This window comes from Marmota flaviventris, chromosome 3, assembly GCF_047511675.1.
Source record: "Marmota flaviventris isolate mMarFla1 chromosome 3, mMarFla1.hap1, whole genome shotgun sequence".
NCBI lineage: Eukaryota > Metazoa > Chordata > Mammalia > Rodentia > Sciuridae > Marmota > Marmota flaviventris.
The window spans coordinates 120,798,493-121,023,525 of record NC_092500.1 but is presented as its reverse complement, the minus strand read 5'-3'; the positions used below and the strand labels follow the sequence as shown (position 1 = coordinate 121,023,525).

Below are 225,033 nucleotides of genomic sequence, written 5' to 3'. Positions count from 1 at the left end.
CCAAGGAAGGTTAGCCAGGTCTGAGCAGAGGACAGGAGTGGAATGAAGTAGACTGTCAAGGTGAAAGTCAGAGCAGTTAGCCCAGAGCATCATCTGAGGGCCTTGGGCCATGCTGCTGCTAATTCTAGAGGCCTCAGGGCCTGCTATGGGGAGGAAAAGAAAGGCTGACGTGGAAGCAGGTGAAGGGTAACAGCCAGAAAGGTGCTCTCCTGGCTGGCTGGGGTAGAGGTGGGCCAGGGACCTGTAGGAGGCCTAGTGGAAAAGGTACAGGGCTGGAGGGGGAGAAGTCAGAGGTGATGGCCTTACCCCATCTCCTCCTGCCCCGATTCTGTCCCAGGTCAGCTTTTTCTTGGCCTCTTGTCTGCTGACCTCCCTATCTCCACTTTTCTCAAGCCCCACAGGCTCCTGGGGATAGAGGTATAATAGGTTTCTAACAGCAACTTAATCACTAATCATCTTTGTGACATTTTGGAAAGTCACTGTTCCCCTTTGAATTCCAGGGTCTTTATCTGCACAATGGGAACCACTGGGCTATAAATAAGTGGGAAAAATAAAGTGATATAAGTGAAGTACTTGAAAAGTGGCACGTGATCTGCCTTCCAGGGCTGGGGTTGTGACTCAGTGGTAGAATGCTTGTTTAGCTTGTGTTAGCACTATCAATAAATACTATTATAAATATTTATTATAAATACTATTCTATTTATTATTTTCATTCAATTGTTCATTGAATGAAAATAATAAATTGAATAGTATTCACCCATAAAAAATAGTGATGAAATTTGAAAACACCTTAATGAGTGAAAGAAGCCAGACACAGAAGGCCACATATTGTAGGATTCCACCGTTGTGATCCTTCGAATAGGCAAATTCATAGAGGTAGAAAGTAGAATAGAGGCCACCAGGGCCTTGGAGGAAGAGGACAGGGAGTTATTGTTTAATGGGATTAGAGTTTCTGTTGGGGATTATGAAAAATTTCTCGAAATAGTGGTGATGGCATCATAACATTATGAATTTTCTTTTAAGCCCCTGATTTGTACATTTAAGAAGGTAAATTTTATAATATGTATATTTTACCACAATATTAACAATTTTGAAAAGAAATAAAGTACTGATATAATATGGATAAATATTGAACATATGCTAAGTGAAGGAAGTCAGCCACGTATTGTATGCTGTGGTTTGGATATGGCTCACTGTGGGAAGCCTGGTTCCTGCTATGGGCCTTGTGAGGAGTGGCGGAAACTTTACAAGGAGGGATCTCCTGGGACGTTGTCAGGTCTTTGGGGGCACTGCCCCTCCCTGGGAAGGAGTTAGTGAGAGTCTCACAGAGCATCTTAGTTGTTCTCGCGAGAATAAGTTGTTATGAAAAAGCAAGACTTAGCCAGGCACAGCGGCACATTCCTGTAATCCCAGCAGCTCAGGAGGCTGAAGCAGGAGGATTGCAAGTTCAAAGCCAGCCTCAGCAACTCAGGCCCTAACTTAGTGAGACCCTGTCTCAAAATACAAAATAAAAAGGGCTGGCCAGGATGTGGCTCAATGTTAAGCATCCCTGGGTTCAATTCCCAGTATCAAAAAAAAAAAAAGGCAAAACTTGCCCTTCTCCATCATTTGCCATTGCCATCTCCCTTGCACATGTGGTCTCACCATGATGCCATCCACTGTGTGACACAGCTAAGGGGGACCTCACCAGAGCAGAACTGTTATCAGCACCATGTTTTTCAACTTCCAAAACTGTGAGCTTAATAAATATCTTTTCTTTGTAAGTACCTAGCCTCAGATATTTTTATTATAGCAACGAAAAATAAACTAATACATTATATATTGCATTTATGTGGAATATCTAGAATAGGCAAATCCACAGAGCTGGGAGGTAAATTGGTGGTTACCAGGTCTGGAGGAGTGGGGAATTGAAAATATTTTGAAATGAGATGGAGACTGTGGTTGCATAACATTATGAATGAACTAAATGCTACTGAATTGTATAATTTAAAATGATAAATTTTATGTCATGTAAATTTCATCTAAATTAAAATAATTATAACATAACACAGGACTTGTGTAGAGTTTCCCACTTCTAGCTCCAAATCTATAATTCCATTATGTAGTCCTTCTCTTTGCCACCTCTCCCCATGGTTAGTGCGAAGTGGTGGTGGTGTGGGGGTCACGATACAGAACCAAGAGGTGAAGGAGAATTTCTTGAGTAGTCCAAGGGAGAACCAGGGCTCTGAGAATGGACCCATCCTCCCTATTCTGGGTTAGGAATAATAGTTCCCTTTACATAGGATCCAAAAATGTCAGAGCTGCGCAGGCCATTGAAAAACAAGTCTAACAGCTTTAGCTTTTATTATCATTTTAAAATTTAATGTATTTAATTAAATGTATTTATTATTTATCTTGTGATACTGGGGATTGAACCCATGGCCTCAGACAATGCCAGGCAAGTACACTCTCCCTGAGCTACCCCCCACCCCCTAATGCCCTCAGATTTTTAGATGGGCAAACCCAAGCCCATTATGAAGCAATCTACTACAGACCCCAAAGTGGGGCAGTGCCAGTCCTCCTGGTGGTGAAATAGCAGATGCCCAGTTGGGAGCTAGAACTTCAAGGCCCTTGTTGCTATCCTACTTTTCAGGCTACTTGCCACCTCCCGAGTGAGAGGCCCTGTGGTACTTAAAGGCTAACATGAAGATTTTTGGGGAGAGGTGGGAGAAGGAAGGAGGCCATTTGGATTTTATAGAGCAAGACACTCTCTGGCCTTAAGCTAGAGAGAGAATAAAAAGGAAGTTCGCTAGATCCTTACCTTGGTAAACCCCAGACAACTCCAGAGGTTCTAGACTCAATTGGAAGTGCAACCCACCCCACTATCTTCCTATTCTGCAATCTGGAGCAGGCTTTTCCTTGCTGGTACAAGGACTAGACCATTGTTGGGGCCCTCTTTCCATTGGCAGCTAGGGATGCAGAAGACTCCTGGAGCTCCTGAGCTCCAGTGGGTCCTGGAGTTCTGGGGGACAATGGCAGCCATCCATTCTCCTGGGCCTGGAGACTCTAATAAGGCAATTCCTTGCTCAGCCTACCATGGGCCTGGCTAGTAACCACGAACACCCCCAACTCCTACCTCCACACACTAATGGATATTGAGTTCTTGAAAGTCTGGCAGGGTTGGGAAAAGGGGGTCCCTGTAACCTGGGCCTGCCTTAAGAACTTACTATGTCACTATACCTGGAGGGTAGATCTGAGGGGAGGCAGGGCTGGAGGAATAGACACTAGCTTCCCTGACACAGCCAGCATTCCACTCCCTGGAATACCCTGTGCCCTGATGAAAGCCACCAGCTTCACAGACTCTGATTAATCCTGCACAAAAAAGCCTTCAGAACCACTTCTGGGCCAACACCTCTCCTTCCAAAACCTCTGCTCAAGATCTCATAAGCTAGGTTACAGAGGCAAGTTCAGGCTCCTAAGTAGCTGGGGCGCTGAAGAATGGTCAGAGCCAATAAGTGCTGAAATTGTGGGGACGGGGAACCCCCAGGGAGTCATTCAGGGGAAACCCTGTCAATAGTTTTTCATCACACTGTCTGGGAGAGCTGTCCCATGCAAGAGCCTTGCCTCAAAAAGCCCCATAGCAGGGTGGGGATGTAGTTCAGTGTTAAGAGTGCTTGCCTCGCATGTTCAAGGCCCTAGGTTAAATCCCCAGTACTGCAAAACAAACAACAAGAAAACCCCCAAACAAAACAAAAACCATAGCTGCTCCCTGAAATGACAGATCAGATTCAAATTCCTCTCTGCAAGCTGCCATCAACGCAGCTCCCACGTTCCCAGCCACCTCTGGCCTATTTCTGCTCATGGCTGATTCCCTTGCTCAGAGCCCTTTGTCTTCAAGCTTCTCTCTGACCCAACTGAGCTCTCTCCTTAGTTGTGCTCTCCATGGAGCCATGTGTGTTTACTCTCTCCATCACACAGTGGCAGTAATTACTGCCACCTATTTATCACAACAGATAATGGGTTTTGTGGCTATTCATAGAGCTGCACATTTTGTCAGTCCCTGAGCCAACACCTCCTCTGCAGGCCCTGTGACAGAGACTTACAAATGCTTACATCCTTGTACATAATCTTCCATGTGTTGCCAGTGTTCAAATGCCAAGGTAGGGGTTTGAATGTATGGCTTCCCTTAAGCCACCAGCGTTTTCACTGAATGTTCCTTAGCACTGACACGAGCTATCATGAGTTGATTCCTGGTCAGTAACCAGAGATTTATTGAGCCCAAGTATAATTAGAAAAAAGAGTGCCATCGGAAGGCCCAAAGCTTAAGCAAGGAGGAAGGAAAAATGAAGGGGAATGGAGGTAGGAAAGAAAATGGATAAACTGAAGAGTGAGGAAGAGAAGCACTTCAGCCAGAGGAAAGGTAAGGCAGGAATATTTGCTAGAGCCTGGAAGTCCAGAATATTTGGAAAGATTTGGGCAATTTTACCAGATTTTCTGAGGGTACTTGAAGAATCTAGATTGGAGAACATAGCAGGGAGTTATAGGCACACAACTATAGCCCCAGCTACTTAGGAGTCTGAGACAGAAGGATCGCTTAAGCCCAGGAGTTCAGTTCCAGCCTGGGCAACATAGTGAAACTCCATCTCAAACAAATAACAAGAAAACAAACCAAACAAAAAGAATCTTAACGGGGAAACTGTATAATTTTTTTTTTTTTTTTTAGTTGTTGGTGTACTTTTATTTATTTTTATTTATTTGTATGTGGTGCTGAGAATCGAACCCAGTGCCTCATGCATGCTAGGCAAGCATGCTACCAGTGGGCCACAACCCCAGCCCCTATGAATATGTTTTTAATCACTATAATGAAATACCAGTGGCGGTCTACTTTATAAAGTAAAAGGCTAAGTTAGTTCATAGTTTTGGAGACTTGAAGTCTAAACAGTATGGTGCAGGCTCTTGCAAGGCATCTCTTGGCTGCATCATATCATGGCAGGAGTGTTTGTACAAGTTTTTGTGTATGTCACTCTACTTATAAAACGTCAGTCATGGAAACTCCACCCTAATGACCTTATTCAATCCACCCTAATCACTTCCCAAAGGCCACCTTTAAATAGCCTAGTTGGATTAAGTTTCTACCCTCTTAATACCTGACAGTGGAGATTAAATTTCAACATATGAAGCCTTGGGGACACTCAACCCATATCTAAACCATAGCAGGGACAGAGCTCATGAGGTGAGGAGTGGTGATTAAATTTCGGAGGAACAAGGGAAAGGATGAAGAACAGGAAGAGGTCTTGATCACCTGTGGCATCAATTGTGTTCTGGGACTGAAAATATCAGGTGGGGCACCCCCAAGGCTGCTCTAGTGCTTCATCACCAGAGGAGTTGGGATAATGACAGGATGTTTAATCTGTGTCCTCTGGAGTCTTGCACACAATTCATTCATTAAACTTTGTCCATGTAGAGAGAAGAGAGGAAAAAAAAAGTGGGGGGTGCTTTACAAAGCTGGGGATCTAGTGAGAAGATGGATAAGCAAACAATTATAAAATAGTATGAAAGGGGCTGGAGTTGTGGCTCGGTGGTAGAGCACTTGCTTAGCATGTGTGAGGCCCTGGGTTTGGTTCTCAGCACCACATATAAATAAATGAATAAATCAACATCTTAAAAAAATAGTGTGAGAATTAATGTAATAGATACCTGATCCAGTTGGACTTACGAGTGAAGAGGACTCCAGTAGCATACAAGTCAGAGTGTGTATATCCTTATACATGAATGTGTGTTTGTGTGTGTGCATATTTGTGTATATATAGGTAGTTCACAAATAATAGCAAATGTCTACTCAAGACTTACTATGTACCAGGTACTGTTGAAGAGATTTACCAATCAGCTCACTTAATTTTCACAATATTACAAGTTAGGGCTTTGTGTGTGTGTGTGTGTGTGTGTGTGTGTGTGTGTGTGAGAGAGAGAGAGAGAGAGAGAGAGAGAGATAATGGGGATTGAACCCCCAGGGTCATTTTACCACAGAGCTGCCTATGCAGTGCCACTTTCCTTTATTTTGAGATGGAGTCTTGCTAAACTGCTAAGGCTGACCTCCAATTTATAATCCCCTTGCCAGGTGTGGTGGTGCTTGCCTATAACCCCCAAAACTTGGGAGTTTGAGGCAGGAGGATCTGAAGTTTGAGGCTGGCCTTGGAAACTTAGTAAGATCCTGTCTTAAAATAAATAAAAAGGGAGGGGCGTAGTGGCTCATGCCTGTAACCTCTTTGGCTCAGGAAACTGAGAAAGGAGGATCTTGAGTTCAAAGGCAGCCTCAGCAAAAATTGAGGTGAAAAACAACTCAGTGAGACCCTGTCTCTAAATAAAATACAAAATAGGGTGGCTGGGGCTGTAGCTCAGCGGTAGAATGCTTGCCTCACAGGTGTGAGGCCCTGGGTTCAATCCTCAGCACCGCATAAAAATAAATAAACAAATAAATAAAGGTATTTTGTCCATCTACAACTAAAAAAATATTTTAAAAAAATACAAGATAGGGCTGGGGATGTGGCTCATTGGTAGAGTGCCCCTCAGTTCAGTCCCCGGGACCCCAAAATATAAATAAATAAATAGGGGCTGGGGCTATAGCTCAGTGGTAGAGCACCTGCCTTGTACATGTGAGGCACTGGGTTCAATCCTCAGCACCACATAAAAATAAATAAATAAATAAATATTTAAAATAAATAAATAAATAGGGCTGGGGCTGTAGCTCAGTGAGCACCAGTGATAAATGTCAAAACTGTCACAGGGTTCCTGGGACCTTTGCTGGGCAGGACAGTTCTGGAAAACAACTCCATTCCTGTCTTTGGCAGATTTGAGGGCCCAGAGGAGAAAGTCTGAAATAGAACTGGCTGCCCTTGACTCTCCACTGGCTCAAGGGAGCTGTTTGTCTAGCTCTGAATAACCCATTCTATCAAGAATATTCTGGGAATTTCCTTATGTGGCAGGACATTTGGGTGGGTGATTTCACTGGTTCCAGATGAGCTCTCCTTACCCTCCCTATCAGGAGAGATAAGAATGGGCACTATTCAGGCTTAAGGAAGGAACATTGGGAAGAAGAGGTGTGAAGATTTAAAGACATGAAGGCCAGACAGGGTGGCACTCACCTGTAATCCCGACTCAGGAGGCTGAGACAGGAGGATCACTAGTTTGAGGGCAGTCTTAGTGAAGCCTTAAGCAACTTAATGAGACCCTCTTTCAAAATAAAAAATGAAAAGGACTTAGGATGTGACTCATTAGTAAAGCACCCCTGAATTCAATCCCTAATACTAAAACAAACAAAAAACATGGAAGGATAACACAGAGAAGGTGGGATGCAGTTAATCAGTTAATCTCCATTTCTTCTGGGGCTTGAACAACAGGGCAGGGACTTCCACATAGCTCCAAGGATTCACCTTAGATAGTGCTGAGAGATACTGGAATAAATTATAACAGGTTAGAGGAAACAAGCTGTGAAATTCATCATTTTTTATTTTTGTAGTGCTGGAGATCCAACTCAGGGCCTCACACATGCTAGGCGAGGCAAGCACTCTACCACCAGCTACATTCCCAGACCTACAGATATATGTTGTTTTGTTTTGTTTTTGTGTTACTGGAGATGGAACCCGGGGTGTTCTACCACTGAGCTATACCCCCAGGCCCTTCTTATTTTTCATTTTGAGACAGAGCCTCACTAAGTTGTCCAGGCTGGCCTTGGATTTGTGATCCTCAGTCTCCTGAGTAAGGAGATTACAGGCACAGGTCAATTTGCCTGGCTAAACATATATTTTTGTTTTGGTTTTGTGGTGCTGGGGATTAAACCCAGGGTCTTGCAAGCACTTGTGAAATCTATTTAAGACAGTGTTTGTCCAATAAAAATATAATGGAAATATATATAAAGTTTTTTGAAATTAATAATTTTAAGTTGCAGAGGCTGGAGGTAAGGGTCAGCAGTACATGTTTAAGGCCCTGGGTTCTAACTAACCAGGGCCTTAAAAAATAAAGTAAAAATTTTTGATTGCTGCATTAAAAGCAAACAAGTGAAATTAATTTTACAATGTATTTTATTTAACCCAATAGATACAAAATATTACCCATATACAATAATGTAATCTACCTAAAAATAATGTTTAACATTGTTTTTAGTATTGATTTAAAAATCCAGTATGTATTTGATACTTAGATAACATCTCAGTTTCAAGTGCTCAATGACTGTATGGGATAGCACTAGTCTAGAATCATCAATAGGGGCAGTGACCCAGTGCATGCTTAGTATGCATGAGGCCCTGGGTTCCATCTCCAGCACTGAGCATGCGTACATACACACACACACACACACACACACAAAGTATAATCAGTAATAACTATTTGACACTCAATGGAAAATAAAAGTTATAGTCTGGTTTTATCCAAAGTTTTCTAGAAGAACTTCAAGCCTGAGGGCCTATGAGGCTGGTGCCTTTTCAGCCTTCATTGTCCCTCAAAACACCTGGATTCACAGCACTCACTGAGCTTGGAACACACTCAACAGCACTCCATGTTCACTGTTTTGCAGAGGGACCCCAGTCTCCTGCAGTTCTGACAGATCCAGCGGGAAGAGTGTATGGAAGGGCTGGGGATGTGGCTCAGCAGTAGAGCGATCGCCTTGCACGTACGTGACCTGGGTTCGATTCTCAGCACCACATAAAAATAAATAAGTGAAATAAAGGTATTGTGTCCAACTACAACTAAAAAATAAATATTAAAAAAAAAAAGGTGTAGAGGACAGTGAAGACAAGCATGGACAGGTAGCCGTGCTGTCTCACAGCACCAGGGAAGCTTTATACCCTAGCTAGTCAGTCTTCTTGCTGGTATAAGTGACTGGTCACAGGAGGGCCAGGCCAGACACAGAGGATGGTGAGGTACCCATCTGTCCCTGTGTTCAATGGGGGTGTGGGGACTAAGTACTCTCCCCGCCTGCAAGTTATGGTCTGTATAACTTGCACTCCTCTCTCTGTCTGGACTGTCCTTCCTCCAGGTAACTATGCAGACTTCTCCAGCATTGTGTGTGTGTGTGTGTGTGTTTCTGGGGACCGAATACAGGGGTGCTTTACTGCTGACCTACATCCCTAGTCATTTTTTTTTTAATTATTATTTTTTAAAATTTTGAGACAGGGTCTCACTAAATTGTCCATTCTGGCCTTGAACATGTGATCCTCTTGCCTCAGCCTTCTGAATAGCCGGGATTACAGGCCACCACCACCACTATGCTGGCTCCATGATGGTCTTTGCATAATGTCGTCTCCTCTAAAGAGCCACTCCTATCACTGCTCCTCCATGGTTCTCTGTGCTCTCACCTTGCTTTTTCTTCAGCATGTACTACTACCTGACATTATCAATTTACTTGCTTGTTCTCTGGCTTCCTCATCAGAATGTAAATTTCATGACAGCCAAGACCTTACGCTGTGCCTTGCTCTGGCACAGAGTAGATAATAAATATTTTCTGAAAAGTCCTCCCTACCCGCAGTGATGGGAATGGAAGCCAGGGCCTCGTGCAGGCTGGGTTAGTGCTCTACCACTGAGCTAGACCCTCAACCCAGATATTTTTTTGGTGAATAAAAGGAAAACTTCATTCAAAGGAGAACAAATGCAGTGAAGGAGCTATATTTCACACTTTGAGTTTTTCCTCTCAGAATTTCTAAATTTAGATTCATTTGCTTCAAGATTTTTGTGAACCACAAGATGAGAGAAAGAAGACATTTTCCAAGTTTTTTTTTTTTTTTCTTTCAGAAAGAAAAACTTCCACTTCTATTCCTACTTATTCAGAATGGTTTAATTTTCCTGAGTAGTGTTCCTGGAAATTTCATCCCCAGTGTCTCATTATTAGAAATCAATGTATTAGTTATTCCTTGTTAATAATTGGTTTTCTGTTTTGCTTTATTTCTCTCTCTTTTTGGTACTGGGGTTTGAACCCAAGACCTTGTACATCACTTTTTTAAATACCTTTATTTTATTTTTTAATTTTTACATGTTGCTGAAGATGGAATCCAGCACCTCAAACATGCTAGGCGGGTGCTCTACCACTGAGCCATAACCCCAGCCCATGACTTTTAATTTTATTTAGAGACAGGCTCTTAATATTTTGCTAGGCTGACTCTGAACTTCTGGGTTCTAGCAATCCTCTTGTCTGAGTATGTTTTTTTTTTTTTTTAAATTCTATAACTGTTAAGTCAAAAAATAATGAAAGGAAGAGACTAAGATGAGTTATTGGTAAAGACACAGACAACCCAGTTAAGGATACAGACTAGCTTTAGAATATTCCTTGGCATTCTTCACCAGCATATCACAGGGATTTCTTCAGCCCCTAAGAAGAAAGATCTCAAAGGCTTGCATGCTAGAATGTTCCTGTTCTCCTTACAATTTAGGGGGAAGGACAGAGACCACATCAGTGTAAAATCCAAACTCCCAAGTAAATTAGCTAAAGACTGACATCTGCTATGCTGAAAGGGAGAGGTCCAGCAAGGTAAGGCCCCTGGTGGTCAGGGGATGGAGTGGGAAAGGGCACTTTCATGCTTTCCCCTAACCCTGGCTGCAGAAAATTTCAGGAGGAAGCAGTAGCTGGGAGCGGATGGTCGGGGAGGGACGCAGAGCAGAGCCAGGTCTAGGCGCGCGTACAGACATGCCTGCCTGCCCCCACACGCAGAGCTCACAGGCTGCCGCCCCTACACAATGACACGCGCACCCTGGCAGTTTACAGCATCGTCACACACCCCTTCACCGCCCACTCAGACCAGGACCCCAGAATACACTGGATACTCTGCAGAACCTGCCAGCTGCAGGCCCTGCCAGCCCTCCCTCTCCTCTGGGGTTGGGTTTTTCCAGCCGGAGCCTCACTCCGTCTACCGCAATCTCTGGAAATTGGTGTCTGACGTGGCTGCTCCTGCCCATTATTTATTTATTTCTTCTTTTCTTCCTGCTGAGACCCTCCTGTCAGAAGGGGAGCTGCAATCCAGGCACGAAGATAGGCAGGAAGCTGCAGGGAGACACAGCTGCAGAGAGGACACAGGAAGGCCCCCTCCGAAGCCCCTGCCTGGCTCACCCAGAGGGGGGCCATGAGCTCCCAGCAGGAGGCCAGGAGAGATGAGGAAGACACCAGGAGGAAGGGACAGGAAGCAGAGCTGCGGGACCGAGCCCACCTGGGCCAGCAACGACGGCTCAAACAGGCCACTCAATTCCTCCACAAGGACTCCGCTGACCTGCTCCCCCTGGACAGCCTCAAGAGGCTCGGCACCTCCAAGGATTTGGTGAGGCGGCCCTCTCCCCACCCCATGGCCAAGGAAGTCCCTGTCCCTTTCTCTCCACCTCCCCACATCCTGAGGAGGGTGGTTGGGAGGACCAGAAAGTGTAGATCCTCAACCTTCAGGTTCCCTCTCCCTTGCTGAGAAGGGGGAGAAAAGATCCGGCCACCTCGAGGGGCTTCACTCTGACCATTCCCAGGCTCTCTGCTGGGGCTGTTCCTGTGACTTGGCAGCCCTGTGGGGCCCACTGTCATTGCTCAGCTGCCCCTATCTTGCCACCCAATAGCCCAAGGCTTATCTTGGGGGGTGATGGGGAGCTATGCTGTTTAGGGGTAGAGGCTTAGGGGACCCAGGAATCCTGTGGAGCAGTCATTCAAGGCCAGGAAGCCTAGAGGACTTATCATTTTAGGGCTGTGACTTCCCTGTTCTCCCCCAAACAGACTTCTTCATACCTGCACATTCATTTACCTTTCCCCTTCAGAATTAAAACATCAAGGGCCTCCATACTTTTAGGGCATCAAGGTTTCATATGGCTTCTTGGTCCCCATGAGTGTCCTCTCCCTCACTTCTGAGTGAAATGGCCCTACCAGGTTCTCTCCCCCTCTAGTAACTTTGGCCCCCACAGGGAATGGAACAGGGGAGTTAATGATGAGGAGGTGAGGGAATCCTGGGCCAACTGCATATCCAGTCATCCTCTGAGAAGTGATGGTTAAGTGCATGGACTTTGGAGTCACCTTGCTTGTGATCAAATCCTGGCTTTGCCACTTACTAATTTGGACAAGTTATTTTATGTCTCTGTGCCTTAGTTTCTTCGCGTGTTAAATGAGAACATCAGGTAATCCAGTGACTCCAGAGGCTGAGGTAGGAGGATCATAAATTCGAGGCCAACCTGAGCAATTTATCAAGACCCTATCTCAAAAGAAAATGAAAAGGGATGGGAATGCAGTTCACCAGTACACAGCACCCCTGGATTCAGTCCCCATTACTAGAAAAAAAAATGAGAAATTTATTAGCACCTATCTCCTAGGGTGCTGTGAGTTATATGGGCCAATACATATTAAGCACTTAGGAGTGTGCCTCACTAGTAGCAGTAGAGAAATGTGATTATTATTCCTCTGGCTCTATTCCACTTAGCCTGAGAGATAAAGTAAGCCTGAGAGAGGGAGGGTCCAGAAGATATAGAACTATATTTTATTGAAGTAAAAACCTCTTCTTGGGAAGCTGGAAGCAAATGCAGCCCTCACTGCCTTTCCTGACCTAGCCCTACCTTTCCCTTATTCTCCCAGCTTGAATTTCCCCCTCCAGGGACACAGCCCAGAGGTCAGGCAATGCCCTAGCTCCATTGTAACAGCCCCCACTGAGGAAAAGTGATCAGATTAACTGAACTTTGAGTTCAGAGAACAGCCAGGGTTGGTCCCCCTTGCAAACACAGTGAGCACAGCTGAGAAAAGGGATGGAGTAGGGAAGCAGGTTCTCATCTCCTGAGGGCTAGGACTCTGCATCTATTGGGGACCATCCTACATCTATGCTATTCTAGAGTGGTGATTCCAGCTTCTGGGCTTCTCATTTCTGCCCTTTGCCTTGGTACCTCCTGAGTTGACCTCTAGCATTACCTCTTATGGCTTTGGGAGTGAAGATGCCATTGGTTGGGAGGTCCCACTGTCTCTCTCCCTGGGATAGCTCGGGATCAAACTGCACACAATGTGGGAGAGGCCTGGAGCCTGGAGCCATTGTGGGAAACGTGGAAGATGGGAACTGCTGAACTCCCCCCCCCTCCTTTTTATTTCAGCTGGTTCAGAACTCAGTGCACTTTTCCCAGAGCTGGCAGCTTGCTGCTGGGAGGCAACCTCTAGAGCCCCATGAGGCCAAGAGTATAAAAACAATCCCAGGCTCCCAAAGAGAGAGGGCAGGTGGAGGAGCATGTGGAGCCTGGGAGAGCAGTCATTCTTCAGCAAGCGCTTACTGAGTACCTACTGGATGTCGAGTAAAGCCCTGGTATACAAACATGAGAAACAGACCTGACCTCAAAGACTCTCCAGGGTAGTGGGGGAGTGAAATCCAGAAATAACATCTATGAGAAACATAACCAAGAGAGATAGGAGCAGGGGGAGGAACAGGAAGAGTCCAGAGAGGGTACCCTGGAGGAGGTCGATCCTGCGCTAATTACAGAGTACACATGGAATCTCAGGTGCAAAATAAGAACCATTCTTCTGAATCCAGCATGTTGAGTCAGGCACCAGTTTGGCCTAGGGAAGAATGAGGAAGCGGGGTTTCAGGGAGAAGGAGTGAGCAGGAGTGAAGGTATGGAGGTGAAGTGGAAAATTCAGACAGCACCCAGGTCATCTGGATCATCACCTTGAATGGATACACAGCTCACCTGGGTTTTGCTAAAGTGAGGTTCTGGGATTGGGAGTGTGGTTCAGTGGTAGAGCATTTGCTTGGCATATGTGAGGTCCTGGGTTTGATCCCCAGCACTGCAAAAAGATAAAACCCCAAAAGCCAGCTTTGATTGACTAGGTCTGAGATTTCTGCATTTTAAGCAGGCTTCTATATGCTTTTTAAAGCCGCTGCTTTGGGGACCACACTTTGGGTGGCAGGGTTTTTGATAAGTCAGTCTGGAAGCCTAGAGCTGGTGTATTGGGAAGGCCACAGTGCCAGAGGCAGGTGCTTGTGAACTGAGGCCCAGTGACTTAGATGAGCTATGGGGAGGCTAAGGAAAGTAGTAACAGAAAGCAGTGCCAGACCCTACAGACAGGAGGGCAAACTGGTAGAATCTAGGAAGTGACTGGACAGGGTGAAGGTGCTAGTGGATGAGGGAAAATACTAGCAAGGGTGAACACTAGCATCCCAGTTCTGAAGACTTCATTGCTTCTTTCCATCACACCATCTGGGATCTGCAGCCCATTTTGGGAAGAGGACAGAAAGGAAAAAAAAAAAAAAAAAAAAGACAGAATTAGTCCTCTCCCCCATCTCCACAAAAGGGTATACTTAAGACCCAAGTTCCTCCAAGCCTAACAGTAATTCCTGGAATGTCCCTTTAGCCAATAGGTCAATCTAACCTAGAATGGGTCATTTTCCTCTTTCCATTTCCTCATTGCTGAAAAACCTAACGGGGTCCCAAAACAATGGCATGATCTGATCCTGGGTTTCATTTTGCTATAAACATCTGGTTGATGGAGTCCTTGGTTGGCTCCTTTCCTTTTCTTTCTTTCGTTTTATTTTGGTGGTACTGAGGATTAAACCCAGGGTCTTACTCATTAGGCTAATGTTCTACCACCCAGTTGTATCCCTAGTCCTGCTCTGTCATTGTCTGAGATGTGGGTTTGGTGTGGGTGAGCACTCTAGGGTATGTAAAATAGGGGAACTGAGTGGCCTAGATACTTGAGCTTACACCTGTCTGCCTGTCTCATTTTGTCATGGAGCCAGCAGCCGCACAACGTGATCCAAAGACGTCTGATGGAGGGGAATCAGAGTCGGCTTCAGGGGGAGTCTCCCTTAGTGCAGGCCCTGGTTCATGGCCAGGACAGCAAGAGGAAGACCAGTGGGACAGAGATTCCAGCTCTTCTGGTCAACTGCAAGGTGAGAGGCCTTCTAGGGCACTGATCTTAACAAACCTCCCTGAGCAGCTCACTTTGTTCTTCTTTCTGCCCTGACTGGCAGGGAAAAGAGACAGGAAGGGCAAAAGGGCACTTCTCCCCTATCCTGGACCTAAAACAAGTTCTCTGTCTTCTTTTTTCTCTGTTTCAACCCATCTTTTCTCCCGCAATTCCATCTGTTATCACCACAATATCATTTCTCTCCTGAAATTGTAATATTTACATGTGAAAACTTAAGTCCTCTTCAACTGCTCTACATATCTGAAGGGTGCATGCATGTATGGGAAATGCATTCTCCCAGGAAAAGCTCCTATGTTCCCTGGCATCTCTAGAGCCACTGAAACACCCACTATTGAATTGTTCCCAATAAATGTTCTTCTACTCTTCTGCCCAGAGAGCTCTCTTCCTGTTCTCCAATCACTCTGTCCAAGTTCTGCAGTCCTTTAAGGCCCAGCTCAGATGTTACCTCCTACTTGAGAGATTTATTGATGCCCCAAGGAGGAAATAGCTTTCCTCCCTCTCAACTTCTAAAAGACACTTGACTCAATCTTCTCACAGACTTTAGAACTTTCTACGAGGCTGTGGGTGTAGCTCAATGGTAATGCACAAGGTCCTGAGTTCCATCCCCAGTGTTTCAAAAACAAAACAAAAAACCCCTCAAACCAAAAACACCTTTGTACCAGAGTTATATTTTACTTTCTTTACATTCCTGAAGAACAGTATTCACTGATGTACTTTCCAGCAGCATATCTTCTGCATTGTAGATGCTTAATAAATATTTTGAATGAGAAAACTACGTGTGTGTGTGTATCAAAGTGTATAGCCAAATGTCTGTAAATATCCCAAAGAAAGCAAACTTGTCTTCCATTATTTGCAGTGGTGAACCTCTTGGTTACTCACATCTAAGTTTCCTGATAAGGGATTCCAGTCTCATCCCTCCTCTATTCCTAACCAGGAGGCCTCAACCTCACGAGAATTTCTCTAAGCAAACATCACCATTTCTGGCCAAATCATTCCCAACTTATGGACTCACTGTGTGGCTCTGCTTCTTTTCTGATTTCTTTACCGGAGAGACAGTTTTGCTTCAATTATAACTCCCATAAAATTTCCTTTTGAAGACTCAGTTCATTCCCTATGTTCATTTTTAAGAGAACCATCAAAGCCGGGAAAGCTGAAGCCTTAACCCCAATCATTATTTTTTTAAGTCCAGGGATTGAACCTAGGGATGCTTAACCACTGAGCAACATCCCCAGCCCCTTTTTATATTTTATTTAGAGACAGGGTCTCACTGAATTGCTTAGAGCTTTGCTAAATTGCTGAGACTGGCTTTGAACTCAATGATCCTCCTGCCTCAGCATCCTGAGCTGCTGAGATTACAGGCATGTACCACTGCACCCAGCAACCCAACTCCAATCCTTCTTCCCGAGAAACTCACTGATCCACCCAAATTCTTCTTTTTTAGTGCCAGGACCAGCTGCTTAGAGTGGCTGTGAACACAGGAACCCAACACAATCAGATCTCCACTGGATGTCTCAGCCGCCTAGGGTAAGAGTGTGGTCCACATGAATGAATGGGGATGGGGTTTCTTTTTGGAGTGATGAAAATATTCTCAAATAAGCTAGTGATAATTGCACAACTCTGTGAATATACTAAAAACCACTGAACTGGGGCTGGCTCATGGCTCAATGGAAGAGCCTTGACTAGCAGACAGTGAGATTTGATCCCAGCACTACAAAAAACAAAACCCCAAACTACATACTTTAAAAAAGTGAATTTTAGTTAGGTGCAAAGAGGTATATGCCTGTAACTCCAGCTACTCAGGAGGCTGAGGCAGGAGGATTGCAAGGTGAAGGTCAGCCTGGGCAACTTAGGGAGATTCTGTCTCAACTTTAAAATAAAATAAAATAAAAAGGAATGGGATTTAGCTCAGAGGTAGAGCACTTGCCTAGCATGTGTGTGCACACATGCAAAGAATGAATTTTATGATACATGAATACTATCTCAATAAAGCTGTTATTAAGTTTTTGGCAGTGCTGGGGATTGAACCTAGAAATCTTGCACATGCTAAGAAAGCACTCTACCACTAAGCTACACCCCAAGTCCAGCAAGTACATATTTATTTAAATACTTTTTTTTCTTTTTTATGGTGCTGGGAATTGAACCCAGGATCTCAAACATGCTAGGCAAGTATTCTACTGAGTCACATTCCTAACACCCCAAAAAGTGGGTTGGAGGCTCAGGCAGGGAATATAAAGATTTAGACTCCATGTGGTATCAGGGATTGAATGAGAATAAATCAGTAGTAGCCAATTAATGGGGTTGGGAGTAAGAGTGTGGAGTCCATGGTGGCCATAACACTTGTTTCCTAACCACAGGTTAGGGAAGAGGGTTCTGAAAGCCCCAGGTGGGGACATGGCACCTGGGCCAACCCAGGTGGAGCAGCTGGAGCTCCAGCTAGGGCAGGAGAAGGTGGCATGCTCAGCCCAGGTGGTGGGTAAGTTCTCCCTTTGCCAACAGCCTTTTGTCACCTCTCCTACCTTTCTCTTCTGGGCATGGCAAAGGCAGTTTCAGCCACTGCCAGTCCCCAAGGATGCTCTGACTGTCCTGAGCTTTGTGCCAGTATTCTCAGACCTGCTATTGGGGTGGGCAGGGAAGGAGGAAGTGCCGAGAGGGCGCAGCAGTGACCATGATGCAGCCTCTCATTTTTCAATGGTTTCTGCAGATGTTGACAGTCCTGAATTCTGCCTGGGCCTGCAGACTCTGCTCTCCCTCAAGGTAAGGTGACCATACTTGGGGCCCGATCCAAAGTATAGAAAGAGGCAGAAAGCACAGAGTGGAAGTGAAGGTCAGGCTCTGAGGGAAAAGTCAAGAGAACTGGGTTCTTCCCTGACAGGGGTCCAGGTATATGGGAAGCAGAGAGAGCAGCAGAAAGCAGGTGGAAGCTGTGGGAAGTGGAAGGGGGAACACAAGATTGGGTTTCAGACGGGTGACCTCATATCATGGACTCCATACCCCACAGTGCTGCATTGACCTGGAACATGGAGTGCTGCGACTGAAAGCCCCCTTCTCAGAGCTGCCCTTCCTGCCTCTGTACCAAGAGCCTGGCCAGTGACCGCTGTCCCAGTTGGTCCCAGAGGGAAATACCTTGCCTTAGAGGAAGAGCCATGTATGGAGTGGGGACATTATCTGAGCTGGGTAGCTGAGGACTACTGTGTTTGTCCTTCTTCTCACCATCCTGACCTCCGCTGTCCCATTTCTCTCAGTTGGCTGCCTTCCTCTCTGCTTTTCAGTAGCTGCCCTCTGTTTCAGGAAGTTTCCACTAAAGGGCCTATCTCCCACAGCTAGACTGCCATGCTTCTCCAGCCTGGGTCCCTGGCCCTTCTGGCACTTGCTCTTTGGGCACCTACCCTTCTGATTCTGTTCAGAGATGAGTGTGGAAAGACAGTAAATGGAATAATTCAATATAAGGAAGGGAAGTTAGTATAGGAATGTCCAGCCCATAAGGTTGAATACTTTGATTAGTTATATTTTATGGGCTGCAAATGTCTGGGGATGTTTCTGATCAATTGATTACCCCGTGCAAAAACTGAGTATGCCTCTAATACTTACTCTGGATACTTATCCTTCTTTCACTTGCTTTTGTACCCACTGGGCCCCTGAGCTTTGGGACAGTGTTAGGAAGAACCCTGTAGAGAACTGTCTCTACAACCCTGCAAGGTGGACACAATGTTAGGGCTGTCAGTATTCAGACTTAACCTATCCAAGATTCATTCTCTCTCTCTCTTTTTTTTTTTTTGGTACCAGAGATTGAATCCAGGAGCATTTAACCACTGAGCCACATCCCCAGTGCTGCCCCGCTTTTTAAAAAAATTTTACTTAGAGACAGGGTCTTGTTGAGTTGCTTAAGGCCTTGCTAAGTTGCTGAGGCTGGCTTTGAACTCGTGATCCTCCTGCCTCAGTCTCCAGAGCCACTGGGATTACAGGCAGGCACCACTGTGCCCTGCTTCATTCTTATTTCTAGAACTATCCACCTCATTAAGCCTTCTTCGTACTCCTCTCATGTCTTCTGAGCTTGAGCTTGTCTTGTCCTGGAATTAGTGGCTTTCTATCTCCCTGCCAGACTTGGAACCAAGGCAAAAAGACAAAGGCTCACACTGATTTTTCTGTGAAGAGCAGAATCCAAATCTTAAGAAGTTAGATGCCTGAGTGTCTTTCTGGCTGTTCTAACTCTCTCAAATCATGGTTGGGGTAGAGAAAGACAGCGATATCTAACCCAAACTAAGGAACTAGGACCATTGGGCTGGAAACTAAATCTTTAGTGTCGGGTAGATTAGAGAAAAAACAGGATGCAAGGAGCCACCTTGTGGCCCTTGGTCTTATCTTTTCAACTGACTCCCTGGCCGTCAAAAGAAGGGAAGGCTTGCTTAGCATATTTGTCATAGTGCCTGGTCTTAAAACTCCTAAAGGACTGCCTCTCCTTCACTGTCTTGCTCTATGACCTCTACCTCTTTCCCTGTCTTTCCTGCTGCTTCTGTGATTGCAGACCCAGGCCCAAGGCAGGCCGTGACTTAGCTACTTCTCCATTTGAATAAACACTTGTTTCTCTATGCTGTGTTGTTTTCTGGTCCTCCTCCCGCCTACTGAAAGATGAATGGTAACTTGGTCCCTATTGGCTTATGGGAAGGAAAAGTGAATAGGGTCCTTCCCCAGGTTGACCCATTGGGTTAGTCCAATGGAGAGCAATGGCTTGTAAAATACACTCAGTACAAATGCACACACACAATTTTGACAAAACAATACTTATCTATACTGTGAGCAGTGGATTCTGATATTTTCTATTTTACTTTATTCTATTCTAGTTCATTTATTTCAGATATGCTGGCCACAACCCACCCAATGATTACAATGTACAACTTGAAAAACACAGACTTAGAGAAGAGAAACAAGAGCAGAAAGAATATAAATTACCCAATATATAATTCTAATCAGAAACCTTCATCAGACTGTAAACATAGCACCATGACATAGACAATAAAGTGGGGGGAAACAAGTGGGTGGGGGAGATGGGAGCAAGGCCTATCAAGCTGTGCAATACTTAAGACTATGGCAGGGCAGGAGGTATCACTCAGTGGTAGAACATTTGCCTAGCATGTATGAGGCTCTGGGCTCAGTCCCCAGCAGCACCAAAGAAAAAGAAAAATAGCAAAGTAAGAAAATACGGGCTCAGCTGCTTCAGTAAATGGAGAAAAATCATCTCAGGGTTGCTAGGACTACAAATAAGATTACACTGTAAAATGAAAGACCCCTCTAAACAAAACAAAGAATTCGCCATTCCTGTACTAATTACTAATGTCAATGAGATGGAGCTGTGCCATGAAATACGGTACTTAGGATTGGGTGGTGGATTCCCTACATCCACTGCTTCCCTGAATCTGAAGTCTGGTTTCCTTATGGGTGCTGGGGCCATGCAAAAGATCTATACTCTGTCTTCATAGACACATCTGTTTTCTGCATAGTGAGGGTAGGGAGCTCAGGGATGAGGCAGTGGTGTCCTGAATGATTTTGAATAAGGTCAAGATCTCATGATCCACTTGGCTGATGTGGTGGATGTGGTCCATAAAGAAATGGGCTGAGGGTCACCTTGTCTCTTCTTTCACCAAAAAGACTGAGAGGTCTCTAGTTCAAGGTCACCCTAGGGTTGCTGCCATCCTTCCATGTCAAGACTCAAATCCTGCTCCTCTGTAATAATACATTCCCTATCCTGCCAACATTACAGATACATTTGGGGGTGGGAGTGGGGGTTCAGAAAGATCCTTCACCAGACAGGAGGCCAGTCCCAGCTAGGTGGGATCCTGGAGGCTTGAGGGAGCACATGGTAGTGGCTGGTCCGGATGGTAGAGAGTTTGGTGAAGCAGGGCTCGGGCTGCAGGGAGGTCATCAGGATCTGAGGGCCAAAAAGGGGCTGGTAAGAGACTGTGGGTTTCCTGGGTACCTGGTCCCTGTCTCTCCTGGGACTCACCCATCCCCAGCTCCTGCAGGAGGCTGTGGTACTCAGGTTCAGCTTCTAGCAGTTTCAGCAGATTGGTGGACTCCATCCGTTCCAGCTGTACCTCCCAGTAAACATAGATCTTCTGGTTAAAAGTGACGTACACGAGGCAGGGGCTATTACGGCCCTCTTTGCAGGCGTACAGGCCTGGAAGATGTGGGTAATGAGACAAAGGTCAAGTTGGAGTCCCCGTAGGAAGGCAAGAGCAAGACTCAACATCAGAATCAGCAGTTTTGGCTCTCCCACAGATGTCAAGCAACAAAGGCCCTCTTTCTATTTTTTCTCTATTGGGAACTCAGTAAAATGGGAAAACAAAGAAAATATTTGCCCTATCCCAAGTATAGAAAAATTATAGTAAAAAAACAGGCAGAACAGCACCCAAAAAAGTGGTATTTATTGATTTTTCCATCTTAGTGATGTTTCTAGAGTAATGAGGGACATCCTTGCTAGTTTAACAGATAGGTTAGTAAAATGTGATCAGAAAGAAAAGTTTCTCTTAGGTGTCAATCCTTTTTTTCAAAGTATATATGTCAACCTTTCAAGTCACTGGACTTGTATTCCAGAGAATGGTTCAGTTTTTATCATTTTAAAATAATATTTAGTTTTGTAGTGCTACAGAGGAAACCAAGGGCCTCGTGCATTCTGGGTAAGGATCCTACCACTGAGGTACACTCTAGCTTTTTACCATTTCAGTCATCAGACATATCCCCTAGTCACCCAAAGAGCTAGCGCTACTTCCCCAGGTCCCTGATTTGATAATAATGAGAATGCTCTGGGAGAATTTTCTTCACAGAGTTCTGGCAAGTTCAGATAGAAAAGAACTATCTAATGTCTTCTCACATTCCAGAAAAATAGATGATGAGAATCTTCTTATTCTTGAAAATATTCATAGATGGAGACTGTTAGAGTCTGTAAACAAGTCAAAATAACACCTGGCATTTTGCCAGGGGAATGTTAGAGTTCGTAAGAAATGTTAGAGTCTGTAAACAAGTCAAAATAACACCTGGCATTTTGCCAGGGGAATGTTAGAGTTCGTAAACAAGTCTGGATGGTGCCTGGCAAAATGCCAGAGGGAGTGGTTTGAGAAGTAACAAAAGCAAGCCATTAAGTGTGGAGATTCCTTATTGGTTGACTGATGTATCTAGTTTATGCTAATTAGATAAGCTGTGTGGAATGTATAAATACTGCTCCTGTCCTGCAATAAACGGCTCCTACTCCTGCTGTATCAATGCACACAAGTTGTTCGTCACCCCCCGGTTATTTTGCTGCAGCCGGACTGCGGCAGGAGACCTTATTATCTTTTAATTTTTCTTATTTAAAATTGTCAAGATGGGGCTAGGTTGTGGTTCAGGTTGTGGTAGAGCACTTGCCTAGCATGTGTGAGGCACTAGGTTTGATCCTCAGCACCACATAAAAATAAGTAAATAAAATAAAGGTATTGTGTCCATTTACAACTAAAAAAATTAAAAATCTAAAATTGTCAAGGTGGCAACCTAGTACCCATACATCAGCAGCTAATGAAAGAGCTAAAGGACTGAATTGTTTATAAGACTTTCATTAGGGACTATGTCAAGAGTGGAAATGAGAGGCAGACATTTACCTAGCCTATGTAATATGCTTATTTAATACAAATGCACTTAGAGAAGGGTTATGGGGAAGAATCCCACCTGCACAGAAGGCGCGGATATTTTCATCCACTTGGAAGCGAACAACAGTGCGGTTGTAATCGATAATATATGTCTGTCCATCCCAGGCACATGCAACCACCTCTTCATGCCCATTTCCCTGAAAAAGGCCAAGACAAGGATGCAGGAGTGGTGAAGGGGTGTTTTAGAAAAAGATCTAATGATGGGAGCTGGATGAGATATAAAGGACCATGAACTTGGCTCTGGATGGCCAATAGGGAGTTGAGGAAGCACTCCCATGTGCCTGGTACCTGAAGTCAAATAAACCACTTTAAAAAATGCTCACAGCAACTCTATGGAGATGGAAACATTATTCCCTAGTTTAGTCTGAGGAAACTTCAGCTTTCAGAAATAGTCACTTGCCTAATGTCACTCAACTGGAGAGGGGTGAGGCAAGACCCCAAGCCAGGTCTGCCTTCAAAACCATCAAGCATGCACAATAGCAGTGTAAAGTTTAGCCCCCATCTGCCAATTTAGAGGCACAGCATATTAAATAGACTCATATGGAAAAGAAAAAAACTACAAAAAGCACATCTGTATTCGGGACTAACAACTCACTTCTAGACTCTTACAGTAACTTCTTTTTGGGGGGGTTTATTGCTTCTACTGAAAGGTATGGAAATAAGAAATTTTTCCAGCTGCCTAGTAGAGAGAACTTATAAATACTGTGGTGTCAGGAAACACACTAACTCCAGATAACTTGATGTGTCTAAGAGACTTGATTTGAATAGGAGAATGGCTTGATTTAAAAACCATCTCTCCATGAAGGCAGAAATGCTATTCTCCACCATTTCTACTTACTGTGACATCTAACTTTTCTAGGGCGAAAAGTTGGTGATCCACCTGGACTGACCACAGCAGCTTGTCTGCTTCTTCCATAAGCTTCAATGTCCCTATAGGGGGAGACATGGGCTTGGGGTGGGTGGGTCAGGCCACTGAGCAGACCCCACAGGCAAACACCTACCCAATGCAGCCCAGCATTGCTCACCATCCAGGGTGCACAGGGCAAAGAGGCCAGAGCCACCACTCTCAGAACTGTGGCCTGTGGTTGAGAAAAAGGGCCACAATAAGAAAGTGTGAAGGACAGAGTAAGATCAATCTCCAGGATGAGGGGTGGCCTGTGACAGAGAGGGAAGGATGGGACTAGAAATGAGGTCAGGTCTAAGATCTCCTCTCCCTCAGAACTGACCAGCTATCCCTCAGCTCCTTCCCTTCTTCCCCCTCACCCATCCTCACCTTGCTTGATGTTGCCAATCAGGTGAGTGGAGACGTTCTTGTTGTGGATGCGGCCAGAAGTCTGGTGCAGCACTATATCTCGGGCAGCTGGGGTCTCCCTGTGGGCAGGAGGGAGGTGGGCCAAGAGGGAGGTCAAGTAAGCTGAGTTCTCTGGGTCCTTTGAAGCTGCCATCCCTATAAGTTTCCAGGACTTGAATCAGCTTGGAAACTTATCCCTGACTCTGTCTGGCCCATATGGCAAATAGAAGAGAGCTTGGGCTGCCAGGTAGAAATTTTGGAACCTTGTAGGGCATAGTGGCGCATGCCTATAATCCCAGTGACTCGGGAGGCTGAGACAGGAGGATCTCAAGATCAAAGCCAGTCTCAGCAATGGCGAGGCCCTAAGCAACTCAGTGAGACCCTGTCTCTAAATAAAATACAAAATAGGGCTGGGGATGTGGCTCAGTGGCTGAGTGCCCCTGAATTCAATCCCCAATACCAAAAAAAAAAAAAAAAAAATTGGAACCTCTTTCAGAAACTCTAAGGTTAAAGCCCAAGATTCCATGGGTCCCAAGTAATTTTCCTTAATGGGGAAAGGTGCTTGGGCTGGGACCTAGATGAAAGAGCTCTGTTAACTGCAGACCTCACTGCCACGTGCCCTCCAGGAGCCCATCTTGCTTCCATGTACCCCACACCATTCACAGTCCATAATTCCTTACCTACTGCCCTCCGTGGCCCCCTCAGAGGTAGCAGGGGACCCAGTATCCTTGTTCCAGGTGCACAGAAGCACTGCATAAGCACAGCCTGGCTGAGATACCATCAATTCAGGAACACCCAGTGGCCCCGGTGTCACCGAGAGACTGTCCACCTGCCAGGAACAGGGGCTTAACTAGGTTGAGGAGAGAATAAAGGGATACTCTGCTGAGAAGAGGGAAGATCTGGGGTGGGGGTCCTAGGAACAGCCCTCCAGCTAGAGGGTAGAAGCAGGAGGAGGAATTCCAGGGTAGTAGGCAGGCGCCATCTCCTCTACACAGACCATCTGTTTTCTGCTGTGTGTGCCGCACTAGGTCCAGCTCCTGCTGCAGTCCATACCATCTCCCTTCGCACTCCTAGTTCTTAGCCCAATATTCCTTTCTCTTTACCACTCATTGGAATTTCTGCTTGACCTTGACTGAAAATGACCCTCTTTGGATCTCTCTCAGCAAAATGATGGTCCCTGCTTCCCTCCTTGGTCCTATCCCATGACATTCTCCCAGAAGCCCTTGCTCTCAGCTCCAGGGTTCTTGTTCTCCAAGCTCAGCCTCTCACCTGACCCTCCAGCATCCATTTCTTGAGGGACACCAGCTGTCCTGTAAGGTGTTCAGTGCCCTCAGCCATCTCTTCCCAGCGGAAGGCCCGTACCACACGGTCTGTGTAGCCCACTACCAGCTCACAATACCCATCTCCATCTGTGGGCACAGGAAACAAGAGGGGCTGAAGCCAAATCTGTCTTGATCAGCTTGAGGCCTAAAAGTACCTTCTTGCAGCCTGTATTCTGCTACCATCTCCACCACTGGTCCCTTTGGTTCAGTGCAACTTTATGCCCAGCTCTCTGTGCTGGTCACCTTGCCTTTCCTTGTGCTCTTAGCAGTTACTCATGCAAATGTCCTGCAGGTCCTATCACTTCTGTCCTCTTACTTCTTACATATGTAGCCAATGTGCCAATTCATTCAAATGTTACCTTCTTAGCATGAACATCCCTGACAATTCCATTTAAAACTGCTACCTCCACCTCGATATGCTTGAAATCTTTGTGTTTTTTTTTTCCTATAGCATTTATTATCACTAATATACTACTGATTTTTTTGTGTGTGCGTGTGTGTATGTGTGTGTGTGTGCTGGGGATCGAACCTAGGACCTTGCCCATGCTAGGCAAGCGTTCTACCACTCAGCTATATCCTACTATTTAATTTTCTTATAAAATTTATAGTTTCTTTCCTGTTTTTTCCTAGTAAGGTCCAAGAGGACAGTGATTTTTGTGCGTTTTATTCATTATTGTAATTCTAGAGTCTCAAACAATGCTTGGCTTACACTGTGAACTCAATAACTCTGCATTAAATACACAATAGATGTATAAATGAATATGGACTTCACCCTCATCCTCACCCCAGTCTCTTGGAATCTGTTCTAGTACCCACTGATTCCTACCCGCCCCCACTGCCTGCAAAGGCAGCCATGCCCACCGATGTCGCTGATGAGCATGACCTTGGTATTGGCAGGAATGTGTTGCTTGAAGACTGGACGCTGCTCCTCTCCCATGAATGTCTCATGGTGCCCAGAAGCATCCAGAACCTTGGCAGGTGTCAGGTCAAACAAGTGAAACCAGCCTTCAGCACTCACTGCCACTACCAGGTTCTGGGAGAGACAGAGGTACAGGAGAGATGCACTAGACTGGGGAAGGAGGTATGGGCACAAGCTAAAAATCTAAATATTAGATCTCAGGGGTCAAGGCTGACTTCCACTGAGAGACAGGGATGGAGGGAAGGCCTTAGAGTCCTAACAAAGAATAAGATCCCTGAGAGTCCTCACCTTTCCTTTGTTACACACATCTCCAACTCCAACACAAGTCAACTGCAAGAGAGAAAGGGAGGCTCAGGGAGGTTATAAGGGAGACCATTTCTCCCCTAATCTCTGTGACACAATGAGGAATGAGTTTTATAATTACCATCATTTGCTGAAAACTTGTGCCATGGAATCAACACTGATAGTCTTTATTGACTGAGTTACTGGGCTATAGGTTCAGTTTACCTATATAGCACAATTAAGATTTAAGCTAGGTAAGACAATTTAGGTTTAAAACAAAACAAAATAGAACCCTACATATAATATAGCTAGACTACCATATCTGTAGATGTACCAAATCACCACCCCCATTTGACTACACACTCATGCACCACATAACAATGTTTTGACCACATACACGATGGTGGTCCCATAAGATTACATCACCTAGTGGCATCACAGCTGTCTTAGTTTGTGTTTACATGTTCTATGATATTTGACAATGATGAGAGTTTGATGATGCATTTCTTAGAACATATCCCCGTTGTGAAGTGATACTTGACTTTATATGAACAACTTTAGGCAGCTTCCATAAAGTACCAAGGGACACTCCATAATATAAAAGACAATCCAAGCTTGTCAGGAGGGTTGGGACAGATGAGAGTAGTGCCTGGCACCATTCTCCCTGAGTTAAATGAATCCTAAAGCAGTGGCTGGGCTGAGCCTTTGGGGAGTAAAGACACTGGGGAGCTCTGGCATGGAACTCTCCCTTGCCAATCCCTGCACAGAGTGGATTCTATCTCTATTCCCTCAGACCCAGGGAGGTGAATACTGACCATTCCCTGACAGGTGCAGGTGAGCCATGGCCGGCTGTCGTCATTCTTATACACAGACAGCTTTCCGCTGGTATCTCCCACTACCAGTTCATTTAACTTCAAATAGAGAGAAAAGACTGTTAGGATGAAATCCTGTCAAACCACAGCAAGCTTTTCTCAACTCAGCCCATCCCTGAGAAATCACAAAGTTTCAATTTGTAAATTCAACAACTTTATTAAAAATTCTTTAATGGGGCTGGGATTGTAGCTCAGTGGTACAGGATTTGCCCAGCATATGTGAGGCACTGGGTTTGACTTTCAGCAACATAAATAAATAAATAAATAAATAAGTGTGTGTGTGTATGTATGTGTGTATAAAGGGTTTATCAACATCTAGAAAACATTTTTAAAAAACCCTCAGGAGGCTGAGGCATGAGGATTGCAAGTTTGAGGGTAGTCTTGGCAACTTAGTGAGATCTTGTCTCAAAAATTAAAAAACAAGCTGGGCATGGTGCTGCATGCCTGTAATCACAGAGGCTCAGGAGGCTGAAGCAGGAGGACGGTGAGTTCAAAGCCAGCCTTAGCAACTTAGCGAGGCCCTGCCTCAAAATTTAAAAAGGGCTGGGGATGTGGCTCAGTGGTTAAATACCCCTGGGTTCAATCCCTGGTACCAAAAAAAACAAACAAAGGTTGCTAAGGATGTAGCTCCTGGTAGAGCCTCCCTGAATTTATTCTAATACTGTAGAAAAAAAAAAAAAAGTCCTTTGAGACTGGTAAGGATATAGCTCAGTTGTAGCATCTGCCTAGTTTATGTGAGGCCCTGGGTCCTATTCCCAGCACCAAAAACAAACAGACAAAATCAATTTCCCAGGATTTAAATATTTCCATTTAGGTAGGTGTATGTGTTGGATGCTATATGGAATCTATGATCCTTCCCAGAAAAATTTGACATCTGAACAGCTCTCTGCCCCACATGCCTGACTTCAGCTCTTCTAATTTGTCCATTATAAATGGGACAAAATGGTTTTGAAAACAGCCTAAGATACTGATTTTTTTAAACTTTTCTTTTTTTAAACTTTTTTTTTTTTAAACTTGTACTGGGGATTGAGCCCAGGAATACTCTTCAAGTGAACTATACCTCCAACCCTTTAATTTTTTTTTTTTTTTTAAATTTTGAAATAGGGTCTCATTAAATTGCCATGGTGGGTTTTGATCTTTTTGCCTTAGCCTCTCAAGTAGCTGGATTACAGGCATGCACCATCATGCCTAGTGATATTGAACTCTTGAAGACTCTAACTTCAAACCTTGTATTCAATCAGGAGCTAAATAAAAAGATAAGGTCTGCTCCTGGGGCCTCCCTCCTCTAGGCCTTTGGATCTTGGCAGCATGTGTGAATACAGAAGGGATTCTGGTGACTGAGGGGCAGAGTCTCTGTGCTCTGAGTCTCTGGTGCCCTCAAGTGGTGGCTAGGTTCTGGGTGGGTGGGTGGATGAGGCCACCCCAACATGAAGGTTCTTCCCTATGACTGCTACCTACCTGGGCAGCTGCCCTTTTAGGGATTAACCATGAAAACCAAATGGCTCTAAACTCTATTTCTACAATCAGCTTTATGATTTGCTCTTGGAGGTATAGCTAACCCTACTCCTATTCCCCAAACAGAGAGAACAGAATCTAATCTTAAACTTAGATTCTCAAGAGATTTAACTCTAAGGCAACAAAGAGATCAACAGTAAGGAAGCCAGGTGTGGTGATGCACGTCTATAGTTCCAGCTACTAGGGAGACTGAGGCAGGAGGACTGCTTGAGTCCTGGAGTTCAAAGCCAGCTGGGCAACATAATGAGACATACTGTCTCAAAACAACAACAAAAAGCTGGGCCTGGTGGTGCTCTCCTGTAATCCTGGCAACTTGGGAGACTGAGGCAGGAGGATCAAAAGTTTGAGGCCAGCCTCAGCAAGTCAGTGAGACTCTATCTCAAAATAAAAAATAAAAAAGAACTGGGAGTGTAGCTCAGTGATAAAGAATCCCTGGGTTCCATCCCCAGTACCAAAAGCAAAGCAAAACAAAATAAAACAATAACAACAAAATACCACCAACAATAATAAACATAAGAAAAAGTTAGAAGCAAATTGGGATTTATCAATAATGATTTGACTCTTGGATTTATTTTTTAATAGTTATGGGAATTTCTGGTGAGAATAGTAGATCACAGAATACAAAGATCTTATTTATATGAAACTCTATAGCCAACATTTCAAATATGGCTGCCAAGAAGACTTTTACAGACACCCAGGAGAAAGGGAACACAGTGTTTGGGTTCAGAGTGAAACTGGCTGGATTTAAATCCAGCTCTCTCTGCTTACATTTTTCATTTATAAAACCAGGATAGGGCTGAGGATGTAGCTAGTATTAGAGCACTTGCCTAGCATGAGCAATGCCCTGGGTTCAATCCCCAGCACTGCAAAATAAATAATTAAATAGTAAAAAGGATAATGAGAATATCTACCTCATAAGATTGTGAGAATCGAACCAACAGAGGAAGGCCTTTAGAACAGTGATTGGTTTACAGTGAATACCAATACCAGGTGGAGTTTTAGCCTCTAGTTGAACTCCTCCAAGGATAGGGAATTTGTTAGCATCTTTCATAGAATTAATTTTTATACATTTATTCATCAAATGCCACAATACACAAGTAAAACCTCAATAAATGTTTTATGAACAAACAACAAAGATTTTGTGTGTGTGTGTATGCATGCATTTTTTTTTTTTTTGGTTGCAGAGCTGAGGATGGAATCCAGGGCTTCCTACACACTAGAAAAGTTAAATGAAAGAGAATGCCAGGTCAGTCCTGTAGTTTTCAGGTAAAGCTGGACAACCAGTTGGGGGTACAAAGATAAATGTCAGACTTCCTGCTGAGAAGGAGCTTCCAGTTCTGCCAGGCAAGATGGTGGGGGGTGGGGGGTGGGTGCAAGTGGAGGCTGGTGCACAGACACAGGAAGAAAATCATAAAACAGTGTTGTAGGTACAGTGAGCAAGCAGATGTGAGTCAGCCAGGCAGAGAGTGAATGAGGCAACGTCCTGGGGGAGAAGACATTTCCAGCAGCTAGAATGCTTCCCACCAGATCTCTGTGGATGAGCTTGGTTCTGGCCTCCAGTGGTCACTCACCATTGGATTGGTCAGCAATGTTAAAGGAGGAAGAAATTGGTTTCAAAGAGCTTTAAGCTATGGGTTTAGTAGGCTGAAATCAGTTTTTTTTTTTTTTTTTTTCCCTGTTCCTAAATCTCCAAATGTTAGCTTAGAACCACTAGCAAAAATTCTTTTTTCTCAGTGGTGCCAGGAATTGAATCCAGGGCCTCACACATGTACTCTACTACTGAGTTACAACCCTAAGTATTCCCCCTAACAAAATTTCTATCTCCACTCTGTGGATCAAGTGTTATACCTGACCACTTGCCAGCTGTCTTATTTAGTTGCCCTTCTTTCAATTATATTTATAAATAGCAGGCAAAGCTCTTTAATTTGCTTTGTGTCACATAAACACAATTGCTTTTCTTTCTTCTTCTTCTTTTTTTTTTCTTTTGTGGTGCTGAGGACTGAACTAAGGCTTGGTAAATACTAGATAAGTGCTCTACTACTGAGCTACATTCTAGCCTACAATGTCTTTTTCAATTTGCTTTCTTTCTTTCTTTCTTTTTTTTTTTTTGGTACTGGGGATCAAACCCAGAGGCATTTTACTACTGAGCCACGTCCCCATTTCTTTTTTCTTTTGAGACAGGTATCATTAATTTGCATAGGGCCTTGTTCAAGTTGCCGAGACTGGCCTGCAACTTGTAATACTCTTGCTTCAGACTCCAGTCTCTGGGATTACAGGCATATGCCTACATGCCTGGCTTCAATTTGCTTTCTGAAAATAACAATATTAATTTAATCAAAAAGCACTTGTTGGATGACTATTACGTGCCAGGATCTAAGATGCTGGGAATAAAGCAGTGAAAAAACAGACTTAAAAAAAATTCCTGGCTGGGCTTGGAATTTATATAATCCCAGTGACTCTGGAGACTAAGGTGGGACGATTGCAAATTCGATGACAGCCTCAGCAATGTAGGACTTAAGAACTTAGTGAGACCCTGTCTTCAAATGGAAATAGTAATAATAATTTTTAAAAAGATCTGGGGATGTAGCTCAGTGGTAAAGTGCACCTAGGTTCAATCCCTAGTACATATATATCAAAAGTAAAAATTCTGGCTGGGCAAGGACCTGTTGTTCCAGTTCTCAGAGTACTGCAGAAAGATGGCATGAACCAGGAGTTTGGTGCCAGTGTGGGCAAAACTGCAAGCCCCCTCTCTTTAAAAATAAATAAATAAATAAATTCAATCCTTATGGAACTTACAGTAATGGAGCTAGGTGGGGAAAAAAAAAAGGTAATATAATTTGCAGCTGTCCCTCCTATTTATGAGGGATTAGTTCCAGCTCTTCCCACTTTGTGAATACCAAAATCCAAGTATGCTTGAAGTTCGGGCCGACCTCCCATATACTTAAAATCATTTCTAAAGTGTTATGCAAATAGTCATGCGCTACATTCATTTCAACCAATGGTGGACCACATATATGAAGGTATATACTATGTAGCCTATAGTTGACCATACTATTTAGGTTTGTGTAAGTACACTCTGTGATGTTAGTACAATGAAATCATCTAACAATGTACTCCTCAGAAGCATCCCCTTCATTAAGTGATGCACGATTATAGTTGTTATACAGTATTGCTTAGGAAACAATAACAAGAAAAAAAGTCTATAATTTCAGTTCAGACCCAATTTTTTTTTTCTCCAGATATTTTCTATCCCTGGTTGGTGGAATCCCTAATGCAGAACACTTAGATAGGAAGGGCAGACTGCAATAAAACAGCACTAACAATTAATGAGGGCTGGGGATGTGGCTCAAGCGGTAGCGCGCTTGCCTGGCATGCGTGCGGCCTGGGTTCAATCCTCAGCACCACATACAAACAAAGATGTTGTGTCTGCTGAAAGCTAAAAAAAAAAAAAAAAAAAAAAAAAAAAAAAAAACAATTAATGAGTGTTAGTAGTGTGCCAGGAATTGTTCTACGTGCTTTATCTGTACTGACTTATTTAAACAACGAAAGTAGTAATGATTGCTGAGAAAAAGAAAAATAGATGGAGATTGCTTCTGCAATTCAACAAAGCGTTAACACTTTAAAGATTCCAGTCATCTGTCTCTACTCTGGGTAGGCACTATAGAAACCCGACAGTGTCAAGATAGGGGCAACAAGTTGCCCGACAACAGGAGGCAGAGAAATCCTGTTCTATTCCGGAACATAGTGCAAGAGCAAAGGTGCGTTTACAGCCATGTGAGACAACGCGGGAATGACCAATTCTGCCAGGGTGGGAGGGGTTAGGGAAGTCTGGAGCAGCGGAGTTATATGCAGCGCGGTATCATTTTAAGGTAGTAATCTGAAAGGTGATGCCATGAGGGGAGGCTAACTCGTTAACTAGTCCAGGTATCACGGGAGTTTATCAGGCTCTACCGTGAACAAATTACTGAATTAGGCAGAAGAGAAATAGCTCCCAGGGTATCTGCCTAACTACCCCGGCAGTGACGTCTGGAACGGAAGACATCAATAAAGTTTTCCAGCCAGCGCGCATGCTCACGGCTCACCAGGCGCGCCTCCGGCGGCGGCTTCCTCCCTAGCCCCGCCCCGCGCGGATGCAGGCTGCTTGCGTCCCTTATAGTGAGCATGCACTCACCGCATCGTTATCGACGTCTCCGAGACAGATTGCGTGTGGGAAGAGGCTCCCGCTAAACTCCAGCGCTACGCGCTGCACGTAGCTAACTGACCTCATGGAGCCTCTGAGGGCGGAGGGACCGGGAGCCCGCCAAAAGAACCCCGAACCCCCTCCGACTGCCGAGCGAGCGGAAGGCCACGTAAAGCGGAAAGTTACGTCACCGTCTAAATTTCCAATCCCTGTATTCCTCGCTTAACTTTAGGGAGGAGGCGGGTCTTCCGAGCCTGGAGGCGGGCTGACCCAAGGACTGATGAGTGACAAAGCAACTGGCCACTGCTTGTCTCCAGAGGGCTAGAACGCATGGGTAAGCGGACCGTGACGTGGCGAACCTGTTCCCTTGACAACGGGACTCTCTAGGGCTTGACCTAATAACCTTGACCTCTTACTTTATTGCCCTGGCAATGAAGTTCCTAGTCATTGGACCATCCCTGAGAATCATGTTAACAGTTGTAATAAAGGACAATGGTATGATTTCCAATGGTGTTTTTTATTAGCCATTAAGAGTTGTGAAAACGATGTAGTGAAATGCAACCGCATTTAAAAAAATTAAAAAGACCAAGTGACTCTTGAATGGCTTTTTTTTTTTGTGAAACCTTTTAGTTGTATACATTTATACACACACACAAGTTTATATAATGTAAAAAAAATTGTTTTGTTTTGACAGTGTTTTGTGGTCAATAGTTTGAAAACCATCTGCTGCAAAGCACATTTCACATATACTATTTCACAAAATTAGCACAGCCATGTATAATTGAATTACTATTCCAATTTCTTCAGATGGGAAAACACATTCAGCAAGATTAAGTAACTTGGACTGGGGATACAGCTCAGTTGGTAGAGTGCTTGCCTCAGATGTACAAGGCCCTGGGGTCAATCCCCAGCACACCCCCCCCCCAAAAAAAAAAAAAAAAATTAAGTAACTTGGCAGAAAGTGCTGGAAGTGGCACCCATACCAAATTGATCCCAAACCCCAGTGCCTTTCTGTCATTTATTGCTGTGCTCCTGTTACCGCTGTTGACCGGTGACGAGTCCTTGCTTCCCCAGTGTTGAAGAATAACACCAGAGAAGCACACCAGGCAAGGTCAGAGTGGAAAATAGAAGTTTATTAAAGAAAATAGAAGTTTATTAAAGAGATGGAATCCGTGGAAGTGCAGTTGTCTCTCCATTTTATAGTTTCTTTCAGTGATGGAATGTAGGTGGGAGGGCCCAAGGGGTGGGACACAGGTGGGCCAAAGAAGTAATCTGGTCAGGAAGGACTTCTGAGTCAGCACCTTCAAGTTTGCTGGGGGCTGTTCATTAACACTTCTTTGGGATGGGCTATCTTCCTGTTTGCTGGGGGCTGTTCATTAACACTTCTTTAGGATGGGCTTTGGCCTTGGGCTTTTTCCTGGACTTCATTAACATTCCATGAGTTGTCCTGTGCTTCCGGAATTCATTCTCAACATGGCCTCCATTTTAGATCTTACTGGATATTAGACCTGATTTACCTAACTGCACTGACTACCTAACTTTAAATCTGGCTTCACTACCTTACAGGAAGTGAGCGTTGCTGGGATTGTGAACCTGCTCTGCCTTGTAGCCTTCCCAGCACAAAGTCGTCCGCCCCCCCCCCCACCCCTATAGTGCAGATGAGCCTATTATTAATTTCGTGGGTGGCTACTTTGGGATTCTTTCCCTTTTGAATCCGGTCCTGCATTTCTTTGGGGAGTCTCATTAATCAGGGCAATAAATATTATTTATGAAATCCTATAGGTACTCAATTCATATTTAGGTTTCAAGTCTATAAGCCCAGACTGGTTTACACTTGGTCAGCAAAAATATTACCTCACCTGGGGTGATTGGACCAGGGGTGGCCTATTTTCTATGTCTGAACATAGTGGGAGAAGACTGGAGGGCAGGACCTTTTTGCCAGGGTGGGTGGGAGGACCAGATATGGTCCTAGAAGTCTCAATGGATCCCAGAGCTGGGTAAGATAAGGAACAGCAGATGAGAACAGCAAACAGGAGGCAGTTTAGACAAATACTGGGGATTTCAGATATACACTTGAGGCTAAACCGTTACCCCTTCCTGTTTCTGGTAGTGTCAGGTCCACTACTGAGCTGGGTGTAGAGGTATGCTTGCTGTTTTAAATGCATTATCTCATTCATGGAGGGGGAGGGGTTGCATGCTGTCTCACCTAATGCTCTACCACATCTCTATTCTCTCATCCTAGTTCAAACCCTAATAATTTTCCTATTGAGTTGCTGTTTTTGTGGTGCTGAACTACATCTCCAGCCTTTATTTATTTATTTATTTTTTTGAGACAATCTTGTTATATTGCGCAGGTTGCCTTGAACTTGTGATCCTCCTGCCCCAGTCTCCCAAGTAGCTGAAAATACAGGCATGGGCTACTGTGTTCTACTACTATTAGTTTTCTTTTTTGTATTTTTTTTTTAATTGTAGATGGACACAATACCTTTATTTTTATGTGGTGCTGAGGATCGAGCTCAGTGCCTCATGTTAGGCAAGTGCTCTACCACTGAGCCACAACACCAGCTGCTCTCTGATGGGGGAAAATCCATGGGATTTTATGACATCACTCTGCCTGTAGGTTTTAAGGAGTGGAAAAACAAAAATCCATTAAAAATATTTACCTCTAGGGCTGGGATTGTGGCTCAGTGGTAGAGCACTTGCCTAGCATGTGTAAGGCACTGGGTTTAATTCTCAGCACCACATATAAATAAATAAAATAAAGGTCGATTAACAAACTAAAAAAAAAATATTAAAAAAAATTTACCTCTAAATTTAAAGTGTGTTGTGCTTTGTTGTACCTTATTGTTTCTCCACTCTTTTCAGCCTTCTCAGTGAATTTGTAAAATGAACATATTAATAATTCTTGGAACAAAATATAAATAAGGATCACCCTGCTTCCATCAGTACTCTGGCCTGACAATTCCCTAAAATCATACTCTGACTCCACAATGTCTTAGTTCTGTCTTCCTCATCCTTGCCTCCCCTCACGGCCCAACCCCAATCTGGGGAGTGAACCCAGGCCTTGTGCATGCTAGTCAAGCGCTATACTACTGAGCTATATACTCTGCTCTTTATTTGGGTTTCTCATTCTGGGTCTATGATGGGGCGGTTTTTGTTTGTAGATTGTTTGCCATGAATGTCATGTCATTTTGATCATTACTTGGATGCCATATAGCTTTTGGTTTTGGTTAGAGTCAGCCAAGTAAAGTTGGAAAGGGAGAAAGGGTCTCCAAGAATTGGGGCATGAGTTAACTTTGTACGTCTATGCCTCTCTCTGCCTCATTTACTTTTAAATGCATTGTTACTTTCACAGTAGGTGGAACACATGAAAGGGGGTGCAGGACCATGTGGATGGATTCCTGCTCCACAAGGAGCACCCCTATTCTTGGCACTCTTCTAAGGGGGATGGCTGGTGAGTTTATATTGGCATTATCTAGCTCCCATCTTGTCAAAGCCAAGCACTTTCAATGTTTTTTGGCCTAACAAATGCTAACTAGTTTGTCTTCCTAGTTAGGTGACATGGATACAGGTGTGTGGGTGGCGTATTCATATTCTTTATGAACCAGAGTAGCCTTTAATAGAAACTTTCACCAGAGTGGGAGTCTGACCTACGACATCCTCCAAAAGTAGACTGGTCCTGCTCAATGCACCAAGAAACAGGACCTTCAAAGTTCTTTCTACATGAGGCCCAGAACCACTCAGCATCCTAGAAGCAGGTTCCACAGCTTCCTAACTGGATGTTTTCGAGACTCAATAGGACTGTTGCCTTTCTCTGTAATGCACCTTAGCATAATAAAGTTTATGAAAAGTTATAAAGTGAATTCAGGAACTTATTTCTCAAACTTACTTGACTTATAAATTGGGCAGAACACTTTGGCCAGCTCTGCTCTGAGTACTGTTACCCAGACTACCCTCTTCCTAATGAGTTTGTGCTATCCGAAAGTACCAATCCTGGAAAGCTTTGAATGCCAAAACCTCTTTGAGTGGTTGTATGTAAAACTGTATTGAAGGATAAGTAGTTCTGAGGAAATAGGCTTAAAACACACAAAGGATGAGAAAGATGTTTTGAAAAGAAGTGGTGGTTGCATGACACTAAGTAGTCAAATGCCACATAGTTGTTTGGTTTTATTTATTGCACTGGGGATTGAACCAAGAGGTTTTTTTGCTACAGAAGTTCACAAAGGTATTGCTTTTCCTTGACCATCCCTCCTCAGGACCATTTTGGGAACCCTTCATTCTTTGCTTCTTAAATTGGCATACAGCCTAACACTTGCTAAATTAATGTGGATTCCTAGACTTTACAATGGGATAATTGGTGCATAAACATTTTCTGAGGCTGGCAAACAACTGGGGAAGAAGCAGAGTCTAAGTAAGCAATGCTGATTTCCAGAAAATGTCTTTATTCAGTAGTGCCCTTAGCTCAGTCATTTTGGCTTGAGTTATAAGATTGTGAATTGTTCTGAATTTGAAAAATATAAAAAAGGAAAAATATCAGTTATTTTCAAATAATGGGTTTTCTCAAAAAATACTTTTTCCTGGTCCTGCCTAAAGGTCTTTCATGTATTTTTTCTTCATTTGAAATACATAGCTGAGTATAGTGGCATATACCTGTAATCCCAGCTGCTGCTTAGGAGGCTGAGGCAGGAGGATCACAAGTTCAAAGCCAGCTTCATCAATTTAGCGAAGCCCTTAGCAACTTAGTGAGATCTTGTCTCTAAATAAAAATGTAACAAAGGACTGGGGAATGTGGCTCAATGGGTAAGCATAAATAGGTTCACTCCCAATACAAAAAAAAAAAAAAAAAAGAGATAATGATATACAATTTACCTCCAAAATCAAAGCTGGCAAAGCAAGCAAGGTCAGGCCTTGTGGGCCATAAGGATTCTAATCTTAATCCTAAACATGATGGGATACCATTGAAGGTGAAGGGACATGACATGGATGCAGTGTGAAATGCATGGGGGGGGGGCAAGAGAATGCAAGGTATCTTAAGAATCTTTTGTAGGAGAGCAAGCCAGAGGTGCATGTGATTTTGAGGTGAGGAGTGGGGTGGTGATGGAGATGCTTAGGAGATCAAATTTATAGGATGGCAAGATTGTTAATACTTTGGTGATGAAACTTAGGGAATTTTGATATTTGGACTATAGTAGGGTAAGATAAACCCCATTTTAGTCCGCCCCTGGCCCAGTGAGACCACTTGTAATCTGCATCAATTTAACAGTACTGGTTGCTACTAGATTTTCTTATTCAAATAAAGAAAAGTGTTGGTGAGGAAGGTGCAACTGTTCGGAAAACTTGAGTCATGACCTAGAACAAGGTTGTGTGGGGTAGTATTTTTAGCCTTAAAGATGTAATCATTTTAACAAAACATCTTCAAAGGACTAAGGCTTTTCTATCTCTAGTTTTCTTCCAAAGCACAGTTAAGTTTTAAACTCCTAGAATCCTATAGAAACATTCAGAGCTGGACAAGACCTAAGGAGTACCTCTTTGGTACTAGGGATGTTTTACTGAGCTACACCCCAAGTCCTTTTTATTTTGAGGCAGCATCTTGCTAAATTGCTGAGGAGAGACCCAGGCATATACCTCAAGCATAGGAATGTCTTAGACCAAGCAAGCAGGCAGGACCAAGGGAGACTTGCTTCAGCATCAGCCATTTTATAAAACTCAGTGAAATATTTTTCACATGTATTTTCCACAATGTGCACGTGGCCAAATTTCTTCTGGAAGAAATGTACAGGCAAGTGGGTGGGAAGACTGCCTATCACTTTGCAAAGTACTGCACAACTCACACAGGAGACAGATAAGGGCACAGATATTTACAACTCTGGACTACAGCCAGGATCATCTGGAGTTGGCTTAGCATCATCAACTTGTGGCCCCCTGGCTTCTCCTAGAGTTCCAAGATGCTGTAGAAGTCAAGGATTAAAGTGTAGAAAAGCAGCAAAAAAGTTGTCTTAATATTAGCGTTGAGAATAAAATTGGGTATGACCACTGTTTCACACTAGTTTTTAGACCTTGATAAGAAACCAAGAAAGCAAAAAGATGACTGCCAGATCAGAGTGAGGTATAATATAAGTCTAACTTCAGAACAAACAAGTAGGTCCCAGACTTGTAGAAATTTACACTTTCCTCTTAAGTGTCAGAAAAGAAAACCTGAGGCACTGCTGGGCTTCTGTAGGGAGGGCATGCAGAGAACCCACAGTCTGCACAGGCCTACAGTGGGGCTGCTTCCTGTCCCATGGCTTTGTCTACATGGCATGCTGCACTTAAGCTGGACTGGGAATTAGAAAGGTGATCCACCCCCCTTCATTCTGCCCCTGCCCACAACACACCCTCGATACCCACCCTCCAAAACTGAACACAAAGGGTTGCCTGACACCCAGGTTTTATTTCCACTTTATTGCTCAAGCGTGGGACTTGAGGCGTGCCTGGACCTTCAGCAATGTGCAAAGAGGCTGGGGGGAGGGGGGCTGGGGACACAACCTGGCCAAGAAGGGAAGCTGAGAGGAGAAGAAATACCAGGAAGGGAGACAGGGTCGTCACCATGACACCAGAAGACATCATTAGCCATTTACCATGTGGGGTGAGAAAGGGATCAGAGAAGAGGTAATGGGCACAGCAGTGGTTTTTTCCATGCCCCTAGCACCTGCATGGAGGCCGCCTGTTTGGAAATGGACTGGAGAGGGAAAGGATGAGGAAAACGGCTGCCCAGTAGTCTCCCTCTCCACCCTGGTTTCACTTTAGACTCCATGCCTACCACTCACCCCCTTCTACCATTTGGAAATGGACCTAACAACAAACAGAGGGAGCAAAATAAATTAACATTCTGATGCATATGTGTGGATGGACATATGTTCACATGTAATGGGGGAAGGGAAGAGGGGGGCAATGCCACCTAAAATTATCCCCCATCTCAACCCCCCAGCCTATTCCTTTTCCCCTTCCCCCCAAAACCACCATCCAACCAGATAGAAAAATAAAGGTCTAATTCACTCAAAATTCTTCAGTTTTTACAAAACTAACAGGGTGGAGTAGGGAAGGGAGCAGGAGAGGCAGGCAGCCGTAGGAGTAGGGCTGAGGAGAGGCTATGCTTCCGTCTCCACCTGAGATTGGCTCCCTGCCACACTGTTCTTCTGTTCATCCTTCATCTCTGTGTCAGTGGGATGGTCTCCTGCAGCTACTTCTGACTTGGCCTGTAGAGACAAGATAGAGGAATGGGCTGAATTCCCAAGGTAAAAAACATGCAATTTCTAAGAGTTGCACAAACACTACAATCCCAGAATTGTCTTATCAAAGGTAATACTTATACATGTACAAATTATGAATTTATAAGTTCATTTTGTTAATATACATATATTTAGTTGTAGATGGACACATTATCTTTATTTATTTTTAAGTGGTGGTGAGGATCAAACCCAGTACCTCACACATCCAGGCAAGCACTCTACCACTGAGCCACAAGCCCAGCCAAAGGTTGTTCATTTTCATACTGTTTAGAACTATACTCATCTGATCATGATGGCCTCTACTACATGTGATTAGATCAAATCACTGTGTGTTTTTTGGGTATTAGGACTGAATCCAAGGAAACTCCACCACTGAGCCACACCCACATCCTTTCTTTTTTTTTTGAGATAGGGTCTCTTGCAGTTGCCTAGGCTGGCCTTGAACTTGAATTCCTTCTGCCTTAGCCTCTTGAGTTGCTGGGACTACATTAGTGTGTTTTAAGTGCAAAATACATACTCTATTTTGTTGTTGTTGTTACTTTTGGTACCAGGGATTGAACCTGGGTGTGTGTGTGTGCTCAACCACTGAACCACATCCTTAGCCCCTTCTGTATTTTGAGACAGGGTCTTTTTTTTTTGGTGGTGGTGGTGCTGGACACTGAACCCAGGGCCTTGTGCATGCAAGGCAAGCATGCTATCAACTGAGCTATATCCTCAGCTCGAGACAGGGTTTTACTGAGTTGGTTAGCGCCTTCCTTGAGTTCCTGAGGCTGGCTTTTGAATAGGTGACACTCCTGCCTCAGCCTCTCCAGCTGCTGGGAGGGATTACAGGCTGTGCTGGAGTATACATTGTATTTTGAAAATTGGGGGGTGGGGCAGCAGCAGGAGAAAACAACAAAAATGCAACATCATTAAGAAATTACAATGTTCCAAAAATTTAGATACTTACATGGCTACTAAAAGTTATAAAAGTAGCATGTTTGCATTATATTTCTGGAGTATGCTGGTTTAGAATATCAGATCACTTGCTTCTGGGGGGAAGCAGGTTTTTTTCTTACTATTATCTTTTTGTGCACTTTGAATCTAACTACATAAATGTAACCTCTATTAAAAAATCCACTCACAGTTCAGTCGTAGAGTATATGCTTAGCACAACTTGAAGCATTGGTTTTGATCCCCAGCACCAAAAAACTCCCAGCCCCCTCAAAGCATGTGGCTCTTTTCAGAGGTCCAGGCCCAGAAGAGAATAGAAATTCGGAATTATACTCAGAGTAAGTGCTCCTGGCTGGTAGGGATTGCCAGTGGATTTCCAACCTTGCTCACAGAAGTATAATGGACTTCATTAACAAGGTTCATCGTGAAAGAACACACGTTCCTTGCTGCTACTGGAAAAAGGACAACTTCTGGTTTCCAGAATTGGCAAAGACAACCATAGGCACAAGGAGCTTATACCAGATGAGTTAAGGAGGACAGACAAGGAAATACCTCTTTTACGGTCCACTCCAGCTGTTCCCCACTTTGATCCTCACCTTGCTCTCTTCCTCTGCTAGCCTCTCAAACATGTTGGCATAGAGCTTTTTCTCTCGGGCAAGTTGCTTGCGGATCCGCTGCTGGCACACAGCCAGCTGGGTCTTGGCGGCTTTGTTGTTGGGGTAGAGCTGTAGGACCTTCTGGAAGTCAGCCCGTGCCAGGTCAAAGTCATTCACAGCCAGGTGGGCCTCCCCCCGGCGGAAGAGGCCTTTCTCATTATTGCTGTCCAGTTCCAGGGCCTACAGGTGCAGACAGGAAAGCAACACAGTAAGACTTAGGTGCTACAACTCATCCGGCTAAGGCTGGTTTCCAACAGGATGAAAAGGATGAACAGCTGGTGCTACCTCAGAAAGAATGATTCAGAACTAGGAAGAAACTCATTTATAGCCCAAGGGAAAGAAAAGGAAGATGGCAGGTCTTTGGATGAAATAAAGAAAAGGCCTTTGACATTTTCTTTTTTTTTTAAAAGAATAAAGAAGGCAAGTAGGAGGGAGAGGCTAAGAACCACAGTGAGAAATAACTCTTTAGTGCTCCCGCCTTCTTCTGTGCCAATTGCCTCTTACCACTAAAGCCAAAGTGCTTGCAACTTGTATTCAATGCCTCTGGGCCTGTGATTTCAGAGCACCCAAGTGACGTATCCCATACTCCTAACCAGGTCACTGCGGATAAATTTCAGGTATGCTGGAGCTTGCCCAGGCCTGCCATGAATGCTACCTTACCTTGTTACAGCTTTCAATGGCAGCTGAGAAGGCCTGCAGTTTCAGATGACACATGGCCAGGTTGAGGTGGGAGGCCAGTCGAAGGGCCTGTGCCTTCTGTACTTCCTCATTGGAAAAACTTGACTCGTATTCCAGCCAGGATACAATCTTCTTGTACTGTATTAAGGCTTGCTTGTACTTGCCTTCCTAGAATGGGAGGGAGGCTTAAAGCACCCAGCACAGGCCCAATAGACATCAGTGACCCATGGGTACAAAATTCCTGCTTTCTCCCGCTCTCCCTCTCAAGACCAACAGACTCAGATATACTAGGTGACAACTGCAGGTGCTAACCTGTCCACTTCAGTCATCAGGGGAAGGGTGGGTCCAGAGCAGCTCTCCCTAGGGTTATCTCATGAAGTATGACTGTCATCTCACCTTGAAGTACACAGTGCCCCGCTCCTTCACTATGGCGCTCTGTTCCAGTTTCTCCTCAGAATTCATCTCCCAAGACTCCTTGGCCTGCCCAAGGGAGAGGAATGGTCAGCTTCCCCAAAGTCACTGTTAGGGTGGATCTGATTCCCCAAGGTTGTGAGCAAACTCACCTTCTCAAAACTCTTGAGGTGTATTTCATATCTCAGCTCTGCATATGGTGGAATCTGGAACTTTTCCTTCCCAGCACTGCCAAAAGCATAGCTGTAGGGATGCAAAAGTCTATGGGTCATCTGGTAGGCTTCACCTGCTCTAGGCTTCAAGGGCTTTTTGGTCATTTCTTGAAAAGTACCTGCTCATCTCTTGAGACTTGGTTCAAATGTTTCACGTTTGACAAAATCTTTCCTAACCTCATTATACATACTATTAGGTGGTCCTCCAGTTGTTTCTAGTCTTCTCAAAACTTGTGCAAGTATGATTACTAATTTAAATGGTACATCGACAGGAGGGTCACTAAAAGGCAAGAACGACAGTCTACTAGTCTTTGCACCCCTAGGAATTTCTAGCAGTCTCTGGGACAGAGAAGCTATGTTCTAAATAAATGGTATTAATAATTAAATCAATTAATGGGAGATGAAAATCTTGATGCTGGCAGAGAAAGGACAACAGACAACTGTGGCCACACTTCCAAATTTAATGAAAAGGTTATAATGGCCTACATGTTTAATGTTCCTAGAGTTGCAGTGAACACAGAAAGGGAAGAAGACACAAACTGTCAATTTAACCATGGTCCTTCAGGTCTCTGAATTTTGTTTGCCCACCTGCTCTACAAAGTATCCATGCCTCACCTGGACTTGAGGTACACAATGGAATGTTCTCCTTTCTCCATGCGCTGAATGGCCTTCTCCAGCCCACAGGGCAGATCAAGACTTTCCCCCTCACCAATCTCAAAGCGGAGCTCCCGCTGGTCAAAGAGCTGGTCCTGGTGGTACCCTTCCAGTGTGACTGGCATGAAAAAGAGGCAATTACCAGGGTGTGATAGGACTAAGCACCGAGGAAGGATACCACCAGCTTTCCTACATATCCCCATCACTTCTTGCCCCCAAGATACCTGTCATATTCTTGAACCTAGAGAGAAGTTAAAAAAGTATGGCCCAACCCCTCATTTTATGGATAAGACAACAGGCTCAGAAAAGGAAGTCACTTGCTTAAAACAACCCAGACCAACATATCAAGACTATATTGACCCATTCACCCCAATTTAGGATGCAGTGCATGGAGTATACACCTCCAGACATTATTTTTAAAGCACTGGTCCTAGTCATCATATCATCTTCAGACTGCAACAGGTAATGGACCTCCATGTGTGCTCCATGGGCACAGTGGGCAATTCTCTGTTAAAAACCCACTTTCTGTCTCTATAGATTTACCTAGTCTGGGCTTTTTATATAAACAGACTATACTGACTCACCCTCCACAATGGCGCCCTCATTGGGCCGGGCATAGCCTTCACCCCGAGTCCGTATTCTACGGATGATTCCACCATCTTCATCTTCGGTCAGATCTTCTCCCTTGAATTCAAACAGCTCAACCTATGGAAATAAGACATAAGGTAATTATGTATGTATATTCTGCCAAAATATTTTCTGTCATTAAAAAATAAAAAAATAAAAAAAGATTTAAGCTGACCAAAGCCTTCTTGCACTAACTCATTGCCACAGGGAAATATAATTTCCTTCTCGTCCAAAAGATGAGAAAGAAGTATAATTGCCATACGAGATCTCACCACAGGGGCAATCAAGTAGTAACCAAGAGTGGATACAGCGGTACTTCTGCCAAGTTTTTGAGAGCTGCCCTGATCTCTTTGGCAGAGGCAGGCATTCCACACAGATTTCAGGAAAGCAATTCATTTCCTATCCTGCTTCACCTAACAAGGACACAAGAAGCCTAACCTGGCAGGTGTCAGACGTGACCTTCCATTTCTCAGTAGTCTTCAGAGTGTTCCCCAATGTTAGTTGGCTTGACATTTTCAGAGTCAACAGCGTCAGTTCTGTCTCCTCTGGGAAGCCCTTCCTCAACCCAACTTAATAGGCTTTCAGTCGAAAGCCCTATAGTACCAATATCCTGAATTGTGTTTCATAACTGAGAATACCTTCTGCTCTTCTGAGCCCTTTCAGTAAGAAAGTCTCAACCAAAAACCCTGCTTCCAGTCCGGAAGAGCTCTATGCACCCCTCTTCCAACTCAAAGCCTCCGTCACTGACCACTTTCTGGCAGCAACAGAGCCAGCTGACCTCTCTATTTCTCCTCCTAAGGCCAGGCCCTCAGCCTTGGCTACATTGTCTCCAAGAGGCAGGAAGGGCTGGAGGGCAGCCAGGCACTGGGCTGATATAAGGCCTGGCCCTTTGCCTGGATTTCTGTGGCCGGACACTCACCTCAAACACAAGCGTGGCATTGGGGGGGATCTTTGGAGGGCTGCCCGCTGAACCATAAGCATATTCTGGTTTGCAGGTGATGTGGCACACTTCCCCCACCTTCATGGTCGCTACAGCAACATCCCAAGCCTTGATGACCTCCCCTGCAGGTAGAGGCAAACAGCACCTCTGAGGAGGAGTAGGACTCTAGGGTCAAACAGTACCCCCAAAAGAGAATTAATCACTGCACCCAAGAGAAGATGGACACCCTTTAGACAAAACCAGGTGATAAGAAGTTTGCATCAAGTGCTGTCAGGTCTCAGAACTCTCTAGAATTAAAAAAACAAAGAAAGAAACAAACAAGAAAACCCCAAAACAACAGGATGGGTAACAGATTGTGATTAACAACCCCTCAAGAATGGTTTGGAGAAGAGTTTCTGCTTGTAACAGCTTCTATCCATCTTAAAGTCTACCCTATCAGCTCAATAACCATGCCTACCTTTTCCCAGATCAAAGGAGAACTTGTCCTTGCGGTCCAGACTGGAGTCAAACTTTGTGCCATCTAATAGCCAGCCAGTGTAGTGGACTGTGACTCGGTCCCCAATCATGGGCATCTCTGTGCCTGTACCCTCTCGCTTGATGACCTAGGAGGAAGGAGAAAGTGAGTACCTCAGGGATGGGAGCAGATAGGGGCCCCAAATTACCTGCAAGTTTCCAAGAGAAACATAATAGGACTCTTTTGTGTTTGCCCTTCCCAGCCTCCTTGTAAGCAGATTCAAGGTAATTCTCCTATGATTCTTTAAAAAAAAAAAAAACAAACTTATTTTTTAGTTGTAGTTGGACACAACACCTTTATTTTAATTATTTTTATGTGGTGCTGAGGATCAAACCAGGGCCTCCCAAGTGCTAGCTGCCGCTGAGCCACAACCCCAGCCCTCTCCTATGATTCTAATACTAGCAGTTTGGCTAGGAGTCAGTTAACCCCCCATCTTTCAAAAGACCAGAGTTCAAGTTTTTGTTTATGATTGCAGTTAAAGTCACTAAACTCTCTAGACCCTGACTGTAAAGCAGTGATGACAATCTCCCAGAATTGCTGGAAGATAAAATCAATAAACAGTTGAATAAAGTTCGTTATCAGCAGCAAAGGGGGTAGTCTTTATGCTGCATTTCCTCATTCCTCTTGAATGCCAGTGGTCATTAGAATAGAGCCTGGTTTGGATAGAGGAGGAGAGGTATATGAATAACGGAGAGAACAGAACAGTTCAAAATGGGGAAAAGAAAAAGTTTACAAATAAGCACTGAAGCTGTCCATGAGCCTTAAACTCTGACTTGGGATACGGGTTTTCCTGACTCAGACTTTAACTGAGTCCTTTATTTCAGGATCAGAGACATACAGGGTACTGCACTCTCTTTAGAATTTAAAAGGGTGACCCCCACAGGCCACGTGGTGTGTGTATATACTTTCTGTGAGAACTCTTCCATGACAGAATGTATAGGAGCCTCAGGGAAGAATAAAAGGGGAAATGACCCTTTCTGGAATCAACCTTGTAGAAAACAGCAGGATGCTGGAGAGAGAGACGAGGAAGCCACATGTTCACAGGAGAGCAGCTGGAGCAAGTGCTGCAAGTATCAAAAGCCTTTTGGTCCAGGTGAAAGCTCCATGAGGTCTCTGGCTTCGCATATGCCACACACACACACACACACACGGAATTGAGAAATGAGAAGCCGGGAGGAGAAAACAATGGCTGGGAGAGCGCACACAACGCGGGCTAGGATTTCGACATCCCGGAGTGCCAGCAGAACCTGCTCTGAACCACCGCGGGTTGTCCTGACCCGGGTCAAGATGTCCTCCTCCTTGCTCCTCGGGCTATTTGTGGTGGGGCGGTTACTGAGGAGTCGGCTCCAGGCAAAGCTCTTTCTTCCCGCCCCGCACCCCCAAGCCCTAACTCTGGAAGGCGCAGGGGGTGCGGGGGGGGGGGGGGGGAGAGGAGACTACAGATCCCGGCATGCAACGCTCCTGGTTTCCCGGGACTGAAGGAGGGGGCCCAGCATGGCCGGGCGGGTGACCTCGTTAGGTCCCGGCATTTGGAAAGGAGGCCCCCGAGAGCGCCAGAACCTTTCTCGAGGCCAGGCCCGGCAACCGAGTGGCACAAAAGGCTTTGGACCACGAAACCGCTCCCGAGAGCTGCTTCACGTCCTAGTTAATGTTTAACTCGAAGGGTGGGCGCGCTCTCGCACCACCGCCCAGGCTGCCAGGGACTTTCCGGCTACGGCTCGCGGGTCGCCAAGGGGCGAGGGCACGGTAGTGTCGGGGCAGGCCAGGCCCCGGCCCCGGGCCCGTGCGCACGCTGCTTGGGCCCCCTGGCTGCGACTCGCGTGCGCTGCGGCCGCCCCGCCCCTCTCCGCCGCACCGTGCACGCTGGAGTTGGCGCTGCAGTCCCGGCCCCCTCCCGGGCCCAAGAGCTGCGGGCTGGGGGGCCCGACCCGGGCAACCGGCTTCCAGGGGGCCGCGAAAGGACCCCTCGGCACTAGGTCGACCCCTCCCGAGCGCGCTGTCGCTCACGCCACCCGCAACAACGCAGCCCAGTCCGGGAAGACTATGCCACTGGCTGCCGGACCCAAAGGGCCAAGGCCGAAGGGTTGCGGCCGCGGGTTCCGGGCCTGGCCGATCCCCGACAGGCCCTGGCCTCTCACCTTAAGCACGCCTTCGTCATGCTTGGGGCTGATGTCCACTCCCTCGAGGGGCAGAGGCGCAGACTGCGCCCCGCTCTCGGCTGCCTTCATCTCCTCGGCGGTCATCGCCGCTCGGCGCGCCGTTGGCTGTGGGAGCTAGGCAGGCGCAAGCCGGGCGCTCTGTGTCGCCGGGCCTGGGTGCCAGGAGTCGGCGGAGGGACTGCGCGGCGGCCGCCCACTGCGTACGGCTAGCTAGGAGGCTCGCGCACCTCTGGCTGCCGGCGCGCTCGCAGCCCGCGGCAGAGACGGGCGGGTGCGGAGGGGGCGGGCATAGGGCGGCCGGGGGGAGCGATTGGTCCCACCCGCCCAGGGGGAGGGGCTGGGAGGAGCCGCTGCGCTAGCGGGCGACTGAGGGGTTGGAGCAGAGAACTTTCTAGAGACGCCGGCTGCGGAGCCGGTTGGGGCTCTTGTTGGTAAGGGAGTTTAGGATTTTTTTTACCCTCTGGTACATTCCTCCTGTTGGCTGCCTACTGCCCACTGCCGGGACCCTCTTGGGATTCCGGGGACCACTCCTTCCTCCCAGAGCTCTGCTCAGGTCCTCCCTGCCCCGTTCCTGATTTAGCTGGATTCTTCCAGATCTTTTCGTCCTTAGACATCACTCTCAAGTCCCGGCCTGCAAGTCGCCCCCGACCCGTCCCATGCACTGCGGCCCGCCATGCGGTGCTGTTTGATAGAGCCGCGCGGCCGGATGTGAGTGGCGCTTGTCCACCTCCTGGTCCGGGACAGCAGATACGGTGGCGTGGTCTCGTTGTCTTTACCCAGGCGTAGACACTTCAGGAGTGTCAGAAAAAGGGATCAAGGTAGTTGGTGGGTGGCGGGGTGGGCCTGGACAGCGGTTACCCGGATGCATAGAATAGGGAAACAGTCCTGTTCTCCCCAGAGCCTGAAAGACCCAGGCATCGCCAGAAGATGTGCAGTTTTCACCTCTTCAGAATGTTAAGAGCAGTGGATTTGCAAGAAATGACCAGTTGAGCTAAGGACTCTTATATGGGGCACTTATTAAAGGAACCTTCCCGACCTCGTTAAAACGGCCGGTTTTGTTAATACTAAAAACAAAATGGTTTCAACTCAAGAAAGAAGCTATTCCATTTTAGTAAAAGGTGCATAGGAAGGAATATTTTCTTCTCATTATCTGGTTCCCAGGTATTTATGGAGTGACTGTGGAGTTCAGAGTGTGTGTGTTGGGTCAAAACTATTTGCAGTGCCTAGTTACTTATACAATTTTGGTTTGACCAAAAGATCTATCTAGAGAGGGTTCTGATTTTGCTCTGCTCCTAACCCTAGTTTAGCATAGAGTCTGATGAGTGCGGGGGTTCCAGACCTGGCCTATCCAGGCCAGAGTGGTAGCAAAGGGTTATTGACTCCATGAATTTTTATTCCAATATTTGGTCACTCGATACTTTCTTGTCACCGCAGTGGTCGCAAACAATCATACGTAGGTAGCTAAGTGAAAGTTATTATAGATGAAATTTTAGTATCATAATTTGGTAACTTAATAAAACTGTTCTTTCTAGCAATTTAGTCTTACCCAATTGAGTCATAACTAAGAAATGTCTCAGATGACTAGAAATACCCTCAGAAGATATGGGGCGTTGCCTCTGTAGGGGTTAAATCTATTTTTTTGTGGGGCTGGGGTTGTGGTTCAGCCGTAGAGTGCTCGCCTAGCACGTGTGAGATGCTGGGTTCAATTCTCAGCACCACATAAAAATAAATAAAAAATAAAGATATTGTGTCCAACTACAAAAAATATTTTAAAAAAAAAATCTATTTTTTTTTTTTTTTTGCAAAAACAGCAGTACCAAGGCCCACCAAGCCTCCAGGAGACAGGATAGTGGATACTGTCTTGCCCAGGGCTGTTAATGTTGACTGCTGTTAATGTGTACCTGCTGATTTTGTGTGTGTAGGAGTTAGCTAGGGCCCTTGGGTATTATCCCACAGAACAAATTGGGATAGAAGAATTAATCTTTAGAGCAATACTTTTCTGGTCTTTTTCTTCATTGGGAGCAGACAGCATGTCTAGCTCCTTTTAGTCCATCCAGCACATACTAATTTAGCACTTAGGATGTGTCGCGACCCCTTGCCCGCAAGGAAGACGCAACTCAGGAATCTTCTTTCAGCAGTTTATTCAGGTCCCTGATATTCCTTATTCTTTCTTCTTCTCTCCTTCCCGGATGCCCTCCCAGCCTTAATAAAGCATCCCAAGCCCCAATGCAAAGCTGCCGCGTGGAACTTTCTCACAGGGTGGTGAAAAATCATGTGCCAACTCTCTCAGATAAGGAGTTGTTTGTCACATACCACAGAGGAGCCAGCGCCATCTCGTAATGGCGACCATAGTCTGCAGAAACGGCAGAAGCGGCTCACCACAAGGATGTGCTTAGTCATTGCATAAACATGCTTAATAACATAAAGGATGCGGGGCATGTTGGTGCACACCTGTAATACAGGCTACTCAGGGAGGCTGAGGCAGGAGGATTATAAATTCAAAGCCAGCCTCAGCGATTTAGGCCCTAAACAAGTTAGCTAACCTTCTCTTAAAAATAAAAAGGGCTGGAGATGTGGCTATGAGTTGTTAAGTGTCTAGGTTTAATCTCTGGCACAAAATAAATAAATAAATAACATGGTGGAAAGGGCATGTGGTTTAAAGTAAAGAAAGAGCTGGATCACAAGTGTCAGCTGTTTAAATTGGGGCAGATTACTTCAAGCCTTAATTTCTTTTTTTTTTTTTTAATATTTATTCTTAAGTTTTAGGTGGACACAATATCTTTATTTTACATTTATGTGGTGCTGAGGATTGAACCCAGTGCCTGGTGTATGCTAGGCAAGCACTCTACCACTGGGCCACAACCCCTAGCCTCTTAATTTCTTATCTAAAAGGGAGATCAGAACCTTAAATAGGGTTATTTGATGATTGAAAGGGAAAGTATATTTTGTATCTAGCACAGTGGTTGCCTCCAGGGTGGGGGATAGTAAAAAATGAGCAATATTGTAATGTGATGTGCTTAGACGATGAGGACAAAGGACTGAGGAGGAAAGAGGTCAGTAGGAGAGGGAAGGTGGGGTGCAAGGACATGAGGGCAAGGTTTCCATTGAGCAGGCTCCGCCTCCATGCAGTGTAGGTGTAATGAGGGAGCTATAGGCACTGGGGTCTTCAATGCTAGAGTGAGACTTTATTAATTGTAGAATTTTTCCTCGTTATGTTACACTTTTTTCATCGTAAAACTTTCATATTCCATTGTGGAAACTGTACAGGTATTTTATTTCCAGTTCTCTTCCTCCTCACCCCTTCTCCAGCTCATTTATTTATTTATTTTTTAATATTTATTTTTTAGTTGTAGTTGGACACAACACCTTTATTTTATTTATTTATTTTTAATGTGATGCTGAGGATTGAACCCAGGGCTTTGTTCTTTTAGGCGAGTGCTATATCGCTGAGCCACAACCCCAGCCCCTGTTCAGCTCATTTAAATTAATATTTTCATTAAAAATGTTTACTGATATTACTCAAAATATTTCCAAAATTTTCCCTGTTTTACAAGAGGCAGGGAGCACACTTTTTCCCTCCCTTTTCAGTATTGGGGATCAAACCTAGGACCTTGTGTATGCTAAGCAAGTGCTCTACGCTGAGCCCCCAACTCAAAGGGTACACTTTTTGTCATCCTCTGTACTCTCAGGGTGACTGCGGCTAGGGTTAGCAGCTTTGTTATTGCAAAATGAACCTCTCTGCGCTCACTTGGATATTTCCATAATTCTAAGTCTGTCCTTCTCACATGAAGATCTCTTGTTTTTTTACTGTTGATATTTTGGCCTTAGACTGCCAATGCACTTATATATTTAAAAAAAATTATATAGTATTTGAATCATTCAAAATAATTGAAGATGAATGTGTGTGAATATACTCACACATGTCATATAACATACTACAAAATGAAACTTGGGAATCTACCACCCAACCTAAAAGAACATTTTTTTTGTGGTGCATTATTAATAATTTGTATAAAAAATGTACTGTCAAAAATTTTTAAATACATAATTTCTTGGTACTTTTTGTGTCGGTTGATTAAGAAAACAATCTATGCTGACCACAACATTTATCTATCCATATGATTATACTATTTCATACAGTTTAAAAATAGTAGTTGTCCAGGGCTGGGATATAGCTCAGGGGTAGACTGGGTCCTTGGCATCTGTGTTGGTGATAGATTGCTTTAGTCAAATACTGACTTTATTTTTATTTATTTTTTGGTATTGAGGATTGAACCCAGGGGTGCTTAACCACTAAGCCACATCTCTAGTCCTTTTTAATATTTAGAGACAGGGTCTCGCTGAGTTGCTTAGGGCATCGCTAAGTTGTAGCTGGCCCTGAATTCCATCCCCAGCATATTCCATTTCTCCCAAAATCAAATAAAATAGATGTCTGTGTGAGGTTTGAACATAGTGGAGAACTGTGTGAAGTTTAAGAGTGTAGGCTCTGGATTGGCTCACCTGGTTCAGCTTCTTGCCAAGGTTCTTGATTGGAGTATGGAGTTGAAGATATGGAGGTTTCCAGCCCTGAGGTTGAGAGTCACTGGTCAGTTTTTGTTTTGCCAACTCTAGAGGAGTGCTTGCTGCTGTTTTTTTTTTTGTACTGGGCACTCAACCACTGAACCACATCCCCAGCCCTATTTTGTATTTTATTTAGAGACAGGGTCTCACTGAGTTGCTTAGCGCTTCACTTTGGCTGGGTCTTTGCACTCTTTGTTTTTTTTTTTTTTAATTGTAGTTGGACACAATATCTTTATTTTTCTGTGGTGCTGAGGGTTGAACCTAGTGCCTCACAAGTTCGAGGCGGGTGTTCTACCAATGAGCTATAGCCCCAGCCCTGGGGCTTTACAGTCTTAATCCTCCTCCCTCAGCCTCCTCCACCTCTGGGATTACAGTCCACTGTGCCCGGCATAGAGGTGTGCTTCTTTTTCTATGTTAAATCACATGGGTGCTTTCCATTCTTGATTATTAACTTGATATATAAGGTAATTTAAGGTAACTTTGTGAGCTGATAATTTGTCTTTCCAGTAAGACTGGGAGTTCTTTGAAGGTGAAGACTTGGTTTTAACAATTCCTTGGCTCCACCATTGTCTTGATTATTTTGAGGGAAGGGCAACAGGATATTTGGTGGTTGATAGGTTGGGAGTTATTGCCCCCTCTTCTTCTTCTTCTTCTTCTTCTTTTTTTTTTTTTAGTAAAATTTAATTTCCTGCTTCATATAAATCTATATCTTTGTTTTGCTCTTAGAAAAAGTAGAACGTAGCCAGTCTTCATCTTACTGTATCTATGGATGCCCTGAAATTTGGCCTTGGCCTTGTTCTTTAGAGGGTTAAGTTACCAAATGCCTATTTCAGTATTCTAGTTTTTACATACTTTGAATGATCAAGTATCAGATGTTTGTCTACATTGTTGTCATTATAATTAGCATAACTAAAATAAGGATTGTCATTTGGGAAAAATGAAATTTTACCCTCCTTCATCCTTGGTTGAAATTAATGTAATATAAATGTAACATAAATACAAACATATAAATACAGATATAATGTAATGTAAATATAAACATGTAATATAAATGTTCACTATAGTGACTACAGGAGCAACCAACCCAGCAGCTCTCATTGTTCCTTCAGTATCAATGGCTAGTTTATGTCAAACTTCCATGGTTGGTCTTTTAACATTTTTAAATGTTTGAACTATAAGAGTAATACAATTTTTAATGAGACTTCAAATTTATTCTTGTATTCCAGAAATTTATTCTGTGTTGGTGATAGATTGTTTTAGTCAAATGCTGGCTTTATTTTTATTAACCACTGAGCCACATCCCCAGTCCTTTTTTATGTTTTATTTAGAGACAGGGTCTCCCTGAGTTGCTTAGGGAATTGCTAAGTTGTTGTGGCTGGCTTTGAATTCATGATCCTCCTGCCTCAGCCTCCGGAGCTGCTGGGATTACAGGTGTGTGCCACTGCACCCAGCTAAATATTGACTTTAATATTTATTCTTTCAGCATTTAGCTAAAAATGTGTGTTCAGAGCATCTCCAAGTTTAACCCTTTACCTGGGCTCCATAGACAGATCACATTAAGTAGCCCTTCTGTGCTCAAGTTGCTGTCTCTGGGTGGAGTATAGTTTTCTGGTATTTCTTTGAGCTTACTTCCTCAAGTTTAATTTCCCCATAGGAAGAAGGTTTTCTGGAGGCCCTGACCAAGGGTGGGGATACTCATAGATTCCTAGAAGGATCAGATTTTTTCCACTTATTTTTTATTGGTGCATTATAGTTGACCATAATGGTGGAATTTGTTGTAATGTAATTGTACATGCACACAGTATAACAAGATAATTTGGCTAGTATCATTCCCCAGTATTTCCCCTTTTCCTCCCTGGAGAGAGCAGATTTATTTCTACATAGACTTTTACCTTTGGGAAGAAGGATATCTTTTCAAATTTTTAAAAAATGTTTATTAACAGGACTCTTGGTTTGCATTGGCTTCATTGATTCATTAATTAATACCTCAAATATCTTCTCATTCTTTCCCATGGGAAGGAAAAGAAAGAATGATGGAAAACATCCTTAGCACCTGTCCTCAAAGCTTGCCCCACTAATTTATACTTCTTGTAAATGGTCAGTTGATGTAAAGATATTTATTAAGTGCCTGATAGGTACTTAGGTCAATTCGAGAGGCTGTGGGGTTCATAGTGTCTACAAAGGAATTAATTCCCTTTAAGGAGCTTGCATATATAGTAAACAAGGGCAAAACTGAGGCTAACCAATCTGCCACAGTTTCAAAGGGCAGAATGGCAGCAGCTGGTGTGGGGTTTCTGTTCTCGCAACTAAAAGGCTCAGGGGTCACTCTAGTTAAACTGGGCAAACTGGGCTGCACAAAATAACCACACAAGAGACACAAATACCTTTATCTTTGGGGTTGCTGTGACGGCTCCTCTGACCTTAAGGGTCCGCAGAAAGAGAGAGAGAGAGAGCATGCGCTGACCCCTTTTATTGAGGAGAAGCTATTCAAATGAGGCAAGGGGTCAGGTTTCAGGGGGCTGAGTCTATCTTCATGATGTCCACTGTCAGCAGGTTGACTGACACCTGGGTAGGCCACACCCAAGGGCACAGTAAGAGGAGGGGACACATACAAGGCACTTCCATGGAAGATTCTATCCTAAACAGGGCAAGGGGTTATATTACAAAGGAACAGGTGAGCATAGCTTCACCCATGGGGCTGCAGCAAGACACATCCATTTCTGTGACTGAGCGCCTCAGCACCCAGCTGGGGAGTGTAACTCAGTCACCGGTAAGGTTGGCCTCCCACATATTCCCCCTTTCTTAATATAAAAAAAAGAACGTGGGAAATTTTCTTTTAGTCACTTGGCTCTTGGTCCAAGGTCATCACAATCTGCTATTGAAACACAAAAAGAATTAGTAGAAAACATATTATCTTCATAACAGTCAACACAATAATCTGGATTATTATTACCTTGCCAAACACTCATCAGAAGATTTTTAATCTTTTCCCAATTTTATTGGGACACATTGTTTTTGGCCATAGTAACAGACATTTTCATTGCCATGGCATTTAGGCCTCTCCATAAACCATAGAGCAAAGGGCTCACGTACATTATTCATTACATTGTCTTCTAGAACATCATTACTTAGTTTTCATCCTTCCATCAGCACTTATCTGACCATGAAGGAAGTTGGATGTAATTTAAGTCAAACATTAAGAAAATCCATACATTGTAAGTTTTAAGACATAGCTACAAAGGCCAAAATTGAACAAGCAAGGAATAATATTTAAAGTAGTCACTTTAGGGATTATGAGATCAGCAGTTTGTCTAGGTCTGGTTAATAGACATACACCTGTTTCAAAGCCTGAATGTTAACTTCAGCATATTATAGTTCTGAAATATTAGCTGGCAATAATTAATGAGGCAATAAGTTGAATTTTTATAGGCTACAGGATATTTATCATTTTTTCTCTTTACTCTCATATTTAAGGAGTTAATTAGGTCTGTCAATAATACAAATACCCTTGGAAAAATCTATCTTAATAATCTTTCCAACAATTGTTCATAAAGGTAAATGTAGTCTTAGTCACTAAAGTCCAGCGTAATTGGCTGGCTTGGGTTTTTTATCTGCTGTCTAGCATAAGTTTCTGTCACTGGTGTGGTCAATTTGTTGCTCCACTATTTGGCTACCTCAGTCCCGGGAGCTGGTGATAACTGGCTGGTGACAAACCTCAAGTCAATGTCCAGAAGCTCAGTTTCTTTTTGGAATGTACACAACTATTATAGGGTTTGAGTGGGGCGTGCCTGTCAATCTACATAAGCAAGATAATATCCATAAGCCAATCATCTTCTGCCTAGTGTAACCATACTGTGAGGAAACTCTATATGCTCGTAGCTGTTAGTTGCAACTGAAGGCTTTTCTAACATTTTCTCCTCTTTTATTAATTTTATTGTCAAAGGAGAACCCTGATGAGAAAAGAAAGGAAAAGAAAAAGCATAGAAAAAAATGAGAACCAAGAAAGAGAAAAGCATCCAGACATGGCCCATTCCTGTAGCTGCATTTGTCTCCTGCTGTGGTGAGCAGGCAGTCACTGTTGACTAGGTCTCTGTCACTAGGGTTCTGATCTGAGCTGGATGTGGGGAGCAAAGCAGCCATGGGGCAGGAGACCTCTCTCAGAAGGGGAGAAGAATTAGGCCTTTGCACCAGTGGGGGGGTGAGGTTCTTTGCCTCACCTCTGTTGGCCCCCAAATTTTCTCCTGATGGCCCCTCTGCGACTGTGCCTGTCTTAGGTTGTCCCTCCCTTGAGGAATCTTACCCGTCACTGGCTAACCAGCCATTCTCCAGGGCCAAACAGGGTGATGTGGAGTGTGCATGGCATCGTCCCCAAGAGGGCTCTCTGTCTCCTTGATAGATAATGCCCCTGTGGCCTCCACGCCAGCATTTACCCTAGGATCAGCAAACTCAGGTTTCTTCTCCATGGAGGGCCCAGCTCACAGCACTGGTCTGGTGGGGATGCATTCAGGAAGGAAGGAGACAGGCCATAGACAGACAAACAGTAACATAGTGACAAAGCTGAGAGACAGATGAAGAGGAGATCCCTCATACAGAACTGGCCCTTAATTGGTGTTACTCACATCTGGTCCATAGCTGCTATCCATATGGATGCAGAACAATCCGTTATTTCAACACTGTCTTTTTCTCAAAAGATACTTCCAGACAGTCTGTTTACCATAGAATCAATATATAGGTATAACTGACCATTACAGTCAGGACAATTAATCTAGTTTCATGGGTGGACTTTCCATTCCACACTGCAAGACACATTAAAGGTGGACCTGGGAAATGGGTCCATTCAAGTCTTTTCATAATTTTTATTTACCTGACAAGCTCATGGAGCTGCATGGCTATAAACTCTGTAGCTGGAAATTGACCTTCCTGGGCCAGGTTTCTCAGTCATTATCATGATGACTGGTTTAAACTCTGCTTTGATATCAGATTTAATTTACTGAATCATGTTCAGTAACATTAAGACTCTCAATATTACAATTTAAGAAAAAACTTTTAAAGTATTTTGTAAAATCTAGTGTCTCTGGGATCCTGTATTCCCCCTTTTCCTTATTTAATAAAATTGAGTAAAGGCTTGGCATAAGTCATAGTATTATTAGTTTAAGTTATAGATATTAGTATAAGTATTTAAATGACTAAGAGTAGATTTACCTTTTATTGATTATTAAAATTTTTTAATATAGACTAGTTGATCCATCCTAACAATTTAGAAAGAATCCTCAATCTTTTTGAGAGATTATCCTTTAAATAGGTATCTCTTAATTGCCTTTAAAAAATATGATTTAAGGTTATTTTTTGTGTAGGGAGCAGTGTATAAATCTTACTGTATTTTTTATGGACAATAGATCTAGCCAGAGAACTTATATAATATCAATGAATTTTTTAAAGTTTGTAACCTTTATTGTTTAAAATTAATATATAACTTTAATTTGGAGAAAATTAGTCTTAATAAAATGTTTTTTTTTAATTTTATAATTATCTAACAAACAAAATATGTAAAAATTAGTATCTCAGTGTCTTAGAATTAATCAATTTTAGTCTCTAAGGACAATTGTTAAAATCGAGATTTAAGTTAGTAGTTCAATATGCTTAATGTTTGATCAACAATGTGAATTTATTTACCAAAACTAATCTTTGTCTTAAACAGTAAGAATTATTAGGCAATAAGGATCTTACTTTAAAGAAATAAACTTACATTTTAATAGGTTGCTTATCATGTCAAAATATGGACAAAATCTTAGCTCACATTAGTATAGTTAAATTAGGAAATAACCTGAAATACCCTTAAATTAATTATAGTCAGTTTAGTATATATAAATCTCTTTTTTAATCTTTCTAACTTTTTACATCATCTGTTTAGATAACAATATAAAAATCTTTTTTACTTAGGAAAATACTTTTATCATTGAAATATGAATATAAAGACCTTGTTTTACCCAAAGATGATTTCTTTCTTCTTTTTAGGATCCATGTGTGTTTTTTCCTTTGTTGAAGCATCTTTTTTCTTTTAGAAATTTTTTTTTTTTTTGGTTATACTTTGGAACAATTTCTGAAAACCTTAGAATCCATAAACAAATTATTATACTTTGATAAGAAATATCAATGAAAATATAGTTAAAATCCTTAGATATTTTGTAGACATAATTGTAATTATTTATCATCTTATGAGTTTGAACAGTAACTTTGAGAATTAGAAACTACTTGAAGATAGAATTTTCACTTAAAAGCAAATTTATAGTAAACACATTTATCTCAAATATCTGTAACTGAAAAGGCAGAGTATCTGATAAATGTAAATATAAAACATAAATTATGGGTTTTCTGTTGAAGAAAAACAATTAGGCAAATATATATTAACTAATCAATTAGGCATGTGCTAATTATTTTATAGATTAACAAATATAGGTTATCTAAATATCTAAAAAATATATATTAAGAATAAGAACATAACATAATTGTATTAACTTTATGTAACCACGTGGTCTTAAAATATTTGGATCCATTTTAATTTATTTTTAACTAGGAGTGCACTCTTCTATGTGACGTCACTTGATGTAACTGAAATAAGATCCTTGAGTATACATATTTATTTTTTATAGTTAGGAATGAGAATAAGGATTTTTTGGTCATCACAGGAACATTGCCGGCTTTGTTCCTGTGGCGAGCAAATGCATCCTCATAACCTCCAAAATTAAAAGTAAAATATAAAGAAGCATGTTTGATATCTCTCATCAATAGAACATTATTTAGTAACACAACTATAGAGAAAAGTCAGCTTATTTAACTCAGAACTAACTTAAATTTAGGACTGCAACATAGAAACCTGTGGAATTAAATTTTGTCTGAAAAAGATATCTTTCGTTAGCATTTACAGGTAGGTATTCTTAAAAATACAGGCTCTGAACAGCTCTGGTAGAAATCTGAAACACAGTAGTACAGGTTAGTGGCTGGAAGGCGGGACTAGAAGTCCCGTCTGAGTGACTGTGGAAGAACCAATCAGAAGCCCGCGAAAGTGTGGGAGGTGGGACCAGGAAGCCCGCTCTTCCCGCCAGGCACCCCATGGTTACCATGGTGATGCAAACAACATGGAGTCCACTGCCCATTTTCAGGGCAAAAGTTTTCCTAGCCGATTGCATTTTGTTTGATTTTGCCTGGCCAAGATCTTCCTGCGGTAGCAGCTTGTTCTGTCTCTGCGACCTGCGGTTGCAGCTCGTGTACATCCTGCACTTTTTTCTGTGGCACGTGGGTGCTCCAAAGGTTTTTAGTAGCAAACGCTAGCATTACCATCAGATCTTAAATTAGTCTGTGTTTGGCATTTAGGTCAAGTAATTCAAGGGTTAAAAGCACTGCTGGCCGCAGGGGCTAGGACCCCATAGCGAGCAGCAAGCAGCAGCGGCGGCTAAAGTCTCTTGTCCCCAGCGGCTGAGTTACAGCCATTCTGATTCATAGGACAATCATGTAGTAAAAAGGTCCATACATACTTTCTGAGTATTGACAAAAACAATAGAAAATTGAAACTTATTTCTCTCCAGGTAAACATCACATTTTCTCTCCCTTTTTCTCACTCTCCTAGCGCAAACTTCTGGAACATAAAGGCCAAAAAATCTCTCTTTTTTTTTTAAGCTTTTTTTTTTATGTGATCCTGAGGATCAAACTCAGGTTCTGCCCATGCTAGGCAAGCACTCTACCGCTGAGCAACAATCCTAGCCCCCAAAAAATCTTTTATAAAGATTTATAAAAACAAGTATAAAAAATCCACAAAAGCGCGCTTTCCATGGAGAGGACTCAACTCAACAACATAGCCCATCAATCATCTTAATAACTATATTTATTTAGAGTCTCTATAATTATACCCAATATTAAAAATTTTAACGTCACAGATTTTCCTTTTGTCTAATTCACTTACTTTCTACAATTCTGTCCACAATACTCGCAATCCTAAGCATGCTTAACTTCTGGAGAGAACTTTCAACTTCACTAACTTTCTTTAATATTTAAATTGGAGTCCCCTTAGGAGCCAGCATTTGTCGCTTTTGTCCCGGAGGCTTAAAGACCTTTCGCCCCACGTTGGGCGCCAATTGCCGGGTTTCTGTTCTCGCAACTAAAAGGCTCAGGGGTCACTCTAGTTAAACTGGGCAAACTGGGCTGCACAAAATAACCACACAAGAGACACAAATACCTTTATCTTTGGGGTTGCTGTGACGGCTCCTCTGACCTTAAGGGTCCGCAGAAAGAGAGAGAGAGAGAGCATGCGCTGACCCCTTTTATTGAGGAGAAGCTATTCAAATGAGGCAAGGGGTCAGGTTTCAGGGGGCTGAGTCTATCTTCATGATGTCCACTGTCAGCAGGTTGACTGACACCTGGGTAGGCCACACCCAAGGGCACAGTAAGAGGAGGGGACACATACAAGGCACTTCCATGGAAGATTCTATCCTAAACAGGGCAAGGGGTTATATTACAAAGGAACAGGTGAGCATAGCTTCACCCATGGGGCTGCAGCAAGACACATCCATTTCTGTGACTGAGCGCCTCAGCACCCAGCTGGGGAGTGTAACTCAGTCACCGGTAAGGTTGGCCTCCCACAAGCTGGTAAGGGAAGTGTTGTGGTTTGGGTTTGAAACATCCCCCAAAGGCCCATATGCTAAAAGTTTGGTCTCCAGCCTGTTCATTATTAGGAGGTGGTGGGATCTTTAGGAGATGGGTCCTCATGGGAGGAAATTAGGTCATTATGGATGTGCCCTTCACGGGGATGTTGGGACCCTGGCCCCTTCCTGTTTTTCTCTGCTTCCTAGGCTACTGCAACGTGAACAGGTTATATCTGCCACATGTGTCTGTCATGATTATCTTCCTTATCATGGACCCAATGGCAATAGGTCCAAGCAACCATTAGACTGAAATCTTGAGCCAAAATAAATCTTTTCTCCTTTTAACTTGTTTATCCCAGGTGTTTTGTCACAGCAACAGAAATCTGACTAACAGATTATTCTGGGAAGGCTTCATAAAGAACTACAACTTGAAAAAGATCTTGAATGAAGGATAATAATATCTATTTACTTAAAAAAAGATATCACATAAAGGTTGGGGAATACTCAGTGGTAGAGTATGTATTTGGCATGCATGATACTCTGGGTTCAATCTACCACACCAAAAGAAAGAAAAAAGGATACTATATAAGTGTTAAATGTATAGTTTGATAAATTCTTCCATACCCCCAAGTTGCCATACAGATCAGGATATAGAAGTTTTCAGCATCCCAACAGGTTTTGCATGTCCCCTTCCAGCCAGTGTTCAACTCTGAGAGTAACCACCATTCTGACCTGTGACATAATGGGTTACTTTTGTTTTCTTTCCATTATTCAAAATAAATCAGAATATGAATTCTTTTGTGATTGGCTTTTTTTCATTCCATATTGTATCTGTGGAATTCATCTATTTTATTGTATATGAGAATAGTTCCTTACCTTTCATGGCTTTTTTTTTGGTGGTGGTACTGGGGATTGAACCCAGGGATACTCTACCACTGAACTATATTCCTAGCCCTTTTAAAATTTTATTTTGAGAAAGAATCTTGCAGGTTTCCCAGGCTGGCCTCAAACTTGTGATCTTCTTGCTTTAGCCTCCTGAGATACTGTTACAGGCCTGCCCCACTGCACCCTGCTCATTGCTTTATAATATTCCATAGTCTAATTATACCACATTTCCTTCTTTCTGTTGTTGATGTTGTTTCTAGTTTTTGGCTATTATGAATAAAGATTTTATGAGCAATTCTGGTACATAACTTTTATGGACATGAATGCTCATTTTAGTTTGATATATACCAAATAAATGGAATTCCTGGGTCATGATGTTTCTTTCTATTTAGCTGTAGTAGATACTGACAGTTTTACAAAGATGTGGTATCAAGTTACAATCCAATCCAGACTATGAGAGTATAGTTGCTTCACATTCTTATAAAACATAGTATTGTCAGTCCTTTTAATGTTTGCTCATCTGGTGTATGTAGTACTATGTAATTTGTATTTTTTGGTAGTTAATGCTATTGAATACCTTTTTGTATTGGCCATCTGGATAGTCTCTTTTGTGAAGTTCTTGTTCAAATCTTTGGCCCATTTTAAAAGATTTCATTGTCTTTCATTATAAAATTGAGTTGCTTTTACAGACATATATTGCAATAGTCTTCTGGTCTGTGACATGCCTTTTCATTTACATAATGGTATTTTTTTTGGGGTGTACTGGGGATTAAACTCAGGGGCGCTCAACCACTGAGCCACATCCCCAGCCCTATTTCTTATTTTATTTAAAGACAGGGTCTCACTGAGTTGCATAGTGCCTCACCAAGGCTGAAGCTGGCTCTGAACTTGTGATCCTACCATCTCAGCCACCCATGCCATTTGGATTACAGGTGTGCGCCCCCATGCCCGTCTTACATAATGGAATTTTAAAAATATTTTTTATACCTTTATTTTATTTATTTATTTAAAAATATATTTTTAATTGTAGATGGACACAATGTCTTTATTTTATCTATTTAGTTTTATATGGCGCTGAGGATCAGACTCAGTGCCTCATCAATGCGAGGCAAATGCTCTACCACTGAGCTACAACCTCAGTCCCTATTTATTTGTTTTTATGTGGTGCTGAGGATCAAACCCAGCACCTTGCACTGGCAAATGCTCTACCGTTGAGCCACAACCCCAGCCCCATAATGGTATTTTTTGAAAAACAATTTTAATGAAGTCTAATCCATTATTTTCTTTTTTTAAATGATGAACACAATATCTTTATTTATTTTATTTATTTTTATGTGATGCTGAGGATTGAACCTACTGCCTCACATGTGTGAGGCAAGCACTCTACCACTGAGCTATAACCCCAGCTCCTTAATCCATTAATTTTTTATAGATTTTCATGCTTAGTGATTTTTTAAAAAATGTGTGTCTTGTTTAAGAAATCTTTGCTTATCCCCTGGAAAGGTAAGATTAAAGATAATCTTCTTTAAAAAACATAAACCATGGGGCTAGGGTTGTGGCTCAGTGGTAGAGCACTTGCCTAACATGTGTGAGACACTGGGTTCAATTCTTTCAGCACCACATATAAATAAATGAATAAAATATGCTGAGAGCCATTGCCAAGTAGGAATGACACATGGCAATTTCTTTGTCAGCCTACCCAATGTTGCTTAGAGGAAGGACTCTCCATATTGGATCCAGGTCATTTGCAGTGACATTGCATGTAAGGTGACCTTGCTCAAGGACCAGGGTGGACCGGGTTTAGGGCGGATCAGGGTTTAGGGCTCTCCTTGGGTTTAGGGCGGTTCCAGGTTTAAGGTGTACCCTGCTGGGAATAGGGCGTATCCTGCTGCCTCAGGCGCGCCCACTCCTTGAGTTCTCGCAGGATTCAGAGAGTATTTGGGATTCAGAACGTGGATTTGGCCCAGAACGTGGATTTGTCCAGAACGTGTGTGTAAAGTGCCAGTGACAGTTCGAGAATAAAGAGTTGCTGTTTGAATCTACAAGGTGTGTGGTGGCTCGTGATTTTGTGCCCAGCCAGACTGCAGCAAAAATAAAGGTCCATCAACATCTAAAAACAACAACAACAAAAACATAAACCAGGCATGGTGGCACATGGTGTATGTAGTACTATGTAATACATAGGATTCTGTAATCCTCTTCTGTAATCCTAGTAACTCAGGAGGTTGAGTCAGGAGGATCTGTTTGAGTCCAGCCTCAGCAATTTAACAAGACCCTGTCTCAAAAAAAAAAAAAAATTAAAGCGTTGGGGATGTAGCTCAATGGCAAAGTGCCCCTGGATTTAGTCTCTAGTATCACAAAACAAACAACCTAGATTTTTTTTTCATTTGAATGTACAGGTGGATTATCTTATGTGGAATTCATATGGAATGAAGCAAAGAATCAGTGTTCATTTTTTTCTATATGGATGTACAGTTGACCCAGCATCTCTTGTTGATAGATCACCCCTTTCTTGCTTAACTGTGGTGGTACCTTCGTCATCTATCAGGTGTGACCATATATTTATGTCTGTGGACTTCTTTTTGGTCTGTTGGTCTTAATTCATGCTTATGCCAGCACTTCAGCAATTTAATTGCTTTATACTTATAGTAAGTTTTGGTATCTGAGAGTTAAAACCTCTAACATAATTCTTTTTAAGATGATCTTGGTTATTCTAAGTTCTTTGGTTTTCTGTATTCATGTAGTATCAACTTTTCAGTGTCAACAACAACAACAACAAAAGTTCTGGATTCCAGTGAGTCTACATATCAAATAGAGATATTTGACTTCTTAAAATATTGTTTTCCAGCCCACAGACATGAATATACCTCCATTTGTTTAGTTTTTTTTTTCTTAACAATGTTTTATATTTTCCAGTGTAACGATCTTGCACACATTTCATTAGATTAATTTCTAGGGAAATTTTTGTTTTTGTTGTTATTATAAATGCTTTTTAAAGCATTTATTTTGTTGCCAGGTGTGGTGGCACTTGCCTGTAATCCCAGCAGCTTGCGAGGCTGAGACAGGATGATCTTGAGTTCAAAGCCAGCTTCAGCAATTTAGCAAGGCCCTAAGCAATTCAGGGACTCCCTGAATTGCTTAGGGCCTTGCTAAAATAAAATACAAAATAGAGCTGGGGAGGTGGCTCAGTGGTTGAGTGCCCCAGAAGATAATCCCTGATACCCCCCCAAAAAAGTCTAATTTGTAGTTATTTGTTGCCAGTAGATAGAATGCAGTTTTTTGGGGGGGGGCTTTTTTATATACCCATATGTATATACATATACATAAAATTTACCAATTCTTAAGTTGTGGTTCAGTTGCATTAAATACAGTCACATTGTTGTGCAATCATGCATTTTTTTTTTTTAAATTAAGGTACAATACTGCCCTTAGCCAGTGCGGGCAGCCAAAATAGAGTTGTTTGAGTGAATTTCCTGAGGTACCAAATAAAACACAAACACACAATTTACCTTTAACTCAAGCCCTGGGACAGCTCCTCTACCCTAGGCGTCAAGCTCCCCAAATGGGAGAGCAAGGAATGTCACAAGAGGCTGGCGAGAGAGAGAGAGAGAGAGAGAGAGAGAGAGAGAGAGAGAGAGCGAGAGAGCGAGCTAGAATGTTCAGGAGTGGTCTTTTATTGTGGGGATCTCTTATTCTTTAGAAATTTCCATCCAAAAAAGTTCAAGGGGGACAGGTTTACAAGGACAGGTAAGGTAATTTGACCCCTGGGGCTGTAGGAAGACAAGTTTTGCGACATTCCAAGATTGGGGCTGCAGTGTAAGGCCACTTTGATGTGGCCAAATCACAGGAAGTGACTGACAGGGCCTCAGCCAATCAGAGAAGGAAAATGCTGGTCACAAGGCATGGAGGCCTCCCACATACTCCCCCTTTTTTCTTTGAAAAAGCAGGTGATGGTTCACTTTTTTGAGTCCTTAGATCCTTGTTTTGAAGGCTCGCCATCCTACAATTATAATACAGAAGAGAATTAATAGCAAAGAGAACAATATGAGAATATTCCACGCAGAGTGTTTAAGAATGTTTCCAGGGTTAAAGCTGTTTAATTCTTTTAATATTTGATTAGCTAAGGAAGTAGGATCCAAAAAGTCAATCTTACTTTTTTTTTTAATATCTTGAATATGATGATGGAGCTCCAAAAGATCCAAGCTATTATTATTATTTTGCCAAATAACCAACAAATGGTTTTTAATCTTCTTCCAGTCTCATTGGGAAACATTGTATTTGGCAGCAGTAACACACACATACTTATAGCTAGGGTGACATTTAAGTCTTTCCTTGAACTTCAAAGCTGAAAGTTTATTACCAATATTCATGACAGTTGCCTCTAAGGCATTTAGCTTAGTCTCAATTCTTTCATCAATATTTATTTGATTATGAAGAGCCTTGGAAGTATTCTGAGCCAAAGTATTAAGAAAATTTGCATGTTGAATATTTTGGGATATAGCCACCGAATCTGTGACTGTGGATGCAATAAAAGAAACCAAGGCAACAATGCCCACTATTATGAGCCCAAGAGCGTGTTTAGATCTCGCTAGCTGGGCATGTGTTTATTGTAAGACTTGAAAACCAGCATAGCATAGCACGGCTCTGAAATATTATCTGGCAATAAAACAAAAGAGGGCTGATGGAATATCAGCGTTCCTTTTCCTCTATTATATCTGGTGATACAATTAGTTACATTAGATTTACTACATGTTACAAGATATCTATCATCTTTCCATTTAACTTTTACATTTCCAGTAATTAAAACGTAAGGAGTTGAACACAGGCTTGTAAGTCATAGCAAGAACCTTCCTTACAATTCTTGCCTACAAAGTCTGGTAAAGGTTTGTCAGTAAAATTTAAGAATTCTGAGGCATCAATTAAGCACCGAATATCTTTATGAAGGCCACCTTCGATGAAGGTCAGGATGTTGCTAATAAATCCTCCAGGAGTCATGGCAAAACTCTTGCATAACTGCCTTTTGTCAATTTTAGGAGACCAATCCAAAATATACCCACTATTTCTAGACACCTTATGTTGTATTGGAAAGGTATTTATACAATCTATCCACTTAGGAAAGGTGCCAATTTCTATTGCAGAAAGGTTATGACAATGAGGTATTTGTGGATGTTCTGCTTATCTAATATAAGGTTTTGAGTCTCCATTAACAGTATGATAAGTTGGTCCCAACTGCTGTCTTTTTCCTCAAATGACACTTTAGGCATGTTTACCATTTAATCATTTAGCCAGCATGTTTACCGTGGGACCAGTCACATGATTGGGACTAATATGAGTGTCTGTAAATCTTCCCATCATATATTAGTCATTAGTATACTGGGATGGATTCTCCAGTCCACACTGCTGGGTATACTAGAGGTGGATCTGGAAAATATGTCCAATAAGTTTCTCTCTGATTCCCTTTTATCTAACAGCCCAGTAGGACTATTACTGCAGCAAGCATCATCACTGGAGTTTTAGCTCTCCCTTGGAGTTGAATCATTCATGGCTCATAGCGTCAATTTCCTTAGGTCCCTCCATAAGATCAGCTTCTTCATTTGGTTTCTCTGGGCCACTCTTCTCTTCCGAGGTTTCTTCCTTTTGAGGGAAGGCTTCTCTGGGTTGATCTTCAGTTGTTTGAATCTTGAATCTATGTCCTCCATGCCTGATGGCATGTTCAGATACCCAAATAGGATGAAAAGCACCTTCTGGAAAAATACAAGCATGACCTCTTCCCCATATGATCACTGGATCTGGTCCTTTCCATTGACCAGTCTGTAAGTCCTTCCACCAAACTCAGCCTTAAGGGCCTTTTGCTGTGGAAGACATATGTTGCTCAGCTGTAGTGTGACCATCTGAGTCACAATTTAGAAAATTTAAAGCAAACAGCATGATCGAGGTTATTTTGGGGAGTCATAGTCCTATCTCCCCCTTTTAGTTTTTATAATTGTAGCTTAATAAATAAATGAGATCATTCTACAATGGCTTGACATTGAGGGTCATAAGGAATACCTGTTTTATGGTCAATCTGAAACTCTTGGCAAAATTGTTGGAAAGAAGAGCTAACATAAGCCAGTGCATTATCAGTTTTAATCTGTAAAAGACATCCTAATACTGTGGAAGCAGCTAAACAATGAAAAATAACATGTTGAATATTTTCTTTTTTATGGGCTGTGGCAAAGATAAATCTAGAATAGGTATCTACAATTACATGTATATACCATTGTTTACCAAATTGAAGAATATGAGTTACATCCATTTACCATAATTGATTTGGTTTTAATCCATGGGTATTTACCCAGAGAGTAAAGATGGAGTGTGTATAACACACTGGGGGCAGTGACATACAATTTGATGAGCTTTCTCTCTGGTAATATTAAGTTCTTTACATAAGCTAGAAGCATATTGATGATGTAAAGAATGCGAAGCTTGTGCACAGTCATACAAAGACATTTGCTGACAAACAGCAACTAATTTATCAATCTTATCATTATCTGATGTCAGAGGCCCTGGAAGATTAATGTGGGCCTGTATGTGACCTATAAAACATGGGTGCTTTTGCATTTGCACCATCCTTTGTAGGGTATAAAACAAATTGAGTAACTCTTGTGATGACGTATATCCAATAACTGAAATTTCAATATTTTTGGTGACTCCAACTGCATATAATAGCTGTCAGAATAAATATTAATAGGCTCATTTGTAAAATAGCTTAAAGCACAAACAAGAGCTTGTAGTTCTGCTCATTGAGCAGAAGCATACGAGGTTTGTATTACCTCTGTATGGACATAACTATAAAAACCTGCTCAAACTGAACTTGAGCCCTTAGTGAATACCGTTACTGCACCATTTATTGGTTGTGCATATACAATCCTTGGAAGAATAAGTGGCATTGTTAATGCAAATTGAATAATTTTATCATGAGGATAATGACTTTCTGTCTGACCAGGGAAATCAGCAAAAGCTACTTGCCATAAATTAGAAGTTTGAAAGAGCCAATCATTCTATTGAATAGAAAATGGGATGATTATAATATTAGGTTCTGTTCCAACTAGTTGTAAAATTCTTGTTCTGCCTTTCATCACTAATTGAGCAACAAAATCATGAAAAGGAGTTAATGACTTTTGAGGAGAGTGGGCTAAATGAATCCACTCAATAACTCCCAATGTTTGCCATATCACCTCTGTAGGAGCATAAGCAGTTGGAAATATCAATAAATATATAGGCTTTTGAGGATTAATTCTAGTAAATTGAGCATTTTTAATAGCAATTTCAACTTTCCTTAAAGCCATTTTCACCTCTGCTGTGAGCTGACAAGAAGAAGTTGGAAAAGGAACTCCCTGTAATATCTGGAATAAAGAACTTAAATCTGAAGTAGTTAGCTTTAAAGATGGCTTCAGCCAATTAATATCTCCTAATAATTTTTGAAAATCGTTAAGGGTGTGCAACTCCTTGTCTCTCATTTGTAAGTTATGAGGATGGATTGTATGTCCTTCAATTACATGACCTAAATATTGAAAAAGAGATATCTTTTGCACCTTTTGAGGTGCAATGCATAAACCCATTGCTGTGAGTGAAGTCTCTAATTGGGCAAAATTTTTTTAAAATTACATATGAATTAGCATGAGCTAAAAGTATGTTATCCATAAAATGAATAATATATACATCAGGAAATTTTTCCCTTACAGGTGTGATAGCCTGTGCTACAAAATTCTGAGATAAGGTTGGACTATCATGCATTCCCTGAGGCAGTACCTTCCAGCAATATCTTTTGACTGGTTCTTTGAATTTAATTTAATTGGGACACTAAAGGCAAACTTTTTATAGTCATCTGGGTGCAAAGGTATAGAGAAAAAACAATCTTTTAGATCTATTACTATCAAATTATAATTCAAAGGAATAGCTGTAGGAGAAGGAAGCCCAGATTGTAGAGCTCCCATAGGTTGAACTGCATGATTTATTGCCCTTAGGTCCTATAATAACCTCCAATTACCAAACTTTTTTCTTAATTACAAAAAATGGGTATGTTCCAAGGGCTGAGCTTAGGCTCTAAATGACCAGCTTGGAGCTGGTCTTCAACTAACATATGAGCTATTTTAAGTTTTTCCCCAATTTGGGTTAGTAACTTTGTGAGCCAAGTGATCTTTTCTGCTGTCTTTTGGGTCAGGGAAAAAGTCAGGGCCCCTACTAAAAGTTTTGGTATTAATTAATTAATCTCTGACCAGGAGACTGGATTGTAAGTAGGTATTCGTCCTGTGAATTTCTCTCACTATCCCTAGGAGTAAACCCTTGATTAAATTCCTCAAATGACCTGATAGAATTTAGAGTTACTAATAGTAATCCTAAGCTGTTTAGGATATCTCTTCCCCATAAATTTACCAATAAAGTGTCCAAAACATAAAGCTTAAAAATTCCAGTATTTCTATCTCAATCCTCCCAGTGACGATATCGGGTGCTCTGAAGGCTGAGAAATCTGTCCTATGCCTTCTAAATTGGCTGGCACAGTATGTAAAGGCTAGGTTTTGGGCCAAAACTGGCGAGATAAAACAGATTTATCTGCCCCAGTAACTGTATTTCTTTGAAATTTTTTATGATTAATTTTACGTTCCAGTAGGCGGCGCTCCTGATGGACTAATTGTACCCAGTACGCTTGGTCTGGCAACTCAGAAATCGGTTTTAATCTTGACTGTCCGTGGAGCTACAGGGTAAAAGTATTAATTGGGCTAGCACGTTTTTAGTAGAAAGCCAAATGGCATGTTCTGGTTTTACAGTGACTGTTAGCTCACCTCTAAAATAAGGATCAATAACTCCTGGTATTACTTGGATTGCCTCTTTAAAATTATTTCATCCCCAAATTAAGCCCATGGTGCCTGGGGGTAATGGCCCATGGATCTTGGTAGGAATCTGATGGGATCCCATTTCAGTTGTTATATCAGTTACCATGGCTGGTTGTAAAAGTATACAACCAGAAATAGAAGAAGAAATAGAAGAAGACCTTAGAAGATGGAAGGATTTGCCTTGCTCATGGATAGGTAGAATTAATATTATTAAGATGGCCATATTACCAAAAGCACTTTACAGATTCAATGCAATTCCCATAAAAATCCCAATGACATTCCTTGCAGAAATAGAAAAAGCAATCATGAAAATCATCTGGAAAAATAAGAGACCCAGAATAGCTAAAGTAATTCTAAGCAGGAAGAGTGAAATTGGTGGTATCACAATTCCAGATTTTAAAGTATGTGTAACAAAAACAGCATGGTACTGGCTCCAAAACAGGCTGGTAGACCAATGGTACAAAATAGAGGACACAGAGACAAATCCACAAAATTATAACTACCTTATATTAGACAAAGTTGCTAAAACCATGCAATGGAGAAAGGATAGCATCTTCAACAAAAGGTGCTGGGAGAACTGGAAATCCATATGCAACAAAATGAAATTGAACCCTTTCTCTCATCATGCACAAAAGTCAACTCAAAATGGATCAAGGAGCTAGGAATCAGACCAGAGACTCTGTGTCTAATAGAATATAAAGTTGGCCCTAATCTTCATCATGTGGGGGCAGGCCCCAAATTTCTTAATAAGATACCTATAGCACAAGAGTTAAAACCAAGGATCAACAAATGGGACGAATTCAAACTAAAAAGTTTTTTTCTCAGCAAGAGAAATAATATGTGAGGTGAATAGGGAGCCCATATCCTGGGAACAAATTTTTACCCCTCAAACATCAGATAGAGCTCTAATCTCTAGAGTATACAAAGAACTCAAAAAGTTAAACAACAAAAAAGCAAATAACCCAATCAACAAATGGGTCAAGGACTTGAACAGAAATTTCTCAGAAGAGGATATACATTCAATCAACAAATACATGAAAAAATGCTCACCATCTCTAGCAATCAGAGAAATGCAAATTAAAACTACTCTAAGAGGAGGCAGGCCCGGTTATTGTCCCCACCGGCGTTGGCGATCGGAGCTGCGAGAGCAGCTGCGGCGCTGCGGGGCGGCACCGGGTGGTCGCGTGGCCCAGCGAAGGCAGAGGCGGCGGAGACCATGGCTGGAGGCAAAGCTGGAAAGGATAGTGGGAAGGCCAAGGCCAAGGCAGTGTCTCGCTCACAAAGAGCTGGACTACAGTTTCCTGTGGGCCGCATCCACAGACACTTGAAGACTCGCACCACAAGCCATGGACGGGTGGGTGCCACTGCTGCCGTATATAGTACTGCGATTCTGGAGTACCTCACTGCTGAGGTGCTGGAGCTGGCAGGTAATGCTTCCAAGGATCTCAAAGTAAAGCGTATTACTCCACGTCACTTGCAGCTTGCAATCCGTGGTGATGAAGAGTTGGATTCTCTTATCAAGGCTACCATAGCTGGGGGTGGTGTGATCCCTCATATCCACAAATCTCTGATTGGAAAGAAGGGACAGCAGAAAACTGCTTAGAGGGTTGTTTTAACCAATCCTCTTCCTCCCGTCATTGTACTGTAACTGGGACAGAAGATAACAGTGGGGATGTGTGGAATTTTAAAAAACAGTTAAATGGAAAGGCATAGACAATTACTGTAGACATGCTAAAAGAAACATTTGTATGTTCTTAGACTCGAAGTTTGATAAAGTACCTTTTCATGTGGTGACAGTGTGTGTTGATTGGCTAGGTTTCTCCCATATGTTTTATACAAAAATGGAATTGATAAACCATTTTTTACAAAATTATTGTCTCAAAATTGTTCTGTTCATGATGTATTGAAAATATTTTGCTCAGCTTTTGAATTTTTTAAAAATCATAATCATTATTCAGAATAGTCTTAAAGTAGAAATTGGGAATATAGCTTTATCATGATTGATATTCCATGTTGTATTGAATGTTAGATGCTATCAATTTGTTATAATGCTCCATTATTCTATTAATACCACTAAAGAAGGAAAACTCCTTGAATTAATGCCATCAATTATAGGATACATCTCAATTTCAGAGATGTTAGAATATGGAAAAATATGCATTTAAGACCGAAATGGGGTAGTAGATTTACTGGAATCCTTTACTGAATACTTACCACGTGCCAGGCCCTAATCAAGAAATCTTATCACATTATAGACATGGTTCCTGAGGTTCACAGAAATTAAATGATCTGCCAAAAAATATTTAGGACTCACAGAGCAGAGCTAGAATATACACCTAGATCTTATTGACTCTAGAGCCCACACCCTTACCTAGATTTAATGTTAGATTTATCAAACATTTCTGCTTTTGGCTTAAAATTCCAACTTTTGGTGGTCTTTTATTGATATAGTAACAGTAATTTGTACAATCTTTTAAAAATTATTTTTCGTTGTCAGTTTCTAAATAACTGTTAGAAGATTTAAGTTAATGTACTAATTAATGGTCCATCAGAAAATTCTATTTTTCTGTCTGGAAATCTTCATAAAGAAGGAAATTTTTGATGTTTTATAGTATAACACTATCAAAACAAAACTCAATTTTAAAAATATTTTATTATGGAAATCCTCACAAATACACAAAAATAAAGAGAACAGTATGATTAAGCCCATCTTCCAAAAAAAAAAACTACTCTAAGATACCATCTCACTCCAATAAGAATGGCAGCCATTATGAAGTCAAACAACAATACGTGCTGGCGAGGATGGTGGGGGGGAAGGTTCACTCATATATTGCTGGTGGGACTGCAAATTGGTGCAGCCAATTTGGAAAGCAGTATGGAAATTCTTGGAAAGCTGGGAATGGAACCACCATTTGGCCCAGCTATTCCCCTTCTCGGACTATTCCCAAAAGACCTAAAAAGAGCATACTACAGGGACACAGCCACATCAATGTTTATAGCAGCACAATTCACAATAGCTAGAATGTGGAACCAACCTAGATGCCCTTCAATAGATGAATGGATTAAAAAATGTGGCATTTATACACAATAGAATATTACTCAGCACTAAAAAATAATAAGATCATGGCATTTGCAGGGAAATGGATGGCATTAGAGCAGATTATGCTAAGTGAAGTTAGCCAATCCCTAAAAAACAAATGCCGAATGTCTTCTCTGATATAAGGGGGGTGACTCAAAATGGGATAGGAAGGAAGAGCATAAGAAGAAGACTACCACTAAATAGGGAAGAGAGGTGGGAGGGAAAAAGAGGGAGAAGGGGAGTTGCACAGAAGATGGAAGGAGAACCTCATTGTTATACAGAATACATGTATGATGTTGTGAGGAGAAAAAGAAAAAAAAAAGTGTGTCACATTAGATTGGATAGAGAGAGGATGGGAGAGGAGGGGAGGAGAAGGGAGAATAGGAAGGGCAGCAGAATAGAATAGACAATATGATTGATGTATGTACATTCCATGTATGTATTATATGTCAAAATACATTCTGCTGTCATGTATGACTAAAAAAATAAAAGAAAAAAAAAGTATACTATCTGAGTGGTAGGGCTTATAAAAATGGAGGTCTGCCATGGTTGGCTGAGATGACGTCAGAGCCTGAGACTCTTAAGTCATTCTCCCCGTCTATTTGGCGGGCCTGGGGTAAGGCCCTCCCTTCATTTTTTGGCACCAACAAAGGCGGAAGTGAAGGCAAAAATGGACACAGATGGACGCCATATTGGCTTCTTTCCTCCCTTGCCATGTGGCTTCTTGCCCTGTATTGCTGCCAGAGTGAACTGGGAAAAGTTTCTGCCCTGTTGCTTTGGGACTCGCAGTCTTGTGCCATGTGGCCATTTCTCCCATAATTAAAACTCTGCCTGCAAGAATGGCGTCTCTGGGATTGGGGCTGAAGTATCTGCTTTAAAGCCTTGGCAAGCGTAAAACCTTGCAATTGGGTTGGGCCCTAGTCTGCACAAAGGCTAACAAACTGTGAGCCAGTCCCCTTTTCCTTATGAGGCTGGAGGATGTCCTGGCAGACCTTATTTGCGTTTTCAAATGCTAGCTGCTTAACAATAAACTCACAGGCACCTGAGTCTCCCATTGACCTGTTAGCCTCTAGGTACAAGTGCACTATGAAGTTGGAGAACAGTTCTTCTGAGCCTTGTTTTATCTTAGTCAAAACTAGATTAGACTGATCCCAGGAAGAGATTTGTTGCCATGCCTTCTTTGCACATGAAGTAATCATCATAAACTGCCAAATCATAGTTTAACTTCCTCTCCAAATCTGCAAATTCACCAGTTCCCGTCAACATCTCCAAAGGGGTCTCAAGATTCTGTCTCCTGTTTCCCTCAGCCTGCTTGGTACAGAAATCGGTCCAGTAAGATCGCCAGAGAAGATAATCTCCGCCATTCAGACAAGCTCTGGTCATGGACACCCAGTCATTGGGTGGAAGAGGTTCTTTGCAAATTGAGTTGAGCAAGCTTTGTACAAATGGCAAATTAGGACCATAAGTACCATAAGCATTTCTTAATTCTTTTAAGGTTTTCAAAGGAATGGTTTTAAGGTTTTCATGTATATGGACACACTGGTTTTGCTCCCCAACCTGTTCAAAAACTGGAAAAAGTTGAAAACCTGTAATATCTTCCCCTGCTTCCTGTGCCTTCCTGATTCCACGTTGTAATGGCGAAAGCATAGCCATAGCCAAATCATAGTACCGATTAAAGCCTGGTCTCTCAGCTGAAAGTGGCCGAATTCTGATGGCGGGTGCCGGTCTAGCTAAATGCAACCTAGCAATATTCTCCTCCATTTCCTCTTTGCCATCCAACTGAGTCCCCTCCACTGAGTCCCCTCCGACTGGGACTCTTTGTCTTCCACCCATTCTATTCCTCTGCATTTTGAATTGCCTCTCAGAGCTCTGGTCATGACTAATTTCCTCTCTGGAACACGCCCCCTGGCACTCCTCTGAATTGGTCTGGTTCAACTGAAACTGAACTCTTGGTTTAGGTCTCGCCCCCAGGCATCTGCCTGCTGGGTGGCAGATTCAGTGAAATTTGATTCCACTCTCAGTGGTATGGAAAGATAATTTTTTTTCCAAAAAAACAGCCTCTGGCTGTTTTTCCTGCTCTATGCTCTTAATGATCTCTGTTAAAAGGTCCTTTTAAAAGGTCTTCCAGGGCCATTGACCTTGATCTAGATCACCACAAAGACACATTTCTAATGCAGTCCAAACTTCTGAATACTGTCTATTGTACTTCTAGACAGTTTGGCTGGGAGGCAGCCTTTATACAATTTTCTTCCTAGTTTCTCCCAAGTATGTACATCCGGTAAATCCTGCTCGCAAAACCACGGACAAACTTTGCTAACTGTTCTCAGGAACTGTGCTAGCTGCCTCTTTTCCACTTGCTTTCCTTTCAGGTTAATTAAAGTTTCCAAAATTGTTGAATACATCTCTCTATCTGAAGATATGGAACTGCCCATGATAATTCTTTAACTTTCTTGGTTCTAAAACTGTCTGTTTCCTCCGTGACCCTTCAAAAAATTTCACTGTCCAACAAATTTCTATAGCATGCTTCCTCAATCAACCTGGAGATTCCCCTCATGTAGCCCCACGTTGGGCGCCAATTACTGCCCCCTGCCAGCTCGGGCAGCCAAATTAGGGTCGCTCAAGTGAATTTCCTGAGGTACCAAATAAAACACAAACACACAATTTACCTTTAACTCAAGCCCTGGGACAGCTCCTTTGCCCTTGGCGTCAAGCTCCCCAAATGGGAGAGCAAGGAATGTCACAAGAGGCTGGCGAGAAAGAGCTAGCATGTTCAGGAGTGGTCTTTTATGGGGGGGGGGGGACTCTCATTCTTTAGAAATTTCCTTCCAAAAAAGGTCAAGGAGGTCAGGTTTACAAGGACAGGTAAGGTAATTTGACCTCCGGGGCTGTAGGAAGGCATGCCTGTGCATGAAGACACATTTTGTGACATTCTATGACTTCCAAGTTCGGGGCTGCCGTGTAGGGCCACTTTGATGAGGCCAGATCATGGGAAGTGACTGACAGGGACTCAGCCAATCAGAGAAGGAAAACGCTGGTCACATGGCGTGGCGGATTCCCACAGTACAATTTGTGTTAAAATTTGCAAATTTTAAGTATACATTGAATGAGTTTCATGAATGTTTGTGAAATTGCAGTCACAATCAACATGTAGAACATTTCCATTACCCACTCTGAAGTCCACATATGCCTCTCCTCAGTTAATCCCACCAGCCTTCCTGGCTCCTAGCATCATAGATCTTCTTTCTCTCACTATAGTTTTGCTTTTGCTAGAATTTCATATAATAGAATTGTATGTGTCCTTTTGGGTCTGGCTTCTTTCACTTAGTATAATAGTTTTCAGATTTATCCGTATTGTGATGTGTATCAGTAACTTGTTCTTTTTTTATTACTGAATAGTATTCCATTGTATGGATATATTACAGTTCATTTACCCATTTATCAACTAAAGGACATTTGGGTTATTTCCAGTTTTTGAGTACTATGAATGAAGCTGCTGGAACATTCTTGTATGAATCATTACATGGAAATGTGTTTCATTTTTCTTGGCAGAATACTAGGAGAATTGCTGGGTCATATGTTAAATGGATATTTGACATATAAGGAACTACTAGACTGTTTTCCAAAGTAGCTGCTCCATTTTGTATTTCTTTTTTCTTTTAAATTTATTCTTTTAGTTGTTGGTATACCTTTATTTTATTTATTTATATGTGGTGCTGAGAATCGAACCCAGTGCCTCATACGTGCCAGGCAAGTGCGCTACTGCTGAGCCAAATCTCCAGCCCCTCCATTTTGTATTTCTACCAGCAATGTGTAAGAGTTGCATTTGCTTTGGTGCCAATACTTACTGGTTTCTTACTTATTCTGGTGAGGATACAGTAATATATTATTGTGGTTTTAATTTGCATGTGTTTTAATAAATACTGATGTTAAAGACATTTTCATATACTTATTTGCCATTTTGTATATATTCTCCAGTGAAATGCCAAATCATTTATCCATTAAAAAGCAGACTGTTTTCTTATTGAGTATATTTAAGAAAATAATGGCCTCTCAATGATGTTCACATCCTAATCTCCAGAACTTGTGGATTTCTTACTTTACCTGGCAAAAGGGACTTTGCATATGTGATTACACCGAATATCTTGAAATGGGGAGATTAGTCTGGTTTGTTTGGGTGAATCCAGTGCATCAGAACAATCTTTACAAGAGGGAAGTAGGAGGGTAAGAGTCAGAGACAGAGAGTCAGAGACAATGGAAACAGTGGTGGTTGTGCTGTGGGGGGGTCAGTCATAAGCTAAGGAAATCCTAGCAGCCTCTAGAAGCTGGAACAAACACAGAAACAAAGTCTTCCTGGAGTCTCCAGAAGTAACACAGCCCTACTGACACCTTGATTTTAGCCCAGTAAGATTGATTTTGGACTTTGGACCTCCATAATTGTAAGCTAATAAACTCCTTTTGTTTTGAACTACCAAGTTTGTGGTAATTTGTTATATCTGTGGTATGCAGGTATGCATTGTTTAGTGAATGACTTAAACCAAGCTGTTTATGACTCTAGTCTGTTTCTACCATATTGTTCTGGATGGAAGGGAACAGGGTATTTCAGGGGATGGGAAGAACAGTAGGAGAAAACCACAGGGTAAACCTGAGCAGTGAGTTGATGAGGCTTAGTTGAAATAGAGTGCTGGAAGAGTAAGAGAAGAGATGGTGAGACTGCTAGATTTTGAAAGTAGAGAAATTTGGGCTTGTGATGGTAAGAACACACTTAGTGGGCTGGGGCTTTGGCTCAGTGGTAGAGCGCTCGTCTAGTATATGCGAGGCATTGGGTTCAATGCTCAGCATCACATTTAAAAAATAAATAAAATAAAGGTATGTGTCCAGCTACAGCTAGAAAAAATATTTTATAAAAAGAATATATTTAGCTGTTGGAGTGCTTAAATGGTTCATCAGAATATGGAGGTGGCTGGACAGGGAAGCATTGGGGAAAATAAATCTTCTGTCCCTTCCTCTCTGTTCTGATGAGCAGACTTTTTGGCATGCTGTTTATTAGTATGTTAGAATGGTGTTACACTGTCCCATGAACCAAGGAGATTAATGAAGTTTGGGTATCTGAGAGCCGGGACCACCACATCCCTTTGGGACCCAGCATGTCCTGTATCTTGATATTTGAATTGGTGCTTACCACACTGATGACCTAGGCTGGTGTTATCATCCTGGGTAGCACTTTGTTCTAATTTGCCAGCACTTCACCCATCATTCTCCACCTTTTAAAGGCATGGAGTTTGTTAGAGGAGGGCCTTTTGCCAGGAAGCCAAAGCATGCTGTTTGGGAACTGGAAAGGCATGGCCGTTGTGTTCTATTCTGCCCCTGCCCTGGTGGCACTGTTCTCAACAGTGAGAATAGACTGGGTGACTCACCACTTTACACCTGTGTCCCTCCACTTGTAGTCTTTGTTTGAGACTCCAGGCCTGGGGACCCAGGATATCTCCCAGACCACTGGACAATGATTTTCCATTCTCTTTCCCACTTTTACTTAGCCTGGGGAAGTTAAAATGTAGCCACCTTCAGGAAACCTGCCCTGATAGTCTTACCTAATTAGGTACACTTATTTTCTATGCTGTACATTTCAGCATTCAGTGACTGTCAATTTAGTATTTCATGATGCATGTTTTTACATGGCTCTCTAATTCTGGAGAATCAAGGGTGGGATAGGTGACTTTTAGTGAGATTACAAACTTCTCTCTTTAGGCAAAGAAATTTATTGATCTTTATTTTACACTTTACTTGCAGGTATCTTCAGTTTAATTAGCTGCAAAGAATGAATAGTGTATAAACAAAAACTGAAAATAGTTGCATTGTTCAAGGGGCTTGTAAATTAAAAATATTAGAGATTTATATTTTATTAGATCCCTAAATAAAACAATTTTAAAACAACTTATTTAGTTGTCATAATGTAAAACAGCTCCCAAGAAATTCTTTGAGCTTTATCTTCTTCAGAAATTAACTCAATTCAATTTGCCTCATGTTTAGAAGCCTCATCAAAACTCTGGATCTTCATCATCATCATCCTCTCCAGGAGCAAGACGTGCTTTTCCATCCTCAGATTGTTTGGGTGGAGCTTCAGCTCCATTGGCTTAACTAGTTAGACTGTCTGCACCAAGCTGGTTTAAGATGCTGGGTAGCAACTGTCAGATGCTTTTGTTTCAGGGTGCCCTGTAATGGTGACAGTGTTTTCTGGCAGAGATGCCTGAACTTTAGGGTTGTGAAAGTGGCACTGTTTCTTGGTTTGTAAATATATGCACCTCTTTAGTAACAGAGATAGTAACTTCTTTCAGGAGACTGAAGGTTTTTTTTTTTTTTTTTAAATCATCTGTAACTTCTGTGAACCACTTTCTTTCTGTGAGCAGTTCCTTTCCATTGGTGTGCACTTGTGCCTGCAGTTTGGTGAGTTTCTGGTTCATGATAATTTCTTTCATTTTATCAAAGTGGAGATGGGGCTATGTGGCAGGGACTATGGTTGGCACTCAAGAAGAGCAAACCAGCTGAGATTAGGCACACCCGTGCAGGGATGCAAGATAGTGGTAGCTAGAGAGATGAGATTACAGACTTCTTGGGGACAGGAAGCAAACTTTCCTCATTTGTTCAGTGTCTCATCAAATCAACTATAAACCACCAAGGACAGATGGTGTTTTATATGACAACAATATCTATGGTGCCATTCTAATAAATTGAGTAAATTCCTCAGGAAAGGAGTGAATGGGATTGAAATAAATAAGAAATAATGAGAGCTTCTTTGGGGGCTGGGATTGTGGCTCAGCAGTAGAGTGCTTGTCTAGCATGTGTGAGGCCCTGGGTTCGATCCTCAGCACCACATAAAAATAAATAAATAAATAAAAGTATTGTGTCCAACTACTTCTAAAAAATAAATATTAAAAAAATGAGAGCTTCTTTGGAAGCCTGGGAGAGATTTTTTGTTAATTGGAAAGGGTATTTCCTGCTTAGTGGAGTTGATTTGTAAATTTAGGGCCAAACTTGTCAGGTGGCTCTAATTTTCTTTTATGCTGTGAGAAGACTGGTCTCTTATGCTGTTTTAATTTTTGAAGGGGGGAGGACTGAGAATTGAACCCAGGCACCCTCTACCACTGAGCTACATCCCCAGCCCTTAAATTTATTTTATTTTTTTGAGAAAGGATTTCACTAAGTTGTCCAGGGTGGCCTCAAACTTATAATTCTTCTGCCTCAGTCTCCTAAGTAGCTGGAAATACAGGTGGGCCACTGCACGCATCTCTCTTTTACTTCTTTTGGGTGCTCTCTTTTCATTTGTTCAGTAGACATCTAATATTTACAAGCACCCTGTGTGATAGATTAAATATTCAAAGGTGAATAATAGGTAATAGGTGATCTATTTTAGCTAAACAGAGGATTTATCTCTGTGATTGTCACTCACCACTCTCTGTCTCCAGTCCAAAGCTCCTTCCCCAAATCTACTTTCTATTTAGATTTTAGACAACTTTCCAGATGTCAAGAAATAGACAATTAGACCTATAAGAGGAGCTGAGCTAATGCTGCTTTTTGCCAGCAGAGGGCACATGCTATCATGGGACTTGCTGAAGCAGTGGGAAAGGTTGGAAGTGGAGGGATCCTGTTTGCAGAAAGTGGAGAAACCCAGAACATCAGAGGTAACTTCCTAACAGTAAGAAACTGAATTAAAACCAGGAAAAGCTAGTAGTTAAATTCAGGGTTTTTTTTTTTTTTCCACACAAGAGCAAAATGTGCTTTACAACAGTAGAGGAAAGCATTAGTGATTATGTACTTAAGTAAATGAAAGTGGTAGTAACAACAATGAAAATAAGATATAGTAAGGACAACTTAGTGAGATCCTGTCTCAAAAAAAAATAAAATAAGATATAATCCAAAGTGTTTTTAGTTTATTGCAGGAAGATAGACCCAGTCCTTTTGAAGCACAGAGCTGGCTTCTGCCCTCATGGACATGGTAATAGTGTAGGAGCTGACAGTGGTGTCTCACCAACATCTCAATTCAATTTGTGACTTTCAGCAGCGTGTCAGTCCTCCATCCTCCATCAGCTCCCTTTTCTGTCAGGCTTTCCTCCTCACAAGGTGGGGAGGGAGATGTCTGTTTGGAACAATGCTCCACATTACCAGTAGAGGGCAGCAGATTATTTCCCCTGCCTCAGCTCTAACCTTGGTGTTATCTAGGATTACAATCATTTTTTCCCCCAATGATTACCCAGTGCCCAGTATGTGTGAGATTCTATGCTGGGCACTGGTGATATAAAGCTATGTGTTCCTGTGTGGAGGAACTCATGATCTAAAAGGATGAGACAGCCATGGGAACAGTAAAGTGCTAAATGGTGGGGTGAAGTGCTAAGGTAGGAGGCCCCTCAGGGGTGCTAGAGGCCCAAGGAGGGTTGGGAGAAGAGAGTCATTAAAAAAAAAAAAATTCCCCAAGGAGGAACTTGGTCTTGAAAGATGGTAGTTTCCCCTCAGTGGACAAGACCAGTTAATGCATCCCAGGCAGGAGAATCAGGGTGAGCATGATATTATGTAGTGGGCTTGGGCTTATACAAAGGGTGCTGGGGAGGGGGCAGGAAAAGAGTCTCAGGGAGTTGATGGAGCATGGAGGGCTGTCCTTGACTGATCTGATCAGAATAGTCATAAAGTAAATGGTAATTAATTAAAAGTTGTTAATTATGGAAATAACACTGTTCGTGAATAGCCCAGCCCTACTGAATGAGGACTGGCCCCAAAGTGCCATGAAATAGAGCAAAGAAAGAAAGGCAGACAGACCTGAGAATGCACAGAGTGCAGTTTATTGGGGGGGGGGGGCTTACTGATGGAAGTATAGTCCTGGATGGCGTTAAGACCAGTTGGATTCCTGCATTTTATGTCAGAAAGATTAGCATATATATGGGCTAGGACTTCATCCTGGCTGAAATGTACCTGGTTTATCTTATGTTAGTATCAAAGAGTCAAGCACATTCCTAGAGCCAATTGGAAAACTTCATATACTTCTCTAATCATTTGTCTATTCATAATTTGCTGGGAAAATATGTAGGAAAAACATCTAGGTTTATTCTGGGGCAGTCATGGTGGTTGTGACTGTAGGAAGGGCAGGTCTGAAGATTGATGGGCAGTTGAGATTTGCTTGAGATAGGTAGAATGAGAGGTGGTGGTAAGCTGAATTGAGGTGGGAGCAGTAAAATGAAAAGGAGTGATTTGGACATGAGGTTGAGATGACAGATGTTGGTTTTTGGTCAGATGGGATGGGGTAAGGGGTGAGGTCTCCCAGGTTCCTAACTTCAGTGGCTGGGGTGAATATTGGTGGAAGCTGGTTAGATGGAGAGCCAAGAAGAGGGGAGAAAGTTGTGGAGAAAGGCTGTAAGTTGTAGAGAAATATGAGATGTCATTTCCAGCCTTCTGTTTCCTCTCAATCTAAGTCCTTACTATTTTTCACTGGCTATGTGACAGTGGCTTCCTTATGGGGTCTCACAATATTCTGTTTCTGTTCCTGTTGGAATAATGTATAAATTCTTTCATTTAATAATATCTACTAGCAGCCTGTTACCTGCAGGCACTAGGAGAAGTTTTCTATGTCCTAGTGTAGCAGGTGGGGATGAAGGAAGATGCAGATGATGAAGCCAATAGTTGTAATACAATGTGGAAAATTGACATGAGAACATTCTAGGAGGGGCATGGAATCTGGATTTAGGAATACCAGAAAAGGTTTCCTAGAGGAATAACAAATAGGCTCAAAAGAGCTTATGTAGGGGCTTGCCCATTGAATGGGGAGAGGTGTTTAAGTAAGACTGGGAGGGAAGGGGATGTATTGCCTGGCTCTGAAATGTGCAGAATATGAGAAATCAAGCTCTGTGTGTGAGAAGGCACAGGAAGCTATGCCCTCAGGTTTCATTAAGGAATGGAGCTAGAAAGGGAATTCAGTGAAGAGCTGAGTTTACATAGTGTGGAGGCTTTTCACAGGGCCTCCTGGAGAAGTTTAAAGGATGGAACAGAGAGGTATGTGGGGAGGAAGCATGAGGAAGTATGCAACTCAGCCATTTATTCATTGTTCAGTAAGCATGTGCTAAGTACATAATTTAGGCTGGACATACACTGATGTACAAGACTGGCTAATTTCCCATTCTCAAGGAACTTATATTTGAGTGGGAGAAGACAGTAAAATTTCAGATAATGGTAGGTGCTGTGAAGAATGGAAGACAGGAGATTGTGATTGATAGTTCTAAGGAGGAGCTTCCTTAGTCTGGAGAAATCCTCTCTGAGGAGGTGGTGTGTGAGCTGAGTGGGAGGTGAGTGTCTATTCTACCTACATAGAGGGGCTAGTAAGAGCAAAGGCAAAGAGTGGGAGGAAATAGGTATTTGGAGGGCTTGTGTCTTGGGTGGTGAGCAAGCATAGCAGCAGTGGGAGCCTGATGGGTTTAGTTTTTACCAGAGTCTTCCAGTGAGAGGATCGATTCTTAGTTGCTTCCTAAGGCCTGGAGGGATGCTAGACCTGAAGGAACCTTCTTACTCTTTGAAAGGTTGGCCTTGGGTCTATGGCAGGAGTTGGACCTGGCCTGTGTCTGGATTGGTCATTTGGACTCTGGGAAGAGGCTGCAAACTCTAGGTAAGGCGTTGGCAAACTGTGAGAAAGATACATACACACTCTTTCATTTATTTTATTTTTTTTTAAAGAGAGAGAGAGAGAGAGAGAGAGAGAGAGAGAGAGAGAGAGAATGAATGAATTTCAATATTTATTTTTCAGTTTTCGGCAGACACAACATCTTTGTTTGTATGTGGTGCCGAGGATCGAACCTGGGCCACACGCATACCAGGCGAGCGTGCTACCACTTGAGCCACATCTGCAGCCCTTTAATTTATTAGTGTTGGTTTTAGTGAGTTGAGTAGTAGTTGCAACAGAGACCATACGAACAGCAGAGTCTCAATCATTTGCTCTCTGGCTCTCTATGGGGAAAATTTGCTAAGTCCCACTGTTAGTTGTGGCAGGCAGCTTTCTTGGAGATAGTTCAAACTTGGTCTGCTTGTGCCGAGAAGGTAAGGCCATACTCTGAATACATGTCTCCAAAAGCCAAAGTCCTTCTCAGGTCATGTAAATCTGTTATTCATTAAGCAATGTGCTATGAGCTTGGAGGTATAGGTCCTAAATTGGCCTTCCATAGGTGGTTTATGGTTCTGGCACTTGCTGATAGAGGAATCTTCCCAACTCATAGTTCTAAGTATGGCATCCCCTGGTTAGCAACATTAAGTGGTTTTCAGTTGATTCCTAAGGAAATTAAGATGCCTTAACATAACCTTCTCCACATGTGGCCCTGGTGTGCCATTCCAGTCCTTGTATCCACCTCTATGATATACCTATTTAATACTTCAGCCACATTGGCTACTATCATATTCTCTCTCTCTCTCTCTCTCTCTCTCTCTCTCTCTCTCTCTCTCTCAGTGCTGGTGATTGAACCCAACACCTTGTGCATGCGAGGCAAGCAGTCTGCCAACTGAGCTATATCCCCAGCCGGCTATTACCATTCTCCAAACATACTTTCTCTACCTCGGTCACTGAATCATTTTGGTACTACTAATTTCATTCAACATCCTGTTCTTGGTTATTTGGGTTTTTAATATTAGGTTTTAAACTTTGTAAGGGTAAATTCCTTGTCTCCACTTTTTTTTTTTGTACTAGGGATTGAACCTGGGATACTTTACCACTGAATCACATGCCCACCCCATCTTAATTTTTATTTTGAGACAGGCCTTGCCAAGTTTTTAGGGTCTTGCTAAGTTGCTGAGGCTGGCCTTGGACTTGTGATCATTCTGCCTTAGCCTCCCAAGTTGTTGGGATTACAGGTATGTACTATACCTGGCTTGCACTCAACTTTTATATTCCTAGTAGGGCTGGCATTTAAGAGGGAGTTTTTAGGGCTGGGGATATAGCTCAGTTGGTAGAATGCTTGCCTTGCATGCACAAAGCCCTGGGTTCAATCCCCAGCAGCACAAAAAACAAATGAAAAAACAGAGGGAGTTTCTGATTCCTGAGTTGTGTGTCTCCCTGATGCTCAACACTATTTCTTGAATTCATTTGGCACTGAGAGATATTTATCTAGTGATGCTTTCAATCAGTTGAGGGTCTACTATATTAATATCTGTATCCTTAGCACCTGGCACATAAAAATGAGTGAAAAATAATGAATAAATGAATGAATGATCTCAAGTATTTCTACAAGGTGAGAAGAAAGTGATAGTGTCTACAAGTAGGGCCAGGGAAGCATCTGGGCTGCTTGACTCTGCTATTGCTTGCCAAATTTGGCATTTTGAAGGTTGGTATTTCCTGATTCTATACTTGAAATTTTAGTAAATTTAGGTGGACAGAGGTACCTGGGCTATGACTGTGGTGAGCCGTTCCTATAGACCGTGGCCGCCATTAGAAGATGGCGCCGGCTTCCACTGTGGCCTGTGATAAACAACTCCTTTTTTGGAGAGTTGGCACGTAATCCTTTATCACCCTATGAGAAAGCTCCACGTGGCAGCTTTGCATTGGGGCTTGAGATGCTTTATTAAGGCTGGGAGGGGCATCCAAGAGAGAGAAGAAGAAATATCAAGGGCCTGAATAAACTGCTGAAAGAAGATTCCTGAGTTGCGTCTTCCTTGCGGGCAAGGGGTCGCGACAAGTGGTGCCGAAACCCGGGAACCAGAACTTTCAGCAGTCAGGGGTGGTGCACCGGTTAGTCCCAGGTAAGTGGGATCCGCGACCAAAGCGGGGTTAGTCCCAGGTAAGTGGGATCCGCGACCAAAGCGGGGTTAGTCCCAGGTAAGTGGGATCCGCGACCAAAGCGGGGCAGCTCCTCTGTAAAGAAAGAGAGAGCATTACATTTTATTGCAGCTGCACTGTGTACTTTCGCTTTTGTTTTTTGTGCTTCCTTTGTTGTTGTGTCATGGGTGCCGCATCTTCAAGTCCGCTTCTCCTGGCCCTAGATGGCCTGTTGCGTTCCAAGGGCCTGGAAGTGAAACATAGTACTTTAGAGAGATTTTTACAGAAGATAGATATCGCTGCACCGTGGTTTGCATTTTCGGGCAGCCTTACTGTACCTAGTTGGGATAAATTAGGCAAAGATCTGGACTTTGCTTCTGAGCAGGGCATATTAGAGGGTGGGGTGATACCCCTTTGGAAAATGGTCCGTAGTTGCCTTACAGATGGTAAATGCCAAGAAGCTGTGAGTGAGGGTCAGGCCATTCTTGAACAACTACATGAGGAAAAATCTGAAAGATCACATAGTGAAGTGGCAGAGAGTATCAAAAGTAACAGTAGTGAGAAGGCAAAAGAGCCTGAAGATAAAAATAGGAGAAGGCTCTACCCAGACTTGACCGAATTCAGAACGCCTGAGAACACAAGCGACTCAGAGAGTTCTGAGGACCTTGATATATTGTTACAACAACTACATAAGATAAAAATGAAAAAGAAGAAAAAGGAGACACAAGGCGCGCATGCCTACTGTAAGAAGGGGGAGGGATCTAATATTGGTCAACAGAATTCTGAGGAGGAGGAGGTTGAAAATTTAGAAGAAGATATGATGCCTGTTGCCCCACCCCCGTATGTGGGGGGGAGCCAAGGTTCCGGGAGATCTTTTCATGCACAAGTTTGGAGGACAGTTAATACCGATATGGGACTTGCCTACCCGGTGTTTCAGGACAATAATAGAGGAAGATATCATGAGCCTTTAGACTTTAAGATAGTTAAAACCTTGGCAGAGTCCGTCCGCACTTATGGCATAGATGCCGCTTTCACTCTTACTCAGGTGGAGGGACTTACTAGATTTTGCATGACTCCCTCAGATTGGGCTAGTCTGGTGCGCGCTTGTGTCTCCCCAGGCAAATACTTGGACTGGAGAGCATTTATGCTAGAGGGCGCGGTAGAGCAGGCTGCACAAAATCATGCAGCGGGACGCCCTGCCTGGGATAAGGATATGCTTTTTATCTAATGCTACATTACCCTCCGCAGCAGTCTGTCTCCAATCTCCGTTCCTGTTTCTTTTGGCTAATGTTACATTACAGGGGATGCTTAATTGTTCTAATGTTACTTGCTACTTGTCTGAGTGTTGGAATGGCTCCTGGACTACGGCAGTGATTATGAAAATTCCAACCTTTGTCCCGATCCCGGTTACTGCAGATCCAGAATCCTTTCCTATTGTTGAATTGATTAGAACCCGTAGAGATTTTGGAATTACGGCAGCTATAGTGACAGCTGTGGCGGTGTCTGCTGCTGCAGCGGTTACGGCCGGAGTGGCCATGGCCAGTCAAGTACAAACTGCTGCCACTATTAATCAGGTTATTCAACAAACATCCACTGTACTTGAATCCCAAAGTAAAATTAATCAACACATTTTATCTGGGATTTTGGCTGCTAATCAAAGGATAGATCTGCTTCAAGCTCAAGTTGAGGAACTGTCTGACCTAGTACATTTGGGTTGTATTGATCAACGTGCACATTTATGTATAACCTCTGTCAGATTTAATGATTCCAGGAATGCCTCCCGCATCATTGGCGAATATTTGGCCAGAAATTGGTCCATGGCAGCGGAAGACATGATCCAGTCTCAACTAACCCAGATAGCTGTCTTGAACAGTACCCGTGTCTATCCCGTGACTTTGGGTCGATTCACCGATTGGATATCTTCTGCTTTTTCCTTCTTCAAAGAGTGGGTGGGGGTAGGCATTTTTGGTGCAATGTGTTGCTTCGGTGTTGTACTTTGTTTGTGGCTTCTCTGTCGCCTTAAAGCTCGCCATGCGCAAGAGAAAGCTATGATTGTACAGGCTCTTGCGGCCTTAGAAAATGGCATTTCTCCACAAATCTGGCTTGCACATCTTAAACAGTGATTTCTGGGCATGGCCATTACACCCCAAGTTAGTTTCACATTGCACTGGGATTGGCATGTCCTCTTCTTTATGCTCTCCCGGTACTGAATAGCCCTTGCACTCTGCAGGTCTTGTTACCATTGCACGCAGATGGGTTTCAGGACTGGTCTTTCTTCTCGGCTACAGACTCTTTACCTTCCTCTGGGGCTTAGGGATTGTGTTGCCAACTTAAATTTTGTCATCATTACCAGGCTACCTGTGTTATCCTACTTCTCACCGTCGTCACGATGCAGGATGTGAGGCAAAGCACTGCACTTGAGTGATCCCTCAACGGACCTCAAGGAAAGCATGTCCTATTGCATGCGGGTTTGACGTCCACGCCCCGCCCTACGAAAAAAGGCGTCGGCTGATATGGGATCAGGTCTGGGGAAGGCGCCTCCTTAGGACTGAACCATACATTGCAGCCACTTCTGCACAGTGGGATAGGACCTCTACTTTCGCCTGCATTGTTTTATAAAACAGAAGGGGGAACTGATTCTATACTTGAAATTTTAGTAAATTTAGGTGGACAGAGGTACCTGGGCTATGACTGTGGTGAGCCGTTCCTATAGACCGTGGCCGCCATTAGAAGATGGCGCCGGCTTCCACTGTGGCCTGTGATAAACAACTCCTTTTTTGGAGAGTTGGCACGTAATCCTTTATCACCCTATGAGAAAGCTCCACGTGGCAGCTTTGCATTGGGGCTTGAGATGCTTTATTAAGGCTGGGAGGGGCATCCAAGAGAGAGAAGAAGAAATATCAAGGGCCTGAATAAACTGCTGAAAGAAGATTCCTGAGTTGCGTCTTCCTTGCGGGCAAGGGGTCGCGACATATGACTCTTTGTCTAAATAATGTACTTCTTTTGAATATGATTAATTGAAAGAGAATATAGGGGCTGGGGATGTGGCTCAAGTGGTAGCGCGCTCGCCTGGCATGCGTGTGGCCCGGGTTCGATCCTCAGCACCACATACAAACAAAGATGTTGTGTTTGCCGAGAACTGAAAAATAAATATTAAAAAAAAATTCAAAAAAAAAAAAAAAAAAAAGAAAGAGAATATAAATATTAAAAATGTTCAAGTGTTGTCAGCCATGGTGATAAAAGCACTCTGTACACATTATCTTATTTAATGCTGACTACAAACCCATTGCTGTTTGAATGTGTCCCTCAAAGTTCATGTTTTGGAAACCAATCTTTAAATTCATATGTTGATGGCATTTGAAGTTGAGGCTCTCATGATGGTATTAGTTACTTTATAAGAAGAGGAGGAGAGATCTGAGTTTCTATACCCCTACCTTCTTCACCGCATGATACCCTCTCACCATGTGATACCCTCTGCCATGTGATAATGCATCAAAAACACCCTTCTCAGATACTGACATCTTGATTTTGGACTTCCTAGCTTTCAGAACTCTGAGAAATATATTTCTTATCTTTATAAATTACCCAGTCTGTGGCATTCTGTTATAATAGCAGAAAATGAACTAAGACACCCATGAAGTAGATTTTTAGAAAAATTTCTATTATGAATCATTTTAAATAAGAGAACAATGAATTGAGCCTTCATGTACTCATCACCAGATTTAATATTTATTTACTCATAGGCAATCTTATTTCATATATGTTCTTACCCGCTTCTCCTCCTCCCTTATAATTTTGAAGCAAATCTCAGATATCATAATTTCATCCATAAATATTTTAGAATGTATATATAAAAGACAATGATTCTTAAAAAAACAACCTCAATGTCATTATCATACCAACTGCCCCACAGAATTATTATTTAATGATTGAATATTCTGATATTTTCAGATTTCTGCTTATGATTTTTATAATGTGTTTTGCTTCAATCAGAATCCAAATAAAATCCCATTTTAAGATTGTTCTATTTGTCTCTTTGTTTTGTTTGTTTTTGAGATGAGGTCTCTGTTGCCCAGGCTGAGCTCAAACTACTGGGCTCAAGTGATTCTTCTGCCTCAGCTTCCCCGATAGCTGGGATTATAGGTGTGGGCACCATGACTGGCTTCATAGCTTTTTTTGACTTATAGGTGTCCCCTTTCATCTCTTCTTTCTCTCTTGAAGTTTGTTTATTGAAGAAACCAGGTTGTTTGTCCATGATTTAGATTTTGCTGATTGTGTCCTCAATAATGTTGTTCCTCTGTTCCTTTACTTTCTGTATTTACTATAAGTTAGTAGTTTGATCTAAAGGCTTGATTGGATTCAAGTTACAGGAGGTGGGGAGTGCAAAAAGACTGTGCTAGGTTCTTCCATTAGGAGGTATGTAATATCTGGTTTTTCTGTCTTTCCTGTACTGGGGATTGAACTCAGGAGCATTTTGTCTCTGAACTACATCCCCAGGCCTTTTTAAAAATTTTGTTTTGAGATGTGGTTTCATTAAGTTGCCCAGTCAGGCCTGTAACTTGCAATCCTCCAGCCTTTACCTCCTGAGTAGCAGGGATTATAGGCACCCACCCTATAACCTGCTAGTTTTCTTTTTTTAAATGATGATGTTAGCAGCCATTGATCAGTTATGAGTTAAAGATGATGGTATTATATTATTTCTTCCTTTAAAAATATTTAGTATACTTTTATAAAGAGATACTACCCACTATAACTTATTTTGTAACTCAGTTTCATAACTTATGTAGAAAAGTCTAGATGGTTGCTAGATTTTTGTCTGTTTTTGCTGCTGGGAATTGAACCCAGGGACTTGTTCATGCTAAGCACATGCTCTATCGCCAAGCTACACTCCCAGCCTCTTTTTAAGAATTTATTTTTATTTGCCATTTTTAAAAATGTTTGTTTCATTCATCTTTGAATGTGACTGCTTTTTTTTTTCTTTTAAAAGAAAGAATTATTATGAAGTCTGACGGTATAATTCAGTGTTACAGTGTTTGCTCAGCATGTGCAAGGCTCTGGGTTCAATCCTCAGTAGAGCAAAAAAATGATTAATGCAGAGACTTAAACATATTTGATATATTTTAATCCATCATAATTATTGTCCTTATTAATGTACAAAATGATGGTTTGTGAGGCTGAGGCAGGAGGATCACAATTTCAAAGCAATAACCTCAGCAATATAGTGAGGCCCTAAGCAACTTAGCAAGACCCTGACTCAAAAAAATACAAAGGGCTGGGGATGTGGTTCAGTGGTTAAGTGCCCCTGGGTTCAATCCCTGGAACCAAAATAAAATAAAATAAAATAAAACAAAACAAAACAAAAAAAACCTAATTGACATTGTTTTAATACTCTTTGATAGATATGTCAGTGCCAATATGTTCCAGACTTGTCATTTCCTCTGAGTAGAAGCCTGGAAGTGAAATAGCTGGGTTTATGGTAATTCTTTTTTTTTTTTAAAATTTTTTATTAGTTGCTCAAAACATTACAATGATCTTGACATATCATACATTTGATTCAAATGGGGTGTGAATTCTTATTTTTCCATGTGTACAGATTGCAGTATCACATTGGTTTTACAGCCACGTTTATACATACAGCCATACTAGTGTCTATTGTACTCTGCTACCCTTCCTATCCCCCTCCCCTCCCCTCCCCTCCTCTCCCATCACCTCTCTCTACCCACTCTACTGTGACACTTTTCTCTCTCTCTCTCTTTTTTTCTTCCCCCTCACACCATCTTATATGTAATTTTTCATAACAATGAAGGTCTCCTTCCATCTTCCATGCAATTCCCCTTCTCTCTCCCATTCCCACGCACCTCTCATCCCTATTTAATAGTAATCTTCTTCTCATGTTCTTCCTCCCTGCTCTTTTTTTGAGTCCCCCCCCCCCATATCAAAGAAGACATTCAGCATTTGCTCCTTAGGGATTGGCTAGCTTCACTCAGCATAATCTGCTCATTAGATTATGCTCATCCATTTCCCTGCAAATGCCATGATTTTGTTATTTTTTAGTGCTGAGTAATATTCCATTGTGTATAAATGCCACATTTTTTTTTTATCCATTCATCTATTGAAGGGCATCTGGGTTGGTTCCATAGTCTAGTTATTGTGAATTGTGCTGCTATGAACATTGATGTAAGCTGTGTCCCTGTAGTATGCTCTTTTAATGTCTTTGGGTATAGTCTGAGAAGGGGAATAGCTGGGTCAAATGGTGGTTCCATTCCCAGCTTTCCAAGTAATCTCCATACTGCTTTCCAAATTGGCTGCACTAATTTGCAGTCCCACCAGCAAAGTACAAGTGTACCCTTTTCCCCACATCCTTGCCAGCACTTATTACTGTTTGACTTCATAATGGCTGCCATTCTTACTGGAGTGAGATGGTATCTTAGAGTGGTTTTAATTTGCATTTCTCTGATTGCTAGAGATGGTGAGCATTTTTTCGTGTATTTGTTGATTGATTGTATATCCTCTGAGAAGTGTCTGTTCAGATCCTTGGCCCATTTGTTGATTGGGTTATTTGTTTTCTTGTTGTTTAATTTTTTGAGTTCTTTGTATACTCTGGAGATTAGAGCTCTATCTGAAGTATGAAGGGTAAATATTTGTTCCCAGGATGTAGGCTCTCTATTTACCTCTCGTATTGATTCTCTTGCTGAGAAAAAACTTTTTAGTTTGAGTATGTACCATTTATTGATTCTTGATTTTAACTCTTGTGCTATAGGTGTCCTATTAAGAAATTTGGAGCCTGACCCCATGAGATGGATATTAGAGCCAACTTTTTCTTCTGTCAGACGCAGAGTTTCTGGTTTGATCCCTAGCTCCTTGATCCATTTTGAGTTGACTTTTGTGCATGGTGAGAGAAAGGGATTCAGTTTCATTTTGTTGCATATGGATTTCCAGTTTTCCCAGCACCATTTGTTGAAGATGCTATCCTTTCTCCATTGCATGCTTTTAGCACCTTTGTCTAATATAAGGTAGTTGTAATTTTGTGGATTTGTCTCTGTGTCCTGTATTCTGTACCATTGGTCTACCCGCCTGTTTTGGTACCAGTACCATGCTGTTTTTGTTACTATTGCTCTGTAGTATAGTTTAAAATCTGGTATCGCTATACCACCTGTTTCACTCTTCCTGCTTAGAATGCTTTTGCTATTCTAGGTCTTTTATTTTTCCAGATGAATTTCATGATTGCTTTTTCTATTTCTGTGAGGAATGCCATTGGGATTTTGATTGGCATTGCATTGAACGTATAGAGTACTTTTGGTAATATGGCCATTTTAATGATGTTAGTTCTGCCTATCCATGAACAAGGTATATCTTTCCATCTTCTAAGGTCTTCTTCTATTTCTCTCTTTAGTGTTTTGTAGTTTTCTTTGTATAGTTCTTTCACCTCTTTTGTTAGGTTAATTCCCAAGTTTTTTTTTTTTTTTTTTTTTTGAGGATATTGTGAATGGGGTCGTTTTCCTCATTTCCATTTCAGAGGATTTGTCACTGATATACAGGTATGCCTTTGATTTATGCGTGTTGATTTTATATCCTGCCACTTTGCTAAATTCATTTACTAGCTCTAGAAGTTTCTGGGTAGAACCTTTTGGGTCATCCACAAATAGTGCTAATTTAAGTTCCTCTTTTCCTATCTTTATGCCTTTAATTTCTTTCATCTGTCTAATTGCTCTGGCCAGTGTTTCGAGAACTATGTTAAATAGAAGTGGTGAGAGAGGGCATCCCTGTCTTGTTCCAGATTTTAGAGGGAATGCCTTCAGTTTTTTTCCATTTAGAATGATGCTAGCCTGAGGCTTAGCATAGATAGCTTTTACAATGTTGAGGTATGTTCCTGTTATCCCTAGTTTTTCTAGTGTTTTGAACATAAAGGGATGCTGTACTTTGTCGAATGCTTTTTCTGCATCTATCGAGATGATCATATGGTTCTTATCTTTAAGTCTATTGATGTGGTGAATAACATTTATTGATTTCCGTATATTGAACCAGCCTTGCATCCCAGGGATGAATCCTACTTGATCATGATGCACAATCTTTTTGATATGTTTTTGTATCAGATTTGCCAGAATTTTATTGAGGATTTTTGCATCTAAGTTCATTAGAGATATTGGTCTGTAGTTTTCTTTCTTTGAAGTGTCTTTGTCTGGTTTAGGAATCAGGGTGATGTTGGCCTCGTAGAATGAATTTGGAAGTGCTCTTTCTTTTTCAATTTCCTGAAATAGCTTGAAAAGTATTGGTATTAGTTCTTCTTTAAAGATTTTGTAAAACTTTGCTGTATACCCATCCGGTCCTGGGCTTTTCTTAGTTGGTAGTCTTTTGATGGCTTCTTCTATTTCCTCAATTGATATTGGTCTGTTTAAGTTGTGTATATCCTCCTGACTCAATCTGGGCAGATCATATGACTTAAGAAATTATCGATGCCTTCACTATCTTCTATTTTATTGGCATATAAGGTTTTGAAATAATTTCTAATTATCATCTGTATTTCTGTAGTGTCTGTTGTGATATTGCCTTTTTCATCCTGTATGCTGGTAATTTGAATTCCTCTCTTCTTACATTTTGTTATATTTTTTGAAAAAAAGTCTCATCCTAATGTTCTAGCTCTGTGTTATCTGTATTGTAGGAAACAAAGCACAGGTTTATGTCATGATTAGATTAGGTTAAAGGGTGATGGGCTCTCTAAAAGCAAGTTGTGGGGGATGAGGATCAAACTTGGAGGTGTAATAGCCTTCTTCAGTGGTCTTCCACTGTCCTGTGGCAAAGCATACAGGCTTTATTTTCTTAGGGCAATACAAGCTTAGTGCTAGATTTCTTGAAGAATGGTACTGGCACCACATCCCTAAAAATCATCCAAGATTTCAAATACAGTGATCTGGGACTCATCCCAGATACAATGAATCAGGGGGGAGGAGTAGGTATTTTTGAAAAGCTTCCCAAATGATTCTTACACTAAGGCTTGTATATTATTGTGAATTATTTATTGCTTAAAGGTTTGAGTCCCAGAAAACCATTCAGGGGGTTTGTGATATCAAAACTTTTTTTCCCCCACAATAATATTAAGGTATTACATGCTGCTTTTTCATTCTCTCATGAATGTCAGCAGTGTCTTCCAGAGGCTACATGAAGAGAGATACCAGTGTCCCAACTAGCCTTGTGGCACCAGCTGCCTGGTGGAGGAAGAAATTCCTGCGCAAGTGATAAGTCCCCAATCAGACTAGCTTCCTCACGGCGTCTCGCTTCTTGTTTACCTTGAATAACCCCTCTTCACAATAAATTCCTTTGGTGTGTTTCACTACAAATAAAACATTTGTGGGCTTTCCCTGTATTAGGATCAGATCCATCAGGTCTTTTTCAGAGTAAATGTAGAAGCAGATATGATAACTCATCTGGGGCTGGGGATGTAGCTCAGTAGTGGAGTGCTCACTTAGCATGTGTGAAGCTCTGGGTTTGATCTCTAGTAGTGTGTGAAAAACAAAGCAAAATGAAACCATCCCACAACAAAAAAGAGAATTCATGTGTCTTCATTAAGTCAGACAGTAAAGATTTAAGAAAATACAACGTCACTTTTCTCACTAAATCTTTCTTGTGTTTTGGAGGTTATTTTCATTATTTATTTATTTTTATTTTAAAGAGACAGTGCTTTACCATGTTGCCCAGTGTGGACCTGAACTCTTAGGCTTGAGCAACCCCCCAACCAGCCCCCTGTATGACTGGGACTACAGGCATGCACCACTACACCCAGGTTGGAAGTCATTATTTTTTTAGTGAATAAATACTTTAAAACTTTCAGTTTTTGGAGTCAGGTGCTATGGTGCATACTGGTAATTACAGATGTTGGGAAAGCTGAGGCAAGAGGTCCCAGAGTTCGAGGACAACCTGGGCAACATGACCTCCCCCCACCACCCCCCACACACAAAAAAGAAAAAAATTTTAATTTTTAATATAATATTGATATATATTGATGTAGGACAGAAGAGGCTGGACACCCAAGGAATTTTCAGGAAGCAAGTTCATTGGATGCAGCGTTCAGAGGGGCTATTGCCTAAAAGATTCTCTGGACCTAGAGTCTGGAAATTCTTGAGACTTTATACCCAACGTGGGTAAGAGTTTGAAAGTTTACATGACAAGTACTTTTCCACTTTTTTAGACTAGACAGAGGTTTTGCAAGTTTTTTTTTCTGCTCTCTGTGGAAGTTTTTGCTGATATCCTGTATAAAAAGCTTTCTGATGGGGCTGGGGTTGTGGCTTAGTGGTAGAGAGCTTGTCTAGCATGTGTGAGGCACTGGGTTCAATTTTCAGCACAGTATATAAATAAATGAATAAAATAAAGGTCCACCAACATCTAAAAATATATATTTAAAAAAATCTTTCTAACAAGAAGAGGAATTCATATGTTACAAATATGGGGAGGATTCTGTTTAATTATGGTAAGGGTCTTCTGGATGGGATGTCTGGTCTGCTTCAATATAATCCACATAAACCAAAGATCTTGAGACTGAAAACTTCATAGCATACATCTGGTACCTTGGTACACTCAATATATGCTTTTAATCTGATTCAAAAGATCATTTGTGGGAGATTCAAGATGGTGGGCTAGAGGGAGTCTGTATTCCTGGTCACTCTGACCCAGGATTCAAGCAGTGGGAATACTGCTTCTCTGGAGGTGGATGAAAGAGGATTTCACTAAAACCCAATATTAGCAGTCATTAGAGACTCAGAAATTTGGGTACATTGAACAACAACAAAAAAAACTCAATTGGAGCCAAGCTGGTTGCAGCAGCAACAGAAGTGGTGCTGGTTCAGTGTAGAGGGAGGAAAATACAGAGAAACATGATGGATAGATTCAGTAAGGAATCTTTCCTGAGATAGAAAATCAGCCTGCCCTTAGCCAACCCAGAGGCTGCACTGTACACTGCTGGTGCATGAATAGAACCCCATGTTTCCCAACTGGCACAGGAGAGCTGAGACAGGAGCCATCCTGAGTTGGCCATGCTGCATCTGCTTCTGCAGGACCCAGGAGATCTAAACCAAGACAGATACATGGTCCTGGTGCCTGCTGCATGACCTAGGTTGTACCTAGCAGAACAAGAGCAAAACAGGCACATAGAATATTTTAACCTGTGAGAATTCAAGTTGAAAAAGTGGAGCCCACTTCTCTTTGAGTCTGGTGGCTCATGAGACCAGCTTAAGCAGGTCATGAGTTTGGATAGGTGGGTGTGAATACACTCAGGGACTAATCCTGGATGCCTAAAAGGCTGTGTGGGCAGCACAGCGGGTGAAGGATTGGCTTCCTCACCCCACTAGTAGAATCCTAGGGAGACTCATGGAATCCAGACTCCCATCAGAGATTGGGAGTATGTTAATCTAATCTCTTCAGAGCAGAAACCACCCAGCAAAGCCCCTAAGGTCTGATTAGATCTAAGCACCACCTACAGGAACTCATAGAACTATATAGTGATCCCACCCTGGGAGAGCATCAACCTGCTCTGTGCAAACGAAACACTTGCTGACATTACTTTCCATCCCATCCTCTTACTGGTGAGAAGGGAAGCTGAGAATTTTTGAACTCCAACTTGTAACGTAGTGAAGAACATAAAAAGAAAAGGGTTTAATAAACCTCAACCCTTACTCTTGCACTCATAGCTCAAGAAACCACAGTTGGGCATAGAGAGTGAACATAATTCTCATTATCTTGATCACCTCAGTGGAAATGGTTCCTTAATTTTCACCAAGAATCTTTATTGTGTGTGTGTGCATGCGCATACGCTAATTGGTTCATGGATATCACATTTGCTTTTCTCATTTGTAGCATTTAAAAAATGTATTTTTCCTTGCCTTGTGAGTATAGGGTTTTTGATTAGTAAATCTTGGTTTTGTTTTGCAATTTCTCTTCTAACAGCCAAATTCTATTGTTCTTTCACTTTTTTTTACTTCTAATTTTCTCCTTTCTTATAACCATCTCTACACCTCTTCTACATTCTGTTCACTTTGTTGAAATTGTAAATTCTTTTCTGCCTTTATATCACATTTCCTTTTCTCTCAATTAACTCTATTCTTACCATCTTTTAGCAGTAATTATGTTATTGTCAGGGTTTCCAGTTGGAGTCCAGGTCCTTAGTGTCCTGAACAAAGAACTGAGCAAGACACAAGATTTACTGAAGGTAAAGGTGAAGGTGAAAATAGCTCTATGTAAGGTGTAGTGGAATGGGCTGAGCAGGAGAGAGAGGCTTAAGGCCCTGATGTCTGGAAACTAGTGTGAGGTGTTCTCTTCCCTACGTGGAACTGATTGAAGATTTTATCTCATTTGTTAGAATTGGTTACCTTGTGATAACAGATTATTGTCCAATTTTCTCTGTTGGTTACTTTAGAAAACCTAATTAGAATACTGCCCATTATATCCCCATTGGTCATTTTGGTACTAAGTCCTCAGTGGCAGGAATTGTCATGGTAATGGGATTTACTGTTAATAGGGACAAGACGTCTCTCCTTAGGGTATTAGAAAGAAGCTGCTGGAGGTGTCCTCCAGCAGCTTCTTTCTAATACCCTGTCTTCATCATCTTGATGTACCTGAACTCCTCTACCACAGTTGATTTATATAATGCCTGCCTTCACTATTAATGATTGCAATTACTGCTGTGGATGCCATAGTTGACACCGTTGTTTAATACCAGGTATAATACATGGTTACTTATTGTTTTTGCTGATGGCAGTCACTAACCCCATTAATTTTTTTGATGTGGCAATTAACACTGTAGATGTCATAGTAGGAACCATATTTAGCTTAATGCTGTATGTTGTATTAGTTGTTGCTGTTATTTGTTTTCCCCTAATCTGTGAGGTATTGGAAATTCACAGGGACACTACAAGTTCACAGGATAGGAATTCTGCTGCTGAACAAAACTCAATCAAAAGAACAGGACACCTTGGTGCACACACAAGTTCATGACACTCAATCTTCAGCTATACTTTAATACAAAGAACAGAAGAGACAAAAACCCAAAGTAATGACCAGGCCCCAAGTAGAAATAGCTAGGGGTGGGCCTCCATGTCTCACCTGTGGACATCATTACTGTAGGAGAAACAGCCTGAAATAACACAAAGGCTGTGGACACCATACCTATGAGGGGATCTCAATCCAGATGACTCTAGGACACTTGAGTAACCCAAGACTGTGTCCTAAAAAAAGAGGAATTCACTTCGTTTGATGCATAAGACTAGGACCTCTGAACACATGAGAAAACAAGCAAATGAATCTCCCCCAAAATGTACAATCCCCCCCAAAGGTACCTACTGATAGGTAAATGAAAACCCAGAGAAAGATTGTAGAAAACTGATTTATCAGAATGTTCAATGAACTAAAAGAAGAGTAAGGAAGGAATTAAGAGAGCAAGTACAGGAGATGAAAGACCATTTTAACAAATAGAAATATTGAAAAGAAATCAAGAATAACTCCTAGAAATGAAAGACAGGGTCAAATTAGAAACCCACTTGAAGGTATCAGTAACAGACTGGATAGTGTAGAAAATAGAACCTCAGCCCTTGAAGACAGAACTTTAGGCATTGAACTTTAGGCATTGAAGATAGGCTACTAACAGCGGAATGCATTACAATTTTTTTTAAGAGAGAAAGAGAATTTTAATATTTATTTTTTTAGTTATCGGCGGGACACAGCATCATTGTTTGTATGTGGTGCTGAGGATCGAACCCGGGCTGCACGCATGCCAGGCAAGTGCGCTACCGCTTGAGCCACATCCCCAGCCCCATTACAATTCTTATTACACATATATACCACAATTTTTCATATCTCTTTGTATATAAAGTAGGTTGACCCCTAATTCATGTCTTCATACATGTACTTTGGATAATGATGTCCATCACATTCCACCATCCTTGTTAATCCCCTGCCTCTGCCCTTTCCCTTCCATCCCTCTTCCCTATCTAGAATTAATCTATTCCTCCCATGCTCCCCCTCTCTACCCCACTATGAGTTAGCCTCCTTATATCAGAGAAAAACATTCAGCATTTGTTTTTTTGGGATTGGCAAACTTAGCATTATCTTCTCCAATGTCATCCATTTACCTGCAAATGCCATGATTTTATTCTCTTTTATTACTGAGTAAAATTTCATGTGTATATATGCCACATTTTTTTATCCATTCATCCACTGAAGGGCATCTAGGTTGGCTTCACAGTTTAGCTATGTGAATTGTGCTGCTATACACATTGAAAAGATTTAGTTGTAGTTGGACACAATACCTTTATTTATTTTTATGTGGTGCTCAGGATCGAACCCAGCACTTCGCACATGCTAGGTGAGTGCTCTACCACTGAGCCACAACCCCAGCCCCACTCTGGAATACTTTAAAGACCAAATCTGAGAATCATTGGAATAGAAGCAAACATGGAGATACAAACTAAAGACAGAACATTTTCAATGAGATAGTTACAATAAACTCCCAAATCAGAAATGAGGTTGACATCCACATGTAGGAGACTTACAGGACCCCAAATAGACCCTGACAAATGAGACACTCACCAAGACATGTCATAATCAAAATGTCAAACATAGAAAATAGAAGAATGTTAAAAGCTATGAGAAATAAAAGATCACATTTAGAGGAAAACCAATAAGTCTCACTTCTTATTTCTCTGCTCAGGTCCCAAAATCAAGGAGGCCCTGGAATGAGATATTCCAAATCTTAAAAGAAAACAACTGTCAGCCAGGGTTACTATACTCAGCAAAACTCAGTTTCAAATTTGAGGGGAAAATAAAATCATTCCATTGCCAGAATAAAATAATCCATGAGCACCAAATCAGTACTACAAAGCATACTGTTATGGTTTGGATGTGAGGTGTCCCCTAAAAGCTCTTGTGTGAGACAATGCAAGAAGGTTCAGAGGAGAAATGATTGGGTTATGAGAGTCTTAACCCAATCAGTGAATTAATCCCCTGATGGGGATTGACTGAGTGGTAACTAAAGTGGTAGAGTTTGCCTGGAGGAGGTGGAATTTGGTGTGTGGCTCGGGGTTTATATTTGTATTTGGCCAGTGGATTCTCTTTCTTCTTCTTCCTGATCATCATGTGAGCTGTTTCCCTATGCCACATTCTTCCACCATGATGTTCAGCCTCACCTGGAGCCCTGAGGAATGGTACTGGCCTTCTGTGGACTAAGACCTCTGAAACTATGAGCCCTCAAATAAACTCTTTCTCCTCTATAATTGTTCCAGTTGGGTCGTTTAGTCACAGCAGCAAAATAGCTGACTGAAACAAATACTTAAAGATAAACTTGCACAGAGAGGAATGAAAAAAGAGAGGAATGAAAAAACAATTTCCAAATCCCACAACAGAGGAAGTTCAATAGAAGAATAATTCACTAATGGGAATCAAGACAGGATAAAATATTAGCAAAAAATAAAAATAAATTGACAGGAAACTAGAATACATATTCATACTAACATTGAGTGTTAATGGTCTCAACTCCCCAATTAAAAGACAAAAAACAAAACAAACAAACAAAAAAAACCCCAAAATATGGTGTTTACAAGAGATCCGTCTTATAGCAAAGATACTCACAGGCTGAACGTAAAAGTATGGCAGAAATTATTTCAGGCATATGGTCCAAGAAAACAATCACAAATTAATCAGAAGAAACAAAATAAGGCTATTACATCCTAGCAAAGGGAAAAATTCAACAAGAAGTTATAACCATAGTTTGTGTTCCAAATGTTAGTGCACCCAATTACATGTAAAAAATACTCCATGACATTGAATTCCACATTGATGCCAACACAATTATACTGGGGAATTTCAATACACTTTTAGCACCAATAGACAGGTCATCCAAACAAAAAAAAAAAAAAAAACCAACAAAGATATTACCAACTTAACACTGTAAATAAAATCAATCTAATGAACATCTACAGAATATTCAATCCCAAAATAGCTTAAGTTACTTTTTCAGCTGTACAAAATAGATAATATTCTAGCCCACAAATCAAATCTTAACAAATATAAAAAAAACGGATGTGGACACAATATCTTTATTTTATTTTTATGTGGTGCTGAGAATTGAACCTAGTGCCTCATGCATGCTAGGCAAGCGCGCTACCACTTGAGCCACACCCCCAGCCCCCTGATATAATCCCTTGTATTCTGTCATATCATAATGGAATGAAACTAGAAATCAATAGCAAGAAAAATAATAGAAACCATATAAACTCATGGAGATTGAAGAGTATTCTCTTAAATGAAGAATGAATCAAAGAGGAAATGAGGACAGAAATCAAGAAATTCTTAGAAATGACTGAGAACAAAGACACAACATATCAAAAATCTGTAGGACAGTGTGAAAACAGTTCTAAGGGGGCAGATTTATAGCACTGAGTGCCTACATTTTAAAAGTAGATCCCAAATAAATAAGCTTATGCTCCACCTCAAGGCCTGAGAAAAAGAACAAATTGATCTCCAAAACAAATTGAGACTAAGCAAATAATACAGAGGCTCAATGTAATGCAGAGTTGGTTCTTTGAAAACACAAATCAATAAATCCTTAGCCAAACTAAGCAAAGGAAAGTCAGAAGAACCAAATCAATAAGATCAGAGATGGAAAAGGAGATTTCACCACAGACCCCTCTAAAATCTATATGATGATTGGATCCTATTTTGAAAATTTATTCCAATAAATTGGAAAATCTGAAAGGCATGGACAATTTAGACACATATGACTTGCTCAAATTGAATCAGAAAGATATAGAAATCATAAACAGACCAATATCAAGTAATAAAATTGTAACAGCAATTAAAAGCCTTCCATAAAAGAAAAGCCCTGGGGGTTGGGGCTGTGGCTAAGTGGTAACACACTTTTCTGGCATGTGTGAGGCACTGGGTTCTATTCTTAGCACCACATATAAATAAATAAATAAATAAATAAATAAAGCTTCATCAACAACTAAAAAAATATTTACACAATTAAAAGAAAAGCCCTGGACCTGATGGATTGGATTCTCACCTGAATTCTACTAGACCTTTACAGAAGAACTAACACTAGTCTTTCTCTAACTAGTCCACAAAATAGAAAGAGAGGGAACACTCTTATTAAAATACTTTTTATGAATGCTGATACTAAAACCAGACAAAGATTCATCAAGGAAAGAAAACTAGTGACCAATATCCCTGATGGATATGGATGCAAAAACCCTAAATAAAATATTAGTTAACCACATTTAAAAGCACAAGAAGGTAATATACCATGATCAAATGGGTTTCATTCCAGGGATGAAAGGTTGGTTCAACATGTGCAAATCAATAAATGTGATTCATTACTTAAACAGAATTAAGAACAAAAATCACACAATCATCTCAACTGATGCAGAAAAAGCCTTTGATAAAATCCAACATCTATTCAGGTTAAAAACAATGGAGACTCTAGGAATTGAAGGGACTTACTTCAACATCATAAATGCCATTTATGAAAAACCAAAAGCCAACACAATACTAAATGGCGAAAAACCTAAAAACATTTTCACTAAATTGAGGAACAAGAGAAGGATATCCACTCTCACCTCTATGATTCTATATAGTCTTTGCAACATTAGCCAGAGCAAACAAACAAGAAAAGGAAATCCAAGAGATACAAATAGAAAAAAAAAGAAGTCAAAATATCTGTTTGCTGATGATATGGTCATATATGTAGAAGATCCAAAAAACTCTACCAGGAGACTTCTAGAGCTTATAAATTAATTTAGTAAAGTAGCAAGATAAAAGATCAACATGCATAAATCAATATAATTCTTATACTCCAATAGTGATTCAGTAGAGGAGGGAATCAAGAAAACCATCCCATTCACAATAACCTAAAAAAACTGGGAATTAATCTAACCAAGTAAAAAGAGTTCTACAATGAAAAGTGTAGAACACCAAAGAAAGAAATTGAAGAACTTAGAAAATGGAAAGATATCCCATGTTCATGGATAGACAGAGTTGATATTGTCAAAATGGCCATGCTACTAAAAGATTCACTGAAGTCCCCATCAAAATACCAAAGGCATTCTTAACAGAATTAGAAAAAATAATTCTTAAATTTATTTGGAAGAATAAGAGGCTTGGAATAACCAAACCAATACTAAGCAAAATAAGTGAAGCAGGAAGTATCACAATACCTGATCTGAAATTATACTACAGAACTGTCAACAAACAGCATGATATTGGTGCCAAAATAGACGTGATAAAATATAGTACACAGAGACAAACCTACAAACTGTTGGATATTTGACAAAAGTGCCAAATATATATCTTGGAGAAAAGACAGCTTAAAAAAAAACAAACGGTGCTAGGAAAATTAGATAGCTATATGTAGAAAAGTGAAATTAGACTTCTATATCTTTCACCCTGCACAAAACTCAAATCTAGATGAATCAAAGACTTAATTAAATCAAAATGGATCAAAGACTTAGAATTAAACCTTACAACTGCTAGAAAAAAAATATAGACTCAACACTCCCATGATATAGGTGCTGACACCTTGACAAGACCCCCAAAGCATAAGCATAAAGCCACAAGCAAAAAATGGATGCCATCAAACTAAAAAGCTTCTGCATAGCTAAGGACACAATGAAGAGCACATAGAGAGAGCCTACAGAATGGGAGAAGATCTTGGCCAGCTACTCATCTGATAGAGGATAGATATCCAGAATGTATAAAAAACTAAAAAAAAAATAGCACCAGGAAAAAAAAAACCACCTTGATTGATAAATGGGCAAAAGAACTAAACAGATACTTTCAATAGAAGAAACAAAAAAGACCAATAAGTACATGAAAACAATGTTCAACATCTTTAGCAATCAGGGAAATGCAAATAAAAACTACACTAAGATTCCATCTCACTCCAGTCAGAATGGCAAGTAATACAACCAACAATAAATGTTGATGAAGTTATGGGGAGAAAGGTACACTTACATTGTTGGGCCTGCAGACTAGAAAAACCACTTTGGAAAGCAGTTTGGGGATTCCACGAAAAACTAGGAATGGAACCACCATATAACCCAGCTATTCCACTCCTGGATATTTTTCCCAAACATCTAAAATCAGCATATTACAGCAACACAGCTACATCAATATTTATAGTAGCACAATTCACAATAGCTAAATTATGGAATTAACCCAGATGCCTGTCAGCAGATGAATGGATTAAAAATTGGGATACACACACAAACACAATGGAGTTCTATTCAGCCATTAAAAAGAATGAAATTATGGCATTTCCTGGTAAATGGATGGAAATGGAGAATATCATGCTAATGAAATAAGCTAAACTCAGAAACTCAAATGTCAAATGTTTTCTTTCATATGCAGAAGATAAGATTATATGAAGGATTAATCAAATACATATTATAGACAAGTGAAAGGATGTCTAGTAGAATAGAAAAGGGAGAAGGAGAAGATGGAAGGGAAAATGGGGAAATCATGAGCTGAAATTTTCATACATGTATGAGTTTGTTGGGATGAACCCAACTACTATGTGTAATCATTAAGCTCTAATAAAAAATCACTTGCAAAAAAATCTTACTAAGCTTATTTTCAAGCAAGGGGATTTAATCTGATTGAAATATTTAAGTCTTAATGTTTTATTTTAGTTAAAAGCTTAAGTTGTCTTGGTGACATCAGAATGTAATAAATAATCCTTTAGTGTGAACCCAGGAGATAAATGAAATAGAAAAATTGTACTTCATGTGATACATTAAACATTCATTAATTATAATGTGATAACCTAGTGTTATATTCTGAGTGGTGGCAAATGAATGACTAACCCCAAATGTTAGCTAAAAATAAATTCCTAGATGGGCATTGTGGTGAACATCTGTAATCTCAGTGACTCAGGAGGCCAAGGCAGGAGGATCACTAGTTCAAGGCCAACATAGCCACTTAGTGAGATCCTGTCTCAAAAAAAAAAAAAAAAAAAAAAAAAAAAAAAAAGACTGGGGGTGTAGCTCAGTGGTAGAATACCCCTGAGTCAATCCCCAGTAATGCAAAAAAAAAAAAAAAAAAAAAAAAAATCGCTTATTTGAAAAAAGAATAAACAGGTTCATGGAGAGAGAATTTTCTTTAAAAAAAAATTACAAATTTAGGGGATGTGGCTCAGTAGAGCACTCTTCTAACATTTTGGAGGCCCTGGATTTGATCCCTAGCAGGCAAAAATTAAAAATAAAAAAATAACAAGGGAAAAATAAAAAATTATATATTTAGAAAGTATAGAAATGTGAGTCAACAGATTAATATTGGCATTATATTAAACCACACAATTTTATTTCTAAATGAAAATGCATCTTAGATATTGTTGCCAAATTAACATTTGAGTATATCTTGTCAACACAGAGTGAAACTAGAACACAATGAATTTTAGACATAACTGATAGAAACGGGTTCTCCTATCCTTTTGATTATACCCAAGTTATAAATAATTACATTGATGCTGCCACATATAGTTTTTAAAAATTTATTTATTTATTCTAATTTGTATATATGACAGCAGAGTGCATTTCAATTCATAGTACACGTATAGAGCAATTTTTCATGTCTGGTTGTACACAAAGTAAGTCATACCATTTGTGTCTTCATACATGTACTTGGGGTAATGATGTTCGTCTCATTCCACCATGTTTCCTACCACTAGTTTTTTAACATATTGCTGAAATTAGAGTTTGAGATGAATTCAGTTCTCTGCTTCTGCTAGTGGGAGGGGTGTGTGTAAGCTGCCAGCCTCTGCAACCAGAAAAGCCAGTTTTAGTGTTAGTAACTAATCACAGTAGGGGATACCTGCAACATCAGCTCCAAGGATCCGCAGCTGGTAAAGCTAGATTCTTCTCCACTAGTATGGAGTGGCATGATGCACCTCTTAAAGTGGGGCTATGCCCTTCAGCAACTTACCAATTTCTTTCTGGGTTATTATCTCATAAATTCAGGTAGTAGCTCTACTACTGAGTCACATACCCAGCCCCTTGTCTTGCAAATTTGAAGAATGAAATTCATGGACAATAACGGAAGGCAAGAGTGAAAGAAGTAGGATTTATTAAGTGAGAAGAAAAGAGGGCCCTCACAAAGAGGGGACTCAATAGCAAGTTGCCACTTAAGCGTACCAGTCTAGGGGTTTATATAGCTATTGTGGTGGCATTGATCAATACCTATGCTAATCAGATCTTGGAGAAGTACCAACACTATTTGTTTTGTCTGTGAACTTCTAATTGGCTGTGCCCTTTTAGCCCTTGAGTTTGGACTCTGTAGTAATATCCATTTGGGTTCACCCTCACTTCCATTTTCCTACCACTGTGGACAAAGGCATGGCTGCAATGTTTGTTTCTACAAATTATTTTTGAGTGGTCTTTATATTTGAAGAAAACTTTAATTGGGGCCCATTATCTATCCTGTCTTATTTATTGCCATTTAAAAACAGATAGCTGACATTTAAATAAATATTGCTCTTTAGAAATGATGTTTAATGATTAATGCTGTGAACATTTTTACTAATTTAAACTCTGTTAATATTCTAAACATATAGCCACTTAATATATTGTATGTTGACTACTTGATATTTTAAAGTAAGTATATTTTTTTTCTGAATAACCTTTTGGAATAAGTATACTAAATACAGTTTCCCGTCATGCTACTTTCTTAAATTGTGATTATTTAAAAATCTTATTATCAGTAGAGAATTAAATAACACACTAAAAAATTCTGCGAGTCTAACTTGTCCTTTCTCCCACGTTTTGCATGTCCACTTAAAACCATTATTTTTCTGCAAAATTTCTACTTATTCTCTCAAAAATCAATATTATGAAAGATCTCTACAAGATTCAGCAATTTTTTTGAGTCTTTCAATGATTCCATCATTCTGTAAAACTGTTTCTTCCAAGAGTCTCATCTAGCAATATGAGAAAAGTAGAAGACCTGTTGCCAGGGAAAAGGGAGGACTTTGAGATCCTTGGTACTTTTTTTAAAAATTTATCTGATTTTTAAAAAATATTTTTAGTGATGAACACAACATTTTTATTTATTTATTTTTATGTGGTGTTGAGGATCGAACCCAGTGCCTCACATGTGTGAGGCAAGTGCTCCACCACTGAGCCACAACCCCAGCCCAAGTTCCTTGGTACTTTTTGATAAACTATTTACCATAGTTTCTTTTATCTATTCATCTACTGATGTGGTTTAATGAAAAACATTAAATTTCTATACAATCCTTTTTCTATTGATTTGCCAGATCTCTATGTTAGCAATGGGCTCCAAGTTGTTCAGTGAAACAGCAGACAAATTATGTTTATTTTTAACTTCAGTACTCCTTTGTCTCACCCAAAGTTTCTCCACTCATCCCATGCCACCCGCTGCCCCATTATGGATTATCATTCTCTTATTAGAGAAAACATTCACCCGCTATTTTGGGGGATTGGCTTGTTTCGCTTAGCATGATGTTCTCCATCTATTTACCTGAAAATGCCATAATTTTATTCTCTTTTAATGATGAGCAATATTCCATTGTGTATATTTACCATAGTGTCTTTATCTACTCATCTACTGAAAGGCATTGAGGTTGGTTCCACAGAAGCAATTGTGAATTGGGCTGGCTGTATTGAAGTGGCTGTGTCAAGCTGTATATATGCTGTTTTTAAGCCGTGGGATAGCTGGGTCAAATGGTGGCTCCATTCCAAGTTTTCTAAGGAATCTTTATACTGCTTTTCAGATTGTGTAACCCTGCCTTGAGAAGGGGTGGAACACAAGTTTTGTAGACATACATAGTTTATTTTTCTTTTTTGTGGCAGGGGGCCTCAGGTGATGCTCCTGTCTCTGCCTCCTGAGTGAGTAGGATTACATGAGTGTGCACCAGGCTTGGCTGAAAATTGTAATCAATAGGTTTTTTTTTTTTTTTGTAACAGGGATTGAACTCAGGGCACTCGACTACTGAGCCACATCCCCAGCCCTATTTTGTATTTTATTTAAAGACAGAGTCTCACTGAGTTGCTTAGTGCCTCGCCATTGCTGGCTTTGAACTTGAGATCCTCCTGTTTCAGCCTCCTGAGCTGCTGGGATTACAGTTGTGTGCCACCACACCCAGCCCACAATAATTTTTTTTTAATTAAAGCATCCTGACATAATCATACATGCATGAATTGTTTTTAGTTCATAATCCACCCCCTTCTCCTTCCTCTACTGATTTTCCTTCCTTTGGCTCATCTATTTATCTTTGGTTTGTTCTTTCTATTTACACATAAAGGTGAAATTCCCTGTGATATATTTACATATGCATATAACATGATTTTTAAAAGAATTACTTCTTTATTTTCTTCCCTTTCCCATCCCTCTTTATCTCCTACTATACTACTGATCTTCCCTATATCTTTATGATAAACTATGAAAGAAAATAAGGAGAGGATAGGTTATTTTTCTTAATGTTCCAACTTTAATGTCCACTCATTACTCGTCAAAAATTCCCTGTAATTCTGAAGGTAATCCCTTTTGATATAGTTCAGAAAATGCTGACTTGCACCATCAGAATAACTTCCAAAATCTTTGACTGTGAATCCATGTTTTCCACAAGTTTATACTTAAACATCTACCTACTCTGTTCAGTTGCATTTGGCAACAACCTATGAGTTTCCTCAAAAAGACTGTCAAAATATTCAGTTTGTTGATTATCACTAAGAGATTGATCATCCAGTTTTGTGTAACAAACCCACTTTTTTTTGTTTTGTTTTTACTTTTAAAATTATTTACTTCCTTGATTCTCTGTGTTACTCTGAGCACTGCCTCCTGGCTTGACTGGAGCCTCTCAGATTCCAGTGGTGTTACCCCCACACCTCTTCAGGCTCTGCAGGGACCCATTTGGCCTCTCAGTCTCCTCCTGGCTGAGCACCTCTATTACTTTATCTTTGTAGTAGATTTTGAAATCAAAGGATAAGTTGGCCAACTTTATTCTTGTTTTTCAAGATATTTTTGGATTCAAAGATATTTTCCTTTGAATTTCTAAATATATTTTAGAATTAGCTTGTCAATTTCTGCAGAAAGATATCTGGAATTTTGGTAAAGGTTGGGTTGAACCTGTAATGAATTTGGGAAGTATTACCATTTTAATAATATTCACTCTTCTGATACATGAATATGGGATATATTTCCACCTATTTAGATCTTTAATTTCTTTCAGCATTGTTTTATAGTTTTTCATGTACAAGTCTTGTTCTTTTGTTTATTTATGGTACTGGGGTTGAACCCAGGAGTGCTCTACTACTGAGCTGCATCCCCATCGCTTTTTAATTTTGAGATGAGGTCTCCCCAAGTTGCTGAGGCTGGCCCTCTGCTTCAGCCTCCTCAATTTCTGAGATTACAGGTATGTGCCACTGTGCTTGGCTCTTGTACTTATTATTTATTTATATTTTTAGTACTAGGGGTTGAATCCAGGGGCGCTTAACCACTGAGCTAGATCCCTAGCCCTTTTAATATTTTATTTTGATACAGGGTCTTGCTAAATTGCTTAGGGCCTTGCTAAATTACTTAGGCTTTGAACTCACAATCTTCTTGCCTCAGCCTCCCAAGCTGCTGGGATTACAGGTGTGCACCGCCATGCATATGTCTCTTATACTTCTTTTGTTAAATTGTATTTTTTTTCTTTTTGATGCTATTGTGAATGGAGTAATTTTCTTAATTTCTTTTTCAATCTGTTCATTGCTAGTGTATAGAAATATAACTGAATTCTGTATGTTTATTTTGTGACCTTGATAAAATCATTCTAAATTTTTAAATCAGGTTCCTTAAGATTTTCTGTATACAAAATCATGTTGTTTGTGAATAAGACAGCGTTATTACCTTTTTCTCAGTCTGAATCCTTTTATATCTTCATTGTAACCACCCTGACTAGAACCTCTGTACATGCTTAATAGAATTGGACATCCTTGTATTATTCCCAGGTTTAGGGAGAGAACATTCAGTTTTTCACCATTAAACATATTAGTTGTAGGATTTTCACAGATACTCTTTATCATGTTGAAGTTTCCTTCCATTCCTAATTTGTTGAGGATTTTTCATGAATGGATAGATTTTTAAATTTTCATTTACAGCTAAGGAAACCTGCATTATCTTCATAGCTGATCTGACTTCAAAGATTAAGCTCTTACTCATTGTGTTGTCTCTATCACATATTCTTCTGTCTCATTTCACTGAGCTGCCTCCTCTGGATTCTTTTCAGCTTGCCTTATTAATTTGGTGTCTTCCAGGATTCTAAACTGTTCGCTCTTGTTCTTTCCTGAGGTGATAGAATTGGCTTCAACAATCACCTCTAAGGTGATGACTACAAAATCTCTACCTCCTGTCCTTGTTAGAGTTCTAGCATAACCTGTACTCCAAGACTTCTCCCCTTGGTATTTAGAGAAATCTCCTCATATCCTAAATCCCTCACTATCCCTTCTCCATTCAAATGGGCTCATCTTTCAGTATTTTATATATCAAATGCTTCCTCCATGAATTCTTTTTGAGCCTGAAACTTGGGAGTGACCTTACAGGCTTCTCTTTCTGTGGCTCCTCCTCTCACCTTATGTAATCAATTGCCAAGTTCTACTTATTTTAACCTCCAAAGTATCTTTTTGGTACATGCTTTCATATCTACTGCGTCTACCTCAGGTCAGGAAACTACTGTTTCTCACTGCTGTCTCCAGTCTTGTCCCTTCCCTCCCCCATCCCAAGTCCCCCCTCACATTACCAACAGAGTGATTTCTATCAATTCAGATCTTCTAATACATAAACCTTTAAAGGCTACCTAGTCACACAGCATGGGAAACAAGGCCTTTCCTTTTAGTTGCATTTGTACATTAAATAAACCTTAGATATAAATTTAATATGCCAATTTAATAGCCACATAATACTTTTATAACTTGGAGACATTATAAATTATTTTACCATTTTTTTTAAACTGGATATTGAACCCAGGGGCACTTAACCACTGAGCCACATACCCAGGCCATTTTTTTTTTTTTTTTTGTATTTTATTTAGAGACAGAGTCTCACTGAATTGCTTAGGGCCTTGCTAAGATGTTGGAGGCTGGCTTTGAACTTGCTATCCTCCTGCCTCAGCCTCAGCTGCTGGGATTACAGGCATGTGCCATTGCTTCCAGCTATTTTACCAGTTATACTTTGCTTTGCATGTCATGTTGTCTCATGCCTTAGTACTTTCTGTACATTGTTTTCTTTGAGAGGTTCTTTCTCCTTCCATACCATCCCTAACTACCTCTTTTCATTCTGAAATATCTAGCCAGGAGACCTCCTTTCTGAACCTTTCCCCTAATTCTTCCAATGCCAGATTATGCTTTCATCTGTATTTTTTAGAACATTGTATATATCTATAATATTGCATGTATTTTCTTATACTTGTCATTTTTTACCCTTACTCTAAGTTCAAATTCAGCATTCATGTTAGATTTATTTTGAATATTCCCACTATATCCAGCATGTAGAAAGTGCTCAAAAATATTTGTTGAACTCATTTGAATTAATTTTTTAAAATTTATTTTTAAAATTTATTCTGATTTGTTATACATGATGGCAGAATGCAATTCATTTCATATTACACATATAGAGCACAATTTTTCAAGACACCAGTGTACACAAAGTATTTTCACACCATTCGTGTCTTATATATGAACTTAGAGTAATTATGTCTAACTCATTCCACCATCATTCCTACCCCCTTGCCCCTCCCTTCCCTCCCTCCTCTTTGCTCTACCTAAAGTTCCTCCGTTCCTCCCATGCTCCCTGCCCCTCCCAATCGCCATTACATGTCTGCATCCTCATATCAAAGAAAACATTCAGCCTTTGTTTTTCTGGGTTTGGCTTGCTTCACTTAGCATTGTTTTCTCCAAATTCATCCATTTAACCTGCAAATGCCACGATTTTATTCTCTTTTAATGCTGAGTCATGTTCCATTATGTATATATACCAAAGTTTCCTTATCCATTCATCTACTGAAGGACACCTAGGTTGGTTCCATAATTTAGCTATTGTGAATTGTGCTGCTACAAATATTGATATGGCCGTGTCCCTTAGTAGGCTGTTTTTAAGTCCTTTGGGTATAAACTGAGGAGTGGGATAGCTGGGTCAAATGGTGGTTCCATTCCAAGTTTTCCAAGGAATCTCCATACTGCTTTCCATATTGGCTGTACCAATTTGCAGTCCCACCAGCAATGTATGAGTGTGCCTTTTCCCCTACATCCTCTCTAACACTTATTGTTGTTTGTATTCTTGATAGCTGCCATTCTGCCTGAAGTGAGATGAAATCTTAGTTTTGATTTGCATTTCTCTAATTTCTAGAGATGTTGAACATTTTTTCAATTGTTTGTATATTCTCTTCTGAGAGGTGTCTGTTCAGTTCCATGGCCTATTTATTGATTCAGTTATTTGTTTTTTTGGTGTTAAGGTTTTTGAGTGCTTTCTATATCCTAGAGATTAGTGCTCTATCTGATGTGCTTGTGGTATAAAGATTTGCTCCCATTCTGTAGGCTCTCTATTCACCTCACTGTTTCTTTTGCTGAGAAGAAGCTTTTTAGTTTGAATCCATCCCATTTTTTGATTCTTGGTTTTAATTCTTGTGCTACTGGAGTTTTATTAAGAAAGTTGGGGCCTAATCCGACATGATGGAGATTTGGGCCTACTTTTTCTTCCACTTGGTGCAAGATCTCTGGTTTAATTCCTATGTTCTTGATACACTTTGATTTGCATGGTGAGAGATAGGGGTTCAATTTCATTTTGTTACATGTGGATTTCCAGTTTTCCCAGCACCATTTGTTGAAGAGGCTATCTTTTCTCCAGTGTACGTTTTGGTGCCTTTGTCTAATAACGATAACTGAAGTTATTTGGGTTAGACTCTATGTCCTCTATTCTGTACCATTGGTCTACATGTCTATTTTGGTGCCAATACCATGCTGTTTTAGTTACTATTGCTCTGTAGTATAGTTTTTGTTCTGGTATAGTAATGCCACCAGCTTTACTCTTCTTGCTAAGGATTGCTTTGGCTATTCTGGGTTTCTTATTTTTCCAGATGAATTTCATGATTGCTTTTTCTATTTCTATAAGGAATGCCATTGGGATTTTGATTGGAATTGCATTGAATATAGCGCTTTTGTTAGTATGGTCATTTTGACAATATTAATTCTGCCTATCCAAGAACAAGGTAGAACTTTCCATCTTCTAAGGTCTTCTTTAATTTCTTTCTTTAGCAAGTTGTAGTTTTCATTGTAGAAGTTTTTTGCCTCTTTTGTTAAATTTATTCCCAAGTATTTTATTTTTTGAGGATATTGTAAGTGGGGTGATTTTCCTAGTTTCACTTTCAGTGGATTTGTCACTGATGCACAGAAATGCCTTTGATTTATGGGTGTTGATTTTATATCCAGCTACTTTGCTGAATTCATTTATTAGTTCTAATTTCTGATGAAATGTTTTGGGTCTTCTAGGTATAGAATCATATTGTCTGCAAATAGTGATAATTTGAGTTTTTTTTCCTATCTGTATCCCTTTAATTTCTTTATCTAATTGCTCTGGCTAGAGTTTCAAGAACTATGTTAAATAGAAGTGGTGATGGATGGCATCCCTGTTTTATTCCAGTTTTTAGAGGGAATGCTTTCAATTTTTCTCCATTTAAAATGATGTTGGCTTGGAGCTTAGCATAGATAGCCTTTACAATGTTGAGGTATGTTCCTGTTATCCCTAGTTTTTTCAAGTGTTCTGAACATGAAGGGGTGGTGTATTTTATCAAATGCTTTCTCAGAATCTGTTGAGATGATCATATGATTTTTATCTTTGAGTCTATTGATATGATGAATTACATTTATTGATTTTCATATGTTAAACCAACCTTGTATTCCTGGGATGAATCCTACTTGATCGTGTTGCACTATCTTTTTGATATGTTTTTGTAATTGATTTGCCAGAATTTTATTGAGAATTTTTGCATCTATATTTATTAGAGATATTGGTCTGAAGTTTTCTTTCTTTGATGTGTCTTTGTCTGGTTTTGGAATCAGGGTGATATTGGCCTCATAGAATTTCCCTCTTTTTCTATTTCATGAAATAATTTGAGAAGTATTGGTGTTAGTTCTTCTTTAAAGGTCTTGTAGAACTCAGTGGTGTATCCATCCAGTTCTGGGCTTTTCTTGTTTGGTAGACTTCTTATGGCATCCTCTATTTCCTTGCTTGAAATTGATCTGTTTAAATTGTGTATATCATCCTGATTTAGTTTAGGCCTATCATATGCTGCTAGAAATTTGTTGATATCTTTTATTTTATTGGAGTAAAAATTTTAAAATAATTTCTGATAATCTTCTGTATTTCTGTAGTGTCCATGATAATATTTCCTTTTTCATCATGGATGTTAGTAATTTGAGTTTTCTCTCTCTTGCTCTGCATTAGCATGGCTAATGGTTTATCAATTTTATTTATTTTTTTTCGAAGAACCAACTTTTTGTTTTTGTCATTTTTTTCAATTGTTTTTTAAATTTCAGTTTCATTGACTTCCACTCGAATTTTAATTATTTCCTCTCTCCTACTGCTTTTGGGGTTGATTTGTTCTTCTCTTTCTAGGGCTTTGAGATGTAATGTTAGGTCATTTATTTGTTGACTTTTTCTTCTTTGAAGGAATGAACTCCATGCAATGAACTTTCCTCTTAGCACTGCCTTCATTATTTCCCAAATATTTGATATATCAGTGTTCTCATTTACTTCTAAGAATATTTTCATCTCCTCCTTGATATCTTTTGCAACCCATTGTTCATTCAATAGCATATTATTTAGTATCCAGGTGTTGGAGTGATTTATTTTTTATTTTATTATTGATTTATAATTTTATCCCATTGTTGTCTAATAGAATGCAGAGTAGTATCTACTTTTCTGTATTTACTAAGATTTTCTTTGTGACATAACATATGGTCTATTTTAGGGAAGGATCCATGTGCTGCTGAGAAGAAAGCATATTTTCTTGTTGATAGATAATATACTCTATGTCAGTTAAATCTAAGTTATTGATTGTATTATTGAGTTCTATAGTTTCTTTGTTTAGCTTTTGTTTGGTAGATCTATTGGTGAAAAAGGTGTGTTACAGTCACCCAGAATTATTATGTTGTGATCTATTTGACTCTTGAACTTGAGAAGAGTTTGACTGATGAATGTAGATGCTCCATTGTTTGGGGCATATATATTTATAACTGTTATGTTTGTTGATGTATGATTCTGTTAAGCAGTATGAAATGTCCATCTTTATCCCTTTAGATTAACTTTGGCTTGAAGTCTACTTTATTTGATATGAGGATGGAAATCCCTGCTTGCTTACGTAGGCCATATGAATGGTATATTTTATCCCAACCTTTCACCTTTAGTCTGTGGGCATCTTTTCCTATGAGATGAGTCTCTTGAAGGCAGCATATTGTTGGGTCTTTTTAAAAAATCCAATCTACAAGCCTATGTCTTTTGATTGGTGAGTTTAAGCCATTAACATTTAAGGTTATTATTGAGATATGTGAGATATGATTTCTATTACCAGTCTTTTTAAAATTTTTGGTATTTAGCTTGATTTGGTTTCTCCTTTTGTTGGATTTTCTTTTCTTTTTTTTAAAGAGAGAGTGAGAGAGAGAGAGAGAGATTTTTTTTTGATATTTATTTTTTAGTTTTCAGTGGACACAACATCTTTGTTTGTATGTGGTGCTAAGGATCGAACCCAGGCTGCACACTGCCAGGCGAGCACGCTACCGCTTGAGCCACATCCCCAGCCCAAGCTTTTCTTTTTTTTAATATTTATTTTTTAGTTATCGTTGGACACAATATCTTCATTTTATTTTATTTTATGTGGTGCTGAGGATCAAACCCAGGGCCTTGCAAGTGCTAGTCAAGCATTCTACCGCTGAGCCACAATCCCAGCCCCTTGTTGGCTTTTCTTTTAATGAAGTTCTTTCCTTTGCAGACTTTCATTGTTGTTTTTCATTTCTTCCTCGTGGATTGCCAAGAATGTTCTGTAGTGCAGGCTTTCTTGCTGTAAATTCTTTTAGTTTTTGTCTGTCATAGAAGGTTTTTAGTTCATCACCAAATTTGAAGCTTAATTTTGCTGTATATAATATTCTTGGTTGGCATCTATTGTCTTTTAGAGCTCGGTATATGTTGTTCCAGGATTTCCTAGCTTTGAGAGTCTGAGTTGAAAAATCTGCTGAGATCCAAATTGATCTTCCCTTATAGGTAATATGATTTTTCTGTCTTGTGGCTTTTAAAATTCTATCCTCATTCTGTTTGCTAGGCATTTTCATTATAATGTATCTTGGTGTAGATCTGTTGTAATTTTGTACATTTAGTGTCCTATAGGCCTCTTGTATTTGATTTTTCCAATTCATTCTTCATGCTTGGGAATTTTCTGATATCATTTCATTGAATAGATTGTGCATTCCTTTGGTTTGAATCTCTGAACCTAATCAATCTTAAATTTGCTTTTTTGATGGTATCCCATAATTCTTGGATATTCTATTTGTGGTTTCTTATATTCTCCACTGTGAGATCAACCTTATTTTCAAGATTTATATTTTGTCTTCATTGTTTGAGGTTCTGTCTTCCAAGTTTGAGTTTTTTATTTGGCTTATTGTTTCTTTCATTTTGAGGATTTCTGTTTTTTGTTTGTTTGTTTTTTTAGTATCTCTTTCTCTTGCAGGTAATCTCTTGCAACCTGTATTTGCTCTCTTGTCTCTTTGTTGGTGTGATCGATGGTCACCTGAATTTGTTCTCTATTTCTTTGTTGGAGTGATTGATTTTTGCCTGTATCTGCTCATAAGTAGGTCATTCTTTAATTCCCAAATCATTTTAGTTATGTATATTCTGAACTCCTTCTCTGCCATTTTACCTACTTCACTATCTATGGATTCTATTGTTGTAGTGTCTTGGTTTGTTTGGGTCACTTTCCTCCCTTGTTTTTTCATGATGTCTATGTGTCTTCCTCTCTTGCAAGTGTAGATCTGAGGTATTATAGCTTCTGCCCTTTTGTCTTATAGTGTGCCTACAGGTTATCAAATACCTCACTTTTAAGGGAGAGATCAATATTATAGCATTCAAAGTACCCAATGTGCAGCCATATATAAGTTAGCTTCTATTTTTACATTTACAGTTTTGTTACTATAAACAGAAATGATGAGTTTGGTTATCTTCAACCATTTAATCAATAGGTTTGTGTAATGGTTTACAGTTTTTGATGGTGGAAGGGGAGATTGGGGAGCTGGCTGAGATGTTTATGAGGTAGGATGTGAGAATATAGAGGTATTGATGAGAGGATAATCATAGAAAGTTGGCTGATAGTAGGAGAAACAAGAGATAGGCAACCCTATGCAAGACTCCCTATTACCTCAGCAACAGGGATAACTGTTAGCAACCCTAGTAGAGAAACCTCTGGTGTAGCCAGGCCACAGGGACCTTGGTGATGTCTTACTGGGTCCTTATTGTTATCACTTGATAGAAGCAGTGATATCCCAGTGCGGGGTGGCTCTCAGCATGGGCATGGGGGGTGGAATTCTGGGCTGTGGTGGCTGAATTAGTTTTTTTCTAAACTTCTTGTTTTCAATCTAGTCTACTGTGAAACCTACCTAGTAACTTGTTTAATTCAATTTGTTTTTCTTTCCAGGATCTTTCTTTTAAAAATTTAACTACTCAGATCAAAACAGCAGAATAGTAACAGACTGAAATTTCCAGTTCCCCTGCAGTTATGTATTACAACAGCAGTGGGGAGGGTGACAGGGAATACACTGAGGTTCAGTTTTTTAGACTGACAGAGACTTTGTGAGACTCGGAGACTCTGGGTACTGGAATAGAGAGCAAGAATGAGCTCATCAATTCCAAGTCTGCCCTTGTCCTTCTGGCTCAGGGTGGGGCAGAGGAATGACATGAAGGGAAAGAAAGTTATAAAAATTGCTTAGTAAACAGTGGTAGAAGAGAAAACCAGATTGAATTTTGCTGATACAGAAACCATACAGAGGGCTGATGAGATGAAAAGTGTTCTGCTTCTCTTAACTAGTCAGTGGAGAGCTGTAGTGGGAAGCCATTTTGTGAAGATCGTGCCTAAACTTACATCTTTGGAAAAGACAATTTTTTTTTATCTCTTCTGGAGATAGCATCAAATATTGTCATGGAGGATCACTTTTGAAGCAAGTTGTCTTATACAATGAGTTAGCTGTGAATCAAAGGCCATCAAAATCTACCACCTACCAGAGCTGGGAATGGAGGAGGGTGGTGGTGCTTTTTAACATTGAAATCTTGAGATCTTCCTGGGTATACACATACACCTGTCACCCATGCAAGGGAAGGATATCCCTGCTAGACCAAGAATATTCTGGCACTATCACCTCTGCTACAGTAGGAGTTCTCTTGTGCCTGGGCCCATGGTGGAGCTCCAAGGACCACTGTAACAGCACCAGAGAAGGAGGGAAATAAGGGCTGTGTTAATAGCCTTGAGATTGCAGCTCTTCTCATGAGTACAAAAAAGCAGCTGCCCATTCTATAGAGGAATCTGGGAACCTGCTGCAGACCTTAAGAATATGTGCCCTCTGTTCCACCAGAGAACACACCACCTTCTGGTCTCATAGTGCTAACAGCTACACATGCAAGCTGGAGTCTGGCAAGGTGAAGACTTAAAATTGACAAGCTCTGGGGCTTATACATATATAATGCCCTGCCCCAGCACAGAGCCAGTTGTCGGTTGACATCTCCATATGTCCAAAGATAACTCAGAGGACATGGCACTAAATCTTGAAAATTTTCCATACCTCCAACACCTGATGCATTCCAAATGTGGAAGTCCCAGAAAGAAGTCCCTCCACCTTAAAAAAACTCAATAAGAAAAAATTTTAGTATTTTTAATGTAGTTGATTTCACTGGTATTACTTTCTCTATTGGCTTCTTTTACTGCTCATTATTTGTTATTGCATACTGATATAAAATTTAATGTGGTTTTTCTTTTTTTTCTTTTAAAAATTAGTTCATTAATTGGATTTATTCTCTCCACCTTTTCTCTTTTCATTCTTACATTATCCTTCTGTTTTGTTTCTTTTCCTCTTTTTTCCCGCCTACCTTCTTCTTTATTGATTGCTTATCCTGCTTTCCTTTTTTAAAAAAATATTTATTTTTAGTTACAATTGGACACAATACCTTTATTATAAATAATTTTTATGTGGTGCTGAGGATTGAACCCAGGGCCTCACATGTGCTAAGTGAGTACTCTACTGCTGAACCACAACCCCAGCCCTCTGCTTCCCCCCTTTTTAATTGTTCTATATAGTTTAATATTAAGTTTACATTATTTTGTAGTGGGGATTGAACCCAGGGCCTGTACCACTGAACCACACATCTAGCCCTTTTGAAGACAGGATTTTGCTAAGTTGCCCAGGCTGGACTTGAACTTGAGATCCTCCTACCTCAGTCTTTCAAGTAGATGGAATTACAGGCATGTGTCACCATACTCATCCATTTTTATATTCTTTATTGCCTAATTTTCAGCCTCATCTATATTACTATTCCCTGTTTTTCTCTTTGATAAGCAGAGTTATAGAGAACAATTTCAATAGGTTTTTATTATAGGTTAGTATTTGCTGTCATCACTGTTACTGGTGATGGTTACTGGGTAATTCTTTCCTCTCAAAGTGGCTCTGGGATGTAATCTCAGTGTAGTTTTGATTTGCATTTCCCTGATTGATTGGAAGGTTGAATATTTTTGTAGGGCTTGGAATTGAACTCCAGGCCTTTTACATGTGCTCTCACTGAGTTACACCCTCAGCCAGTTTTCTTTTCTAATTTAGTGTGTAACAATGTTTTCCTTTTAAGAAATATTTAGTCAATTTACAGTGAATATAGCTACTAATGTTTAGTGTTAAAACAACTATTTTTAAAACATTAAATTTTTGTGTTCCTAATTTATTTTTTCTTGAGTTATTTTTAAACAGCTCCATTTCCTCCTTCATTGTCTTGGTAGTTTTATACTCTTTCACAGTTCTTTAGTCATTACTGTAGATTCTATAGAGAGTACAACATACATCCTGCTCTTTCTTTTCTTTCATTTTTGACACTGGTGATTGAATCCAGGGCCTTGCACATGTTAGGCAAGTGCTCTCACTGAGCGACATCCAAAGCCCCTTTTACATACTTCTAATTTTGAGGCAGGATCTTACTAAATTGCCCAGGCTGGCTTCAAACTTGTGATGCTTCTGTCTTAGCCTCCTCAGTCATTAGGATTATAGATGTGTGCTACCACTCTCAGCAGTTGATCTATTTTCAATTAATTTTTATATAAGGTGTGAGCTTTATGTTGAGGTTAGTTTTTAGCATATGAAAGTCCAAATGTTCCAGTAGCACTTGTTGAAAGACTGCTTTATCTGCTTGATTGCCTTTATACCTTTGTCAGAAATCAATTGGCTATATTGTGTAGATATATTTTCTGAATGATGACCCTGTTGTAGGCATTAGCAAAGTGCTTTACCCAGATTCAATTCACCAGCCTGGTGTAGACAGCCATCACCAAGGCCTAGGTATCTCTGGTTGCAGCCCAGAGATTGTCATGAAAGAGTGAGGCAGAAGCATGATAAAGGTAGTGTGGTGCTGTGGCAGGTTCCTGCAAATAGGAACTCTGGCTTCTCTCCTGGCTCTATTATTAACTAGCTGAGGGGCCTTAAGCAAGTTCCTTCTCTTCTGTGAGCCTATGTGCACTCACCTATAACATGTAGCCTTAAACTAGACTTTGTCTATGATCTCACTGATTTTTAACATTTGTATTCATGAGATCATAACTGCCTCCTGTCTTGGGGTGTTCCTTAGTTAATGGGGGTATAGAGTGTTGAAGACCCAATAGCTGAAGCATAAGAAAGCAGAGTTGAGGGGATTTACCCGGTTCTCTGGGGACTTAAGGGGGGTATTAGACTATGGACTGCAAACCAACAAGTTATGGAATGTCTCTGAATTCAAACTTTTTGTTTTTTTAGGTAAACATGTAGAAACAAGAAGATTTTTGCATATAAATATGTTTCCTTCTTCACTGAAAAGGATTTTAAAATGGGGTCACATAGGGAAACTCCGAGTGACCACTGTTCTTTTTATATGGAACTTATAGGGATGCATGGACTATACTGAAAGGGCTTTCCAGAGGCCATGTATCAGGGATCTGAGGACCAGGGTAGAGCCTGTGGTTCCCCCACCTTCTGTTCCAACAATCGCTGCAATTTTGAGGGTCAAAAGCTGGGAGAGAAAGCTTGAAGCAGGGCTTTTGCCTTTCCCCTGGAGGATTTGGTCCCTCCTGAGTAACCAAGGAACTCCTCTGTCAGCAGGCATCTGGCTTGGTACTTTGAACTTCCTTCTGTGGCCCCTGCTGGTATAGCACGTGGCACCCCAGAACTCTGCCTCAAGAAGGGAGGCACTGGCAGAATTACAACAAAGGACCCCTTGAATTTGGGGAAACTTAAATTTGTAGGGGACAAAGGCTGCAAGAAAGGTATTACAAAGTTCTCCTCTCCCTGCAGATCGAGGAGATTGTGGAAGGCATCCTTGAAAGGCTCAACTCTCAGCTGGAGCCCAGCACAAAGGAGGAAACCCTACAGGCCATAGGCTCACTGGCAGGTAGCAACATCCACACCGTGGTGCTCATGCTGCTCAACAAACCCCTGCCTTGGGGTAGGTACCTCTCCACCATCCAGGGGCACAGTCTTCTGCTCAGTAGATCTTCTCCCCATCTACCTCAAACACAACAAAAATCATCACCTAGGGTGCTTTCTGTCTCCCTCCTTTCTGTTTGATGCAAGTCAAGCCTCATCTGTATGTTCTCTGGCCTCTTCCTCTTGGGTCTCACTCCCTCTAGTCGCTGAGAACTGGTTCTTCATGGGCCTGAGAACAGATTAATCCTAGGGGCATGATCACCAGGGCCTGTGATATAGCTTTCCCTGAATCTTACAAAATCCAACTGGCACCCAGCGAAAGATGACAATCAGTGTCCTGCAGCTGCTCCTGTGCATCTCAGAGAAGAACCAACCCAGAGGAGAACAGAAGGAGATGGCCTTCTAGCCTGTGGCAATCAGTACAAAAGAGGGGAGGACTTAGAGTTCTAGGAACCTGTGGGCAGAGCTGAGGACCCAAGGGCTTGGCCTGAATGGCCAAACATGCTTTGGGTAGGAGCAAAGAGGAGAGTGTTAACCTGGAATCATTGATGCTGTACATCAGATTAGCACTTCAGCCTCCTTTTTGTACCAAGGACTGCAGAAAGGCAGAGGTCAGTCACATTTTATGGACAAGGAAATTGACATGCAAGGTTAAAAAGCTTTTTCCAGGTCTGGGATCATTTACTGGAATGCTGCTGTGCGGATGTCAGATAAGGGATGGGAGTCAGGAATTTTGGTACTTGGGATAGGGGTAGAAAAATTTTGTTCCCATATCATCTGCTGAGTAGGTTCCCTTTCCATTCCTTGCTTCATTTCTGCCTATTTCCTTTTCTCTCCCTTTCTCCCTTCTTTCTTCTGTATCTCTCTCCTTCCCTTCTTTTCTCTCAACCTTCCTTCCTTTCTCCCACTCTCTTTTCTTTTTATGGAAATGGGGTTTTGCTTTGTTATTCCTCATTGCCCTGTACTCCTAGATTCAAGTGATCTCCTGCTTCAGCCTCCTGAGTACCTGGGACTATGGTATGTGCCACCACATACAACCAGCCCCCCCCCCCTTTTCTTTTTCTTTTTTTGGTGCTAGTTATTGAACTTAGGGGTACTTAACCACTGAGTCACTTCCCCAGCCCATTTAAATTTTTTAAAATTTAGAGACAAGTTCTCACTGAATTGTTTAGGGCTTGGCTAAGTAGCTAAGGCTGGCTTTGAATTTGTAATCTTCCTGCCTCAACCTCCTGAGCTGCTAGAATTACAGGCATGTTCCACTACATCTGGCCCATTTCATTTTTTAATGTCAAGTGAGCAGAAGAGAAAGCCAATTGCATGTGTGTGGGATCTGCTTTCCCTCAGGAGAAGGTTTTGGTTTTCAGCCTGGGGGGTGTTTGTTTCCTATAAGGCTGAGTTAGAGTGTGCTGTGGCCAGTAGGCAATGGGAATGTGGGCCAGGGTGGGCTCTCACCCTGGGCTGTCAGTGTGGGGTTGTGGTCTAAACTCAATCATTCTGCCCTCCCCCCTCTCAGATAGCATGTTTTTTATATGAGGTGCTCTCAGGACTCCTGTGCCAGAAGGCTGTTCAGGATCTTTAACCACAGTTGTTGCTGTCTCTGCTGTGCCACCCCTACTGAGTGACTGAGCAATGTGCTTCCCAAAAGATGGTGGTTTATACTAAGAGCAAGCCCTTTGACCCCACTATGTAAGCCTAACTTCCAGATGATGGAATAATGGAACTAGTTAATTCCTGAGAACTGTTTGGGTGGGAGGAAGAGAGACGAGAGGTAGCCATAGATGTGGGTACTGGAGCATGGACTCCTGTACTGATTCATACAACACTTCATGCCTATTGTGAAAAGATTCAGTTTAGATGGCATTTTCTTCATATGAGTTGGACCATTTCAGTCAGTCTGGTTAGACCCTGTCTTGGCTTTGTCACCAATTGTGCCATCTTGTACAAGTCACCTCTAGAATTCAGTTTCCTCATATGTAAAATGGGGGTTGAACTCCTGAATAAATTGTTTTCATACTTTTTGCTTTAACCTCATAATATTCAAATAAAGCCAAGAAATCTGAGAAATTCTGAATTGTTAGATGTAGAGGTGGGGAGAGATTCTAACCCTGCTTCTATGTTCTTATGAGCAGAATTTGAGAACTCTATAGTCCAGAATCTATATAGTCTCTTTCACAGGACTCCGTGGCTGGATGAGGCCCACATTGTTGGGGTGAGTGGATAAGCAATTGGAATTGGGTTCCATAGAACCATGAATTAATTTTTAGTGGTACTGAGGACTGACCCCAGGTCCTTATGCATGCTAGGCAAGTGCTCTGCCCCTGAGCTACATCTCTAGCCTGAGCCATGAATTATTGTCAGCAGGAAAGTAAAACCTAGCAACCTGCGCTAAGAATTGTCTCTTAACTTGCCAATGGAGAGTTTTAATCTGGGGCATTCATCGTCCCTCTATCTGTCCCTTCATTTTCACAAACTCAATGGTGGCCTTCAGTTGTGCCCTGAAAGTAGTAAAGTTGATATGCGTAGTGGCAGTGTATGATGAGTTGGTGTTCTATGCCTATGAGCATCACTGCTGGAACCTTCTGCCCAAACCATATATTACTATGTAGGGATCATGGATCTGACAACGTAGAACCATTTCTCTAACATCCCTGCTACCACTCGACCCCTGACCCAAATCTTCCAGGTCTCAATACTCAACTACAGTAACCTTTGACCTTCTCTTCCCCATCTCCCAGCCCTCTGGTCTCCTGATTCCTTAGCCCTTGTGTTTTCTCTGCTTTGTGCACAATGGTTCTGGCCACTTTCTCCAGCAACTCCTCTGACTTCTTTTGTCCTCTCTGAGTGGCATTGTGAAGAACTGTGAACTCTTTATCTTGCACTAGATGCTGAACTACTTCAGGTGCCTGCTCAATTGCTTAGATGATCATCAGAAGATCATAACCAGGAACTTCTATGTGCAGGTGAAAGCTGGGGGGATACCAACAGCTCCAGTCAATTATTTCCCATAATGGTGGGACTATGCACCAGAATGTTACATAATTTTCCCCAGAAAGAGAAAATAATAGAATTAAGCCATTGAAAATGGGGTTCCCCTCCCTGTTACTTCAGGGGCCTGGTTAAAGGGAACATGGAAAGTCTGAGGAGGAAGTTAGCAGATCTAATATGATTCAACAATCCTAACATCTGGCTCAAAATTGCAACCTCATCTGCATCATCCCCCAAATTCTTATCCTTAATCTCCATTCCATGTACAGATCAGCCACTGGTCTAAAGTGGACACAGTCCTCACCTTAGTACAGGGCTGGAGGGCATGTGTGGGGAGTACCTGGTACCCATGAGCTTTTCTCCATCTATAGCTGTAATTTCTTTGTCTGCAAAGCTCCTCTGGCACTCATAAGTGGTACAGACATTGGGGCAAGACTTTGTGGGTGATCTGATCAGGTTGATCAAGCAGCCTAACCTCATCATGAAGGAAATCGGTCTGCAAGGAATCAGTAACCTAGTACTACACCCAGTATGTATGAGCCAGGGGGACCCAGGGAATCCATTGGTAGTCCCTAAAGCCTTTGATCTACCTCTGTTGGGTTAGCTGCTTAGGCCTTTGTGAATTTGCCAGCCCCTCACCCCAGGGCATTAGAATATGTTGTTTTAGGACTTCCATCTACTTGTCCTCAAGCTGCCCCCAGCCCCCAAAGCTTCTCTTTTCATTCCTTCCAAATAACTTCTAGATTTCCCAAGGTTGATGTATTTTAGGCACTATCTGTTTTCTAAAAACTGCCTACAAATTATTGTGTGATCCCCAGGGTGAGGGGTGACCTCTGAAATCTTTCAAATAGTCAGACACTCTTAAGAGCCTGGTTCCATTTTTGAGAGACTTTCATTCTTGTGAGTGGCAGTGTAGGCAGTGAGGGGTTTGCTGAACATCAGCTACCATGGGTAGGGGGATGACACCAAGGTGGTCTTTCTCAACATCTCTAAGCAACTGCATCCACTCATCAATGATGTATGGGTCTGAGTTCCTGGATCAGCTGGGAACAATATGGGCTGGGACTGAATATGAACCTTGGAAGCTGAACTAAAGATATTGGGTCTGGGCTCAGGGATGATGGAACATTGAGCTAACGAGGGGCAGAGAAAAGGAGGTTTGACATAGAACGTACCCCAAATGTATTCCCTACCCCATACAACTTTCCACTTATTCTCTCACCAGATGTTCCCCAAAGTAGCCACTGGACCAAAAAGACAAATGTAGCCTACTGATAATTAGTTGGTTCTGAGTCCCAGGGTCTCCTGCAGAGTCCATTCATGACATGAAGGGTGGAGAGAGGATGATGACCCTGCTTTCCTCCCAAATAATACAGGGTCCTTAGAATGCTTGTATTCTTGTGGCAAAAGAAATTTGAGACTCAGAAATTTCAACTTATCAGACAAAAAGCAATCCTCCCCACCTGTCATCCTCCTTATAGGTCATAGAACTATAGAGCCAGAAGGGACTTTACATCCCTGAGATAGATACATGCTGATAGGTACTCCTGTTATGGCATTTATAACTTTTTCAATTTATGAATGTTGGATTTGAATTATGCATTTGTTTTATCTCCTTTATGACCCTGGATATCCCATAATGGACTTTTTAAAAATTCAGAATGTATACTTGACTTAACAGAGCCCTATGATATCTTTTTCCTCCAAACAGTATAAGAACCTTATAATGCCACACCCTTCCATAGTAGATATTGATATTGTCAAATATTTAGGTTCCATCTCATTTAAAATTTTTTTTTTTAATATTTATTTTTTAGTTTTCAGCGGACACAACATCTTTGTTTGTATGTGGTGCTTAGGATCGAACCCGGGCCGCATGCATGCCAGGCGAGCGCGCTACCGCTTGAGCCACATCCCCAGCCCTGGTTCCATCTCATTTTTGATGGTCCAGTTTTATACTTTTTGTCAGCGTCATCATGATTGCTATTATTTCATAAGTCAGTACTTACTTGGATTTTCTCATATGTTTACAAATTTCTTTGACACCTTCCTGCTGTTTTCTCCTCTCTTCTAGGTTCATTTTTTTCCTCCTTGCTTTGTGATTCCTTCTGTGGGGAATGTTAGCAATGAACATTTTCAGTCTTCATCTGAAAATATCTTAATTTTGCCTAATTTTCTTCAGTTTTTAGCAGTTTCTAATGTGTCTGGTTATATTTTTTTAAATTTCAATTTTTTTGGGGTTTACTGAGCTTCTTGAATTTCCAAGTTTATATTTTTCATCAAACTTGCAATGTTTTAAGCTATTATTTCTTAAAAATTTAAGCCCTACTGTCTTCTCTATTCTTCTAGGACTCCACTGACACAAATGTGAGATCATTTTTTATTGTCTCATTGTCCCTAAGATTCTTTTTGCTTTCAATCATCTCTCTCAGTTCAGAGTGAATGATTTTTGTTGATTTGTATTGAAGTTTATGGATTCTTTCCTCTGATGTCACCATTTTGCAAACTAGTCCATGAAAGTTTGTATTTCTCAGTTCTTTTCTTTTTTTTTAATATTTATTTTTTAGGTGTAGCTGGACACAACACAATGCCTTTATTTTTATGTGGTGCTGAGGATTGAACCCAGGTCCCGCCCATGCTAGGCAAGCGCTCTACCGCTGAGCCACAATCCCAGCCTCTCTCAGTTCTTTTTTTTTAAAAAGTATTTTGGAGGGGAGAGTTAAATCTTTATTATTTATTTTATTTTTTATGTGGTACTGAGGATCGAACCCAGTACCTCACATGGGCAAGGCAAGTGCTCTACAACTAAGCTACAGCCCCAGCCCATGGTTGTTCTTTGAAGTTTCTATTTCTTTCCCAACATTTTCTCTTTCTGTACTCATTGCAAGAGTTGTTTATTGTTGCTTTTTTGGAATATTTTATATAATAATCACATTGAGATGTTAGTTTGATACAGGGTCTTGTTGCATTATCCAGACTGACCTTGAATTCCTGAGTTTAATGATCCTTCTACCTCAGCTTCCCAAGTAACTGGGAGTATAGGTATGTGGTGCTGGGTCTGACTCATTTTAAAATTTTTATGAGATAATTCCATCCTCTGTTTCCTCTTGACTTTGGCATATACATTGTGTCTTTCCATGTGAATTGAGATTTTCCTAGTTTCTTCCAGGCTGAGTAAATTTCATTTTGTCATGGACATTATGGATAGAATGAGACTTGGCCCCTTTGAGAGAATGGTTGTTCTTTTGTTTTAGCAGATAATGGGTCTTTTTCACTTCAGGCTACAATTCTGACCAGCCTTCTGTGACTTGTGATTCAATTCAAGTTCTGAGTATAAAGGCTTTGAGTTTGTGCCCCCAGTGGCCAGAGTGGGACCTGGATGGTCGTCTGTCCTGTAGTTCTCAAGATCCATGATATGCTCTTTAGAAAACTTGTAATGAGCTCAGGAGTTCATACGCAACTTATTGGATCACTTTCCTGAGCTGCTTCACCTATACAATGTCACTAGCACTTCACAGTTTAACCCTCTGGCTAGAAAACTGGAGCTTTAGTTACCCCACAACACCAAGCACTGCTGTGAAGGTACCACATCTGGAGCTAAATGGCAAGGAGGCAGACAAGAGAACTGTAGCACTAGGGGGTCTCCCCTCCCCCTAGGGAATGTTCCTTGCAATGTAGAGTCCTTTAGAATTTTGGTTCCTATAGGTTCCCATAGGTTACTTCCTTAGAGGCTGCCGTAGGAGAGCCTGGAGAGAAGAAAAATGTGGGATTTCTCCACTTTCTTTTTTCTTTAATATTTATTTTTTAGTTGTAGTTGGATGCAATACCTTTATTTTTTTATTTATTTTTATGTGGTGCTGAGGATTGAACCCAGGGCTTTTCATGTGCTAGGCAAATGCTCTACCGCTGAGCCACAACCCCAGCCCGATTTCTCCACTTTCTTTCTTCTCTTTCTTTTGTTCCCTTGCTGTCTCCTTCACTGTCTCTTTCACTGCAGGGCTTTCCTTGGAGCTGTCTGTGGCCCACTGTCACTGGCTGCCTTGCCTGCAGGGGCGGGGATGGGGGGGCCTCCCAGTAGACATCCAAGCCCAGGCCCCAGGGTTATTTGAAACCAGTAATGCTCTCCTCCTTTGACTGGGACAACCACTTCCATTTTGGCACCTCGGGATTTTTCTTGCTTTCTTCAAGTCTTAACTATCCATTTAAAAGTATTTTTCATGTATTTTATCTAGTATTTAAAGATGTTTATAATGGGAAGGTTGTTATCTTCTATATTGCTGGACTTGGATGTCAGGATTTATGCATTAATCAACAAATATTTAATTGGTCATTATCAGCATAGTGGCAGCCTGTGACATGGGAAGGGCTCCTGAGTTCTGTATGCCTGCTGTTGCTCTACCATTTGCCAAGTCATTTGAACTAAGACAAGCCAATGAGGCAAAGCTCTCTAGTTTTATCATCCATAAATTTTTTTTTCTAGGGCCTGGGGATGTGGCTTAGCAGTAGCACACTAGCCTGGCATGTGTGACACTGGGTTCGATTCTAGGCACCACATATAATATACATAAATAAAGTAAAGGTCTATCAACAACTAAGAGAAAATTAAATTTTTTTCTTCTATTCTTTTGTTTAGCATATTCTCTTCTCTCTGTTCTATCTTTTGCAATGTCTTTGGACTTACTCTCCATATTTCTTAATTTTTCTTTTATATTTTCCACTTCTTTGTTCACTTTGGAAGAATTCCTGGACTTTTCTCTTAAAATTTTACCTTTTTAGCTGTAGTTATTCTGCTTTCAACCCATTGATTGAATTTTTGCTTATTATTTTTTTCAGGAGACAAGTGTTCTAGTTGATGATGTGATATCTCAATAATCACTCAGTTACCTTTCATTTGTCTATATAATGTCAAAGTTTGGATATCTAAGAGCTTCAAAAATGAACTACCTTTTTTGAAAGACATGAAACTTAAATTATACTCTCTAAAGTTTTGTTCAGGTTATTAACTGTTTACCTTGGATTATAGATTTTTTAAATTGTTTCTCAGTTGTGGTCCCTTTCTTTTGTGGTCTTGGTTTTCCCAAATGTGTGCTAAATCTTGGTAGTGATTTCTGGCTTTTTTATATGACAAATTTTAGTGAAAGTGGTGCCTAGGAGTCCATCAGGATTACAGCAATTGCTGAGGCACACCTGGGGCATATAGATGGGTATGCCAATCAATAGCCAGTGTTTTAACTGGGGCCTTCCTCTTTTCCTGGGTGTTATCAGATATCAAGGGAACTATCCTATCTCTCTGGCCTAGAAACTCCCTGCTCTTTTGGGGTGATACACATCCCTGTTGCTTGCTATATAGTAAAAGGAGATATTGGGGAAAAAGACTACAGGGAGAAACTCAGTCTTGTGACTGAACTACAGCGCCTTTGAAACTCATTCTGTTGGCTTCCCAGAGTCACCTGTATTGCCTATATTCACATCCTCCAAGCCCAGAGCATTCCCAGACCTATGGTTTCTACTTTTTTTTGGGAGGACGGGTGTCTAGGGATAAACCTAGAGCTTCACACATGCTAGGCCAAGTGCTCTGCCACTGAGCTACATCCCTAGTCCTGTGTTTTCAACTTTAATTTGCTGTTTGTGTTTCAGGGGAAACGTGTCCTCTGGTGGTGGGGAAACCCCTTCTAATATTACAGAGCCATATGAACTTAAAAATAGATCTCTTCTATTTTTTTAGGGATTTAGGACAAAAAGAAATGACTGAAGCCATCCTGTCACCCATCTTGAGCCACTTTGCATGTGATACTTTTTGTCTTTATTTGTGCAGAGCTGGAAAATGATCCCAGGGCTTCCGACATGCTGGGTATATTCTAATACCAGGGACTCACACCCTCTCTTCTTCAATGAAAATTCCCACATAGAATTAGTTCTCTGTTTTTCCACTACTATAATGTGTCTATCCAACCTGTTAAAATGTCTGCAACTCTCCTGTTCTACCATGTCTCTTTTTTGACATTGTGCCTAGTTCATGCTAGGTCCTCAATAAAGATTGTTTCAATTTATGTGCAATATTATTTTAAAAGTGTACAAAACTCAACTGTTTATGATCATTGTTAATATATACAAGATAATGTAGGCTTAAACAATTATATTCATTGTATAAATAAGATAACTATGTATGTTTGCAAATTTGGCTTTCCTGATCTACACTTTTAGAAGGGGATAAAGAAGCTGTCCATGGCAGAACTGAGAGGATGACCTTGGTAGCCCTAGCATTCGGCCTTAACCTCACTTATTAGCTGCAGGGGTCTAAAGAGAGAATTACTCACTTGACTCATGTTACCTTGACATTATGTAACACAATGCAACCAGCGTGCTGTGGATGTGGAGAATGAGATGTGGAAGGAAGAAAACCAGGCCAGACAGAGCCAGGAAACCACTGCCACCTCATCTCCCTTTTGTGCTTATGGCAGGAGGGACCAAGTGGGGATCTCAGCCATCTCTGCCCTGAGCTACATGATACATTGAATTTTCAAATTCAAGCCAGGATCTTTCATTTGCAAAGAAAGCTATACTTTTCTAGTCCTGTTGCTGCTCAGCATTCAGGACAATAATATCAGAGTGATTAAGGTACTGGTCACCTCTGTCCTAACAACACCAGGCCCGACTCATCCCTCATTTCTGCTGTGCCATGGCCCTTTTACCCTTTTCCTTGTCTCCTTTATCATGAGCCTGGCTTTGGCTGTCCATTCCGTGGTGGGGCCCTTGACTGGACTAACGTGACTGGCTGGTCATCTCAGACATTCAGGCATATCACACTCAGAGATCACATCCAGGTAATAGAAGGAACTTTCAAACTCTTGGTGAGAGTCCTTAAGGAAGTTCAGTTAAAATGTCTATGTTAAGGCCTCAGCCACGGGTTGGGTGGACAAAGTGGCGAGGGCTAACTGAAGGTAGCTTAATTCTGTTCCTTGGTTCTCATTCTTATCATTAGTCAACTCTGAGAACTCAAATTTCGGATGCCAGTACTTCTTTGTAGTTGATCCTACCAGTATTATAGTCTCTGCCTGCTCGGTTATTAGTTGGTGACAGATCTGAGGTTTTCTGATTTGATTGTGAAGAAGAGATGTGGGTAGGGGTTGTCATTTAGCACAGTAGTCATGATGTTAAGGGTTTGTGACTCCTAAGAAATTAAGTGTAGACCTGATATCAGGAATCCATATTGAAAAATTAACCAGGGCTTAGCAGGTTGATTAGAAATTAAACTTAATAATTCTAATGTGAATCCTTTACCTTGGCAGAGCACATTACAAAGCACTTTGACATCTATTACCCCACTGAAGCCTTATAATTAGGGAGACTGGTAAGTTCTATTTTTTTAATCCTCCTTTTTCTCCTTCTTCTTTTCCTTTCATTCTTTTTTTTTTTGAGTTGAATTTTGTGTGGTGTGAGAAATAAGACATTTAATTTAATTTTTCTACATTTGAATATCCAGGTTTTGGGGCAGCATTTTTAAAAAGGCTATCTTTATTGTATGTTTTTGGCATGTTTCTCAAATACTAGATGACTATTTGTGCAAGTTTGTCTCAATATCTTCCAGTCTATTCCATTGGTCTATGTGTCCATTTTTATGCATATATCATGCTGTTTTTATTATGATAGCTCTGGAGAATAACTTTAAATTGGATATTGTGATGAGTCCAGTATTGTTCTTATTGTGTAGAATTGTTTTGGATATTCTTGGTTTTTATTCTTCCATATCAACTTTTTCTGGAATTTGGGATTGAACATAGGGGCACTTTACCACTGAGCTATATCCCCAGCTCTTTTATCTTTTGAGAAATATCTTGCTAAGTTGCTGAGACTGGCCACAAACTTGCAATCTTCCTGCTTCAGCCTCCTTAGTTGCTAGGATTACAGGCATGTGCCACTGAGTTTGGCTTCTAGTTCTGTGAAGAATGTCATCGGTATTTTGATGTGGAGTACCTTCGATCTCTAGATTGCTTTTGATAAGGGGCCATTTTGACAGTAGTAATTCTGCCCATCCATGAACATAGGCACTCCTTCTGCCTTTTAGTGTCTTCTTCAATTTCCTTAGTATTCTATAATTTTCGTTATAAAGGTCTTTCACCTCCTTGGTTAGATTTATTCCTAGGAATTTTTTGAGGCTATTATGAATGTAGTTGTTTTCCTGATTCCTTTTTCAGTGGATTTATTCATTATTATTCCATCATGATTATTTCATTAAGATAAATTTCAAATAGAATTGCCAGACTAAAAGGGTATGCAAAATTTTAAGGATTTTGATGTTCATTGCCACACTGGTCTTGAAAAAGGTTGAGTCATTTTCTAATCCCACTAGTACTATATGTAAGTATCCATATTTATAGGTGTTTGCCAATCCCAGGTAATATTTTAAAAATCATCACCAGTTTAATAGGTGAAAACTAACTAATAATTTTTTAATCACAGCCAGGTTAAAAATTTCTTCCTATATTGATTGGCAGTGTGTACTTTATTATTGGAAATTAATTGTGGCATGTCCCTTTCCCATCTTTCTGTTGATACCATACCTCATTAACAATACCCTGGGCTTATGTTCTACTTGACATCTGTGGACAATAATTTTTGGGTCACAGCCACTCTGTTGTTTTACTGAGATACAGACATTGTACTGTTTTACTAAGACACAGTAGTGCAAAGGACATTTGTAAACCAATGTTACTAAGTTCTATGTCTAAGAGAAGCTTATAAACGTCCTTTGCAGTATTGAGCCTATGGAAGGGATGTCCCAAACATCTAGTAATTGTGCAAGGACTTTACATCTGTTGTGTTTTCAAGATTAAAAGCTAAAATCATAAACATGAGTCACATACATGAGAATGATGTACATCTGATATGGGATGATGAGTTGGGGCCTTGTTCTGAGTTCTACTAAGGGTAGGCAAGATCCAGTAGAGGACGGGAAAATTTCTTGAGGACATATTTCATTTTTTAAAGTTTATTTTTACCATGTAAATGCAGCATAGAAAAATATAGAATTGAGAAAAGCAGGAAGAAACAAATTATTTGGTGCCCTTCTAATAAGGTTATACCCTCTGCCCAGTCTTCCTCTCTCTCCTTTGCTGCCTGTGCTGTATAGCACTGTATTCTCTCTCTCTCATATATATATATATATATATATATATATATATATATATATATATCTATCTATATATATATATCTATATATATCTATCTCATATATATACATATATATATATATATCTCATATATATACATATATATTATATATATATATATATATATATATATATATATATATATAAAATAGCTTGTGTATACACACACACACACATATTGTATAACTCAGCTTTCTGTTACTGTAACAAATACCTGAGATAATCTACTTAATAATAGGAAAGGTTTACTCAGTTTATAGTTCTGAAGTTTTCAGTCCAGGGGTGATTATCTCTGTTGCTTTGGGCCTAAGGCAAAGCATCACTTCATGGTTGGAAGCACATATTTGAGCAAACTGTTAACCTCAGAGATTATGGTTTCATAATACCCTTTGAGGCCATGCCTCCAATAACCTAAGACTTCATACTAGGTCCTACCTCCTATAGGCTCCAACCACCTCCCAATAGCATGGAGATAGGGGCCAAAACTTAATTTTGACACATGGTAAACTAAAGCACACATACATACATATATGCATGTCCCCCCCCGACATGTGTGTACACATGAGTAGTTTTTACAACTTTTTTTCATTTAATATTTTGGTACATATGGATTTATTGCATTCCTTTAACTCCCAAGTAGGTTTCCACAGTATTGTTGTATTATAGTTTATTATTCATTCCCCACATAGATGAACTTTTAAGTTGTTTTATATTTTTACTGTTCAACCAATACTACATTCTTATGTATGCCTCTTTACATTTGTAAATGTTTCTCCAGGCTAGACTATAAAAGGCAGACCTTTGTCATATGTATTTAGCTTAACAGAATTTAAAGTAAAACACTTAACTTCCTTTCTATCTTTTTAAAATATTTTTTTTTAGTTATACATGGACACAATATCTATTTTTGATCTTTATTTTAATGTGGTTCTGGGGATCAAACACAGTGCCTCACATGTGCGAGGCAAGTGCTCTGCCACTGAGCCACAACCCCAGTCCCCCTTCTTTCTTGATATTAATTACAATCACTATCTTTTTTCATGTCAATCATCTTTAAATCAGTGTGAGGTTGATTCACTGGAAAAAACACCAGAGATAATCAATTTATTGGGAGGAAAGTTTATTTTGGGTGAAGGTTTCAGAGGTTTCATTCCTTGGTTCTTGGTACTGTTGCTTTGGGCCTGTGGTGGTACAGCATGTCATGGTAGGAGTAAGTGGCAGAGGGGCCATGTTCACCTAATTGTGGTTAGGAAGCAAAGAGAAAGAGGAAGGGGATGGGGTTCTTATGCCTCCTTGAAGGGCATGCCTACAAGGACCTACCTGATTTCCACTAGGACCTACCTCCTTATAGTAGCACCACAGGCTATGGACCAAAACTTCAATACATAGGTCTTTGGGAGACATTTAAAACCAAATGATCCAGGCATGGGGGCACTTGCCTGTAATCCCAGAGGAGGCTGAAGCAGGAGGATTTGAGGGTTCAAAGCCAGCCTCAGCAAATGCGTGGTGCTAAGCAACTCAGTGAGATCCTGTCTCTAAATAAAATATAAAATAAATCTAGGGATGTGGCTCAGTAGTTGAATGCTCCTGAGTTCAATCCTTGGTTAAAAAACAAAAACAAAACAACAATAACAAAAAACTAGGAATGGAACCACCATTTGACCCAGTTATCCCACTCATTAGCATATATCCAGAGGATTTAAAATCAGTATTCTATGGGGTTGTGGCTCAGTGGTAGAACACTTGTCTAGCATGTGCAGGGCACTGGGTTCTACCCTCACCACCACATAAAAATAAATAAATAAAATAAAGGTATTGTGTCCATCTGCAACTGAAAAAAAATAAAGTACTGATAAGTACTTAAAAAAACAAAATCACTATACTACACTGACTTGCTTTTTTATGGAGTAATTTTTGCTCTTTTTTGGTAGCTATGTTATGCTTTGCCTCTGATTATGGTAAGATATTTCTTTTTCTTTTGAGTTTTCTACAGAAGTACAGAGAATAGTGTCATCAACTCCCAGGTATTCATCCCCCATATATAGCAAGTATCAATTCAGAACCAACCCTTTTTTCCCCATTTCTTCACCTATACCTATTCCCTGCCAGGATTATTTTAAATCAAATCCCACACTTCGTGTTGTTTTATCTAAAATAGTATACATTTCTAAATTATTCTCTTTTAAAATTAATACATGAAAAACTATAATGTACCATTATGAAATAGAATATAAACCATCAATGAATTTTCAAGAATTTGAGAAAGGGATTTGAGGCATCTTAACCAGACCCCTGAGGCTACAAATTTATTCTTTTCTGACTTTGAAGTTAGGAGCACTTCAGAGAAGCATTTACCAGTCCTAATTTACCACCCTCCTAACCTCAGAGACTGAATCATTTCTCCATGGTCATAACACTGAATCACTTGGGGAACCATGCTCCCACATGGTTTGTTTGGTCCCAAGGAAGAGAAAGGGAATGGAAATTGGGAGTTTGGAGAAAGATACTCTTGAGATTTCCAGTATATATCAGAAGAAAAATTTGATATCATCTTTCAAAACCTTTGTTAGCCAATGGCTATACCCATGTTTTTTCTTTCAATCTCCAATACTTTAGTTTTTCTATATAAAGGGTATACATTTATATAATGAAAGATTCCATGATCCAATGTAAAATTCAAATGAAAAAAATAGAGCAATATGTATGTAAAACTAAGGACAATATCTGTATTAAATTTTATTTTAGTTTTATCTATTTATTAACTATTATACAGATTAATGAGATACAGTATAATGGTTCAATATATGAACCATACATAGTGTGTAATAATCAAACCAGGATAGTAAACCTTTCCATTTCCTTAAATAGTTCTACTAAAATATTAAATATTATAAAATATAAAATATTAAAAATTAAATATTTCTACTAAAAAGTTTTTGAGTCAGGTGCAGTGGCTCACACCTATAATCCCAGTGGCTGGGGAGGCTGAGGCATCACAAGTTCAAATCCAGCCTCAGCAATTTAGTGTGGTACTAAGTAACTTAGCGAGACCCTATTTCAAAATACAAAATAACAAGGACTGGGGAGGATGGTGGAATGTGATAGACATCATTATCCAAAGTACATGTATGAAAACATGAATTGGGTGTCAAATTGGGTGTCAATATACTTTATATACAAAAAGATATATGAAAAATTGTGGTATATATGTGTAATAAGAATTATAATGCATTCCACTGTCATTTTTTAAAATCAACAAAAACCCCCAACTATTAATATTTGATTAAATTTTGTTTATATTAATTTTCATTAGTTATTATTGATAACAATAAAATATGATCCTATTAGAAAAAGGACTGGTGATGTGGCTTAGTGATTAATTAATTGCCCCTGGGTTCAATGCCTGGTGTCAAATATTTTTGATTAACATAATAATTATACATATTTATGCTTTATAGTGTGAACTTTCATCACATGCATACAATATGTACTGTTCTAATCAAGGTAAATAGCATTTCCATTTTCTTTTGTCCCCCTTTTTATTGCTGTGTAGACAACTTTTTAATTTGATGCTATCCCATTTATTCATTCTTGGTATTATTTACTGAGTTTTAGGAGTCCTATTGAGGAAGTTGGTGTTGTGCCTCTATGTTGTAATGTGGGCACTGTTTTCTTCTATGGAAGTTGTAAAGTTTCTGGTCTAATTCTGGAGTCTTGATCCATTTTGAGTTGACTTTTGTGCAGGGTGATGGATAGGGATTCATTCTCCTACCTATAGATAGCCAGTTTCCTCAGAACTATTTACTTAAAAAGCTCTTTTCTCTGTTACATGTTTCTGGCACTTTTGTCAAGGATCAGGCAACTGTATCTTTGTGGGTTTGTTTCTGCATCGTTTATGGACCATTGGTTTATGTGTCTGTTTTTATATCAGTTCCATGCAGTTTTTATTACTATAGCTTTGTAGTATAATATGAAGTCAGGTATTGTGATGCTTCCAGCATTGCTTTCTTGACTATTCTGGATCTTTTGTTCTTCTAAAATGAGTTTTTTTTTTTTTTAGTTCTGTGAACATCATTGGTATTTTGATGGGGATTGCACTGCATCTGTGGTTTGCTTTTGGTAGTGTTATAGTTTGAATGTGAGGTGTCTCACAAAAGCTCATGTGTGAGACAATATAAGAAAGTTCAGAGAAGAAACGATCGGCTCATGAGAGCCTTAATCCAATCAGCGAATTACTCACCTGATGGGATTAATTGAGTGGTTGCTGAAAGCAAGGGAGAGGTGTGGCTGGAGGAGATGGGGCATTGGGGACATGGCTCTGGGGTATATATTTATATCTGGTGAGTGGAGATCTCTCTCTCTCTCTGCTTTCTGATCATTATGTGAGCTGCTTTCCTCTGCCACAGTCTTCCTCCATCCTGTTCAGCTTCACCTTGAGCATGAGGAATGGAGTCTGCTGTCTGTGGACTGAGACCTCTAAAACCATGAGCCTCCAAATAAACTTTCTCCTCTACAATTGTTCTGGTCGGGTCCTTTAGTCTCTGCAGCCAAAAACCTGATTAAAACAGTATGGCCATTTTAACTATTAATTCTGCCTGTTCATGAACATGGGAGGTTTTTTTCTATCTTCAAATGTCTTATTCAATTTTTTTCATCAGTGTTCTATAATTTTCATATATATAGGTCTTTCACACTTCCTTAGATTTATTCCTAGGCATTTTATGTTTTCTTGAAGCTATTGTGAATGGAATTGTTTTGATTTCCTTTTCAGCAAATTCATTATTGGTATATAGGAAAGCTGTTGCTTTTTATATGTCAATTTTATATCCTGAGTATGTCCATCTCCTTATCATATGTTGTGTTTGGAGCCCTTGAGCTCCTCTCTTCTAGTACTTCATAAAATTATAATAGGTTATCGTGAGTTATAGCCCCTCACTGTGCTGTGTTACACTAGGACTTATTATTCCTACCTGTGTTTGTGTGTCCATTATACCTCCCTCTGTCATTCCACTTCCTCTGCCCTTACCAGCCTCTAGCAATCACTGTATAGAAATGTCCTTCTGCTAGCCACCTGGTCCTTTCCAGGAGAGGGGGTCAAAGTAAAATGAACTTGTTGGTTGCATCTCAAGAGAGCAGCCATGATACATCAAGGATGCTAATAACTAGGAAGCAGTATATCTGTCCTCTTTGCTGTCACCCTTCCTGCAGTTCTGCCCCCCAGCATGTTGTACCACTGATGCTTTTTCCTTGCTTTTAAGCTGAGATCTCTGCAGTATAATCTCAGGGAAATTATATCAAGGATAGAATTGTAGACCCCTCTGAGTACCAGAGACTTTGCCTTTTTAATTGCACCCAGATTCTAGCAACAAATGTCCACATCATCTAGGCAGGAGGACACTTTTCCAAAGGAAGGTAATTCTAGCTACACTTACATCCATACCTAGTATCCAGCACTTCTTGTGGCAAAAAACAGAACAAAACAAAAAACCCCAAAACTTACATATTTTCTGTTATAATACAGGCAAGTACAGCTCTTTCTGTTTCCAGTATAAATGAAATCATGATACTATAGACTTTGCTTCTTTTGAGGAGCTAATACCAAAACTGTTCTTAGAGTCAAATTCTGGTCCTGCATGATTTGGCCTCTGTCTGCATCTCTAACATGTGGCTGGTTCATCTTTTGGTTTTCAGCTCAAGCCTCAACTTCTCCTATAGGCATTTACTGATAGACATCTACAGGGGTCCTTTCAGTCATTCTTTCTCATTAGTCAGTTCAGATTCCTTTTTTGTTCTGAATTTGTGTTTGCTTGTAAATGTGTCTTTCCCTCAGTAGAATTAATTTCTCGAGGATGTGAAATCTGTCTTGTTTACCACTGTGTCCACAGCACCTAGCCAGAGTGCCTGGTGATATTTAAGGACTCAATATTTGTTGATTGAGTGAATGATTATTGTTTATAACAGTGAAAAATTGGTGACTATTTATTTAGCAATGGTGGTTCATAAAAATATGATAGGATCATGTGATTATATTACACACTATATGGAAAATATTTATGGGAAGAAAAAAATATTAGTCCTATTTTTGTAAAACAAAATTCTGTCTTCAGTATTAAAAAAATACTACAAGGTAACTAAGTATGAGTGATTCCTCTTCCCCAACCCTGCTTTCTTTCTTTTTTTTTTTGCTTTGGTACTGGTTGCTTAGGGCCTCACTAAATTACTGTCACTGGCTTTGAACTTGTGATCCTCCTCTCTCAGCCTCCTGAGATGCTGGGATTGCAGGCATGTGCCACTGCACTTGGCCTCACTTGTTTTTGAGCGGAGTCTTGTTATGTTGTTCAGACCTGACAGGAACTTCCTGTCTTAAAATCCCTTTGCTTTAGTGTGCCAAGTCAGTGCTTTTGTCCAGTTGGATGTGCATACTACCACACCCGATTTTCCTTTCCTATTTTCAAAAACAATTTGTGTTTGAAATATTTTATACAATGAAACAAGTGATATTTTTACAGTGACAAGAATGATTCTAAATGGAATTATGCAATAATGACTTAACATTTGGGAAGGACATGCATGGGGCTAGGTAGATAGTTCTCAGGGATCCAGAGTCTGAGTTGATCTCTGGTTTCAGCTTTTGAATGTATGATCCCAGGGTGCCTATCTAATTGATGGTCAGTACTATCCTGAAAAAAGTGGATGACGATGTGAGATACAGGCTTCCCATACTTCCAGGCTGAGCCAAATTAGCATTAATTTTCTCAAGGTTTTAGCATCAGAGGAAGCCCCAGAGAGAAAAAAAGTACCTCTTTCAAGATTGTCAAATGGGAAACAGATAATGTTACAAGCATTAATATGTAATCTGGAATTGATTCCAAGGTTTTCTAAATTCCTTTTGCAAATGGGACAATGGAAATGTGAAAAACCCCCTGCTTATAACTGGCAATTTATATAAAACCTCAGTGGAGACAAGCATGATGTCTAGAAGTCCAATTAAAAGAAGCTAAGTCTGTCTAAAAAGCACCTACTTAGCCATCACGGTGAATATTTAAAGCTGGTGACCGAGGCTTTTTTTTGGTTGTTTGTGCACGTCAGTGCTTTTGTCCAGTTGGATGTGCCATTTTGATCTTGGAAGATATGTTATGCTTATTGTCCTTTTCTCCCTAGGGGATTGGTGGCTATGGGATATGCACTTGTAAATTTATTTTCTCACTCCAAAGCTGGCTGGCCTCATTCTCAGTTCTTGGCATTTGGGGATAAACCCTAGTGACAGCTCCAGAAGCATGTCCTTCAACATTTAGGAAAGGTTCTCATGACAAAAAGAAGGGACATGGTTTCAGAACAGCTTGGAACTTAGTTTTCTATCTTTTTCTGCACCTCTGCACATGCTGGAAGACATTCCCATTCTTGATACACACAGGCATGTTCAGATTGCAGGGTAGAACATTAAAGGGAGGCATATAGGTTATGTATTGCAGAATAACTATTACTTTTCTCCCATCACTGAAGACAGTGTATCACATAGCCACCAAGTAAGTGATGTTCTTATTTGATAACTTAAAACCATACTAACTTATTTATTTTGATGTTTTTATCAGTGTCATAGTTAACATAGTAGTTGGGTTCATTTTGAAATAATCATGCCTGCATGGAATATATTTTGCTCCATTTCAGTCCCAGTAATTGTTCTCACAATCTCTTCTTCCTTTCCTGTGTTTCCCTTCCTCTACTTGACTGGTCTTCCTTCTATTTATTGTTTTAATTAGTTGGTACTTTATACATGTACATAAAGGTGAAATTCACTATGTATTTGGTCAATTTCATTTCTATTCCTTCTCCTTCCCCCTCAATTCCTTTCCTCTATTCTACTGATTTCACTTCTTTTTTTTGTGGGATCCCCTCCCTTCACTTTAAAAACCATTCTGAAGCTTTGGTTTGAATCTTTGTTCCCTCTACCACGTAACAATTGTAGGGTCTCATGGTTTCCTCCACTTTTTCTCTGGAAACAGGGTACCTTAACTGTTCTGTGACCTGTCCAGCTTCATGTTTTCCCAGAGGCTTTAACCAGGTGGGGGCATTGAACATTCCCAGGCACTGATAAGGGTGTGTTTAGGTTCTTGCCCAAAACACTGGAAGAAACTAGCCCTGGCCCAGAGCCAGATTCTTTCAGCCTCATATAAATTTTATCCCCAAGCCCATTTCTATGGACATCCCTGGGTATGACATCCCTTTCTCTCCAGATTCACCATGAGAATATGCTGCAGCCACCCTATACTTAAATTTCCCTGGCAAAGGCTTCAGACTTTGACTTGTCAAGCCTCCACAATTACGAGCCAATTCCTTAAAATAAATCTCCCTGCTTCTCTCTCTCCACATCTTGCTGGTTCATTTTTTTCTGGAAAACCCTGTACTATACATGGCCTCATTTTCAATATTCATACACGTTGTTACACTTGTCATAACTTTTCTTTTGAAGGCTGAATAACATAGTAGTTAGGTTCATTTTGACATAAAGTATGTATGTACCACATTCACATTTTGTTTAGCCATTCATCTATTAATGGACTCTTGAGTTGCTTTTACCTTTTGGTTATTATGACTAATGCTACTATAAACAAACATGCACAAATATATCTTTAAGATCCTGCTTTCACTTCTTTTAGGTATATCCAGAAGTGGAATTGGCAGATCATGTCGTGTTCTATTTTTAATTTTTTTGAGGAACCCTCATACTGTTTTTCCATAGTTGTACCATTTTATACAGGCAGTATATAAAGTTCCAATTTCTCCACATCTTGCCAATACTAATAGTAGCCATCCTAATGGGTTGAGAGAGTATCTCATGGTCTCTTTGATTTACATTTACCTAATGATTAGTTTTATGGTTTGGATGTGAGGTGTCCCACAAAAGCTCATGTGAGACAATTCGAGAGGTTTCATAGGGGAAAAGATCATGTTGTGAGAGCCTTAATCCAATCAGTGGATTAATCACCTGATGAAATTACTGAGTGGTAACTGGAGGCAGGTGGGGTGTGGCTGGTGGAGCTGGGAATTGGGGTCATGGCTTTGGAGTATATATATTTTGTATCTGGCAAGTGAAGTCTTCCTGCTTCTGATCATCATGTGAGCTGCTTCCCTCTACTACAATCTTCTGCCATGAGTTCTGCCTCACCTCGAGCCCTGAGGAATGGAAGCTTCTGTCTGTGTTTTGGGACTGCTGAAACCATGAGCCCCCAAATAAAATTTTCCTCTTCTACAGTTGTTCTTGTTGGGTCCTTTTGTCACAGTGGTGAAAAAGCTGACTAAAACAATTATTGGTGTTGAGCATCTGTCTATGTGCTTCTGGACAATTTGTATATCTTCTTTGGAGAAATGTCTGTTCAGGTTTTTGCCCATTATAAAATTAGGTTGTTTTCATATTATTGAGTTGTAGTTCTTTACATATCATAGATATCTGATATATTAGATTATCAGATATATGATTTATAGATATTTTCTCCCATTGTAGAGATTGCCTTTCTGTTCTGTTGATAATGTCCTTTGATGCACAGAAGTTTTAATTTTGTTCCGATATTCATCTAGTTTTAGTTTTATTGCCTGTGCTTTTGGTGTCATATCCAGGAATCATTGCCAAGTCTAATGTCAGGCAGCCTTCCCCCCATATTTTCTTCGAAGAGTTTTATAGTTTCAGTTATAACTTTTAGCTACATTGTGGGTTTAGTTTGATATGTGCTATAAAGGCAAGGATCATTTGCATGTGTATGCCTCTGTCCTTTAAAAATACTATTTACTTCAGAAATCTTACTACTTCCATAGCTTTGGGTGTAAATTTTTTTTTTTAACCCAAGGGTGATCAAATTACTGTATCCAGCTTTTACCTGTTTCCTGCGTTCTAGACCCCATTTTCAAATACCACTGAAAACCTCATGGAGGCACTATAAGCATGGCAGCGTGAAAATTCAGTGTGGCTAGTTTTATGTGTGAAAATGATGTGTCCTATACCCATCGTAGAGTAACTTAATGAGCAGAAGTAATATATAGGTACATATGGACATAGAAATAAAAATAACTAGGTTTCAGAGAAATATTGTTAGAGTACATCATGAACTGCCAATGAGGAGAGGCACATGGGGTCTTGGGGATAGGAGCAAGGTCTTTATAGAGGTATTTTCTCTTATAGACAGATATATTTCATGGACTTTCCCAGAACCTAGGTAACATGTGTCACTCAAATTCCTATGGTTTCCTTGTTATAATATGCTCATTAAGCAATTTTCAATTCATACACAAAAGAGAAATGAGCTTTTACTTACTGGAAACAGCTCCTTTATAAAGAATCCATTGCATGAATGTAAATTTAGCCATCATGCATTTGTAGTGAGCCTGAGACTTTTTGAGTTTATTGAGATAATTCAGCTTCTGGATTGATATTCAGGCACTACTTGACTGAAGGTATGCCAGGGCTAGGCTAGACCCCAAGAAAAGATCCCCTTCAGAGGTCTTAGTCCTGCCTGAAACATGATGGTTCCTCCCTATCCTTGCCCCAAATAATGTTCATCTATCAAACCATAAATAACAGTAGAATATTTATTTTTGCCTTTCCTGTTTTCTACTTTCTTTTTAAAACTTTTATTCATTCTTTTTAGTTATATACAACAGTAGAATCCATTTTGATATAAATATACAAGCATGGAATATATCTTATTCTAATTAGGACCCCTTTCTTATGGATGTACACCATGGTGGTATTCACTGTGGTGTATTCATATATGTACATAGGAAAATTATGTCAGATTAATTCTGTTTTTCCTTTTCCTATCCCCCTCCCTTCTATTCATTCCCCTTTGTCTAATTTACTGAATTTATAATCTTCCCCTCCTCCCTAATGTTTGCCTTTGAAATGTATTATTACTCCTGAATTCATTATATTTGCCATTCCAGTTGCCAGAAGACTAAATCTCAAAGTTTGATTTATTTACATTCAGGACCAACTTTATTTATTATTATTTTTTTAAAAAGAGAGAGTGAGAGAGGAGAGAGAGAGAGAGAGAGAGAGAGAATTTTTAATATTTATTTTTTAGTTATCGGCGGATACAACATCTTTGTTTTGTATGTGGTGCTGAGGATCGAACTCGGGCCGCACGCATGCCAGGCGAGCACGCTACCACTTGAGCCACATTCCCAGCCCCTTTATTTATTATTATTATCTTTTATTCATTTATTGTTAGATTTATATTATAGCTGTATCCAAAAGACCTAAGAAAACATTAAAAAAAGCACAGGGAGGCTAAAACAAAATCCAGTTCATGAATATTAGCCATAACTAACATTATTGAGCTTTTATAATGGGGCATGCAATGTGTTAAGCACTTTATGGGATTTCTCATTTTTCAATATTATTTTTTAGTTGGACATAATCCCTTTATTATCTATTTATTTTTATGTGGTGCTAAGGATCAAACCCAGGGCCTCGTATGTGCTAGGCGAGCACTCTACCCCTGAGCCACACCCCCAGCCTGGATTTCTCATTTGATCTCACAAGAATCCTTTAAGGTAAGTCCTATTCATTTTATAAGAGAGACTCTCAGAGTGCTTAAAGTCACTCAGCTGATTTAATAGTAGAGTGGGGATCTGAATCCTGGTAGCTGTGATTTTACTGCAGCATGTACTTTACATTAGTAAGAAAAAATGCTGGCCAATCAATAGTTTTTTTAAACTGCACACTATTTAGCTTTGAGATTACTAGTAGTAAATGCAAAGACATTGTGGGTTTAAATAGCTCTGTGGATCTATAGAAAGCAGATTTCTACACTAGTAGAATACTTTTTCTTCCAAGTCTTGAGTTTGAGAGGAGTTTGTTAAGCAGGTCTTTGATTTAATTCAACAAATGTCATCATTTGAGACTGTTAAGTAAGAAATTCACTGGTGATCCCCATAGGGCTAACTTCTGATTTTATATTTGAGATGAAGCCCAGGGTCTAATGTTAGGAATATGACTCTCTTACTAAAAAAACTTCTGAGGTAGGAGTGAGGGGAGGATAGAAGTATCAATCCAGGTTTACAGCCTAGTATTAATTGCCTTGATTCTCTCTATTCCTGATGTCACTTTTATTTTGCATTGCTGGATGGAATCTGTAGCCTTGAGCATGCTTGGCAAGCACTCTACCACTGAGCCACATCCCTGCCTCTGTTGCCATGCTTGAGGTTGAAGTCCCTATGGCACTGTATGGCTTAGCACACAACCCAGTTTGCTTACTTCTGGTCTTTTTCCCTGCAAAATCATCCTTAAAATATTAAGCTTTTGGCTTAATATTTCCAAGACATTGCTTTTGTCATTTAATTCTTCTGTTCAAAACACTTGAATAGCAAATTGCTCTAAAGTTTTTAGCTTGCTGTTTAGAACCTTGTACAACCAAACTCTGACTGACCTTCATGTCCCAATCACTTTCTATTCCTACAATGGTTGTTCTTAAATTGGAAGATTCATACTCTAGGAGGGATGGGGAGAATTTGAAGCAAAAGGGTAAAACCTAATGTGTCTTATTTTTCAGTTTGAATTGACAAGAATTAATTTTTTTTATGGTGAAATAGCAAATATGGATGATATGTAATTTTTACATTATTTTTAAAGTTTAAATTTTAAAGACCTTTTTAGGGTTTTCTTGGGCCACATTCTGTGACAGTGAAGATTATAAATTCCTTGCCCTCTTCCAGTCAGTGGGAATTGGAAGCAGATAACAAAAACTGACTCTGGCATAACCTTTTGAAAATTCCCACATCCAAGCTTTTACACAGCTTGTTGGATCACTGGCTTCTCTCCTCAAAAACCTTTCCTCCAGGTTCCAGCAGTTCTTCCTGATACTCCTGCCCTGTCCGGAAGTCCAGACAATTTCCAGAGTCATTCCCAGGAACGCTTGCATAAAGTGCTCCCTGTTATTTTATAGAATCATACTTTCAGAAAAGTTGAGAATCAACTAGCCCAATTCCCAACTGAAAAAAGGAGAAACTTTAGGGAGCAGAAGGGATGTTTTGTCCTAATTTGAAGGTGAGCCCTTTGAAAAAAAGTCGTAACTTCTTCCACCTTTGCAGGGCGGTGCCGTGCATGGAGTAGGAACAATTCCACGGAACTGTCATCTCCAGAGCGCTTTCACTTAGACGCATTCATCTCTTGAGGCTGAAGATACTGCACAGCTCTGTGGAGGTGGCAGGGCAGGGTTCCTCTGTTTTAGAGACAAAATAATGAAACTCCAAACATGCTATAAGCTGACAAAAGCCAGGACCAGAATGCAGGGTTTGGATTCTCGAGTGCAGCGCTTTGACCTTGGGGTATTTGGTAAAATATAGGCCAATTTGATCAAGTCAGCCGCTGCTGAGCGCCCAGTACACTTGGCGCTAATGGACAGAAGCTCAACTAAACACCCCTGCACCGGTCCGAAAAGCAGAGGGAGTGGGGCACTGAACCAGAAGTTGTGGTCTGGATTCCCACCCACAGCCTTAAAGGTCCGTTGCGTCCAGAGTTCCCAATGCCACTTAATGCCGGGCAGTATTCTACCGCCCAAGCTCAATGGCGCAGCCCTCGCAAACCCCTGGTCTTCTAGGTCCTGGCTGTCTTGTGCCGGGGTAGTGGAGTCTGCAGGTGCAGTGGCGCGGGGGGCCTGGCAGCGCACGCTTCTCTCTCGGTGGATGTTGGCCAACGTTGACAGTCATTAGTGCAGAGGCGGGGCGATGCAAATTCGCTACCGGCTGACTTGATTCCTCTGGGGTCTGACCTGTTCGCGCGGTAAGAGACAGTAAGCGACGGTGAGTGCTGCTCAGGAAGGGCCGCCCCAAGGAGACGCCTGCGTGGGACAGGGTTGGTAGTAGGACCTCTGTCTGTATTGTTTCATGTAATCTGCAATTTGGGGGAGGCAGAGGTGAGGGCTGGAATATCTTTAATATTCCAGACATCGGATTTCATTTCTCTTTTTCTTTCCTTCTTTCTCTCCCTTTTATTTTGAACCCAGGAATGCTTTAGTACTGAACCATGTATATATACACACACACACTTTCTGATGTTTTTAATTTTTTCTTTTAAGGCTCAATTTTGTTAAGATGCCCACACTGACCCGCCACTGGTGATCCTTCTGCCTCAGTCTCTAGAATCATTTGAGATTACAGGCCCGCACCACCCAACCTGGCCCCACAACGCACTTCATCTGAGTTTTCAGCATGCATCTCTAACAAATTATTACTTTAAAAAATACATAATTACATATAATAAATTATTAAATTCTAATATCTCTGCATATCCAATATGGGTTCAGCTGTCTCTTAAGATATTGTCTTTTCATAGTTGTTTTATCTGAATCAGGATCTTGATTAGATTCAACTCTGCATTTGTTTATAATCATCCATTTTTGGCCCCCTTTTACAAGCCCTTGTTGACAAACTGGATTACTTTTCTTGTAGACTTTCCCATCTAATGAATTTGACTGAGTGCTTGCTTGTGATGTAGTTTAGTTTTTTTTCCAGTTTAACAGTTGAATGGACTAATACTCAAGCATTAAAAGAGAATAAAATTATAGCATTTGCAGGTAAATGGATGGAGTTGGAGAATATCATGCTAAATGAACTAAGCCAATCCCCCAAAACCAAAGGCGGAATGATGATAAGTGGATGCTAATCCATAATAGGGGGTGGGGAGCATGGGAAGAGTGGAGGAACTTCCTGAAAAAGGGAGAGTGGGGAGAGGAGGTGGCAGGAAAGATGGTAGAATGAGATGGACATCATTACTCTAGATACACATATGACTGCACATATGGTGCAACTCTATATTGTGTACAACCAGAGAAATAAAAATTGTGCTCCATTTGTGTACAATGAATCAAAGTGCATTCTGCTGTCATATATACCTAATAGAACAACAACAAAACAAATATTTCCTGGGTGGTGCTTTGTGGTTCCTATTACATTGCATCTACAGCCTGTGAAATTTCACTTTTAGTAGATTCATGTGTTATCAGCTGACATTGATTATAAAGTTTCCATTAGCCTTTGCCTAATGGTTGTACTGTTCATTAGTGTTCAGAGTTAGATCCATAATTTCATTAAGGTTGAAAAGGTGGTTTTATGACTTGCTCATTCCTTTTCCATTTACTAGCTAGAATCATGCTGAGAACTTTTCTCAGCAACTGTTTGGTTACTCTGTAACTCAATTTGTACAGGCAAGGTAGGAAAAACATGATGTTTGTCAATTTTGAAAGTAATGATTCGATATAGTAGTAACCAATGGTGAAAAATGAGTAGTATTCCATGGTGTGGATGTGTCACAGTTTGTTTAGCCATTCACCTATTGAAGGGCATTTTGGTGGTTTAGCTTTTGGCTATAACAAATGAAACTGCTATGCACATTTGTTTTTCTGGTTGCCTCCAGTCATGGGGACAGTGATCAAGGGGTGGGATTGGTAAAAGAGTGTGCTGAGAGTGAGCACCTCTGGAGTCCCATAAATGTGCCAGGCCATAGGAATGGACCAGAAGCAGCTGGAATAGGAAGATAAATCCCTTTTCCTGTACTTTCCCTCCAGCCCCCTCTACTAATAAAGCCTACCACTGTGTCAACTGGCAAATAAATCTTCCAAAGTCCATGTTCAGTATTATGAAAAGAAGGATTGAAGGGTTTAAACACAGGGCCTTGGGTATGCAAAGAACATACTTTAACACTAAACTCCATCTTGCAGATATATTTTATTTTCTATTCCAATTAGGTATATATGACAGCAGAATGCATTTTGATTCATTGTACACAAATGGAGCACAACTTTTATTTCTCTGGTTGTACTCAATGTAGAGTCGCACCATATGTGCAGTTATACATGTACCTAGAATAATGATATCCATCTCATTCCACCATCTTTCCTGCACCCATGCCACCTCACCTCTCCAGTCCCCTTTTTCCCTGAGATACAACAATCTGAATTTATGAGTCTAATAACATAACTTTAAATATATAAAACATAAAATTATCAATAAAAAATAGAAATTGGTAAACCCAGACTGAAAGTGGAGATTTTAACTCTTAGACTGGATAAAACGAAAGTATAAATACATATTTGAAAGCTATAACTAGCAAAATTGATAAAATAAACTTAACTGTATCCAAAATTGATATGTATTCTTCTCTAGCATACACACACATAAAAAACGCATAATATACTGGGAACTAAGGCTAATCTCTACAGATTTTGAACAAAAATTTATACAGAACATGTTCTTTGTCTACAATGTAATTAGAAATCTGTGTTTTGCATGCCTGAGTTCTTGTGTTTGAGTCTCACCAGCACGATAAGGAGCTAGAGAAAGAGAAAAGGAAGGGGAAATTAATATACTTTTTGATGAATTAAATGTGAAATGTTCTCCTTGATGAATTAAATGTGAAATGTTCTCTTTGCCTGCAGATCTATTTTATTTTCTGTTGATCTACCTATGCTAGCTTTTCTTCTTTTTTTCTCCTCCTCTTTTTTCTTTTTTGTATGAGGGTCAAACCCAGGGCCTCATGCATGCTAGGTAAGTATTCTACCACTGAACTAAATTCCCACTCCCATACTAGCTTTATTTTGATTAGTATTTATATAGTCTATTTTTTTATTGTATTTTTTTAAAATTTAAATTCGTTTTGGAGTTGTAGATGGACAGCTTGCCTTTATGTATTTTTATGTGGTGCTGAGGATTGAACCAGGTGCCTCATCCATGCTAGGCAAGCGCTCTGCCAATGAACTACAGCCCCTTCAATCTTGTATCCTTTGCTTATAAATAGCACATGGTAGGTTTTCTTTTTTAGTTCTAGGGATTGAACCCAGGGCCTTGCCCAATCTGGACAAGTACTCTACTTCTGAGTTACATGCCCATCCCTGTTTTCTTTTTAATAAAGTATACCAACAATCTTTTTCTTTTACTTAGAATATTTACTCAATTTACATTGAATGTAGGTGGTAATATTTGGATGTACATCTACCATCTTTTTTTAAAAAATATTTTTAAATTTTTGGTACTGGGGGTTGAACCTAGGGACATTTTAACACTGAGCTATATCACCAGTCCTTTTTATACTTTTTATTTGAGACAGGATCTCTCTAAGTTGCTGAGGGTCTTGCTGAGTTTTTGAGGTTGGCCTCAACTTGAAATCCTCCTGCCTCAGCCTCTAGAGTCACTAGGATTACAAGAATGTGCCACCACTTCTGGAATATCTACCATCTTTTAAAAGCACATTCTCAATGTGCCACTTGTTCTGTGTCCCTAATTTTTCTTTTCTCTCTTTATTCTTTGGATTGAGTTGGTTTTATTTTATTTTATTGATTTTTTTTGAGTTGGTTTTAAACCATTCGGTTTCTCCTTTTTATTACTTTGATAGTTTTACATTCTTTATACTTCTTTAGTCATTACTGTACAATGAGTACAGCATACTTCTTTTTGTTTCCTTACTTCCTCCATGCCATGTCTTATTGCCATAAGTATGCCATAAGTTGCCTATTCTTTTGTAGGTGATTTGTATTTCATTCTCATGGTTTTAGGATTTTTCTTTTTACCCCTGATTTCTGAAGTTTTACTAAAGCATGGTTTTATCTTTAGATAATACCTATGGTGCACTTTAAATGAGAAGATTCTGGCCTTTTTCACTTCTGGAAATTCTCAGTTACTTTTATATATTGCCTTCCCTCTATTCTTGTAGAACTCCTCTTTCTTCCATATCTGTTCATTGTTCTTTTATGAAAAATTGTTGTGTTTCTCTGCTTTGTATAATGGATAAATTCAATTTGGTTATTCTCTCTTTAACTATCTCCAGTCTTAATTATATTGATTGGGTTGTTTGTTTTTTAGGTGTTAAGTTTTTTGAGTTCTTTATATATCTTAGAGATTAGTGCTCTATCTAATGTATATGTGGTAAAAATTTGCTCCCAAGATGTAGGCTCTTTCTTCACTTCATTAATTGTTTCTTTTGCTAAGAAGAAGCTTTTTAGTTTGAATTTATCTCATTTATTGATTCTTGATTTTATTTCTTGTGCTTTAGGAGTCTTGTTAAGGAAGTTGGGGCCTAATCCAACATGATGAAGATTTGGGCCCACATTTTCTTCTATTAGATACAGGGTCTCTGGTTCAAGTCCTAGGTCCTTGATCCTCTTTGAGTTGAGTTTTGTGCATGGTGAGAAATAGTGGTTTAATTTCATTTTGCTACATATGGATTTCTGGTTTTTATAACACCATTTGTTGAAAAGGCTATCCTTTCTCCAATGTATATTTTTGGTGCCTTTGTCTAGTATGAGATAACTGTGTTCATGTGGGTTGGTCTCTGTGTCTTCTATTCTGCACCATTGGTCTACATGGCTATTTTGGTGCCAATTCTATGCTGTTTTTGTTACTATTGCTCTATAGTATAGTTTAAGGTCTGGTATTGTGATGTTTCCTATTGCACTTTTCTTTCTAAGGATTGCTTTGGCTATTCTGGGTCTCTTATTTTTCCAAATGAATTTCATGATTGTTTTTTTTTAGTTCTATGAAGAATGTCATTGGGATTTTAGTAGGCATTGCATTAAATCAGTTTTGGTAGTATGGCCATTTTGACAATATTAACTCTGTCTTCCAAGAACATTGGAAATCTTTCCATCTTCTAAGGTCTTCTTCAATTTCCTTCTTTAGTGTTCTGTAGTTTACATTGTAGAGGTCTTTCACCTCTTTTGTTAGATTGAAGCTATTTTTAATGGGGTAGTTTTCCTAATTTCTCTTTCAGTGGATTCATCATTTATATATAGAAATTTGATTTATGGGTATTGATTTTATATCTTGCTACTTTGCTGAATTCATTTATTAGTTTTAGAAGTTTTCTGGTAGAATTTTTTGGATCTTCTAAATATAGAATCTTGTCATGGGCAAATAGTGATAGTGAGTTCTTCTTTTCCTATGTGTATCCCTTCAATTTGTTTTGTCTGTCTGATTGCTCTGGCTAGAATTTCAAGGACTATATTGAATAGAAGTGGTGAAAGAGGGCATCCTTGTCTTGTTCCAGTTTTTAGTGGGAATGCTTCAGATTTTTCTCCACTTAGAATGATGTTGGCTTTGGAATTAGCATAGATAGCTTTTACAATGATTGTACTACTCGTACTTTTTCTAGTATTTTGAACATGAAGAGGTACTGTATTTTATCGAATGCTTTTTCAGCATCTCTTGAGATAATATATGATTCTTGTCTTTAAGTTCATTGATACATGATGTATTACATATTGATTTCTGTATGTTGAACCAACCCTGCAACCCTGGGATGAACCCCACTTGATCATGGTGCACTATCTTTTTAATATGTTTTAGTATGCGGTTGGCCCAGGATTTTATTGAGAATTTTTGTGTCTATGTTCATCAGGGACTTGAGTCTGAAGTTTTCTTTCCTTGATGTGTCTTTGGTTTTGGTATCAGGATGATGCTAGCCTCATAAGATGAGTTTGGAAGGGTTCCCTCCTTTTCTCTTTCATGGAATATTTTGAGGAGTATTGGTATTAGTTCTTTTTAGAAGGCCTTGTAGAACTCAGCTGAGAATCCATCTGGTCCTGGACTTTTCTTTGTTGGTAGGCTTTTGATGATTTCTTCTATTTCCTTGCTTGAAATTTATCTGTTTAAATTGTGTATGTCCTCCTGATTCAGTTTGGGTAGATCATATGTTTCTAGGAAATTGTCAATGTCGTCAAGATTTTCTATTTTATTGGAGCATAAATTTTGAAAATAACTTCTAATTATCTTCTGTATTTCAATAGTGTCCATCGTGATATTTCCTTTTTTTAAAATATTTTTTTAGTTAAAGATGACATAACTTTATTTTTTTAATGTGGTGCTGAAGATCAGACCCAGTGCCTCACATGTGCTAGGCAAGTACCCTACCACTGAGCCACAATCTCAGTTCAATATTTTTCTTTTTCATCATGAATTTTAGTGATTTGAGTTTTTTTCTCTTCTTTGTTAGCAGGACTAAGAGTTTAATCAATTTTATTTTTTCAAAGAACCAACTTTTCAACAGAGATATGATAAATTGTAGTATAAAGGTGTATTAAGAATTGTAATGCAAAAAAAATCAATAAGAGAGCTCATATATAATGGCATAATTTGCTGTGAACATACTTTATATACAGAGTTATGAAAAATTGTGCTGTGAATGGATAATTATGAATGTAATACATTCCACTATTGTCATATATGAAAGAAATAAAAAAAGAACCAACTTTTCATTTTGTTGATTCTTAAAAATTATTATTTTTTGTTTCAATTTCATTGATTTCAGCTCTGATTTAAATTATTTCCTGTCTTCTTCTACTGTGTTGATTTATTTTTTCTAGGGCTCTGAGATGTAATGTTAGGTCATTTATTGACTTTTTATTATTTCATTGAATGAGCTCAATGCAATGAAATTTCCTCTTAGCACTGCCTTCATAGTATTCCAGAGATTTTGATATATTGTCTCAGTGTTCTCATATACCTCTAGGAATTTTTTAATCTCCTCCTTGATGTCTTCTGCTATCCATTGCTCATTTAATATCATATTATTTAGTTTCCAGGTTTTGGAGTAGCTTCTATTATTTTATCAATGATTTCTAGTTTCATTCCATTATGAACTGATAGAATACAGCGTAGTCTATTTTTTTTTTTTTTTGTATTTGCTGAGAGTTGCTTTGTGGCATAATATATGGTCTATTTTAGAGAAGGATCCATGTGCTGTTGAGAAGAAGGTGTATTGCTCGATGATGAAATACTCTATATATGTCTGTTAAGTCTAAGTTATTGATTGTATTATTGAGTTCTATAATTCCTTTGTTTAGTTTTTATTTGGAGATCTATCCAGTGGCGAGAGAGGTGTGTTAAAATCACACACTATTATTGTGTTGTGATCTATTTGCTTCTTGAAATCAAGAAGGGTTTGTTTGATATATGTAGATGCTCCTTTGTTTGGGCCATAGATATTAATGATTGTTTTTTTTTTAAATTTTTTATTGTTGGTTGTTCAAAACATTACATAGTTCTTGACATATCATATTTCACACTTTGATTCAAGTGGGTTATGAACTCCCATTTTTACCCCATATACAGATTGCAGAATCACATCAGTTACACATCCATTGATTTACATATTTCCATACTAGTGTCTGTTGTGTTCTGCTGCCTTTCCTATCCTCTACTATCCCCCCTCCCCTCCCCTCTTCTCTCTCTACCCCCTCTACTGTCATTCATTTCTCCCCCTTGCATTATTTTTCCCTTTCCCCTCACTTCCTCTTGTATGTACTTTTGTATAACCCTGAGGGTCTCCTTCCATTTCCATGCAATTTCCCTTCTCTCTCCCTTTCCCTCCCACCTCTCATCCCTGTTGAATGTTAATCTTCTTCTCCTGCTCTTCGTCCCTACTCTGTTCTTAGTTACTCTCCTTATATCAAAGAAGACATTTGGCATTTGTTTTTTAGGGATTGGCTAGCTTCACTTAGCATAATCTGCTCTAATGCCATCCATTTCCCTGCAAATTCTATGATTTTGTCATTTTTTAATGCAGAGTAATACTCCATTGTGTATAAATGCCACATTTTTTTTTATCCATTCGTCTATTGAAGGGCATCTAGGTTGGTTCCACAGTCTTGCTATTGTGAATTGTGCTGCTATGAACATCGATGTAGCAGTGTCCCTGTAGCATGCTCTTTTTAGGTCTTTAGGGAATAGACCGAGAAGGGGAATAGCTGGGTCAAATGGTGGCTCCATTCCCAGCTTTCCAAGAAATCTCCATACTGCTTTCCAAATTGGCTGCACCAATTTGCAGTCCCACCAGCAATGTACAAGTGTACCCTTTTCTCCACATCCTCGCCAGCACTTGTTGTTGTTTGACTTCATAATGGCTGCCAATCTTACTGGAGTGAGATGGTATCTTAGGGTGGTTTTGATTTGCATTTCTCTGACTGCTAGAGATGGTGAGCATTTTTTCATGTACTTGTTGATTGACTGTATGTCCTCCTCTGAGAAGTGTCTGTTCAGGTCCTTGGCCCATTTGTTGATTGGGTTGTTTGTTATCTTATTGTCTAATTTTTGGAGTTCTTTGTATACTCTGGATATTAGGGCTCTATCTGAAGTGTGAGGAGTAAAGCTTTGTTCCCAGGGTGTAGGCTCCCTATTTACCTCTCTTATTGTTTCTTTTGCTGAGAAAAAACTTTTTAGTTTGAGTAAGTCCCATTTGTTGATTCTAGTTATTAACTTTTGTGCTATGGGTGTCCTATTGAGGAATTTGGAGCCCGACCCCACCGTATGTAGATCGTAGCCAACTTTTTCTTCTATCAGATGCCGTGTCTCTGATTTGATATCAAGCTCCTTGATCCATTTTGAATTAACTTTTGTGCATGGCGAGAGAAAGGGTTTCAGTTTCATTTTGTTGCATATGGATTTCCAGTTTTCCCAGCACCATTTGTTGAAGATGCTATCCTTCCTCCATTGCATGCTTTTAGCCCCTTTATCAAATATAAGATAGTTGTAGTTTTGTGGATTGGTTTCTGTGTCCTCTATTCTGTACCATTGGTCCACCCGCCTGTTTTGGTACCAGTACCATGCTGTTTTTGTTACTATTGCTCTGTAGTAGCCCGGCTCCTCCCCTCTGGCTCGAAGAGAAAGCGAGAGAGACTCAGGTGTCTGTGACTCATCCTCCCTACCAGGAGACCAACTGTTTCTGTCGCCACTGGTATTGATGAAGTTCTCTCCTCCGCCGCTTTCTGATGACATCAGATCTCTGCCATGTTGGTATCCTATGCGAATGGCAGCATTTCGTTCCCTTTAGCGGGTGGCCAAAGCAACGTGTGAGTCCTGACCGGCCCTCACAGGCCCCGTCTCAGTCTTGTTGCCACTGCCCACGAAGGCTCGGTTGGTATTTACCTCCACAGTACTCAGCAGGACCCAGACCGAGAAGCAGTTTCCGCGGGCTCCTTAGCCCTGGGCCAGAGCAGTTCCGGGAGCCGGAACTCAGCCGCTCTGTGCTCGGTGTATGCTCTGATAAGAGCAGGCTCCAAGAAGCAGTTTCCACGGGTTATTTAGCACTGAGCCTGAGTAATCTGTCTGCAAGCCGCAGGCGAATGGCAGCCTGAAATTACCTGTTCTATGGCTGAATGAGCTGCGGTCAGTCGAAAACAGGAATGGTGACGTCAGCTCTCCAAGATGGTGGCCGCTGGCCTCCTCTGTGATCTGACCGGTGTGGAGAACCGAATTGGACCGCCTCCTTCCCCCGTCTCGAACCCAGAATTCAGCACTGAGTACGGTGCTTGCACGGCTGGCAGAAACTGCAGAGCTGTATCCCTGCGTCGCTATCTCCTCGTTTCCCTGCCCGTGCTGCAGACTCTAGCCGTGGCGCGATTTGCTGAATAAGCAGTGTTACCCTCCGTGCGACAAATCTCTCGCGTTTGAGTCCCCGTAGCCGATCCTCGTGCGATGGAAATCCTTCCTCCAGGTTCCGGAGCACCCCACTATTGCTGGAAATTCCTAAAAAGATAGCCTTTAGCAGTCCTGACTCGTCATTCTCCCACACAGTGACGCGGCACACGGGGGCAATGCACTCCCCTCGCCGCCATCTTCGTGACTTCGATATTTATGATTGTTATGTCTTGTTGATGTATGATTCCCTTAAGCAATATGTAATGTATTTCTTCTGACTAACTTTGGTTTGAAGTCCACTTTATCTAATATTAGGATGGAAACCCCTGTGTGTTACGTGGCCCATGTGAGTGATATGTTTTTTCCCATCCTTTCACCTTCAGTCTGTGGATATCTTTTCCTGTGAGTCTCTTGAAGGCAGAATATTGTTGGATCTTTTATTTTTTTTAATTCAATATGTCAGTCTATGTCTTTTAATTAATGAGTTTAGGACATTAACATTCAGGGTTATTATTAAGACATGGTTTGTGTTCCTGGTAATTTTGGTTTATTTTTGGTTTTTGAGTTGATTTCTCCTTTTATTGGATTTTCCTTTAGTGTACTTCCTCCCTTTGCTGATTTTCATTGTTGTTTTTCATTTCTTCATGGAATTTTTTTTTTTTGCCAAGAATATTCTGTATGTAGTGCAGGCTTTGATTTTTGTTTATCATGGAAATTTTTTACTTTGTCATCAAATCTGAAACTTAATTTTTCTGGATATAAGATTCTTGGTTGGCATTCATTTTCTTTCAGAGCTTGGTATTTGTTGTTCCAGGATCTCTTAGCTCTGATAGTCTGTGTTGAGAAATTTGCTGAGTTCCCCTTATGTAATTTGAAACTTTTTTCTTGCAGCTTTTAAAATTCTATTTTTATTCTGTATGGTAGGTATTTTCATTATAATATGCCTTGGTGTAGATCTGTTGTAATTTTGTACATTTGGTGTTCTGTAAGCCTCTTGTATTTGGTTTTCCAATTTGCTCTTCATGCTTGGGAAATTTTCTGATATTATTTCATTGAAGAGATTGTGCATTCCTTTTGTTTGTATCTCTGTGCCTTCCTCTATCCCAATAATTCTTAGATTTGGTCTTTTCATGTTGGCTCATAATTCTTGAAGGTTCTGTTCATGGTTTCTCACCATCTTCACTGTGTTGTCAACTTTATTTTCAAGATTATATATTTTGTCTTCATTGCCTGAGATTCTGTCTTCCAAGTGATCTAGTCTGTTGTTGATGTTTTCTATTGAATTTTTTATTTGATTTATTGTATCCTTCATTTCAAATATTTCTGACTTTTTTTTTCAGGGACTCTATCTCTCTCTTGAAGTAATCTTTTGCTACCTGTATTTCCTCTCTTATGTTTTTGTTGGAGTGGCCAATTGTTGCCCTTATTTCCTTTCTTAATTCATTCTTTGCTTTGCAGATCATTTTAATTATGCACATTCTGGACTCCTTCTCTGATACTTCATCTACTGCACAGTTAATAGAATCTATTATTGCATCAGCTTGGTTTCTTTTGGGCAATTTCTGAATATCTTCCTCTCTAGCAGTATCCATTCGAGGTATTACAGTTTCTATTTTATAATCTTGGAGTATCCCTACAGGTTACCAGTACCTTGCCTACAGGAACCAGGATAATGGTCTTGTAGGTCCTGGCTGTTGTCACTAGATGGAAGCTGGAGAGGAAGCTGAAGCTACCATGTTGGTAGATGGGGTTGCTCTACTGCATGCAGTGGGCCGGGGTCACAGTCCTCTGCTGCTCCTCCTTCTGCACAGCAGGTGGCTGAGAGAATGTTTTATAAAATTAGTGTTGATTTTGTTGGCTTTCCTAGTATTCACTTTCTGCATGTCTTTTGGATCTTGGGTTCATTTGTTTGTTTTAAATGGCATCTTTCTGTGTCTCTTTTACTTCCCCTCCCTCTCCTCCTTTGTGCACATATCTCCTTTCTGGTTGTTTTGTGGAGGTATCACCTGCATCCCTACAACATGGTATAATGTGCATCGCCTTGTCTAAAAATGGCAATGAATGCTTCTCAGCATGGTGGTACATACTTGTCAGCAATTAGATCTTGTCCCAAAATAAAACAATAAAAATGTCTGGGGATGTTGCTCAGTAGTAAAGTGCCTCCGGATTCAACTCCAGTACCCCCCCACCCCAAACAACAACAACAACAATGAATGGCTCCCTGCTTTCAGTTGTGCTGTGGATTTAAGCAGTGTGCTCAATTTTGTAATTGTGAATAAAATAATAAGCTTTTATTGAGTTCTTACTACATGCTAGTTACTCTTCTACATATATTGTCTCACATAATGCTCATAACAACTCTGTGAGGTAGGTAAAAACTACAATACAATGATGAGGACCACAAAGATGACCACACGCCCTTTAAGTAAAGTAAGGCATGGCAAGGTTAAGTAATGTCTTTAATAAAAACAAATGAAGCATTTAAATGAATAAATTATCCTTAATAATAGTAAACTGAGACCCAACTAATCAATGTGCTAAGTTATTTTCTTTCTGAATAATATTAACTCATGACTCAGGTTAATGTAACATGCTTTGTAGTTTGTATAATTATAACTTTTAGTTCTGTGGATAAACACTCACCACCCTTAAAACTCACTGGTCCCTTAAAAGGCATGTATGACCTTGGGGAAATGATGTTATCCAACAGACTGGAGTAGATCCAGAAAGTTGATATCTACTAACACATATCCCATTATTTTTGATTCTCATGTTAATCTTTCTTATACTTATTTCATGCATGAGGAAGTAGAGATTCCTGGAGTTAAAGATTGCTTAATATGTTATATTATGACAGAGTTGGAATCAGGAGTTAAAATATGTCTTCTTATTGTTTTTTTTAAATTAAAAAAATTGTTTTTTAGTTGTAGATGGATACAATACCTTTACCTTATTTTATGTGGTGCTGAGGATCAAACCCAGTGCCTCACACATACTAGGCAAGCATTCTGACACTGAGCTACAGCTGCAATCCCTTTTTATTCTTTTTTAAAAAATATTTATTCTTCAGTTTTAGGTGGACACAATATCTTTATTTTACATTTATGTGGTACTGAGGATTGAACCCAGTGCCACGTGCATGCTAGGCGAGCGCTCTACCACAGAGCCACAACCCCAGCTCTCCCTTTTTATTCTTAAATGTCTTTGTGTGTGTGTGTGTGTGCATTTTCTCCATACCATGGTGAAATACTTCTAAGGAAATACCCAACTCCTAAATGAAATAAACAGCTCTCTTCCTCAACTTCTTTATTGTTTACAGAGATATTTACAGCTATGTTAGCGACCTCTGAAAGGGACTTGATGTGGGATATCACAGGAAGGAACATCAAGAAATTTATGGATGCCCTCCAAGTTGCTGGTGAGGTGAGGATGTTTCAGATACCTTCCTGGCTCCAGCCAGGGCAGGACCACCTCCACCAAAGTAGTGGGTTGGGCACATAACCACTATACAAGGAGGATGGGGAGAATTTCTAATCAGCAGAACACTACATGGTCTCCAGTCCATTCACAGCTCCAGGCCTGGTTTCCATGTCCTTGGTCTGACCCACACCTCTACACAAACCCTGACCCAGCTTTAATCCACTCCCTAGGTCCGCTCTTCCTGTTCCTTTCTCTACCAGGGATTGTTATCCATTTTACTATTTTCACCCTTCAACATTACTTTCCCCTTGAGTTCTCTCTTTCCTACAGGTATCAGCTGATAATGTCTTAGAAACTCTCAAGCTATTAGAAGTCAAAATCTTAAATAATAAAATGTCAACTGCACTGTGCCAGAAGGTGACAGATACCATCATCACCTACCTGAAGATGTTGGTGAGGAGTCTATGCTTCTATGTCAGGGGAAAGGAAAGGTACAAGATCTGATCCCAGAAGTTCTCTTTTGGTGGCTTATTACATTTGGAAGCTAAATGGCACCTGGAATATGAGTAACTCAGGTTTCTAAAAAGTTTATTGGAGTCCATGTCTTGTATCCTAATGCATGTCAAGAATTGTGATCTAGGTAGTTTGAACATATAGCAATGGAGTGAAGTAATAGGCAGGACAAGTGAGATGGAAAGGGGGAAGGATTTGGGCTCTTGGCCTCAAGTGTGATCTTGTCCTCAGATTGTGACCTAAATCTCCTTCTAGGATGCTGTACACAGTCATCTTTGATACTGTAACTCAACTAATTATCTCAATCTGTTTACTAACTAACCTATTTACGACTACCCATCTGTCTGCTAGCCCCTTTATACTAAACTTGCATGTTGTCTATGTATCTATCAACTCACATTCATACTTTTATATTTACTTTTATGACCCTAGGTTAATCTGCTGCTTTATTTTCTTAGTTAACTATCCACCTATGAGGTGTTCTTCTTTTTCAGATAACCTGCCTTCCCCTGGCACACTTGTCTTCTGACCTAGACCTTGGATCTATCAGGGATTTTCCAAAGTTATTGCTTCTGTTCACATTTTATTGGTTAACTTTCTGCAGCAGAGAAAGCTCTGTACTCTGGAAACCCCAGTTCCCACCCCCACCACAAAATACTAGACAAGAGACTGTATAGACTTAAGAACAAGCTCTTGTTATCCATCATTAGAAACATGCGTATTGGCTGGGGTGTGATGTTGATATAAGTGAGTTCCTGCTCTCTTGATAGAATTGGTTGTTGACCAAAGCTGATTCTCAAAAGCCTGGGGAATGTTTCTTGGTTATTAACTTTGGCAGTTAGTTTTTCTTTCTTTCTAGAAGCCACATGGAGAACTGGAGGAGATGTGTACAGCAGTCTTAATGGCTGTGGGGTCCCACTTCCCAGGAATGATCATTGTCAAGCTGTGGGACAGACCTGATCTGCAGAGCCTGCCCCCAAGGAGCCTCTTGGTGGCAGTGGGGAAACTTAACCTCTACCAGGGTATGGATCCCTGTGATGGAGGAATTAATTTGATCAGAGGACAGGACATTGGGTGTGGGTCACTGTTAGGACCTGAGACTACCCTCATCACCATAGTTCTTCTCATGGAACAGCTCCACCTGGGTCAGGCTGAGGTTGTGTGTAGGGTAGGACTGGGACAAACCAGCATCCCTGAAGGGTGATGGGAACATAGGAGAGAGTTCTTGGAGACCAGGAATGGCATAGAAGGAAACATGTTAAGGCCTGGGAGCCTGGTTGGCTGAGGAGGACATTTAGGAACAAAGAAGGGAGTGAGCAAGCAGAGTAGAAAGTCCCCACTTGACAGAGGGAGTGGGGAGGTCATGAGGAATGTTTTGCTTGGGGAAAACTGGTTTTGAATTTGATTAGAATCTCATAAGATAATAGTGTCATAGTAGGATGAGGCAGGGAATCACCATAGAGTACAGTCTCCATCTCTGTGGCTCAGTAGCCAGTGGTGACTCAACCCATTCCATTCCAACCTTAATGAAAAATAATAAGTCACCAGGCAAATGACACCTGCCCTTTATTTACCACTTGTATCTGAAGTCAGAGACTGGAGGAAGTCAGCTTTTCTTATGGTACTGGCTTCAAATGATAGGGCATGTGGGTTGGACTACCCAGAAAGCTCAGAAAACATGGCAGTAAAAGTTGTGTCCTGATCTAATCCAGGCAGATGCCCCACATTGACCTCAGACAGCCCAGCTTTTTGTTGTTCAAGTTTCCTTGAAAAGGGTGTATTAGCAGGCTGTTTGGACTTATGGTGTAGTAGCAGCCATTATTAAGCTTTACCTTTCTTGTGAGTTCTGTGAGATAATCTCATCAGAAACTGTAGTTCTGTTTCACAGTGGAAGAAACTGAAGTCCAGATAAATTGTATCTAGCTCTAGGTTTCTCAGACTCTTTGGATGTAGATCTAGGGCAGAATCCAAGCCTTATGGCCCCTACTGTAGATTTTGTACACTATAGCTGGAAAGCTTACCTCCCTAGAATAGGCTCACCATTCCTTCTCCCTCTCAGGTACGATCACCTACATTGGTGCTACATGGAATTATATCCTGCGCTTGCTGAGGATGGCTGAGGAGGAGGAGGATATGTTGGTGATGTGTCATGGTGAGGCTCAGATGACCCTGGGGAAGGCTCTCTTGAGTCAGTATAGGAGGAAAGAAAGGCAGGAAAAGACCAGATAATGTGGATCCAAGTAGCCTGAGGAAAGGGCAGAAATTAGTGGGAATAGGACAGGGTGTGAACAGATGCTTGCTATCTCCTGGTTGGGGGCAAGAGCCAAACTTGATAGGAATGCTGTGGGTGCTTCTGGAGAACCAGCTATAGTTGGAAAAAAATATAGTTGGAGAGTCAGTGAGTGAATGGGTTGGTGTTTTCCTGCACAGGATTCCAGTGACCCTTTTAGGTTTGGGTATAGGAGGACTGTATTCTTTTGTGGGAAAGGAAAATTCAATGGGTAGCTGAAGTTCTGTGCTCCTCTCATAGTGCTCAGCAGATTGGTTGTCAGTGCCCGGAAGCATCTGGATATGGGCTCTAAGGATGGTGAAGAAAGGGACATAACCCCTGAGACAGTGTCTATCAAGGCCTACTGCACCCTTCGGGTTCTGTTCAACCGTTGGCCCCTGAAGAACATGAAGAAGGTGGGAGTGGGGGTAGTTGGGTTTGGGTTGATGGGATGAAGGATTGATGCTGAAGCCCAAACAGTGTCGTTAAGGAATAATGTCTGCCCCAAAAAGGAGAGTGATGTTTTTCAGTTACCTCTTCCCATTGTCCAGAAAAGGGGACAGTCAAAAAACCCTGTATGATCGCTGGGCATGGTAGTACACACCTGTAATCCCAGTGGCTTGGGAGGCTGAGGCAGGAGGATCGCGAGTTCAGAGCCAGCCTCAGCGAAAGTCAGGTGCTAAGCAACTCAGTAAGACCCTGTCTTTAAATAAAATACAAAATAGGGTTGGGGATGTGGCTCAGTGGTTGAGTGCCCCTAAATTCAATCCCTGGTTACCCCCCGCCAAAAAAAAACAAACAAACAAAACCCCAAACCCATTCACTTTTTCATTAATGATGTAATTGTTATTTGCATTTACTAAATTCCTTCTGTTTGCCAGGCACTGTGCCAGGCTCCGGGAAGACAAACATGAATGAGGCAAAGCTACTGAGGACTTGTCCTGTCTTTATTCCTAAACTGAGGCCAGCTCATTTCATCTCCTTGTGCACAGGTAGCAGAGCAGGCTCTGGTGATAGTAGGCCATCTCTTCTTCCTCATGTCACCATACAAACTCAAGAACCAAGTGAACTGGTTAACACAACGGTTAATGACTTTGATGTCAGCAAGACTGAAGCCTTTCTACATTTCCCAGGTGACTGCAGTGTGGATGATAAGGAAATGGAATTAGTTCATGAAGTTCATGTATTGAACTTGGTAGCACATGGCCCACAGGCTAAATCTAGCCTGAAGCCTGTTTTTGAAAAATAAGGTTTTATTGGAACTTAGCTGTGCCCATTCATTTACATATTTTTTTATATATATTGTCTATTGCTGCCTCAGTGTTAAAAAACAGCAGAGTTGAATCGTTGGTTATAGAGACCCTATGGAAGACGTAGTGTGAAATATTTCTTGGAGCCAGGGGCTTAGATCAATGGTAGAGTGCTTTCCTAGCATGCACGAGGCCCTAGGTTTAATCCCCAGGACCATAAGAGGAAAAAACAAGACTATTAGAAAATATTTAAAATATACATATTTATTGCTTATCTGACCCTTTATAGAAAAAATTTGCTGTCCTCTGTGCTAATGCCCACTACATTCATTGAGTCACTAGTATATACTAGGATATGCAAGTGGAGGTAGAAAAATCACTTTTTTTCTATGGGGAAAAGGGAACTATGAGAAATACAGCCTAGGTGATAAATGCAATAATTAGAGGTTCTGTGTAAAGATAGGACTGAATTAAGGCCTTTTGGAACACAGAGAAGAAAAGATTAGTTCTGCATGCAAGAATTTAAGGCTTCTCAGAAGAGATGACATTTGAATTGTACCTCAAAGAATATGGATGGGCAGACCAAGTAAGGAAATTGAATCAGCAATGAAATCTCCCATCAAAGAAAGTCACAGGACCTGACGGCTTCCCTGATGAGTTCTACCAAACATTTAAAGAAGAACTAATACCAAGCCTTCTCTGATGTTTTTGTGCAAAAGAAAATCAAAGGAAAGGGAATACTTCCAAAATATGAGGCCAAAATTACCCTGATACCAAAACCAGGCAAGGATGTTTCAAGAAAAGAAAGTTACAGGCCAAATCCCTGATAATCAGAGGTACAAAAATACTGTACAAAATACTTGCAGATAAATTTCAACAGTATTTTAAAAGAATTATTCACCATTCTCAGGGAGGCAAGGATGGTTCAACATAACAGGATGCAGCACATGTTAACAAAATGGACAAAAACCTATTATCATCTCAATAGATGTAGAAAAAGCATGTGACAAAATTGAATGTTTTTACATGATTAAAAACTCTCAAAACTAGGTATATAAGGAATATACATAAATAAATAACATATATGACAAGTTTGTAGCTACTATCATACTCAGTGGTGAAAAGTTAAAAGTTTTTTCTAAGGTGCACTCCATGTTTGTCATAGCATTATTCATAATAGTTAAGATATGGATCAACCTATGTGTCAGCAGATGAGTAGGTAAAGAAAATATGGTATATATTATAGCAAGTGGAATATTATTCAACCTTGGAAAAAGGAAATCCTGTCATTTGTGGCAAAAGGGATAAACCAAGAAGACATTTCACAAAGCAAACCAAGCACAGAAAGATAAATACCACATGATATCATATGTGGACTCTAAAGAAGTTGAACTCATACAGAGTAGAATAGTGGTTGTCAGAGGTAATCTGGGAGATATTAGTCAAAGGCACAAAATGTCATTTAGACAGAAGGAAAAAGTTCAAAGAGATTATTGCATGACATGGTGATAATATATACATATATAAATAGTAATGTATTTCTGAAATGGCAGAGTAGATTTTTTAAGTGTTTTTACCAGAAAAATAAGCATATTGTGCATATATTAATTTGCTCAATTTAGCCATTCCACAGTGTAGACATTACAAAACATCCATGTTGCATACCATAGCATATACAATTTTTGTCAATTAAAAAAAAAAGACGGGGCTGGGGTTGTGGCTCAGTGGTAGAGTGCTTGCCTAACACACATGAAGCACTGGGTTTGATCCTCAACACCACATAAAAATAAAATTATCATGTCCATCTACTAAAACTTAAAAATAAATAAATAAATAAAAGAAACCCAGCAAAAAAAAGTATAGGCATTTTTTAATTTTAATTTTAATTTGTTATATATAATAGCAGAATGCATCACAATTCATATTACACATATACAGCATAATTTTTCATATCTCTGGTTGTACACAAAGTAGAGTTATGCCATTTGTGTCTTCATGCATGTTCTTAGGGTAATGATGTCACATCACTTCATTCTACCATCTTTCCTGCCCCCATGCCTTCCCCTCTCTCTCCTTTGCCCTACGTAGAGTTCATCTAATCCTCCCATGCCCCTGACCCCCAACCCCATTATGAACCAGCCCTCCTTATAGCAGAGAAAACTTTCAGCATTTGTCTTTTTGGGGGGATTGGCTAGCTTCACTTAGCATTATATTCTCCAATTTCATCCATTTACCTGCAAATGCCATGATTTTATTCTCTTTTAATGCTGAATAATATTTCATTGTGAATATATATACCACATTTTCTTTATTCATTCATCTACTGAGGGATATCTAAGTTGGTTCCACAGTTCAGTTATTGTGAATTGTGCTGCTATAAACATTAATGTGGCTGTGTCCCTGTTTTTAAGTCCTTTGAGTATAGACTGAGGAGTGGGATAGCTGGGTCAAATGGTGATTCCATTCCCAGTTTTCCAAGGAATCTCCATACTGCTTTCCATATTGGCTGCACCAATTTGTAGTCCCACCAGCAATGTGTGAGTGTGCTTTTCCTCCTACGTCTTCTCCAACGCTTATTGTTGTTGTATTCTTAATAGCTGTCATTCTGACTGGAGTGAGATTAAATCTTAGAGTACTTTTGATTTGCATTTCTCTAATTGCTAGAGATGAACATTTTTTTATATATTTGTTGATTGATTGTGTATCATCTTCTGAGAAGTGTCTGTTCAGTTCCTTGGCCCATTTATTGATTGGGCTACTTTTTTTTATGTTTAGCTTTTTGAGTTCTTTATATATCCTAGAGATCAGTACTCTATCTGATGTGTGAGTGGTAAAAATTTGCTCTCAAGATGTAGGCTCTCTATTCACCTCACTGATTGTTTCTTTTGCTGAGAAGTAGCTTTTTAGTTTGAATTCATCCCATTTGTTGATTCTTGATTTTAATTCTTGCTCTGTAGGGTCTTATTAAGGAAGTCGGGGCCTAATCTGACATGATGGAGAATAAGTGCATTAAAAAAAAGGGAACAAAATGGACATTCACAAGACAGACAAGGTCAGGGAAGCGATTCAAGGCAGAGGAACCAGTATAAGCATAGAATCCTTTTCTGGGCCAGTTGCTGTATGACATTTGGTGTAGATGAGAAGGTGATTATTCTCATGAAGTGAGATCAAGTTATTCTTGTTCCTGGGAAATATTTCCTTGATGGAAATATTCCCATCATCATATTCCTCAGACTCTTGATGTCATCAGTTCCTAGAGAGCCCAAAAGAGATGGCACAGGAACTGGGATATAGTCATGTTTTACAATGTACCCAGAAGAACTGAAGAGCACAGGTTGCATTCAACTTTGGGTAAGCAGTTCTCAACCTGCTTTGTGACTCAGACCTCTTTGAGATACAGATGAAAGACACATTTAAATAGAATTTTGTGTACAGACTCTCTGAAGCTCATCCCTAGTCCTTAGATTAAGAAGTCTTGTTTGGACTAGGTGGTGCATATATGTAGTTCCACTTTAGAAACTTTAGAAACTGAGGCAGAAGGATCACTTGAACCCAGGAGATTGAGATCAGCATGGGCAATAGAGCAATACCTTGTTTCAATAAATAATCTTGTCTAAATGAATGAATGGGGGAATAGCTCAATGGTAGAGTGTAGCATGCATGAAGTGCACACAAACACTCACATGTATACACACACACACACACACACACACACACACACACGGACTCTGGTTGTAATTTATGTCTTGTTAGGAAAGAAGGATCCATAGCTGGGTGTGGTGGCATATATCTGTAATCCCAGCTAGTTGGGAGGCTGAGGCAGAAGAATCTCTTGAACTCGGGAGTTGGTGGCCAGATTGGCATTGTGAAAACTCATCTCGAAAAAAAAAAATTCAGAGTAGAATTCACAACAAAGAAAACAGGGAATAAAAATTCATTTCATAATGATAAATGAATCAAGAACACATAAAAATTCTAAATGTTTGTGAACTTGATAATAAAACTTTAAGATACATTAGGGGAACACTAATAGAATGGCTAGAAGTAGTAGACAAATCCATAATCAGAAATTTTAACATCTTTTTAATAACTGATAGAACAAGTGGATAACCAGTAAGCATACAAAAAATTGGAACAACACTATCCAGCAATTGGACCTAATTGGCCTATGCATTGGAAAGGAAGATATGCAGCTATATTTTCAGGAAACATGAACATATACATAAAAATATGGAACACATAAAAATAAATCTTTGAAAGAATTTTTTAAAAGTAAATGAATTTTAAAGATCTGTTCATTATTAACTACAAACCATTGCTAAGTTTAAAGTAAATGGAAATGTGGTATGTTTGTGGATCAGAAGAGTCAATATTGCTAATATGTCAATTATTCCCAGATTAATATGTGCACTCTACACAATCCTGACCAATATCCCAAGTGGCTTTTTTTTTTAAGTTCTGGTAAGACACAATACCTTTATTTATTTATTTATTTTTATGTGGTGCGAGGATCAAGCCCAGTGCCTTACACGTGCTAGGTGAGTGCTGTACTGCTGAGCCACAACCCCAGCCCCACAAGTGGCTTTTTAAAAATGAGCTGAAATTCTAAAATTCACATGGAAGTGCACAAAACTCAACATACTCAAAACAATTTCAAGAAAGAAGGATAACAGAACTACAATAATGAAGATTGTGTGGTATTGACATCAAGACAGACACATAGATCAATGGAATGACACAAAATACTATTCCATTTTTGGCAAAGATATAAAGGCAATTAATTGGAGAAAGGAAAATCTCTTCAACAAATGGAACATTGGGGATCTGCACGCAAAAAGATGAGCTTCAAGTCCTACTACATGCCATAAACATCAACTCAAAATGAATCAGTAAACCCTCAAACTCAAAATTCTACATGAAAACATGGGGAAAATATTGTTTATTCATTTTTCTCCTTTTATGGATCATGTTTATAGTACTCTTGCTAAGTTATCTTTGAGCAATCCAAGTTCTATTTCCCTATGTTTTCATGTAGAATTTTGAGTAGTATCTTCAAAGAAAAGTTATTTTAAGCAATAACTTTAAAGATACTATTAACAGAATGAAGAGATCAGCTTCAGAGAAGGAAAAAATAACAGAAAATCATAAATATATCTAGGATATATAAAGAACTCTCAAAACTCAAGAAAACTAGAAAAACAGATAAAAGCTTTGAACACATACTTCACAACAGAAGATACAGGGATGGCAAATGAGTACAGGCATATTACCTGACTTCATTTATACACTAGGGAATTTAAAATCACAGTGAAATACCCTACATGCCTATTAGAATAATTTGTCCTATTAAAATAATTTTGGAAGTTTATTTAAAAATATGGGAGAGATAAGTGACAGTAGATCGGTGGTTGCCTGAGGAAGAGGAATGTGCTGGAAGTAAGGTGAAAAGATGGGTCATGACAGTATTTAGCTTTGGAACAAACAGACCCTGAACCTGCCCTGAAAAGGTCCAAAAATGGCCACGTGACATTAGGATCATTTAGACCACCATTTAGACCTTGAAGATGTGAGGAAAGAGTATTTGGGGTCTATGGAGAGGCTGGGAGTCTTGTCTTGACTGTCTTTATGTACACAGTGTATTTGTCAACTCTTGGATGCTCTGACTCTCAGTGGCTCTGGAGGAGTCAACTTGCTGTCACAGATAGAAAATGTTACAGACATGCTGTTCAAGCTGGTGAGTGCTGTGGGGCTGGGAGCATCCTGGGCTTGCCTTGTCTCTCTTCTTTAGAGATGATGATTTCCCCAGTGCAGGTTACCATCTCCACATGACAGGTGTCTTTCATGTGGTGTCTGTAGCTATTCACACCTTTGGCTTTCCTGGAGCAGGCAAATGCCTGGATTTTGGCTGCAGAAAAAGATATTCTTTGTTGGTAAATTGGGCACATCGTATGTCTCCCAGGATGACAGGTCTTTGTTGCTTCCCCTAAAATCTGAGAAAAGGGCAGAAGGTTCAAGCCACTCCATCATGCCTATGGGAAATGCCAGGCTTTCTGTATTATGGAGTAGAGTAAGAAGACAACTGAACATTTGGAAAAGGGTGATACCTTCCAGAGAATTAATTTGTTGGCTGATGTCTTCCCTCTGTAGCTAAGCATGTTTCTGAGTTGTATCTTCTTGTTTTCCTTCTTGCCAAATACCACACTTTTATGGCCTAATGCCTCAGTTTCCCCATCCATGTGTAGAGATAGTTTCAGTTCTTCCAGGTCTGATGGCCTTGGTTTTCCTATAGGTGAGTGAAAAAATCACCAACACAGATCCTCATTCTGTGCAGAACCACAACGTTTCCCTGAGGGCTTTCTCCCTGTTGAGTAAGTGAACACATTTCCTTCACCCCAGGTATGTGTGTCCTCACTTTTGTCTCTGGACTAGAGTGGGAGCCCATGTTCCCATGGGGGTGTGTGCTTCCATCCTTTTAGATAAGATATAAAGTTAATCATGTAAGCTTTGGAATTTAATGAATCTGAAAGGGCATGGGCCTTGATTCTCCTCCACTCTTTTCAATTCCATTCCCTGGAGTTGGGATTCAATTCCCTTTCTCCATTGGTGAGCTCCAGCTCAGGAAGAGAATAATGTGATTATTACAGCACTGATGGGAATGATTGGTCTGCTGATCTATGGGGGGCAGGTGGTTGGTAGGACAGGGACAAGGTGTAGCTCAGGAAAAATATCTCCATGGCAAATCCTAGACAAATGTCTGTTTTCTTCTGCCTTCTTTTCTTCATAGTAATGGGCCCTAATTTATTCATCCCATGTCATGGGGTTTGCTGTGAATATGATTTATTCCTCCTTATAACTGCCACTTAAACTTACCCTTGATTACCTTGTATTTCTAATAGCCAAGTTGTACAATGATCAGATGGTATCTTTAATACGAAAGACCATGGAATCCAAGGATCCAGCCAGGGTTATGTCAGCCCTTCAGGTCTTCCGGGATGTATTCCATGTTGGTGAGTGGGAATGGGGATGGTCCTGGGGCTTTAGGACTTGGTCTTTCCTAGGAAGGAGATCTCCTTTCTCAGGGAGACTGTCCAGTGAATTAGTTAAAAGGATGATTTTAAATTCAAAGTAAACTTAGTGTGTTCAATCTTGGCTTTGCATCTTACTAACTGTGCAACCTTGGGCAGATTACATTTAATCTCTACCTCTACTTCCTCATTTTCAAAAATGGATGTAAAAGTAATGTCTGTCTTCAGTGTTTTTTAGTGAAGATTGAAGAGAAAACAGGTGAGCTGCTTAGAACAGCTACCATGCCATTGGTTTGAGTGGTATATGTATGATTTTCCAAGAGAGAGTTTCCCCTCCTATCAAATGTTTTATGAATCTTTCACTGTATGCTTAGCACAGTGCTAGGCACTGAGAATGCACACATAAAACACATTTCCTGTTTCCAAGAAACTCACTATTGAACAGGTGGTATGGAGTATAAAACAATGCCAGAAAGTTCAAAGGTGAAACGATTGTTAGGAGAGCCTTAACCTTATCAGTGCATTAATCCTCTGATGGATTAACTGGTTGATAACTGTAGGCAGGTAGTGTGTAGCTGGAAGAAGTGGGTCACTGGGATAGGTTTTTGGCATATATATTTTGTTCCTGGTGAACAGAGCAATGTCCCCCTCCCGCCCCCACCACTGCACAGCCCTCTGTTGCTATGTCCTGAGCTGCTTTGCTTTGCCACACACTTCTGCCATGATGTTCTCTGCCTCACCTGGGGCCCAGAGCTATGAAGTCGGCAATCTAAGGACTGAGACTTCCAAACCTTGACCCCCAAATAGACTTTTTCTCCTCTAAAAATGTTTTTGTCAGATCTTGTGGTCACAGTGACAAAAAACCTGACTAAAATAACAGAGAAGATGAGGATTTTCCCACTGGGAAGTAATGTAGGACAGTATGTACTCCATTACTGAAATGAAGGTTGGCAGGGTATGACAGGGATACAGAGAAGGGATCTATCAGGGTAGCTGGGATGGGCTTTACGTAGGTGATTTCACTGAAAACAGAGAAGGAAGGAGATTGCAACAGTATATCAGGAGAGGGAATTTACCTCAAAGAACAAAGGTCAAAGTTCTAAAGGTTGAGGTGGAAGAGGTGGGGTAGAACAGCTTGGCTGGGGAGGTGAATTTGTATGTTTAGCCATGCAAGATTGGAAGGAATGGGGCTTAGATGCCAGCTGGATGAAAGTACTGTTTCAGATCACTTTTAAGTCCAGGCTAATCATTTTCAGGGTGCTTAGGAGTCAAGGGAGGGCTGAGAAGCCTTCGGAGACTCCACCTAGCCTTGGAGGCCAGTACTGTGCCTGGAATTCTTCCCATTTGTCTTCTTATCTTTCTCCAGAAACAGAGGAGGAGGAGGGAGGAAGCTGACCTCTAGCTGCATGTATGTGTTTTCTCTAGTGTCCCAGACAGAGAAACTGCAGAGTGAGGTGATAAATTCTGTCATCATCGTGATACAGGAGGATTTCAAGCCAGTGAGCAGAGGATGAATGTTTGTACTGGGAGGGCCATTGCTTTCTTGATTCTTTAAGGTGGTATAAAATGGAGAGGGGGAGGGCGATGGGAAATGAGGAAGGTCTCACAGCCAGTCCAGTTCTGTCCTCAGACTTCTGTCCTTGGGTTACATTGGAGTTTTTCAGAGCCTGAGAAGGAGTTGAGAAATGGGCAGTACTTAACAGCCTTTTTCTGAACTGTTTCTGTGGGCAGCAGTGTGGTGTCTCCAGTGTGGTGGGGACACAGCTCTAAATGACATTAATTTAGACCCCTGAGAACACACAACTGCTGTTTTGTTTTGAGAGAAATCTCCATATCATGTCTGGGGTGGGATCCTGACAAGCTGTATTTTGAACAAGCTCCACTGCCAGGGTTGGAAGCAGCAGAGACTCCCAGTTCTGGATTGAGCAGGACAGAGCACTGAGGTGCCTGAAGCAGGGACAGTCGTTTTGAGTAGCAAGTGGAGAATAATGACACTATCCTAAAAAAGAGAGGCCTAAATCCCTAGGTTGGGCTGTCAGGAGTTATAGATTCATTCCTGGCTTTACCTTGGAAGGCCACAACATAGGAACCTTCCTGAACTCAGATTCGTCCCCTCCCTAACACTCCTGCCATTTTCAGTGTCTCTGGGGACAAAAAGTACTTAGCATTCTATAGGAGGATGATAGAATTGAAGTGGGTTGAAACTTCAGGACAGAGTACTAAAGTGGTCAGGTTCATTGGCAGGTGGTCTGTCATGACCATTGAGTCAACAGAAGAGTCACACTGGGCTTGGAGTAGAGAGATTTGAGTAGGGAGATTTGGAGTAGGGAGATCTGGAGTGGTCCTCTGTGTCCTCACTGGAACATGAGGGATCCTGTCAGCCACCCTGAGATATCACTTCCAGTCTTGCCATGTGATGGTCTGTGCCCCCACAGGTGCGTAGAGCCCTCCTGAACTTCATTGAGACCCTGAGCCAGTATGACTACTTAACCCTGTCCCAGGGGAACGTTGTCATTGACTACCTCATCAAGCTCAGCCAGTCCAACTCCTCAGTGAGTAGAGGCCAGAGGCAAGGGAGGGCACCGAAGGGAAACAAGCCTCAGGGAGGCAGAAAGAAAAAAAGGACAGGGTTAAAAACACCAGGGCAAGAAGAGGGAGGGACAGCTGGCAAGATGTGGAGGAGCTTCGGTGCCTAGGACCCTGATCAGGGAGTAAGCCAGTAAAGGCCTCACATTGACTTCAGATTTCAACTTTTTCCTTTTCTTATCTCAGAATGAAGAGGATATTCGAATAATGTGCTTCAAAATCCTACAGATGGTAAAGCTAAATGGGGTCAAAGGGCTTTTTTTCCTCTTCTACTGGCTTCCAGATCACTACTCTGCCCCATCTTCCACTCCCCCTCCATCTTATTCCTTGTTCTGTCTTTCCCATTCCTCACCACCTCCATCTATTCCCCTCAGGTGCTGGGGCCCCCTTTGAGAAGCAGCTTGGCAGAGTACAAGGAGGACATTGGGCAGCAAGACTGGAGGCCTGAGTCTGAGTCTCACTGCTGGTTTCTAGTTGTAGAGTCTTGAGCAAACTACTCTCAGGACCACACTCTCTCCTTCTGTAATAAAAGGGGAGATCATGTGCCCTGCATGCTCACAGAACCTGCAAGTATTCATGGCTGCCTTTAGGCACTGACTCGTAGATCAGAACTGAGAAGAGGGGCCAGGAGGGAAAACAGTTGTGATTTATGCTCCTCCCTGGATTTGTAGTCCTTTTCACTCTTGAAAAGCTCTTGTCTCCTGACCATTAGCATTTTTTTTTCTGCATCTGGAATGTTTCCCCATGAAGGCAACTAAAAGTCTCACAGTTCCAGATTTCACAAAGCCCCTCTATGTAATCATTTCCTTCCTAGTGTTATTTTAACAGCACCTCAGTTACATTTCACTAATATCAGCTGAAAGGGGGAAGAAGAGAGGGTAAAAGGGAGGGAGAGAAGGAGCTAGGGAAGGAAGAGAGAATATGGTTGAATGGGAGGGATGCTAGGTGTATGTACAGATCTCAAATACCCCTCTAGGAAACCAGGAAAGGAATACAAGATCATGGGTTAGAGAATATATGATTGGGGCTGCCTTGCTCTTGGTGTTGAAGCTCTGGGCATGTCCCTTGCCAGGTGTCCTTGCCCATACTGATCACCTTGGTGTGTCATCCCAGCAACATCTTGGCCTTTGTGACTCTGAGTAAGGCAGCCACAGAGATAGCTCTGAAGGCACGGACCCTGGGCCAGGTCCCCTACCTCAGCAACTTCCACCTCATGCGTGAGTACAGGGGAGGGGCAGCCTCTGGACATGTGGCATCTGTGAGCATCCTGGCTGGGACAGGCCTGGTGGGGTGGAAGGCAGCTGAGACCCTGTGGGGGTGGCAGGTGGAGGAGGGAGGGGTGCAGAACTATGATGTGGGTAAGGCTGCAGTGGGGACTTGGTCCAGGCATGAGTGAGAAAGCAGAGGGTCGGGGCAGCAGCCTGAGACCTCTTGGCCCCTTATGATCCACAAGGGGCCTCCTCTGAAAGAGAAGCAGCCCTGGACACAGTTTCTTCCTGCCACTAGTCTTTATTTTGAAGCACCGGAGTCAAGATGTGAAAACACTGTTGGTTAATTATAAAGTCATGAGTCCACAGGCATTCCTGATCCTTTGTTTTTCCTTGGCCCTGATTTGGAGACTTACCCCATACTTACCCCATTTCTGACCTGTAGTCCTGGTGGAGTTAGGGATGGGGTAAGGGTGTCATTCAGCACATTATTATTTTTATTTTTAAATTGAATATATTGTTTGATTTTTTTCCCTTTTCTGAGTCAAAAATGTCACAAGCATTGTGACAATGCACTGGCATTGATGCTCCCTCTCCACTTTGCGTTTTCTCCTCCTGTGTGGCTCTGATGGTGGCTGCCAGTGCACTGACTCTGTACCTTTCCTTTATCCTCTCAGCTGACCAGGTCGTCTCCCCTCAGAAACTACTGACCTATCTTGTGGTAAGTGATGCTGGGATGAATATTCTTGTCCCCATCTATTCATCCACACACCATCACTCATCTGTCTGTCCGTCCATCTAGTCATCCCTAAATAGTTTGAGAATTACTCTATTCTAAGTGTTATGCTGGATATGGAGTAAAGAGGTAAGGCCAAGGATCATGGCAGTCCCTGGGAGATGCAGTCTGGGCCAAGAGCATGGAAGAGGGAACTGGAGCTTAAGTGGTAGGACATGGAGTCTGGGAACTGAAGGTAAGATGCAAAATGCCTGACCTGTCTCCTCTGTGGCTCGATGGCGAACCTATTTCTGTTGACCTTGGATAAGTGCACCTGCCTTTCTGGATGTCATTTTTCTCAATAAGTGTGTTTTGTATCCCTGTCTGCTCACCACTGTGACAGACATTATGAATATTTGGAGGGATGGAGGGACCAGGTATAGACCTGCCTTTGAGGTGTTCACAGTTGTAATGAGAGAGACAAATGACAATAATCTAGTCATTACAGATCAGTGTAATAAGTATATCAACAGGAACCTACAGATTCAGTGGGGTCTTAGCAGAGTAATGGGCCAATTTGGCCCCCAGGAGTCATGGCAGAAGAGGTTTTATTTGAGGGCATTTTGGAGAACATGTTCAACAAGTGGGGAAGGTCTCAGCTTCAGATCTACCCTTCTGTGGTTTTATTCTAATTTTCTTCCTTCTCTTCCCTTAAATTCTTTTCTCTGCCTCCTGTTTGCTTTTCTTGTTTCTCAGTTGCTCTCCCTGAAGCCTTACAGAGAAAAGGAGTTTGGTGTGAGCTCCTTAAGGCTCTTATATGCCTTGCATCCTATCACTTCCCTGCATCCTGTTATCAACTCAGATGTGGGCCAGGTTTGGAAGAAGGAGATACCCCAGATGTTGCGGATCCTGGATGGTGAGGGGTGGGCTGGGAGGGTGGAGGGATGGAGCTGGGGCAGTGGGGGAGACTCCAGAAGGGTTTGAGTCACAAGGAATAGGAAGGATCTGGTTAGGGTTGAGGAAGTGTGAGAATAGCTGCTTTTCGCCTAGTTGATGTTATGTGTGATGCAAATTCTAGTTCAGAGTTCTGTATCTCTATAGAGTTCCAGAGTGACTACTGTTCCTTCATGTTGGTGGAGGATTAGGGGAGAGTGTGATAGGCTTTCAGACAGACTCAGGTTTGCATCCTTGCTCTGACACTGACCAGCTATGGGTGTCTGACCTTTGGGATGTCACTCATAACCTGTTGGGGCCTCGTGAAGTGGGCTAGCAGTTGTCTTGCTGGGTTGTAGTGAGTGTGAGATGAGAGGTAGAATGTTCTGATGTTGGTACTTTTTTCCCTGACTGGGGCCTTCTGATCTGGTGGGCACCATTGCTGTCATCTTTTCCAGATAATACTGAGAAGACCCTGAATCAGAAGGAGTGGGAGGAAAGACTCCTCCATGTGAGGCTCTCCCTGAGAGATACCTCTCTCCACCCAGTGAGGTTCCCTCTTCAGCATCCTAGGGGAGGAGAGGACCTGAGAACACCATGGCTAAGGCTACAATCATGGAACCTCCATGACCAAGGGAACCTTTGTCTGGCCATTCATGCTGCCTGGTCTCTATATTGGAGCCTCTGATGATACTCTAAAGCCTTGACCCACTTTTCATGTCCCCACAAGGCCCAACCTTTGTTGAAGAGCAAGGAAAGACCCCTGGTTGTGTGTGCTTGGGCAAGTCATTTAGCCTCCCCCAGACTACTGCCTCTTCATCTGCAAACTGGAAATGATCATTGCTATTTCACACAGTTCAATAGGATGATAAAGGAGAGGACCTTGTGACCTGGAAGGGCCTGCTTCATATATGACTTGTCGTGACCATTATTCTAGTGTTGTTCTTGAGTCCTTGATCAAGCCAGACCCCATTTTTAATTTTTCTCTCTGTATTTCCAGAGAGTTCCCTTGACTCTTGGTTTTGTCTTACCCCACTTCTATGAGGCAGAAAAACTTACCCACCTTTCCTTGTGGCTCTCTCCTCCCTTCCTCTTTCTCAGTTTTCAGGTCGGTCACTAGTGGCCATCAATGATGATGACTGGCTGGAAAAACTCGCCAAAACCATCTTGGAGAAGATAAATTACTTTAATGATGATGAGGAGAAGGTAGGTATGTGTGTGTGATTGGGGTGAGAGTTGTAAGGGAAGCAGGTGGGGGTGTTGGGAGTAGGGGAGGAGCCTGGTGGGAAGGGCTATAGAAATTCTCAAGAAGGGTAGGTCTTGGGAGCAAGAGTAAAGTGGTGTCCCTGGGTCCCGAGGAACTGAGGAATGGAGAAGATCACCCTGGAATGGCAATAGCATGAAAGTATCTCACATTTGCTTAGTGTTTTAGGCTTTATTTTCTGTTGTCTTAATGGAACCTCCCAGCAATTCTGAACAGAATAGAGCTGGTACTTGGGTGCAATGGAAAGATTATTGACCATAGAATCAAACTTAAGCAAGTTAATTCAAACTATTTGAGGATGCAGCACATGGCTTGAGGACTGTGCTTGGTGCTGATTGAGATAGTGGGGCACCTTTCCCTTATGGTGCTTGGGTCTGCGATGGCAAAGGCATGGGTCCTGACCCTGCCTGTTTGAAGTGTTCTGGGTATCATGTGTCTTAACCTGTTTAATCTAACTCGCCCACTTGGGAAATGGCAAGAATAACCTCTACATCCTAGGAGGATTGATGAAGAGCAAACATGGGGTTCCTGTGAGGATACTTTGTTCTCTCAAAAGGCTAAACAACCCAGAATCCAGGGGTTTTATAGTCCTAAGCAGATTGTTGTACAACTGGCATTTGAATCTAAGTTCTTTGATTTTTGATCTTGTTTTCCTGTCCCTGAACAATACTTTATTTCAGCTTAGGAATCTCCAGGCAAGAGGCCTGCCTCACTTCCAGGACCCTAAGTATTGGCAAATATTTACAAAGCACCTACAAGGTGCACTGCATTGTGGATGGTGGCTTAGGGATGCAACATGACACGAGCAGGAATTCTTATCTTACAAATGTAGTTACTAGAAATATGTACTAGGTACCCACAATGCAGCAAGCCCTGTTAGGCCCAGATTCCTCATGTGAAAGACAGGTCCTGTCTTTAGGAAACCATGTCTACTTGAGGGATTGATCTGCAGAGGGGAGTGAATGTGTGGCCTATGAAGAGGGACAAAGCAGCTTTCCTGGAGATGATCCATAATCTTGATTTCCTTGTGGTTGTCCCAGGTATTTTTTAGTTGGTGTATTACAATTATAGATAGCAGTGGATTTTGTTGTCACATATTTGCACATATGCATAATATAAAATATAATTTGTTCACTTTCATTAGGGGTAGTCCCAGGTTTAGCACTGAAAGCCCAGGAAGGGCCTTGGTCCTGGGCAAACTGGGAAGATGGGCCACCTTGCAGAGGAAGATGAGTGGTAATTGCCAACTAAAATCAGTGCCTTAAGTTAGGTGGTAGAAGCAGAGACTGAGGTGTTAAGAGTCTTGAGTAAGTTAAGGACAATTCATGGTGGGAATTGTACCCTTAGGAGAAGCTGGAGTAGAGTTCAGGAAGCTAGATGGGGAAGGACAGAAGCCCTACAAGGACCCGGTCCAGCCTCATGGAAAGTCTTTGGTGTAAATTGCACTGCAGAATCTTTCCTGCCTAGAGACAAGCAAGGGGCTTTGTGCCTTGGTCCCTGCCTCTCTCTCTGCTCTTAGCTTCAGGTTTCCATGGTTAGGAGGAGACTATGTAAGAAGACGGAGGAATGCAACTCCAAGACTCTACTGGGCACAGAGGCCCATATTAACCTTGGGAATAATGGGACAAGTCTACAGGCAGAAACTGGCCTGCAGCCAGTCACAGGGAAAGTGCTCTCAAGGGAGCCAACAGGACAGGATAGAGTGGGGAAGAGGTTCTGGCAAGACATTCAGGCATCAAGGGGGACATCTGCATGCATGCTGTTCAGGCTCTGCATAGATACTGGTGACCAACAAAATATACAATGCATCTGAGCTTTATTCTGGGCAGAGATCTGGGTTGGGGAGAGACAGGAATAAACCAAGCAAATACATGAGCAGGATTGCTAGTGACTGATGAGATTCTTAAGGAAATGAAGACTATGGTGCACTGGAGGGGATCTTAAGGGGAGGTCATGGAAGGCTTGGGGCTAACATGAGTGAAAGAAGAATGAGACAGCATTTTAAAGAGTAGGGGAAGAGTATACAGATAGAAAAAATAGGAAATGCAAAGACACTAAGGTGGAAAGTAGAGGAGCATATAAATATGGGTATCCAAAGTGAATAGGGCAACCTAGTAAGCAAGGATAAAGATCATTGGATTGTATAGGAGGGAGGAAGAAATACTATGTAAACATACCTCCTGGGCTGGGGATATAGCTTAGTCAGTAGAGTGCTTGCCTTGCATGCACAAGGTCTTGGGTTCAATTTCCAGCAGCACATACAAACACAGACACACACAAGAAAAGAAAGAAAGAAAACATACCTTCCATTATGCAATTTTGATTTAAACATGCAAATTTAAGGAACTGTATTTCCCACGTGGAAGTGGGAAGTTTGTGGATCAGGGAGTTTCTTAAGATGGGATGCTCCCTACCCTAAGAGACTGAGAAATGAGATATACAAATTTTCTTCCCTTCAGCTTTAGCTGCTGTACTATGATACTGCTATCTTATCCATACTTGCACCCTGACCCTGAGGACCAAGAAGGCTGGTGGGGAGGTTGGGACAGAAGGGGAGAATAGTATGGCTGACAATTCTTATCTCTGAAATGACTGTTCCCTTGGTTACTCCAACTTCATTCCAAGCTTTGATGACTTGCCCTCCCATCCATCCCAGGCTTTCCTATATAAATTCTTTGGCTTCACCCTGCGGACCTCAAGGAATCTTCAGCTGGTAAAGACCATGCTCTCATCCATCCTGAACAGTGCCCATGAGGAATTGCAGGAGAGAGAGGTGAGGCAGAGGACCCTGGCAAAAGGGGAACACTTTTCATTTTAGAGAAGAAAAGCCAGACTACCTGAGTTGCAATCTCAGTCGTGCTCCTTACTAGGTGTGTGCCTTTGGGTAAATTGCCAAATCTCTCTGTTCCTCTGTAAAATGAGGCTATGGTGCTTTCCTCCTAGGATATTTTTGTAAAAGCTTTTTGTTTTGAAATAATTTCATATTTACAGAAAATTTATCAAAGAAAACCAAATAATAGTATAAAGAATTTCTCTATATATCCTTCTTTCAGATTTCCCAAAGTGTAACATTTTCCTTTGTATTATCATCTATCTCTTTTCCTCATATATATGTATTCATAAACATACATATTTATTATTTTATGAATCATTTCAGGGACTTGTGTGATGCTCATTTACCTCTAAATACTTCAGTGTATATTACCTACAAACAAAAATTTTCTCAGATATAGTCACAGTGAAAAATCAAAATCAGGAAATTAACATTGCTATAGTATCATTATCTAATTTTTAGACCCAGTTCAAAAATTTACAATTGTTCTACCAATATTATTTTTTTCCTTTCTTTCTTTTTTTGGGGAAGGGGTCTCCCTAAAATACTGAGGATGTCCTTGTGATTCTCCTGCCTCAGCCTCCCCAGTTGCTTCACAGAGTAACCTTAATAAGGGCTGCATGGTGGTGGTTGAGACTACTGCTGCTTGGGCTGGTGGGGATAGTGTAGTTGGAGGGAAGCAGGTCTTCCCACAGGATAATTTTCCCCAAGCTGAGAGTGGAGAGAAGAATAAGAACTTTGGGGCATGTCTGGAGAGCAGTCGTTTTCTGGTTGCACTGGAATGCAGAGTTCTTTGACAGGGAAGTGAAAGTTATCCTCTGCCAATATTTGGGAACAGAATGGATGCAGGGAATAAAGATAAGAGCAAGGTGAATGCCTCAGATGGTTCCTGGGTTTCTGGTGTCCCAAGTCGGGAGATTCATAGTATTTTTGGTGGGAGTGAGGAATTCAGGAGAAAATGAGGGAGCAAACTGATGTAGTTGACTTTTGACAGGAGGTGTTGGGGTCCCCATGGTATAGCCAGATAGGAGGGTCTAGTAGCCAAGGAGATATGGATCTCTGATCTGGGTTGGACATATGGATTTGGGAGCCATTATACTTCCCTGTGTGTAAGATGGGGATGATAATGTGTATATCAAAGCCTTAGTGTGAGGATCAGTGAGATAACATGGGTAAGGCTGGCACAAACTTAAGTACAGATATGGGCAAATGAGCATGGATGACAATGACCATGATGAGTAGAAGCTGATAGCTAAGGGAGGACCTGAGAAGAGAGACTGAAGAGAACCCTTTCAATATGCTCAAGTAGTCCTTGTTTTATAACTAGGAAAAATTTTTCCTTTATCTGTTTGGAGGTCAATGGTCTATACATCTCAATAATTCTTTTCTGGGGCAAGGGTTCCTGATCTCTGTTTCCCATTCTGCCTCCTCTTAATGGTGGCTCCACCTATAGTAAGAGCAAAATAACTAGCTGGTTGGTAAATAGTTGGCATCTGTATCTCTATATTGGTAGTGATCCTTGTGAGTGAGATCTAGGGAAAGACAAACACTTAAATCAAAAGAGTCTGCCATGAGACAGAGGGATTTGAATTAGATTGTGACCCCACAACTGACCAGTCACCCCATTAAATCAGTGTGGCCTCTTCCAACCTCTAGATAGCAACAAATTAAATGAGAGGGACTAAGTACCCATGCAGTGGGATCTCTTAAGAATCCATCTAGAAATAACTTGTAGAGGGGTCAGTCCTAGTTGAAAGTTGTTAAAACTCCTTCTCTGTACTGCCAACAAGGGAAGTGGGATGTGCTTACTCAGCCCATCACTCTGCATAGCTTCTGCAGGAGCCAGGGAGCTGGACAGAGACTGAGCAGAGAATGCTTGCAATTTGTGAGAAGTGAGATCTCAAACCCAAGTGGCAAAGCAGTTTTGGTGTTAGTAGAGGAAAGGAGAGCAGTCAGGATTGTTGGAGGTTGTTGGGAGGAATGGTGAGAAGTTTCCTGTGCCTAGAAGCCTAGAGGGACTGTTCCTCTGATTGTGGTTGCAGTCTGCATGGGCCCTGTCTTGGAGGGAAGCTTCCTGGATATCTAGTGGCATAGAGGGATGGTTTCCAGATTGTGGCAGCAGCCTGTAGAAGGCCATGATGAGAAGTTGCCTGAGTACCTAGGAAGCTTAAAGGAAGGGTGCCCAGATCATTACCATAGCGAGTAGAAGGTCAGTCAAAGCAGAAATTTGCCTGGGTCCAAGGCAGCAGAGAGTGATGGCTTCTTGCTTGACTGGGCTCCCAGCCTGACCCATGGTGGCAACTGGTGAGTGTTAGGGCACTATTTGGGACACTGGCTGGACCATGCCTCAGTCATTCAGCAGAGGGAATCAACACTTACCATTCACAATCTGGGGCAGTAGAAGTTGGAACCCAGGTGAACCAGTTGAATATCTTTACTCAGTACTAAAGACAGTATCTCAGTGAGCTATGTTGGCCAAGAAGAATGTGTCTACACCACAGATCACCTGTACAGAATCCACAACTGCAGGACCTATGCTTATAGATAGCCAACAGTCTCTACCACGAAAAGTATCCTTTGAGAGAGGAATGGGTACATAGTGACCCACAGTAATCAGGACAGCCAAGAACCCTGCATCCTGAACTACTGTACACAATAGAAATAATCAACAGACACTGGACCCTCTGAGTAGCAAGCCATAGGTCCCTGAGCTGACAAACCAGAACTAGCTGGTGGGAGGTCCATAGCAACTATGAGAATGGTCCCTGTGTCCCAGTATCTGTGGAGGGATCCAACGCCAAAGACTGACAGATGTCTTCTAAATGTGCCAAATCCTAATGAAATCCAAAGCCAGATTCAAAAAGAATTTTCTTAACTTTTTTTTTTTGGTGGTGAGGGAGTTACTGGGGATAGAATTCAGGGGCACTCAACCACTGAGCCACATCTCCAGCCCTATTTTGTATTTTATTTAGAGACAGGGTCTCACTGAATTGCTTAATGCCTCACCATTGCTGAGGCTGGCTTTGAACTCTAGAGAAAAAAAGCTCACAAAGGGGTCCCTTGTTTAAAAGAAGAAGTTATAACCATCCCAATAGATGGGCAAGCAATATGAAAAAGCAAGGCTTTTCAAGGGCTGTCCCAAACAGCCCACAACATGACACACTATTGACTTTGTTGACACCACAGTGGAGAAATGTCAGAGAAAGAATTTACAAATTTCACAGTTAAATTGTTCAGAGAGCTAAAAGAAGACATAAGAGGTAAAATTAGAAAATATAGGAAGTGAAAGATCACTTTAATAGAGATTCTGAAACAGAACCAAATAGAAAATTCAATGGAAAGCATCACTAATAGATCAGACCATTTTTAAATTGAAAAATGTGTAATTGTATGAATGCATTACAATTCATACAATTACACATATATACCACAATTTTTCATATCTCTGTTTGTATATAAAGTATGTTGACACCCAATTCGTGTCTTCATACATGTACTTTTGATAATTATGTCCATCACATTCCACCATCCTTGCCTATCCCCTGCCCCTCCCTTTCCTTCCCACCCCTCTCCCCTATCTAGAATTCATCTATTCCTCCCATGCTCTCCCTCCCTACCCCACTATGAATTAGCCTCCTTATATCAGAGAAAAACATTCGGCATTTGTTTTTTTGGGATTGGCTAACTTCACTTAGCATTATCTTCTTCAACGCCATCCATTTACCTGCAAATGCCATGATTTTATTATCTTTTAATGCTGAGTAAAATTCCATTGTGTATATATGCTACATTTTTTTAATCCATTCATCCACTGAAGGCATCTAGGTTAGCTCCACAGTTTAGCTATTGTGAATTGTGCTGCTATAAACATTGATGTGGCTGTGTACCTACAGTATGCTGTTTTTAAGTCCTTTGGGTATAGTCTGAGGAAAGGGATAGCTGGGTCAAATGGTGGTTCCATTCCCAGATTTCCAAGAATAGATCAGACCATTTTGAAAATATATTTTCAAAGTCTTGGAGACAAAGCATATAATCATTTTTTTTATATTTATTTATATTTTATTGTTTCTGAATGATCTTAGGGATAAAGATTGCAAGTGTCTCTTTTTTTGGTACTGGGGACTGAAGTCAGGGGCACTCAACCACAGAGCTGCATCCCAGCTCTATTTTCTATTTTATTTAGAGACAGGGTCTCACTGAGTTGCTTAGCACCTCACCATTGCTGAGGCTGGCTTTGAACTCATGATCCTCCTGTCTCAGCCTCCTGAGCCACTGGGATTACAGGCATGTGCCACCATGCCCAGCCCAACCAAGATTTCTGTACCCAACAAAATTATGAAATAAAACCTCCCACAGAGACTAAAAACAATTCATAACTATAAAGTCTGTAGTACAAACCCTACTTGATTAAATATTTCAATGAAGAAAATGAAAAATAAAAATGAAGACCAATATAGGAATAAATTATACTTGAAGAATCATCAAAGGAAATCAAATATAAATTAAATATTAGAAATAAATAAAAATGGCAGGAAATAAAAATCATATCTATAACATTGAATGTAAATGATCTAAACTCTAATCAAAAGACATAGATTAGCAGGTTGGATTAAAATTAAAAAAAGACCCAACAATATGTTGTTTGCAGGAGACTCACTGACAAAGACTGAAGGTGAAAGATGGGAAAAGACACCATGCAAATGGTAGCTGAAAGAAAGTAGGGGTAGCTACTTTCACATCAAACAAAGTGGACTTCAAGCCAAAATTAATCAGAAGAGACAAGAGGTCACTTCATACTGGTTAAGGGAATCGTCCAACAATAGGTATAATAATTGTAAATATTTATGCCTCAAACAGTAGAGCATCTACATACATAAAACAAACCCTTCAACACACCTCTCATTACTAAACAGATCATCCAAACATAAACCAAGATTCTTCAGAACTAAAAAAAATCCTACTAATCAAATGGACCTAACAGACATCTATAAAACATTTCATTCATCAATGACTAAACTTATTTTCAGCAGGGCATGAACTATTTTCTAAAATAGACCAGAATTTAGGTCACAAAGCAAATCTTAGCAAATACAGAAAAGTAGAGATAATTCCTTGCATCCTATCCGATCATAATGGAATGAAATTAGAAATCAATGACAAGATGAAAAACAGAAATCACTGTAACAATAGGAGGTTAAATAATACACTTTTGAATGATGAATGGGTAGCAGAAGAAATCAGGAGAGAAATTTTAAAAATTGAGAATAGTTATACAACATATTAAAATGGCACAATGAAGGCAGTTCTAAGTGGAAAGTTCATAGCATTGAGTTCATACATTAAAAAAATAGATGCCAAATAAATAATCTAACATTACACTTCAAAACCCTAGAAAAAGAAGAAAAAATAAACACCCAAATCAATAAAATTGAGAATAAAAAATACAGAGTTGTTTTTTTGAAAGGATAAACAAGATTGATAAACACCCATGGGCTGGGGTTGTGGCTCAGTGGTAGAGCACTTGCCTAGCATGTGCAAGGCCCTGAGTTCAATTCTCACCACCACATAAAAATAAATAAATAAATAAAGGTATGGTGTCCAACTACAACTAAAAAATAAAACATAAAAATATTTAAAAAATCGTTAAAACCCAAACTAATCAACAAAATTAGAGATGAAGAAGGACTCTATTGAAATCCAAAGGATCATCAGAGACAATTTTGAAATTTTTACTCCAATAAGCTAGAAAATCTTGAAGATCTGGACAAATTCCATGACCTACCCAAATTGACCTGGGAGGATACAGAAAACAGATCAATATCAAATAACAAAATTGAAGCATCTATCAAAAGCCTTAAAACAAAGAAAAGCTCAGTAATGGGCAGGTTCTCAGTTCTACTAGACCTTTAAAGAAGAACTAATACTAATCCTCCTCAAATTATTATGAAATGGAAAAGGAGGGAACACTTCCAAATTCATTCTATGAAGCCATTAACTCCCTGATACCAATACCAGACAAAGACACATCAAGGAAAGAAAATTTCAAACCAATATCCTTGATGAACATAGATGCAACCACATACAAACAACAACAAAACATTTAAAAGATAGTGCACCATGATCAAGTAGGTTTCATTCCAGGATGCAAGATTGATTCAATGTATGCAAATAAATAAATGCAAATCAATAAATCCACCACATAAATAGACTTAAGGACAAGAATTACCTGATTATCTCAATAAATGCAGAAAAAAGATTTGAAAGTACATTACCAATTCATATTTAAAACTATAGAGAAATTAGATATGGAAGGAATTTAACATTGTAAGGGCTATAGACAACAAACCCCCAAACCAACAACATACTGAATGGAGAAAACTGAAAGCATTTTCTCCAAAAACAGAAAAAAGACACTCTCACCACTCCTATTCAACATAGTCCTTGAAAGGAATTAAGAGCATATAAATAGGAAAAGAAGAGCTCAAATTGTCTGTTTGCTGATGACATCTTATATTTAGAAGACCCAAAAAACACTACCAGAAGATGTCTAGAGGTGATAAATTTAGTAAAGTAACAGGATACAAGATCATACATAAACCAATCACTTTCCTATACTCTATATGAGTCTGCTGAAAAAGAAATCAGGAAAATAATCCTATTTACAATAACTTAAAAAAAATCTAAGGAGGTGAAGGACCTCTACAATGAAAATTATAGAACACTGGAGAAAGAAATTGAAGACCTTAGAAGATGGAAAGAACTCCTGCGTTCTTGGATAGGCAAACTGATATTGTCAAAATGGCCATATTACCAAAGGTATCATACAAATGCAATGCAGTCTCCACCAAAATATCAATTACATCTTCCCTGCACTAGAAAAAGCAACTTTAAAACAAGAAACCCCAAATAGCCAAAGCAATCCTAAGCAAAAAGAGCAATACTGGAGGCATCACAATGTAAGACCTCAAAATATACTACAGAGCGGTAGTAGTAAAAGCAGCATGGTACTGGCACCAAAACAGACATGAAGACCAATGAAATAGAACAGGGGACACAGAGACAAACCCATATAAATAGTTATTTGATATTAGACAAAGGTACCAAAAACATATTGGAGAAAAGATAACCTTTCAACAGATGGTGCTGGGAAAACAGGAAATCCATATGCAGAAGAATGAAACTTGATCTCTGCACAAAAGTCAACTCAAAGTAGATCAAAGACCTGGAAATTAAACTAGGAACTCTACAACTGCTAGAAGAAAATGTAGGCCCAAATTAAAAAGCTTCTGCACAGCAAAGGAAACAATGAAGAGAGAGCCTACAGAATGGGAGATCTTCATTACCTGCTCATTAGATAGGGCATTAATATCAAGAACATATAAAGAAATAAAAAAATACCAAAAACTCCCAAATAACCCAATTAATAAATGAACAAAAGAACTAAACAGACACTTCTCAAAAGAATAAATACAAATGGTTGATAAATATAGGAAAAAATGTTCAATATCTCTAGCAATTAGAAAAATGCCAATTAAAACTCCAGGCAATTATAAAGAATACAAATGCTATTAAGTGTTGGTGAGGATGTAGGGAGAAAAGTACACTCATACATTGTTGGTGAGAACTCACATTATTAGTGCAACTTTTTTGGAAAGCAGTATGGAGATTCCTTAAAAATTAGGAATGGAACCACCATATGATCTAGCTATCCTACTCCTTGGTATATATCCAAAAGATCTTAAATCAGCTTAGTATAATGATGCAGCCACATCGATGTTTATAACAGCACAATTCACAATAGTCAAGCTTTGAAAGCAATCTAGGTGCCTTTCAACAGATGAATGGATAAAGAAAATATCTCTCTCTCTCTCTCTCTCTCTCTCTCTCTCTCTCTCTCACACACACACACACACACACACACACACACAATGGAGTATTACTCAGCAATGCGGAAGAATGACATTATGGCATTTGCTGGTAAATGAATGTAACTGAAAACTATCGTGCTCAGTGAAATAAGCCAGACTCAAAAAGTCAAAGGTAGAATGTTTTCTGTGATATTCAGAAACTAGTCTAAAATAAGGGAAAAAAAGGTAAAGGAAAAAGGGGAGGATTCCATCAAAATAAAAGAAAGATAAATAGAGTAGATGAAAAGGATTGAGGGGGGGGAGGGAGGAGAGATGGGATAAGGGAAGTACAGTAGAATGAATCTGATCTGATTTTCCTATGTACATATAGGAATGTACCACAGTGAATCTCACCATGAGGTATATCCATAAGATATTAATAAAAAGCTATAAGTAAATAGCAGAAAGATCAGTAGAATAGAGGAAAGGGAACAGGGTAGGGAGAAGAGGGAAAAGGAAACTTTTTGGGACTGAATTAGAGCAAATTATATTCCATGCTTTTATAATTATGTCAAGATGAATCATAATATCATATATATGGTGGCATACCCTAAAATCCAAGTGATGCAGGAGACTGAGGAAGAAGGATAACAAGTTCAAGGCCAGCCTCAGCAGCCTAGTAAGACCCTCAGCAACTTAGCTAAACCTCCTGTCTCAAAATTAAAAGAACTGGGGATATAGTTCAGTGGCAAAGCACCTCTAGATTCAGTTCCCAGTACTAATAAATAAATATGTACATATATACAGTTCCTGGCACAGACTTCCCAGTCTTTCCTTCAAATTTCTGGTTCTGAGTTACCTGGTCAGTTCCCAGATAAATGCTTCCAGCTACACTATTTCCTCTTATTTGTCTTACCACTGTGTTACATACAAAGCATCCAGAATCCACTTTCTCCTCTCTTCTTTTCCCTCTGCCCATTCTGATCGGAGTAACTGCTGTTTTGTACACTCCTACACGAGTCTGGCATTCTCTGAAAGCATTGTCTATAAGGTTTCCCACTTCCATTTTCTCTAATTAGCTACTAATCCTGTTGATAATGTACCTCGAGTTTGTACTTCTCCTCTATTCCCACCTTAAACCAACCCTTCTCTGACTTACTAGTGCATAGAAGTTTCCTCTCCAGTTGCTTTTCTTCCTTTTGGTACCAGGGATTGAACCCAGGGGTGCTTAACTACTGAGCGATATCCCCAGCATGTTTTTGTATTTTATTTAGGACAGGTCCTCACTGAGTTGCTTAGTGCCTTGCCATTGCTGAGGCTGGCTTTGAACTTGCGATCCTCCTGCCTCAGCCTCCTGAGCCACTGGGATTACAGGTGTGCACCTGTCTGGCTCTAATTGCTTTTTAAATTACTTCTTGCTACAATGTTTGGCTCTCTATCTGGATTTTGAACAGTGCAAGTCCAAAGGACCACATTTTCCTTCCTTCTCCTGTTCCCTCTCTCTAAATCTCTGATTCTAGAGAAGCACAGTAGAGGTGCTCAGCACATGGTAAATTGTGGCATGTCCCTGCTTTAGGGCATTGCTGTGGCTCTTGGCATTGTGTCCTTGGGACATCTGAAGATAACTCTGGATGAGCTGAAGGAATATAGTACGACACTCATGGACCAAGACACATCATCCATCCTCAAATTGATGAAGGTGATGACATTCCCATGGGCTCTACCAGCATCCCGCATCACCACAATTTCTCTACTTCTACCATGCCTTGTGATTCAACTATAAAGCCTGTATTTAACCTTAGGGCAGTTTTATCTTCCCTGTCCTTTTCCTTGCTCTCTTATGTCCATGTCTCAGGATCTGCTATCACCACTCATCCCCCCACTCAACCAAGTTGACCCTTCTATAGCTCTGTCTTCCCTTTGGGGCCCTCTGTACAATCTTTTCCTCTCTTGGCCTCAGTTTCCACATGAAGCAAGAGAACAAGGTGAAGAGAAGGCAAGTTTCCCTTTTCCCCTACAGGAATATCAGCAAAGGGAGTGGGGGCTGGTCTGCAGCACCATCTACTTAAGCTATGGCAAGATTATCTCAGAGAGCAAGGGAGCCATCTTCCATCATTTGGATACTATCCTGGCCTCAGTCCTACAGCACTACCACAACTGCATTGTGGAAAAGGTACTTCTTGTTTCCTGTGCTTCACCCACATCCTATCCCTTCCTTTCTTTTCTCTTCCCCCGCAAGGAACCTTTGCTTGGCTTACAGTGTTACTCAGTGGTTGGGGCTCTTATTGCTGTTTTGTTTCCATTTCAATCATTTCATATTCCTTTATCCTGCCACTAAGAAACTACTGACTGGAGGAGACATGCTGTGTGGCATGCCTGTGGGCTTCTCCCTGCCCTTTCCTTTGAAGGGAAGAATAATGCCTAATTTGCCAACACATTCATGGAAAGAAGCATTTAGTGGGGTTCCTGCCTTTGTTGTTTGTCTAGAGTGTGTGTCTCTAGGCTAGAGACAAGCACTTCCCATTCCCTGTCCGTCTACCATCCAGCTGGACAACCTGAATATTGAAGACAATATTCAGTGGAAAGACATTCCCTTGAGAGAGAAGAATACTATGCTATTGAAAAATTTAAGAGTTTTATGAAGAGGGAGCTGTTTCAGGGGGCTGGTGTGAGGGTGGCCCTTTCCTTCTATGGGGTTGTCACAGGCTTTGCCTCTTCTCAGCTGCACTCAAGAGAACATGCAGGGACTCAGTCTAGGGGAAGCTATGAATGCTTAGCTCCTTATGCCCAGATTGCAGATGGGTTTCCCAGGGCTCAGGACAATTCCTGTCGTTATTGGGGGTGGTCTGTTTGCATGCTGCTTTTTTCAGGATAACAATGTGAAGGTGGATTTCTTGAATGCTCTATCCCGTGTGACAGTCATCCTGAGCAACCTGTCCATCACCTTGCAACATGACATTCCCCAAAAAATAGAAATTATATCCTTCATGGTGGTAAGTAGCACTCAAGGAAAATGGGGGTAGAGGCCAGAGAGGAAGGTGTATGGGTCCCCAGGAAACCACTAGACCTGGAAGATAGTAGCCCAGTTTCTTTCTCCTACTTTCATCTTAACCTTTCTTGTCCTCCAAGTAGGGGTGAGTACTGTGGGAAGGCTGGGAAATAGGGAGAGGTGCTGTTCATCAGAATCTGGTTGTTGGAAATCCCTGAGGGTTCTAGGTCCAACCCTCTTGTGAGTATGGCCCAGGATGGAGGAGGAAGAGAATGGTAAGAAAAAGTACTCATGATCCTTTTGGTCTCTGTGGGTGGGGGGTGGTTGTCACAGGAGCTAATCAGGGAGGAGCCAGTGAACTGTGTCTCCAGCTCCATTAGGCGGACGGCCATGAACATCATCACTGACTTCAGGTAACAGTATTCCATCCTTTCTTTATTTTTTGATTCCTTGACTCTTTCTTGACTTGATTTCAACTCTTTAACCCTCCCTACCTCTCTCTCATTTTCTGTGTTGGCTTCCAGTATAGGGGTCCCCTGGCAGTAGTAGACATCTACCAGACAATGTCATTTTCTTTTGCTAGGATTTTTTGGGGAGGGATTTTCTGAGCATCTGGCAGAGAGTGCTTCTTCCTTTCCTGCAGGTACTTGCTGTCATTTCTGCCCCAAACTTCCTTTTGCTTTCTGGGCTGTCCCTAACTAAACACTTCTAGGTCTATTCCTGACCTTTCAGTTCCCTCAGAACATCTGGGGGACAAAAAAAGTGTTGTTATCCCAAATCATCAGGTGCCCTTGCCTCTGTCAGGCATGCTTGCTGTCTATGTTTCACTTTCCACTTCCTGATCCTCTTTACCTTATCATTTCTTCCCTTTTCCTCTTCCAGTTACCTCTTCTTCGGGTATCTCTTGATTCCTTCTCCTGCCTGACTCTGTTTCTACCATCTCTCTCTGTATTATTACATCTTTTCTCCTTCAGCTGTTATTCCTGACATTCAGTGGTTGCATCTTTGCTTCATCCTGGATCTTAGGAATTTCAAGCCTCTCTTAGAACCAGAAAACACAGTAGAGGTGCTTCAAACATGCTTCAAGAGTGTGCTCTCCCTGCCATCCTCCAGCGTCATACGGAAAGAAGCATCTAGTCCCAAGGAGGGCCAGGCCAGTGTGGTAATTAACTTTTTGTTGGTTGTTCTTTCTTTTTTATTTTCAAAAGGGTGAGAGTATAGACTTTGGCATTTTATGAAAAATCTGCCTTTAATAAAAACAAAATTACTGAAAAGAAGACCTCTTATGAAGAAGAGATTAGAGGTTAGGCAGTCTGAACTCTACCCATGAGATTTACTTCCTATTTTGGGGCACTCATTACTCACCTTTTATTAAAAGGCCCAAAGGTGAATACTTGCTTGGTTCTTTCCTTTATAACTGTCATATGATCGAAACCAGGCTGGATGGTTCACATATGATTTACTAAAAACCCTTAGATAAATAAGTTCCTGGGAATCTCAGTAATAAGAGATCTGAGTTCATTTCCTATAGGGCTTTTGAGGGAGGAAAGGGCTCAGTATTTAAATTTGCATTTTTGTTCCACTCCTAGGAACTCTATTGTATTCTTTGATTATTCTTTCATCTTGACTGGCTATTCTTATTTTATTGATGCCATGGTCTCTTGAATTTTGGAATGATAGTAAGAATGTGTTTTTTTTTTCAGTGCTAAGAATGGAAATGAGGGCTTCACACATGCTAGGCAAGCACTCTCCTACAAAGCTACATGCCTAGTCAATTTTTTTTTTTTTTTTTTTTGGTACCAGGGATTGAACCTAGGGGCACCTTACCACTGAGCCACATTTCAACCCTTTATAATATTTTATTTAGGGCTAGGGTCTTGCTGAGTTGCCTAGGGCCTTGCCATTGCTGAGGCAGGCTTTGAACTCAAAATCCACCTGCCTCAGCTCCTGAGCCACTGGTATTACAGGCGTGCATCACTGCACCCGACTGATGAGAATTTTTTTCAAAATAAAGTTTTCCTGAATTATAGTGGTTTCCTTTAGGATCAGTTGGTCTGTTTGTTTATGTTAGCCTTTTTTTTTTTTTAAAACTCTCTCTGCCTCTCTCCTATATGTCCCCCGAGACCAAATCCCATGAGTTCTTACTTGTTTTTTTTTCAAGGAAGAGAATATCTGGAGTATATATTTAGATAACTTCTAAAATTAAATAGTACATGAGAGTTAACATTAATGAGCCTTTAGACATCTGAAAATAATATCCTTTTCTCATGTTTATTTTGGCAGGGTATAAAGATTCTGGTTTGTAAATTATTTTAGATAGAAATAATTTACCTTCATTTTTTGAATTAATGTTTTAATTGTATAAATTTACGAGTCTTCTCATCAAATGTTCAAGGATCCTTCTTAGTTCATATTTCCTTTAGATCTCAAGGAATAACTGGTATATATGAGATGTGCCATGGACTTCCCCAAGTGATGTTCCCATAAGGCTTTCCTCATGTACTTCTGGTTAGGGTGGGGAGGGCATTTTGACTAGGCTTACCTGCTCAAGACTGACTAGGAATCCCAGATGCCCAGTAGGAATGGCTTTAATCTGGAGGTAGATTTCTTTTCAATACTTCATTACACAGAGAGCTGCCTTTCCTTCTCATTTCCCTTCTTGGAGGTATACAACTATCTTGTAAGAAGCCTTTGGAGGTTGATAACCTACTTTCTTCACAAATTTTGGCTTAGAAGCAGAATTAGTATTTCTGGTCAGAGCCACTTAGTTCACTGCAGAGCAAGAAGGAGTAATCCACTGTCCCAGTTTTTGTGAATCAGTTACCCTGCAGACGGGTAGTCTGGCTCTCTTTCCCCTGGAGCCAGCTGGCCTCCTGGACCCTGAGAATGAGGTAGCACCCCCTGCCAGCAGAGGCCCAGAAGGAGCTTAGCATGGAGAACAGGGAATGGAGGAATTCCAGGGTAGGCTGTGATATCAGAGAACTTCCAGCCCACTGGGAGTAACTGCATACTAGGCTGATGTGTGCTCTTGTGAATATGACAAAGGAATTATCCAAGTTGCAGGAAGTGGCACTTGGAAATGTGGGTAAACTTGTGTGGCAGAACTGAGCAATAAAGCTTCCTGAGGAAAAAGAGTGTCAACTGGAAGTTAGAGGAGCTGATAGCTCAGCAATGCTCTGAGTCCCTCTTCCCTCCTCAGGAACTATTCAGGGAGACCTTGCAATCTCTTCGAAGAGTAATGGAAGCACTCGTCACTGAGAAGGCCACTCAGATCCACATCTGCTTGCAGGTCAGTGGAAAGGAACCCTTGAATGTTGATGTATTTGTTCCTAGGGGTACCTTATAATGTACCTTAACTGTCTGGCTTCAAAGGGCTAAAAACTCCAAATCAAGGTGCTGGCAAGGTTGGCTTCTACTGGAGGTGCCAATAAAGAATCTGTTTCATGTCTCTCTCCTGGCTTCTGTGTTTCCTGGCAATCCTAGGTATCCCTTGATTTTGAACACATATCTTTCTAATCTCTGCCTCTAACCTTCATTCGCAGGGCAGGTTCTCTCTCTCTCTCTCTCTCTCTCTCTCTCTCTCTCTCACTCTGTGTGGTGTGTGTGTGTGTGTGTGTGTTTGTGTATGTACGCTTGTGCATGTATGTTCTTTTAATAAGGACAGCAATCACTTCAACTTGATCACATTTGCAAATACCCTATGACCAGATAAAGGTCACAGTCTGAGGTCTAGGTGGATATGAATTTTGTCAAGCCATTTGAGTTGGGAACAGAATGGCCGGGGGTGGGGGCAGTATAAGAGGTAGAACCAAGGAGGAAGGTTGGGTGTAGAGTGTTGAGGGAAGGCAGGGATGAGGGCTAGGGTCCAAATGATGTTAGTCTGCCCTGTGGAGGAGAAGCTTCCTTCCTCCCTTTTACCCACTACCAGAACCATCTTCTCTACCAGCTGCTCTCTGCTCCTTCATATAAAGGTTAGAAGTACGGGGCTCTGGCTTTCATATATTGCAGTTCCAGATTCTGGTCCTGTTGTTAGATATGTGGCCTTGGAGAGTTATTTGTCTTGACCTCTGTTTTCTCTGAGATGAAAACTATACAAGTCATTTTGGTAACCAAGTGAGACCATGTTTTGGCTCAAAGGGATGAAGTGCGAGTTCAAGTAATTTATCTATTTTTGAATTTGATTGTTTGTCTTTTTTATTGATATGACTTACTTGATGTTAATATCAATGTGATACTTTGGCCTTCTTTTGAATATTCTATTCCCCATTCTCCTATGAAGCTTAGGTTCTTTTTGTTGTCAGAATATAGAAACTAAGGGATATTGTCATAATATTTTGTTAAAAGTTTGAGGTAATTATTTCTCTGTGTTTATAGTGTCAAATTGACAGAATTTTGATTTATTTGTTTTAAACTTCAGGGTTTCTTTATTATATAATTGAAGATTTTGATTATGTAAAGATTTATATAATAAATTATGTAAATTAAAGATTTATATAATTAAAAGATTTCACGACTTTCAAATGAAGATTTATTTGGAATAGTCTTCTCTGGGCTGACTTCCCTTGGCCCAGGTCTCCTCCACCCCAATCTGTTCCCCTTGTTTGTAGTGAGGGGCATGGGAATGGGGTTTCTGAGATTTATGACTAGTAGTGGTCCTTCTAGAAGTTCTTTCTGGTTGGATTTTTAAGAGGGCCACTGCAGGGGGGATTCCTTCTAGTTTAATTAAGTGCTGTCTGGGTGTGGAAAGATGCCATTGTGATTGAAGAGAGTGACTTGTTTGCTGTTGGGCTCCATAATATGGCTGCCCTCTGAAGGCTTTCTTTTCCAATTTGGTTTTAAGTTGTTTGTGCTGTTTTAAGCAGTCTTATGCACTTCAAATTTTGTCTGTCTTTACAACAGTTTTTAAGTGGGTGAGCTTAAGAGAATATCTACTCTCCTGCCCTGTCTTTTTCTCTTTATTGCCCCTCTTCCCTTATCCACAGGACAGGGTTAGGGCACCCTGAGTTCTGTTTCCTATTCTGGTAACCTATCTTGCAGTCTTTCCAGGTCTCAGTCTATGAAGTATCAAGTCTTAGAGCATTTATTTTGTCACCCAGTTCTCAATTTTGCTTTTAGTTGCTGCCTCCTTTCTGTGTTTTGAGGAGATTTGGAGTTGCTACCTACCTCACTTCTGCCATCTTCCTGAATCTACAGTGGGGAGATTTCCAGCATCTAGATTGGGAAAATATTGGGGGCTGAGAAAATGAAGGTCTCTGTTGCCAGACTCACATATAGGTCTGCTTCTGGAAAAGAAGTCTGGCTCTCAGAAGTACGGCTGTGATACTTTGTGGAAACCAGACCCCAAGTTGACTTTCTGGGTTCTGGAATGTAGCTAATCAGACCTCTCCTTCCATTCTTTTCTCCCTGTAGGTACTAAACACGTGGCTTAACTCCCTGAAGGACAGTGAACGGGAACGGGCCATGTGGTGTGCTGCCCGTATTCTTGGCTTCACTGCGAAAATGAATAACTTTGAAGTGAGTGGGTACCTGCCCTGGAGCCTGGGCTGTGGTGCTTCCTCTGATCACCCCTATGCTAAATTTCATCGTAGCATCTGGCCTCAGTCACCAGCCTTACCTCCTGTCTCCTGACTCCTTATTGTACTTTCTGTAGAGCACCGTCTTGTTTTCTCCTTTCTCCCTGTTTCCTTTCCTCACCAGCATCTGTTGTTTTTTCTTCCTCCACCAATTCATTTCCATTCTACCCGGTTCACTCTGCATCTTTCAACAAGCAATCACTGAATGCTTACCTGGATGTCAGGCACCATGCCTAGGTGTTCCAGTGGATGTCTAGGGCAGTTCTCTGTCCTCTTGAATATTACAGTCCACTGAAAGAGAGAGGTGTGCATAGAACAGACTGAAATAGAAGGTGATGATGGGTACATAAATCAAATGTGGTGGGGGAAAAAATACCAAAACACAAATGATTGAGAGGAATTAGGGTAGGTTTTATAGAAGAGGAAGCATTTGAGCCAGGCATGAAAAATGAGTGGGATGTCAAGAGGCAAACAATAGGGAAGAATCTAACATTATTCCAAAACTGTGACCTTGTATAGCGTTATAGCCCCAATTCACCTGTCAATTTCATTTATGTCATATGTATGTGTGTGTACATAATCCAAACACACATATATGTATGTGAATATGTATGTGTGTATATATATATGTGTATACATATATACACACATATATGTGTGTCTCATATTTTTCATATATATGCTGGAAATGGAACCCAGGACCTTGTCATGCTAAACAAACACTCTACCACTGAGTTATACCTTCAATTCATGTCCATTTCACCTAGTCTCTGGCATATGGATCTCTTCCTCCTAGTCATTTTCCTGGGATAACCCAGACTAAAGGAATGGCTGGGTTAACTGTGACTTTCAACTCTCCTACCTAGGTAGAAATTCAGTTTACCTGGCTGGGGTGCCTGGTAAGGCTGCTGGCCATACGTTGTCAGGACCCAGTGGACAACATCTGCTTCTTGTCTGCCCAGGCTGTCTACAACCTCTACTGTATCCTCCAGCAGCAAAAGCGTATGGGGAGCCTTCTCTCCCCACTCCTGCTCCAGCCTCCCACTTAGGCCTAGCCATCCCCACATGCTCTGTTCCTGAAGAGAGAAAGCCAAGAATTCACCTGAGTTCCTAACTGAAAAACCTGCTCCAATATTTGCAGATATTTTGCCCCTCTTTGGATAAAGTAACTGCTTGGGAAACAGTTCTTTTCCACCAGTTTCTACCCAATTCTGTGTCTGTCTGACACAGGCAAAGTGGGGATTTCTTTGACCTTAGTTCTTAGCATTCCTTGTTTTAATGTCCATTCCTCTTTCCCAGCCCCATGGGACATGCATCTCTCAAAGATGGCTGTTTAATTCAGTGTTTGGGGTTAGACTGGGATCCCTGAAAGGTGGGAAAGGGGAGCTTAAGAAAACTTCTTGGTATCTGAGAGGTGGAATTGGGTTTCTTTGTTTCAGAGGTGACAAGGAAAAAACAAGGCTTATGGGAAGAAGAGGACAAAAATGAGGTCTATAGTGCCAATATATTCTATAACAACACCTATAGAATTGCCAAGGTAAGCAGGGGAGCAGAGACAAATCAGAAGAGCTGTGGCTCTCACTTACATTGTACTACAAACCCCTTGGGTAGGACTCTCATCCCACTTACCTTCTTTCTCAATTGCTGGATGTAAATGTTTTATTTGGGGGAAATTGCCCATGCAGTGTAAGGCACAGTTCTGGGAGCAACAACATGCTTTCCTTGGAGCATCATGGATACTAATTCTTCTTGATTGCTCATATCGCAGAAACATTTATTTTGATACTTTGTGAACAATGTGTAGGCCCAATGCAAACATGGAACAGATGTCACTAATGATGTGACCTCCAGCCTCTCTCTGCCACTGCTGAGACTCTGCAGCCTCTACCTCTGAGTCCCACATTGCCTGGAGTTCACTGTTTTCTCCTTCAGATCCCCAAAGACTCTGTTTCCAGTTTAAGTGTCCTCTAGGAGCTGGGCAAGTAAGACAGGCCAAGGATAAAAGTGCATCTTGCTCCCAAGCAGGGTTCTTCCTTGTTCCATGACCAGGAAGGACATCCCAAGACCTAACAGGCAGGAGGCCTGCCCAGACTGATGTCCTTGTTTCAGGCATTTGCAGAGTACTTCACCCAGATCCAGCTCACCAACCTTGTGCTGACAGCCGTGAATGACCTAACTGACAGCGAGTCCAAGGTGTCTCTGGCTGCAGCCCAGCTAATGAGTGCAGTTATGAAAGAACGGGGAAGAGACATGCTAAAGGTAGTGTGGAGCTGTGGCAGGCTCCTGAAAACAGGAACCCTGGCTTCTTTCCTGACTCTGTTATTAACTAGCTAAAGGGCCTCACGCAAGTCCTCCCTCCCCCCTCCCCCCCCCCCTTTTTTTTTTTTGGCTTAGTTCACTCACCTACAACTTGTATCCTTGGACTGGATTTTCCCTCTGGTTCCTGTGAGCTCTGCTTCCTCTCTTGGACAGGTGGCTTCTGGCTCCACAGTTAACAACAGAGATGTATACAGGTGTAGGCATATGGAGGACTCAACAGTAGAGTAACCAAGGAACCTCCTCTGTAGGCTTTGGGGTTGTGGGCAGGCATCTGGATTGGTACTTCTGAACTTCATTCTGTGGCGCCTGCTGGTATGGCCCCTGGCAGGGCACTGGCAAGATTACAACAAAGGACCCCTTGAATTTGGGGAAACTTAAATTGGTAGGGGACAAAAGCTGAAAGGAAGGAGTTAGGGAGACTTTTGGTTCTCCCTGCAGATCGAGGAGATTGTGGAGTGCATTCTTGAACAGCTCAACTCTCAGCTGGAGCCCAGCACAAAGGAAGAAACCCTACAGGCCATGAGCTCACTAGCAGGCAGCAACACCCACACCGTGGTGCCCATGCTGCTCAACAAACCCCTGCCTTGGGATAGGTACCTCTTCATCGTCTTCTGCTCAGTAGATCTTCTCCCCATCCACCTCAAATACAACAAAAATCACCCCTCTAGGGTGCTTTCTGTCTCCCTCCTTTCTGTTTTGTCCCAGTCATGTTCTTTGGCCTGTCTACTTGGGTCTCACTCCCTCCAGCCCCTGAGAACTGGTGGTTTTTCATGGGCCTGATAATAAACTAGTCCTAGGAGCATGATCACCAGGGCCTGTGACATAGCTTTCCCTGGGTCCTACAGAACCCAACTGGCCCTGTGGAAGGCATTTGGCACCCAGCGAGAAACGACAATAAATGTTCTGCAGCTGCTTATGGGCATGTTGGAGAAGACCTACGCCAGAGAAGAACGGAAGGAGATGTCCTTCCAGCCTGTGGCGGTCAGTACAAAGGAAGGGAGGGGGTCCTGGACTTAGTGTTCTAGGAACCTGTGGGCAGAGCTGAAGACCCAAGGGCTTGGCCTGAGTGGCCAAGCAGGCTTTGGGGAGGAGCAAAGAGAAGAGTGTTAACATTGGAATCACTGATGCACTTCGGCCTCCTTTTTGTATATTTATACCAAGGACTGCAGAAAGGCAGGACAAGGAAATTGACATGCAAGGTTAAACAGCTTTTTTTGTACCCTGATTCTATGCTGGGATCATTTTGATGAAGGCCTAATGTGGGCACGGGGGAATGGAAGATAGTCATTTGGTCATAAATTGGGGTAGACAGAGTTTGCCCTAATTTATCTTCTGCTGAATGGATTACCTCTCATTTTCCCTTACTGTGTTTCTTCTTCCCTGTCTCCCTCCCTCCTTTCCTCTTTTCGTTCTTTTATGAAGATATGGGGTCTTGCTATGTTGCCGTGTCTTACCCTAAAATCCTGGGCTCAAGCAATATTCCTGCCTCAGCTTCCCAGTTAGCTGGGACTATAGGTGTACCTTATTACCTTTCATTTTCTAGTGTCAGATGAACAGAAAAGAAAGTAGATTGCATATGTATTGTCCCCTCATTTCTCTAGGGAGGAGTATTGGTTTCCAGACTGAATCAGAGTGCAGTATGGCTGTGGGGTAGGGCAGGGTTGCAGCCTGGGCTTTCCAAGTGAAGAGTCTGAGTGGTTGTGGCCCAGGCTTGGCCATTTGCCTTCCCCTTCCCAGGTAGCATGTGCCTTGTGTGAGATGCTCTCAGAGACCATATGCCAGGAGGCTGTTCAGGAGCTATACCCACGACTATTGCTGTCTGTGCTGTGCCACCTCTACTGGGTGATTGAGCAACGTTCTCCACAGAAGATGGTGGTTTACACCAAGGAGGGGTCCCCAGGTGGCAAGAGCAAGCCTTTTGACCCCACTGGGTAAGCCCAATCTCCAAGTGATGGAGCACCGAAACTAACCAGTTTCTGAGAGCCCTGCTAATCCCTTTGAGAGGACGAGAGCAGTAGAGGGGGGAGATAGACCATGGGTGTGGGTGCTGGAGCATGCACTCTTGTACTGACTCACACAACAGTTCATGCCCATGAACCAGTCACTGCACATGAAAAGATTCAGTTTAGATGGCAAGTGATGGGATAAGACTGTCATTTTCTTCAGGTGAGTTGGGCCATTTCAATCAGTCTTGGCTTTGTGCACCAGCTGTGTCATCTTGTACAAGTCATCACTAAAACTCAGTTTACTCATCTGTGAAATGGGGTTTGGATACCCAAATATATTATTTTATCACATGGAAGTGAAAACAAATTACTGCCAATAAAGCAGAGACATTCTGAATAGGTGGATGTGGAGGTAAAGAGAGATCCTAACCCTGCTTCTGTTTCTTAAGAGAACAGAACTTGAGAACTCTCTGTACTATCTATTATAGTCTCTTTCACAAAACTCTGTGGAGGATCACACTTGGAGGGGAAAGTGGATGAGCAATTGGAGTTGGGTTCCGTGGAGCTGTGAATTTTGTTGGCAGGAAAGCCAAACATAGCAACCAGAGCCAAGAACTATAACCTAGCTTGCCAACAGAGGGTTTGCAAACCAGGACACAACACCTTATATATCCCTCTGGTCCCTTCTTTTTCATAAACTCAATTGCGGTGGCCTTCAGTTGTGCCTTGGAGGTAGTCAAATTGGTGTTCAAGGCGGCTGCGTATGATGAAGTGGTAGTCTATGCCAGTGAACATCAATGCTGGGAACTCCTGTCCAGCCCTAAATCTTACTACATAGGTATCATGGACTTGACAAGGTGGGACCATTTCCCCAGCACCCCTGAAAACTCCAGACTCTGACTCCAGTCTCCCAGATCCCTTTGACTCTACCTTCCCCGTCTCCAAGCCCTCTGGTCTTCTGATCTCACAACCCTCATATCTTCCCTGTCCTGTGCATTCTGGTCCTGGTTACTCCTCTCCACTTCCAGCAACTTCTGGTTTCATATGTTCCTTCCCAGTGGCATCGTGAAGAATTGTGAACCCTTTATCCTGCACCGAATTGTGAGCCATGTCAGGAACCTACTCTATAGCTCGGATGATCATCAGAAGGTCATGGCCAGGACCTTCTATGTGCAGGTGAGGGGAGAGGTCACCAACTCCAGCCATTAATTTGCTGCAGTTGAGGATTATGTAACAGAGTGTTAAGTAATTTGCCCCAGAAAGGACAAAAGAATAGAATCAAGCCATTAAAAATGGGTTCCCTTCCCTGCTACTTCAGTGGCCTGGTTAAAAGAGGCATGAAAAACTGGAGAGGAGGTTATCAGATCTAGAATAATCATGAATCTGAGCATCAGATTAAAAATTCCAGCCTCATCTCTATCATGAGGCTAAATTCTCACCCTTAATCTCTTCACCCCTATGTACAAATCTGTACTTCTCTCAACTGGACATACTCCTGACATGAGCATGGCACCTGAGGATGCACTAGATGAGTTCTGAGTACTCATAAACTTTTTTCCATCCATAATTTCCTTGTCCCCACAGCTCCTCTGGCACTCGTCAGTAGCAAAGATAATAGGGCAAGACTTTGTGGGTGATCTAATCAGATGGATCAAGGAGCCCAACCTCATCATGAAGGAAATTGGTCTTCGAGGAATCAGTAACCTGGCACTACACCCAGGAAATGTGAGCCAGTAGGACCCAAAGGATCCAATGCTAGTCCTTGAGCCTTTGATTCACCTTCCATGGGTCTCTCAGCAGTACAGGAATTTATGAATTTCTCACTCCCTCACCCCAGGGCATCACAACATTTAGTTTTTAGACCTCCATCCATTTGTCCTAAAATCGCTCCAATACCATCAAGCCTTCCCTTTCCATTCCTTGAAAATCACCTTTGATTTCCCAGGTGGTTTGCCTTATGCACCATCTGCTTTCTCAAAACCTGGTTCCCAGAATGTTGTTTAATCCCCAGAGTGATGAGTGATCTCTGCCTTCTTCCAAATAGTCAGAGATACTTCAGAGCCTGGTTCCACTTTTGCGAGACTTACTGAATAACGAGGTGCGAGTAGCAGTGCAAGCAGTGAAGACCCTGCGGAATATCATCTACCACGGGCAAGGGGAGGACACCAAGGTGGTCTTTTGTAACATCTCCAGGCAACTGCGTCAGCTCATCAATGATGTATGGGTCTAAGTTCCTGGATTAGTTGGGAACAGTGTGGGCTGGGACTGAATATGAACCTCAGAAGCTGAACTAGGGATATTGAGTTGGAGTTTAGGGATGATGGTGGAACACTGAGCTAACTGAGGGGCAGAGAAAAGGAGATTTGGCAGGATGTACCCCAAATATATCCCTACCACACACAACTGTCCATTTACTCTCACCATATGTTCCCCAAAGGAGCCGCTGATCCAACAATACAAATGTAGCATAATGATACGTTGGTTCTGAGTCCCAGTGTCTCCTGCAGATTCCATTCATGACATGAAGGGTGGAGAGAAGATAATGACCCTACTCTCCTCCCAAATAATACAAGGTCCTTAGAATGCTTGGGTTCTTGTGGCAAAAGAAATTTGAGACTCATAAATGATTTTATAATTATAATGCTTTCAGTTTTCATATGACAATGTCTTCAATTTGCCTAGCTTTCTTCAGGATTCAGTGGGTTATAATACATCTAGGCATACATTTGATTCTTTTTAGCCTGTTTAGGGTTCACCAATCTATATCTTCCACTAAACTTGGAAAATTTTTAGTTTTTTTTGGTGTTTGTATTGCATTTAAATTACATGCAATATATTTATTTTCACATATTAATTCAAGAACATCACATAATTTGGTCCATTTCATTCCCCAATACTACTTCCCCAATACTACTACTTTCTCTTCCCTTCTTCCCTATTCCTCGTCCCCTTCCTCTGCTCTACTGGTTATCCTATTTTCATGTGATTTTTTTCCTCCTTTTTCTATCTATATTCCACATATGAGAGGAAACATATGACCCTTAACTTTCTGAGGCTGACTTATTTTGCTTATCATTATGTTCTCAAGTTGTATCCATTTTCTTGCAAATGACATATATTCATTCTTCTTTGTGGCAAAACAATACTCCATTATGTATTTATACCACATTTTCTTTATCCATTAATTTGTTTATGGATACCTAAGGTTGGTTCCTTATATAACTTGGCTATTTTGAATCATGCTATAAATATGGATATGACAGATAATATAGAGTGGTATAACTGGATCATCTGGTGGTTGCATTCCAATCCTTTGAGGAAACTCTGTACTGATCCCCATAGTGGTTATAGTATTGCTATTTGTATTTACGATACCAGCAACAGGGTAAAGTTTTCCTTTTCCCCCACATTTTTACCAACATTTATTATTATTTGTAATTTTGATATTGCCATTGAAGTAGAGTGTGATGAAATCTCAGTTTAGTATTGTTTTGCATTTCCCTGATTGTTAAGATGTTGAACATTTCCCCTATATTTGTTAGTGAATTTGTTTTTCTTTTGAGAAATGTTTGGTTGATTTTCCTGTTTATTGATTGGGTTATTATTATTATTTTTTTTGGTGGTAAGTTTTTTGAGTTCTTTATTCTGGATATTAATCCTCTGTCAGAAGAGTAGCTGGCAAAGATTTCCTCCCACTCTGTAGACTCTATTCACACTCTTAATTATTTTGTTTGCTGCGCAGAAGCTTTTAATTTGGGACCATCCCATATATTAATTCTTGACATTGTTCCCTGAGTGTTAGGAGTTCTACTGATAAAGTCATTGGTTCTGCCTTTATGTTAGAATGTTGATCCTATATTTTTGTTTTTCAGCAGTTGCAGGGTCTTTGATCCATTTCAAGATGACTTTCAAGCAGGGTGTCAGATGGAGAATTAGTTTCATTCTTCTATATATAGATGCCCAATTTTCCCAAAACATTTGTTAAAAAGTCTGTCTTTTCTCTAACATAGGTTCCTGGCATCTTTGACAAGGATCAGATGACTCTATCTGGGTGTGTTTGTTTTCTGTATCTTCTAGTCTATTCCATTGGTCTATGTGTCCGTTTTCATGTAAGTTCCATGCTGTTTTTATCACTATAATTCTGTATGCTTTGAAATAGAATATTTCAAATAGAATACCTCCAGTATTGCTATTTGTATTCAGTATTGTTTTGGTCTTGAGCGTCTTTTATTCCTCCATATGAATTTTTTGGGTTTTTCTTTTTCTATGAAGACTGTAATTAGTATCTTGATGGGGATTTCATTGAATTTGTAGACTGCTTTTGATAATATGGCCATTTTTTATGCAGAAATACAAATATTATTTATTTCTCTTTGATAACCCAGTAAAACTTTTAAAATTTATTTATTCTAATTTGTTATATATGACAGCAGAATGCATTGCAATTCAAAGTACACATATAGAACACAATTTTTCATGTCTTTGGTTGTACACGAAGTAGAGTTACATGATTTGTGACTTCATACATGTATTAGGGTAATGATGTCCATCTCATTCCACCATCTTTCCTACCCCCCTGCCCTCACCCTTCCCCTCCCTCCCCTTTGCCCTATCTAAAGTTTCTCCATTCCTCACATGCTCCCCCTGCCATCCCCATTATGGATCAATATCCTCATATCAGAGAAAACATTCAGGATTTCATTTTAGGGATTGGCTTACTTCACTTAACATAATAGTCTCCAACTCCATTCATTACCTGCAAATGCCATCATTTTATTCTCTTTTAATGCTGAGTTATATTCCATTGTGTATGTATACCACAGTTTCTTTATCCATTTATATGCTACTTCAGTGGCCTGGTTAAAAGCGGTTGTTGGTTCCTCTATCTTAGCTACTGTGAATTGTGCTGCTATAAACATTGATGTGGCTGTGTCATTATAGTATGCTGTTTTTAAATCCTTTGGGTATAAACCAAGGAGTGGGATAGCTAGACCCAAATGGTGGTTCCATTCCCAGTTTTCCAAGGAATCTCCATACTGCTTTTTATATTGGTTGCACCAATTTGCAGTCCCACCAGCAATGTATGAGTGTGCCTTTCTCCCACACCGGCATTTGTTGTTGTTGTATTCTTAATAGCTGCCATTCTGACTGAAGTGAGATGAAATCTTACAGTACTTTTGATTTGCATTTATTTAATTGCTAGAGATGTTGAACATTTTTTTTCATATATTTGTTGATTGACTATATATCCTCTTAGAAGGGTCTGTTCAGTTCCTTGGCCCATTTATTGATTGGGTTTTTTTTTTGGTGTTAAGATTTTATTTTTATTATTTATAAGTGACAGTGGAATGCATTACAATTCTTATTACACATATAGAGCACATATCTCTGGTTGTATACACAGTATATTCATTCCAATTCATGTCTTCATTCCTGTACTTTGGATAATAATGATCATCACATTCCACATCATTAATACCCAGGCCCCCCTCCCTTCCCCTCCAACCCCTCTGCCTTATCTGGAATTTGTCTGTTCCTTCCCTGCTCTTGCTCCCTATCCCACTATGAATCAGCCTCCTTATATCAAAGAAAACATTCGGCATTTGGTTTTTTGGGATTGGCTAACTTCACTTAGCATTATCTTCTCCAACTCCATTCATTTAACTGCAAATACCACGATTTAATTCTCTTTTATTGGTGAGAAATATTCCATTGTGTATATATGCCATATTTTTAAATCCATTCATCTATTAAAGGGCATCTAGGTTGTTTCCACAGTTTAGCTATTGTGAATTGTGCTGCTATAAACATTAATGTGGCTGTGTCTCTGTAGTATGCTGTTTTTAGGTCCTTTGTGTATAGACTGAGGAGAGGGATAGGTGGGTCAAATGGTGGTACCATTTCCAATTTTCCAAGAAATCTCCATAATGTTTTCCATATTGGCTGCACCAATTTGCCTTCGCACCAGCAGTATATGAGTGAATCTTTCTCCCCCATCCTTGCTAACAATTATTGTTGTTTTTATGCATAATAGCATGTTAACGATGTTAAGACACGTTCCTGTTATCCCTAGTTTTTCTAGTGTTTTGAACATAAAGGGGGTGCTGTATTTTGTCAAATTCTTTTTCTGCATCTATCAAGATGATCATATGATTTTATCTTTAAGTATATTGATGTGATATATTACATTTATTGATTTCCATATGTTGAAACAACCTTACATCCCCCGGATGAATCCCACTCGATCATGGTGCACAATCTTTTTGATATGTTTTTGTATTCAATTTGCCAGAATTTTATTGAGAATTTTTGCATCTATGTTTATTAGAGATATTGGTCTGAAGTTTTCTTTTTTTGATGTGTCTTTGCCTGGTTTTGGAATCAGAGTGACATTGACCTCATAGAATGAGTTTGGAAGTGCTGCCTCTTTTCCTATTTCCTGAAATAAATTGGAGAGTATCGGTATTAGTTCTTCTTTAAAGGTCTTGTAGAACTCGGCTCTGTATCTGTCCAGTCCTGGGCTTTTCTTGGTTAGAAGACTTTTGATATGGTGTCTTCTATTTCATCACTTGAAATTGATCTGTTTAAATTGTGTATGTCATCCTGATTCAATTTGGGAAAATTATATGACTCTAAAAATTTGTCAATGCCTTTGATATTTTCTATTTTATTGGAGTACAAGTTTTCAAAATAATTTCTGATTATCCTCTGTATTTCTGTAGTGTCTGTTGTGATATTTTCTTTTTCATCATGTATTTTAGTGATTTGAGTTTTCTCTCTCCTTAATCAGCATGGCTAAGGGTCTGTCGATTTTACTTATTTTTTAAAAAAACTAACTTTTTATTCGTCAATTTTTAAAAATTGTTTCTTTTATTTCAATTTCATTGATTTCAGCTCTGATTTTAATTATTTCCTGTCTTCTGCTGCTTTTGGTGTTGATTTGTTCTTTTTCTAGGGCTTTGAGATGTAGTGTAAAGTCATTTATTTGTTGACTTTTTATTCTTTTAAGGAATGAACTCCAATGCAATGAACTTTCCTCTTAAAACTGCTTTCATAGTGTCCCAGAGATTTTGATATGTTGTATCTGTGTTCTCATTCACCTCTAAAAAGTTTTTAATCTCCTCCTTGATGTCTTCTCTAACCCATTGTTCATTCAGTAGCATATTATGTAGTCTCCAGGTGTTGGAGTGGATTTTATTTCTTATTTTATCATTGATTTCTAATTTAATTCCATTATGATCTGATAGAATACAGAGTGGTGTCTCTGTTTTTTATATTTGCTAAGAGTTGCTTTGTGGCATAGTATATGGTCTATTTTAGAGAAGGATCCATGTGCTGCTGAGAAGAAAGTATATTCTCTCATTGAAGGATGAAATATTCTATATATATCAGTTAAGTCTAAGTTATTGATTGTATTATTGAATTCTATAGTTTCTTTGTTTAGCTTTTGTTTGGAAGATCTAGCTAGTGATGAAAGAGGTGTGTTAAAGTCACCCAAAATTATTGTGTTGTGGTCTATTTGACTCTCGAACTTGAGAAGAGTTTGTTTGATGAAGATAACTGCTCCATTGTTTGGGGCATATATATTTATAATTGTTAAGTCTTGTTGGTATATGGTTCCCTTGAGTATGTAGTGTCCTTCTTTATTCTTTTTGATTGACTTTAGTTTGAAGTCTACTTCATTTGATATGATGATGAAAACCCCTGCTTTCTTCCGTAGTCCATGTGAGTGATATGATTTTTCCCAACCCTTCACCTTCAGTCTATGAATGTTTTTTTCTATGAGATTAGTCTCTTGTAGGCAGCATATTGTTGAGTCTTTTTTTTTTTTTTTGATCCAATCTGCTAGTCTATGTCTTTAGATTGGTGAGTTTATGCCATTATCATTCAGGGTTATTATTGAGACATGATTTATATTCCCAGCCACTTTTGTTTATTTTTGGTATTTATCATGACATGGTTTCCTTTAGTGTAATCCCTCCCTCTGCTGATTTCCATTTCCTCTTCTTGGAATATTTTGTTGAGGATGTTCTTTAGTGCAGGCTTTCTAGTTGTAAATTCTTTTAACTTCTGTTTATCTAAATCTTAGTTTTGCTGGATATAAAATTCTTGGTTGGCATCCATTTTCTTTCAGAGCTTGGTATATGTTGTTCCACAATCTCCTGGGTTTGAGAGTCTGGGTTGAAAAATATGCTGAGATACAAATTGGTCTCCCCTTATATGTGATCTGATTCCTCTCTCCTGCGGCTTTTAAGATTCTATCCTTATTCTGTATGCTAGGCATTTTCATTATAATGTGCCTTGGTGTAGATCTGTTGTAATTTTGTACATTTGGTGTCCTGTGAGCCTCTTATATTTCCAATTCGCTCTTTATGCTTGGGAAATTTTCTGATATTATCTCATTGAAGAGATTGTGCATTCCTTTTGTTTGAAACTCTGTGTCTTCCTCCATCCCAATAACTCTTAGATTTGGTCTTTCGATGCTGTCCCTTAATTCTTAGATGTTCTGTTCATGGTTTCTAACTTTCTTCACTGTGTGATCAACTTTATTTTCCAGATTGTATACTTTGTTTTCATTATCTGACGTTCTTTCTTCCAAGTGATCTAGTTTGTTGGTTTCTATTGAGTTTTTTATTTGATTTATTGTATCCTTTATTTCAAGTATTTCTGACTATTTTTTTTCAGAGTCTCTATCTCTCTCGAAGTAATCTTTTGCTGCCTGTATTTGCTCTCTTATCTCATTGTTGGAGTGATCAGTTTTTGCTTGTATTTGCTCATTTAGGTCATTCTTTAATTCACAGATCATTTTAATTATGAACCTTCTGAACTCCTTTTCAGACATTTCATCAACTTTGCTGTTCATGGGTTCTATTACTATAGTATCCTGGTTTGTTTGAGGCACTTTCCTCCCTTATTTTTTCATGTTGTCTCTAGGAGTGATCTGTATTGAGGCCCCTCACAAATGTGGTGTTTACATTTTTTGTGTTTCCTTCTCTTTGCTCTTGCTATATAAGTGGGACCTGAAACCCTCACTAGTCATTTCTACTTGAGGTCTGGTTGTTGGTTTGGGGTTTTTCTCTCTCCATTCTTTCTGTTAAAGTATTATAGAAATTTGAAGTGGATTAAATTGTGTGTTGAGCAAGGTTTGTTATTTCTTAGCTGAATTGGGGGTGTAGCTCAGCAGTGTAGTGTCTACCCAGTGACCTTGGAACTTCACACTGGATTTCCAGCACCTCACAGAAATGAGGGAAATAAATAACAAAAGCAGCCTATAATAAGCAGCATTAACATAAATACTAAGTGCTTACTATGATATTTACAACACTAATAATCACAAAAGCAGTAATGGTGGTGTAAGAAATTAACAACAGCAACAATAACAAACATCTATGAATGAGATATAGCATTAAAGAAAACACCAGGTGTCAACTGTGACATCTACCACACTCATAACTGCAACAACATTAATGAATGTTGGGGGCAAAAATTATATAAACTAAATAGTTTTAAAAGATGGTGAATCACAGTTCATTAAAATAAAATGGGTTAGGAATACAAAAGAGAGTTTAGAATATTCAAAAGGTAAAAAGAGAGATATTGCAAATGAAGGCCAAAGAGAAGGAGGCTTGGCAAGCAACACAAAATGGCTCTCAGCTTTCCTGTTCATCAGGTACAATGGAAAAGGAGGTACAATGGAAAAGGAGGTACTTTCACTTGGAGTTTTGTCTACACAGACTAAATCAGTGCACATTCACAGGGCAGGCCTGATATGAGTTCTAAAAGAGAAGGTCCTATGCTTAGGGTCTAGCTATGATAATAAAAATTTGGTACTTTGTTGGGTATATCTAGTCTGGGGAGATTAGATCAACACACTTCTATGGCTGGAAAGAGGCCAGTTCCTACTGGGTGTCTGGATCTTGGAGGCCTCCTCAGAATTCTAATAGAGTAGAGCAGCCAACTATGTTGGGTAGAAGTGGTGTAGCCAGTCTCGTACACTGCACCATCCACAAATATGGCCTTCAAACGCTCAGTCCCTGAATCCAATCATGCTTAACAGTTTTCTGATCCTCTTCAACTGGTCACATGAGTCACCAGACTCACAGGGTCAGCAAGTTGTACTCCCAGTCATATCTCTGGCCGGAATCTTCTTGGATCCAATCTTCTCTGTACCTGTTTCAATCGTGTTCTGCCAGGGGTACTGTAGGCCACACAATAGGTGCCAGTTGGGACAGGGAGGCAGTGTTTGCTATGACTTCCTAGGTTCCTATGCAGCAATCTCAAGCATGATTGCCACGTGATGGCTCCCTGCCTCAGGTCTCCACTCGTAAGTTGAGAAACATGACTACTTTTAAAACACCACCTTCCTTTGGAACCTCTGAGCTTAGTTAAGTTCCGATTGCCTTGCTATTCTACATGTGTTCCTGTGCCAACTTGTCCACCATGGTTCTCATTCTTTTCCTCTGTGGAACCTTTTTCCTCTGTAGCACTATTGCTGCCACAGTTGCGCTCTAGTATACTCTTCTTGTCTTCTGTTCTAAACACCGGAATTTATGGGTCTCTCTGAGTCTGTAACTGTCCATTATTGAATTTCAGTAAATTCCCTGCTAAGAAGCAGTATCACCATCTTTCAGTTTTGAACTACAGAGCAACTGGAAGTTGCAGCATTTGTCTCCTATGACATCTTTGTCCCTTTAGTATTTATTTATTTATTTTCTTTCTTTCTTTGTATTGGGGATTGAACCCAAAGGTATTTAAACAGTGAGTCACAACCCCAGGTCTTTATATGTTTTATTTTGAGATAGAGTCTTGCTAAGTTGCTGAGGCTAGCTGCAAACTTGCAATCCTCCTGCCTCAGTCTCCTGAGCCACTGGGATTACAGGCATGTGCCACCATGTCTGGCTTAATTATTATTTCTAAAAAAAAAAAAATTCAGCTCCAAAGTGTTTATCCTGTTCTTCTAAGGCTCTGTTGACACAATTGTGAGACCTTTTGTTACTGTCTTTTGTATAGTCACAACATTCTTTTTACTTTGAAATTTTTTTCTCAGTTCAGAGTGTATGATTTTTGTTGATCTGAACTTAAAGAAGTTTACTGATTCTTGCTTTCAAAAATTTTTATCAGATAATTCCAACCCCTGTTTCCTCTTGACTTGGCATATACATTGGCTCTTTACATGTGAATTGAGATTTTCCTGGGGTTTTCTCTTCCCCCTGGGGACACAGTTCCTCCCAGTGGAAAATAAATGTCTCTCCTTCAGAGTTTTGGCTCCTACAGGCTCTCATTGGGAGCCTACTGCAAGGGGGCCAGGAAAGAAAAGAAATCCAGGATTTCTCCACTTTCTTTGAGAATATTTTGTTCCCTTGTTGTCTCCTTTGGCATTCACTGTAGGGATTCTTGTGGAGCTCTATCTGTGGCCCATTGTCACTGGCTGCATTTCCTAGGTCCCAGAGTTATTGAGACCAGTAATGCTCTCCTTCTTCGGGAACAACTGCTTCCATTTTGGCCCCTGAGGATTTCTGCCTTTTTCACATCTCATCTACCCATTTAAAAATACTTTTCGTATATATTATCTAGTACTTAAAGGTACTTATAACAGGAACGTTGTTATGTTTTATATTGAATTTATAGCCTAGCCAAGAAGCAGTAAGTGGCCATTTGCACAGGGGCAGTCTGGCAGCATGGAAAGATCAGGGTGCCGGACCCTTAAGATGTAAGTGGCCGACTTTGTGTTAAGCCATTTGAACTGAGGTGAATTACTAAGGCAAAGCTTTCTAGTTTTATCATCCATAAAATTTTCTTCTTTTGTTTAGCATGTGTGCCTTTCTCTTCTTTCTAATTCTTTGAAATCTCCTTGTTTCTTAATTCTTTTTCTTTGTATTTTCCATCTCTCTTTTTTTCCTTTGGAAGAATTCCTGAGCTGACTCTTTTCTTCTTACAAATTAACCGTTTTAGCTGTGGTTTTTCTGCTATTCAATCCATCAACTGAATTAATTATTATTATTTTTTAATGAGATAGGTGATCTCTTCTAGTTGATGAGCTATATTATATCAACAGCTATTATATTACTTTTGGGAATATTGCCTTTATCTTATAAGGATACTGCCTTTCCTTTTTCAGTATTAATTGTAATGTCAAAACTTGTATTTCTAAGCACTATAAAAATGAACTCTTTTTTAGAAAACCTTTCTGAAGATTCAATTATACTCCTAATTTTTGTTCAGTTATATTATTAACTGTGTCCTTAAATGCTAGATTCTTCTGTTGTTTATAAAATGTGATTCCTTTGTTTTGTAGCATTAGTTTTCCTAGATGTGTGCTGAATCTTAATAATGAGTTCTGGCATTTTCATATGAGAGATTTTGTTGAAAGCGGTACATATTAATCTATCATTATTATGGCTATTGCTGGGGGAACATCCAGTGGTACATGGATAGTTGGACAGGCAATCAGTAGCAGTCTTCCTGATCTTCCTGGATGTTATTGGATAGCTGGGAACTGTTCAATCTCTCTATTGGTTTCCTAGAGTTTCCTGAAATTCTTATATTCACAGCACCCCAGCTCAGAGTATTTCCAGACCTACTGCCTCCTTCTGTAGCAGCTCTGACCTATGATGTCTACTTGAATTCTAGTTCTTTCAGCTGCTTGTCTTTCCAAGAAATCATGCATCCTCCTGGGGAGGGATCCTGTTTAGTAGTCCACATCCATTATAAACTTAAAAATAGATATGTACTATTTCTTGTAGGGATTTGGTGTAGGAAGAGATGACTTCACTCATCTTGAGCTACTCTACATGTGACGTTTTTTTCTGTTTTATTTATTTATTTTTTGCCATTATGCTAAAATGTATACATTCAACTGTTGCAATGTTTCTTTTGTTTTGTTGGTTCAGGTACTGTCTTGTCTTATTTCACTATGTCTCTATTATTTGACATTGGGCCTAGTTCATGATAGGTACTCAGTAAAGATTTGTTCAATTAATATAATCCTGAAAATGTACAAAACTCAGATTCTTGTGGTCATTGTAAATGGACACAAGCTAATGTATGTTTGAGCACTTTTATTTATAGTGTAAGTAGGATAACTCTATGTTTAAAAATTTGGCCTTCTTGAGTTATACCCTTAGAAGGGGACAAAGTTAGAAGCTGTAGATTTATAGTCCATGGCAGAACTGAGAGGAAGACCTAGCTTCCCTGATTTACTAGCTGTAGGGATCTAAAGAAAATTATTCAAACACACAACTCATGTTACCTTGACATAATGTAACACAAGGCAGTGGGTGTGTTGTGGACATGAACAGTGAGATATGGGAGGAACAAAGCCAGGCCAGACAGGGCCAGGAAACTACTGCCATCTCTTCTCTATTTTGTGCATCATGGCAGGAGAGGGACCAAGTGAGGATCTCAGCCATCTCTGCCCTAAGTTACATGTTACGCCGAATTTTCAAATTGAAGCCTGGGTCCTTTGTTCGCAAAGAGGTCTTCACTTTTCTAGTCCCATTGCTGCTCAGCATTCAGGACAACAATATTGAGGTGGTTAAGGTACCAGTCACCTCTGTTCTGCCAACCCCAAGCCTGACTCATTCCCCTTTTCTGCTATAGCATACCACCTTTGCTCTTCCCTTTGTCTCCTTTGTCATGAGTCCAACTTTGGCTGTCCAGTCCATCCCCACCTCTTGGACCTCACCCTCTGGGCTGGATCTGGGCACTTGGATCTGCTCCAGTCTTCCACTCAGCCCTTGGACCTGGGGAATCATTGTAGTGGGGTTTTGGGGATTCCCTTCTCTCTATCACATAGGCCTGTGGCGGGACCCTGACTGAGTGGACTCACGTGCTTGGCTGGTCATCACTCACAGAGACGTTCCGGCATACCACACTCAGTGATCACATCCAGGTAGTAGGAGAAACTTGCAAATTCCTGGTAAGTGAGAGTCCTTGAGAAAGCTCAGTTAAAATGTTCGTACTGGGGGATGGGGTTGTAGCTCAGTGGTAGAGCACTTGCTGGCATGTGTGAGGCACTGGGTTCGATTCGCAGCACTGCAAATAAATAAAGGCTTATCAACAACTAAACAAATTTTTAAGAAAATGTTCATATTGGCCATGTGTTAGGAGGACAAAACAGGGAAGGCTGACAGAAGGCAGCTTTCTTCTGTTCCTTAGCCCTGTTCTTTTTCACCAATCAATTCTGAGAATCCACATTTAGGATGATAATGTCCTGGTGTCTGTAATTGATCTTCCCAGAATCACAATCTTTTCCTTAGAGGCTGAAAGATCCTGCCAGATTACTGGATTGTGATAGGATAGAGATATTCTGGTTAAAGTGGGTGAAAGAGATGTGGGCAGGATTTTAGGTTGGTAGTCATCATGTTTAGGGTCTGTGGCTCTTAAGAAATCAAGGACAAGCCAGAGATTAGGAATCAGAGTCTACGCAGATTTTGCAGAATTTTGATGTTTATTGCTAAAATGCTCTCTGAAAATAAATAATTAAGGGCTTAGCAATTTGGGTAGTAATGAACAACTGTGTCTTTAGCTCCACATTAGTTCTTTGTCCTTATTCTCTTCTCTTTCATGGAGCAGGTTTCTCTTTATGAACTTTCCGTTGAGTCTGCTGGGGTGGGAGGGGTTGGGATGATGGAGTCTGCAGGTTCCGTGGACAAGGGTGAGCAGGTGCTGCTATGAAGAGATCTGCAGTAATCCCAGACCTGCCCTCTCCTGCTCAGTACCACCCATCTGTGGCTCCACAGGTGGGCCAGCACAAATATCATCAACTTGGGGACTTACTATTCCAGAGCTTTGGCTTCCTGAAGCGACCACAGCCCTTCCTAAGGGCAGCTGCAGTCAATTTCATAGGTAAGGCAGTGGCACCTGGCAACTCCTCTCTCCCCTCTTTGGCAGGGGAGCATCTTCTGCCAAAGGGTTAGGTCAGAACCATGGTGTGACAGAGCAGATGACCTCCTTTCCTAGTCTTGACCTGATTGGATAGGTTGACATGTGATCCAGCCCCAAATTCTGCTTTAGAAAGGTCCAGAGGAAGAAGAGGAGACTATGCTCCTGTACCCCAGCTCTGTGTGGGTTCCACTCCACCATCTGGAGTCAGCCTTGTGGACAAGAGAAGTGTCATTTGAAAGAGGAGAAAAACAATTGCTTCCATTAAGACCCCATGGATTTTCCAAAATATTTTTGCTTCAAACTACAATTAGCTGCATGTGTTTAAGTAAAAAAACGTATGCAATTTATATTGGCAAAAAGATTGATGTAAATAATGCCAAAAATTTCACCATTTGGATTTAGTCACTACTGATTCTAGAGACTATTCCCTAAGAATGTGCTACATATCCATATCCCTTCCCACAACAAATACTTTTAAAAGACAGTTTGTTATATTGTTTTTTCCCTTGCTATATCACAAATGCATAGTATTTATATAGCTTCAACAGTATTTTTATAGTTGTATAATATTAATTCTGTTTCATGGATTTATGGAAAAATTTAATCAGTGCATACTTTTGAATATTGAGACTGTATATTTAAAAATATTTTTAAGCAGGTATGCAGTGGCAAAATCTCTGCAAGCCATCATGGATTTAAAGTACAAAATTTAAAGTACAAATACTAGGCCAAAGAGTTTGCAGAATTTTGATGTTTATTGCTAAAATGCTCTCTGAAAAGCTCAAGTAATTTTCAGCAATAGTATACGTGAGTATTCATTTCTACAGACATTTGCCAACCCTGAGTATTATTTTTTAAATCATTAATTTAATAAGTGAAAAAATATTTTAGTGTTATTTATATTTAGAAGAAATACATATATATGTTCTCTTTGCAGAGAAATGGGAGCATTATCAATAAGGGTAAAGTTCCATGTACTCTCTGTTCAGTCTAGTGTTCTTCTCTACTCCTGTGTGTTGTGTTGTTTTTGATTAATTATGTCTTTATCGGCATCCAAGTTAAATTTTTTTCTATGTTGATTGGCAATGCATATTTCATCTTGGCAAATTTGTTGCCTTGTGCCCCTTGTGCGTCTTTCTGTTGGTGTAGGAATCCCATAAAGTTCAACACCTTCATCTAATGCTCTGCTTGTCACCTATGGATGATAACTTTTGGGTCACAGTCCCTCCTGTAACCTAGAATTTTTCTTTTACTAAGACATATCCAGGATGCAAATCTTCTCTTAGAAATATTCTTTACTAAAGATGGTGGAATGAGATGGACATGATTATCCTAGGTACATGAATGACTTCACATATAGTGTGACGCCACATCGTGTACAACTAGAGAAATGAAAAAATGTGCCTCATTTGTGTACAATGAATCAAAATGCATTCTGCTGTCATGTATAACTAATTAGAACAAATAATAAAAAACGAAATATTCTTTGCTACCACTGGTTGTAAATATCCTTTTTTTTTTTTTTTTTTTTTCCCACCACTGATCCTGGGAAAAAAGTCAGTCCAAAGGCCCAGGAATTATAGAAAGATTTTTCTATCTGTTCTGCCTTTAGGATTAACAACCAAGAGCATAAACATGAATTGCATACATGATGATGATGTACAGCTGATATGGCATGGTGAGTCTGGACCTTGTACCTGGGTTCTGAGTTCCACTAGGGGTGGGGTAAGATCCAGTGCAGGATGGAGGACATGTCTTAAGGACATGTGTCATTCTTTTGAAATCTATCTTTATCATCTAAGTGTAATATAAAATAGTACAGAATGGAGAAAATGGAAGAGAGAAACAAATTATTTGCTGTTTTCCTAGTAAGATAGAAACAATGCTCATATTTTGGTGATATATCCTTGCAGTCATTGAACATTATGTGGTGTAGGTGCTTTCACTGCAGTAGTGTTGAAGACAAGATTGTCCCTGCCCTTAAAGAACTTGCAGTGTTTTTTCTTTTATATGGCATTAAAATATTTTAGTGTTATTTATATTTAGAAGAAACATATGAATATATTCTCTTTGCAGAGAAATGGAAGCATTATCAATAAGGGTAAAGTTCCATGTACTCTGTGTCCAATCTAGTCTTCTCTCCTCTTGTGTGCTGTGTTGTCTTGTATTATTTTTCTGTGTAATAGATACACACGTGTGTGTGTGTGTGTGTGTGTATTCATACATCATATATATACATATACATGGATTATTGTATATATATACACACACACATATATATATACATACAACTTGTATACATATGTATATATACAGTATATATAACATATATTGTGTTAGTCAGCTTTATGTAACTATAATAAATATGTGACAAAAATCAAGTTAATAAGGGCGAAAGTTTATTTGGCTCATGGTTTTGAAGTTTTGAGTTCATGACTGATTATCTCCATTGCTTTAGACCTATGGCCTTAGATCTATGGCCAGATAGCAGATCAAGGTGGGGAGCACATACTAGAGAAACTATTCACTTCATGGTCACCAGGAATCAAAGAGAGAGAAAGAGGAAGAGGCTGTGGTTATACAACCCCCTTGGAGGGCACATTCAATGTCCTAAGACTAGTCCCCTCTTTCCTCCTATAGGTTGCACCTCCTCCCAATAGTTCTATGTTAGGGAAGCAAAGAGAGCTAGAAAAGGGTTGGGGTCCCAATACCCACTTCTAAGGTACACCTTCCTTCTACTGGGTCCACTTCCTAAAAGGTTCCACCACTTCCCAATAGCTCTGCAGGTGGAAGGCCCACCCTCCAATACATGGGCCTTTTGGGGACATTTAATACCCAAATTATAGAATCTAATTTCTATGCTTTAGTTAGCAAATATTTTTGTTCTATTTTTAACCCAGAATTTAGATACTATGATTGTTATTATTATTTTGCACGAACTGTTTTAGGTATTCTTCACCATTCCTTTTTGTTTCTCTGACCATCTTTTAGGGAACATTTTTATTTATCCTGGAGTATATCTTGTAGAAATTTCTTTTTTTTTTTTTTAATTTTAGTTGTAGATGGACCTTTATTTTATTTACTTATTTTTATATGGTGCTGAAGATTGAACTCAGTGCCTCACACATGCTAGACAAGTACTCTACCACTGAGCTACAGCCCCAGCCCCAAGAAATTTCTGGGATGCTAATATTTAATATTCAGACTCTTGGTAGATGTTTTTTTTAATGTAAGGATTCTCAAAGGAATAAGACAATTTGACACAATTCTAGATCAACAATTACTTTCTCTCAACACTTTGGAGATATTATACTAGTGTTTTCTGGCTTGCTTTGTTATGTTTGAGAAGCCTGAGGCCATTCTAATTTTTGTTCTTTGTAGCTTATCTTTACATTGACAGAAATACAGAGAATATTATCATCAACTCCCTGTACCTGTACCCCAGATACAGCAGGTATCAACTCGTGGTCAACCTTGTTTTTTTTTTTTTAAATTTTTTTCCCACCTATACCCTGTCCCTGGCAGGGTTATTTTGAATTAAATCCAAGACTTCATATTATCCCATCTATAAATAGTACATGTTTCTAAATGATTCTTTTAAAAAACAAAACATGAAAAAAAGTATAATGGAGTAGAATACAAACTATCCAAGAATTGGGAACTGGTTTGAGGCATTTCATCCAAACCTCTGAGGCTACCAGTTTATTTTCTAATGTCTCTATAGTTAGAAACACTTCAGAGAAGCATTTACTAGCCTTAATTTACAACTCTCCTAAATGCAGATCTGAATCATTTCTCCCAGGGCACAGAAGTTAATTACTGAAAAAACCAGTATGAGTTTTGAGGAACTGGCTTATTTTTGGGGATTAACTTAGCATAACAGTCTCTAGTTCCATCCATTTACTGGCAAATGCCATAATACATTCTTCTTTATGGCTGAGTAATATTCCATTGTGTTTATATATTACATTTTCTTTATCCATTAATCTATTGAAGGGCACCTAGGTTGGTTTGATAGCTTGGCTATTGTGAATTGACACCATGAACATTTATGTGGCTATGTCACTATAGTATGCTGATTTTAAGTCCTTTGGGTATATGCTGAGGAGTGGGAAAACTGGATAAAATTGTGGTTCCATTCCAAGTTTTCTGAGGAAACTCTATATTGCGTTCCAGAGTGATTGCACCAATTTGCATCCCACCAGCAATGTATGAATGTGCCTTTTCTCCTAAATCCTTGCCAACATTTAATGTTACTTGGATTTTTTATAATTTTTTCTCCTAAATCCTTGCCAACATTTAATGTTACTTGGATTTTTTATAATTGCCATTTTGACTGGAGTGAGATGGAATCATGGTGTGCATAGTTCTAATTTGCTTTTCTCTAATTGTGTGAAGTTGAACATTTTTTAATATATTTATTGACTATTCATATTTCTTCTTCTGTGAAGTATCTGTTCGGTTCCTTTGCCTATTTATTCATTGGGTTATTTGTTTTTTTGGTATTATTATTATTTTTTTTGAGTTTTTTTATATATATCCTGGAGATTAAAGCTCTACCTGAGGTGCAGGTGGCAAAGATTTGTCCCATTCTCTCTTCATGTTATTGATTGTTTTATTTGTTGTGAAGAAGCTTTTTAGTTTGATTCCATGTCATTTATTGATTATTTATTTTACTTCTTGTGCTTTAGGAGTCTTGTTGAGGAATTCAGTTCCTAAGCTGACATGATGGAGACTTGAGCCTACTTTTCCTTCTAGTAGGTGTAGAGTCTCTGGTCTAATGCACAGGTCCTTGTGCAAGGGTGACAGGGGACTAATTGGATTTTGTTACATATGGGTTTCCAGTTTCCCCAGCACTACTTGTTGAAGAGACTATCTTTTCTCCGATGTATGTTTATGGCACCTTTGTTTATTATGAGGTAACTGTATTTATGTGGGTTTGTCTTCTATTCTATTGGTCTTCATGTTTGTTTTGGTGTCAGAACCATGCTATTTTTTATTACTATAGCTCTGTAGTATTAATTTAAGGTCTGGTATTGTAATGCTTCCTATTTCACTTTTCTTGCTAAAGATTTCTTTGGCTATTCTGGGCTTCTTATTTTTCCATATGAATTTCATAACTTTTTAATGTCATCAGAACCTTGAATAGGAGTTGAATTAAATCTGTAGAGAGATTTTGGCCAGGGTGGGAAATCTGTCTTTCTTGTTTACTACTGTATGCACCGCACCTAGCAGTGCCTGGTGATAGGAAGAACTCAATAATAGTTGACAAATGAATTAATGATTCTTATGTATAGCAGTGAAAAATTAGAGACAGTTTAATTATCCAGTAATGAGGGTTCATAAAAATGACAATCCTGTGATTTGATCTTATACTGTAAACAGGTAAATCTTATGGGAAGAAAAAATGTTATTTTTTGTAAAGTTCTATCTTTAATATAAAAAAAAGCCCTGCAAGGATAGGTACCAAAATATTAGCAGTATTTTTTCACAGGGTTCTTGATTCCTCTTCCTTCTCCCCACATTTTTTTTTAAATGGGGTCTTGTTATGTTGCCCAGGCTGACCAGGAACTCCTGGGCTTAAGCAATCCTTCTGCCTCAATCTGATAAATAGCTGAGGCAACAGGAACTCAGTATTCTATCCAGCTATCCTTTCCATTTTTAAAAAACATTCTTTAATATGTTTTCTATATTGAAACCAGCATTACTTTTTTACAATCCAAGAATGATTCTAAGTGGAGTTGCACGATAATGGCCTATCATTTGGGTAGGCCCTGAGTGGGGCTAGGTAGACAATCTTCAGGGATCCAGAGTCTGAGTTGACCTCCTTCTGGTTTCAGCTCTTGAATGTGTGAAGAATGATCCCAGAGATGCTATCAAGGTGATAGCCAATGCTATCCTGAAAAAAATAGATGAAGATGTGAAGATCCAGGGTTCCTATGCTTCCAGGCTGAGCCAAATCAGCAGTAACTTCCTCAGAGGTTTTGGCATCAAAACCAGAAAGAGAAAGAAGCACCTGTTTAGGACTGTCAAACGGGAAATAGATATTGATGAGAATCATTAAAACAAAATCTCAAGTTGGTTCCAAGTTTCTGAATTCCTTCTCAAACAGCAATTCAGATGGAAGGTCAGCAGAGATTTTAGTACCAATGTCTAAACATCCAATTAAACAAGTTGAGCCTATCTAAAATGCAGCTGCATAGGAATCACTGAGAATATTTAAAGCTGGGAACCAATACTTTTTCCATTTGTTTGTGGACATATCAGTGCTTTTGTCCAATGGGTTGTGCCATTTTGACCATGGAAGATACATTATGCTTCTTGTCCTTTATCTTCCTAGGGAATTGTTGGTTATGGGCAGATACATTTGTCAGGCAAACATTTTCTCATCCCA

General features: G+C 40.5%; 5 protein-coding genes and 2 pseudogenes across 11 annotated transcripts; 3 read left to right on the top strand and 4 right to left on the bottom strand.

Annotated features, from left to right (window-relative positions):
- The first annotated feature begins 10,367 nt into the window (after positions 1-10,367).
- Nrip2 (nuclear receptor interacting protein 2) lies at positions 10,368-19,454 on the top strand. 3 transcript variants are annotated; one of them, XM_071610316.1, is made up of 6 exons: positions 10,368-10,495; positions 10,954-11,276; positions 14,697-14,849; positions 16,329-16,411; positions 17,242-17,641; positions 17,886-19,454. In XM_071610316.1, the coding sequence occupies exons 2-6, from the start codon at positions 11,085-11,087 to the stop codon at positions 17,976-17,978; spliced, it is 921 nt and encodes a 306-aa protein (XP_071466417.1). In that variant the 5' UTR covers positions 10,368-10,495; positions 10,954-11,084; the 3' UTR covers positions 17,979-19,454. The 3 variants fall into 3 exon arrangements, with proteins under 3 accessions (XP_071466417.1, XP_027806912.2, XP_071466418.1); XM_027951111.3 differs by lacking the exon at positions 10,368-10,495 and having other exon boundaries at positions 10,594-11,276; positions 17,242-17,360; positions 17,589-17,641; XM_071610317.1 differs by lacking the exon at positions 10,368-10,495 and having other exon boundaries at positions 10,594-11,276; positions 14,693-14,849.
- Itfg2 (integrin alpha FG-GAP repeat containing 2) lies at positions 12,439-33,153 on the bottom strand. 5 transcript variants are annotated; one of them, XM_071610314.1, is made up of 14 exons: positions 32,933-33,017; positions 32,083-32,197; positions 27,190-27,285; positions 26,381-26,422; positions 26,035-26,206; positions 25,121-25,260; positions 24,532-24,701; positions 23,834-23,931; positions 23,586-23,639; positions 23,399-23,490; positions 22,580-22,697; positions 20,886-21,059; positions 20,686-20,810; positions 12,439-14,164 (listed from the first exon to the last, which is right to left on the bottom strand). In XM_071610314.1, exons 1-13 carry the CDS (start codon positions 32,935-32,937, stop codon positions 20,707-20,709), a joined length of 1,380 nt encoding a protein of 459 aa, XP_071466415.1. In that variant the 5' UTR covers positions 32,938-33,017; the 3' UTR covers positions 12,439-14,164; positions 20,686-20,706. The 5 variants fall into 5 exon arrangements, with proteins under 5 accessions (XP_071466415.1, XP_071466414.1, XP_071466416.1 ...); XM_071610313.1 differs by lacking the exon at positions 12,439-14,164 and having other exon boundaries at positions 19,690-20,810; XM_071610315.1 differs by lacking the exon at positions 12,439-14,164 and having other exon boundaries at positions 19,690-20,810; positions 24,532-24,680.
- Positions 33,154-39,351: 6,198 nt separating this feature from the next.
- On the bottom strand, positions 39,352-48,240 carry Fkbp4 (FKBP prolyl isomerase 4). Its single transcript, XM_027951112.2, has 10 exons — positions 47,973-48,240; positions 45,778-45,922; positions 45,300-45,442; positions 44,338-44,458; positions 43,715-43,871; positions 43,040-43,130; positions 42,873-42,956; positions 42,459-42,644; positions 41,739-41,978; positions 39,352-40,176 (listed from the first exon to the last, which is right to left on the bottom strand). The coding sequence occupies exons 1-10, from the start codon at positions 48,075-48,077 to the stop codon at positions 40,069-40,071; spliced, it is 1,380 nt and encodes a 459-aa protein (XP_027806913.1). The 5' UTR covers positions 48,078-48,240; the 3' UTR covers positions 39,352-40,068.
- A 23,892-nt stretch (positions 48,241-72,132) lies between these two features.
- LOC114104861 (histone H2A.V) lies at positions 72,133-72,817 on the top strand. The gene has a single exon (XM_027951119.3). The coding sequence runs from the start codon at positions 72,164-72,166 to the stop codon at positions 72,548-72,550; it is 387 nt and encodes a 128-aa protein (XP_027806920.2). The 5' UTR covers positions 72,133-72,163; the 3' UTR covers positions 72,551-72,817.
- A 7,216-nt stretch (positions 72,818-80,033) lies between these two features.
- Positions 80,034-80,499, bottom strand: LOC139705039 (transcription factor BTF3 pseudogene; annotated as a pseudogene).
- A 28,158-nt stretch (positions 80,500-108,657) lies between these two features.
- LOC114104836 (UBX domain-containing protein 2A-like) lies at positions 108,658-110,562 on the bottom strand (annotated as a pseudogene).
- Positions 110,563-119,076: 8,514 nt separating this feature from the next.
- Positions 119,077-224,703, top strand: LOC114082605 (maestro heat-like repeat-containing protein family member 1). Its single transcript, XM_071609304.1, has 37 exons — positions 119,077-119,120; positions 123,331-123,530; positions 162,383-162,486; positions 162,814-162,936; positions 163,856-164,018; positions 165,056-165,148; positions 165,527-165,681; positions 172,151-172,249; positions 172,805-172,883; positions 173,412-173,522; positions 174,966-175,039; positions 175,976-176,092; positions 176,313-176,357; positions 177,199-177,343; positions 178,012-178,055; positions 178,806-178,965; positions 180,091-180,188; positions 182,903-183,019; positions 192,503-192,625; positions 192,947-193,099; positions 193,797-193,919; positions 194,910-195,077; positions 197,115-197,204; positions 199,325-199,429; positions 200,355-200,490; positions 200,928-201,025; positions 201,598-201,747; positions 202,246-202,400; positions 202,653-202,788; positions 203,545-203,738; positions 204,473-204,610; positions 204,812-204,929; positions 205,338-205,478; positions 205,798-205,971; positions 217,549-217,671; positions 218,328-218,409; positions 224,480-224,703. Exons 1-37 carry the CDS (start codon positions 119,077-119,079, stop codon positions 224,701-224,703), a joined length of 4,602 nt encoding a protein of 1,533 aa, XP_071465405.1.
- The last annotated feature ends 330 nt before the right edge of the window (positions 224,704-225,033 follow it).

What these genes read in the sequence shown, in the direction of transcription:
- Nrip2 (XM_071610316.1), top strand. Translation starts at nt 11,085, where the DNA reads ATGAGCTCCCAGCAGGAGGCCAGGAGAGATGAGGAAGACACCAGGAGG. An exon ending in TCGGCACCTCCAAGGATTTG is followed by an intron (nt 11,277 to 14,696) that starts GTGAGGCGGCCC and finishes TCATGGAGCCAG; the next exon opens with CAGCCGCACAACGTGATCCA. An exon ending in GGATGTCTCAGCCGCCTAGG is followed by an intron (nt 16,412 to 17,241) that starts GTAAGAGTGTGG and finishes TCCTAACCACAG; the next exon opens with GTTAGGGAAGAGGGTTCTGA.
- Itfg2 (XM_071610314.1), bottom strand. An exon ending in ATCCCCAGCCCTCATTAATT is followed by an intron (nt 27,286 to 32,082) that starts GTTAGTGCTGTT and finishes CTCTATTTGAAG; the next exon opens with TTAAATGAACTGGTAGTGGG. An exon ending in ATGTGTGTAACAAAGGAAAG is followed by an intron (nt 26,207 to 26,380) that starts GTGAGGACTCTC and finishes TGTCTCTCCCAG; the next exon opens with AACCTGGTAGTGGCAGTGAG.
- Fkbp4 (XM_027951112.2), bottom strand. Translation starts at nt 48,077, where the DNA reads ATGACCGCCGAGGAGATGAAGGCAGCCGAGAGCGGGGCGCAGTCTGCG. An exon ending in CTCCTTTGATCTGGGAAAAG is followed by an intron (nt 45,443 to 45,777) that starts GTAGGCATGGTT and finishes CTCTACCTGCAG; the next exon opens with GGGAGGTCATCAAGGCTTGG. An exon ending in ACCTCAAGAGTTTTGAGAAG is followed by an intron (nt 42,957 to 43,039) that starts GTGAGTTTGCTC and finishes TCCCTTGGGCAG; the next exon opens with GCCAAGGAGTCTTGGGAGAT.
- LOC114104861 (XM_027951119.3), top strand. Translation starts at nt 72,164, where the DNA reads ATGGCTGGAGGCAAAGCTGGAAAGGATAGTGGGAAGGCCAAGGCCAAG.
- LOC114082605 (XM_071609304.1), top strand. Translation starts at nt 119,077, where the DNA reads ATGGTGGAAGGGGAGATTGGGGAGCTGGCTGAGATGTTTATGAG. An exon ending in CTGGCTGAGATGTTTATGAG is followed by an intron (nt 119,121 to 123,330) that starts GTAGGATGTGAG and finishes TTAAATTTGTAG; the next exon opens with GGGACAAAGGCTGCAAGAAA. An exon ending in ACACCTATAGAATTGCCAAG is followed by an intron (nt 201,026 to 201,597) that starts GTAAGCAGGGGA and finishes TCCTTGTTTCAG; the next exon opens with GCATTTGCAGAGTACTTCAC.